This window comes from Mustela putorius, unplaced genomic scaffold (genome assembly GCF_011764305.1).
Source record: "Mustela putorius furo isolate JIRA1106 unplaced genomic scaffold, ASM1176430v1.1 tig00000145_pilon_pilon_pilon, whole genome shotgun sequence".
NCBI lineage: Eukaryota > Metazoa > Chordata > Mammalia > Carnivora > Mustelidae > Mustela > Mustela putorius.
Window position 1 is genome coordinate 46,595,916 of NW_025421294.1, and position 244,213 is coordinate 46,840,128.

Genomic DNA, 244,213 nt, shown 5'->3' on the forward strand with positions numbered 1-244,213 from the left:
TCCTGGAGTTTGTTAAAGCAATTAGTTTTTCAGAGAGTTAGTTATTGTCTGTGCTTTTAGTACTAAAGGAGAGAAACTACAGATCAGTCTGGGCAAAAGCTTCATGAGACTACAGAAATGTGACTCTTTCTGGTTTGCAGATGTGGGAGCTACAACTAAGTTTGCTGAATAAGAAGAAATAGAATTCTCTTAGTTAATGATCAGCCCTATGTTCCATGCCACCCTGGACACAACTGCCTTACTCAGTGACATGGACACAGACGAGGAACCTGCAAAGACAAATCAGGACTTATTAGAATGAGTTTTCACATATATATGAAACAGTGGCCTGCCTAGGATGTGTTTTCATTCTGTGATAAGTACCCATGGAAACTTGTAAGAGAAGATAGAACCTCCCTTAGAACCACTATAGCTTCAGCCTGGACTAAAAATAGAGACCATGAACCTCTAGATAATGAGATAGTCACCTAATAGATTATATTATCCCTCAATTTCAAGTCATGAGAAGGACACACAACTTGAAGATCTGGGAAGTAGCAAAAGAAAATCCGAGCTAGCTTTGCCATTTCCTGTGGGCAAACAGGAGGTGAGCCAGGAAGATCTTGAACCCCTTTGACTGAGATACGTGCTATTCAGACCAGCATTGACCTGTTGTTTTTGATGTCACCTCTCTACCCTCTACCTAGATTTTACCCTTTTTAAAAGCAAACAGGACTGGGATAGAGACTAAGGTTACCAAAAGAGGACTAGAGGCCTTATTCACTGGTGAAGATGTGTTGGGGATTTTATGGCAACAAAGGTTGCCAAACCTTTTTATTTAGTCCTGCGATGCTGGGAAGCACCTATGATTTGATTAAAAATAATAATAATACTTAATTTGAGAAAACTATGATTGGACAGTAAGTTCATTAACTTTGTGGGTGGATCCCTTTGTGGCAGTACACAATTAGTGACTGATAATATTGAATATATCGTGGCATTTAGACATGTTAAGGGTGTGCAGTCTGTTCTTGATTATAAGAAGTGTTCTTAATGGGGAAATAACAAAATGAGAGCAGGGGTAGTAGAAGATTTCATAACTGGGGGCCCATAAGTCTTCCCCTGTCTAGTCATCTGGTCGCTGTGAAACAGTATAGGATAACCAGAGGGGCATGAGTGGGAGGAAATCATGGTGTTGATCAAGGTGCTAGTTGAGGAAGAGCTGCTTAAAGAAACATTGTCAACTTACAATAACCTTGCGTGACCAGCGAAGACTAGTACTTGCTTCTCTTTGGGTTACTGTAGTAAACTCAATGTGGCCGTAATCCCTCTTGCTGTTGAAGTTCCAGATAGAACAATCTGAGTCCTTTGTACAGACTGAAGCTATCGGTACACAGTTGTGGGCATTCCTAATGCCTTCTCAAGCACCCAGTGCATCCAGATGATCAAAATCAATTTGCCTTTTCATGGCTTCTGTTACGACATAATTTTACTGGGCTCCCTCACAGCCATCTACTCCCCCATGACTTGTCTCCAAAAGGCACAAGTGTAGAAAAGATTAAGATCCTACCAGAAGTGTCTAGGTACCATCATACTGACGACATTGTTGGAAGGGTTAAAGACAGAGTCTAGGCTGCCTTAGTTAAAATGTTTCAAATTGGAGTAACTAGGTCTGGAAGATTAATACTGACAAGTTAGAGGAACCAGTCACTTAAGTGGAGTTCTTGGAACCATACAGGCTAGTGCTCAGAGGAAAATTCCCAAACCAGTTAAAGTTTGAGATTAAGCTTAAATATTGCAACAAACTGAAATAAGCATCCGTACATTTAATAGGCCTATTTGGTATTGGAATTAGTTGGTACTTCCTATGGGGATATTAGTCAGTTGCATAAGAACATTGAATAGAAAGTCACTTTTGAGAGAAGGTATGGGCCACCACAGGACTTAGGATCTATCTACCAAACTGTACACACTCTAAGGAGCCTTTGAGATAAAAGCATCAGTGACTAACAATTATGTCGATTGGAACCTATGGTGAAAGTTGTTGCCGCTAAGGCCACGGTGCTCTCAGTTTTTAGACATGCCATTTACCCAACTCTCTTGACTGGTGTACCTCATTTGAGTTGCAATCACTGGTTCATTAACTGGGTGTTGGCAGCACTGAGTTAGTAAGCAGCAGAAATTTATGCCCTGACATCCCTGTCCTGAGATAACTCACAATGAAAGTAGTAATAAAAAGGGTACTGCCCAATACGTGTCTATTTTTAAATGAATACAGTATGTCTAGGAAAGAAGTAAAGCAAAAATTAAATAGTTTGTTATTTATAGTAAATAATTTATATTTATATATATACATATACATATATATATAAAATAGTAAAACAAAAATTAAATAGCTTCACAGCTACACAAAAATGTGGTCAGTTACTCTTAAATGTGACGATCTCAACTTTGGGGTCTGTACCAATACCTTTATTTTCTGTGCCTTTCTCCTCCATTTGTATGACTCTCCTCTGCCCTATCCCTCCAGATGAGAAATTTGCAGGTATACTGCTTGACCCCATCTGCCTTTCCTGATGGCCAGGGCCTGTCTCTGATACTCCTACCACCTGCACTGAGGTGACTCTCTCCTCTGTCCTATTATCTCAGGGTACTATTCTTTGCTCGCTGCTGAGTTGACATAATTCATGGCAATTTTCTTGGTAATGAATGTTAACAGTTCCAATGTGTCACCCCATCTGTCAAATTTGTGCCTCATTAGGGCCCTTAGGACTAAACTAAAGTACGAATGTGGTACATTTTAGGTCTAGTTACAAAGCTGTAAGAAATTTTTTTTTCTCCCATCTATAGAGGGAGACAAGAGTACCTTCCTCTATTCCATGCCTGTTTTCTATTATACATATAGCTATATGTATAGTAAGAAAGAGGAAAAATTAAGAACTTTATAGAGAAAAGCCCTGGATAGAATTATATTCAGAGGGAAGGGGAGGAATATAGTTTTCATAGGCAGAGTCAATACTATGATTGCTTTGACTTCTTTTTAGAAATAGTATTAGCACGTATTCAGTAACAATAAAGGAAAGCATGGCATTTTAATGATTCTAAAGAAGCCAGGGCATATGTTTAAAAAAATTCTAAAAATGAAATAAAACAAACTGAGAAAGGCTCACTCTGAAATGGCTAAAGAAAGAATTGATGAAGGAAGGATTAATATGTCTGTGGACAGAACAATTTAGAACAATGTATGGACATTAAACAGATGGAGAGTGAAGTGTCTGGCTAAATATTGGGTCTTCGGATATTGGTTACAACACTGCTATTGTAGGGAGTCCTTCTTTGATTCTAACTCTAGGACAGACCCCCATCTCCTCCCCTCTCATGGAAGCCTTCATTTTCTTACCTAAATTTCCCCCTAGTTTGTAATTATATCTTGATTTGTCTGATTATAACATCAGTGTCCATCCTTCCCATTTGACTGGATGCTCCTTGAAGTTAGGAACCATGTTTTGCAGACATAGCGTAGTGACAGGAAATACCCTGGGCATTAATTTGATACATAGTTGTTAATGATTGAATGGGGGCTAGATAACCAGATTTCTGGCCTTACTCTACTGCTTGGGATAGAAAGAAATTATTTGGATTATTGGTGGTGTGTTTGCATCATTGGAAATGCTCATTTTTCCCTTTACCGTCTCAATCAATGATTCCTGATTTGGAGCAAATTTACCCCTACTTCCATGGAACATTTTGGAATATCTGGAGACATTTTTGCTTTTATAACTGGAGGTGCTGAAAGTTGTTCAACATATGACATAGTGTTTATATGTGTGTGCACACATACACAAACCTGCACACATACATACACTGTATTCCACGCTGAATATATATGTCATTCTAAAAGCAGAATGTGGAAACTAGTAGTAGTCACTTCCAGGAGTAACAGTGAGTATCAATTAAATACAGGTTAAAGAACTGCCCAACTGTTAACCACTGTATCAGTCTTATAGTGTCACTGTGTGGGCACAGCCTCCTAGTGAGGGCATGCTCTAATTATACTTTAATATGAAACATTTATCACTACCTATAAAGTGTAAGGTTAGTATATAAACACTACGAATAATGGCTTTTTAGCTATAGAATTTAGAGTAGTAATTTTGGTAGTTGTTGTAGATGGAATGGTAGTATAATATCTAATAATCTAATAATAATTAGGATAATATCTAATTAATTAACTGCATGGACAGTTAATGGGGAAAGTAGTAGTTGTGGTTGTTGTAACACTACTAGTAGTAATACTAATAACTCCTACTTACTGAATGCTTACTATGTATGCTACAGTTTGAGTTCTAGAAAGCAACTCTGAAATGGAGTTTAGGAGGCCAAACATTAATTTGAATTAGTACTTATGCAAAGGAAAAAGGCAAATTGAGGTGGAGAAAAAATTTGAGATATGATGCAGTTTCAGCATATGCCTCCACCAAAATAGGAGGCCTGTTTAGCCCTGAGATGGCCTTTAGGAGTTGCCCTTAAACTGGGAAAAAGGATTGGGCCTATATACCCATGTTGATCCATCACTGATGCAGACTACCCTAGGGAGGCATGACCGTGGATGAGCAGCCTGCTTCAACTGAGGTATTCTCCTAAGGCCTGGAAGCTTTGCCAGCTGTCTTCAGCCAGCAGCTCAAATCCATTCTTTCATCCAGTCTTTCATCTTGAAATCCATTAAATCCATTCTTTCATCTTGAAAAGCTCAGAGAAACTACCAGAATGTACAAGAAACTAGTGTGCATTTTCTTAAGTTTTCACAACATACCAAGAGGTTGGTGTTATTATCCCAACCATACATATGGAAGATAGGGTCTAAAGAGATTTCATAACTTTCTCAGAAAACACAGCATGATTCATTTTTATAAATAAATTTTAGGGTGTGGATAAGTGTTCCTATTTACCCAGATAATATCAACATATTTATTACTTGTGTCTCCTTCCCTCTCAAGAGTGTCCAGTTGAGATGATAAAAAATAAAGGTCACTCTAAGTAGGGCTGGCACTGAAGATACCAGAGGACAATTCACCGAAGCTCAATGGCAGGGTAGGCCAGAAGAGGACTCAAGGAGGGTGATAGTAGAAATTAATAGAACAGACTGGGGGGGGGGCACCTGGGTGGCTCAGTGGGTTAAGCCGCTGCCTTCGGCTCAGGTCATGATCTCAGGGTCCTGGGATCAAGTCCCGCGTCGGGCTCTCTGCTCAGCAGGGAGCCTGCTTCCTCCTCTCTCTCTGCCTGCCTCTCTGCCTACTTGTGATCTCTGTCTGTCAAATAAATAAATAAATAATCTTTAAAAAAAAAAAAAAGAACAGACTGGGGATTCTTAAAGTCAAATCCCTTCAGTCAGAAACATCAGCATATCCTGGGAACTTGTTAGAAATGCAAATTATTGGTCTTCACCCCATAGCTATTCAGTCTAACAAGCTGGTACAGGGTACCCCTCTACCACATATAGTTTCAGGGAACCCTTCATGTAATTCTGATGCTTTTAAGCATTTAAGAATCACTGGGATAAATTCATAGACTTTTTTATTTATTCTTTTTTATTTTACAATGCTTTTGGCTGTAGTCAAGTAGGATTAGTTTCCCAGCAAATAGAGGAGAAATTACAGGAAGAAATGCTGGTTTTAAAGCTAAGAACTTTCCACACTGATGTGACTTCAAGCCTAATATTCTTCACAGGGTTTTCCTCTTTCCTCTTATTTCACAGAGGAGCTTTGTATTAACTTTGAGACTCAGCTGTGTAGCCTCCAAAGCCTGGTTTCTGGTGTAGTCTGTCTGTCTGTCTCTCATTATGTAATGGATATGTATACTAGAAGGATTAATATATACATAAATACATATGTATATTATATATATATAGAGAGAGAGAGAAAAGATTAATACCTATTTTATCTCCCATAGATCTTTCATGAAGCTGAAATAAAATCATACATGCAAAGGTATCTACAAACTATGAAGTGCTATGCCATCATAAAATGGGAATATTAATAGTACGATACTTAGCTAGACTTTTATCTCCCAGAAAGCACAGTATTTACCTGATCAATCCATGTGCAATTTTTTTTTTAAAGATTTTATTTGTTTATTTGACAGAGAGAGACAGAGAGGTCACAAGTAGGCAGAGAGGCAGGCAGAGAGAGAGGGAGAAGTAGGCTCCCCGCCAAGGAGAGAGCCCGACGTAGGGCTCGATCCCAGGACCCTGGGATCATGACCTGGGCCGAAGGCAGAGGCTTACCCCACTGAGCCACCGAGGTGCCCCTCCATGTGCAATTTTTGTAAGATCTCATTAAAGCAGGAGTTTTTACTATGAATGTTTTCACATACTGATATAGAGAGAAATATGTATATTTAAAAAAGGCATTCTTATGTAATAAGTCTAGTTTTCCTTCTGCCTTTGAGACCAGGAGCTACAGTGTTATCTCTGGTTTCTGTTTCTTCCTGAGCACCTCGGTTTCCTCTGGGAGAATCAAAAAACGCCACTTGGGAAAGGCAAGGATGAACAAATAAAGGACTGAAAAACAATCTCATCATATTTTTGGATTGCATGAGTGCTAGTGAAACCATCTAAGAAAATGAAAACTGGTCTCTTTGGACTCTTGAATCCATGTCAGTACTCACCAGGCCCTTCCAAAAGGCAGACTTATCTGTTGGGTACTGGGACATATATTTCAGCAACATTAATTGAGTTAGAATATAACTGATCCTGGCCCTGGCAAGAGAATGGGTAAGTTAGTTACTTCCAAAACCAAACTTAGGATCCTGACTCCTCCCCCAGGATTAAGTCCATCTGTAATGGTTTTAAAAAAATATGTCCATTAATTGTTTGATACTTGTCCTTGAATTGATCTTGACTCAGTATTTTGCTTCTCATGAATATAATAGTTACTGGTGTGTGACTCTGAGGTTATCCACAAAGGCTTTCGAACTTCTTTCTTGGGTCACTTTCTCTGGGGAAGCAAACTGTCATGTTGTAACCAACCTTGTAGAAGAGCCCACATGACATGGAACCAAAGTCTCCGGCAAACAGCCAATGAGGAACTGAGGCCTGCCAACAGCCTGTTGAGCTGTGAGATTTTAAAAGTGTGTTGTTTTAAGCTACTAAGGTCTGGGGAAATTTGTTACACAGCCACAGATAGCTAATATAAATTATCTGTCACAACCAAAAGATTGTCTTTTGCTTTCAGTGGATCCAGATGACTGGAGAGATATTTCATAAAGAAAATAGAGATGGAGGGACGCCTGGGTGGCTCAGTTGGTTGAGCAACTGCCTTCAGCTCAGGTCATGATCCCAGCATCATGGGATCGAGTCCCACATCGGGCTCCTTGTCCCGCAGGGAGCCTGCTTCTCCCTCTGACTCTGCCTGCCACTCTGTCTGCCTGTGCTCGCTCTCACTTGCTCTCTCTCTGACAAATAAATAAATAAAATATTTAAAAAAATAATAATAAATAAAAATAAAAATAGGATTTAAAAAAAAAAACAAGAAAATAGAGATGGAAACCTATTCTTATCCAGTTCAGGGGCTTTTTTAATAAAGTGTTTGTATTGATTTTGATTGTAAAGTTTTGAACCTTCAAAACTAGCTTAGGACTATTTTTAGATCAATTTTAGGTTCATAGCAAAACTGAGAGATCTCACATATACCCTCTACCTTCAAACATGCATAGTTGCCTGCATTATCAACACCCCCGACCAGAGAACTGAATTTATCACAGTTTGTGAACCTGCTTTGATGTGGCATAATTGCACAAAGTCCATACTTTCTATTGGAGTTCACTGTTGTACATTCTTTGAATTTATACAAATACATAATGACATGTATCTGTCTTTATATAATCATACCACGTAGTTTTACTGCTCTAAAAGGCCTTTATGATCTTCTTTTTCATCCCTCCCTTCTTACCCCCTCAACCCTTGTAACTACTGATCTTTTTACGGTCTTTTCCAGAATGTCATATAATTGGAATCATTCAATGTGTAGTCTTTTCAGATTGGCCTCTTTCACTTGATAATATGCATTTAAATCCCTTCAATGTCTTTTTGTGACTTGAAGCTCATTTTTTTTTTTTAGCATTGAATAGTATTCCATTGTATGGGTGTACTAGGGTTTATTTACCCATTCATCTACTGAAGAAAATCTTAGTTACTTCCAAGTTTTGGCAATTATAGATAAAGCTGCTATAAACATCTAGGTGCAGGTTTTGTGTGGACATAAGCTTTCATCTGCTTGGTGTAAATCCCAAGGAGTATGATCACTAAATTGTATGATAAGAATACATTTAGTTCTTTAAGAAACCACTGTACTGTCTTCCAAAGTAACTATACTATTTTGCATTCCTATCAATGATGAATGAAAGTTCCCATTGCTCCACTTCTTGCTCAGAATTTGGTGTTGTCAGTGTTTTGGATTTTGGACATTCTAATAGGTATCTCATTGTTAATTCACATTTCCATGATGACCTACGATGTGAAGCATTTTTCATATGCTTGTCATCTGTAAATCTTTGGTGAGGTATCTGTTAAAGCCTTTGGCCAATTTTTAAATTGGGTTTTAAATTGGGTTGTTTCTTGTTGATGAAAGTTAAGCATTATTTGTGTAATTTGGATACAGTCCTTTCAGATTTATCTTTTGCAACTATTTTCTCCCAGTCTGTGGTTTCCTATTATTTTGATAACTAAGACTTCAAAAAACATTCTGCTGACCAGTCAAAGCCAAAATGTGGGTCTGGGAGTTCATAGTTACATTGCTGCTGCAACAAAGATTTTTCTGAGCACATATTATGTGGTGGGCATGCGTGTAGACTTAAGGATCTTCGGAATGAATAAGACAGCGTCTACCATTCATTCACATCAGCCATCTGGTCTGAATTTACCTTACCTGCTCACTGAATTCCTAGAAATTCCAAAACAATTTTGAAATAAAATCTCTGCCACATCCTTCCTCCATTTTTTTTACCCTTGCTTTGTAGGAAAATAGTCTTAAGAGAGGAAAGGGGTAATATTTCTATTAACTAGGGAATATGAGCATCAGATAATAAGAGAAATTGTAAAAGAATGACTTTTTTCTGAATGCAAATGAAATAATGATTACATGCTTATTTTATTACAAAAGCAATGTATGTTGCTCCTGAAAAACATGATAAGTACAAAATCAATTTTCATATATAATCATACCAAAAATGAGAATAATTATAAGGTGATTTATAACCAGTATCTCTGTGTCTTCTCATTCTTAATGTGTGTGTCTGTGTTACATATATGTATGTATATATGCAGGTAAAATATTCCAGTGAATCCTTATATTGACATAATCCTTGACATTTAAAATTTTTGCTTAAATAGTCTCCAGTTGCTCAGTAAATAATGGACTGTGATGTTGTTAGGGACAGAGAGGGTATCTTGAATATTTTCCATGTCTATCATGGTGCCTAAAATGGAGCATGGATCTAATAATTATTGACATTATTCTATTTTGTATGGTGTAAAATGCCTCAAAGAGACAGCAAAAGGCTTACTCAAGTTACATGGTTGGTTCTCAATAGATTTGGGATAAAGAGCCACTATAATGGCAGCGCAACTTTCTCTTCTGTAAGAAGATACATGGCCATCTTGGGAAGGCAAAGCTGCCCTCTTGGGAAATGGATGGGTGGAGAGAATGACCAGATACTGAAGACCAGAGTACAGTTTTCCTTCAAGCCTGGCCTTCCCTTGTAGTTGTGAAAACCACAGTTTCATTTTATCTAGAGCTGATGAAGAACCAGGTCCGCTGGAAATGAAAGAAAATGACAAGTGGACCACACCATTGGAGTTTGCAAAAAAGTGTGGCTTTCTGGAAAAGTATGCTTTTCATTTCCAAATTGTTGTCTTCAGACAGTATAGAGAAACTTTGACTTTTTAATATTTTCCTGATGAAAAGACTATTTCAGAAACCAACTCAATGCTACTTGCTCAGTCACTCATCCACACTAGGCAGAAATTCTGTCAGAACGTGTCACATTTATTTAAGCAAGGCCCTGACATAGAGCAACTTTATTCTAATCATACTTACATTCAATTTGACAGTTTCAGATATCTTGTGTATCCATTGTACATGCTCAGATAGATGATTTATCACCAAACATTTCTCTTTTGGCAACTCTGATAGATTCTCACCTTCTTTTAGCCCAATTTCTGGGGAGCAAAAAAGCCTATATTAAAAACATAACAGTTTTCCAGTTCTCTATAGACAGTGTGAGAAGTCATATTATAGAAACAAACACAATTTATTTGTTAGGAGAACAACACAAAGCCAAAGGAAAGTAGTATTAAAATCGCATATTCACAGGGAATTGAATCCTGAACTTTTTATGTTTCCCTTTTTTAATTTTTTTCCTTCTCTCAAAGGAAAAGACCATCATGCAGTTAGTTTTATTGGATTGCAAAACACCTTAAAATGAATTTTTAATTTTAATTATTAATATTAATAATGACACGAAAACTGAACCTTCTAACCACATCTAACATGCTAACCTTAAAAAGATTAAAGGTCAAAAAAAAAAGATTAAAGGTCAGAGAAGGACATTACTGAATAATCTGCTTAATTGGTACTGCATGAAAAACTGTCACAGTAATACTATTAGAATTTCTCATTTCTTGAATGTGTATGAAGTTATGCCCAAGCATTCTTTTTGCTGTGTATACACTATTTCATACAACCCTATATCAGCCCTCTAAGGCATTATATCTTTTTGCAGAAGAGAAGAGGAGTCTCGTGGCAGGCAAGCATCTCATTCAAAGTCATCGTAAAGAGATCAGTTCAGGGAAAAGGCCATCTATGAATTTTTGGTAAGACAATTAGGTAACTCCATATTATTTTTAGGATATGTGAGAGCACAAACTTGTGCCCCAGAGTGAGCTAGAGAACTGATGAGGGGGGAAATGATACAAATGGACTTTGACTATAAGCCTTTTCAAAAAGTCACATCTGTTGAGACTCTCAGTAGATAAGGAGAGTGAAAATAAGTGGTTTCGCAGGTGTGGCAACACCCAGTTTGCACAGGTTGTTAGGATCAGAGTCCTCTGGCTAAAGGCATGCCTGGAATCTTTGGAGAGGTGAATTTTATTTGGGCACATCATTGTCTAAAGAAAATGATAAGCAGAAGTTATTTGTTCTCACAAAATATTCATGTCCTCTCCTCATGACCTAGTCCTCCTTGCATTTGGTTAGAATTGTATAATGAGTTCTGGGTCTGAGAAGTGACCTGTGTCAGTTCCAGACCAAAGCAGTTTCCGAAAAGGACATTATGGAACACATTGATGGGATTCTGGTAAGACCTGTAGTTTAGTTAGTAATATTGTACCAAAGTAATTTTTATTTTAAGTTTAAAGCAAGGTATGCCTAATAATGTTAGAGTTAGTAATGGTAGTTATTAGTATTGGGAGTATTGGCAGCAGCAAAAGAGTAACTCCTAAGTTCCAGACACTGCAAAGTACAACATGGAAATTATATTTTTAAATTCTAACGTCCATCAACCCTATGAGGTAAGAGAACTTTTAATATATGAGAAATTAATAATTAACTCTTCAGGTTACTGAAATACTCTCAGTGGATTTAACCTTTCCTTCTAGGAAAAAAAAATCATTATATTTGGCTAATACTGACATTCTCCAAGTTTATATAAACAGTGGACTTGCAATATTTCTCCTGCTTTTCTGCTTTCTGTAATTTGCTGGCTAGAATGAGATTCTATCCCATTTTTCCATTTTTTCAAATGAGGGAGTTAGACGAGATAAATATGTGAATTTCTCTTCACAACTGAGTTCTCTAAGATTATTGTTAAAATGATCCATAAATGATATTTTTTTCCTCTTTGCGTGCCTGAGTGTGTTTGAGAGTTGAGCTGATGGCCACAATCCCTTCTGTGTAAGAAAAGTGTGACTGTAAATGAAGACATGGACAGTAGTCAGGGTTCTATATGAGGGCTGGGAACAATAATGATAATAACATAACACATATTCTGCCATATAAAAATGTGCCCATGGAAGCTGAAGTTCCATTAAGACCTTGCCAGTTGTCTGCATCATGGCAAAGTGAAAACAAAAAGCTATTAAAAAATTAGCTTCTTGACTTAGAATTATGTCCTACTACATAGGATTCACATTCATTTGGAATCTGGGTGTTCTGGAAATAAGGTCTCAGGAAGAGATGGGAAGGGGATCGGGAATATCCAATATCCATAGCCTGCGATAGCATATGTTCAAATTCTATTTTTCTCTGGCATTTTAAATTATTACTTTTAGACTTTTCAACCTGAGAATTAGTGCCCACTCGTCCATTCAGTGTAATATCACGGCACTCCTTATGTACATTGTGTTCTGCCAAACACAGGGAATATTTTGTTTAAGAAAGAGTCTAACTCCATTTTTGATGCATGACTGCTGAGGGCTTTTTTTTTTTTTAAAGATTTTATTTATTTGACAGAGATCACAAGTAGTCAGAGAGGCAGGCAAAGAGAGAGGAGGAAGCAGGCTCCCCGCTGAGCAGAGAGCCTGATGTGGGGGCTCCATTCCAAGTCCCTGGTGGCATCATGACCTGAGCCAAAGGCAGAGGCTTTAATCCACTGAGCCACTCAGGCGCCCCTGCTGAGGGCTTTTAAGCCAGTTCTCTTTCTGCACCACATCTGGGAAATGTGGGGATAAAGCTTGGGTACTCCCTCCTTTGGGGCCAGAGAGTTAGAATCATACAATACTTGGCCTCTGCCTCTTAACCCACATCCCCCAGCCTCACTCACTAGCCAGCATTAAGCCAGTCTCTCCTTACTCCATTTTTGGACCAGTTGGAAATCTACTCTTGTTCTCCTAAGAAAGACCCATTATGTGTAGTAAAGCTTTTCACACCGCATGTGTAACACTATCAGTCTCAAGATCCAAAACAAAGTCTGGGGTGGAGGTGGGGAGTCCATCCTATCTCTGTGAGATAATCAGGACATCTTGTAGGTTTTATTTCTAAAATGGGACAATAATATTTTTTATAGTTATTAAGAAGGGGAATAGAAATTCAGAAGAGATTAACACATTGTATAAAAAGTCCCATTTCTTACTGCAAAGTGGCATGGACACATGCAAGATCTTTGGGCTTTCAGATAATAGTCTCCTAAAAGTAAATTACAAAGAAATAATAAAGGAAATCAAAAATTTATAAAAACATTAACTGAAAAGATTAACAGTAGAACAGTCGTTGACTATTGCTAGTTCTACTTTAATGCCACAGAATAGAAGCAAAGTAAAAATAATGAACAAATTTCCAAATTATGTCTCCATATCCATCATTTGTGAAGCCTGAAACTCTAGTGGTTGATTTTGGCCTTTCATTAAATAGAAATTATGTGTGTATTTTCCACTGATTTAATTAAGAGTCTTCACGAAAAACTCTCTTGTTAAGAAAAGCACTAGAATGGTATGAAGGAAACATAACAACCAGATTTTACATAGTTAAAAAATTAAATCCTCATACCTCCTTTTTATTGCATTGTTTTGCTTATTTTATTTTATATTTTATTTTTGTTTTCAGTATAGTTAACCTACAGTGTTATATTACTTGCAGGTGTATGATACAGTCATTCAGCACTGCCATACAAGAATTGGTGCTCATCACAAGTGCTTTCCCTTTATCCCTATCACTGTTTCACCCACCCTCCCATCTGCCTCCCTTCTGGTACCATCAGTTTGTTCTCACTGAAGAGTTTGTTTCTTGGCCTTTCTCTCTCTCTTCCTCTTTTTTTCCTTTGCACGATTGTTTTATTTCTTAAATTCCACATATGAATGAAATCATATCGTATCTGCCTTTTTCTGACTGACTTATTTCTCTTAGCACAATACTCTCTAGCTCCATCCATGTTGTTGCAAATGGCAAGATACCATTCTTTTTTATGGCTGAATAATATTCCATTGCATATATAAATATACCACATCTTCTTTATCTATTCATCAATTGAGGGACCCTTGGGGCTGCTTCCATCCCTTAAATATTATAAAGAATATTGTTGTAAGCATAGGAGTGTGTGTATCCCTTCAAATTAGTGTTTTTGTATTTTTTTGGTAAATACATAGTAGTGCAAATACTGGATCCTACAGTAGTTCTACTTTTAACTTTTTGAGGAACCTCCATATTGTTTTCACAGTGGTTGCATCAGTTTGTACTCCCATGAACAGTGTAAGAGGATTGCTTTTTCTCCACATCCTCATCAACACTTGTTTCCGGGGGCTGCCTTGGTGGCTCAGTCATTAAGCATCTGCCTTTGGCTCAAGTTGTGGATGCCAGGGTCCTAGGATCGAGCTTTACATCTGGTTTACTGATTGGTGAGAAGCCTGTTTCTCCTTCTCCCACACCCTCTGCTTGTGTTCCTTCTCTTTCTGTCTCTCGCTCTGTCAAATAAATAAAATACTAAAAAAAACAAAAAACAAAACTCACTTGTTTCCTATGTTTTTGATTTTAGCCATTTTGACAGATGTGAAGTGATATCTCATTGCAGTTTTGATTTGCATTTTCCTGATGATGAGTGATGTTGAACATCTTTTCATGTGTTTGTTGGCCATCTAAATGTCTTCTTTGGAGAAATGCTGTTCATGTCTTCTGTCCATTTTTTAACTGGATTATTTGGGTTTTGGGTGTTGATTTATATAAGTTCTTTATATACTTTGGATGATAGTCCTTTACTGGATTAGAAATATCTTCTTCCATTCAAGAGGTTGTCTTTTAGTTTTGTTGATTTTTCCTTTGCTTGTATAGATTTTAGTTTGTTGTAATCTTGGTAGTTTATTTTTCTTTTATTTCCCTTGCCCCAGGAGACATATGTAGAAAAATGTTGCTATGGCTGATGACAGAGATGATTGCCTGTGTTCTCTTCCAGGATTTTGATGGTGTTCTGTCTCACATTTAGGCCTTTGATCCATTTTGAATTTATTTTTATGTATGGTGTAAGAAAGTGCCAAGTTTCATTCTTTTGCATTAGATGACTAGTTTTCCCAATACCATTTGTTGAAGAGACTGTTTTTTTCCTATTGGACATTTTTTCCTGCTTTGGAAATTAATTGATCCATATATTTGTGGGCTCTTTCTGGGTTTTCTATTCTATTCCATTGATCTGTGTGTCTATTTTTATGTCACTACCACACTGTTCTAATTACTACAACTTTGTAATAGAACTTGAAGTCTAGAATTGTGATACCTCCAGCTTTGTTTTCTCTTTCAAAACTGCTTTGGCAATTCGGGATCTTTAGTGGTTCTGTATTAATTTTAGGATTTTTTGTTCTAATTCTGTGAAAAATACTGCTAGTGTTTCAATAGGGATTTCATTAAATGTATAGAGGCTTTGGGTAGTATAGGCATTTTAACAATATTTGTTCTACAATCCATGAGCATGGAATGTCTTTCCATTTCTTCACACCATTTTCAATTTCTTTCACCAGTGTTGTATAGTTTTCAGGGTACAGGTATTTTCCACTTTGGTTAAGTTTATTCCTAGTTTTCCACTTTGGTTAAGTTTATTCCTAAGTTTATTAGTTTTGGTACACTTATAAATGGGATTATTGTCTTCATTACTCTTTCTGATGCTTTATTAGTAGTGTAAGGAAATGCGACAGATTTCTACACATTGATTTTGTATTGTGATTTTACTGAATTCATTTATCAGTTCTCGTGGTTCTTTGATGGAGTATTTAGGGTTTTCTGTATAGAGTGTCATGTCATCTGCAACTGCTGAAAGTTTTACTTCTTCACTATCAATTTGGTTAACTTTTATTTATTTTTGTTGTCTAATTGTTTTGGCTAGGATTTCTGGTCCTATGTTGAACAAAAGTGGTGAGAGTGGACATCTTTGTCTTATTCCAGACCTTAGGGGAAAGCTATTCTTCACCAGTTCTTCACCATTGAGAATGATGTTCACTGAGTTTTTCACAGACAGCCATTATTGTTGAGGTATGTTCCCTCTAAGCCTACTTTGTTGAGGGTTTTTTCATAAATGGATTTTGAACTTTGTCAAGTGCTTTTCTTATCTACTGAAATGATCATATGGTTTTTATCTTTTCTTGTATTGATATGATGTACCACATTGATTGGTAAATATTGAACAGTGTTTACATCCCAGGAATAAATCCCACTTGATTGTGGTAAATGATGTTTTTTTAATGTATTGCTGGATTATGTTTGCTAGAATTTTGCTGAGTATTCCCACATCTGTGTTCATCAAAGATAATGACCTGTAGTTCTCTCCCTCTTTTTTTTCTTTTTTTCTTTTTTGTGGTGTCTTTATCTGGTTTTGTTATCAGGGTAATGCATACCACCTTCCTAACACCCTTGGGAAAAGTATCATAAACTGCTAAATTATACAATCTCTTTTAACAGTTATCTCTATAGAATTTATGTACTAATAGTGTAAGACATGTACTAGTGAGACAACATAGTTGAAGTAAGTGAAGTAACTTAACAATTTTAAAAAGTGGGCTTGTGATTTTACAAGAAGCTATTTGGTAATCCTTACAAATTTTACCCAGTGGCTCACCTGTTACTATAAGTTCATAATGCCAGGCAATATAGTTCACCCTGAACAACACAGAGTTTAGGGACACGGACTCAACTGCCCCCCTCAACATACCATGCAATGAAAAATCCATGTATGAGGGATCCTGGGTGGCTCAGTCTGTTGACTTTCTGACTCTGGATTTCACCTCGGGTCTTGATCTCAGATTTGTGGGATCAAGTCACATGTCGGGCTCCACACTGAGCGTGGAACATGTTTGGGATTTTCTCTCTTCCTCTGCCTCTACCCCCACAACTCCAGTTGTGCTTTCTCTCTCAAAAAAGAAAAAAAATCCATATATAACTTTTTAATAACCCAAAACCTAACTACTAATAGCCTGCTATTGCTCAAAAATCTTACCAATAACATAAAGAGTTAACACATATTTTATATATTATATAATTATATATTATATTCTTACAGTAAAGTAAGCTAGAGAAAGAAAATATTGTTAAGAAAATTATAAGAAAATTACATTTACTGTACTCTATTTATAAAAATAAATCCACATACAGTGGACATACACAGTTCAAACCCTTATTTAAGGGTCAACTGTTTATTTCATGCTTTATAGTTTTAAAAGGCCAGGAAAACAATCAGATAAGCAGGAAAAATATTATAAAAGTAGCAGTCTTTTTATATTTATTTATCCAATTTAGTTAATATACTTTGTTTTAATTGTAACATAGATATACAAAATTATTGGATATATGGTTAAATTAAAAACCAAGAACATTGCAATCTGGCAAATGAAAATATGCCTTGCTTTCTTGAACTCTTCATCTTTGAAATTGCTTTTCTCAATGAAATTACATCTAATCCATCAATTTGATTAAGCCATCTGGTGTCACATTACTTGGACTGAAATGAAAACCGTTTTCTTCAAGGAAGTTAACTCTCAGTGCTCTACTTCTAAACTGGTGTAGTCTTTTGAAGTAGGTGGTTTCTTGCAGGTTGTATGCAAAAATCCCAAAGTAATCTTGCCATATATTCCTGGAAGTTCCAATTCCATTCAGTTTTGGAAAAATAAACAAAAGAACCACAAGGAGATGCATTCACTAGAATGGCTAATATTAAATAACAACAAATGTTTTATGGATACAGAACAACTGGAATCCTCATACATTTTTTTATGGGACTGTTTAGTCTTATAACATACTAGGAAAATTTCTGATTTTTTAAATAAAATTAAACATATATCTACCCTACAACCTAGCAATTCCACTACTAGAAATATACCCAAGATGCATGAAAGCATATGCCCACAAGTGATTTGAAAGACAGTGTTCACATATACTTTATTTGTAGAAGACTTAAACTAGAAAAAAAGTTAACTTTTCATCAAAAAGTAGATTAACAAACTTAGGTATATTTTTATAAGAAGGTACTATTCAGAAATATAAAGGAATAACTAATATACACAATAACATGGATGAATCTTAGAAACATTATCCAAGTGACAGAAGCCTTACACAAAATAATATACATTGTATATTTCCTTTTATATAACATTCTAGTAGTGGTGGAACTCAACTATGGTGACAAAAGTCACCAAAGTGATTATCTCTGGGGAGATGATGGATAGAATTCCCTGGGCAGGGACACGAGGGAACTCTCTAGGGGTGATAATGTTGTATCTCTTGAAATTGGTTTGCATTACACAAGTGTATGCATTTGTGACATAATGGCACACTCATGATTTGTGCATTTCCCTGTTTAGAAATTTTACCTCTGAAAATGAGTATGGATTAAGATAGTGATGAATAAATGAATTATAGGTTGAAAAGTAAATACAAAAATATATGTCATATTAATGTCCATCAATTGAAGGGGAAAGGGAAAGAAGGGGTATGACTTTAAAATAGTTTTCAACATGAAATTACATAGAAACATTACTAAAGGTTCTGTCTCTTGTGATCTTAATGTCAAATTAAAATTAAAGTACAATAACTTAAAATTGTGTTTTCAACCAGAAACATGGGCCAAGAGTTTGATACAAAAAACTGGGGACTATTAGTTTAAAGACAGCAAAAAATAAATAGATAATATGCTAGGAGGAAATTCAGATATTCTCAATAATTTTGGTGAGATTCTCTATTATAAAGATAAATTAAGAAGAAAGGATATCATAACAGTGTCACACTAACAATAAAATAACTGGTCTTTGTAGCACTAGTTTAAAACAAAAACAAACAAAAAGCCTGTGTTGTCCTTGTATGATTACTTATAATTTGATTTTAACATTGTAACATTACAAATGAACCTAGATTTTTATGTCCCATGTATATGAGAACATACTATTTTTCAATTATACAAACCCACTGACTTCTAATTCTGACCTGATCATAGCTACAAACATCTTGAAATTCTGAATAACATAAATTATTTTGGAGGCAAAGTCAGAATTAAAAGAAATAAAAAATCTATAGGTGACATAAATAAAGAGTAAACAATAGCTACACAGCAAGAGAGGAGTGGGGACCAGAGTTATCTATCATTTTAATCTAGGACTTTAGAATTAACAAATGACCCAGGAATAAGAGAGAAGTCACTGGTCTAAATAGGAACTAAGACCCCTGCTTCAAGTTCTGTCACAGGATGGACTATTTTTCCTAGCTGCTTGGGATACTCTGTGGAAAATGTATACATCCCTGAATGATCTTAGACATACTAATTTTCCCCTTCTGAGTCTCCCAATTTCCTTATTCACAAAATGGATGTTGTAGTTACCAATGGTTGGGCAGTTTTTATCAACAGTGGAATCTCTTTTGTTGGAGGATAGAAAAATACTAGATTTAGTAGGTAGTCCTAGAATAATCAGCAGGAAACTCAAGAAAGCTTAGGGAGAGAAAAGAAGGCTGGACAGAATATTGAAATCCTTATAACCACAGGAGTGAGGTAAATGAGAGTATAAACAAACAGCTGGTTCTTTTGAGTGGCTGGTCTTTTATAGGCTACCAGTCAAAGTTGGTGGCTCCATATCACCTGCCTCTATGAGTTACTTGTTCTCATATTTTAGTCTCCCATTTTATGCCTGTTGAATTTCCTACCAGTGTCTTAAATATTTTTATCATCTTTTTTTCCTATCCCATCATACTTGTCCAAATGTGTCAACAAAAGATTAAGGTCCAAAATCCTAATGGGCTCAAGTCCTTTCCTCATATAACTAATGGTTCCCTCCCTGTTTTGCCTACTGTCCTCAGCCATACTGCATCTGGAGTAGCCAAAGTCATAGACCTTGCTCTTTCTGCTCCCTCTGCCCTTAATACTCTCCCCATGGATTTACTGCAAGACCCTCACTCCCACTCAGTAAAGGTTTTTACTCAGATGTCACTTCATCAAAGAGGACATTCTGATCACACCAGCTTAAATAACATCTCCATTGCCTTTCAGTTTAGTTATCCAAAATTAACGCAATCAATGCATCAGCATGTATTCTATTAGCATGAGAGGAGAACTTATCTTTCTTGGTTTTTACTTGATAATAGTTACGGCCATGTGTGTGATTATGAAAATTGAGATATACCCATCTGACTATGTAGAGGGTTCCTGTCTTCCTTATGGTACAAATAAGTCATGCTTGTTGTATACTACTAAAGGCACATGTACTAGTAGAAAGAACAAAGTGAGCATTCCTCTTCTGACTGAATCTCCTCCCTCACACCCATCTATCCGCCCTCCCGTCCTTCCTCCCTCTTTCCTTTTTTCCTCTCCCATTTGCCCTTCCTCTCTTTCTTTCCCATACTTCAAAGATGACATGTAGTGCTGAGATCAGCATTCTCAAGAATTTGTGTAAACACTTCCATGTTTTAAAATTTAAATGTATTATGTATCCGTATATATATGGCTCTTATATGTATGCTTTTTTTACATAAGGAATGTAAACACCAAATGCAACTTGGTGAATAAATCTGCATGTCTATATAATTTTGCAATGTGCTTTTCTCACTTAGCAATATTTTATGGATTTTTAAAAATTTTTTTATATATCAATGAGCTTAGATCTGTTTCATTATTTCAGCTGCTCCATGGTAAACTATTACATGGATATACCAGGCTTATAATAATCAGTTTATTTAAGGTTGCTTTCACTTAGGTTATCATATATATATATCTGTTACATATACATATATATATATCTGTTAAAATTAGGTTATCATATATATATATGAGATATCTCATATATATATATCCAATCTTATATATATATATCATATAAATATTATATATATATATAGATAGATAAATAGATATCCAATCTTAAAAAATGCAGCAGTACATACATTATATATTATATAAAATTTTACAGGTCCTTTACAAAATTATACTATGTTGCAGTACTACAATAAATGGATCAGAATAGAGATTTCTGGAAAGATCAGATAGGTAGATAGATGGGTAGATGATAGATCACTTTATGGAAGAAGTAGCAGGCACTTTAATGTGACAAATAACTGATTAGGGAATCATTTTTGTTGGGTTAATTTTAAGCATATGAAATAACTTGCATCCTACTTTAAATCACAGGAAGTTAAATTCCAACCAGAATAATCACTTTAAAGTAAAAAGAAAAGTATAAAAGTATTATAGTAAGATATACAAATGTGGTTTTTAACTACTGTTTAGGAAAACTTTTTGAAGGAAAAGTACGTAAACAACAATTATGAATTAAAAACTTCTGTATGCTTTCATAATCATGAAGTTTAAAAAACAGTGGGCAAACTGAAAGAAGGTAAATACAACATCTGTGCATCGACAACAGAGGCTACATATGACCACCGCAAAATAAACACTTACAAATGAGTAAGACTGAAAAAGAAAACGGAAAGAATGAAAGAGGTAAAGGGTGAAAAATATACAGAGGATATGAACAGTCAGTTTACAAAAGAAATGTGAATGATCACATAGGTAAGGAGAAATACTGAACCTCATGAACATAAAGAAAAATGCAGTTTAAAGCATAGCAGCACAATTTCACACCTAGAAGATTAGAAAAAGTATTAAAAGGCTTCAAGAAATATGTATCATCAGGAATAAGAAAACCATTTTTCTCTCATATTTTTCTGGTGGGAGCCTCAACTGATGTAGCCACTTTGGAGACAAATGTTAGTAGATAGGAAAACGAAGAGTAGGAATAGGATGAACACAACCACCCAGCACTTCTTTCTGATTATATACACTGCAAGCAGATTCTTCTTTGATTTGTCTGAGTTGGAAAAAAAAATACACATCAGTTCAGAGGATTTATAGAATCCCTGAAATCTCTTCATTAATATTCTAGGCTGTCCATTAACGTCTGCACCAATGACCTCTGGTGTAGAACTTTCCTGTTTGCAAACTGACATCATGTAATTACTATCCAGTGACAAACAGAGCCCTCATAAGAGACTGAGAACAACTTAGACATCTCAGAGCTACTTGTAGAGCAAGAAATGGGGCTTTCTCTGTTAAAATTTCACCCTTGGTGGAGTTCTAGCTGAGAGGTCGATGACTGACTGCTATCCCTGGTGTTCGTGCCCCTCCAAAGTTCGTATGTTGAAACCTAATCCCAAATGTGATGGTAATTATAAGTGGGACATTTGGCTAGATCATGAGGATGGAGTCATTATGAATGGGATTAATGCCTTTATAAAGGCATTAGGTTTGTGCATGTGCATGTATGTGTGTGTTAATACCTATTCTTTAATGCCAACTAGGTCATTGTTTCTCAAATGCTTCATAAATTGGATCTTCTTCTTTTTCATACTAATTACTTAGAAGATTATAATCTTGGGCCCGATATTCAAAGATTCTGATTCTACAGATCTGGACTGGTATGTGGTAATCTGTATAATTTCGATGTATTCTGTGACCTTTTGCTATAACCATCTCCATCAGGATTTACCCTTTTGGTCTATCAGGAACATTTGGTCTATAGACCTTTTGGTCTATCAGGAACATTACAGTCTTCAGGATGGACCACCTTCACATCTCACCACATCTGCACCAATCTTTTGCTCCTTTCGTCATAATATTAAAGATGTTTTTCCTTCACCTATGGATCCCATTGCAGTTAGTCTCATTAAGAATCTGGATCATGGGGCGCCTGGGTGGCTCAGTGGGTTAAGCCTCTGCCTTCAGCTCGGGTCATGATCTCAGGGTCCTGGGATCAAGGCCTGCATCAGGCTCTCTGCTCGGCAGGGAGCCTGCTTCCCCCTCTCTCTCTCCACCTGCCTCTCTGCCTACTTAGATCTCTCTCTCTGTCAAACAAACAAACAAACAAAAAAGTCTGGATCATTAGTGATACAGTTTGTTTTCCTTGTCTTTGACTTGTTTTTTATGACTCCTTTCCAACAGTATTTAAACATGTAATATTCTCTCCCATCTTTAAAAGATAAAAACTTCTCTTCGCCTCTTTAGACCCCCTGGAGCTTTTTCTTATCTCTCTCCCTCCATTCAGAACCAAGTGTCTTAACGGAGTTGTCTGCAGTTGCTGTCTCCATTCTTTACCTTCTATTTGTGCTTTAGACAACTACAATCTGACTTCTGCCACCTCTACTCAGCTGAGACTGTTGGAGATAAAATCACCATTGACTTCTTTGCTACTAAATTCAATGGAAACTTCCCAGTCCCAGGTTTAGGTAAACTTTGTGTGGAACTTGATCTGTTCATTACCCTCTCCTTGCACTGCACTTTATTTCAGAGGAGGTGGGTGCTGTGACACCGCACACTTCTTGCTGAGTCCTTCTGAGCCTTTTTTATTGGATTTTCCTTTTGTTTTCCTCATATTTATATCCACTTTTTTTTTTTAAGATTTTATTTATTTATTTGACATACAGACCACAAGTGGGCAGAGAGGCAGGCAGAGACAGAGAGAGGGGGAAGCAGGCTCCCCGCTGAGCAGAGAGCCTGATGCGGGGCTCGATTCCAGGTCTCTGGGATTATGACCTGAGCCGAAGGCAGAGGCTTTAACCTACTGAGCCACCCGGGCGCCCTTATATCCACTTTTTTTTTTTTCTTTTTTTATTCTGAATGTCATCCCTCAGTAATCCTGTCCAGTCCCTGATCTTCATGTACAGTTTTCTAATAATGCAGACAATATTTCCAGTCTGAATCTCACTCTTTGACTCCAGTCTAAATATCTGAGTATCTATTGCAAATCACAACCTGGATGGCAATACTGCCACTAAATATAGTAATCATAATAATTGAGAAATAACCGCAAATCAGGGTCTCCATTAAACCTATCTCATGAATTATCACAGCCTTATAAAGTAGGTTTAAAATAATGTCCCTATTTAAAGATGAGCAAACTGAGGCTTAGAGTTATTTAGTAAATTATTCAACATATACAACTAGAATCCTAGAATCCAGGTGTGTTTAATTCCGAATCCCACACTGCTAATCATTTTTTTATACCATAAGGTTAAATATGCAAGAGATTCTCCACAAAATCTCAAATCCGGAAGGTCCTAACCTGAAATCTTCCATTTGGCTTACTATCACAATGATTTTCCACTTCTCCATCAATTCATACAAGCAAGAAACTGGACTTTTTGGCTTATAGAGCATCTCTAATAAGTAACAAATTTTATAACTTCTGTTTTCTTAATATCTTAAAAATGTAGGAATTTCTATCTACCTCTCCTCACTGTTTACAACACAATTACCGCTCTCCTGAATCAGGCAAGTAGCTTCCTAAAGGTGTCCCTGCTTCAGGTCATGACCCCTCCAATCTATTTTTCACAAGCCAGTCTGAATGATTTTCTGAAGTCAAATCCGATCATGTCACTTCCTTGCCTACTTGAAGCCTGTCACTGCCATTCCACTGCCCTCAGGATAAACTCCTTACCAAGGCAATGCAAGGTCATTAGAGAACTAACATCTCCTTACATCTATGGCTCCTTCCAAGCAAACTACTCACTTTATTCTCAACGCCAACCCATGTAGGCTGTGCTTCATTTCAATTCTAAAGTTTTAGCAGATTTTTTTCTCCCACCTAAAAAGTATATCCTTCTTCCCCCATTCAGTGGACCCTTCACAATTCAACTTTGATGGAGCTTCCTCTTGAAAGCCTTCTCTCTCCTACCAAGATCCTACTACATTCTCCCAGAGTGCATGGTTGTTTCCTTATAGAATTCATCACACTACCTTATCATTAGTCATTTTCTTACCTGACTCTGTCACTGAACTGTACATCCCTTCAATGGTGGCATCAGGACAGTAGTTTAGTTTAGTTTTCCCCAGAAGCAGAGTCTGAGGGAAGGAATCAAGTACAAATTTTGGAGGTGATCTCTGGACACACTGGAGGCCAAGTGAAGAAGTGAGAGAGGGAAGGGAAGGTAGCCAATGAAAAGCTCAAATGCATTACCATTGTAGGTTAGTGGAGCTTAATATGCTGAGGTCCTCTGGGAGCCATTGTAAAATCTGTATCTCAGAGTTATCCCAACCTAGGAGAGAGTTTGTGTATTTACATACTTTCATAGTTGCCCTGAACGTGAAGTGGTAACACTGACTACCCCTCAATCCTAGACAACCCAGAGTGGTTAATCACCCTGACCACCAGCTCCTACCAGATACTTGTTGAAGGCATCTAAGGGAATGGCAGGTGAGTAGAGGAGAGAATATTAACTCCCTGACACTTCTAGCTTGCTGTGTAGACAACAAAATTAATTCCACTGATCCAAGAGCCCTCAATCAAAGAAGTTTAGGAGCTGGCAATTGAAAGTAGAATGATTATACACTGGATATGGGTGATGAATATGAGTCTCCATAGCAATTGCTTCAGCCTTGTTCACTGTTCTAGACTTAATGCCTCCCAGTGTCTGGCACATAGTAGGTACTCAAAAATATTTATTAAATAGGTTTATATATAAATAAGTTACATGTGTGTGTGTATGTATTTATATATATAAATTTAACAAGGAAGCAAATTTCTGTGATTTGTTTATTGTTCTGTCCTCAGTATAGAGCATTAATTCTAGCTCTTAGCAAATGATTAATGTTTTGAATGAATGAGTAATTAAGTGAGTGAAGCAGATGATCCTTAAGGTCCTCGTAAGCTGTGAGATTCTAGAATATTTAAAAAATCAATATGTACCTTCCACAGTATCTTCTTCAAACACATCACGTTATCTGTGTGAGTACTGTGGAGAGCAAAGCACACTATTTAATCATCCTTAACCAGTTCACATTAGGGAAGTGGAATGTTGGCAATGTTCTTTCATCAGCCTCATAGCGGACTGACTGTGACTAACTGAACAAGGGCCACCATGACCCAATTTTGGGGCCCTGCCACTTCAGAAATATTTAAAACACACTGTGGGATGTTGGAACATAGATTGACTGTTGCCACCTGAGCTCCAATAATGACAGAAGTATAAAGAGAATGCCAGTACCCAGAGCTATTATTCTGGTGCTTCCTGTGAGCATTTTCTGTATTAAAAAAAAAAATGGAATTGAAAGGGAGGGGTGGGTGTGGAAGAAGCTGAGTCTTCAAATAGCTTTCTGAAATGCCATCTGAAAAGGAAAGGCTTTGAGGAAAGGACTGTGGGAATGTGTTTAAACAACAGTGGAAAGTGGGTGCACTCTATTTCTGTTCTTTAGAACATTTAGCGTTTTAAAAATATTTTTTGTTTATTTGTTTTTTGTTCTGGTTTATTGTCTATGTACCACTGTCCTGTGCATTACTGGTAGGGATTTTTTAGGTAGAATTTCTTGTTCTCTAAGAAAGCTCTTTCTTACCCTGACCACATATAATGCAATCTAAAAATTCTTATTTTTATGATAGAATTTTCTAGTTTAATAACATATCCCTTTCCTGATTATTAACTCATGTGCACAGCTAAGGATTTTAGAAAACTCAGAAGGTGATTTTATTGGCATTTTTTAAATCTATCATCTACCTATCCATCCATCATTTCATAATTATATATTCTATCTACCAAATTTGGAAGTTATCTTGAGGATTTTCTGACTTAAAATACATTACAGTACACACTAAAAATTTATTTTGGAGGCCAAGAGTTAGGATCCCAGAGAAATTGCTGGTTGTGATTTCCTTTAAATGTAGTGACTTTGTAACTTCTTCTTAAATGGGTGGCAAAGCACTTGATTCTTACTGGATAACACTTTGGGAGCTGGCTTTCAAAGCATCTGAGATCTAGGCACAGCTAGAGGGTCGAGTGACTCTGGCCAGAGGACATGGACCCATAGCTATTAGAACAGTGAATAGAGAAAACAATTTCAGGTCACATATCACAAAGGCAGTTAATTATTGTGTACCTAGTTCTCTGTCAGCAAATGTATATAGCATGCATGAGGGAAAGTAGCATTTAGAATTTCCTCATTTGGTGGTGCTTGGCTGGATCAGTCAGGATGACTCCTGTTCTCAGGGTCATGAGTTCAAATCCCACATTTGGGGTAAAGATTACTTAAAGTAATAAAGTAAAGTGGCAAAGGTTATGTATACTTACCCCAATTTTTAAAAAATTAAAACAAAAAGAATTTCATTTGGTAAGGGTTCATGATTCTCTCCCTTTTTTTTTTTTTTGTTAAGATAGAATGCACATGCCTCATGCATATACACATGAGCTAGGGGGGAGTGACAAAGGGAGAAGGAAGCAGACTCCATGCCCAGTGTGAAGCCCAATGGAGCGTTGAGGCAAGACAATCTCAGGACCCTGAGATCATGCCCAGAGCCAAAATCATGAGTCAAGCACTTAACCAAGCCACACAGACATACCCGATTCTCCTAAATTAAGAAATGAAGGCTACTGTATGACTACAGATATACATATAGGTATATTTTCCACAACAATTGGATTATTCTGTTCATACATCTTATAGAATATTTTCCAACTATTAACATGTAAGTTTTTCTACTTGCAATTACATAGTTAGAACTTCTCATCACTTAAAAAATGCATTTAGTAAAGTAACGAATATAAACTTAAATAAACATAACAATTGGTCTACTGATACTCCAGAAAGTTTATCCATTCCCTTCATTTTTTTTTTAAAGGCAGTGTTTATACTTGGGATGTTATGTGAAATTCTACTCACATCTTATATAAGTTATAGAAAGTAAACCTGGAATTAATGTGGTCCAAATTTCTCCTGAGAATATTTTGAGTCTTTTCCTCTTTTCCTTGAGGTCACAATGCTGGTTAGCTGCAAATAAAACTGATTTGATTTTCTTTGAAGAGTCTTAATATTGTGCCTCTGGTTTAAAATCCAACAGTTACATTTTATTTTGATGGTATATTAATATCTATAGATATAAATGAATATAGAAAATGTATATATGTAATTATATCCCTTTAAGTAATTTTGAGTCTTTTCTAAAATAACTACATAACTGAAAAGGACATTGATCAAGTAATTTTCACAAAATGACCTATCCATGTACCCAGAATACAGAGCAGAAAATGGTATTATCTGTTCCCAGAAGAATCGTCTCCTTTCCCATCCCCATAAGAATTTTCCTTCATTACCATAGATTAGTTTGAATTCTTTTTGAATTTTATATAAGTGAAACTCAAAATATTCTCTTTTGAGTTTAGCATTTTGCTCTATATTATACATGATTATACATGTGGATTAATTCATGTTGTTATTTGTAATTGATCTGGTTGTCATAAATTATGTAGTGTAAAATATGCTGTTGTGTATATTCTACAGCTTTTTTTTACTCATTCTGTAGTTGATAGGCATTTGAGTGGTTTCAAGACATAAGCTATTAAAAAACAGTGCTCTGAGGGGTGCTTGAGTGGCTCAGTCAGTTAAGCGTCTGCTTTTGGCTTGGGTCATGAACTCAGGGTCCTGGGTTTGAGCCCCATGCAGGGCTTCTGCTCAGCAGGAAGTCTGCTTCTCCCTCTCCCACTTCCCATGCTTCTGTGTGTGCATGCTCTAATTAATAAACAAATCTTAAAAAAAAAAATAGTGCTCTGAACTAATCTCTTTAAAAAATAGAAATATACACATATATACACATATGGGTATTTTAAATAAAAATTTCACAAATCATAGTGAGTGGCATTCATTTTACAGGTTTTATTTAGAAAATTCTTCTTTGTCTCTCAACTACCTATTATGGGTGAGGACTTTTTTACACTTTAATAAAAATTGGGAGGTAAAAACTGTAGCCCCCACTTTTAAGATGTTTATAGCTTTACAAGGAAGGTCATATCATGTATACATTTTGTAAATTTGGGAAGGGTAAGGATTTTGCTACCAGATCTTTATTTCTGAATTAATGATTTTCACTTGCATAGTAAATTTCCAATTTAATACCTTTTTGGCATTATTTTATATGTGGACCATGTGCATTGGTTTGTAATGTAAAATAATTTTTTTAGCATAACTCATTGCAAGCCTGAAAGCCATAACTTTCATGGCAGTAGAAGCAATTTTTTTTTTTTTTTGCTTTAATAAATAGTGCTAATTCCCTGCTGCCAAACTAGGGAGGTGAATAATATATTTTTGTGTTTATTCATTTTTTTTCTAGTTTTCATTTAAATTCTAGTTAGCTCACATACAGTGTAATATTAGTTTCAGGTGTACAATTTAATGAGTCAACACTTACATACAATACCTGGTGTTCATCACAACAAATTCTCTACCCATCATCCAATTAATCCATGCCATGCTCACTTCCTCTCCAGTAACCATTGTAAGAGCCTATTTAGCCAGGGTGGCTCCATCTCGGTTGGACAGCCATTTTGTTGTTTATGCAGTAAAACTTAAACTGACCCTGTACACCCCTCCCCCCTCCCCCAGGGGACTTACTTAAAGGCAAGTCCAGGAAACCAGTAAAATATGGTGGACCAGTCCCTGATAACAGAGCCCAAATACAAGGGTGGGTCAGGTCAGGTGGAGATAATAGAGCCTGAATGCAGGGATGAGTAGGCCAGGTGGAAACATCCAATCTGTGGAGCGTGCATACTGTCTCCCTAGCTTGCAAGGAGTGTGGGCCCCACCTTTTGGGTGCCTTTTGGGCACCAATTCTGACCAAGGTGATAGGCTAGGTCAAATATCTACTATAGGGTAAATTGTAATTCAATTGGCCACCCGTGTGTGACCTAGCATGACTATGCAACTTTCTCTGTGTGTTACATTCTCAGTGGCCACCTGTGTGTGGCCAGCCTCAACCACATGGCCTTTGCCCTATAAAAGTTAGTCTGTAAGGCTGGGAGAGGTGCTTTCTCTGTAACAGGCGGCCCTGACCAGTCGGTTTGATTCTCGATGCTTGGCACTGAATAAAGCTTTGCTTGACCTTCGCTTTGTATCTGTCTCGCTCCTTTGATCATGGACCCTAACAACCATCAATTTGTTCGCTGTAGTTAACATTCTGCTTCTTGGTTTGCCTCTCCCTTTCTTCCTCCAATGATTATCTATTTGGTTTCTTAAATCCCACCTACGAGAGAAATCATAAAAATATGGAACGTTTAACAAATTTGCGTGTAATTCTTGCATAGGGACCATGCTAATCTGCTAATCTTCTCTGTATCACTCCAGTTTTAATATATGTGCTGCCAAAGTGAGCACCAGAAGTCAATAATTTAATATAAAACATCTTTCAGAGCACTTTAAGATTCTCTACTGTTTAGTTGCTAGGTAATGTCACTGTGCTTAAAAACCAACACATGTTCAAAAGAAATGCATGTTGGCTAGGTAACTTCATATAAATGACAGAAATGACAATTTTGAAAGAAAAACTGATTTACTACTCTACTAGGTACTAATAAAGATTCTCTCCTTAACCAAACTTTAGTCCAGCTTCTCTGAGACCTTTATCTCAAATAGGCTGAAGTTTTGGACTTGTGTATTCATCTTTGCAGTGCCCAGTTTCAAAAGAATCCTGTTGAGTCAGTCTAGCAAAAAATTTCTCTAAGCCTTGATGTGTTCTTTTTGTAATTTTCCATCCACTGTGCCTCCTGTACTCCATGGCCATAAATTCCCACTTGTCCTTGTATTTATGGTTGAACCCAATCTTTTCCCCCACTGCACAGCCCCCACTGCAATAGTCTCTCTTGAGTAGATTTTCACAATGTTGTTAACAAGTGTCCTGAATAATTATATTCTAGTGGGGATTTTTAAATGAAAAATGTATTATTCTGGGGAAACCCAATGATCTACCACTTTCTAGTCTTACTTCCCGTCTATATGTTATAAATACAAATAGATATAGACAGAAAGGATACAAATACAGTTGAAATGTTTTTAACACAAGTTGGTCCTGTTCACATCCACTTATACACAGATTTTTTTGATACAGTTCTGTAAATATTGTCTTATGATTTTTAAAATAACATTTTTCTAGCTTTACAGTAAAAATACAATATAAAATATGTATGCAAAATGTATTAATGCTTACATTATCTGTAAGACTTATTCAACGTTAGTAGGTTGTTGGTAGTTAAATTCTGAGGGGGTCCAAAGTTATATGTTTATTTTTATCTGCACAGAGAGTCAGTACCTAAACCCCTGAATTTTCAGTAGTCAACTATATATTAAAATTAATGAAAGAAACTAGCTTAAGTCCTCCTCCCCATATATATATATATATGGGGATTTTTTTATTAGCTCTTTCCTTTTACATTAATAATTCTCAACACTTACTGAATTTCAAATATAAAGCGGTTTTGTTTGTTTGTTTGGCAATGCAGTATAAACTCTGTAAAGACAAAGCCTTAACAATAGTTTTCACCATGGTATCTCCAAAGCACAGTGCAGTGCTTGGCGGATGGCAAGTACTCAACATATGTATTGAGTAGAAGCATGTCTGCATTACTTTACAAAGGCATCAAGTGTTTGGGGGGATAAAAGTAAAAGATTGAAAGAGTAGAGACAGAGTCAATAGAGGCTTAAAAGAGGAAAAGAACTAAATTTAAGTACGAAATTTAATGGCACTGCTATACAGCAAGGTTCAAATCTAGCCTTCACAAGGGCTCAGTTCCTTCTCATTTTCAAGAGAGTCAGAGCACTGTTCACTAAGGAAGTCATATCGTAGTCTTGTACCCTGTGGACACTGGGTTCAGAGAGTCTATAAATTGATCCATTTTCCATGTGGTTTGATTTGTAGTCACTTGAAGTTAAATTTTACCCAATAAAGTCTCACTTGTCCCTATAGTCATTTTATTTACAGAAATAGGACTCTGGGTTTGCTAATTTTAGCTTCAATCCAATATAGAATTGTACCCTTGGGGTACCCCTAACTCAGAAGCCATGTCTCTTTTTAAAGTGAGCAATAGCAGTTGAGAAATATTGCCTCAAAAGGTCCACATTTTGTTAAAATAGCTTTAGGCTGCTTTCCCTATAAATCACTTACTGACTTGGACATTTGCCATCGGGCTCACCAGAGGGCCATGGCTATTAGCCAACATTAACTCCCCAAAAGTAGTTTCCTGAAGGACACTTCCTTAACTGTTATAAAGTCAACTGGAAAGTTGTTCATGGTGAACAGAATACACAATGTAAAACACATCAGTTTTTAGTACTCCAATGTGATTCCCTTTAGAGTCAACTTCTCTTTCATGGATTAGGTATCAATTGAAAAGACCTAAATTTAACCTTTATAATCAGAGTTTTGATGACTGTGATGCAAACAAAGAGGCTTTGTCATGCACTACATGCATTAATTTTTGGAGATTTGCTGGATAACTTCTTTTTCTCTAGACCTGTTCTCTACCCTTCCTTATCGTGAGGTATATCCCAATATATATTAGCCAGAGAGAGGCTAATCTCTCTAAGCCACACTGTCTGGGTTTCCTGCCTTTTTGTTTCCATTTAGCTTGACCAGTGGGATGCTTTAGGTAGGAGAGGAGAGAATTCTGGATGTTTGTTCCCACCCTCCCTCCCTGCCTGGTCACTGTTCGGCAGTGGCTGTATCATCTATCTAAAATCACATCTCCTGTTGGGCGCTTCTATTCTATGGCATTTTCTATGTTCCAATACTCCTTCCTCTTGCACTTTCAAGACTAAAGTGGCAGAATAATGACACCCCAAAGATGTTTATGTTCTAATCCCTGGAACTTGTGAATATGATGCCTTACTTCAAAGGACTTTGAAGTACATCAAAGAACTTTGACGATGTGATTAGGTTTAGAGTCTGGAGACGAGAAGATATCCTGGATTATATAGGTGGGCCCGGTGTAGTCACAATATCCTCATAAGTGGGAGGGCAGGAGGTCAGAACTAGAGGAATGATGCAGGAAGCAGAGGTTGGAGTGATTTAATCGCTGACTTTGAAGGTGGGAAGGGGCCACTGGCCAAGGAATGAAGGAAGCTTTTAGAACCTGGAAAAAGCAGAGAACAGATTCTCCCTTAAAGTCTCCAAAAGAAACTTAGCCCAGAGAAAATCTTTAGTTTAGCCAGTGAGACTACTGACTTTGAGGTATGGTCATGAATTTGTGTTGTTCTAAATAACTGAATTTGTGGTTATTTGGTACAGTGGCAATAGGAAACTAAAGCAGATAAAAATAGTTTTTCCATGGTACTACACACTCCTTTCATTGATGAACCTTAATATTGCCTGCATCTTTGTGAATAACCCCTTCATTAATTTTTCTTCATTTATTCCCTTTGAGTGTACCATCTATTTGTGCCAAGACTCTATTAAATGCATTTATTTTATGTAGTAAACCACTTCTAGAGAGTTATTCTATTTAAATAGTAGGAGATATACATGGTGCCTGAGGTAAATAGAGATATTAATTGTATCATTATTTGTAACAATAAAAATAAGAGATAATGTAAATTTTTAAAATAGGAACTGGCTAAATAAATTATGGTACAGCTGTATGATATAACAGAATGCCAGAAAATGTTTGTTACATATGTACATACATAAATGTATGACTGTGTGAAAATACCAGGCTATATATGAAACAGATCTGTATCTATTACCTATATCCGTATCATGTTTATACCTCTATTATCTATCTATCTCACTATATAAAGAAAAAGATAAAGATGCTTTTAATGGTTAACTCTTGCTAGTAAAAAAAGGGTATTTTTTTTGCAGTTTTTCATATTTTCAGAATTTCTAAAAAATTTTCATTAGTGTTCAGAAAGTTTTAAAGCAGTAATGGGTCCTCCTCACATATGGTGGAATGCTTTGTATTACGAGAAAATCTTTTTAGTTTTCACCCAATTCGAATAACAATTTCTTCTGCCTGTAACTATGTAGTACAGTTCCATTATAGTTACTTTTATTCTTATCTGATTCCCCTATCATACTATGGGCATTTTGAAGCAGAGAATGCCTTAAAATTTATTTCTTCCTATACTCACAATCCCTTTGGCGAGGCTCTTGATATGTGTTTACTGAAAACTTTATATCAAATTGATTTTATAGATGCTTAATCAAAACTTTTTTGATGAGGACCCATAAAAAAAATAAAAGTAACAGAAAAAACTAAAAGGCAAATTTATATGGCAGGGAGATATAAGATAAACAGCCTGAGTTGAGATGCAAATGGTGCTGAATTATTTGTATTAGATTCTTGTCACAGAATTTTTCATATAAAATTTGTTTACTAAGAGGATTGAATAAACGTAAGTAGTTAGCTGAGCTGAACATTACGATTAGGCTACTCAACAATCCCATTAAGTACTACAAGAAATAAAATAGCCTATCACACTTTAGTAGGATTGGAAAGGCTTCATGGACTAGGTAGAATTTTTAATTAGCAACTGTTCATTGTATGAACAGAGAAAGGCATTCTAGTATTATGGCACTATTTTGGAAAAGACTCAAGGAGGAAATAGCCAAATGAATCAAGACAACTGTGTGGAGAAATGACACAGTTTAAGAGAGTCTGAATGTTAGATAGTATCAATAACATTAGCAGAGTAATAGAATTAAGATGAGTTGGGAGGGAACAAAATTGGAATAGTCAGGGAAACCCTGAGATGTGAGAGACCTGGGTGGCACAGTCAGTTAACCATTAGACTCTTGGTTTTGGCTTAGGTAGTGATTCCAGGCTTATGAGATTGAGTCCTGCTTAGGGCTCTGCTCTCAGTACAGAGTCTACTTAAGATTCCTTCTCCCTCTCCCACTGCCCCTCCCTATCAAGTCATCTCTCTCTCTAAAATAAATAAATAAATCTTTAAAAAGAAAGAAAGAAAGAAAGAAAAGAATCCCCAGATGTGACTTGAATTTTCTATCCCTGGCCCAATGACATTTTTTTTTCTTTTTTATGGCAAGGGCCCTCAATTATGAATGGAAGTCCTCCTGTTCATTTCATTAAGGATCTTATAAATTTAGCTACAAAATAACTTATTACCTTAATTATGTTGCAAATACATACTATATTAAAATGTAACTATATAGCTATTGATAATGTCACTTAGTTTATTTAGCAGCCCAATTAAGCATTTCCATATTTTTCTTGCATTTCCATATTTTTCAACAAAAATTATTTTTTAGTTTTTAAAAGATATCTACATGCATATCTTTATATGTATCATCTATGGCAATTTAAATGATACTGTTCCAATTGGAAATAGTTACTCACCAATACTTGCCTCTGTAATTTTCTTTATGTACATGAAACAAGCATGGTATATCAGTAAAGATATCAGTATATCTGTATATCTTTACTGATACTATAAAGATAAAGTGACGCCTGGGTGACAGTCACTTAAACATCTGCCTTAGGCTCAAGTCATGATCCCAGGGTTCTGGGTTCAAGCCCCATGTTGGGCTCTGCTCAGCAGAAAGTCTGCTTCTCTCTCCCCCTCTGCCTGCCCCCCCGCCCCGTTTGTGCTCTCCCTCCCTCTCTGTCAAATAAATAAATAGATGAGATCTTTAAAAATATATTTATTGTTTATTATTTATTCCCAGGAAGTGGGAATATACAGTAATTCACTTCATAAATGATATTATTATTCTTTTTAAAAAATATTATTTATTTATTTGTCAGACAGAGAGAACACAAGTGGGGATAGCACTGGGCAGAGGAAGAAGGCGGCTCCCCTGCTGAGCAGGGAGCCCGATGCAGGACTCAATGCCAGGACCCTGGGGTTATGACCTGAGCCAAAGGCAGATGCTTAACTGACTGAGCACCCAGGTGTCCTGATAATCGTTATTCTTAAACAAGGTAAATTATGACCCTGTGACTTTTCTTTTCTGACCTTTCATATATGTGCTAAGGAAAATTATTAATACCCACTCCTTCTTTGGTATTAACACAGTTACTCCTTATAATAAAACTGTGAGTTATAAACCATTATTATTCCCATTCTCAGGTATAATACGTCTTGACAGGGCCTGGATTTGAACCTAGGTAAACCGGAACAAGAACCTCTTCTTTGACATTTTGTTATACAAATGAGGGAAAACCTTTATTTATATCCCAAATATGGCATTAGAAAATTACAAGTGAATTTATAATTGGTCTATGATTTGGTCAGAACAAGTAATAATAAATCCTACCACTTTCTTGGTATAGTAGAAATAATGAGCGTGTAGAGACTAGTCATGGGAAACCCTTTTGTTGTCTATTATCTCAAACCCCAAGGGGCAAAGGCCAACTCTGGGTCTGGAATTTTTCAACTGGAGATCTCTTTTTTCAAACAGAATTCTAAAAGCAGTAGGTAACACTGACTATGGATTGATCATTACTTTAGGTAGAGAATAAAAGAAATGCAAAATTTATAATCTCTTTTGCTGGGTATCCAAATTTCTGTCTCCTTGCGATAAAAGAAAGTGAGGACAAGATCAAAGAAAGAAAGCATCTTCAAGTTTGGCAGATCCTAAAACATTAACAGAAAAAGTATTCCAGAATTTTACTTCCAAACCCTGGAACACTGTAAGACCCAACAGAAAAAGCAACGGTCCGATGCCTCTCCCAGGTGTGCCATCAACTTGCTTTGTGACCTTTGGGCAATTTAACCAGCACTAAAAAATACAGCAGAGCTTTTGGTCTAGGTCATTCTCCCTTTCTCCTACACATTTGACAAAAATTCATAGTGACAAGGCATAGAGATAGCAATTTTTGACATAATCCCCAGAGACCGCATCATTTGGTTAATTTAATTTGACCTTCATCACAGACAAAAATTGTTGCTACTAGTCAGAATAATATTGAGACTTAAAAAGGGGGACCAAGGCCATACAATGAATATGCACTCAGCTAAAAAGATAAGGGCAATGGGTTAGACAGAAGTCAAAACCTAAGTGAAAGCTATTTTTTTTTTAACATGTCTAGAAGGTGAGAAAGAGATGTTTAAATTGGATGCAGGCAGCCATGAAGAGCCAAGAGAATGACAGGCAGAGGAAGGTTAGGGCAGCTGTGCTTGTAAAGGATTACAGTACTTTCTTTTGAGAATTTCAAAGGACTTCAATAAAATAGGATACCGTCTCTGGAGCATGTCTCCCTATGTTTTTAAGTTTAGGTGGTACAGAGAAAGGTTCTTTTTGGCTCCCAACTAGGGCCTTAAAAGTAACTAATATGTAAGATTTCCTCACAAGAGGGTCTCAGATCTTCAACCTATAGTTTAATGGAATATTTGCAATACAAATACTCCTTAAAATGAAACCTCATGCTGTGGAATCACATTAAGACATATATGAGTATTGCTGGATTTTTTTGAAGGAAAGCTGATCTGTTGGAGGTGGGAGGATCATGGCAGCAGAATATCACTAGAAGTGAAGGAAGACATTTCTGACCACTTGCTGAGTGCCACTACATGGGGTGGCATAATTATACCTTTTAGCTGGTAAAATGGAGGCTTATAAAGGATGAATTGACAATAGTCAAACAACAGGTAAATGGTAGAGTTGGAGTCCCCATTATTTCTGACACTAGTGTCCATGTTCTTAACCACACCACAAATTTTGGGGTTTGAGCTTTACTTACTTGGTGACATTTCTTCCTTCTATTTCCATTCCATACCCCAAATATATTTCTTAATTTCTTCGAAGTGAGGACTGCATAATACAATCATACTGCTTACAAATAAAGCTCACATAAAGGGAGGGCAGCACTGAGGAATGCTACAAGAAAGAGTCGTCACAATCTTTACAACAAACAAGTCCAGCCAGACCACTGACATGCCACCATCAAATAGAATGCAGCATTTTTATTGTAAAAGTCCACATATTAGGTAATTCCCTTTGTGAAAAGGTTTTTCAAATACATAGATGGGGAGCAGCTAATAATCAAGAATTAGATTACATATAATATATATTCATATTGCCAGTACTATGCACACATTGGAAAGCTAGCTTTTTTTGAGTGTCCCCATTACAGAATACATTTCAAGTTGACAGTAATGTGTTTCTTACCATTGAAAATTTGCCAACAACTCTCCCAGAGTCAACATTAAATGTTAACAATTCAAAACATGAAAAAATTAATCCTATTTACATGTGTTTGAGGTTATATACTAGAGCACTGATATATCAAAGGTTTGTAAAATTGGCAGCTAAATGTGTTTCAAGATTCATCCAGATGACTCAATGAGGACCTTACATAGTTTTATAACAAAGCCACTCTTTCTTTTCTACTCTTTTTAGATTACCTATCTAGTTAATACTGGCTGTGATTGAGTTCTAACTTAGGGAAATGATTGCCATAAGAAAGAACCGATGAAGGGTGCTGTTTTAGAAAAAATCAAGATTCAGGATGAGTACATGGAGGTGGAGCTCAACTCATCGTGTTGGAAGTCTGGGACAACCACTTCATGTGATTATCACATAGTTGAATGAGGCCACAGTCATAGGATCAACCTCCATGTAAGTCGCTTATTCTTTCAATTTTTAAAAATTAATCTTCAGTACTCTTTTAACAGAGCATAGAATACAAACATTCTGAACACCAGTCAGGTAGGAATCCTGCTCTTGCCTATCATGTCTCCAAGTGGAATTGTGGATGGATCAGTCTCCAAACCTGGAAAAATATGTATAAACCCTAAATAATGCCTTAGTAGGCCCATTTCTGTGCATAAACATAGAACTTCAGTGTTGTTTTAAAAGAAGTATGGACTTTGGTTATTTTTGTTAATTATCATAAATTTATTTTAGGCCGAGATCTTTGGATCCTTCTGTTAATTTTCACAAGACCAGATAACATTTGACAATGCTTATGTGAAAAGATGAATCACTGGTTCTCGCTGGCTCAAAGAGATTCACAGGAGCATATGAAGCCAGTTCGCTTCAAACCATATCTGTTGAGCACCAACTACGTGCCAGGCACTATATAAGGTGCTGAGGATCCAAAGAGGAAATGACAAGGATTCTGCCCACAAGGCACTCACAATCACTAGAAGCAGATCTTGAGATGGAGAATAAATTCCGTTATAATCTATCAGTCATCCTAAAAGGAAGAAAAAATAGCTGCAAGCACATACAATTACTTTATACTCTATGAAATTGGGCATAGTTAGAGGTGGCAAATGTCAATTATTCAGTCTATATTTTACTTAAAGTGTTTTAATATGTCCTACATGGAAAAAAACAAGCTCTTCGCATCTTCATGCATGAGGGAGAAGATAGAGAAAATTCCTCCCTCCAATTCCAAACCCGAACCCTTGTAATTACATTCATGATTCTTTTATAGCCCAAAGACACAGAATAAAAGACAATGCTTTATGATGTTAACTTCATTCCATTTGTTTTGGCTCTAAAGAGATGCATGCATTAAACTTGAAGCAGTCTACGTTACTGAAATATTTACATCATTGTACATGTGAGGTGGAGGAAATTTTCTTCCTATCTTGAGATAGAGGTGTAATAGATTTCTAGTCTAGACTCATATTTAAAGTGACTTGTGGTTTTTCTCCAATGAGGGAGATATCCTACTGGGACCAAATTTACTACAACCTGCCCCCAAATGAACATAGGGTACAGTTTTGGACCTTTTGCGTTTAATTGTATCTTGAATTGATTAAGGACACCACCACTGCAAGTAGTCATGGCTTCCACGATTTCAATCATTGTAGCTGAAAAATATCTTGTTGGGTTTCAGTGTTCTTGCTCTAATTTCACTTTGCCTTGCAGGTTTGAAACACAGCAAACATTAAAGTTCAAATTACACTTACCACAGGAGAGTTGGGCGCAAACAATATGACATCAACACAGTTTAGCAGGTTAGAACAAAGAAACAAATTCAAATTATCATAAACCACACAGGGGATTCTTTAAGTGGACTTAGAAAGGACATCTTCTCTCCATGAGATTTAGTGAATAAGACCCACATCAATAAAACCCATACCTCTTTCACAGGTAAAGGTAGGAAACCCAATAAACCAGATTGAATAAGCAGAAGGCAGTGGGGAAGAAGATCCGTGCATATGAGTCCATTTTGGCGATACGAATGTGTATCCTCCCGTGTCTCCAAGCTCCTGTTCGGCAATCTTCAAAACAGCAGAAGAAACTGGCACAGTCCTTGCCATCCAGACACTCATACCCATATTCTTCATCTCTCTCTTGAAGGTGAGTGGCATTGTTCATTTGAATGGTTGCTGATCTTGGACGGATATCAATGGTAGGTGCCTGAGACAAGGGTCAGGAATAAGAGTTAGTTATACTTGATAAATCCTAGATTAGGTCTCCATAATGTCACCAAGGTGAATGATGAATCTGAAAATGAGTACTCAGGAATTGCTATGAAATCGTGATCTACAATGGTAAAATTGAACTTAGAAGGATAGCACATTTGCAGATTTCAAATTTTGAGCTTAAGCGGTGCAGCTGAAAATAATACCATAAGCTAATAGCTATAGCAAGAAGATTGAACACCAAAAGAACTCAAAGTTTAAAGATTTAAATCAAACAACTACATGGGATCTTAGTCTAGTAAATATTAGATGTGAGGTTGGTTACATGAAGGCATTTAATGGTGTTGCATGTGAGTAGAACAGAGAAATAAAATGCATCAATTTTGAACTCAAATTTTGTGTCATGCTTACCTATAGGCAAATAGTAAACCCCATTACACTGAGCAAATGCACTAAATGCTATTAAAATAAAATGTTAAAATATATATAAATATAGGAGTTTTCTGAGTTTATACCACGAATAGTATGGCTTATGTTTTGTCTATCATTCAGCAGCTAGAAGCTTCAGAATGTCAGCAATGTTTATTTAGAAAAAAATGCTACCACCTTTTTACTATGTGAGAAGAAACAAATACCAATTAATTGAATGATAATTTAATTTTTGTTGCCACATTAATTATTAAAGTACTATAAATATCAGTGATTAATTTAATTTGGAAGAGTTAATTTTAGGATATTATAAATATGAACCCTAGTGTCTCTGAGTAAGTTATCCCAATTCAACTGGAAAAAGAAATATCAATGCATTATTGCGTGATAGAGCCAAAAGGCCCCTGGATTACCCTAGGAGGGAGGGATGGGTATTTTAACTTAAAGCATTTCAAAGAGAATATTACTTTTATAGAATTGATAGGTTCAGAATTCAGAACAATGGAGATTATTAAAGCTACTTATCAAAAAACAATCCCGTTTTGCATTAGAATTTACCAAATTACATTTTAAGAGCATTTATGGTATATATGATAGGTGCAGTCAGTGAATTTTATCTGAGAAGGGAGGATAAGTTTTGACTTTGATGTTTAAAGAAGACTTTTATTCCTAACGACGTGTCCTAGAGCTTATAGCTTTATAAGATCGAACCTCTGAGAATTAGTGTAGGGTTGATGACTCAACTCTAGAAATCTATAGAATTTTCTTCATCTTACCTCTCATAGAATGCTTAAATATCTACTCACTAAAAAATAACAACAAAAAAAATCGAAACACCATGTAAGCGTTAATAATTAAATTCAGCAGTTGCATGCAGTGAATTTTCATTCCAAAAACATTATACCTTGAAGGAAAACATCCGAAGAAGCTTTGGGTTTGTAGACAGAAAAGAGAATTGCATTTTTTTTTAATTAAAAGAAGAAAAAAAGAAAAGAAAAAGACAAAATAAGATAAATTAAAAACACAGTTTAAAAACATAGTAAAATGAACTGAAATTATAAACACATAAGGACAATTCTGGGCTTGGAACAAAGTACGTGCCTAAAATTGGAAAATGGAATTTGGAGATTTCAATAAATTAACCCACAATTCTCTAAATGCAAAAGCCAGTGTTGTCCATTTGTGAGGAAGCTTCTTTCCATCGCCTGACTTCCCTGTATGAAAGTACTTTGATTTTATTTTCTAATTAACATCAAGGAAGCTTTACTAGGTAAGTGTTAACACAATGAACCAATGGGTATATTTAATGGAAAAATGAAATGTAAGCTTTTCATTTATAGCTTAGGCTCTTTCTAGTTGTGGTAAATCATCTAATTGGCTTACAAGAGGAAAATGCAAAAAATTTTCAGGTAATTTGATTTTTTTCAGTTTCTTTAATCCCCTCTGCAATGATATAGCTATTAGGGCATAAGGGCTTTTTTCAAAGGACTTTTGTTTATGAGCTCACCCTCACATTCTTGTTAATACTGGCATGTAATAATGCTGAGTGTCACAGAACCCTCTTTTTGGGGAAAAATGTGATGGAAAGTGAAGGATGGGGAGAAATAATAATTTTTTAAAAACACAATAAGGAAAATAAAATAAGGATAGAAAAAAATGCAAAGATAGAGAGGCAAACAAGACAGGGAAGGAAAGGACTGCATAAAGCATAATGAATATTTGGGAAATTAAGGATAAGTATTTCTTTTTGTATTAATCATCAAAATTAATGCTTTTTTTCTTTACCTGTTACAGATTCTTACATTCAGATAAATGTATGCCATTTGTAGAATTTCACCAGGGTTCTTGGAGATCCATCAGGATACAACCTAGAATCATCTGTATTTCCTCATTAAAATATAGTCCTTGCCAAAATTGGTGGGTCAGAGAGCTAGCCACTATCAAGGACCTCATGGCCTTTATGACAGACCGGGAAGGTCTATAAATTCAGGAAGCTAGGGTGACTTCCTTTGCCCCTCAGTTAGAAAGGAATGGATATTAACTTCTATGGAGCTTCCTAGAAGCCAGAGAGCCACTACACTCATGTGTGTAAGTGGGTAGCTACTTGTTCTCTTCAACATCCATTTTAAAGGATAATTGCATGAGGCCTGTATATTTGTGTCTTAGCATCTCTACTTGAAGTTTGGTGGCAAGATGAAGTCATCTTACCTTTTCCCAAATCACGGAAATCAATCCAAGTTGGTAACTGTATAAATTATGAACATCAACCATCATCATCACTATTAATGGTAAGGACTTTCATTTGTAAGGTACCAGGTAATGCTTTTTACCTTCATTACCACAGCAGTCCTTTAAGGTATGTATTTTTTATAATACTAGTCTTATATAGGAGAACATAAAGACATAAAGAAGCTAAGTAACTTGCCCAAACAATAGATGATCCATTTCATTTAAAAACAAAATAATACATTTTGAGTATGAAACCAGTCTTAGTCCTCTGGTGGTAAAACACACACACACACACACACACACACACACACACAATTACTTGCAAAAGTGTGGTGATCTTTTGAAACTTCAAGAACATTGTGGCTTCCTAATAGAAAGCCTTGAGTGAAAATGTTAATTTAAAACATCAATGATTTAAGAATGTTACAGTAAGGAGCAGAAAGAGGACAATCAATGAAACCTAAAATAACAGCAACTAGAAAATAAATGCATGTCTCGACAGTGTTTGTAACCCCTATGAAATAAAGAGAGTAAGAGTCTGCCTTAGTGAATCAGGCCTCTTACAAGTAAAAAATGACCAAAATTAATTCTTATGGCCTGGCCAAACTCATACATTGTTTTCATTTGGGAGCCCAAAGTGCTGAGCTTTAGCCTGCAGACAGGCTAAGACCAAACAAAACAAAACCAGGAGCCCTTTTACATAAAAATTTCAGTGATCCCAATGAGAAATGATACATACAGGGTTTTTCTTCTTTTTGTCTTTATCCTTGCTTGGTTTCCGGTTGCTGACAAAATAATGCAGGGTGCCGTATTCCACCAAAGCAGAGAAGACGAAGATGAAGCAAACAGACACAAAGAGATCCATTGCTGTAACATAGGAGACCTTGGGGAGTGACTTTCGGGCAATAGTGCTGAGGGTGGTCATTGTCAGGACAGTGGTGATACCTGAAAAAAGGTACAGTAAAACAGATCGTGTGACCTCATCAAGTTGGGTAACTGAATCACTACTGAGACCAACTTTATTTTGTGACTTCTGATAAGCAACCTCTGTAATGAAGAAGGAGACATAACTGTAATCCATTCACTCTGTCCACAAATATTTATTGCCTGCTTACCAACTATCAGTTACTATCAACTATCTCTGACCTTACGTACCTTATATTTTAGTGATAGAGAACACTATAAATCAAGTGAGCAAAGAAAAGTATAATCACAAATTATGGTTTATGTGATGGAGAACAGCAGGGACAGTGAAACCTAACTAGAATACTGAGGGAAGACATCTTTGAGGAGGTGATATTTAAGAAGTTTAAAAGTTAGAAGACACCAACTTCTAATTCCAGAGTATATAACAGAAGACACTGAGGAAGGGACACATTATCTTCTTTAAAAAAATTGGAATACCTAGCATCTGGGGATAGACCAGGGTATCAAGGTGATGCTGAGATAACAGAAGTTATATCATGCAGAGCATGCAAAGGAGTTTACACTTTAAAGTAAAAGAGGAGATGAGCTAAGTGATATGTTCTGATTAATGAACTTTTTGAAGATTATTATAGAAAGAGAGAAGATGGTGTTGTGGAAGGATCCTGAGCTCACCACTCCCACAGCTATACTGAGGTGTAACAACTACATATATTGCAACTCACTCTGAAAATGACCTGAAGATTGGCAGAACATATCTTCTGTAACAAGTAACATCATAAAAAGAAAGCCACATCAAGAAGGGTAGGAGGGAAGAGGCACGGTTAGGAACCAAAGTACTGCTGTGACTACCCAGAAGTGGGAGGGATAGGACAAGCATGGAGGCACAACGGGCTGGGCACCCCCATCCCTGGTTGCCTGCACTGAGATGAGCTCCCATAATGTCTGGCTTTAAAAATTAGCAGGACCTAACTCCAGGAGAGCCAGAAGGTCATAGGAAACCAAGTCTCCACTTTTAATTGAAGAGCCAGCATGCTATATTACTCACTGTGTATGTCTGCACAGAAGAACCAGTTTGGTAAGTGCCTGGGTTATACAAGGAGATTTGTTGACTGATTTTTGAACATGAGGGGCAAGAATCTGCAAAAGCTTTCTCAAGGAACAGAAGTGCTGAAGGGCACCCTTTTTCTTACCCTATTTCAGCCTAGATGGCTATATGCTTGCAAAAGCCAGTTCTGAAACTCTCCACTTGCTAGCAGTACTTGCCTCACCTATCACTCTTCAACAAATCCATCTTACATACTCTGGCCTACCCAGCCCCCTCCGAAGGACTCCTGTCTTGCCATAACTGGCCTGGTTACCTCTGTTGGGAACAGCAACCGCTCAAAGAGACTACTGCTCCCACAATACCTGGCAGGTGGCCTTTGCTGGAATCAGTGTCTCCAAAGCAAACCCTGCCACAAGGACTGGGGAGCTAACCCCACACACATCAGCATACCCAGAGGTGCTATAATCAAGCCTCTCAGCTAACTGCACTAGGGGCGGACCCCACCCACCACTGTGCCCACAGCAGTCACAGCCACAATAGGAGGGTGTACACAGCCTACACGGGGGACATTCCTAGAGCACCTGGTTCTGGTGACCAGGAGTGGATTGTGCTATAGGGCACCACAGGAAGCCTTCAACTTAAGCCCACTACTTTCAAGATCAGGAGATGTAGTTGATCCACTTGATAAATAAAAACACAGAGACAAAATAAGGAGACATAAGAGTAGGTTCCCACAAACAAACAAGACAAAACCACAGAAAAAGAACTAACAAAATGGAGATAAGCAAACTGACGAAGAGTTGAAAGTGCTGGTCAGAAAGATACTCACAGAACTTGAGAGGTAAGTGAATGAACTCAGAACAAAGAAACAGAAAATATAATAAAGAACTAGTCAGAACCAAAATACAAAAACTGAAATTAAAACTACACTAGAGGAAATCAACAGAAGATTAGAGGATGCAGAATGGATAACTGAACTGGAAGATAGGGTAATGGAGAACACGTATGCTGAACAGCAAAAAGAAAAAGAAATTTAAAAAATGAGAATAAGTTAAGGGATCTCTGAGACCACATCAAGCATACTTACATTCATATTTTCTTCTCCAGAAGGAGAAGAGAGAAAGAAGAGGGCAGAAACTTACCTGAAGAAATGACAGTTAAAAATGTCCCGAATCTGAGAAAGGAAACAGACTTCCAGGTCAGGAAGCCCCTAACAAGTTAAACCCAAGGAGGGCTACACTAAGACACATAATTAAAATGGAAATATTTAAAAATAAATAAATAATCTTAAAATATGACATCATATACATAAACATGGAAAGGAGAGTAAAAATGTAGTGCTTTTAGACTGTGTTTGAACTTAAGCAACCATCAACTTAATCTAGACTGCTACATACTTAGAATGTTCTATATGAACAACATGGTAACCGCAAACCAAAAACTTCCATTACATTACCTCCCCCAAAATAAAGTGAGAGTAATTGAAGCATGACACTAAAGAGAGTCCTCAAACTATAAGCAAAGAGAGCAAAAGAATGTAGGAAGAAGAACTATAAAACAACCAAAGAACAATTTTTAAAAATGGCAATAAGTACGTATCTACTGATAATTACTTTATAAATGGAATAAATGCTTCAATTAAAAGACAAAGTGAATAGAATAAAAAAATAAGACACATCTATATGCTATCCTACAAGAGAATACTTGAGATCTAAAGACACATACAGACTGAAAGTAAAGGGATGGAAAAAATATATTCCATGCAAATGAAAGTAAGAAAAAAAGCTGTGGTAGCAATATCTTTATCAGACAAAATAGACTTTAAAACAAAAACTGTAACAAGAGACAAAGAAGGGCATTATATAATGATAAAAAGACCACTGCAACAAGAAGACATAACATTTGTGAATATCTCTACACCCAACACAGGAGCACCTAAACAAATAAAGCAAATATTAACAAACAAAAAGGGAGAAATTGTCAGTAATACAATAATAGTAGGGGATTTTATCAGCCCATTTACATCAATGAATAAAATATCCAGACAGAAAATCAGTAGAGAAACAGTGGCTTTAAATGACGTATTAGACCAGATGGAGTTAAAACATATATACAGAAAATTCCATTTAAAACTAGAAGAATACACATCCTTTTTCAAGTGCATATGGAACATTCTCTAGGATAGAGCACATGTTAGGCCACAAAAGAAGTCTCAATAAATTTAACAATACAGAAATCATCATTTCCAGCCACAACAGTATGAAACTAGGAATCAATTACAAGGAAAAAAAAAAAACTAGAAGAAACAGATATGAAGTCTAAAAGGCATACTACTAAGAACAAATGGGTCAAGGAAAAAATCAAGGAGCAAATAAAAAATACCTGGTGGGGTGCCTGGATGGCTATGTCATTTAAGTGTCTGTCTTCAGCTTACATCATGATCTCAGGGTCCTGGGACTGAGTAATTTATTGGGCTTCCGCTCAGTGGGGAGTCTGCTTCTCCCTCCTCCCACCTCATTCTCTCTCTCTTTCTAATAAATAAAATCTTTTTTAATAAAAAATGTGGAGACAAAAGAAACTAGAAATACTATGGTTCGGAATCTTTGGGATACAGGAAGTTTATAACAATATAGGTCCACCTTAAGAAACAAACAAACAAAAATCTCAAACCTAATAATCTTAAATCTAACCTTACACCTCAAGGAACTAAAAAAGAACAAAGCCTAAGGTTAGTAGAAGGAAGGAATAATAAAGATCAGATTGGAAATCAATGATATAGACTAAAAAAGAAAAGATTAAACTAAAAGCTTATTCTTTTAAAATAAAATTAATAAATCTTTGGTAAGACTAATCAGGAAAAAAATAAAGTGTGTGTGTGGGGGGGTGCCTGAGTGGCTCAGTTGGTTAAGAGGCTGCCTTTGGCTCAGGTCATGATCCCAGGGACCTGCTTTGGGATCCCTGCCCAGCAAAGAGAGAGCCTGCTTCTCCCTCTCCCTCTGCCTTCTGCTCTGCCTACTTGTGGTCTCTCACTCTCTCTCTCAAATAAATAAATAAAATCTGGAAAAATAGAAAAAAGGATTCAAAATCAGAAATGAAAAAAGTTGTAAGTGACAAGACAAATATAAAAAATAACAATATAAAAAATATGTAACAATATAAAAAATTATATGCCAACAAATTGGACAGCCTAGAAGAAATGGATAAATTCCTAGAAATATACATGATCAAAGACTGAATCAAGAAGAAATTAAAAACTGAGCAGACCAATTACTAGTAATAAAATTGAAGTGGTATTCAAAAATCTAACAACAAACAAAAGTCCAAGACCAGATGAATTCTACCAAACACTGAAAGAAGAGTTAATACCTATCTTTCTCAAACTATTCAGAAAATGGAAGAGAAAGAAATACTTCCAAATTCATTTTATGAGGTCAGCATTACCCTCATACCAAAGCCAGAAAAAGATACTACAAAGAGAGGGACACAGTATTGTAGACCAATATCTCTGATGAATATAGATGTAAAAATTCTCAACAAAATATTAGCAAACTGAGTTCAACAATTAAAAGGATCATTCAACACTATTAAGTGAGCTTTATTCCAGGAATGCAAGGATGGTTCAATATGTGTAAATCAATCAGTGTGATACATTAACAAAATGAAAGATAAAATTCATATGAACATCTCTATAGATGTCGAAAGGCATTAGACAGAATTCAAAATCCGTTCATGATATAAGCTCTCGACAAAGTAGGTTTGGAAGGAACATACCTTAACAAAATAAAGGCCATTTTTGAAAAACCCACAGCCAACATCATACTCAGTGGTGAAAAGCTAAAAGCTTTTCCTCTCAGATCAAGAACAAGACAAGGATGTCCATTCTTACCATCTTTGTTCAACATAGTATCAAAGGTCCTAGCTGCAGCAATTACACAAGAAATAAATGACATCCAAACTGGTAAGCAATAGGTAAAAATGCTATTTGCAGATGATTTGATATTAATATATAAAAAGCCTAAGATTCCACCAAAAAACTATTGGAATGAAAAAATGAATTCAGTGAAATTGTAGGGTGCAAAATTAATATACAGAAATTTGTTGTGTTTCTATGCATTAACAATGAAATAGGAGAAAAAGAGATTAAGAAAACAATCCTATCTCCAATTTCATCAAAAAGAATAAAATACTTAGCACAAAATTTATCCAAGGAAGTAAAAGACCTATACTCTGAAAACAACAAGAAATGGAAGACAACACAAATAAATTGAAATATATTCCATGAACATGATTTGGAAGAATATTGTTAAAATATCCATATTATCCAAAACAATCTATAAATTCGGTACAGTCTCTATAAAAATACCAATAGCATTTATTGCAATCCTAAAATTTGTATGGATCCATAAAAGACCCTTAATTGCCAAAGAAATCTTAGGACAAAGCTGGAGGTATCACAGTCCCAGATTTGAATCTTTACCAGAAAGCTATAGTAACCAAAACGGTATGGTACTGGCATTAAAATAGATACATAAATCAATGGATCAGAATTTTAAAAACCCAAAATAAATCCATGCTTTTATGGTAAATTAATCTATAAGAAAAGAGGCAAGAATATGCAATGGGAAAAAGACAGTCTCTTCAATAAATGGATGTTGGAAAAACTAGACAACTACATGTGGAAGAATGCAACCGGATCGCTTTCTTACATCATATACAAAAATAAAGTCAAAATGTATTAGAGACCTAAATTTAAGACCTGAAACTATAAAACTCCTAAAAGTAAATACAGCTAGTAAACTCATGGACCTTGGCCTTTGCAATATTTTTTCTGAATATGTCTTTCCAGACAAGGAAAACATAAGCAAAAATAAGTAATTGGTACTATATCAAACTAAAGAGCTTTGTATAGCAAAGAAGATCACTACCAACAACAAAAAAGACAACCTACTGAATGGGATATTTGCAAATGACTTATCTGATAGGGGTTACTATCCAAAATAGATAAAGAACTTGTACAACTCAACACCAAAATAAATAACTCAACTAAAAATAGGCAGAACACCTGAATAGACATTTTTCCAAAGAAGACTCACAAAAATAGCCAAGAGACTCATGGAAAGATGCTCAGCATCACTCATAATTAGGGAAATGCAAGTCAAAACAATAGTAAGATATTACCTCACACCTATCAGAATGGCTAGTATCAAAAAGATGAGAAATTACAGTTGTGGCAAGGATGTGGAGATAAGGGAGCTCTGGTACACTGTTTTTAAAAATGTAAATGGATGTAGGCACTCTGGAAAACAGTATGGAGGTTCTTCAAAAAACAAAAAATACAGGGGAGCCTGGGTGGCTCAGTTTGTTAAGCCTCTGCCTTTGGCTCAGATCATGATCTCGGGGTCCTGGGATTGAGCCCTACATTGAGCACTGCTCTGCTGAGCAGAGAGCCTGTTTCCCCCTCTCTCTTTCTGCCTGCCTCTCTGCCTACTTGTGATCTCTGTCTGTCAAATAAATCAATAAAAAAATCTTTAAAAAAATACAAATACTGGTGGCGCCTGGGTGGCTCAGTAGGTTAAGCCTCTGCCTTCAGCTCAGGTCACAATCTCAGGGTCCTGGGATGGAGCCCCACATTGGGCTCTCTGCTCAGCAGGGAACCTGTTTCCCCTCTCTCTCTGCCGGCTTCTCTGCCTGATTGTGATCTCTCTCTCTCTCTGTCAAATAAATAAATAAAATATTTAAAAAAAATACAAATACTATATGATCATTTCACTTCTGAGTATTTACCTGAAGAAAATGAGAACACTAATTCAAAAGTGATATGCACCCCTATGGTTAAACATTCAGAATAGCCAAGTTATGGAAGGAACCCATAAGTCCACTGATAGATGAATGGATAAATATGGTGTACAAACACACACACACACATACACACAATGGACTATTTCTTAACCATAAGAAAAAAAATAAAAATCTTGCCTTTTGTGACAACATAGATGGCCCTAGAGGGCATTCTGCTAAGTAAAACAGATCAAAGACAAATGCATCTAAAAAATAAAATGTGCAAATGAGCAACCAATAAAAATAGAAATAGACTCATGAGAACTAACTAGTGTTTGCCTGAGGGGAGACAGTTAAGGGTAGAGGCAAAATAGGTGAAGGGTACAAACTTCCAGTTACAGAATAAGCTCCAAGAACCATCTGGCTTTTTGGGTCGTTGTATCTTAGTTTATTATCAAGTTTCCTCAGTGTTTTTTCTGTTATGAAACTCCCAAGAGAGGAAAGATTGGTGTTGGTTGAAATGACTTCACAGAAAAAAGTAGCCTTTCATTGAGGAGAGGGAGGATCAAGGAAATTGCAGCTGTAAATTATAATCATAGCCTTCTTCCTATATTATTATTAGGGAAGAGCTCATCTCTCTAATCTGTAAACTGTGACAACAGGAAAGACCTCTATCTTAGTATCCTTTGTGACTTCATAGATAAGTATAGTGCTGGGACTCCACAAATAACCTTTCGAATGCAGAAATGAAGCAATCAATGAATAGTGTATATATGATAGGTCAAAGAGACTCCTCCTGCATCTGAAAATAGGAATCCATATTGGTGACTTGTGGGAGAGAGTTTTAACTGTATGTAACAATAGCTAACATTTATGTATCTCTTTTTTTGACCAGGCACTGCCTCAAGTACTTTATATGTTATCCCACAAAGTCCTCACAATGAGGGTAATCACTGTTATCCTTTTTTTGCAGGTGAAAAAAACTTGAACACAGAAAGAATAAGGAATCTGTCCAAGATAGAAAGTGAAAAAGATGAGATACAAGCCTACAAAGTCTGACTTAAACACTACATTCTGACCCACACTGTTATATTCCCTCTCTATGAATATGTACTTAATATGCTGCATGAAGCACCCACCAGCCACTTGGAAGCTAGTGTATTTTCCTGATTCAGGATAATAACGGAGTGTGGGTCTTCCATATTGTCATTGTAGAATCTTAGCAATGGTCAAGTTTCTCATCTACAAACTGGGAGTGGCAAGGGGAGGGGCATACCTCAGCATGTTCTTATGAAGATTAAATTATGTAATTTTCATTAAGTGTCATTTCCTAGTAAAATATCAACAAATGTAAGATATTTAGAGAAGAGTCTGTTTCTCGAACTAAAAAAACTTCACTCAAGTTGTCCAATGCAAGAATTTCTGGAGAAGTTATTAACTATTTGTAATTATACTTGATAATATTTTGGGGGGAGAATTTAACAACTAAACTGGCCCCTTGGCCTTCACTCCACATTCAGGCCTCAAGCCACCCTTGACCTATGGAGGAGTGAAAATGTCATCATTTACAGTAGATACCATAGACAAGTTTACTTAAGAAAATCTAACATGTAACTTAAACATTTATCTAGCAAGTTGGGATGATGGAAGTTCATCACAGTCGTGTAAAAGAAGACTCATGAAAAACCGCTTCATGGTATTTTCAGGTTTCTGGTTGGAGCCACAGGGAGTGAAAAGTGGGTGGCAGACGAGTGATAGTTGTAACTGATCCACCCACCAACAACATGATAGCTGGGGGTGGTTTTTAAGTCCAGTTTTGCTAAGGAAAGAATTAGACTTACCTGGGTAAATGAAAAATATGCATAGCTTTTATCAATTCCTCCAGTCTTAGCATCAAGTAAGCTTGCAGGCATGCTAGCTTTTACTCTGATTACTCAGGTGAAAAATACCGACTGGTGTTTTTATTGTTTCATACATCAACACTGAACCATGATTAAGGCTGACCAGCTACCACCTGTGTACCAAACTACATTCAAGAGTTAGAAGCCCCACGATGACTTCTTCCCATGCTCTTGTGGTCTGAGCTCAGAAAGCAGAGTCTGAGCCATATAGGTATATTTATCTCACTCATCCAAAACTTGGCTTTATTCTGTGACAAGAAACTTTAGGTCCACAGGTGTGTAGGGTCATCTGGATTAACTCTAGATTGTAAACACTGGAAAAGGTAATGTGATCACACATTAGAATCATCTGGGGATTTCTTTTTTTTCTTTTTTAAACCTGATATGCAAGCCAAGCTCTCAAAATTTAAATAAACATCTTCTGGGATTGGACTGAGGCAGCCATATAAATGTGCAGTTGAATTTAAGACACACTGATCTAGAGAAGGGAGACAGCATAGTTAACACAGAGAAGCAATCTCAGCTGCCTACCTTTCCCCACAACTGGCCTTCAACAAGGGCTCACACACACAGCAAATCTAGGCCTCATTAACCAAGGTGTAGATGGACTACCCGTTGGGAGTGTGACCTTGAGAATGTCATTTAACCTTGTACCACCTCTGCTTCCTTAGCCCTACAAAAAGAATGTGGTAATATTTTTTATTATCACTACGACTTCTATATGTAGTTGTGAAGAATAGATATATTAAACATGTGTGACGTATAGTAAAAGATCAACAAACAGGAGCACCTACCTGTTACTTGTTCAGGGGCCTCTCCCTCATTCCTCATTCGCTAGCTCACTCACCTTGATCCTCTCTCCTACAGAGGTCTCTTGCAGTGCCCTCGCTTAATGACTGGTTGAAATGAATTACCAAAGTAGCCTTAAGAGGGGTTTTGACCAGCAGAATTCTGGACTTCAAGAGAAAAGACTGATTTGAAAATCTTTTCCTTAAAATATTTTTGGTATGGGTAGATTGGAATGTATTAATGCATTTGTTGCACCCATTCATAAGAGCATACATTACTTGAATAATCAATGAGGTACCAGCTATGTGCCAGGCACTATACTGGGAATGAAAAAAAAATCTACATTATGATGTGAGAGACAGACATATAAGCTTATAATGCAATACATTCTACTCACAGTGACAATTGTCCTAAAGTAATAGGCTCGACATACTTTGGGTTTGTTTCAGCTGGTAGCATTAAACTAGATATTCTAATTGTTGAATAGGACTTATAACAATGTACCGCAAATAACAGAAAAATCCAAACAAAATTATTTTGAAACAGATGGGAGACTAAATTAGGTTTGGAAGAGGACAAACATGCAAATGATGCCTTATTCCCAGCAATCTCTTTTGCCCTCAGTTTTAATAATCTGGTTCAAAGCATTTTATCAGAAAATGATATATAGTTGACCCTTGAACTACATGGGTTTGAATTACATGGGTCCACTTATATGCAAATTTTGTCAATAAATAAAGCACAGTACAATAAATGTATTTTCTCTTCCTTATGAGTTTTTTAATAACATTTGCTTTTCTCTACCTTACTTTATTGTAAGAATACAGTATATAATACATGTGACATACAATATATATGTTACTAGTAAGGTTTCTGGTCAACAGTAGCTATTAGTTTGGGGGAGTTCAAAGTTATATGTGGATTTTTGACTGCTCAGGTGGAGTTAGAGCCCCTAAGCCACATATTTCAAGGGTCAACTGCAGTTGCTAACATTTCTAATGCTTTACTATGTTTTGTGCATGTTGCATGGAATATCTTTTTTCTTAAGTATTTTCTATACTTAACTCATAAAGCATTTTACAGAAAATGATATGTTTCACATTTGAGGAAAATATCATTTACATACATTAAAGAGCATTTCCCCCAAGGCCATACTATACATGGAGGATGAAATCCAGATTTATTGGTTTTCAAAACCTGAGCTCTTCACTACTGCAATTATATTTACTCACTAGCCAAAGAGTGAGCAAGAGATGTGGTTCTAGTTTTCACATAGCTGATAAAAGAGGACTGTGATTATATAATTCATCTTTCAACAGCTTTGTTTTTAAGTATTTAACATTATTGGACCTAGACTCCCGTGTCCCTCTGAGTCTATAAATTTTTAATACTTTCTGGGGATCTTCTTCCTCACATGAGGAAAAAGTTGTGAAAATCTAAGCTGCGTCTCTATATACATCAAGAAAGATGCAAATAATCTTAAAAGTATGTATGTTTGTGATGGAGAGGGCTGGTGTTTCCAGAGCATCACGGGTATTTTTCCAAAAATATTTTCAATGGTTAGAGCCAATTGCTATGTATGTATGTCTTCAAATGTCATGAATAATTACAGATGTTGGAATTAATCAACAGCTAATCATGTGCTGGTAAATGTGTAACAGTTGACTCTAGGGAAAGAAAAGGCAGTGTTGGTTTCTAGTGTTTGCCTATTTCCATGATGTTAATACTTTCACCTTGGCAGACTCCAATCTATGCATGTGACCTATCCATGTGACATCTCTCAATACATTTGGAAATTATAAACAACAATAGCTCTCACGAGCTTGTGTGAGTTGCTCTGCATATAATAACTACCCAAAGACCAAAACACAAAATCTACTGAAATTAGAAGTTGTTTTTTTTTTCCTCCTTAGTCAAACTTAAATTTATTGAGAGAATTTACTAAAGAAAGCAAATTGAGGTAATTAAGGAAAACTAGTACTGGAAAACTTTTAAACACTTTTTTTTCGTAATATGCTAGTTTTCTTTAAAATGAAATAATGACATGTCTACATAATTGCTGACTGAATTAAAAACATATCAACTTAGGGGAAGGAAGATTCCTGATACCGGATACTTATCTTGAAATACTTAAACAAAAAGAAATGTGTCTTACCTAAAGAAGTTCTGGCTGGAACAGCATCCTTATTGATCCAGAAAGATACCCAGGATAGGACAACAATGAGTGTGCAGGGGATGTAGGTCTGGATCGTGAAGTATCCCATCCTTCTGCTCAGGTCAAAGTAGACAGACATGACCACATAATCTCCTGGAACAGAACAAAGATAACACCATACGTACCCTTATCAAACCTGGAAAGCATTTAGAATAGGGAGCCCAGATATAAACGCATGCTTATATGGTCAATGACAAAGGAGGCAAGAATATACAATGAGGAAGAGACAGTCTCCAATAAATGGTGTTGGAAAAGTTTGAAAGGCATATGCAAAAGAATGAAACTGGATGACTAAACTATATACAAAAATAAATTCAAAATCTATGAAAGACTTGAACGAAAGACCTGAAACCAGGAAACTCCTAGAAGAAAATATAGGCAGGAAGCTCTTCAACATCAGTCTTAGTAATATATTTTTGGACCTGTGTCAGGCAAGGGGAACAAAAGCTAAAATAAACAAATGGCATTTATATCAAACTGAAAAGCTTTTGCATAGTGATGGAAACCATTAACAAAATGAAAAGGCAACCTACTGAAATAGGAGAAGATATTTGCAAATGATGTATTTGATAAAGGGTTAATATCCAAAATATATATAAAGAACTTGTGTAACTTAATATTTAAAAATCCATTAAAAATGAACAGAGTTGGGCCACCAGGGTGGCTCTGTAGGTTAAGCATCTGTGTTCAGCTCAAGTCACAATCCCAGGGTCCTGGGATCTAGACCTCCGTTGGGCTCACTTCTCAGTGGGCAGTCTGGTTCTCTCTCTGCCTGCCTCTCCCCCTGCTTGTGCTGTCTCACTCTCTCTCTCTGAATAAATAAATAAAACCTTAAAAAAAAAAAAAAAAGAACAGAGGAACTGAAAAGACATTTTCCAAAGAAGACATGCATATGGCCAACAGGCATAAGAAAAGATGGTCAACATCATTAATCATCAGGGAAATGCAAATTAAAACCACAGTAATATATCACCTTATACCTGTCACATTTTCTCTTATCAAAAACACAAAAAATAACAAGTGTTGACAAGAATATGGAAAAAAGATAATCACCCACATGCTCTGTTGCTGAGAAAGTAAATTGGCATAACCACTATGGGAAACACTATAGAGATTCCTCAAAAAAATTATTAGTAGAAATACCATACAATCCAGCAATTCTACTTGTAGATGTTTACCTGAAGAAAACAAAAAGATCAGTTTGAAGAGATATACGCATCCCTGTGTTCATTACAGGATTATTTACAATAGCTAAGATATGGAAGCAACCTAGGTGTCCACTCATAGATAAAGATGTAATATACATACAATGAAATATTACTCTGGGGCATCTGGGTGGTTCAGTGGGGTAAAGCCTCTGCCTTCAGCTCAGGTCATGATCCTGGGGTCCTGGGATCAAGCCCCGCAACAGGCTCTCTGCTCATCGGGGAGCCTGCTTCCCACTCTCTCTCTCTCTGCCTGCCTCTCCGTCTACTTGTGATCTCTGTCTGTCAAGTAAATAAACAAAATCTTAAAAAAAATAAATATTACTCTGCTATAAAACAAAGAATGAAATCCTTCCACTTGTGACAGCATGGATGAACACAGAGGGTATAATGCTAAGTAAAACAGAGAAAGACAAATACTGTCTTCAGTTACATGTGCAAACTAAAAAACAAAATGGAAACAGACTCATAGATACAGGAAACAAACTACTGACTACCAGAGGGGGAAAGGGCTGCGGGTAGGTGAAATAGGTAAAGGTGATTAAGAGGTACAAGCTTGTATTTATAAATAAGCCATAGGGATGTAGTCAATAATAATCATAATAATTTTGTATGGTAACAGATGGTAACTAGATATTGTGGGGATCATTTTATAATGTATAAAAATATCAAATTACCTGACATATACCTAAAACCAATAGGTTTATGCTTCAATATGTCAATTATACTTCAATAAAAAACTGCAAAACATTTGAAAATAAGCATATATTCAGTTCTTGTGTTCACACATTTAAATTCAGAGTTCACGCAAGGGATATGTTGAAAGCTATCTTCTATCCCTTTGGGTTAAAAAAAAAAACAAAACCCAAACTAAACTGAATTCTGATCCTTTTATAAGTAATGTGACTCTCAGACAGGAGGAAACATTTGGAGTATATTGATAATATCTTCTTCTTTCAAATGTTTCTGGAGGGTGCGGACAGTGTTTCTACACTGTGCCTCTCTTACCTGCAATGACCCTTAAGTTCGTAACAATTTCCTCCTGTTCTCAGGACCTTTCTCCATACAAGCCATAGAGGAATATACTGGCACCTAAATAAATGCCTTTTTTACTCCATTTATAACTAAATTCCTATGCTGAGACATTTTTCTAATGTTTTCATTGAATCATACGGTTTTCCTTCATGGCACTTAACTACGATTCTTAATTTCTCATTTGTGTAGTTATTTTCATAAACTCTCTCCCATTAGGATTTATGAGTTCACAAACAGTGCCTATTTCAGCATTCCATTCCACAACCAGTACTTAACATCCCTTTGACTCCCAATAGGTATTCAGTAACATTTGTTAAATAAATGATCAGAAGAAAGAATGTATTTATAAATTTAAACATGGGGGAAAAACACACAAAATCAAGAAGATGTGTTCTAGAACACTGGGTTAAAAAAAGAGTTTATGTAAATAATCCCTGATAGGAGAGTGATAAAGGAATCAAAGAATAACCATATGGCTATGCATGAGAACAATTTAATGTGACAGTAAGTACCCATTATTAAGCAACAACCTCTGAAAATTTAAAGGTGGGAATTGCTTGCTGGGATTAAGTAGATTTTGATTGGTTCTCTGATATTATGATTCTCTGTGTTGATTTAGTTAGACTTAAGCTACTTAAAAGCATGGCAGTTCATAAATTAGTTTGGTCTCTGCTTTTCTTGTTTAGAATAGGCACAGGCTATAATTATAGGATAAAGACATTTAATTTGAGATGATCCCTATTAATGTCTGTCTGTTTCTTTCCTGTTTCTTTGATCAGAATACTACAGACAAATTCAAGGTCTCAAATTCTAGATAGGGAAAAATGAGAGGTTTATTTTTAAATAATAATATTCAGTGCGCTTTTTCTCCCGATTTTCAGAGTCCTTGAGAGTTTTCTGCATATTTTTAACATGTGTGTGAGACTTTACAAATTATAATATTTTCTATCCAAATAACTTTCGTAACTTCATTTTACTTCTTATTGCATAAGTGAACGAGAATCTACACTTTGGCATTAATGATCTGACTCTTTTAAAGGTGGACTTGAATTTTCTCTCAAGTTAACAAGATAATTATCTCAATTCAATACTCAACTTCCCTTCAGGTCAGATTCTAAACTTCCAAAGCCCATTTACCCATCAATTTCTATTTTAAGGCAATAGCTTCCAAGCATCTTTCATCTTTGCCAGCAAATCCAAAGCTTTTCTACCACTAGATTATGAATTCAAACTTGGGAAGGCCATTTAAAAGCAAAGCAGCTTCACTGTGACAGCCTGATGCCTGTCTTATCTCTAAGGCCACATCCCTTTTTGTATTTTTAAAAAACTCTGGGCCAATGAACCTATAAAATCAAATCCCCTGAAAGTACCACATCAGTGATTCCTAAGCCCAAAAGGTTTAAATGCCAACCAAGTCAAAAGTAGTTATTCCAGCCACTTCAAATATATTCCTTCTATAGATTTAGTCTAACATGTGATATTTAAAGTCATAGCACTTAATAAATTAGTTGGGTCCTTTTCTGTGTTTAATTTAGAATGTCATAGTCACAGGCTATGATTGAAAAGAGAAGACATATAATTTGAATAACACCCACTAATGTCCATTTTTCTTTATCTTTTTTAAGCTTCTCATGTATGGTTTTAAGAAGAAACAAACTGCCAATATTAATGACCAATGAATTCCAACTTTTTTTTAACTGTGGTGTGAAACTATTTCCTAAAAATTTCCAATGGTAGAAAAGTCTTCTACCCTGTGAACACTTCACATAATGACAAGAAGAATTTTCTGGTTACCTAGAATGAGAACTATTATATACAGAGACTAGGGCTGAATGGATGTATGCTTATATTATCCCTTATCATCAATACCTGTCAGGTTGGTGGGGGAAAAAAAGAAAAAAAAACATTTCACTTTGTTCCTCACTCATGATTCTCATTATACTTAACTATAAACTAGAGTACATATTATTCTACTAGGTTGACTTGAAGTCAAAATATTGTTTATGCTCTCCCATGCTCATATAGTGTTAGTGTTGTGCCCTTCTTTCCATTTGTCTAGTCTCTTTGTTTAAGTCAACAAATATTCTGAATCACTGCTCTGCATATAGCCCTCTAGTTTAGGGAGTATGGGGATTAAGACCTATGGAATCTCACAACTGATTCTAGATTAAATAGATTAAGAGGGAAGAAGATAATTTTCTGACTACAATTCAGACAGAGACATGTGTTGAGACAATTCATTAGATCTAACTCTGTCAACACATTCTAGAAATACTTGAATCTGTGGTATACTTCTATGAGGTTGCTTTGCACCACAGGAAAGTAGAAGAGTTGATTGGCTACATCTTCATTTGGGGAAACATAAAAAGCATAAAGGAAAATTATTTACACATTTAGCATGTAAAACTTAGAACTCCTTGGTATAGCATGCAACTCTTGATCTTGGGGTTATGAATTCAAGCCCCATATTGGGAAGAGTTTACTAAATAAATAAATAAATAAACATACAGCTTTTTAAAATGTTAAAAGAAAGAGACTGCTTTAGATAATTTTAAAAGGAAAATACAAATATCTCAAAATATATAAAAAACACTATAAATAATAAGTACAGACAAGATGTGAACGAAGAGCTCTTGGTAGGGACATACACTGACTTTTTGAAAGATAATCTGGAAATCTCTCCTTTTTTTTAAAGATTTTATTCATTTGAGGGCAAGGACGTGCACAGGGGGAGCAGGAGAAGGAGAGTGGGGAGCAGGCTCACCACTGAGTAGGGAGCCCAACACGGGACTTGATCCCAGGGTCCTGGGATCATGACCTGAGCTGAAGGCAGACACTTAACCAATGGAGCCCCCCAGCTGCCCTTGGAAATATCTTTTTAAAGATATATTTAACTTCAAGATATTGGAATAAACACTGCCCCCAAAATGCTTTGTAAATACTACCTTTTAATTGGCACCACACTTTTCTCCAAATTTGCTGTGTTCCCAAAAGAATGATCTAGTCCTTGGGCAGAATCACAGCTCCTGAGTTTATGGAGTCTAGAGAATTATGGGTAAGTAATGACTTTCAAGTCTAATCAGTTGCTAACTTCTATACATGCCACTCCCAGGTGTTTCTGCACCCGTCGCCTGCCCCCATTCCCAACAGTGTCTGAGGCTCCTATTAACTTTTCTAGAATTACATTCAACATTGTTCCAGCAACTAGGTCCTGGGACGGCAGAAGGGAAAACAGCCAAACTCTAATTCTTGCCATCAAGGTGTCCTCAGACTAAGAAAAACACAAGGCTATTGAATCACTACTCAATGGCACAAGGGCTCTAACAAAAAATATAGATGCTAATTTATCTTATATACCATAATTAAATGAAGTTTCTGACAAGCACGTTTCTGAAAATTCTGCTTAAATAATTCCAATCTTTGCAAATCTAAAAGAGATCGATGTTCCTCTTCACAGAAAGTCCAAGCCCCTTAGTCTGGCATGGGAGGTGGTCTATAATCTGAATTTAACCTAGACCTTTCTCATTATTCCCTTCATTTAGACAAAGTAAAGTAAATATTTTCACCTCACACTTGTATGGTTTTTCTGTCTTTATTCTTCCTGACCCCCTCTCTCTCCCAGATTCCTAGCTCATCTCCTTTTCCTCATTCCAACTTCCAGATGTCCCCAGCATCACCACACTATCACACATACATACTCTGTACTATTACTAGATTTGCGCTAAGATGGTAGTTACCTTAAGTAAAATACAAAATTAAATAAAATTTAAAATTCTATCCCTCCAGTTCATCAAGGGCACTTCAAGTGCTCAGTATCTACATATGGCTAGTGAGTACTATATCAGAAAAGTTACTTCACCATAGAAAGCTCAGTTGGACAGTGTTAGTTTAGACCAATCTTCCTGAAATGCACTTTTGCTCGTGCCATTCCCTTCAAATTTCTCAGTATAAAATCCATACTGCTTACCATGTTTTTTCTGATCCATTTTACCTTGCTCCATCCCCGCTCTATCTCACACTGTTTACGATCTCCCCGCCTTTAATGCCCTTCCAACCTGATTTACTCTCTATTCTCCTAAGGGGTACTGCTCATTCTTTTGTCTTCATTTGCCATGTTATCTCTAATTTCAGGAATATCCTCTGTTCCTATGTTCGTGTCACACACTTATACACTCCTCCAAACCCTTCAATAAGTGTCCATTATATAGGGATACACTAAAACCCTTTAACTTTTCCTTTAAGACTTTGTATAGTCTCCTAATTACATCTCTAGCCTCATCTTAAATAGTATTTCCTCACATTCCAACTGGTATTCTTCTGGTTCTTTAAAAGTCTCTGCTGCTTCTTGCATTAGGATCGTTTCACATGCTGATTCCCTTGGCTGAAAATCTAATACCCCCATCTTTACTTTTAACTCCATTCTTTTTTCAGATGTCAATTTATTCCATCATCAAAGAAGTCCTTGAGTAGATCTAATTTCTTCAGTAAAACCTCATAGTATGGTATGACAATTAGAGAGCCGATCACAGTTTAAAAGAATAAGACTGGTGGGAATATGAGATTACAATCTACAATTAGTTCATGAGTTCCATGAGAGAAGTAGCTATACTTGGTTAGCTAATTTACCTCAGCATCTAGGACAGTGCCTGGTATGCAGGAGGAGTCCAGCAATTATTTGTTAAATGAATAAATTTTTTAGCTTAGAAAGCAATGAAGAAAACCCTGGGAGAACCCTATACTAAAAACATTTAAGACCAAGGCAGAGACGAACATGAGCTTATGAAATATTAAAACTTTGCTTTAGAAATTATTGCTTCTGGAAATATTTTTATTGGATACCTTGCTGAACTTAATCCCCAGAGATGTGAATATAAGGTCACAGTGAGCTGTTAGCAATCTTAACTGCTTGCCAAGAAAAAAAAGGGGGAGGGGAGGGAAATCAGCTGTATCAGAGTGATCACATTATGCTTATTAAAGAATCGATTGGTAATTTGAGTTTCTCAGCCAGATCCAATTAATGAGAGGATAGAACAACAGGGCTTGGCTGCTGAAAGAGATCAATCAGTCTTTCATCTTATGTCTAATGGGTAGGTGTGATTTTGTTTCAAAACCACCATTTTTATTTCATCTGTTATTTCTTTAAGCTCATAGGCTGAAAAAAATAGCAACTGGAAAAATTACAATGGAAAGTTAAAAGTATAATTTATAATTTTTTCTAGGCCAAATCTATCTTTTAAAGATTTCCTCTGACTTCTCCACTGAGCAAAGAGAGCACAGAATTGAGGTGAAGACCAGGAGCTGCAGTTAGTTAGGTTTCCTAGAAGTAAAGGTGGAGTTAAGAATTCCTGCAAGGGTGAGTGAGTTATTAGGGTTTAACTGTTAGAAGAAAGGAAGCAAGAACCAGCAGTGGAAAAAAAAGCTAAGCAAAAGTAGGGGAACTTCTAGGAGGTTCTGGAACAAATCGTACCACAGAGTAAGTGCCACCTTGAGGCAAGAGCAGCAGTCAGTTGCACTCTGTAGGCTGTGGTGGAGTGATCTTAATCTCTTAGTTGAGATGGTTCTATTTTGGTCAAAGGCAATTCTGTAGAGAAGGGGACAGTGGTGGGCTATCAGCAGCCACTTCTTATAGCACCTGGAGGATGGGTACTCCAGCTCAGAGAAGATGGGAAGGTGGGGTCATCAAAAATGTCCACTACAGGAATGCCTGGGTAGTTAAGCATCTGCCTTCTGTTCTGGTCATGATCCAGGGTCTTGGGATGGGGTCCCCCAGGCTCCTTAATTTACAGGGAGCCTACTTCCCTCTCTGACTGCTCTGCCAGTCACTCCCCTTGCTTGTGTGTGCTCGCTCTGACAAATAAATAAATAAAATCTTAAAAGAAAAATGTCCACTATAAGGACTGTGATGTCAGACTGGCTAGGTTCAAAAGTCTTATTTCTATCACTAATTGGTTATGTGATTTGGGGAAAGTGTTTAATTCTCTGAGTCTCAACTTCCTTATCTGTAAATAGGAATAATAAAAAACCCCACCTCACAGGGTTATTGTGAAACTAAACTAACAAGAATTAATATATGTGAAGTGTGTAGTATAATTCCTGGCCCATAATAAAAGGCCCATTAATGTCATATATTATTAAAAAGTAGCATAATCTTTGTAATATTATTAACACCATTCTGGCATATATAAACATGGAAGAAATAGTACTCCACATCCAAAGGAGAATCCATTAGAAGGGTCCTAAAATTTATCCATACCAACCAATTTTATCCTCTTAAAGACCATCAAAGATGATTGGTATTTTATCGAAGGACACAGAGCTATCTAGTGGCAGACCCATGACTCTTGCCTCCCAAAGCAGTACTCCTTTTGTAGTAAATAGCCTGTTCATTTTAAGCCAGTGGTTAGGATCATGGAAATAAAGGTGGGCGCGAAGTGGGCGTAAGGAAAGCAGAAAGATGAGCAATTACTGAATATAGTTAGCATAGAAAGCTGGTTTGGATAACTGGGGGCCCCAACCATAAAGAGAAAAATTCTTTTCATTTGCTCTTGAACCTTATGTGATAAGCATATTACTTTTAGGAAGATGGAAACTCAACTCTACTAAAGTTGTCCTCCTGGAGAATAGCTTTAGATAGAAGGAAGCTTAGTATTTGTAAAGCTTCCAGAGATTAGTGGTTTTCTCTAGGTTTACACAGTGAACCTAAATGTTTGCTAATATTTTGATTTTCTGCATTTCTATACTAGAAAATTCTCTTTACTAGATTTACTAGTGTAAATCACTTCTCTTTTTCCCTTGCTTTAGAAACAAGTTTCATAGATTATTGTGACCTTTTGTAATACAATTCATTATTTTGGGTCCATTACCAAATTCCAACAGTGTCCAAATAAATTCACCTTGAGATTTATATAAGCAAAACAACTCTGTCTCAGAAATCTAAAGCTGAAGATACGAATGAATGCATTTGCCACTTTGATCCATCTAAAAGAAATGCAATTTCTCAGCATAATTAAATCTAACTCCTAACAAACATCTGACTCGATACCAAACATGTTTTCTATCAGTGCAGAATAGGTTGTAGTAGCAGAAAGTACACAGATTGCAGTTCCAGAATTCAAGTACTAGTAATGACACAAACAAGGTCCAGCAAGTAGGGTAAGTTGTTTAAGTTCTTCCAGGGAAATAGGGATAAACACACCTATTACTAAGGTTGCTGTGAAAACCACATTTGCTATTGGTAGAAAAAGTGTTTTTAATTTTTTAGAGAGAATGTATACATGTAATATATTATTACAAAATAGCAGGGTTCTTTGTAATTTTATTAACCCTATTCTGGCCCATATAAGCATAGAAGAAATAGTGCTCCATATCCAAAAGAGAATTGGATAGAAAGGTCCTAGAATTTATCCCTATCAACCAATTTTATCCTCTTAAAGACCCATCAAAGAAGATTGGTATTGGTATTCTACAGTGTTGGTAAGTAAGCTTCCTCTCCAGTGAAATGTTTTTATCCTTTGTTAAAAGGCTACCTGCAACTATCAGGAACAATAGTCAAACATTCATGAACATCATAAACTTACATGAACATCAGTATATCCATGAACATCATTAATACCATCATTTTAGCATAGTTCACAGATGTGGGTCACAAAAATCATCTCTTCTGTTCAACATGACCCTGAAGCATGGGCTGTTACATATTAACATGGCTTGGTAGTCAAGGTGACAAAATATCCTTTTATGTATGGTTACTCCTCGTGTAGAGTATTACTACAACACCACCAGATCTTCCAATTTATCTCTTTCAGAAGTCCCATTTCAGGGTAAATTTTAAAATGTGAATTCATATTCCACTCTTTGCTCTCTTGGCTCTAAGTTGCTGAAGTATTTTCAACAGCTCAGGAGAGGGAGACCAATAAGAAGCACATACCATAGTATAGTTAAATCTGTCACCTTTGATAAGAAAACTAAACTGGCTTAATAGAGGTATGGCTGTGTATTTGAGAAATCCCAAGAAAAATAGTAGTTTTTTACTTCCAATCAACCATAGGTAAGTGCTAGATAAGGGAGTATTTATTTATTTACTTATTTTTGCTCTTTGTAATTACAGATTATAACTGATTTGTCACAGTTATAATCTGTGACATACTGACATACACATGATGAGATTGCCCTTCCCAGAGGAAAAGAATAGAAATCCTATTTGAGACTTGTAGAAAGAAACAAGACTTCCCAGCATGAAAAGGCATGTCCATAGTTGTGTCCACGAAAAATGGAGTCTTTGGCCATGGGCAGCCATGGTTCCCTCTATTTTTCCTCACCTATTATACAGGAATTTCCACCCTTTTATAAAGTACCTGAAAAAAGAGATTGCACTCTGACTTTCTCCCACTTCATTCTGTTATCTGATAGGCAAAATTGAGATGCTTGCCCACTTATGTGTTTACTTACTGGATAGATCTAATAATTTCTTACATCTGTTCTCCACTTGGTAACATCTCCCACATCAAGCCATGGGCTGATTTTTAGAGGTCAATCTAGAAGTTTGTCTCATCCAGTCCCTACTTTAGGTACTTGATTGTTGCCAGCCTGCTATTTCAAGCAACTAGATGGTCTTGTACACCAACTTCTCCTCTGAGTTGGGTAATAGCAAAAATTAAATTTTGATGAGAAATAGTACCAATCTTCCAAATCACTGCTACCAGCAATAAAGATGGTATTATTTGAATTCTAGCTGTTAGATTTATGAAATGTATCTTACAGAGGGTTTCAAAATCAGGATGCAAAGAGAAAAATGTTATTAGTGATTTTAATTCAAACCCAGTAAACTTTCCTAGAGAAATAACCATGTCAGTAGAAACACTGTAATTTCTTATTTTATTCATTTGACAGGCCAGGCATAATTTTGTGTTTGAAGCCAGACCTGATTAATCTAACCCAGGCACTGACATTTTCTTAAAGAAAAGACTCTACAGAAGTTGAGAAACTCATGTTATCAGAATACCAAGGTTTCTAAAACAGCTTTGAAAGCAGCTGGAAAAAGAACATCCAAATTCAGGCAACTGCAGGCAATGGTTGGAAAAGGTCAAATCACAAAATGTTCTCCACGATGTCAAATCACTCCTGGGGATACTCTGCAAAATTATAAACTTAAAATCTTGACCTCACTTGCTCTTTGCTCCATGCCCAACTACTCCATTTTAAAGCTTTCTTCCCCTGCTGGAATTCTCTCACCCAGGAAGTTTTGCACTTTGTGATATTCAAGATAATTTTTAATGTGTCTGTTAAAAATTGTTACTAATATTTTTTTAAGATTTTTTATTTATTTGAGAGAGAGACAGTGAGAGAGAGCATGAGCAAGGAGAAGGTCAGAGAGAGAAGCAGACTCCCCATGGAGCTGGGAGCCCGATGCGGGACTCGATCCCAGTCCCGGGATCATGACCTGACCTGAAGGCAGTCGTCCAACCAACAGAGCCACCCAGGCATCCCTGTTATTAATATATTTTTTTAAACTCTGAAAATTATATCAAACTACATAGAGTTGGTTCTAAAAAGCTCAACTTCTCTGAAAAAGGAAGCTATATCTTTTGGTAGGGAAAGCACTGGACTCAAAGTCAGCAGACCTGTGCTCTAATTCCTGCCTGTTTAGATCTTGTGTAATCTTGGGTAAATCCTACTTCTTTTCTGGTTCTTTTTGTCTTTTTTATAAAATAAAACTACTTCACTTAGATAGTGGATTTTGTGGGAACCCTACATAAAATGTTAAATATGACTTTAATATTAAATTTATTATTAGTGATATTATTTAAATCTGCATATTTTAAACATATCCAAATTTTGCCAACAGCTCTAAAATTTATGAAAAATGAAGAAAGGAGATATATGACAAAAAAGGGGGATTTCTTAGTTTGATATTAATTTGCTCTATGATCTTAAGCAGCTTGCTTAACTTGTCTAATCTCAGTTTTAGCACATAGAAAAATAGGGTTAATAGTCATCCCTCCTTACTAGAATTCTGGCGAAGTGGAAGGATTCCTGTTGAGTGTTTAGAACAGGGACTGAAACATAGTAGATGCTTAATAAATGTCACTAAAAATTATTACCATTGTTTTTTTCCTTTTCCTAATGTTTCCACATAACTCAGAGGCTCTTGTGACCTTGAGAATCTACTTTATATCACAGCTTGTTCATTTTGATTTGTATCTACAATAAACATCCATTTTTCTCCACCTGTCAGGAAGTCAGAGCTTAGTACCATTCTTTTCTCCTTTGGTTTTAAGACTAAGAATTCTACAGCTGTACACCTGACAGAACCTCTTTTATTATACTGGAATGGCCTTGCAGTCAGACAAGAAAGCACAACAATCTATCCTTTGCCTTCCCCTGACAAGACTCCATTACAGACATAAAAACATGAGAAGACCACAGCATCAGGGGGATGTAAGAATGCCCCCTCCCAGGTGACTGGGTGGTTCAGTTGGTTGGGCGACTGCCTTCGGTTCAGGTCATGATCCTAGAGTCCTGGGATCGAGTCCCCCATTGGGCTCCCTGCTTCCTTCTCTCTCTGACCTTCTCCCTTCTCATGTTCTCTCTCACTGTCTCTCTCAAATAAATAAATAAAATCTTAAAAAACAAACAAACAACAAAACATGTTAAGAATGCCCCCTCCTGGGGGTCAGCAGGCCTTATACTCAATATGTGATACTGCCCACTCAAGAATACCTCAGGACTTGTGAGGTGACATGTGTCCTGCCTCTACTCAACTATTAGACACAAGCACCACTTTTTACCCATCAAAAAGCCCTTGCTGTGACTTGAGTAGTAAAGAAAAATAATATAAAGATTTGAGAAAAGCATGCAACCACATCCATTTGCTCATTATGTTCAGGATTCACACCTCAAGGCTTTTCGATTTCTGTATCAGAGAATGAGTTCTAGCATCAATCTGTCTGCCACATGGAGTCTTGTGTCTCTTTCATGTTATAAAGGACAGTCTAGATCGGAGGCTGACGCTCAGCATTCTCTGCCCACAGGGAAGATAAGGACTTGTGCTTTTGAGCTAAACAGACTTCTTGGAATAAGTTTTCTGGGAGAAGAATCATATGAACCAAGGTATGTAGTTATTGGCCTCATATCTGGCTCTGCTATTGCATGATTGATATAGGAGATTATTAAAGGCCGCCCAAATCCTTTTCTTTCTTTCTTTCTTTCTTTTTTTTTTTTTTTTTTTGAATTGGCACTTGCTTTATTTTCACAGATGGTATTCCATGTCTAATCAGCATCAAGAACAATGGCTTAATGCTCTGCTCACCAAAACTGAAAGTGTCTTTGGCCTCATTATATAGGGAATTTTCAGTACTTTCACTGCTGAATTTGGATTTGATCCTAGGGTGTCATAGCTGAAAGAGAATTCAGAGATCAGGCCAGTTTCTTCATTTTCCTGATGAGAGAGTAAAGCTCTGAGGAATACTGGAGCTTGCCAAAGGTCACACCACAGAACCTTCACCAGAAGCTAGGTCTCTCAATTTACCCCTGAGAGCTTTTTTGTTTTCATTAATACTGTCATTTGAATAACTAAACTGTGAGTTATAAAATTGAAGTATGATTTTATGCATTAAAGATTTAATTAGATGTTCTGTCTCCTTTCCCCTGCTTGAGTTCCTAAATAAACTTGAGTTAACCAATTCTTTCTGCAGAATAACTGCGTTTAGATTAGCAAATAAGAAGGGAAAAATTACACTAACTGTAGAGAGCTGTTATTTGCTAAGCATTATTGTTCTCTCAGCATTGAGGCAACAGCCTCTTCGCAGCTGATCACAAGAGATCTCTCAAGGAGAATTTGATGTTAACATCATTAAAATTAAAGCCACTTGGAATCTGGTATTTAAATAATGGCAAGTTGAAGTGCCTTGCTTCCCCTCTCCAGCCTTCTTGGCCGGGAAGAAAAAAAAAAAAAAATCCTCACTTTTTTTTTCCCCAAGCCATTTCTTTTATTTCTTTTCTTTCTTTTTTTTTTTTTTAAATTTTTTATTTTTTATAAACATTTATTTTTATCCCCAGGGGTACAGGTCTGTGAATTACCAGGTTTACACACTTCACAGCACTCACCAAAGCACATACCCTCCCCAATGTCCAGAATCCCACTCCCTTCTCCCAAACCCCCTCCCCCCAGCAACTCTCAGTTTGTTTTGTGAGATTAAGAGTCACTTATGGTTTGTCTCCCTCCCAATCCCATCTTGTTTCATTGATTCTTCTCCTACCCACTTAAGCCCCCATGTTGAATCACCACTTCTAAAAGACATGCACTTTGCAGAAGTTGTTAACATGAATCTATAGCCCCTGTGGCCCAATCAGTTCTTTGATAACATATTGGATTTGGTGGCATGAAAGAGTAGTTGGAAAAATGTATATATAAAAACCAGGAAAAACCTGGTTTTCAAGGTTATAAATTTTCAATGATATTAAAGAACTGAAAATAGCTGCTTTAAGCTAAATATTTAGTATATCTATTCTTCACAATGCTAGGGAAGAAACTCCATCATGTTTTAAAACTTGTGTCTTTGGTGAACCATGTGCAATCTACCCCGATGTCAAATTCACCAACCCTACACATAGCTCATCTTTTTTTTTTTTTTTTTAAGTTAAAGGATTTTACTTTTATTGATAATTAAGGGTATACTAATATGTATATCTCAAATAAACTTAATTATTTAAGATACACTCCTATTGTAGTCATACAGTTAATAGGGAACAGGAACTAGCCTGCTGGACTAACACATCTGTATTATACATCAACATCAATGGCAATTATTTCCCCAATTCTTCTTAAGAGAAAAATGCCAGACAAGTTAGAAGCAAAAAAATAAAAAATTTTAAAAAATTAAAAAATAAAATTTTAAATGCCACACAAGTTAGACGTATTTTGATTTTTCGTTTGTTTGTTTGTTTGTTTGTTTTTTGTTTTTTTAAAACCCTGTATGTATAAGATAAGTTTAGGCCCTCAAAAACCAGATAAAAATTGGCAAAATAATACAAATGAGAAAAACTGGTTAAACTTCTCAAACATACTAAATTATATCAAATACATCATACCAAGGCATTTTAACAAAATAAAGCATTAAACTGTACTTGGTAGACATATACATTTATTTCTATAGCTACTTCATTACAGATTGATCGACTTTAATCTACTTGAATAAAGAATGATCTGAAAGCTATCCTGACTGAATGTAAGGTGAGGAAAGCAAATATCCGCAGCCATTTCTTTTTTCATGAACATGGATTCTACCACTTAATGAAGCCAAAAAGTTTTAGTGGGTATGTTTTACTTCTAGTATAGATTCTCCTCATGTAAGATCATAAAAATGCAATACAATGCAATGAGCCCATTTAGGAATTATGTGAGGCAGCCCCTGTTAACACAGATAGCTCCAATGAGGGGACGAGAAAAGCTAAATTTGGTGTCACTTGGGCTCATTATGGGAGTAGAATAATCAAGCACAAGGAAGTAGAGCAGACTGAAAATAGGAAGCATCATGCCCTAGCAGTCACTCAATCAAGGTTGATTTGATTGTTTTGAAGATCAAAATAACCTATGTGAGAAATCCACAATGGGTGTGAAGAGTTCAGTGCCCCATAAGCACACACAGTGCTCAAAGATTAGCCATATGACCCATCTCTGCAAAAGCTGAAGAAAACATTGCTTGAAATGAACGATAGGGGAAGATCTGTTTTCAAAGAACATGGATACCTGTAAAGGAAATGTTGACATTTAACTTTCAAAACTGAAAGTTCATTAAAAATGAAGTAGAGCCTGGTATGGGATATGTCTGAAGAGCCTAAGAGCCTTGATTTCCCAGGAGCATATATGAGCCAGTCCTTGAACTTAAAAGCTGTTCAAGATTTTATGAGCACCCTAAAAATTCTGGTACAGAATAGCAATCCTAAAATGACTTTGGCCAAAATGAGCTACCAAAGACCTACACTGAAAGAGACCCCAGTTGGCTGGACCTGGATATGTGGATGAGAGGATCTCAATGACTGCCTGAAAATCCTAATTGCATATTGACTTCACTATCCAATGAGCCTAGAACATTTCTAGTAGGAAAGACATACCAAAGGATTTTAATTATTGGGCAATAGAGACAAAGTGAAAATATGTCTATGACTACACTTTAAAGGTCTTTTAGGCATTTAGGGCTATTCCTTTACTTATTTTTACCTGTTAACACAAAATTACCAAATTAATATTTCTGAAAGAAAATAACAGATTACTACAGTTCTAAAAGTGTCTTCTATAGCTCATCTTTTGTAGAAGGACCTTAACTGTGGTGACATAAACCTTCCCACATTCCCTCATCACTCCTCTATGTAGTTTGACCAATATTCTTATTGAGAAAAGATAGTGATAAAGAATAGACTATAAACAGATTCCCTTTGCTCCTTCTTCTAAACTAATTCCTTTAAACAACTATCATGTTAAAGTAAGTGAAAGGTGTATTAATAGAAAAAGAGAATGCATATAGTTTAGACTTTAGATTTAGAAGAAATCTCAAGGGTCATCTATCTAATCCAGCTCTACCTGAAGCTCAGAGTTAAAATGATACATCCAGGGTCACACAATTAGTTAGCATGGATCTAAAATAGAGAATTCCAGTAGTTTGATTCTCAATTTGAAATTCTCTCATGGTAAATCTTCACTAAAAGTTTTATACCTCTTTGTTGCTACATGCACTGACATAATAACTCAATAACCAAAACCACAGAAATTTTCAATTCCAAATATCAGCTTGTCCAATACCTGCATCTTAGAAATGAAGAAAATGAAGCCCTTACTCTTCAGTCTTCCTCACAGAGAACTGGAAGCTATCAGCACACTTTACCATGTGTAACATGGTCTAAGAGGGAGAGGGGAGGAGAGAAAGTCACTGTGCATTGGAGAAAATTGATTATCTGCCAGCTGGGAGCTAAGCTTGGAGCAACAGCATTTTGCAAGTACTGATGTTTCCTCCCTACATGTCACAAGAAGGGAAACCTGGGCAGTGTCTAGCATTGTTCCTTGAAGAGTTGTGGCATGCTGTTATGTAAAACAAACGCAGACAAGGAAAGGGATGACAGCAAACAGTCTCTCTGCACTGTCCCCCGGGGAGAGACTGACAGTGTCTCTCTGCCTCCAGCAGTAAAATAATGCCACTTCTTGAACATAGGTTGAATGACCGAGATGAAAATCTGAGGTGAAATCAATACACTGTCTCACTGTATCTCTGCCAGGGAAGAAAACTTGGGATAACTAAGCAGGAGAGATCGTTGGCTTGGCATGTAGCCATGTTCTCTAATCCCCAGGAAAGGAAGAGCTTTCAGAAGCAGGACCAGCAGTACTAGGAAAACACAGTTCCCTCCCCCTTTTTCTCGTTAATTATGAGGATCTAAGCAAAAGCATGGTAAAGGCTGAAGCTACACCTCATGTTTTCCATTTCTCTGTTTTTTTTCCTCCTGATGCTCTCTGTCCTATGTGACCAAAGATCTCCTTCCTGCCCCCTGCCCAACTTCACATAGAGGCCCTGCCTTACCTGCTTGCCCTGAGCAACAACACTCTTTGCTCTAAACAAGTTTATGCAATGAACATGGTGTGAGCTTGAGATTCAATCTGGACCTACACCTTAACTTTAGTTCTTACTAGGTAGTCAATTTAAGGCAAGCTACTTAACTCCTTGGAACATATTTCTACATCTACCCTCAACTGTCTTCTGTGTCACATTTCCTCCCTTCTGACTGATCTGGTGGAAAGGAAGACAACATGATAGACCAGGTATCTAATGATTATCTTTCCTAACAGCATTGCATTATATAGGGAAATCCTGTAGTTACTGCTTTAATTCAGTGGACAAGATTCTCAATATTTTGATTTCTGAGTTGTGGCATTTATGAGTCTAGCCTCATATACTACAACTACACTGAGAAGATGGGTGGTCTAATCCACCATTAAGGCCAAACTTCAGTATTGCTCATTCCAATGGATTGGAATTGGAGTACATGATGAATAAGGGTACTTATTCATCAATCCTATACTCTTACAAAAATTTTAGATTAAGTCGTAAACCCTACAGCAGATCATACAGATGGTAATATAGAGAAGATAGACTAAAATACCCTAATACCAACCTAGAATAATCTTAATTTCTTTGAGCATAGTTTTAATTTTGGAGGAAAATCCATTTATCTCCAAATATCTAAAGTGCAGGCAATAGTGAAGATTTTCATCCCCCCCAAAAATGATTTCTAGTTAAAATACACACTTTGGGGGCACCTGGGTGGCTCAGCGGGTTAAAGCCTCTGCCTTCAGCTCAGGTCATGATCCCAGGGTCCTGGGATCGAGCCCCGCATAGGGATCTCTGATCAGCGGGGAGCCTGCTTCCTCCTCTCTCTCTCTCTGCCTGCCTCTCTGATTACTTGTGATTTCTGTCTGCCGAATGAATAAATAAAATCTTTAAAAAAAATACACACTTTGTCACTGTTGGAGATTTGATAACTGTTAAAAATAATCCTTAATACCAATTAAGGAGCTTCAGCCAATCATGATCTCTTAATCTCTATTATTTATGTGTCTGTACTTAATTTTTTTTTCTCTCTTATCATCCATTAGTAGTGCAACTGCTGAATTCTAATGACAGCAGGTTTGCAGAGGTAATGATATCTGGGAATTTCCTCTGAAATTTTAGAATTGTAAGTTTTAAAAAAGGAAGATTGATTACTATAAAAAACTAAATAGATTTATAGTAACCAATGTTTATTGATCATCTGCTATAAGCCACTCCCAGTGGAACTGAAGATAGAAGGGTAAATGAGAAATTCTCAGCTCACGAAGTGCCACCCATGTACAAAGAGAGGTAAATAGGCAATTCATAGCACTCTTACAAGTGCCATGAAAGAGAATAAAAGAAGAGAGATGCAAACATTCTCAGAGGTTGCTTCATCTCAACTGAACCATGAAGGACAGAAAGAGTTATCAGGTGAAGAATGAAAGTAAATGGTATGTAGAAGAAACAGCAGGTATAAATTCCCTGAGGCGTGTAAGAGCCTGAAATATTTGGGAAATTACAAACAGTTCTGTGGGTATACCATAGAGTGTCAGGACTAAGTGAAGGAAAAGATAGAGAAGGAACATTTGGAGAAGTAGACATTGAGGTTCATGCATATAATGCTAAGGAATTTGGGATGCAACCTGGGAGCAATGCAAAGCATTCCCTAGGCATTCTACCATGATTATCAGAGTGAATAAGGAAACCTCATGATAACATTTGTCTTCCTCAAAAGTTTCCACTCTAAAGGTGTCAGGTAAAGTTTCACACTTGGTATAATCTCATCTACCCATAACAGAGGTCAACAGTGAATCCACATACTAGTCTAAGACAATAATTTCCCTAGGCTTTTCCAGTCATCAGGGAGCAACTGAGAAGGGGCCTGGATCACAGACTGTGTAAACATCTGATCTGCAGAATGGTTTTTCTCATCTATGAGGGTAAAGATGGAGCCACAGATACCCTCAACATACCCTCCTCCCCAGGCATACTCTCAACAACCCCAGCAGTAGCTGCCTAGAATGTTGCATGTTGAATCCATGTGGTCAGATCATTTTCCGCTAATTAAAAATGTTAACTCTTGGTTCACTCTCATACTCTCTGACATCCCTTATATAATAAATTCTCAGAATTTTCAAGAACCATTGCATGATCTTCACAAAACTTGGTTCTGTGGGTTCCTTGAATTCCTTAGTCTGCTGACATTGCTGACATTGACTTCATCATTACTTTATTCACCCACTTGTGTGGTATATGCAACCTTACTTCTTTAAAATTAACTTCCACCCTTTCATAATTTCTATTTTACGAATCTTACTATGTGACTAACATCTGTTGTTTCTAAGCTAACTTCCTCTGGTACTCTGGTCTCCAAAATCTTTTGACTCGACAAGGACCTTCAATCCATTATTCCTACAAGCAATTTTATTTTCCCCTGCCTCCTCATATCCTCTCTCTCCCTTCCTCTCTATAAATTCTTTAGCCACTCATACTCTCTCAGCTTTGTTGCCATTCATCATATTCAGTTGTCAAAACCACCCCCTTGGTGAAACTCAAATTCCTGTTCTTTATGCCTATTTCCAGTTTAACTGATCTTGATGTGTGAGACAGTCCAAGCATTTTCTTGCCTTAGTAAGTCTGTAGTTATTAGGTAGTAGTATCTAGAAACCTGAGACTCCTAACTCCAGAATGGTGTATAGGACCCCAATAAACCTTATATATCAGATTTTAAAGTGTAGTTGCTATGTACTTTTGCACTTCAATGCCTATATCACCCACAATTTTGGTGTGAAATGGTGATTACTAGAACCCAGATGCCTATTATTTTACCTAAATAATAAAATTTACATTTGTTCATAAAATCATAAATTAATGATAGAAAGGATACATGAGAAGACAAAGAGATAATACTGGATATCCAGATTATTAAAAAGCATTCTAGCACCAGAGTTGGGCAAAGATTCAAATGGAAACAAAAAATATATAAATTCTAGGAATTAAAAAAAAATACATAAAATCAATAGATCCCTCTAGTTGTTTCTTTACGAGAAAGTAAAAGTCTTAGGATATAGCATATTTATACCAAGGTCTTATTTTTTTCAGATTTAATTATTTCAACTATTGAACACATATGAGGTACAGTTAAAAAGATACCATGATCCAATCTGAGAAACCCTGTCTTCCATTCAGTTTGTAATATGCTTAGGAGAAAACATGTCCCTCCATTCCAAAAAGAATGTGACCCTCCATTCCAAAAGGAACTGAGAACAGTGTACCTTATTTAGTCCAAGATAGTTCTTACATTTTAAACATGCCTTTTCTGCATGACTTATGATATCTCCCTTGAGCTACTTTGTACAGGAGTATTTCAGTTCAATTTCATTGCTATTTGAAATATTTATAGGAAACTAGGAATGAAGGCCTGGAATTCTAGCATTGTGTGCCAGGTAGAAAATTTTAAAAAGGGAGTCAATTCTTATGATTTTTAGATATAGATTTTCAAGTTTGGCCAAGTTGGTGGTATGCTGCATCTCCACTCCCAGTGTTTCCTGACCTGTGAAGGAACTTAATTAGAATAACTCTATTGGCCACTCTACTTCCTTTCAGTCCACCCTAGAGAAGATGAACTTGCTTAGATGAGTGATGAGACTGCCTAGTTCCTTTCTGTTCTTCTTAGGAGCAAGTGCTTAAAGGAAGTACATGTTTCACGCTATTATTCCACACATGGTAAGCTTAATTCTTCTTAATGGGTAATTCTAGTTCTGGGATTTAGTACTGTAAAGCTCACTCTCACACAGGTAAGTCCGAGATTTTGAAGAACAGCTTTGCCAGTAATGAAGAGGATTCTTTGGTCAGTTTTAATTTACTCTTTTAATTTTTTAATTATTTTAGAACAGGTGAGACAAAAATGTGATGTTACTAATTGGGATCCTTAAATACTCAACATTCACAATCATTTGAATAAGTTTGGTGCTTCCTACATCTGAGCCTTTATTTATGCTATCAGCCTTGCTTAAATGCCTCTCCTCTCTCTTCAGCCTATCAAAATTTCACATCAAGACCCAGCTCAATCGCTGTATCTTCCAGAGATCCTACTCTGATTGATCATGCATCTCTCTCTGCCTATACCAGACCTGCTTTAACTCTAGTTAACCATCCTAATTTTAACTTGTTGCTTACTGCCATGTTTTGCTCATGTGAACAGAAGAGATTGACTTTTCTCCCAGGTTTTGTGATGACTTCTAGTTTAAAGATGTTACCCCTATAGTGGGAATTATTTTAAATGTCTCATACACAAATGGAAGTATTAACACAATAATTAGGAGTATATTCTTTGGAGCCTGACACATCTGTTTTCGAGTCTTGGCTTTGCCACATACTAAGTGACCCAGGCAAGTTTTTTAACTTCTCCAAGTCGCAGTTATTTATTATTAATAATAATAAATTATTTAATTATTGTAAATTAGTTAATTTATAATTAACATAAATATTTATATATATAATTCATGACTTAATATTATAAATTAGTTAATTACTATTTCTCAGATGGCAATCTGCAGAGTAATAAAAACTCAGTTACCCTTAGCTGCCGTAATGATCAAATGAGTAATGCCATAACAATGATTTCTCAGTCCTTGCAGAATATCCAAATATGAAATCTGTCATCTTTGGACTAAAAGGACTAAGCACTTTGTTTTAAAATATGTAATGATTATCAAGTTTAATATGTTCTAAAGTGCTTTAATATTAATACTTTCTCGATTATACCAAAATCGACTTGTCTTGCAGGTATTTAAAAATAACATTGATTTTAGAAGAGGTCTTGGTTTTAGAGAAATTAAGATATAAAATGAATCAATCAATTAGTTCACTTTTTCAGAAAGACTTACTGAAAACATATTCAGATTCTATGTGAGGGTATAAAACACATACCAAGAAAGACAATGTTCCTACCTTAATGCAACAAAAATTATAAAAGAAATGTATGAAAAATACTAACATAGGGCTTAAAAGCACTAAAGATTGAGGACAAATTATTATTCAAAGCTGATTTTTCCTTGACTTAACTGCAATTGAATAAAAAACTCAAAAATAAACATTTAAGGTATGTTAGTAATGAGACAAAATATATAAAACTATTTTTATAAATATATAAAAATATAAAATATACATATAAATATAAAAATATAATATATAATTAATATATATTAATTAATATATATGATTATATATATAATTTTATATATAAATATAAAATATAAAATACAAAAATATAAAACTATTTTTTAAAAAGGAAATGGATAAACTTTTTTGAGAGGAAATGAAAGCACATTGTTTGAAAACATTAGGTAACAAAGGAGGCATCCAGGACCCCTCTCAAAATTCAAGAGAAAAGAAAACTGCAGTCATTTGCATTTGTTGCAATTCAGCACTTTTATATTGGTAGGACAGTAAAATATGGACTCTGGACAGACAAGAAAGAAGGGATCTGGAAAACAACCTCAGCTTGCATTTAAGCTTGTAATTATTATTTCTAACATCGAGAGCTAAAAATGATTCTCTATTGGCATTTGAATTAGTGATTTTACTAAGTTTTGATTCCAGTGGGGAGTCTTTCACTATTTGACCACTACATGTTTGTTGTAGGTTTTTTAATTTCAATTACTCTTTATTGTATAGGGGAAATTCCTTTTTATTCTTAGTTTACTAATAGTTTTTATTATTAATGTTAAGTCTTCCAAATGAATGTTTTGCATCCACAGAGATATGATCATGTCTTTCCCTTTTTATTTTAGGACCGTGATAAGTTTAGCATATATTGATTGATTTTGTACTTTTTTTTTTTTAGTTTATAATTTTATATTTTTTTTTCTTTTTTTTTAATTTTGTAATTTTTTTATAAACATATAATGTATTGCCCCAGGGGTATGAGAAGAATAAATGAAAGAAAATGGGATTGGGAGGGAGACAAACCATAAATGATTTTGTACTTTTAAGCCAACCTCGCATTCTTAGAACAAAACGTGACTTGGTCATGAACTAACATTCTTAAGTAACACTGAAGTAGATGTGTCAATACCTCCAAGATTGAAACTGGACTACTTTTTTATACCTTACACAAAAATAAACTCAAAATGGATTAGAAAACTTAAATATAAGACCTAACACCATAAAACTCCTAAGAGAAAAAATAGACAATAATCTCTTGGATATTTACCTTAACAATATTTTTCTGGATCTATCTCCCTAAACAAGGGAAATAAAAGCTAAACTAAACTATTGGAAATAAATCAAACTAAAGAGCCTTTACACAGCAAAGGAAGCCAACAACAAAACAAAAAGGCAACCTACTGAATGGGAGAAGCTATTTCCAGATGATATATCCCATTAGGAGTTAATATCCAATATATATATATCTTTAAAAATCATATATTTTTAAAAATCAACACACAAAAAAACCCTACAAATAATCCTATTAAAAATGGGCAGGCAGCATAGGCATTTTTCCACAGAAGATATACAGATAGACAAGAGAACATGAACAGATATTCAACATTACTTACATATGCAATCTAAAAAACAAAACAAATGAACAACAACAATAACAACAAAAACAGAAATAGACTCATAAATACCGAGAATAAACTGATAGTTGTAGGAGGATGGGTAAAATAGGTGAAGGGAATTCAGAAGTACAAACTTCTTGTTATACAATAAATAAGCCAAGGGGATGAAAAGTACAGCATAGGGTATATAGTAAAATTATAATAATTTTGCATGGTGACATATGGTAACTACATTTCTCTTGGTGAGCACTTTGTAATGTATATAATTGTCAAATCACTGTTGGACACCTAAAACTAATATTTTATGTCAACTATATCTCAATAAAAAATGTTCATAAAAAAGCAAAATACTGTTGCCCTTGAAAAAGCCACAGTAAGCGAAGTTTTAGCCTGTAGATATTGTTTAGGAAGATCTTTCTGTTATTTGGCTTATCTAATTTATATCCTAAGAGATCATAAAATGGCATGTCATTTCATGGAATTTCACAAAACCCAAAATGAACTTTCAGTATTTTTCTCAGCTTCATTTGTGGGGCCTTTAACACCACTAATGGAAATGAAGCTTAAAATATATGATCATGAGTTGCAGATGGGGAAGCAAAGACTAAGCTCATAAAATATTTTAGAAGTCTTTACATTTGCGATGTAAGTTCCATCAAGTGATAGGGTCCCTGTAGTGAGTAGAACACCACATACAACAATAAAGTCATGTTGTTTTAATTCTACCTCTGCCACTATTCATTAGGCCTCAACTTCCCCATGGCTACTGAACAGACTGGGCTTCAAATCGAAGAATTCAAAATATGTATGTAAGACAGTTAGGAAAAAATGTTACAACAAATGAGCAACTTTTGAAATTGGACTCTTCAGAATTTCTTTTTAAGGAATTCTGTCTTACACTTCTTAGCTTAGACATTTGTATTTTATCATTCATGTTGCTGATTTCAACAGTTTACAAGTAACCAATTGGATAAACAGTTTCCTTCTTCTTTGACCCACAGTCATCTCCACTCCACATTTCGCGCTGTCACTGACACCCACAGAGGTTACTCATAAATTGCTCAAGAATTTCACTCTTGGGGTAGAAATTTCCCCTTGAGCTGTGTATGACAATGCTTACGAGTGTATCCTTGTTTCCTATCTACAGCTATTTTCCCAAGAAAATAATCCAATCCTAGAATGGGTTGAAGAGAGTTTTCTATTAAATGAAATACAAAATGCCAAACACTACAGTTTGCCCTATTACTCATTTTGCCCAAATAAACTTTAAGGTAAATTATTTTTTTCCATTTTATAGATGAATAGGCCATTTAAAATAGCCAACATGAGTGATTCACTATATCACCAACTGTAAGTTTTAGACTTAAACCTCCATTTATCCAACTATTGAGCCCATATTTTCCCCATGCTTGTCTGAAGAAGCAAGGCCAGTTCTAAGTTAAATTAATGTCTCCTTAGATATTGGTCTTTAAAATACTTGAAGCTTTATAGTATTATTTGACCATTGGGATTCCCACATCATCACACAGCTCTTAATAACTTTGGTCAGATGTTGTAGTGAGAAAGAAGCCGTACCTTTTGTTACATTCCTGCCATTTCTAAAAAAGGAACAAGAGTTTCCCCAGCATCCTTTCTCTCTTTGGCTTAATTTTCTGAAGAAGGTCAATGTACTCTCCTTTTCTAGGAGCTGTTCCAAAAAGTCTACTTAGAAAGCCCTGGTGGCAACCATAGGCAATAATAAAGGTACGGCTAAGTATGCCAGGGGACTAAAGGGCCCATCAAATATAATAGAACGGACTTCAAATGATAGCAAATGGGAGGTAGAAATACAGAATGCATTAAACAATCAATGTAATATGGGAAGAAATGTGTTAGGGTTGGACTGAATCATTTGTGCAATAGGAAAGAAAAAGGGCAACTCATCCTTCACATCTGAGGCAGCACTTCTCAAACTTTACTATGCCCAAGAATCACCTTGGGATTCTGTTTACAATGCTGATTCTAGGTCCACACCTCTGGAGATTCTAGTTCCACAAATGTGGGGAGGGAATCTGGATGTTTGTATTTTGAGTGAGTATTTTTATTTGTATTTCTATTTCTTTTTGAGTGAGGAGCAATGCTGGGATACCAATCATGTAGTGTGAGAAATCATGCTCTAACAAGATCCAAGGGGTGAAGGACAAGTTAACAAGACAATTCTACTTTGTTTTATTTCAGAGCCCTTTCTTTGCTGTAAAAGGGGAAAGAGCCAGTTGTCTTTGTAAGTCATTTTAATGACTGACATTTGAGAAACACAATCATCTGGATCAACTGGAGAGATTTAAAGTAAAGACATAAAATCCTCCATACCTCTTGGGGAGAAATGTATTTCTGAAGCCATTTTCTGAAAAGATTGTACAAAACCAACACTATGCAGATGACGTGGGTTGTGCAACAATTCAGAAGGGACTGGGGCAGCAGCCAGGATCAAACATGTTTATGTTTCTGCAGGAAAATGTACAAATATTGATGCTAAATGGGACTTGGTCTATATCAAGCTCCATGTCTTTTCTCGTCAATTCTTTCAAGCCAAATGAGTTGAGATCAAGTTGTATTACTTTCACGATAATGAAATGAAAACTTCAACTATCAAATTAATACAGGAACTTGAGATCAAATACTGTGAATAAGACCCTTTAAAAGCTAGACTTCATTGAATACTTAATATTTGCCTGCCATTATATCTAGTGTATTACATATGATTTTGTTGTTGTTTTCACTATTTTCCTATGAAAAACATCTTAGTGGTCTTATTGTAATGGTGAGGAAACTGAGGCCCAGAGGGTTAATATGATCAGCTCAAAGACAGGCTAGTGAGCAGCAGAGCTAGGAGAAGAACACGGCTGACACTCTAATGATAGTATTCTTCATGACAGCCTATATCGCTTTTCTCAAAAATTCTCTCATTCACAACTAAATTAAAAAAGATAGATGTGCTTCAGTGGCTATATAAATACAACTTTGAAATCCTTTTTCATTAATTCCTAAAATGATTTACTCAGTGTCTGTTATGTGTGTGCGTAGTTTTTATGTAGTTTACAAATATTCCCATTTTCCTTTCCTTCTGAACCAGGGTAGAAAACCACCCATTCACCACCTGCTTTGAAGCTAGACATGGTCATGTGATTTTTACTGTAGTATAATCTAACCTCTCTGGATTGATATAGCACTCATAACCTGCTCTTATTCAGCTTTATTGCTTTGTATCTGTATTATTGGCTTCAGTTGTCATTCCTTCTTTAGACAAGGACCAAAGAAAACACTGATGATGCTATGTAATAATTTTGCTACTGACAATACCACTCTTTCCCACCTTGGACCATTTCACCAACAAGGCATTTTTGAAGCAATACAAGCAAATACATTCTGCTTAAGATCTGATACCAAAGATTGTTCTTAACCTCTAGGTTTAACATTAAATGAGAATTAATAAATTTGATGTTAACACATTTTTAAACTGATTTTTCTTTTCACTCATTTTTCTTATGACTGGGATTTTATTTTAATATTCTCTAGGTTTAAGAAAAAGAACATCATTGTAATGGATGTTTACTAATCTTTTACTAACTATCTCCTCCCTCCTTTCTTCTTTGACCAAAGTACCTTACTTTCCCTTTGGGAATTTGCTCTTCTTTTTCAGCCTCTGAATTTGGGTGGTACTCATCCCATTCTGGATCCTTAGGTGGGGACTAGTATGATGATCCTATCCTCATGGCTAGAGCAATTGGTTCAGGGATGTTAGTCTGACTAAATTTGAAGTCAGTAGAAGAAAAATATCAGGAATTCCAAGGAGAGATTCTGTCTTTGACATGGTGGAAAGATAGGAAGTCTGGTCTCAATGCAGCCATTTACTACTACAAAGTGAAGAGTCAGATCTCCATCGTGGCACTAGTTAAGTCAGAGGATAAAGCCAATGCCATGGAAGGAAGATAGAAGACATGAAAATAACCCAGATCTTTGGCAAACATTTTTTTTTTTAGTAACTGTATTTGATACTCATGACTTAAATAATCCTGCATGACATGTATTTTGACTATAAAAGTAAATTTTACTTAGTCTATGTTGAGACAAAGGAAACAGGGGTGTCATTACATAACTTGGAAATATGGATTGCTCTTTCTTGAATACAACCAGTATCCAACCAGCCTTTAGATATTCCCCAAATATCTCCTGAAAATTGTGCCACAAGGAGAGGTCATTTAATATATCTGTGTTTTCCATGGATTTACAATCCTTTTGGAGAGCCAGGAAATGTGTGTAATAATTAAACACAAAGTGCTTGGTTGCATGGTGGTAAGTATGATAAAATTATTGACTATAGCAGTATGTGTAGCAATAATCAGGGAAAACATCATGCACAAACTATCACTAGATGTTGGGTTCGAAGATTGTAGTGGTTTGGCCATAGAGAAAGGGGCTCAGTATTTCAAGAAAGGACTAGGATTGCTGTGGAAGGAGAGTGGAAAAAAACGGATACTCCTCATCATTTTCTTGGTCAGTTACGGGGCAAGGTCCATTTCCTGTAGTATAGCCCTTTGCATCTTATGATAATCATGCGATGTAGACAATATTAGCTCCATTTTATAGACGAGTTGCCCAGTTAGTTTAGTTTGGGTTTGGTTTGTCTTGATTCTTAGAGGCACACTGTAGCAGAGATCTAACTTGTAGGTATTAGGATATAGGGTCTGTGAATTACACTTAAATATTCAACTTCCCCCTTAATTTTAACCAGTTCAACTTTCTCTTAACTCTGAATAATTCAAAATTACTTCAAAATATGTAAGTACATACTTTGAAGACTTTAAAATAAGCATACACATCAGCGTGATTGTGTCTTTATGTTCCTTATAAAGTCAGAATACTTCAACATCTAATCTAGTGGAATAAGGAAAGATGCATATTAAACTCAACCCATTCAACTCCACAAATTCTATTATGCTTCTTTACATAATTTTAAAACTTTTAAAAATCTGACTTTTGCCTTTGGTAACACTAAGATACTGTAAAGTTAGCGAGAACATTAATTTATCCATGCAAGCATGCATATTTCTACATGCCCCTTTGATTTCTAGCTCTTCCACATTTTCAAACACAGACATTCAAATGCCAAACCAAGATCTTTCAGCAAAAATAAGAATTAATTTTCCTGATGTCATACTCTCAGTCTCTGTTGAAGACCAATAATTCTGAGTACAAACCCAGAATTCTGAATCATTTTCTAAAATGTGCCTATAAATCTTAAATTACATTAAACCACAATCCTTTACTCTCAAGAAGATACATTTTTAGTTTTTCTGTTCTGTCCACATCTTTGTCAAACCTAATTTCTTCCTGTTTTCAAGATTCAGTTCAAATGCTCTGTCTCCATGATTCATTCTTCTAGCTGTCTTCCTTCAATTGTACAACATTTATGAAGAATCTAGTCTATGACAGTCCCAGGGCTAGTTGTTAAGAAGATGACCATGAAGTCGGACTTTCATGACATTTTATCTGTATTCACTCTTTTTTTTTTTTTTTTTTAAGATTTATTTGAGAGACAGAGTGCAGAGTGAAAGGAAGACAGAGAGCAGGGGGAGGGGCAGATCCCTGGACATCAGGATCATGACCTAAGATGAAGGCAGATGCTTAACCAGCTGAGCCATCCAGGCACCCCTGTATTCACGCTTATAAAGAAGAAGCCCTCTCATCAAATATAAAAAGCTTATGGTAGGCTGTCTTCAAATGCATTTTAACCTAAAAATCTCCAAAAAGTACACTTTACCCACCATTTAAAAAAATTAGACCCAACCCTCTTTTTTCTTTCAACAAGATTCTGCCAATTGTTTATCAATGTGTCACTTTTCACATATAAATCAACTCTAAATGTATAGGTCATAAATTTAAATTCCTCTACTTTAAAAATTTGAAGTGTAAAATTTGTTTTAGTATCTCTTATTTTTATAATCTTTCACAATTAGCCCATCCCTAACTATATGACTTCATATAATGTCTAATATATCATGAAAATAGTAGTTTGACTTTCATAAACATATTGAGGCAGAACAAAAACTCTGGGTAAATATTAAATTTAGAAGAATTACAGGGACATGTCATAGAGCAATCCGTGAGCTTCAAGCATTCAAGTTGCCAAGGACAAGAGGGAATAGAAAAAGTCGCTCTGACTGGATGTGGTGCATAAACAATGAATTTTGGAACACTGAAAAATAAATTAAATTTAATTTAATTTAAAAAAGAAAAAGTAGCTCTGAAGACTAGTTTGAAGTGACTTCAATGAGAGTAAAAAGTTCCTCTATAGTTTTAGAATTATTACAATAACTAAAATAACTAGATTTTAAGCTTCTTGACAATGAGATCAATGACTCATGTAATTTTGAACCTAGTATCCCTCAGTAAAATGTTCTGTTTACATATGTGCTCAGGAAATACCAAATGAATAACCAACAAAGTAACTAAGTGAATTTGTAACACACTGTACACATGACCCTATACAAGTACACAGCGCTTTGAATTAGTCATTTTTATATACTTTAATCTCATTTAATTATTCGAGAGATTCTGCATGGTTGACTAAAGAGCATATCTTAATCCTTCTTTACAGGAATGGAAGCTGTGGCTCAGATAGGCTAGAAACTTGCCCAAGTCCATGCAGCCTGCAGAGACAGTGCCAGAGCGCAGGTTATCTGACTTCTCGTCCAGAATTCACCCAACTGAATGCACTAGTAATGCACCAGAAAGATGCATTATTCACATGAAAGCTAAAATCTGAAGTGCTAACTGCAACTTCCTAATATATATCACGACCGTACAGAGAATTCTAGTAGAGATGGTATCATGTTTAGACATGAAATTGCAATGTTAGGGCTATGGGTCTTAAAGAGAGCCTGATCTAGTCTTGCTAAGATCTAAACAAAAAGGAATCCTGAGGGACTGAATGTGGATTGAAAGGTTAGATACAACATTAAATGACTATTATATCTGGAGCTGCAGACAGATCAGATTTTTCTGGTTGCAAAGTTCATGACTGGTACTCATGTGGGTCAAAAACTGAACATAAAAGACAAGGAAAAGCAAATAAAACCAAATGGCATTTCACTCAGCCTTAAACCAGCATAACTATGGAAATACCAGACTGGCTGATGTGTTAGCAATGGCTCCCCAAGAAAATTCCAGTTCTCAATAGCGCAAGGCTGACAGCTAGCTTCTGCAGACACCTCTCCCACCAGCCTCTGTTTGGGAGGCACTGAGCATCCTAGGCATGGGGGCAAGCATCCCTACCGCCAGAAAGAGTGGTGGGTGGAGATAAGTAACTCGCTAAATTAAACCCCCAGAGCAGTCACAATTAAGAACTACAATAGCTCTTAAACGAGATAATGACTACTGGTACTTTCAAATTATATTCCAAACATATACTAAGGTATTTTAAGAATTTGAGATATTTTTAGGGTAATGGTTTCTTTATTCAGGAATAAAAAAAAATCTAAGTATGATATGCTATTGAAGCATGTATGCATTAATGTGTTCTGATGTATTAAAAAGTATGGATTATTGTGTGAGATATTTCATTAGTCTTGTCACATAGAATTTCACGTAAAAATACTTAAAATCCAGTTAGATCCAGCTCATTGTCAGTCCGTTGGACTATGGGCTCCCCAAGGGCAAGGACCATGCCTAATTTATCATCTTGAACCCTATTAATGGTGCTGGGAACATAGGAGGTCCTGATTAAATAACCAATACACGGAACTTAGCTGACCTCAAAGAGAGGCACTAACCAGACAGAGCTAACAAGAAGCGACCCCTTGGTAGAGGTTAGCAGCATCACACAGATGTACATGGCCAGAATGTACGGTCTCAACTGAGTCTGAATGCCAGCTCTTCCACTTACTACCTGGGTGACTTCTTTAAGTTACTTATCCTTTCTGAGCCTCAATTTTTCCATTCATAAAATGGCTTTATTAATGTATCCACTGCATTTGGTAATTGACAGTTAAATACAACTGGTATTAGAAATCAATTATTTCAATAGCCCCCCCCCCAAAAAAATGTCTTTTTAGATTTTAAAAAATTTTTCCCAAAAAATTGAGGTACAGTTTCTATACAGGTTTGAACATTCTGGGCCAATTCAAAACAAAACAAAACAGTAAAGAAACCACCTTTCTAGGCAATATGTCTTGAGTGGGTTTCCCCACTAATTTCCATGAATCCCTCATCTACATTGAGTTTCTGACTGTTCCTAGTGTTGGTGAAACCCACTAGTAAAGAGCATGTAAGAAAAAAGGAAGCTAACATATGGGGGGGGGGCTGTCTGGTGACCTTTAACCTTTTTCTTTTCATCCATTATGACAGGATGAGCTATGCTACTGAGAAACTAAAGCAGCACTGTTGAAGTTGCCTTTGGCAAATTCTACTAGCATTTTTTTGGCAAGTGCCCCAGAGGCATGCTGGTCTCAATTTACACTGATTTCTAAAGTAAATTTTAACTACGAAATTAGTTTTCCCTACCATTCTCAAAAAGTAACCTTCAAAGGAATTCTACAGAGCAGAATGTTTAAGAACCTGGGATATGTGGCCTTTTCAATCTGATTTCAAATCCCCTATTTTTCTTACTGGCTGAGGGCTTGGACTAGTCACTTAACTTCCTTGAGTTACAGGTTTCCTCTCTCTGAAAGCATGGTAGTAATCACAGCTACTTGGAGGTTTTTATGGAGATTAAAAGAGAAATCTCACAAAAATTGCCATGGGCAATTTGTTGTACATAGTATGTTTTCAATAAATAAATCATGTTATTAATTATCACACTGGATAGCTGTGATGTCTTAAAATAAACAGCAATTATCCCAAGAGAAATGTTCAGTGAGGATACTAGCTGTTAAGAAGAAATAAGTTTCTGTTTTTCTGAGTCCCACACAGAATGGAGACGAGCACTACCTCTGACTTCACCATTTTTCTTGCATCCGCACTTGCGAGTTAAGAGACTGCATGGAACGTTTTGAAATGAAAAGGTAATTCTTTTGAAATATGTTTCTAAATTTCTACATGCATTTTAACTTCTAAATGTTTCCGGTCCTACATTCCCTATCTAGAAGTTTAACTTTGAATCCCCAGCAAAGTGAAAACACTGAACTTAATCCTCTCAGCCCTCTTGCAAACTCCCAGCAACTCCAAGATAGTCAAACGCGGCAGGTCTCTTACTGACTTCAGGTGAAAATACATTAATCCTAGGCAACAGCCAAATTCCATTTTCCTGCGTCTTTCAGTGAGTATAACTTTCATTATCCTTTCATTTCTACATTTAGCCTTGATTTTTTAATAGCAGGTCCCCCCAAGAGTAGCCAAAAAAAAAAAAAAAAATTCAGAATTTTGCCTTTTGAGTTGCTTCAACAATACCCTTATTTTTTGATCAGCTTATCATCCTCATTAAGTCCTGATGACAAAATCTGATCACAGGGACCCAGGCAGGAGTGAGGGAGAACTTGAGTCTTGAGTCACACTCCCAGCCTTGCTCCATGTGGAGCTGAGATCAATGATTCTTTTTTTTTTTTTTTTTTAAATGTTTCAGTTTCTTTACTGGCGCTGAGATTTTATATACCTTTAAGCCTTGCCTTCAAGCCATGACTTTGGAACTTCAGATCTAAAGGGAGCCTTAGGGGTAATTGTTAAAATAATGACAATGATGCTTTGGATCTGTGCTGCACTCCCACAAGTTACAAAGCATTTCCACATCCATTATCTCATTTGATTCTCCCCACACCTCTCTGAGGAAGGACTCCTGATAAAGCCATGCACTCCTTCCTGACAGCAACTGGAGCACAAAGGGATAAAAGGATTTGATCACAGGCATGAAGCAAGTAAGAGGCAAGCCTGCAAATGGAACCTGGGTTTTAAGGTTCTTATTCTCATTTTTTCTGTCCCCACTTCATGATATTCCAACTAATAAGGTACAGGTATAACCACTCTCAGCAATGCTAAGCCACATGTGACTTGCTCCTCAGCACTGACTGCAACATCTTCTAGCCAACATAGAAGTAGAAATCGCTCATCTGGTCAACTCAGTATTCTCTCCCTCTTCATTTTTATTTTTTTTTTTTTCATTTTATTTTACTTCAGGATCTGAGAAAAAGGAAAGGACCTGTCTAAATTTTGAGTTAAAGAACTTTACAGAGAGGCTTGAGAGAGGGCTGTTGCAATGCAATCTGGAAACTCATTATTAGATGCTTCATTTCCTGCAAAACTAGTTAGGAGAGCTTACACTAGTCATTTCACTTCCTTGGGCTTTATTATCATTTTTTAATCTGGGAAATAAAGGCCCTCAACTAGGCAAGTCTGAAGTCTCTTTGACTTGCAAGTGTTTGTCTTTATTACATAACTGCTGCATTGAGTATTGTTAGTAGTATAGAATAGAAAAGTAATTAATTGCTCTGACACATCTAGCAATTGTGTGTGTGTGTGTGTGTGTGTGTGTGTGTTAGAGACCCTGAGCTGGTCATGGTCAATCAACAAGTCAACTTAATACCCTTTCCTCAAATTCTTCCAAAGTCACTTTATGGGACAGCTATTAAAAAAGTGTTCCCACTCACACATCTGCCCTTTTTGAACAAATTTCAGGTTTCTTCTCCCTTTTTCGTCTAAATGTAAGGTTACAAAGCAAGCAGAATCAGTTACTATCTTCTATGAACTTTCAATCAATTATAAAACTTTTCTTTTCTCAGAGTCATTAAATATGCCTGAAATCTACTGTGTCTGTGTGTGTGCATGTGTGTGTGTGTGTTTTAATTTCAAGGGTTAGGGAAAGGAATGAGAAAGAAAGGAAAATACAATTACTTATGATCATACTGCTATCTATTTCCATATTTATTCACAATTTCCTAAGCATTTTCAGATATTCATAGTAACTCCGGTAGGGTAATTATAAAATTCTTCCATTTTATGGGTAGAATGAGGTCTGAGAGGTTAAATGATTTGCCCAGATGTATACACCTTTTTATAAGATCTGCTAAGACTTAAGGCCAGCTTGTCTCACCCCTAGCCAAGTATTCTTTCTTTCAGATTTTACCAGAAGTCATGTCTTACTAATATACCTCACATGTAATTTTATCCAAAATTTTGAGTCATACATAGATAATTCTTCTAGTAATAGAAAATATTTTAGTTAGCCTTGTTCAAGATGCTTCTGTTATTTACTCATTCTTATCTTTTAAAAGAAAACTGACTATACTTGATATATTCCATTACCAACACTCTAAATTGTGCCATTGACTTGAACGACACAATGTATTAGATTGTTATGGTCTTCTAGTGGCATGAAGTCTCTTGAAAACATCTGCGCTTTATTGTATACTACACACACACACACACATATCTGTTCATGTGAATAGCCTTTTACCTTGATGAAAAGAAAATCACCATTGCCTACAAATAAGACCCAACAAAAATGCTATGGCTTAGTCTCGGAGCACACGTTCAACTCCTGGCTCTGCTCCTTACCAGCTACATGATCATGGAAATAAAAATACTATCTACCTTTTAAAGTTGTTGCAGGTTTATAGAAATAATCTTGTAAAATAATTAACATTGTGGCTGGTATACATAAAATGTCCAAGAAAACCTGACTTCAGCATCTCGTCATCATCCTCATCCTCACCACCACCACCGTCACCAACAGCTCATCGTTATCAACACCACTTACCTGTGTACAGATTAAAAGGGGCAGATTTTTAGGACCAAAGTATCTCCTACTCCTAACTTACTCAGCTTCAGCCAATAGAATGAAAATTCCTTTTTATATTAGCTTAGTCTTATATAGGCAAGTGGCCAGGAGGGAACAGTAGATTGGGGACACAGATGTCTGTTGATTAGTTCTAATTCTACTAATAACTAGCCATGCAAAAATATTTGAAATTATTGGTCACCATATACTTTATGTACTTCACTTATAAAACAGAGAGATGGAATTAATTTTAAGAATGTTTCATTGAGGAAAGGGTTAAAATTATAGCTTATTTGTTAAGATTAAAAGAAAGGGTTTAAACTTTACTGGAAACTATACTCTTTTCTTACACAAGACTATTAGAGACATTTTTTTTTCTCATGAATAAGTAACAGCAATCAAGATAGCCTGACCTTTTCATTATTTTGTGGCTTGCTTTATTAAATCATGTTCAATTACTTCCTCCTAGTGACAAGAGGATGATGTTGGTTTATTGTTTCTTATAAGTTACACTGCCTAATATCTGTAAAATTCAATTTAGTATGGGACCAATATTTACAAATTGTTTTTCAGTGTAATTAATAAAGCTGTCCCAGAAGTATATCAGGGAAAATCTTGCCCATCTTTATAAAATGTGACAGTTGCTATCACCCTACAATCATTTTCATGTTAATATTGTGTCTTTTCATCTGCTCCTTCTGAAGCCACTTTCACATAAATAGGAAATCATGGCTATAGGTCATTGACAAAGCAAGCAAGCTTGACCCGAAACAGTTGCTTTTAAAGAGAATAATTCTCAGAGTCAGAGACATTTTAATGACTGGTTTCTGTTTTCTTTGAGAGTAAGTCGTTCCTTTCTCTTACTAGTGGTGGTTTTTCCTGACCTGTTATCTCAAGCTATACTTACTTATTTGGCCAAGTAGATGGGCCATGTACACCATAAAGGATTATATTAATGGTAAGCTTTGATTATGATTTTGAAGTTCCAAATACTTGTATCTCTTCCTACCAAGTCCATCCCTACAAAGGCCTTTCCCAGTGGCCCTTCGTGTAAGAGAAGCATGCATCCCACCCCATGGGCAACAGGCTTCTCTATGTGGTTTGCTTTGGCAAATGGAATTTGAGCCAAATAAGTTATGCCTCTTTCAGCCATGAGAATACCATGCTATGGAATGCAATACAAATTTTATTGAGTTTTAAGCCACTGATATTTAAGAGCTCTTTACCACCATAGCACAGCCCAGCTTAAACTGACCAATATAGCCTGATTCTGCCATAGTTGTATGCAACTATCTTTAGGCAGACAGAGGATAGCTGGATAGATAGCTAGACGGCAAGGTAGACAGAGGCCACTACCCTAAAGAGAAAACAAATTACATACGAGATAAAGAAATATGGCCAGGAGCAAGTCTTTCTGCAAACACAAATTCAAAAACAGCCCTGGCATTTGCGTCACCGCTACACTAGAAAATGAGTGTGTCCGGACACATGAGTGTCTGTTAAGTGACTTACTCCATGATCTTGGACAAGACCTTTACCCTCTCTAGATACTTTTCTACAAGACTGGTTGTACATGATCATCTTACCTGGAAAATGAGTATCCCATTATAGAAATATTGTGAAAAGTCAACGAGACGATTCATATATAAGGAGTTTTCAAATGCTAGTATGTCATATTATTGTTGTAGAGGTGTTAGATCAGTACTATTTTAATGGACTGCCAATTCTCAGCACTATCCATCAGCTAAATTTATATAATTAATCTATTAAAAATAAAATAATAAACTGAGGTCATACTAGGCACTCTTGATTACAAATATTCTTTCTATTTGAGGATATAGAGTGTGTGTCCTTTCTCCTCTCTGAAAGCCATGTCAAAGCCACTGTCCTATCTTTGCCCTCTCCTAATTTCTCATTTAGTATAAACGGGGTTAGCATCCACCCTCGTTCCTCACACCCACCATGGGCCTATTTTTCCCATGCCAGATTCATTTTCTCAGACCTTAATTAACTAACCAACCATCTCTATGGCAACACTCTGGGCCTCTTGCCCCCACAGTTGCCACCGAAGTTCTCTATACATGACAGATAAAATAGATCTGTTAATTTCTAAATTTTATAGGATAAGGTAACGTGAGGAAGTTTCTGTTGGGAACTTGTGGGGACATAGGAAACCTAAATGCCCACCAGAAGTTTCCTTTATAACCAATTTGCCAGGTATCAGGAAACATAGCACAGCATTTTAGAGGTTGAAAGGAGCTTCAAATTCAATCTAGTCTTTTTTTTTTTTTTTCTTTTTTGAGACAAAGCAATCAAGTGCCAAGTCCAAATATGACTTGTCCAAGGTCATTCAATGATATGGTAGCATAACCACAAAGGGAACTCTTACATAGGAATCGGTTTTTGCTCTATCACCAGCTGTATCACCTCATCAAAGAAAAAGAGCGGAGCTTTATTGCAGAGCAAGAATTGTATCAATCTTCAGAGAAGTACACCAGGGAAAGTGTCAACTGACTACACCAGGGAAAGTGTCGACTGGCTACGTAAGACTAATAAGTAAAGTACAAGAAAATTGCAACCAAGCTTTCGCATGCTTAGATGTGAGCAGGAAAAGACAAATACCAACAAGGCTAGCTGCACAGATGTCTGCAGATATAACTTCACAATTTTAAGTTTTTTGAAAATCCATCTCCCATGAAAGTGGATCATAGAGATAAACTGAATAAACTTAAAATCAATTGGCCTTGCATATGCTAGATATTTATGGCAAATAAACCCAGTCGTAGAACATAAAAATGCAAGTGAAGCATAGGTTGGCCTCGTTCTGGCACTTCCCTGCAACTCATTATCTGTTTTCAAACAAAACCTCAATTGTTTGTTTTTCAAACAAACCTTGTCAAGTAATATTCACATTCATTGCTTTTTGCTTATAAAAAAGTAAAAAAATAAATACATTCATTTCCACACATACATATGTGCTCTCATTCAGGGATTATCTTTTATTTTCCCCAATTTTCTGCAAAGATATAGGTGTACTTGGTTTTTCAAAATAAGGAAACAGTAATTCACAAAGAAAGACATAGAGTGCCCCCCCCAAAAAAAAAAAACAGGAAGTGGTAGCGACTTCGGTAAACTGGAGATTATGTGCCTCACCTATTCAGAAATATCGTAATTCAGATTTTTTTTTTATTATTAAGATTTTATTTATTTATTTGGCAGAGAAAGATCACAGAGAGGCAGACAGAGACCCTGATTTGGGGCTCAATCTCAGGACCCTGAGATCATGACCTGAGCCAAAGGCAGAGGCTTAACTCACTGAGCCACCCAGGCACCCCCCCGTAATTCAGATTTACCCAATCATTTTCCAATACGAATGAAGACCCAGAAGTTCAAGATGTAAAGATATTTAAGATTTGCATATGGAAATTTTCAATTGTTCAGTAATGACTAAAATAAATAGAATTAAACTCATCCATGTCTAATGACCCATGCTCTACTGGCTACCAAGTTACAACACTGACTTCACCTCTTCAGAGTAATTTCCCTATAAGTAAAATTACAATTGAGCTTGATCTTCAAGATTTAGCCCTGAAATTTTATTTTTCTCTCCATCTATTTTCACTCTCAGGCACTGATACTGGTAATAAGAAATTACCAGCTGAGAAAATGTAAATGTAATCCTTAGGTGGTTTTAATTCATATCCTTGATTGCATTGTCTCTTTAACAAGGAGCTATTACACAGCTCATGAATTACACACTGGCTCTTACATTACATAGCTTTTCACCACTTAGTGCTCAAAAGCGAGGTGCATGGTGCTGTAAGTCATGTGAGTATAAGCATACGAGAAGTCATGTTTGGGAACTATTCCAATAAACTCAGTTGTCTCAGCTAAAGCAATGTCACTTACTGTACTTCAGTGTTCTTACAGAGCTGAGAGAGAAGCATTTACGGGCAATACAATTAGGTTTGTGATGGGGATGGGAGAACAACTGTAATTTAATTTTAAGAAATACTATTTTTTTTAGTATTTCTTTTTGTCATTCTGAGAGATAACACATAACAAGGAGAAGTTAATTTAGGGGTAGACAAATTGGAAGACAAATATGAAAAATTAAACATTTATGATGTGACTCATATGCTAATGAGGAGCACTGTCAATTTCTTAAACAGCAAAGATATCCATATATAAAAGTAAACAAAAACTAATGAAGTCATATTTAACCTATTTGTCAATTCTCTTTTCCTTGGGCTTTTCTGCCCTTTTGGAATGGACTAGTAACACTAGCTGTTCTTGATTTTTTTCTAAAATGAGTTAGATTATATGAGATACAGGTAAGAATGGTAAACAAATTCTGGTCAGCTCCAGCTCATATACCCAGCAAATTCTTTTCTGGGCTGTAATGCACAGCAATGTGCTGTGACCTTCATAATAACTTCATTTGGTGGTGGGGGGGGGAAGTTAAATAATTAAAAGAAATCACTTTCCTCATTGATGTTTGTTTCCCTTTTCAGTCTCTGACAAGCTTAAATTTGCATATCTGCCACACTGAATAGCATTATTTTCTGAAAATGCAAAAACAAGGTGAAGAAATTATTCAATTGCATCAAAGTGAAAGGAACTGCCAATGAGTTTGTGTTTAGAGCATGATGTCTGTTGACTCAGTCTCTATTATCTCACATTTTTTTATTTTTTAAAAATTATTTATGTTTTACATTTATTTGGGGCAGCAGCTCTACAGGAAGACTCCATTAGTCATATCAGTCACACGGATGAACGTGTCTTTTAAATACAGCAAAATAGGATTTTCAATTGAATTAGGAAATACCAAAGACTTGGATAAAAATTAACATCTTGACCTGGTTAGTTTTGATAGACTGTCAAAATAAGGTATTAATCTCCAAAATTACTGTAAATAGTAGTCACGCTAACCTTTTATTTGGTTTTCTTTCTGATGAGAGTTTTCTGTGAGGAACTAATTTATGCAAATGCACTGGATCTGACAGTTTCTTAATTAAGGCCATATTTGGAGGGTGACCGATAGGTCCACTTAGCAAGTGAATAGTATTATCTCATAGGCAGTAAGTATGTTTTTGAAAAAGGAAAGGGATATCATTGTTAAATTGTTTTTCACTTGTTATTACTACATATAATTGCTATTCCTACATGTTAACATTTTGTTGATGCATGTATAGGGTTATATTAAGTGATATTACTTCATTGCATTGTGTAATATTATTTATTATGAAGCTTAAGAATGAACTTTTACTTTTAATTAATTCATTTCTTTACCTAATATGTTTATGAGAAGCAATAGGGTATAAATTTGGTATTTGGATAAACAACTCTACTTTATTGACTATCCTTGAATAAATTACTTAGTCCCTCTAAACTTAAGTTGCTTCATCTGTCAAATAGCAAAAGAATGTATTTCTCATAGACTTGTTGTGAGAAATAAAATGAGATCATGCATGTTGCACAGACCCTAGAAAGTCATAAAACCCAGTGTCCCTTCCTAGCACACAATTGAGCTACATTTCCCAGTCTCATTTTATCTCCATGGGAGCATAGAACATTTTTGCCAATGGAATATAAGCAGAAACAAAGCATGTCACCTTAAAGCCAAACAATTTTCCTTACATTTCATATGACTTCTCTATGCAATCACTCTGTGTCTCTAGCCCTATCTCCCCACTAAGTAATGTCAGAGCAACTTTGGAATTTAAAATTCTGATGTGGGATTTTTATTTTATTTTATTTTTAAAGATTTTATTTATTTATTTGACAGACAGAGATCACAAGTAGGCAGAGAGGCAGGCAGAGAGAGAGAGGGAGGGGGAAGCAGGCTCCCTGCTGAGCAGAGAGCCTAATGCGGGGCTCCACCCCAGGACCCTGGGATCATGACCTGAGCAAGGCTTTAACCCACTGAGCCACCCAGGCACTCCTGATGTGGAATTTTTAAATGTAATATATAAATATTCTAGTACCACAACTGAAAGAAAAACACATAAAATCTTGGGTTAACATTACATATAACATCATGTATCACTAAAAACAAATATATGGGTGGGACTATCATTCCCCTTAAAATTAAAAATCTAAAGGAGTTCGTTTTTGCATTTGACTTGCTTTGGAAACATACTGAAAACCTGATGAAGGAAAACATTACCAAGAATGCCACTCCTACATTAGGGCATCCGTAGTGTAACTGTGGTTACATCAGAGGTTCTGGACAGGTCTAAGAACAAGGACTTCAAAGAAGCATCTACTCAAATGCATTCATTTTATAAACAAGGAACTTTCATTCCAGAGAAGGCAAATGACTTCCCCATGACTACTCCTGGCCAAGCACTCTTATGTTGTTCCTACATTTTCTTCTCTTGAAACCAAACTTAATTTTTTTTCTGAATTGAATTTTAAAAATAAAATAAAAATCAATTACTGTAAAGTCATCCACTGATTTATTTAAAGACACTGCATTGCTTTAAGTAGTTTGGAAATTTATTGATGAAAATGAGCTCACAACTTACTTACTTACTGGGACTCCAAAGTCACAGGAGACTGTGGGATGAGTGCCCAGTTGCTTATTTCTCTCCTCACACCTAGTTTCCTTAGTATTTTTTGTTTCACCCTCTTCGTGAAAAAAAAAAAAAAAAATTACTGTTAGCTTGTATCTTTTTAAAAAATTATTATTTTCTTTTTTCTTGCCCTTAAAAGAGTTCACCTCCATGATGAGGAAGGTTTTAAAGTGTCTCCCTGGTTTCCCAAAGACATCTAAATTAAAACACAGCCTAGAAGGTAGGAGCTATTTCTTTTTTCTATTTGGAGAGTTATTTGACCAGTACCTATACACAGATATACATAGAGAAAGTTGGAGTTGAGCTTGGTATCAAATAAGGAATATAGGATACAAAACCATGAATTGGTACAATGTACCCAGAAAACCTCAAGGAGGTAAGGAGTACAGTGAGAGAACCATGGACAAGGTTTAAAGATACAAGGTAGATTACAAATACTTTAGAAATGAAGCAATGAGCATGGACTTGATCCCACAGACCTAGTATTTCTAAAACAGCAGTCTGCCCAGTACTATTGGAAATTAAGGCAAATTCAGTGGCATGTGGACTTTTTATTTTAATATTTGTGTATTTCTTATAATAAAAATCAGAAAAATATAACTAGCATATGGAATCCTAGCCTAAAAGATAAGTTAAAAACAAAAAAAGTAAATAATTTTTAATGTTCACGGGTTTTCCAAAAACTTATGGGGATATTTAATTAAACACTGATATTTATACTCCAAAAGAAAATATGGAAGCTTTACAAATATTCTGACAGAAGAAGAATGTGATCTATTCTTTTCGATGCAGGATGATGGCATTGGATCATAGGCCCCCCCTACAAAATTTACTTGCCACTTTTCTAGCCCATATTTCAGGATGAGAACAGGAAGCAACAAAGTTCCTGTACTAAAAATCATGTAGATAATTTGGTGAACTGGCAATGGCAACATGATCAGAAAGAACAATCTTCTACTTGAGGGTAAACTATGAGTAATGGGAATATATGTAATAGAATTCTGCATTGCTTATTAAATTGAGAGAAATTTTACAGTTCTAGCAATATAATTATCACAAGCAATCAATTCTATAATTGCTACTAATCAACAACTTCAAGCAAGCCACCATTCTAATGTCATGGATACAAATATGATTAAAACAAGGCTTCTGTTATGAAATTTGTGATTTATTGTAATGAGGGGGCAGAAATAAAAAAAAAAAATGCCTAAGCAACACAAGGCAGAAATTACGTTTTTATAAGGTGGGTGAAAATGCTCTGAGGGAGAATTAATAAAATGGTGATAATGATAATTATTATTATTAATAATAATGCTTTCCAATTACAGAGTCCTTTCTATGTGACAGGTAAAATCTTAAGTATTTTTAATGGAGTATTTTACTTAGTCCTCAGAGCAACCCTGCAATACTGGTGACATTGAACTTAGATATATCAAATAAATACAAGCCAAAATTCAAACTCGAGCAGCCTGACTCCAAGAGTACACATAATTGAAAAATTGCTCCAAATTATTTCAGTGGTAAGGTAAGTAATGACCTTTTACTTTTTAAGGCTTTTAAGCCTTAAAATCATAAAGAAGGTAGGGATGAGTTGAGAAGCCATTCAAAAGAGAAAGACTAGGATTGGCTTGTTACATTCAGGAAAACAGGTGGAGTAGTTCTGTCACCAGGTGGGAAATTATGCAAAACAAAGCTGGAAAGTTCCTGAGGTCAGGTGTTGCATTTTAGGAACAATGTAGTAACTGACCTAATAAATTCTTGAAACATGGTGAAACCTGTGTGCTCAGAAGACCCACGGGGCCACAGTGGGAACAAAATAGTGTAATAATTAAGAGCACAAGCCTAGGAACAAGGCATGTGAACCTACAGCCCAGCTTTGGTAACTGATCCCTGCAGTAAATGAGCCTCCAGAAGTCTGTTTCCTCATCCACAATGACACATTGGGTATTGACGTGTAGTAAACAGGACCAGGGCTACAAGAATTCAAGTCGGTTGTTTAGATAAAAGGTTTGTTACAGTGTGTGTAGTTAGTGATCAGTAAGCACTAGCCTTTATGATTAATGTGTAAAATCAGACTGTGGAAGAGAGAGACTGACAGCAGGCATATAACCTTAATAGGCTACCAGCACAGTCCAGATGAGAACAGACAAAATCCTCAACTAGGACAGAGGCGACGGCAAGTGAAAAGAGGACAGTTACGCAAGATGCTTCAGAGGCATGAGCGCCTTTGTGATTCATTAGAGGTGGGAGGTAGAGACATGACTCTGAGTGTTCGTGCCTGGCTCACCGGGACAATGATGGTGCTATTCCCAGATACTGACCAATTATAAAGACACGATGGTTTGGAAGAAAAATCATGGATCCAGAATTTGTTTGGATATTGACTATGACCTAAAGGTATTCTTCAAGTCTTATCAATGTACCCTCAAGGCAATATTTTTCTCAAATATGATACAGATATGACTAGTGGTAAACAAGGTGGTTCAGGGGTTGGATGCAAAGCTTGTCAAACAGCACTGATTTACATGGTGAGAAGATTCTTCCCTGTGAAATTATCATTCTACTCTTCTGTTTACATTAGTGAGCTGTTTTGCTTTGGTGGCAGCTGCCTTTCCCATTTCTCTTAATACCTTTCACTCTTTTTCAATATATTCCATCTGCAGAGCACAAATATATGCATTTAAAATTTAAGAACATTTGTTTACTTTTCATTATATTTTTATATCAACTTCTATTGTGTCAGATGCTTCTGCTTTTCTAATTATGGTCCTAAGATAAGGAAGTAGCAGTAGAGTCACCGCTTGGATATTACAAAAGTCCTAAGAGGTAGGCTTAAATGAATGAAAGTTAGAAATCCCTGCAGTGAGAAAGACAACTATCATATGATCTCCCTGATATGAGGAAGTGGTGATGCAACATGGGGGCTTAAGTGGGTAGGAGAAGAATCAATGAAACAAGATGGGATTGGGAGGGAGACAAACCATAAGTGACTCTTAATCTCACAAAACAAACTGAGGGTTGCTGGGGGGAGGGGTTTTAGGAGAAGGGGGTGGGATTCTGGACATTGGGGAGGGTATGTGCTTTGGTGAGTGCTGTGAAGTGTGTAAACCTGGTGATTCACAGACCTGTACCCCTGGGGATAAAAATATATGTTTATAAAAAATAAAAAATTATAAAAAAAAAAAAAAAGAAATCCCTGCAGTAATCCAGGTCAGATTTTAGGCAATAGTCTCACTCAGTTTTGACCAAGGCTTTTTAAAAGGTTACACATTTACTGTAAGTCTAGGAGAAAAATCCCATTGTAATAAGACTAAGATTTAAAAGGAGTATAAATTTGATCTTCTGATAATTTCCCAAGAAAGCTGTTTTAGTTTCTTCCTAGTAGATAATAACTAGTTATGGAGCTCTGCTTTGAAGGTAAGAATGCCATCAGAAATTAAACAAAAGGTCATGGAGAAACTCCTCCCAGTTATTACAAAACCAACTATCCCAAGAATCAGACTGCCTCTTACTTAGCATTGGTGTTAAGTTTCCATTCAGTTCTTTCTTTTCACAGATACAATTAAAATGGTACTGTACACACACAAAAATTTAAAAACAAAAACAAAACAAAACAACAAAAAAAAAAAAACCAGCAAGAGCAGGGAGTGCCAAGAAGATGAACAGAGAGGCTAACCACCATATTAAAATTCACAAAGAATTGATGCAATCAATTAAAAGATGCTACTCAATATCAAATCTGTTATCAGTGAAGTTTTGCTTTGATTTCCTCGGAAGATTAATAGCTTCACGACACCTTGGCAATTTTTCTTGCCATGCTTTAAGTAAGTAAATCATTTTCTTCTGGAAATACTGCTTAATAGACAGTAAATATTCTAGATCATTCTCAGTATGAGTTATTGGGGAGGGAATGACTTTAAGATCTGTAATATAAAGCCAACCCATCCCTCACTGCCATTTGATTTTATTGCCCCTCAGGGCTCAAATGACTAAAAATACCAGCTAGTCATCAATTTTGGGGTTCTGTTTTAGGGTGCTGGAATAATTACAAAAATATGAATATACCACACAATTTAATGCCCAATTTCTCTTTCTGGAAGCATACAGACTTAGAGATTATTTTTACACATGTTCTTCCTTTCACAGATGGAAAACCAGTTCTAAGGCAATCCTGCATCTTTTTTGGGGACCAAATAAAAGACTGTTCTAGTACTTGATGTTCAGGATTTGCAGTGAATAAGGGAACAGAAGGCCACTTTTCAAAAATATACTCAAGCATTTCTTTGACCTTCTTTTACATTCATTTTGCAAATTAAGATAGCTGAGAAACCCTCAGTGTTAGGATCAGATAGGTCTGATTTGAAGGATGATGGTTATGAAAAGATAATCTTAAATTTCTATTTTTGTGTGGATCCTTAATTTGCTTCTCTATGTACAGTAGACCAAGGCCTTATTCTAAATTGGTCAATATAAAAATACGTCCTATGAATTTCAGGGGAAAAAATCAGGTATGTGCAAATAAGTCAACAGAAAACAGCTCAACTCACAGAAATACATCATCAAAATACATGTCTTGATAGTAATGTTTATGTTTGAAACAGGGACATAATTAGATTCACGTAATTTTAAAAGCGGTAGCTGAAATAATCTGTATGGAGGGTTTTGCAGAGGGTTTATACTGGCCACCCATGAGACAGATCAGGTTTGGAAATATGTTTAAATTACACCACATGGGGTTGTTGTTGTTTTTTTAATCAATTCAATTAATACTATTAAAAATCATGATATTTGATATAAAAATAAAGATTTTTAGCTTCTTGGGTGCCTGGGTGGCTCAGTTGGTTAGGCCACTGCCTTCAGCTTAGGTCATCATCCTGGAGTCCTAGGATGGAGTACCACATCAGGCTCCCTGCTCAGCAGGAGGTCTGCTTCTCTCTCTGACTTTACCCCCCCCCCAATAAATAAAAACTAAAAAAAAAAAATTTTTTTTAGCTTCTTTTAAGAAATCTGAAGTCCTTACCACATTAGGTCCCATGCATCTAAGAATTATAATTAATACTAATAAAAGCTACTATTTATTGAATGCTCACGAAGTGCCAGGTATCATTCTAAGCATTTTCTTTTTTTTTTTTTTCACCTTCATACACATAGTATGCCTGAGATACAGGTCTTTTTGTCCACATTAGTTATCTGGGAGTGTTGATCCCTGAGAAATACAGTAATTTTCTCAATATGTATAGGTGGTAACTGATAGAATTGGTATTTGAAACAAGGCCTGTACCATATCCATGAGGTAGGCAATTCAAAATATTAAATTACTGAATGGTGAATCAGTCCATATCCATTATGATCACATTTCTGTATTTGTAGAAAGCTCATTTTCCCTGTGTGATTACTTTAAATGCTATTTCAATATACCATGAAACCTATTTCCTAAAAGAAACATTACACCTACATCTCATAAATATTTTCTGTTTTTAAAATAATTGCCACTCATTTTTGCTTAAGGAAATTACACAAATAATGTCCTAATCCAATTTTAATCCATTTTGCTTCAAATTGGTAGAATCCATTTATATTTATCTATTATGCTAAAATACCAATTATAATTTTCTCTGGTAAATTAAAACACTTCACTTAATTTTATGCATATCATTTGTAGACAGGTATTCAAAAGCCTTCTGAATTATATATATCCCAGAATTTTTAACTCTGGAAGGGGTCACTTAAAATTCAAGCGCATCTTACCAGAAGTTGTCTTCACTACTTCAGTGGTATTTCTCAGTCCAACAAATGAAAATTGATAAAGCCTCCAAGATCTTGTGTCACCCACTTCAACAGAACTACGCTTCCATTGGTAGACAATTTCTTCACGTGGATAGCCATCTGCCATGAGATGGGAAAGCACACATTTAAAATTATTTATAAATGAACATATGTAGCAACCACCTTCCATGAACAAGAGACTGAAGTAGGTATGAGAGAGACTGAGTTATTAGAAGATCTTGAACTGAAGAGCGTCACAACAGAAGAAATAAATACAATGACATCTTCTCCCAACAGAAGTTTAAAAACAATGAGGTCAAAATTATCCTTGAAAGTCACTTAATTTGCATAGAAGTTATACTAGACATGGTTTTATGTATGCTAAATGCATACTCTACATTATCTAGGGCAAGACATAAAAAGTAGCCAGTCTAAAAGCAACAGTACATATGCAAGATATTATTTCATGATGAAGAGGAGTTAACAGGGCAAGGTATTGAGAGTCATGCAGAAATAGAAAATAATTAGAGAGAAGCAGACTCAAATGCCTCTCCAAGGCATGCACTTGGAGTGGAAGGTGCCTGGGAAAAATCACGTCAACTACTTATGTTATTCTCCCTTTCTCAGTTTGTTAGGACTTCATTTTAATATATGCAGAAATTTTACTTACTACAATTAAGACTAGTATAGTAAGTAGAAATGCCCAGAGGAAGATACCCATGAGCACTATGTAGAGTCTAAAGAAGTCAGTCATGTTCAGCCAAGAGAACAGAAAGCCTTCATGAAAGAGGTATTATACTGACAATGTAGTGATTATCAGTACCATTTGCTGGCCATAATACTCTAAAAAAGTCTTCATTTTTCCCCCTAAATTATTTGTTTCCTTATGAGGATCATGGTAGTCCTTATTTCATGAACTGATGGTCAATGTATATTTGTGAATAAATATTATTAATTGTAGAATAAACTCAAATATGGGTACAAAGCTGGCTCAGTCAGTAGAGCATGTGACTCTTGATCTTGAGATTGTAAATTCAAGCCCCACATTTTGGGTAGAGATTGTTTAAAAATAAAATCTTTAAAAAAAATAAGCTCAAGTAAAAATAGTTCAATGATAGATAGATAGACAGACAAAACTAAACACCATCTCAACTATGTATCTACTAATAATGCTATATAAACCTAAGTCTTAATCATGGAGGCTGATTGACTACTTGGAATAAAATCCCTATGTGTCTTCCTTTTCTTTTCTTTTGGTCCAAGTAGTTGTGTTACATGTTTATTAACAAAGGTGAAAGAAAAAAAGAAATCATAATCTCCAGATTGGCATAGAGCAGGAGTAGGGGGGCAGAATGTGCTGAAAACTAAGAAAAAGAATGATGATGCTAGGGAACTTCCTATGGAGAACATGTTTGGTGATTTAACTTTTTTGAGAGCAATAAGTAAACTAAGTTGTGTTTGGTTTTAGAAGGCGTTTGTCCATCAGTGACCTAACAACACAGAAATCACCAGCTCTTAAATTTTAGCAGACTCAGAAATGGAGTAGTCCCAGCTGGAAATTAAAAGAAAGCTTAGGAAAGATTTTACTTAAAAATATTCTATTCTTGGATAAAGTAAAACATATGAAATAAGATTTATAATGGGAACTTTTGTAAACAGAAATGATATACATTGATATTTTTCCTCTAGTTCATTCTGGAATTGATGTAATGATGAACAGATGATTGTTTCTCTCATCATTGTTTTTTTAAGTATAGTTATTATGACTTACTTGGCTCTTAAGAGTCTCCGTTATGCCTTGCTTGAGAAATTCTATTTATAGAAATATAAACTTAAAACTCATAATCAGTTTTTCATTCTGCCTAGTATGCAGGGTTGGCCGATCAAAAATAAGGAAGAGGTGAGCAACCTAACATGAGTGCTGAACAAACAGTGAGGCACACACCTGGGGGAAACTAAAGCTTGGCTTTGGTTCAGGAAGGAAATATCTACAAAAGTTACTAAAGCTTAATTTGCTTCAAAATCATCATGGATCATCGTGGTATATAGTCTATTATCTGGTAATAACAATAATTAATAAAAATAATAGAGCTTTTTACTAAATCTTATTGTGTGTAAGGTAGCACACCAAGCATTTTACATATATTACATCAACAAAGCAATATTGTGGTGAGGCAGGTCTTGTCATCTCTATCTGAGAATGTGGACTCACTGCAAGATTTAGTAATTTGTTCAAGTCCACAGCAATTGAGTGGGGATTTGAACTAGACAAATAAGACACCAAAAATTGGTCTTTTACTCACTGGTAAATAATTTGTTCTAGATATTGCTTGAACTCCAGATGGGGAAGGTAAGTTTCAATTTTGCTATCTTTAACAGGTATACCGAAATTGAAATAAGCAAATGACACTGGTGATTCTATGTACCTCCTGATGTGTAAAGGAGAAAATAAGTAGCAAACATTTTGCTACTCTCTTTTCCTACATCCATGGGGGTACTGTGCGGTGGGGGGAGGTGAATAGGGGCAGGGCATAAGGATGTAAAATCCACTTTACACCTTTCCATTGTGGCCAGGCCTGGTTTTACAACCCTTCTTGAAAAATGTCTTCAGGCAGCCACTGTGAATTTTTAAACATTTATGCACTAGAGAAACCTACTTGTAATTTCTGATAAAATAGATCCTTTTTGCAGGAATCACTCTAATATAGATAAACTGGTATTATGATGAAAGTAACTGTCAAAATCTTCAAAGTCAACAAAGTTGCTTGATTCTGCATTCTCTGAGTCTCCCAATTAGTTGGCACTGCAATTAGAAAACTGTTGGTGAGAGAGGATACAGAATACAGAATGAGATTACTTACAGCTGGAGAACTCCAAGGGGCAGGAATGTTCATCCATCGGAAAATTGTGTAACTGCAGTTGGCATTCTGCATCAATTGTCAACCTAAATAGAAAGATACGAAACCAAAATAGAAATCCTTTAGACATAGTTTTAAGAATATACATTAGTAAAATTTTAATGACTATTCATTTTTGTTCCTGGAGAAAACATCTCATATTCTTACTGATAACACAAGATGATTCTCCCTGAAGAAACCCACAAAGTCCAGAAGGAAATTACTTAAGGCTTAATGTAGACCATTTTCACAGACCAAGCAATACGATCTCATGGATGGCAATTGCATTTTTTTCAAAATTTATGATCATGTAATTTTTTTGGCAAATTAATTGCACACATGAGATCATTTGGTGAGTATATTTAACTTAATAGAACAGTTTTAAAAACTTGAGTTCATCTACTGTTTGCATGTAAATGAATGCTGATAAATTCTCAGACCTTATCTGCTAATTAAAGCAGAACCTTCTGTTTGTAAGTATTTGTTAGCTGTTAGATTTAAATTACTATATGTGACTTAAAATACTTCTATTTCCACAATAGAGTATTATGCATTCTTATATTGGAACACTATGAAGCCATAAATAGGATGTTATGGAGTAAAAGAATATTTAATGGCAAAGAAGAAATGTTAAATACACATACACAGGCATATTAGAAAAATGTTTGCCAGTGAATCTCAATTAGTTTGCATCTGGGTGCTTATTAAAGATACAGATTTTCTAGATCTCAGTATTGGCTGGGACTCTAGGAGGGAGAAATTTAATGGAGTTCCAGATGTTTTGACCATCTTTGGAGAAGTATAAATATATTCTAAAATTATAATGGTGATGGGCCAATGATTTTTTAAGATTTCTTATTTGTTAGCTATATACCTTATAGGTATTAATCTTGAGATAAAAAACTATCTTATAAACATTTATTTTAGAAGATTTTGCAATTCAGCATAATTTTTAATGGGAGAGATGTCATTTTCCTATAGTATAATAAGACAATCACTGATCTTAAATATAAGTGATAATATTGAGTCTTTAATCATCTATGTGGTACGGTATGGTAAATTGTTATCTAATTTAATCAAGTGTTATTATGACTTTATTGTACTTGAACTTACCCAAAGTCACAAAGGTAACAGTACAATTGAGTTTGAACTCAAGATTATTTGTCTCCAAAGCCAAAGGTTTTAATCAGTGTCACTCAATAATTACACGCTCTTCCAAAGAAAAGGTTAGTTCTATTCATAAGTGAAATTATAATTAAATATTTTATTTTTTCAAATTAAACTGGAACTATTAAATTGAAAATAATTTAAAGAGATTGCAGATACAAAGACAGATACACAAAATTATCTCTGTACACACAACTATTCATAACTTATTATAGATTAGCAAGAAGAATAAAATCTTCACTCTGTATAGGTTTGCAACTCATTTAAACTTTAAGTCTCATGAGTGGCATTTTTGAGGTGGTTTCTCTAATTAAATATTATGTAGAGATTCTACAAATTAATAGAAATGAAAACATGAGTGTAGTTATGAGAACAATCAAGGAACTTGGGATAGTGTGAGTGACTTAATATTTCAAAAGCAAGACTGGCTCTGATTTATCAAACTTTGATTTCCACTAGCTTCTAATTTCAGTCATTACCTTATCTCTCACAGTTAATGAAACCCATGATGAATACAAACTATAGGCCATGAATTTTTTTTGTAATTATGGCCATTTTTCCTAGTTACTGGCATAACTCTGATAAAGGTTTTGGAGCCATTTGAAAGTATTTTATCTTGCATGCCAAATGTTATATAAGGAATAAAGTATATACCACAAGAGTTTTTAAAAGAAATCATTTTGAAGCTAGAAGTTCCAGGATACTAAGATCTAGAAGAATCATATTATGCATAATTTTTACTGAAAATATATATAAATAATTTCAATATCTGTTGCGTGTACTATATATCAGGCTGCATGTAAAGTAGTTTATATACCGGCCCATTTGGTCCTTATAATAATACTGTAAGAATCACTATCTCTATTTGATTTTATTTTTTATAGATATTAAATGAAAAGAGTTTGCTCAGACTCTCTTGGGTGGGGGCATGAACCATGGGGTTGGTGGGTGCCTCCTTTCCAATAATCTCCATCGATGCCTACCTAATTTCTTTAAATAAAGATGTAACCGAGTAAAAACATCAAACTTACTAATAAAACTCTGAGATACATCTAGCACCAAGATCCCTGCAACCAGATAGCTGCCCCTAAGTCCTCTACATACAAATTCTTGAAAATTGCCCTAATTCATGTAGATAGTAAGATACAGGTCTAAGAACCAAAGCCAGATTTGTCTGGTTCTTAAGACTTTGTACTTATCTACTATGTTGTTTAATAATATACTCTCACCCATGAGAATCCTCAACATCAAAATATTTTAAATGCATGTAAGTATTATTAAGTGCTAAGATAATGGCATACAGTAAGTAGAAAATCTCCCAACTGTTACCAATCATTTAAGCCCATAAAATAAAAGATAACTTCCTTCAAATTATCCCTAAAATGTCTATTCCCAAAATAGCCAGTAAATTAAGTCAAATGGCCTATCAATGTAGTGCAGAATGGGTGCTGGGAAATAGAAATCATTGTACTTGCTATTGTGCAGCTAAAAGAAAAGGAGGTACAGGAGACCTCCACACTGAAATTTCTCCTTTAGCAATGGTTTCCTTGGAAACAGAGACATTTCCAAGCTTAACAACCAGTGGTCCCAAGGATAACTGACTGTGTTTTCATTTCCTTATTTTAAAGTAGCAGGAGACACATGCAAAAACCAAGGCTGGTGCAAAAATCAGGTAACCTTATAAAGGCAAGTGAAATTTCATGTCCCTGTGAGAAAGGAGAGTTCTCACATCAGTCACAGAAAATAAAGTTCTACCTATGGCTTTGAAAAAGCTCATTGTTAAGAGAAAGAAAAACTAATTTTGTACGATCACATACTATTTTGATCACACATGCCCACCCTGATGTAGGTTTGAAATTGCTTTCATTACTCTTGTTTTAAGGGCATGTAGTTGATCTTTGGTTTATTCCCAGAGAACAAAACTTGCCTTTATCAAAAGCATACCTTAAGGTGTAGAGCACTCGACCATCGTTCCAAATTCTCAGCATCCTATTAGGGGTGGTTATCCAGTGTGCATCAGCCTTTTTGGAGTTTCTGAAGAAAGTGTCTGGAATCCAGATTTTCCCTACCATGTTGCTATTCAATCTGAGGACTTTAATGGTGCTGTTAAATTTCAGACGTCTGTCATACCATGTTTGAGCAAAAAATATGTCAATTGTGTATTCCTGTTTTTATTTTAAAAAGGGGGGGAAATAGAACATTTTTAACACAATTGTATTATTGTATTACAGAGCATTTGTTTCTATTTATCATTTGTATTCTCACTGCCAACACAAAGCAAATTTTGAACAATCCAAAAGAAAGCGAAAACTTTGCTAAGGAGACACACCCAAACTTTTCTACACAAATTGATATTTTTATGAAAAAATAGACCCGTTTAGATGATTCTAGCAAAAGGCCATAGTTGTGATAGCACCATTTGCATTCAGTGTCTCTAGAGCAGTTTCTCCTGTTACTTTGGGCCAGCTCATTCTCTGTTATGGGGGCTGTGTTGTGTACTTTAGAATGCTTAGTAGCATTCTTAGCTTCTACCCACTAGATGCCAGTAGCACCAACACCACCACCACCAAGCCCTGGCACATTGTGACAGCTAAATATGTCTCCAGACATTGCCACACATATCTCTAGGGAAACAATCACCCAGGTTCAGAATTCCCTGCTAAAATGTGAACAAAGTCCTGAACTGGAGCTCTGGAGGCTCAGTTGTGTCATAATAAAATTGGGATCTTGAAGAACCTGTCTTGTTGGGATGCCTGCATGGATCAGTAAGTTAAGGGTCTGTCTTTGGCTCAGGTCATGATCCCAGGGTCCTGCGATCAAGCCCCTCATCGGACTCCTTGCTCAGCAGGAAGCCTGCTTCTCCCTCTGCCTGCTGTTCCCCCTGCTTGAGTTCTCTCTCTCTCTAACAATAGAATTTTTTAAAAATGGACCTGTCTTGTTAGGTAGTATGAAGATGGATAAGAAGGAGAATGCACATCAAATAGTGTGTGCTGTGTCTGGCAGATAGCAAACACCAACTGTAAGGTAAGTTTTCAAAATTTGTTACTATTATAGTTTTTCTTTTCTCCAAATAAGAGGAAATGAACCCATTAAAAAATAATCTTTAATACTGTACTAACTGCATCACAAAGCACATTCACAAAGTGCTGTGATGAGAAATGACTTTGTAATGATAACCCTCAAATATATATCACTACAATGGCGAGTGACTGACTTTAATTAAAGAGAAGTAAGGGTGATGTGATTCAGACCATTAGATATGTTGTCAGAACAAATCAAGTTCTGATTTGTTATATTTAGGTATTATTTAACATTGTTTTGTAACTTGATTTTAATGATGTCTATAAATGAGAAAATGGAAGAATAAACTCCATGTACTTAGAATATGAGATCTGGGCAATGGGAATTCATCCACATTACACATATTACACATCCAGAATACACAACCTTTCACAGGATCAGACCTGAATCTTCTTCCTCTTCCTCATATACATTGTTTTGTGTTATTTCTTGATATCTCCTGCTGTGTTATCTTATTATAACTAACTACATTTTCACTAGGGCAAGACTTATCACTTTATTCACCACTTAGTTCCGTGTTTATAGTCTACAAACAGTAAGAAGGGAAGCTATTTTATGAAATTCTTTGTCAGTCAGTTAGTGATGTGCCAGTTGATAAAGTTACTAAGTAACTTCTGATTCTGATCTACATTGCGCAAGAAGAAAAAGTTTCTCATCTCCCAGACTCAACAGAGCGTCTTACTGCTAGCTTCACAAACCCTATTTCAAAATTATACTATGACTATGTTATGTTTGTTAATGTGGTTATGTTATAGTATGTTCTACTCTATTCTAGACTCCAATCTAGTTTCTTATTTCAGATTTAGATAGAAAGAGCCATACAAGAACAAAGCTACATTTGTTATGTCTAATCCACTATTCCCCTGTTAAATAATTCCAGTTTGAAGAAAACTATGCCCTCATCACACCATCAAATCTAAAAATTAGTGGAGTATTGTATTTTATTTTCTAATAAGCTATACTGACCAAGTAAGCAATGATTGTTGAATTTTAAAAGTATAGCATTTTTCAAAAAGTAGTATACATATGATCACATTTAATTCTCATAACAAATTATAAAAAATAATTATCTTCATATTACAATAGAGAAAAAAGAAACTGAAAGATTATTTCTCCCTTATGAATTTTCTTATTGACATATTCTTTGCTATTTTTATGATGCCACATCTTCTAATATGTTAATAAAATAGACTATTAGAAACTTACCATATTGATAGCATTCACTGGACCGATGCTATTCACGTACATGTCTGTATGAATTAATGTTGGTTTCACTGAAAGAGAATGACAGATATGTGCATATGGAGAAGCACAACATCTTAATGTTTTAGTCTGTGTTACTCAAGAAGTAAATTTATTTTGCTATATTAGAAGTGATTTACTCACAACTAACTTGGTGTCAGTAACTAATTCACTACCTATAAATAACGATTTGTTTTTCCCCAAAAAATCTCCTTTTAAGCACATAAATGCAGTAACTAATCATATTAGGGTTTGAAACTGATTATTCTTTACAATTGCATTAAAATGAACAAATAAGAAAACACTGCTCAGATTTTCTTCCACCTTCTCTCAGATATTTCAGATAGATCTTTAAGCCCTAAAATCTATTTGGGCATGGTAACCTGAATTGACCCATGTAGAAAAAAAAACAAAACTACTTAGTGATCCAGAAAAAATATTCATTACAAACATGAAGAGCAACAAATATTATGAATTGTTTTTGAAACATTCCCCTCTGTTGATTCTTGGCATGACCACTTTATCTGCATACACCTCAGCCCACACAAAATCAATCTTCTTCAATGACTTATTCAATTGTGTGACCCATCAAATAACATGAGGAAACCATATGGAAACCCAATACACACTTATTTGTCAAAGAGGACTGATATTAAAAATCATGTAGTATGCCATCCATGACCAAATGGACGTTCTCCATTTTCATTTAAGATTTAATGAACAAGAATTCCTATCACCATTCTGTGCTTCAATTCAACAAGGATGTTTTTCTCATCTTTATTCACTCTCCCTTAAAGTGCCATGCCGTAATTTTCTGTGTTGGATTGAATTCTTCACTAGTCCGGGCATCGATACCTCTGCCTTCACCCAAGTGAGGCTGCTTCACTGCCTCTGAACTTCAGGCTGGACCATCTAACTTGTGTTGGCTAACATGCACAAGTGAGTATGGTAGTTCTAATCCTAAGCATTAACTCTTATGTACGAGCCTCCACTTTCTTTCTTGCTCTTTGTTATTTTCATGAGAAGGATACTCCTAGCTAGTCTCCTGGTCCCAGGAATAGAATGAAGATACAGGTTTCTTAAATGAGCAGCCCAAACCTGGCTTAATTTAGATGAACTGCTCCTGGCAAAGTGTTAAATAAATGCATATTATTATATGCCACTGCGATTTGTGATGTTTTGTGACACCAAGTAGGTAACTAATATATCCTTTCTTTACCATTATTTACATGTTTGTTTTTGATGTTACTTCATAAAGAAGTTGTCACATTCCTTCCACAGCCTTTGTCTCAGATATCTAGGAGAATTTGAATTTCCAGCTCTCACACCTCACTTGAAGATTATGGATCCTCTTTCCTCATTTTGCCTTTATCAATGTTTGTTTATCAATGTTATCAATGTTTGTTTCTATCTCTACCATATCACAAATTACTTGAACATACCTCCTATATCAGGCCGAAGTTTATTGTCATATCCTTCCAGGAGATTATTTAAAATGACAGTGACATCACCTTCAGGAACTTTTGGAGTCAAGACCCATGTTTTGTTAGAAGCATAATCTTCATAGTCGTCATCAGATTTTTGGCTAGTGAGGCTAAGAAAACAAAAATGTTGGTCAGGAAGCAAAGAGACAACATCCAAAAGGATTTTTTACTCACAGACCACCGGGGAGAAAGGAGAAATGAAATAGGATTACAGGAATGTATTACAATGGATGATAGTGAAATTTTTCACTGAGGCTCCATCTAGCTAATTACACTGCACAGATATAGATTTAAATTTATTAAAGTGTACTCTACAGTTTTCCAGAATGCTCTGTCTTCCCATCTGTCAGTATACTATGTTTTACAAGTGATTTTTGCCTTCTCCATTGTTGATGTTCTTCCTGTCCACCTAGCCAATCTCATGAAGGACTTACTAAGAAAAAAACATTTTTGTGAAAGTGATGGGTAAATGATCATAATGTAGTCTCAGAATTCAGACATAATGTCTACTTCTTCCTCCCTTAAGAACTTAACTTGCTTCAACCTATTAATGAAAGCAAGAGACTGATAATTAGATTCACTCCCACAAACCGCCAGGCAAGCCTCTCCCCTCTCAATTGAACTACTAAGGAGAACTTAGTCTTGCTGCTTTTTCTTCCCCCAGGGTGTGTGTATGTGTATTTTTTTCCCCTCACTTGCACTGAAAGCAAGGGCGGTTCATTTATCTTTGATTGTTAAGAACCTGGTACTATGAAGAAAAATGTAGCTGGAGATTCTAAACCACTCTTTGTTATAGCAAAAGTTCCTAACCCAGAAACTCATGCTAATATTTAATATACTATCATTGTGCAATTGAAATTGCCTACTTTGAATGATTGAAAAACTGCATAATATCCTGTGACTCAGTTTTCCATGCCCAAACCTGTCTGAAAACTCCCACAATTACGGCCAAAAGTTAAGGCTGACTTTGGAAAGATACTGAAATTCCTGTATCTTGCCTCTCCCCCTTGCTCCAAATTCCAACTCCGCTCTTCCCACCCCACCCCCACTCAAGAGAATTATAGGATTATATTTTCCAGATCTAGGGGCAATACAAACCTTACAACAGCTGCCATTTTTATCAGCATTCAGTGAATATTGGTTACTTCTGTGGCTTATGGTAAAATTTAAAAAAAAAACAACCTTAAAATATGAAGTTTCCCATCCCCATTTCAGTTTATTTACATAAATACATGCTACAGAATGGATCTTATCAGAAATCAAACCACTGCCATATTACCCTAAATACACACACACACACAAACCATATTTATCTTTCTTCAATCACACTCATTCAGTTTATATATATAAAGTATATGTGCGTATATGTGTGCATATATAGATAAGTAGATGACTCCATATGGTAGAAGAAAGCCGATTGCGCGGTTAATCTGGCTTGAGAATGAGCACAGGAGCTGAAGTTTTAAGAGTAATCACTGGCATGGATCAATTTAGTAAGCAAGTAATCTCCTCTTTTATTCCTTTAAAGCTTTATACAGAAGAACCATTATCAAAACTGAGCCACACATCTGCATCAAACCTCACAGAGCCAGTCTAACGTCTGGCACTTCAATTAGCAGAATGACTTTAAACAGCATTTAAATTTCATAAACCACCCATACAGGGTATGATGGGCCGGACAAAACTTCAAGAAGCTCTCCAAGAAAAAGGCGCTGGTATTGGCAGAGGCCAGTTCTAGGAAAATCCTTCTTGGGCCTCAATTCATCGTTTCTCTAGAGTGTTGCTGAACACTGCCTAATAGAATTTTCATTCTACGACCTAAATCTCACTAGTTTAAGAAGGGGGGGGGAAGCTCTCTGACCAAGAGATTTTCAAACCCTCCAATAACTGAGAAAAGAATGTGGTTGGCCCACTGGATACCATCATTACAGAATTTTACCACCATTTAATTTGTTCATGCAAAAGTGTCTTAAAAAAAATCTTTTCCTCTTCCTTTCCCTCCCCTCCTCTGTGTCCCTTTCTGTATCTGTCTTTCTCTCTCTCCCTCAGACAAATGCACCCTATTAAGTTTCTTCAAGGGAAGGGAATAGATATTAAATCATTTGGTTCACACTTATAGCAACTCCTCATACTACCAAGTAAATCATCCCAGCATGATGGTTCCATTTTACTGTTGTTACCATCATCTGGCAGAGTAAAAGGAAAAATACATTAAGTGAAAATAGAAGAGATACTTGCATAGAAGTAATACTACTTTCCAGAACCGCATCAATAAATCTTTAAGAATCAGCATCTATTAGAGGCCAAAACAATAAACAAATAGATTATTTCATATAAAAGTATCCATGGTAGATTTTGTCGTAATTGGGGTTGCCTACTTAGCCTGAGAGAGGTTAAAAAAAAAAAAAAAAAGTTGAGAAATTAAGAGTATATACTTTGGAGTTAAAAAATACTAGGTTTGCTTTCTAAATGGTTTCTATCATTTACTATTTTATGACCTGGGGCAAGTTATTTAGCCTTGCCAAACTTCACAAAGTTTTCATTTTTAAAATAGAGTTAATAGAGTTTTCATTTTAAAATAGAGTTTTTTTATTATTATTTTTGTGTGTGTGTGTGTGTGTGTGTGTATGGTTACTTTTTTTAATCTTACTTTTGTGTATGGTTAAGATAATGGTTACTAAGTGCTTCACACAATGCCTGACACATCTCCCTGAAAATAGGTCCTTTATAATTATTGTTATAAAGTGACCACTGCTAGATTTATAACAGCTCCAACCATGCAACCAAAACCTGAATCTCCAGATTCTGCTTTCAGGCTTTTATCTAATACGTGCTGAGAAAAACTAAAAACAGATGTTTTCCAGAAAGAAAAATAATGAACCCCTACATTATAAATAAATGAAGTTTTTATTCTCCGGAGTTTTCCCAGCTGAGTTCTAAATTAATGGGGCTGATGCATAATCTGGGATTGTTTCCAAATTTGCCTTAAAAAGAAAAAAAAAAAAGCCTCTCTCATTTAACGTTGGCTGTTTTCTCTAGAATTCCTTAGAGTCAAGACCTCCTCATATGTAGGTAAACTGTTTAGGAATAATGAAGTCTGATCATTAGACAAAGCATTCTGTGGCATTGTCAACCCCACAAGAAGGCCTGGGCAGAAACAGATTGATAATGATGCAAGAAAACGGACAGTTGAGTGCACCAAGTGCAAACATAAAGTTGAATTTCTAGCTATAGCCACCTATCTGAATTTAATAGTCTTTACAAGAAGTTATTTCTTGTGCCCTTTCGTTTAACAAAGTAATCTTATAAAAAGAGAACTAAAACTGAAATTGGTCTTAAAATACCTTACCATAATGAAAAACATGTTTTCATAGTCTGAGTGAAAATTTGTCAAAGACAGTACCAGAAAAGGTTGTAAAGTTTTCATCTTTGAAAGCTTTTTTAGAAATGCTAGAAAGATATCTGCCTGGGATCCTTGGACCTGCAGCATGAGCAATGCTAGGATTTTGCTAGAAATGCAGAACTTTGGGCCCCCTGAAACATCTGAATCAAAATCTTTAACAAATCTTCAAGTGATTCATATGCATATTAACTTTTGAGAATCTCAGTCACAAAGTGTTTAAACCAGTGTTGTCTGTGTGTATGTGGCAGAGAAGGTGGAGGTGAGTGGGGGTGGGGGGGGTGGGGGGGGTAGGTTTTTCAAAATACATATCCCCAGGTTCCTGCTTTAAATCCTGTGTCTCCATGCTGTAAATTAGATTTTTCCATGTTGTAAATTAGATTTTTATTTTCATATTTCCACTTTCAAGCATGATTTGAATTTATGCATGATTACAACATGTAATAAGCTCATGTTCAAAATCAGAAACAAAAGCTGATTTTATTTAGAAAAAAATGGCTCAGAAAAACAAAAAAAATATTTGATAGTTGCTTAGGGAGATGTTGTTCTCAATTATATAAGAGTCTAAATATTTGAATTTTGGCACATATTTTGTATGTTTGACACTAAAGACTAATCATGCAGTTTATAGAATTTTAAGTTTTATTCCATGTACCTCAGATTTCCACAAATTTGATAAAGATTAAAGTTTTGTTGGGGGGGGAAAGCTAGCCACCTTACCATCTCAGAATAGTATAACAGCAAACATTTGGGTGAGATATAAAAACATTTGTCTTTTCATTCAGGTATTTTAAAAATCCATTAGTACTTGGCATCATAAAGACAGAATATATATTTATATATATATATATATATTTTCTTTCTCTGACATAGGTAAGAAGAAAAAATTATTCATCTTTAAACTGTTTTAATTAATGTTTCATTCTTTCATAGTTTTAGTAATATTTTGTTGGTACAAGTTTTATTTTTATTTTATAGGAGCAATGAGTTAAATGCAGGGCATTGTATATGTCAAAATACATCAAGATATATAGGTCAGTAAAATGAAACCTTGTGGATCTTTTCTATCAAAAATTCCTATGCATTAGATTTTCTGCTGTGTTAGTATTACCTCTACTTTGAATCTCCACTGCTTATATGACCTAAATCTCTATTCCTTCCTTTTACTACTTTCACAGAGCTACCCTTCTACCCCACATTTTCATCAGACCATAGATTCCAGTGAGGATCCTCACACTTCAAAAGCATCAGTAAGAGAAGAATGTGTTGTCCCTTATGTGCTCATGTTAGCTAAGTTTGCTAAGTTCCAGAAACTTGGCCAAACTCCAGTCTAATTGCATGGCTTGTCCTTACTGACTAATCTTTTCTTCTCTTCATCTTCCACACCAATATTTGGCATGTCTTATTCCTTCTTACGTTTGAACACAAATATCACCTTCACATAGAGGTCACCCCTTACTGTTTTATCTAACTTTGTCACTCACCCCACCTTTCATAATGGCTCTAGCCAGTCCCTTGATTGCTTCATAGCATTTGTTACCATGTCCATGTATTGATTTGTTTATCATATGTCTCCATTCCTAGACTATAAATTCCACCAGTGCATGCTTAATTAAGATGTGGAAAGAATAAGTGTTCTTGCTAACCAGTTTTCCTAAGGTAAATAATAATACCAATGATAGCTACTTTTCAATATTCACTATGTCCTAGGAATAGCTTTAAGGACTTCACATACATTCTCCCAATCCTTAAAACACTGATATTCCTATAATTATCTGCATTTTGCCAGTGGAGAAAAACAATGATACTAACCAACAGTCACTTCAGTTGGCTACAACCAAAATGTTTAACCATCATGCTGCAAGGTTTTGAAAAAGAAATTGGGTCCAAAGAATCTGCTACTGTACATTCATCAAAAAATAATATCATCCAAAATAAATATTGCTCAAGCTAATTTTCCTTTAGGGCAATAAATTAGTTTATGTCCGAGCTCAATAAAAGTATGGCACCTTCAGCACAAAGTTAGTAACATTCAAATATCGTAAGCTTTCTGTTACAGATACCAATAATTTGATCTCCCCATACTGAGGAATAAAAGCAGAGCTCATAGTTTAACTTCACGCATGTGATAAACTGTCTCATAGTCTTTCTCACCTTGGAGAGCAATGTACACTGCAGGGGCAAGGCATACATATCAACCAGTTCATTTTAAAGGATGTCCTCTAGCCACTGCAAAAAGCAGATTTGGTAGAAAGTGTCAAAACAGGTTTGAAAAGTGAGTATATGTCTCCAAAGACACAGGGAACACATAATCCCACCATGGGAGGAGGGGACGCCACTCTGTATCACCCAGGACTGGGAGCTCTTGAAGGATACTGTGGTATTCTGTGAACAAAAACACTGGAGCACCAATTACTCTTTCACACTGGGTCTTTAGTGGCCTCTGGGATTCTCTACCTCCCAGTAAGGACATGTAAGTAACCAATGCAGAACCTGTTGGGAAAGGTGCTCTCTGCTTGTGTATGTACACATGAGTATGAATATTCAAAAAGAGGAGAGATACAGCAAGGAAATAAATCCCCAAGCATCAATTCTGATTATGAATTGTCCTACTTATGATGACTTCCTGAGCTCTTACCAGGTCAATTTTTTAATATTAGGTTCATGGTTATTGGTGAATATGTTTATTTGACCAAGTCAGTTATGAGACACATATATCCAATATGTAAATGCAAACTGTTTCTTTTATCAGCAATCACCAATGACCCATATCAAATAACTGTCTGTGTGGTTTTATTACCTAAGTTTCATTGCAAGTATCAGGGCATTCAAACCAAATTGGGAAGCACTGACATATATAATCACAAAGCTTAATGTAGGATCAGCTGCACAGTGCTCTAGATGGCTTCACAACTATGTATGTGAAAACTCAGATTCTTTGCAGCTTACCCTTCTATTCTTCACAGTGTCAACTTCCACCCAAACATGGCTTGACTATGCAGTCAAGAGATGCTAACAACTCCTTACACCTCTATGCCTCCTTATTTACATCTATGAACAGAAATACTCTTCCAGAAGTTTCCTCATAAAGAAAAGTCCTCAGAGAGTCTAATTTTGTTCATCACTAGCCAATACATACAAATTCATACAAATGAAACTGAAATCTATGGTTAGAGGATGAGATTATGTTAACTATTTTCATCTGATTATCTATCCTACCATCAGTATCCAAGATGGAACAGCTCCACCAAAAGCATCTGGACTTCACAGATACCCAGTGAAAACTGGGATAATTAATAAAGCAAGGAGGGGAGATGTGGAAAAGGCAACCACAATATTCACTGGGGTCAAACGGTTTACACAGGAAAAAATCCAGCAGTGTGAGGTCTAGGATTATCCCTGAAGTCCATTTTCCTTGGATTATCCACCCGTTTTAATCTTTCTTAAACAAAAGTGGGAGAATGAGGAGCATCTAGGACTCATTCACTGCTGGAAGGAAAACATTTTGGTATTATCTGGTAATGATCATCACCCAAAAAGTCCATCTTTAGATTTCAAAAAGAAACACATGTTCATTTCTACTCTAACACATGTATAAGAATGTTTAGTTGCTTTATTAGTATTATTAGTAATAGATGTGAACATAAAACAAAACATAACCCAAACAGATGTGAACATAACCCAGGACAATAGATTAATAAAAGATGGCATATTCACAAATTTAAATATCACAGAATACAAACTGGTGAGCTACTGCTAAATTCAGCAACATGAATCTGAAAAAAAAAATTGAGCAAAAGATGTTACACATACACTCACCCACACACATACATGCTATGTTTCTGCTTATATAAAATTTAATAAAAGGCAAAATTAAACTATAGAGCTGAAAGTCAGGACAATGGTTTCTTTGGGGGAAGAGAAAAAGGAAAATGAGGAAGGAAGGAAGGAAGTTTACTAGTGTGCCGGCCATGTTTTATTTGCAGTGGTGGTTTGAGGTTATATGGATTTTGTGATGAATCATTGAGCCATATTTAGGTCTTTTGTACTTTTCTATGTTTTACTTCACAACAACAGCAACAACACAACACTATAAAAAATTAGGTTTAGGTGTGAGTGTTACCAGTAGAACATTAGGTTCCTAAGAACAAGAAATATTTCTGTCTCCAACAGTATCATTTTCTGAAAATTTGCCAAGTGTCTGGCACTTACCAAGACACACAGTGAATACTTTCCAAAATACTGGGTGAATCAATGAGAGTATGGGTTATTTTTTAAAATGTAGTGTTTGTGGAAATTTACATGGAAAAATTCACTCTTTAAAGGTGCACATGTGTAAAAATTGTAGCTAATATTAAAATGAACTGCCTATATAACACGCCATCACATGACTGCCATCACTTATGCTATAATTCCTTGTGTGTAAAAACTCAGGTTACATACATTGAAGATATTTTTGAGAGTTAAAAATAAATCAAGGCCAAGGTTAGCCCCAGAAAGCAACTGTCTGTAACTGTTGGATAGAATAGAAATAAAAGTGTTCACGCTAAATTGTTCTAAGAATGTCAATAGGTACAAGAATTCTTATGGTATAAATAATGATATTTATAATGATAACTATGATCATTAAGCTGACAAATTCTTAATGTGTTGCTTTATATATAAAGTTCTTTTATGTGATTTTTTTACTAAGTGATAAAAGTAACATTTGGTTTCTTGTTTGTATACACTTTGGCACAGGGTAGAAGCTATGGCTTCAAAACCTCAGTGATCCTGGGAAACTGAGACAACTTATCTTACACACTATATATTGAGGTGGGATTTTTAAAAGGAAGTGGAGCCATAACTATGTTGGTCCCATGCAACATTTTTTTTTTTCTATGAGGTAGCAGAACTTAGCCACTGCACTTGTGTTATTATTGGACCGTGACAACACTGTGATGATATACTAGACATACAATTTGGAGGGTTGCTCTTCCCCATTCTAGAAACATACATGGAATGCACACAGAGTTGCTAAATTCTGACTATGGGAATCCAAGACCAACTTTAACCACAGAAATATGTAAACTGTAAGCTAATGTCAGAGAAGTTTGTAATTTTATACCGTCAAAAAATACCCTAAGAAGGAAATATTTTGTATTTCTTCCTCTGTCTAATAACTAATCATTTACTAGGAATGCACAATGTCGAGCATATACTGAATGCTCAATGCATTGTATAGACCAGTCATCCTTACCGGGACTGCATGTTGTAATTACCTAGAGAGCTTTAAAAAAAAAAAAAAAATACCAGTGCTGAAGGCCTGCCTCTTAAGATACTGAAGTAATTGATCTAGGATGGGACCAAGACATTGGTGTTCAAGAAATTCTAAGATGCAGCGAGAATTAAGAGCTAGTGCAAGAGAGTGTAATAGAGCTCTCAGACTTTTTGCTAAAATAAGTATCACTTTGGTGATTACTCTCAAGAAAGTCAAATGTCACTTAGTAGTGTTTCGTTGTGCACTGGACGTTCAAAATAGCATCACCCTCAAAATTTATGTCCTATTAAAATTATCCCATAGGGCACCTGGGTGGCTCAGTGGGTTAAAGCCTCTGCCTTAGGCTCAGGTCATGATCCCAGGATCCTGGGATGGAGCCCAGCTTTGGGCTCTCTGCTCAGCAGGGAGCCTGCTTCCCTTCCTCTTTCTCTGCCTGCCTCTCTGCCTACTTGTGATATCTGTCTGACAAATAAATAAATAAAATTAAAAAAAAAATAAAATTATCCCATATCAGTGGTTCCTGGAACTTAGGACACCTGTCCCTGGTAACCAAGACAAATTTAAGTGTTACGTAAGAAGAGCAGTAAGACATTGAAGCACATAATTTGAAAATGTTTCCCTTTTTAATTTTAACACATTCAGTTATATTAAGGACAACATCTCGGTTTATTTATAATTTGTTTTTAATCACATTCTCCAGCTTACTAATCTACTTTCTAAGGAGACCATCAAGCTCAGTACTTACAGCAGAAAATTTGGTATTAAGATATGATAACATTGTACTGGTTTCATTGTATTTATTTTGCAGTTGTCTTGTATTATGAAAAGTAAACCTGATTTTCCAGATTTTATTACTGTAATTATTAAAGGTAGTAAATTAAATAATTACTTTAAAAAGATATTGGTTTTATGAAAAATTTAAGTAAAATAAATGACAGGTGTCACTTTGATGTGGCAAAAACCATGAAGGTGGCCAGATTTGGGAGATAATGCCTTATAGGTTTATATTTCTTGGTCCTTCAATTAATTACTTGAGATTCTTTTGTGCAAAGCACAGTTGCAGTTGGAAGTAGGAAGTTCAATGCTGATATCAAAACACCTTTCATCTACTTGAGGAAACAAACACCTGAGCAGCTAGAAGCAAGAAAACTAAACTAACAAATGTAAGACAATAATAAGAACATTGCCACATGGTAGACCATGACTAATCTCTGTCTGCAGTAACTCCACCTTGATGTTAAGTTTATTTCCATCGACGTCGTGCCTCTACATTTACTATGAAATCTCAATTTCCATAGTGAGAAGGACAGTTTTCTCTAGAACATAAACCATTTTGAAGAACTGACACAACTTTTCATCCCTCTTCTAGCAAAATAAAAGGTCACACATATAAACATGCAAAATTGTTCTCATATTTGCAAGGAGGCCACACATGTGAATAAGAAAAACACATACATACACAATGGAATACTATGCAGCCATCAAAAGAAATGAAAGCTTGCCATTTGTGATGATGTGGATGGAACTAGAGGGTACTATGCTAATGAAGTAAGTCAATCAGAGAAAGACAACTATCATATGATCTCCCTGATATGAGGAAGTTGAGATACAATGTGGGGAATCTGGGGGGTAGAAGAATAAATGAAACAAGATGGGATTGGGAGGGAGACAAACCATAAGTGACTCTTAATCTCACAAAACGAACTGAGGGTTGCTGGGGGAGAGGGTAGGGAGAAGGTGGTGGGGTTATGGACATTGGGGAAGGTATGTACTATGGTGAGTGCTGTGAAGTGTGTAAATCTGGTGATTCACAGACCTGTACCCCTGGGGCTAATAATACATTATATGTTAATTTAAAAATTTAAAAAATTTTTAAAAAGTTAATCAAGTCCTATCTCATCTTTCAGATTTCTTCCTCCTCAGTTTCCTTACTACTGGTTTATGAATAGGCCACTTTCATTCCAATATAATGTAAATGTATATAACTAAGAATTTTAAATACTTGACAGAAATCGTGTTTATTCATTTCTATTCACAGGCATCTTTATGAATTAAACACTATCCTCAGTACATTTTGCTTGTGAAAATATGGTAGATGTTAACAAAAAAAAAATTCTGTATTGAAAATGAGCATAAATAAGTGCTCTATGGATATGTTTTAGTGAGTCCAAAATTAGTTTTGTACTTAGAATCCTAGAACAATGTTAAAAAGGTGGAGGGCACCTGCGTTAAGATCTGCCTTCAGCTCAGGTCATGATTCCAGGGTCCTGGGATGGAGTCCTGCATCTGTCTCCTTGCTCAGCAGGGAGCCTGCTTCTCCCTCTCCCTGCCACCCCCCTGCTTATTAAACTCATGCTGTCAGATTAATAAATAAAATTGTAAAAAAAAAAAAAAAAAGACCCAGCGGACTTTGAAGTCATCCTAACGTCACCCCAGATTAAGTGCATTTTAAATCATGTTGATTTTGAGGCAAATCAAAATTTTTAATAGAAAAAGGCCACTTTGTATCATTTATATATTTATAACTGTAGATCCTGTACAATGCAGTTAAGTTTAAAAGCTTTAAAGGACAAAGAATTCATACCATGCAGAGAATGCTTTAATGGAATAACAAGGTCCCTTACTGCCTTTTCTAGGTAATATATCATTACTTTTTCCAAGAGACTGCAAATCTAATGCACAGATTGCAAGAAGAGGCTCCCACAGAATCCATGGTTCTTCCTACAAGTTCCCTATCAGTATTCTTTCCACCCTTTCCAGTATCCTCAGGTACCTAATTACCACTAGTGTTAAATCACATTACTGATTACCATTTCAATTGTATCACTAATAATGAAATGGTCCTAATTCAACCAAGAGTACAACCTCAAGTCAAAATAGAAGAAACTTCCATTTGTCTGGAAAAACTTTATATGATCATTTTGTGTAAGCATTCCAGAAAAAAAAAAAAAAACTAGATAATGAGTTTTTAAAAGATATTTCTCCAGAAAAGTAACTCTTCGATGCAAACACAAGTGAGATTGCCAAGTAGTATGTATGCAGGAGAGTATGTTTAACTTTATACAAAATTGCCAAGTTTCCTCCCCGTTTTTATTCCTGTTAGCAATGGAGAAGTCTAGTTGCTCCACATCCTTACTAACACTTAATCTTGTCACTATTTTTTATTTTACCCATTCTGATAATTGTTTACCGGTATCATAATGCACATTTACATTTAGGGTTAATAATTTTGAATGTTGTTTTGTGTGCTTACTAACACCTCAATAACTTGGATGAACCTCAAAGGCACTATACTGAGTAAACCAGATGAGTAAACTAGATGAGTAAACTAGATGATTCTACTTAAATATTCTTGAAAAGAAAAATAGCTATACTGATGACAGAGCAGTTATTCATCAGTGTTCCCCCAGCAGGCAATAACTGTCTGCTGGGGGAAAGGTATGACTACAGAGGGCAGTAGGAGGAAGGATTTTTGGGGGACAGGGGAAAGGGTGGCACGAGGTATGATAGAATAATTCAGTATCCTGCTTAGGAATACTGAATAACAAGAATTTATGTGTGTGTTAAAATTCATACAACTGCCTACTAATAAATGTCAATTTTGTTCTACCGAGAGAATAAAAAGTTAATATGCTATAACTTAAACCACTGAACTTTTGGAAACATTCTTTGATAGAAGATTTTTGTAAAATTTCCTGACATTAAAGTATGAGGTAATTGAGCCTAAACATTTAAAAATCTCCTGAGGGGTACACCTGGGGGCTAGCATCTGCCTTCGGCTCAGGTCATGATCTCCAGGTCCTGGGACCAGGCACTGTGTCTGACTCTCTGCTGGACAGATCACCCTCTCCCTCTGGCCCTCCCTCCTGCTTGTGCACTTGTGCTGTATCAGATGAATGAAATCTTTAAAAATCAATCAATCAATTAATTAATTAATTCCTTTCTCCCCAGGAGATATTTATCACTGAAATGGTACTGTGGTTTCCTTTTAAACTGCAACAGAGATGCTTGGATCTCTTTCAGCCTTTTAGATGGAATGTTACCTTTCATGGCTTTGTTGTTCAGAGATTAAGTTCAACAACATATTTTATGGATAGGAAATAAGTACACTTTTGTTAATGCTCTCTGAGAATCCCTTAAAATCTAAAACTCAGTCATCCAAGTAACTGCTCCTAAATCACATTAATCTGTAAGTAAGAGACTATCTTTGCCAGTTCTTAGATATAAAGTACTCATCCCTGTAAAAACATATCTGTTTAAACATATTAGTTAAATGTAGTGCAATAATTTCATAACAATGCCATAAAATAATTACTACGCTTCAAATAATTGACATAATAGCAGACTGATTCTTGATCCCACTAAGATTTTATAGCAAAATCTAGAACAATACTATATATAACTCTAAGGAAGCTTAAAGGCAAAAATTTAGTTAATCGTGAGCAATTGAGAGTTAGTTGGTAAATTGCAACCCTCTTCATTCCCCAAATCATAGAGGCACATGTCTTCCTTAAGAAAAAAATTGATGGTATTACTAAATGAGCATTTCTCCTGACACAAAGCCCTTATCTGGAATAATATTCAAATTCTTCACTAAGGCTACAAGGTGATGTAACAGAAAGCAGCTTTCTGCCTCCCAAATCCTAGAACCTAATTTTTTTTTTAATTTTATTTATTCAGGGGTACCTGCGTGGCTCACTTGTTAAGTGTCTGCCTTTGGCTCCGTAGTGATCTTGGGGTCCTGGGATTGAGTCCCGCATCAGGCTCCTTGCTCAGCAGAAGGCCTGCTTCTCCCTCGCCCACTCCCCATGCTTGTGTTCCCTCTCTCTCTCTGTCTCTCTCTGTCAAATACATAAATAAAATAAAAGTTTAAAAAAGATTTTATTTATTTGACAGAGAGCCAGAAAGCACAAGTGGAGGGAATAGCAAAGGAAGAAGAAGAAGCAGGCCCCCCACCTAGCAGGGAACCTGATCATGGGATTATGACCCCTGGGATCATGATCTGAGCTGAAGGCAGAGGCTTAGCCATTGGAGCCGCCCAAGCACCCTGCTATGCTCTGACTTTTGATCCTTGTCCACTCTCCTGCCTTCTGGGCCTTTTTTTAGTTCCTAAATCACACCCAGTTCCTACTCTATTCAGGGCCCTTGCACCTGCTGCTACCTATGATGAGAATGGTCTTCTCTTGAATCTTTTCATGGCTGATTTTTTTTAAAATATTCATATAACCTCAACCTTTTATCCATTAGTCAGAATGGCCTTTCCTGACCATTCTATCTCAAATAATTCTTTTCTTCTCTCCATCACATCACACTTTCAATTTTTTCTTCAACTTTTACCTTTATTTAAAGTCTGTTTACTGTATGTCCCTAGACTGCAAGGTGTAAGAGGATTAAAAAGATGTAAATTTCTCTCACTGTTTTATCGCCAACCCCCACGGTGCTAAACAAGTATCAGGAGTGCAACAAATATTTAATTATGGCAGGAAGGCAGGAGACAAGGAGTCAGAAAGTTGTCCACTGTGCATTTATTTTCATTCCGCACTCAACATAGCACTTTAAAGCTCAACAAGAGTCGAATGACATCCCACGTTAGCCTATTTCAAGGAGAAAACAAAGAATCACATGGGTCCATGAGTTTAAAAAATGATTGAGTGTGAAATGTACATCTGGTTACACAATTTCTTTAAATCAGAGGCAATAAGTAAAACAAATCAATATAAAGTAGAACACTGTCTATAAATAAATTTATAAAAGAATGATTATATGTAGTGTAGTGTTTTGCTTTTCAAAGCACATCTTTATTCTAGAAAGTAAATTCTATAAGAGCAATGACTAGGTTTGCCTCATTCATTCCTTTTCAGCATCCAGGATAGTGCCAGGAAAAGAGTGGCTAGAAACTAAACAGGATTCCCAAAAGAAATAGGAATTAAGAAGGGCACTATTCAGATCACCTAAATCAGAGTATATAACCACTATGTCCAAACTCGTGCTTTATGTGCATTTTTCTGATAAACTTCACTGATACTTGAGCATCTACTAAGTATCTGTTTATGAGATTACTTGGGGTCTGAAGTCCAACAGAATAAAATTACTGAGAAATTCTCTCCCTCCTTACGTGATTCTCTAAAAAGTTCACTCTGATACTCATTCATCAGAGAAATTGACCTGCACATGGAAATGATAGCAGATCTACAAAAAGGAGCCCCCATCATGGACCTTGGAAATTGCAAATGGCCTGCTGACCACAAGGGTACTTGAAAAAAAATCACATGTTTCAAGGAGTATCTGATGGCTAACATAGCCCTGGTTTTATGGCACCAAGTTCATTTTATTTGCTCCTTATTTTATTATATAAAAGATTTTGGTGATGTGACATGGCTTTGACTGGGAAGTTTTGATTTGCTTTTCCCTGTCAGTAGGATTTTATTACTGAAAATTTTTTCATTCTTTCACATATAATGATTAGCCTAGCTAAATATTATCCATATACTCCTTTTTAGTCATGGAATAGAATAGGTTTATAGGAACACCTGGGTGGCTCAGTGGGTTAAGGCCTCTGCCTAGGGCTCAAGTCATGATCCCAGGGTCTTGGGATCGAGCCCAGGCAGGGAGCGTGCTTCCTCCTCTCTCTCTGCCTGCCTCTCTGCCTACTTGTGATCTCTGTCTATCAAATAAGTAAATAAAATCTTTTTTAAAAAAAGAAAAAATAGAATATATTTATAATAAAATTATCTCTCAATCCTAAAACAACTCTCTGAAAATTCTGTATTAAAGGATTTCAAAAGAATTTGAAAATTTTCAAAAGAAAATGGAAGAGAGGTAAGAACTCTGAAAGTAGTACCTCTAAAGGAGGTAGGACAAGGAAGCCACCATAAGGAATCTAATAAAATACAGCGTGACAGTTGAGTTAGGTCCAATGAAGAATCAGGAGCTAACATTGGAGAGGTTGTCAGGGATCAATCAGATCATGAAGGACCATAATGGGTAATCACATGCCCAGTTTGCCTGGGAAGTTTCAACTGGCACCTGTGATACTGACACAATTATCAATAATTATACCCTCTTTCACTCTAAAAATGTCTCCATTTTACATAACAAATATATGGCATATTATCTACAACCTAGCTCAAACAATTGGATCTTATGGCAGAAGGGGAATTATTGCAAATTTTAATATGGCAAAGAACAAACATATCCGTATTGCAAGAAGTCATTCTGAAGTAAAACTACTTTTATTTGCAGATAACAAGATTGTATATGAAAAATCATAAGGGATCTACCAGAATAAGTTCTAGAACAAATACCACAGGATATAAAATTAATATACAAAATAAATTGCTTTTCTATATAAGAGTAATAAACATTTGGAAAATAATTTAAAAGTATATAATTTGAAATAGGACACAAAATATTTAATAACTTAAGAAAAATGTACAAAATGCTTACACTGAAATATACAATAAATTAGTAAGAAAAAGTTAAGAAAACCTAAACATTGGGAAGATAAGCCATGTCCATGGATCAGAAGACTAAACATTGTCAGAATGTCAATAATTTCCAATTTGATCTATACTCAATACTATTTCAATAGAGACACAGCAGGACATTTTTGTTTTGTTTGTGTTTGTGGAAGTTGACAAATTTACTAAAAATATGTAAAGATATAAAAGATGTAAAATAGACAAATCGGGTCTTGCAAAAAGAAGAACACCTACGGTTTGTGTTTCATACTTGTTGCCTTGTTTCAGGATTTACTGTAAGGCTACAATGATTAAATTCACATAGTCCTGACAAATAAACAATCCAGTAGATCAATGGAATGGAATACAGATTTCCGAAATAGACCTAGACATATATGTTAATATTCTGACAAAATTCAAAGGAATATCAATAGGAAAAAGAAAATCTCCTCAAAAGATGGAAATGAAGCAACTGGATAAATGGAGGGGGGAATAAATCTCATTCTCTAACATATTAAATGAGACAGATATTAGAGCTAAAAAAGAAAGCTGTAAATATAAAGCCTCTAGAAAAAATAATGAAAATGTTTTTGCAAATTTGGAGGAGGCAAATCTCCCAGGATAGAAAAAACACTAACCATAGAAACAATGACAAATTGTACTTTAAAATTAAACATCTTGCTCACCTAAATAAATTAGTAAATAATAGGGGCACCTAAGTGGTTCAGTCTGTTGAGTGTCTGACTCTTGATTTCAGCCTGGTCATGATGTCAAGCCCAACATCAGGCTCTGTGCTTGCTGGGGAGTCTGCTTGAGACTCTCTCCCACTCCACTCAAGTAAATAAATAATTTTTTTTAAATAGTAAATAATAAATCCAAAAACTGAAAAAAATATTTTTATTACATCTGATGAAGGGGTTTTTTGTTGTTGTTTTTGGTTTGTTTGGTTTTTTGTCAGAAAAAAATTTTTTAAAGATTTTATTTATCTATTTGACACTCAGAGATCACAAGTAGGCATAAAGGCAGGCAGAGAGAGAGGAGGAAGCAGGCTCCCCAATGAGCAGAGCGCGCGATGCAGGGCTCGATCCCAGGACCCTGGGACCATGACCTGAGCCGAAGGCAGAGGCTTTAACCCACCGAGCCACTCAGGCACCCCAGGTGAAGGGTTTTTATATGATATTCATAAAGTACTCCTAAAAATCTAATAATAAAATCGATCAGAACAAAAAAACCTGAGAGGGACCTGGATGGTTCAGTTGTTAAGCATCCTATTCCTGATTACGGCTCAGGTCATGATCTCAGGGTTGTGAAATTGAGCCCCATGTCAGCACTAGGCATGGAGGCTGCTTAAGATTCTCTCCCTCTCAGGGCGCCTGGGTGGCTCAGTGGGTTAAAGCCTCAGTCTTCCGCTCAGGTCATGGTCCCAGGGTCCTGGGATCAAGCCCTGCATCGAGCTCTCTGCTCAGCATGGAGCCTGCTTCCCTTCCTCTCTCTCTGTCTGCCTCTCTGCCTACTTGTGATCTCTGTCAAATAAATAAATAAAATATTAAAAAAAAAAAAGATTATCTCCCTCTCACTCTGCCCCTCCCCCGCACCTGTTCACAGGCAAGAGTTCTCTCTCTTTCAGAAAAAACCACAACCAAACAAAAAACCAAAGAGGCACAATTTTTCTTCCACTGTAATGATTTAAATCCAAAAGACCTAAGTTACCAGTCTCTGCAGTGTCCCCAGTGATGTTTATCTTTCTGGTATTCATCTAAGCTTTTCCCACTATGTATCAGGATTGTTCTGTGTTACTAATACCACATGGCAGTAGTGATGGTACATAATTATAAGATTTTATTACAGAAGCCTACAGCTTCTATATTGAGTCTTCTCTCTCTCCCCCTCACTTTAAATCTTTCTTTTTACTCCACCTCTCCATCACCATGGAGAGATCACCAGTGAAGAAAATGGAGATTCCTGCCAATATAGATTGAGCTTGAGAATGGCTAGTCCAGCACCTTCAAAGAACTGGAACCCTGTTCAACAACTTGACTACAACCTCATGAGAGGTCCTGAACCAGAATCATCCAGCGAAGTCACTCGTGGATTCTTGATTCTCAAGAGCTTTGTGAGGTAAGACATAGCTTGCTTTGGGGGGAGGTTTTTCTGTTAGTTGGTTTTGGGTTTTGTGGTTTTTTTTTTTTTTTAATGTTTTGGTTAACTGCTTATATAGAAATAGATGACTAATGCTAAGGCAGATAATACCTAAAGGTGTAAGGATTTGCAGCAACTTGAACTGTCACACATTAGAAAATTGTTCTGATAATTTATCATAATATAAACAATAATTCTACATTCTAGCAATTTCACCAAGAAAAATAAGAAAAGTGCCCAAAGAAACACTTGTACAGTAATGTTCATACTAGCTTTATCCAAACCATCTCAAATTGTATACATCAAGAGGAGAAGGGGTATACATGTTATAATTCATACTATGGGATTCCTAAAAATAAAAAGGAATTCATGATATGTGCAGCATCATTGTGTGTCAAAAACATGTTTGGCGAAAAAAGCTGGACATGAAGTGTTAATTTCATCAATATAAGTTCTAGAACAGAAAAAAAAAAATGGTCTGTTCTGAGAAAAATCACAAGCAAGACCAGCAGGAGAAGGGAGGAAAGGGAGAATAGAGAGGTAGTTAACTGGAAAAGAATATTAGAAAACCTGCAGGTATAATGGAAACTAATATATATTGAAAACTGTATGTGTGTGTTTGTATGTATATAGGAGTGGTGGTTATACTAGGGCATACATTTGAAAAAATTTCTTCTAACTGTACATCTAAATTTACAAATGTAAAAATACATTTGAAAAAATTTCTTTTAACTGTACATCTAAATTTACAGTTTATTGCATCTCAATTATGTCTTCATTTAAGAAAATATTTGAGGAATGTCTGGGTGGCTCAGTTGGTTAAGCGTCTGCCTTCAGCTCAGGTCATGACCCACTCCTGCACTAGGTTTCCTGCTCAGCAAGGAGCCTGCTTCTCCCTCTGCCTGCCCCCCCACTCTCTCCCTCTCTCTGACAAATAAATAAAATCTTTAAAAATAAAAAAGCAAATATGTGATAGGAGAAATGTCTCTGCTGTGTGGTAAATTAATAAGACAGCAAAACTGACATCAGAAAGGTACTTAAGGTGACTGATTTAGTAACCTAGGTCACAGATTATATTCAGTTTAATTCTATGATCAGACCTATTAGGCACAAAGAAAAGATAGTCATGACCTTGAATAGTAAAATATCAGCTTGGGTTATCTCCTTATTATTCTCCAGGTTCAACCCATTGCTTCCATTTCAAATCTAATATAGATGTTGCAACCAAGAGTAACAACATGGATTTGCTCTGAATAATTGGTTGAGTAATTTTGCTAAGAAACTCAAAGACAGTGGTTTCACACTCCCTCTGAAAAAAGATCCTTATTTGCATATCATTAAGGAATCTGTCTTCAAGGAGTTTCATGTGTCAGCATTTATTTTTTTATTATACCAGAATCTAATCTACATCTGTTAGAAATACTAAGTTTACAATAATGATCTAAAATTAATGACTGGTGTAGGCATTCTACAAGCTTAGGGACCTCTTCCCTATTTTCTTATCTTACACAACTTAAGGTAGAACTGAAGACAAGGTAGGGAACTGAAGACTTAAAGAATTTTTATTAAGAAACCCTCTCATGGGGGCGCCTGGGTGGCTCAGTGGTTTGGGCCTCTGCCTTCGGCTCAGGTCATAATCTCAGGGTCCTGGGATCAAGCCCCACATAGGGCTCTCTGATCAGTGGGGAGCCTGCTTTCCCCTCTCTCTGCCTGCTTCTCTGCCTACTTGTGATCTGTCAAATAAATAAATAAAATCTTTAAAAAAAAAGAAAGAAAGAAACCCTCTCCTGCACTCTCCTAAAATTTGGATTTTAACAGATGTGGAGAAGATGCCTTTGCTTCTAGGAAAACCCCAGGAAATAATGACCCTGTACTAATACCAAAAACAATGACAACATATAAGAGATGTTTACCATGTGTCAAGCCCTTACCACGTATCATAGCAATTACTATTCAAACTTATGAATAAAAATTATTATCTTCCTTTTTTATGTATGAAGAGATTAAGGCTAAATGAAGATAACTGAGGGCCAGCAAGTAATGATAAGGATAGGAATTTAAATCCTTGTCAAGTGTGGCTCCATAGCTTATACTCTTTAAGGGCCACACTGTACTGTAAGACCTGCTTGCTTTTTCATTTTTGTTGGCAGCTATACATGCTGAACTTAGAGCGAGATACTGTCAGGAAGACAAAAAGGTTTTTCTTTCTTCCTTTTTAAAAAGAAGACAAATTTCAGGGAAAACAAAATGCAATTTCCATTAATTAAAAAATAATTAAGCATTTTTAGAGGCAAAGCACTTCTCTAAAAGCCTGGGTTATATAAGTAGACAAAACAGTGTCTGCTTTCACAAATCCTGGCTTCTACTGAGGGAAACAGAAAATAAAAAATAATAAACCAGTAAGCAACATAGTATAAAATTATCTACCTGATTACTGAAGGCTCCAACTATAAGGAAGGATAAAAACATAGATGAGAATAAGAGGAATTGTGGGTACAAGGTTGAGTGTCGTTTGCAATATTACACTGAATGATCAATTTAGGCCTCACTGGAAAGGTAATATTTGAGCAAATCCTAGAAGTTAAGTGAATTAGCCAGTGGATATCTGGGAGAAATACTTTGCATAGGAAACAGTATATTAAGTATATTAAATATACTTTCCCTACTGTTATCATAACCAATGTCTCAGAACAGGGAAAAAATTGGTGAAGAGTGTCATACTTTCATTTACTACAAATGTGAAAGGCTGCCAAAAGAAGGCAGAACTTTCTAGAGAAGGCTAAAAACCAGTCTGGGTTCATTTTCCTTCACCTACCTTGTAGCCACATAATAGAAGTTTAAGGATTCAACGAGAAAGGCATTCTTGTATAAGAAGTTAATTGGCCTATGAGTAGAAAGAGCTGTGCAATTTCTTATCCCCTCCTCCCACAGAGATACTTGCACCACCTCTAGCTCAAGGCAATTAAAAAAGGAAGTCAAGAACACACTCATAGATGTCTACCATGATGGAAAACTAACAAGGGCAAAGGCTATATCTACCACAAATAGAAAACTTGAGTACCAGCTTCTTACTGCTCTAGGAACACCAAGTGGATAGAGAACTCTTAGGTAAATATGCCCTGAATTCTCTGTAATCTGAGTGGTCCAAATGACGACACAAGCCTGATTATTTCCTGAAAAAGTCTAAAGGTAACAGGCAGGTTTGAATAACCCGAATAGGGAATCAGAGTGAGAAAGACCTTCACTTCCAGAATCTGACAGGCAGTTTTGCTGAGTCCATCCCTTAGTCCATTCATTCTTCCTTCCTTCCCTCCCTCTCTCCTAAGCTAAATGGAGGTAAAACAAGCAGTCGTGTTGGAATCATCTTTAAAAACTGTCTATTTCTAGAAAGAGATAATGCTGGCAGAGAAGCGGGGTGGATGTATTTTGGAGTAGAGCTGAAGGGGTCTCATCTGACATCAGCCATCATATAGCATAACTCATGTCACGGAATAGTGCGATGCTTGAGGCCCCCAAAAGTGGAAAGGAGAAAGACGGTTACCTTCAGGGAACCCATCCAACACCCCCATGAAAGAACAACTCAGCATTTAGGTATCTGTCACCCAGAGAACACAATTTGAGATGTTTCTGCTCCTTTAATTATCTTCTCTCCCTCCACTCCAATCTCACAAAAAAGTCAAGAATTTAAGAGAGAAGGAAAGGCCTCACAAAAAAAGTGAAGAAATCATATCAGACTAAAGAAATCTTAAGTTAAGTTTGATCAGAGAATAGAAGAAAAAGCAAAACAAAACTCAATGGGAGACTGAAAAATGAATTTAGAGGAGAATTTAATGCTTCAAAATGAGATTATCCTAAACTTTAAAATGAATAGAAAATTTATAGGATTTACCTTAGATATTGTCCAGGTATGGGGAAAAGAGATTCAACAGCAGATGAGCTTTGAAGAGAAATATAACTTCTAGACAATACCTACCTATGTATGCTCAGTACTTAGTGTGTTCAATATATTTGTTATTGGGAAATTCGAGCAGATATTAAGTATCATCTAATAAAAGATATGAAATCTACAAAGATCTACAAAAATCCTTAGAAAAAATTAAAGATGCAATTGAAGGAGCTATACTAAATATTAAAGTAGAAATAATACTACTACTTCAATATTTGGATAGCTCTGTCTTCAATATGTATTTTTTTAAAGATTTAATTTATTTATTTTAGAGAAAGACTCAGAAGAGGCGCACACATGTGCGTGCATACACACACACACACACACACACACACACACACGGGAGCAGGGACAGCTCAGAGTTGGAAGAGAGGAACAGGAACAGGCAGACTCTGCACTGAGTGTGGAGCCCGACGTGGGGCTTAATCTCCTGATCCTGAAATAATGACTTGAGCCAAAATCGAGAGTCTGAGGCTTACCTGACTGAGTCACCCAGGCACTGCTATCTGCAATATATAAATATTTACACTTGATATTTTTAATCACCTCAATCATATAAGCAACCGCTTGATTAACTTTGGCATTCAGTAACAACCAAAGTGCATATGCTTTAATATTAAAGGAATGTGAAGTTACAACTAGAAATCGGGGCTTCATTTTCTTCTGAGAATATTTGTATGCACATTCTTATCTCTCTAGTCTCATGAGTCTGATAAGGAAGATAGTACAATAGCCATAGGAAATGAGATATGGAGAAAATAAGGCACTAGTTGTAGAACAGGATTAAGACTCCCCTAATCAAATCCTTAGGGCAATAATCCAAATTACACAAGTATAACCAGCCCTCTTCTTTCCAAAGGTAAGAAAATACTTGGATTGTTTTGAGATATAAAAGGACTCTCCAGTTGACTTTACTGGGAGGGTTATTTGCTATTCATTTCTCCCATTTTCTAGAGAATAAATAACCTTTAAAAGAAAATAAAAAGCCTTATTTAAGTTACACATTAATGGCTTAGAGTAAAAATAAAATTTAACTCCCAATCATATTAATCCCTATAATATTATGATAACAGTGCAAAAATATGGTAATAATTCTATATCATTATAAAAATCATTGTATAACTCTATAAAGTGCAATGTAAACACTAAATTTATATTACACACTCCACCCATTAATAAGGAAAACCATATGAATACCAAATAACTTAATAATGGGGAAAACAAGAATGTTTTTTAAAGCAAAGATCCTTTATAATAATTGAAACCCTGCCATGAACTCAAGTTTGGTTGTAGAACCAAAGTCTATGTAGTGAGACAAAAATATATACCTGTTCCCCTTCAACCACAAGTATGTGTCATTCCAGCAAAGCCTATTTAAACTGTGAAAATCCTGTCTTGGAATGACTAGGAATTGTGACAGCGACAAGAAGCCATAGCCCTACTATCATATTTAAACAAAGGTAAAGTCAGTCTTAATTTCTACTTGAAAAATTCTTGATATGGAAGCAGATTTTCAAGTATGTAGAACAAAGACCTCAATCATTAAATATTCCATAATTCAATTATTATGAGAAGATTATTCTAAATGAAGCCTATGATATCAGAGAGACATTTATGTAACTATTTAAATTAAAAGCCAATTCTTAAATTCCTGCCTACAATCTAAATGTTTTGTCTGGAGGGTGATGGGCAGCTGGACTCTGAGAAATACTGGGTGATAATATTTCTTTTTTCTCCCCTCCCCAGGTAGATGTTTGCCTCAGGGTAGATCATTAGAAATGGTGTATTTACAACCAAGGAATTAAGTATGCTGAGGAAATTATTTTTTTCTAGATAAAGCCAAGTGGTGCATTTGGAAAGATAGGACAAAGTAAGGTTGTATGTAGAGACTAATTCTGTTAACTAATTCTGTTAAAGTGAAGAATCACAATGTCCCCTCTACATGAAGGATCATAGCCTGTTTAAAGTTAAAAATGATGAGAAAAGTGGTTATGGGATAAAAAAAACTTCAACAACTCACAAAAAAGTCTCCTAAAGCATTTTAGGAGTTCAGGCAACAGCAAGAACAGAAAATATTTATGAATCTTTAACTTAATTTTTTTTTTTAATTCAATTGTTAGTACTTCAAAGTTAGGGTTACATTAAGGATCAAAAAGTCCATCAAATTCATCTCCACTCAACCTATCCTTGAAAATAAATTCATTGTTATAAAAATCTTATTTTATTCCAATAGAAATAACAATGTATTCTACCACTTAGTTCCAATTTATTCTAAAAATCTTTCTGTTGTATTTCCATTTCTTCTTGTTAGTGTATTTTTACTATAAGACAGAATGTAGTTGCATTGAAAGAGTTTATAAGATTGTGAAATTTGTTTTAAAACCTACATGTTTGAGTAGTTGTACATAGACTGTATGTAGTTTGTGAATATAATTACACACTTTCATACGCATATTTTATTTTTTCAGCCAATAGTTACCTCACACACGAGTTGCATTTATTAAAATTCTTTATAGGTATTCCCTATGCTTTGTGGTTTATATAATATGCCCAATGAGTTTCAAATAAAACATTCTATATGTGAAATTGACTCATTATGCTCAGTTGAATAATAAAGTAGCAATAATCAAAGCACTTGTAAATATTAAATATGGTGGCAAATAAACTTTTGAAATCAGCAAAGTAAATACCACTTTTCTTCAATATGTGGCCTAAGGTACTTGTTGAAAATGAATATTCCTGAGTTCCATCCCAGACATAATGATTTAGAATTTTTCAATGTATGGTTCAGGAATCTCCATTTTAGCAAGTTTTCTAGGTAATTCTTTTGATAGCACTATATACAAAATTCAGGACAGTTTATATAACCTTGAGGTTCAGAAATTAATATTCTACACATAAGAAGAGATACTAGCTATTATCATCCTCACCTCAAGGCTTTATATCCTTCCTTTACTTTTGTATAAGCACAATATAATAAATTTAATCAATTTAATAAAGAAAAAAACTTATTCTTTGCAATTATGGAAATAAATAAGTCAGTAAAATGTTTAGGTTTTTTTAATTCCTCTTCAACTTTCTAGGTGCTTCTACTTCCACTATTTACCCAAAAAGTCTCTTTTAATTTGGCTCCCAGTATCCCACATTTTCGCAGATGATTTTTGTCCTTCTTTAGAATCAGCTTTAGACATCAAAGCTTCTATTTCCATCCAGCCCTATTCAGCCACTCAAATGGCTTTTTTTTTTTTTAATGGGGTTGCAGCAAACTGAAACTCTGATCACATTCTCTGCACTAAACTGCAATGACTCCATTCCCTCTCATTACTGACAAAATGTGAAAATCCTATTGGAGAGTTTACATGACACATAGTTCCCATTCTTCAGAGCTATTTATAAAATCATCTAAGCTAGTATGCAAAGAATTAAACATTAAAATGTACCACTAAGTTTTACTTTTTATATAATAATTGGAAAAGAAAAGTCAGAGCTGTAGCAATGAAAAGACATCTTAAACATGATACCATCATGAATAATAATAAAATTACATATTTTTCATTAAAACAAGGCCATCAGAGATAAATAATAATGTATTCATCTAGTTAGTTAAAAACTGTTTACTAAGATAGACATGAATAGGAGGAAAGACCTATTTCCCTGTCTTGTCTAATTTCAATCCACAGGTTTCATAAATGCTAGGAATGTAAGAATGATGTTCTATCCATAAACAACTACCAACTCTGTAACTTCTGAAACAAATTAAGAGCTATACCTAACATTAGACAGAAAAACATATGTGCAAATTTTAAATAGAAAAAAAATGTTTTTTCAGGATTCCACTCAAATGTATTGCACATGAAACATTTCCAGTAAAAGGCTGTCTCCACTTTTGAGAAAGCCACCTCATCTCATACTCTTAATGAAAACACATTCTATTTTAAAGTAAAGGGAAAAGGTATGAAAAGTGCTGAAAGAATTAAGCAGACCCTGTCTCTGTTTAAAAACTCAAAAAAAAAAGCTTTCACACCTTATTTTCTCTGAGTCTCTTCTTAATCAGAAATCTGCATCTCCCATTACCTACCCTAGAGAATGGAGGACCAAAGAAGTTAGCTCAAAATATTTTGATAAAATAATAGCTTAACTCCTCTCCCTTTTATCTCCTTTTGTTACAACTACTACATAAGAGTGTCAACTCCCATGAACACCTTAGGGCAAGGGCTTGATTTCTTCTATAGCTATTCTTTTCTCTTATTTGGGGGGAGGGCAGTATGAGAGTAATTCTTATAGGGTTTACTTCAAAATGACAGTATGGAAAAAAGCAAGAAATGTAAATAATCAACCTCTAACTTGCCTTTGGTCCTGGCTGGACATCCGGAGAGAATGTATATGTGTAGCGTCAGGGGCTGTTAGGTGTGTAGATAAATAATGCTTTTAGGTGGAGGAATATTCCCTGATACTTTTGGTGCAATAAAGTTCAAGAAAATTAAGATGCAAAACACTTCACAGCACACACTGGCTCAGGGTTTGGGGGAATTCATCTCTCCTCTTCCCACCTTTTCCATTTAGTGCAGCAAGGCTTTAAGGCATCAGTGCCTAACTTGACAATTTTGGCTTAACATTCACCTGGTTCAGCTTATTTTTTTCAACACTGCAGCAAGACCAAGTGCTTTCTAATCATATATCCTCCCTATGCATTCATCAACTAAATTCTCCACCCCGTGCCCCCTCCCATCTTCAAGGAGGCAGTAGGGAAATCAGAACAGGGCTCCCAGAGGTCATTAGTACTCCTTGGCTCCTTTGGCCTTCCATCTGTACTATAGGGATGTCCTATATAGAATTAGATATCCTATGGGGCTAGATAAGCCTCTTTCCTTTTGGCCCTAACTGGGACTGCTGTCCCTGGTGCTGAACCATGTTTGCCCATCAGGGAATCTGCTGCCAGGTCAATGGGGCTGAATAGAAAATCTGGCTGACTGGTCTTAAAGAATGCTCAGGTACAGGAACAAGCAATACTTTGGTGAACAGGAACAGAACCCCTCCCCCCCATACACACACACACACACACACACACACACACATATCTCCCGGGTATTCTCCAGGATCCCGTTTGCAGTGTTCTCCTCCAGACCCCCACCCAAAACGCCTCCAACATGGCCTCAAATGCCGGCTTGTATCAGCACAGCCCACCTCAATATCAGATTGCAGTATTATGAAAATGCTACCCCCCAAACACAAAGTCTTTATGACGTTAGCTTTTCTACTCTAAAACAAAACAAAATCTAATTAATTAATAAATAAACCAAAGTGACCTTCTTCTTTCCTCTCTCTATCTTCTACCCTGTATTTTCACATTCCCCCAAATAATAACCCCATATCCTAGAACAGGGTTTAAAATCGGGGTGGTCTTCCTAGTTCCACATCCCCAGCCCCTCCCCCACCCCTCCGGAACAAAACAACGCTGAAAACAGCACATCTTACCCAGGGTAGAGCGATAGCAGGAGCAGGATCCACACCGTCATTTTCTGTGAAAATACAGGAGTCGAGTAGTCTGAGCTTCCTGTGCTCCATATATTTGTCGAACTCATCGGGTTTTTTTTTTTTTTTTTTTCCTCTTCTGCCTCTAGTCTCTTGGTTGCAGAAGAATCCCTCCCCTTTGTATTATTATTATGCTTATAATCTGATGGTGGCTCCCCCCACCTGCCTCTAGTAGGTCCCGACAGTGGGGAGCTGTATTGCCATCAGCTTTGGGAATTAATATTCAGGGGGCAGAAATAAGATCGGCACAAACGCTTGCAGATACCATCAAAGCGTCAGCTCTGGGAGCGGCTTCCAAGTCTGGGGGAATAATGTATTTGAGGCAGGGGGAGGGTAAGGGAGAGACGCACACCGAGACAAATAAGGGAGAGAGATGCGCGCACACTCTACACATACACATGCCCCTCACACTCTCACATACTTCCCCAGGTCCATCATTTTAGGTCTGTTTATTTGTTTGCTCTGTTTTGATTTCTTTTCTTTTTTTCTTTCTTTCCTTTTTTTTTTTTTTTTTTTCCTTTTTCTTTTAGAGTGGGAAGGCAGGGTTACGGCTGTGTGTGTGTGTTTAAAAGAATTTTTTAAAAAGATCAGAGTCTCTGCGCGGTTAACTATCACGCAGATTAACTCTGAGGTCAAAGTGGAAGAGATGCTCGCTGCTGCAGCACGAATTAACACATGCGTGGTGTCTTCCAACGCTTTTAAACTCCTTACCGCACACACAAGCATGGAAGGACTGACTTACATGGGGACAAGAGATGCCTTAACAACCCAGTAAATTGTATCACCAATGACAGAAGGTTTTGTCTCATCAGATCTGCCAAGAATCCTTATTAAAATCATGCAGTCTTAGAAATCATGGTTACACTGTAGGGGGAGGAGGGGCAGATGGTGGGGGAGGAATGGCTCTTTGTAACATCTTGTAGGGAACCAGTTTTGGTGAATTTTCCATTTGAATGAAGGGAGAAAACATTAATAGAATTAAAAGACAGTTGAAAAATTCCATGCTCCCCAGGATTCACTCCTCCATTTTCTGTTCCCCATCTCTAGTGAAAATATAAAGACAAAAACTACTTGAAGGTTGAAGAATATAATAGCATTGACATAGCTGCTTGAGTAAAGAATACAGAGCACAAAATAGGGGCTGCTTTGGGAAGAGAGTTGGATAGAGGGGGAAGGTCAAGAGGACGCCGAACAATATAAGGAGATTCCTATTTGCTGTGTGGAGATTGACTTTTTTTTTCATTCTGCTTGGTGACAATCCTTAAAATTTGTGGTGTAGATGAGTCGTGTTAGCATGCTTCCCTCTTGCCTACAATGTTACCATGGATACTGATACATGGGAGATATCCCTCTGTGCCATCCTAGTTCGTCTGCCACAGAGGAAACCCCATTACTCATCATCATAAAGAAGAAAGTGAAAGAGTGTTTCAAGTTTTCTGTAGAGTCCAGGCCACCGCAAAGATGTACATGGAGAAATACAGGTGAAGAGGACAAATCAGACCCTTGCTGGTATATAGCAGGGCGACACTTCAAAAGCTGTATCTTTTCTACAGGAAGAAAGTCTTCCAGTTGGGGAACTTTAGTATGGAGTCCAGGAGGCATACGAATCTAACAGGAAACCAATAAGTCCACATTCCACCCACAATCCTAAGGACTGCTCAAGGAGAGCAGAATTACTGGTAGCTCCTGCCAATGACAGAAGCTGAGGAGATTCATTCTGAAAATGAAACAAAAAATGCCTAAAAGACATACTTGGAATGCTGCACACCTTCAGAAAACTGCCCTACTTTATGGCATTTGAACAAAATCTAATCAAAACACTATTCACAGGCAGCAATTGACTTCTTTCTATTGTGATTAAAACAGAGGAAGAACTAATGCAAATCCCTATCTTTGTAATTCTCTTGTTCCTTGCTGCGCAGTGAGGAACTTTGGCCCTCCTTATATTTACATTTATTTACGAAAAGATGCTGGGTTGTTAATAGCTATATCTTTGTTTTTAGTGAAGATACTCTATTGTGTTTTTGTAAACTAGGGCCTAATGCCTACCAAAACCAAGCCAGGGAGAGAAATGAAAGGAAAGGGCTGGTTCTGAATAAATCAAGTGGTGGAAACATACACACTTGAAGAGTTACTATACCCCATTGGGATGGGTTTCCACGGCTCCTTCCACTTAGAGATGCCAGAGGAACTGGGAATAAAAGTATAAGTATCCTAATTTTTAAAACACAAAGGAGGGCATACCAAACACAGGCAGGCCAATAGTTTCAAATACTGTTTCATACCACCTAAAAAATTGATGTGAAAATTCGGTCTTCTTGCAGTTTTGCAACATTAAGTTTTTTTCCCCAAGTTTAGTGACAAGCATATTAACCTGGAAGAATGAATGCTTTCACGTTGACAAAGTAGTAATTCATATACCAATCCCTTATCAGTATCACAATAATCTCCATAAATTCTAATCTATTTTAATAATGGAATACCTCTCACTATATTAAGAGAATCCGTGGAGGAAAATTTACTTTGTATAGTATTTGGGTACAATTTTACTGGCACTATTCCCGGTTAGACTTCGTTTTGCCTCTGTGGGCCTGTGGGTGCTCTGAAGAAAATCATTTTAATGTATTTTTTAAGATTTTGCAATACATATTAAATTACATATTAAATTGTAAGTTACCTTATCCACTAATTTTTTTTCTAATTTTTTAAATTTTTAATTACCTTTTAGTTACATACTTAAGAAAGTATGTTTATAATGCATATTTAAATAACTATTATGTATTAAGTATGATGGCTATACTTCCATTGTAAATAATATATGTATTTATGTGTATATATTTATATTAAAATTTAAAAATTATTGTAATATAGAAAGGAAAAAACTACCACCTACATTCTGTCATCCAAGCAAGCTGTTCTCAATATCCTAGAAATTCATTTCGCAGTTTTTTTCTAAATAAAGTTTTATTTTTACTTTTAATTTGACATTTTATTATTGTTACTATTATTATAGTATTACTATGCTCAAAAGTGAATTATGAGGTCAAATGTTGGACCAGTTTGGCTGTTGATACTGTAAGGGCCTATTTAGCCAGAGCAGCCCACCTCAGTTGAACAGCCATTCTGTTGTTTATGCAGTAAAACTTAAATTGACCCTGCCCGCCCCCAGAGGAAGTTATTTAAAAGCAAGTCCTGGAAACCAGTCCCAGGTAACTAAGCCCAACTACAAGGGTGTGTCAGGTCAGGTAGAGATAACAGCCCTAATGCAGGGATGAGTCGGGTCAGGTGGAGACATACAATAGGTAAAGCTCACATACTGTCTCCCTAGCTACCAAGGAGTGTGGGCCCCGCCTTTTGGGCGCCAATTCTCACCAAGGTGATAGGCTAGTTCAGATGTCTACTATGGAATGAATTGTAGTTCAATTGGGCACCTGTGTGTGACCTAGCATGACTGTGCAGCTTTCTCTGTGTGTTGCAATCTCATTGGCCACCCGTGGGTGGCCAGGCTCAACCACATGGCCTTTGCTCTATAAACATTAGTCTGCGAGGCAGAGAGGGGCAGCACTCTCTGTAAGAGGCATGGCCCCAGTCGGTTGGTTTGATTCTCCATGCTTGGCGCGAAATAAAGCTTTGCTTGACCTTGGCTTTGTATCATCTCGCTCCTTTAATCACGGACCCATTTTTGGGGGATCCAACAATACCAAATGTCTCATCACTTGAGGAATTAAAACATTTTACTTAGGTTCTAGTTCTGATAATGATGAAATTGACTAGCCAGTCTGAATATAATAATTTTAAGTGGTAGACAAAATATAAAATAAACAACTGTGTAAAATACTAGAATGTTGAACACTTGATCACAGAAAGACAAAACTGAATTGGAGGAGATCTAAGATTATGTGGCTTTTCCACTGAGGGTGGTTAACAGATGACCAGTTTTTCCCTATTTGCCATGAACTTGCCTGGTATTAGCATGGGAAGTCCCACATCCCAGGAAAACCCTCAATCCTACAGGGACAAGATAGCTAGAATCCAAAGGCAGCTATTTTATGGTTGGAGATTGTGTGTGTGTGTGTGTGTGTGTGTGTGTGTGTGTAAAGATTTTATTTATTTGACAGAGAGAGGGAACAAGCAGGGGAAGCAGCAGAGGGAGAAGTAGGCTCCCCACTGAGCATGAAGCCCAATGTGGGCCTTGATCCCAAGACCCTGGGATCATGACCTGAGTGGAAGGAAGATACTTAACCAACTGAGCCACCCAGGCACCCCCTGGTCTGAGATTTAAAAAGAGGGTGTGGGCCTGCCAGAGCCTCTCAAACTGACAGCGGAAATCACACAAAAGAGTAACAACAAAGGGAGGTAAGACTCCAAATCTGTATGCAAACTTCCCTTAGATGTTTGTTTTTGGGTAAAAGGGGGAAAAGACACAAAGAAGCCTGGAGAAAAGCAAAAACTGAAAGGCTGAAAAAGCTGAACCATAGTTCAGTGGCCACTCACTGCAGGAGATTCCCACTTTGGAGTCTGAATCCACCAAGTTAGAGGATCATAATAAATATCTACACTTTCCTTAGAAACCCTAGGATGATCAAAACCCTTCTCTATTCTAGGACTAAGGATTTGCTCTAAACCTAAGGACAAAACTGAAGCTAACCGGAAAACAGGATAAACTAATCCTGCACCCCATGAAAGTCCATTTGCTAATAACTCCTAATAAAACAAAAATCAACATTCTTTAGAGGATTCTTAAAAATCAGAATGTCAATAATATATAAATTGTATTGATACATGGTACAATTCTTTGATGCATGGTTAAAAAAAAAAGATACATGAAGCACAGGATAATAGGACACTTTTTCTAAAAAAGTAGCATTCGATATAAACCAACAAAACCTGAGATCCGGGGCGCCTGGGTGGCTCAGTGGTTTAAGCCGCTGCCTTCAGCTCGGGTCGTGATCTCAGGGTCCTGGGATCGGGTCCCACTTCGGGCTCTCTGCTGGGCAGGGAGCCTGCTTCCTCCTCTCTCTCTGCCTGTCTCTCCATCTACTTGTGATTTCTCTCTGTCAAATAAATAAATAAAGTCTTTAAAAAAAAAAAAAAAAAAACCTGAGATCCAATTAGCAAATAAGGGATATTCAGTCAACTGTATTAAATAGATCAGTGACTTAAAGGAACATATGGTTATGATTTTTATGTGGTCAATGAGTGTAGACTAGGGACTCTCAGCAAAGAAATGCAAACTTTTAAAAAAAGGCAAATTCTAGAACTGAAATTTATAATGACTGCAAGGAAAAGTTTATGCATGAGTTTTAATAGCAGATTGGCAATTGCAGAATAGTAGAAGAAATAACCAGTAGACTTGAAGATAAATCGGTAAAAATTATCTAACATAAAAAACACAGAAAAATGTTGAAAAAAACTTAAAAGAGCTACTAAAAACCTGTGTGACAATATCAAGCCTCCTAAAAAAGTAGTGTAGGAGGAGAAGAAAGAGAGAATAAACCAGAAACATATTTAAAGTAATAATGGCCAAAAAACTCCCCCAAATTGATGAAAAATATTACATTAGATCCAGGAAGCTCAGAGGACTCCAAGCACGGTTAACATAATGAAAACTACTCCTGGAAACTTTACAGTCACACATCTAAAAACTGAAGATTAAATGAAAGCTTTACAAATATTCAGAGAATAATGAAACACATTAATTGCTAGAGGCTAATAATGCAATGATGGTTGACTGATGAAAACAATTAGGGTCAGAAAACAGTGGGTGACGTCTTTAAAGTGCTGAAAGAAAATGTATACATCAAATTCTAAATCTAATAAATGGATCTTTCAAAACTGAAGAAAAAAGAGACATTTTCAAATAAAGGCTGAGAGAATTTGTCACCAGCAGAAATGAGATAGAAATAAATTGTTCAGACTGAGGGCAAGTGATACTGTATGGAAACCCAGATCTATACAAATGGAGAGCATCAAGCATGGTTAATATTTGAGGAAAATAAACCACATATTTTATTGTGTTCCCTTTAAAAGAGATCTGACTTTTAAATGCAAATATTGTAACAGCTCATTTTGGAGTTATAACACATATATGTATAAAAGCACAAAGTATCCCAGAGCTGGAGTTAAGTTATATTCTTCCAAATTTCTTCTATTTCATAAAGTGACATAATAGTAAGTATAAATAGACTTTGATGATTAAAAAATGAAAATGGCAATCCTTAAAGCACCACTGCAAATAATATAGAAAGGTATAGCTAAAAATCATTAGAAAAATTAAAACCAAATACTAAAAATAATTCATATATGAAAAAGAAGGCAGAAAATTACAGATGGGGAGAAAACAATGAGACAAGGAGAATACAAATAGCAAAATGCTGGCTGCAAATAGATATAAATTTTTAAAAAGTATTAGAAGAGATAAAGTACTATTTCTTACAAAGACAAAAGGACTGATTCATCAAGAGGACATAAATATTATAAATATTATAAAATTTTACACACCTGATAATAGAACTTAAAATGAAATGAAGCTACTGTGAGTTTTCACAGTGGAAACAGATATATCCCACACAGTTGGCAATATTAAAAGTCTTCTGACTTCTCATTTACAGAACACTATAGTCAGTAATTGCAGAGTAAATTAACAGATGTACATACTTTTCAACTCTTCATAAAATAACCCTCAATACATTTCAAATTTTGAGAGCTTACAGTGAATATTCTTTTAAAACAGAATTCAGTTCTAAATCAATGATGGTTAGAGAAATTCCAAAAATTTTGAAAATTGAACAGTATAGGTCTAAATAATTCATAGATCAAAGAGAAAACATTTTTTTTTGCCTCAAAACAAAAGAAAATACAATATTTCAAAATTTGTTTTGTGGAGCTAAAGCAGAACTTGGAGGAAACCTTTTTAACCATCAGTATATAGAAAAGAAGAAAAATTAAAATAAAATTTCTATGCTTTTCTGGCTTTAGAAGCTAGAAAAAAAATAGAGTTCTACATATATGTAGTCATTTAATTTTCAATAAAAGGGAGGCATTTCAAAGTGGACAGTTTAATATTTTAAAACTGATGTTGGAATAGATGGGTAATTTTTATTTTATTATTATTATTTTCTAGGTAGGCTCCATACCCAATGTGGGGCTTGAACTCAGACCCTAAAATTAAGAGTCACATTCTCTACTGACTCAGCCAGCCAGACACCTCTAAATAGGCAATTTTGAAAAAATAATAATAATAACCTTTGTCTTTTACTCCATCATACATGCAAAGGCTAAAAATTACAGTTTTTAGAAAGAAGCACTACCTTCATGAATTTAGGGTAAGCAAAAATTTCTTAGAGAAGTTATAAAAACTAAGCATAAAATATGACATTGATAATTTGGGACTTCAGAAAAATAAAAATTTTTGTTTATCTTAAGAGTCTACTAAAAAATAATGAAAAGGCAAGTCACAAACAGGGAGAAAATATTAATAATGAAAATATCTAGCAAAGAACCTATATCCAGAATACATAAAGAAATCCTTTATCTAATTAGCAAAAATGCCGACAACTTAATAAAAATGGTCAAAATACGTGAATAGACATTTAAGGAAAAAAATGTATATCTAATAAGTACATGAAAAGTTTCTCATTGTCAGCATTCACTAAGACGATATGAACTGAAACCACAATGCTACCTCTTCATATTAACAAAACTGGCAATACCAAATGTTTTGAGTGTAGAGAGAAACTATAATTCGTACATTTTCTGATAAGAATGTAAAATGGTACAACCATTTGCAAAAGATTTGGGCAGTTTCTTACAATGTTAAACATTCACTTGTCATATGACAAAGTGATTCCACATCAAGGTATCTATCAAAGAAAAATAAAAATAGGTGTCCTGCCCCAAAAAAGGCCCTGTACAAGAAGTTTGTAGAAGATTTATCAGATTTGGAACAATCCAAATATCATTCATAGGAGAATAGATAATCAGATTCCATGCCATACTTATAAAATGGAAAAATGCATTAGTTAGTGTTCCTAAGAGTAGCTTACTCACATGCAGCATACATACACACATATAAATATATACACACATACACATACATACATGCATTTAAGAACATAGTTGAATTTCAAAAAATATCAAGTAAGAGAAGCCAGGCCAAAAATAAATAAATAAATCCAGTTATATGATCTTCAGGGGCAGCAAAAGAAATCCATGTGACTAAAATCAGAATGGATCTTCCCTAGAATAGATGTGAATTAACTAGTTGCAGTACAGGAGAAATCTCTGGGATGAAGGAAATATTTTCTATCTTGATTAGGAAGGTTGTTAAGGCTTATCCCCTGATAAAACTTTCCAATTTTACACTAAGATCTAACCATTCCACTGTATGTTAATTTCACTTTAATATTAAACTTTATTGATAAATAACATCCTTATCTATAAGCATAATTTGCCTCAGGCACAGTGCTGTGTGACAGGCATTATTTTATCCTCCTTGAAAAACTATAAGGCAGGAACAATTCCCTGGCAATTTTCCACATGGGAAGATTAAAGTTTAGGGAGGTTAAATTATTTGCCCAAGGTAACCTGTAGAGTTGTTATATAGTTTGTGGCAAAGCAGATTTTAAAGATAAGCAATATGTCTTAAGAAAACTGAACTCTTAAGCATGAATATGCAGTTTCTGAGTAACATGATGATGGTTAAGAAAAGTTATCGTCTTCTCTAATTATGAGCTATAATAAAACTTTAGGGGCAACATGATAGAATACAAAGAACAGAGTCCAGAGTCAGGTTCTGTCATGAACTCTGACTTTAGGAAAACTACTTCATGTCCTTAGGATTTACTTTCTCATCAATAAAATGAGGTATGATACAGGTGATATAGACGGATCCTTTCCATGCTAACATTCAGTAACCTAAGATTCCAACAGGATTTTAGAAGTAATGGAGTAGATGGAGTGTCCATATTTCCTCCAAATAGGTTAGCTCCTTTCATTACAGCATGACGTCTTTGCTATTGCACCGTTGGCTTGGTTATCTCAGTCTTGGTCTCTTTCTGTCTCATGGGAAACTCAAAGTATTTCATTGCTCAGGGTACTGGATGAGCCGGATTTACAGCTGGAGTCTATTTTCCCATAATTGAATCTGTACTGACCTTGAATTTTCTTTGTCCAATAGAATGTACAGATGTGTGAGTTTTTAAATATGGGCCTCAAAAGTCATCTCCACCTGGGTGGCTCAGTGGGTTAAGCCACTGCCTTCGGCTCAGGTCATGATCTCGGGGTCCCAGGATCGAGTCCCGCATCGGGCTCTCTGCTCAGCAGGGAGCCTGCTTCCTCCAATCTCTCTCTCTCTCTGCCTGCCTCTCTGCCTACTTGTGCTCTCTCTCTGTCAAATAAATAAATAAAATCTTTAAAAAAAGTCATCTCCACTTCTATCTTCCTCTCTTTGGAATGCTCTTGCCATCATATAAAAACATCATTTTTCCCTAACCACAGGGAATTTAATTTTCAGTGTACTTTTCTAAGCACTTAAGAAGAGGGCTTGGCGTATAGTATGTACTCACTGAGAATTTACTAAAATCTAAAAGTTGAATCTTACCAAGTATTGTCCAGAACTTTACAGTTTACATTTGCCATAACAGTGGATGAAGGCCATGTTGGCCATTCTTTCAAAAAAATTTTTTTTAAATTATCAAAACTGTGGTCTGAAAATTGCAGGCATTCTCAACATTGACTTAGCATGGCACGCGACGTAAAAATTTGATCAATGCTGTCAATTACCTTGTAATGATTCTCAGATGTTCCAGGCAATCATGACACAGTAAAGCAGATTTCTTCCAGGCTAATGTTTCTAACCATTAATGATGTGCCTCCCAGGGATTTTCTCTTAGCCTTTGGAGTCACAAGAGTGTCATTTAGTGTGACAATGTTAGTGGATAGGACTGGTGGGACAGAGGCCAGGAGCTGTGGTATGAACTCACCTCCTACTAGCTCCAGAATCAAGTACCCCAGATAAGAGGATTATAAGCCACAGGGAAAATAAGGACAAATGAAAAGGACAGCAAATGATTACAGTGATCATTTATGGCATTCTTCAGATGCATTTGATTTCCCTTTGTTTTTCTTTGTGTTCAGTTGAAAGGTCAATCAGCTTTTAGATGGTTGATTTCATTTTAAAAAAAATTTTATTTGTGGTAGAAGACACAAATACAAGTACGATAATTACTGAAACATCTCAGTATATTTGACACAGTTTGCATCAGCAGAAAACAAATGTGAAAACTTTGAAAAAACTCAATATGGATCAGTTTGGTAAACTGTAAGAATGTTCAGCTTAAAATGATCAGACTCTTTTATTGAGGAAAGTAATTTCAGCACCTCAAAAGTAATTCTTAAAAGAAAACACGGCTTCAAGCTACAGAAAAATATGTGAAAATTTCTACTGCCCTTGTCAAAACGTGAGAGGTTTCAGCAAGAAAAATTAATCCATGTTTTAAGTCTTATTAGAAATTTTACCAACATGTCTGGGGCACAACTGATAAGGATTTTTTTTTTTTACTTTTGTCTAAATCCAATGTATGGGATGATAATAATAATGCTGTATGGGTTACATAAATTAATATATATAATTAATTTACACAATCTATAGCTTATATTGTAAGTTCAATAATTATCTCTTATGATCATTATGTATTTTCCTAGTATTTAACAACATTCATCAAAATTTATTAGTACCTAAGAGTTACCAGGCCTCAGTCTAGGCATCATTTAAACAGTTACTTTAAACCCATTTTGTGCCCTTGTGGAAATTACACTTCAGCCACTTAACTCTCTGCCATGCTCACTGTTAGCACACAAAGCAAGCCCTTTTCCTCTCCTCCTGTTTCATAGTGTCCAACTGCCTTGGAACAAGCTCAGTCTATCTAGTACATAGGTTCTTCTAAGATCTTTCTCACAAAAGTTCATTTCAAGTCTCTATATGCACTCATTCTTTTATCTTCCACATGAAATTCCAGGCACCTCTCACAGCTTTTCCTGATGCTGTCAGCTAATAAATGAATAGGTGTTTGCCAGGTATCAACATGTACAATTCAACTTAACATAAAACTCCAAACACTTTCCAATGTAGAACATTGCTGCTGCAGTGAAAAGACTTACTTCAGGATGAGAAATCTGAAAATGACAGGGGGAGACTAATGTACTCACTGTACATACATTTCTGCTTTTTCTTGGTATACCTTCCCTCGCTCTGTCCTTTTGTGGGAAACCCCCACAAAAACACAGCAAACAAACGAAAACATGCACATACGTTATGGCTGTTTCTTTTGTTTGTTTGTTTGTTTTTTAATGGATTTTTTTTAAAGATTTTATTTATTTGACAGACTGAGATCACAAGTATGCAGAAAGGCAGGCAGAGAGAAAGTGGGAAGCAGGATCCTCAACGAGCAGAGAGCCGGATGCAGGATCTTGTGCCATAAGATCCAGGACCCTGAGATCTTGACCCAAGCCGAAGGCAGAGGCTTAACCCACTGAGCCACCCAGGTAGGTGCCCCTGGTTTTTGTTTTTGTTTTTGTTTTTAACAAGGGCCTTAGATACACAGTTACTGTCTCTCTCTCTTATGAGGCACTTTTGAGGGTTTCTAAGAGATACCCCACAATGAGCTGCCAAAAGTTTTCCGGGACACACAACTCATCTGAGCGATAGTGATGATTCCGTCAGTTTGTACATCGCCGGGTAGAGCTCAGCCTCTGGACCGATCAGAAACGCTTTATGTGGAATCTTTCAAGACAGCCCACAGCCAACCCTCTTTCCTGGGAGCCATATCTGACTCACAGAAAACACAATTTTGTTGCCAAGCTCTGGAAGTACAGAATGTTTCCAATGCACGCAGTCTCTTCTCCTGCTACCAGAACGCTCTAGTCATAGCCTCTTGTCTCTAGACTGATACAATTCTGAGTCATATGCAGATCCCTCTGTCCCCCTAATTTACCAGGGAACTTCTATCATTCTCTTTGACTGGTTCCCTTGAGCTCCAGCCCTATGGCCTAAAATGAAGAGAAGAATTCATAATAGCTAAAAAATGGAGGCATCCCAGTGTACATCAATAGATAAATAGATAAGCAAAATGTGGTGCCTATATATATATTGGAATATTTTTCAACCTTAAAAAGGAAGGAAATTCTGACATATGTGATAACATGGATGAACCGTAAGGACATAGTGCTAAGCGAAATAAGCCAGTCACAAAAAGACCAAAAAAAAAAAAAAAGTGCATGATTCCACTTACATGAGATACTTATGGCATCAAAATCATATAGGCAGGAAGTGGGATGGCTGCTAGGGGAAGCAGTGAGGAGGAAATGGGGAGTTATTGTTTAATGGGTATAGCGTCAGTTTTATAAGAAGAAATGCATTTGGAGATGGATGGTGGTGATGGTTTTACAGCATTACGACAATAATTAGAAGAGAGAATTCCTTTGACATTAACTCTTCAATTCATATTAGTGAAGCAGTTACTTACTTCGCTTATTTATAAAGTTTATTCCAACTCGCTTGAATCCTTTTTCTAATAGAAAATACTTTCGAACTTAATTCTCTAGACACCCAAGCAAACCAGTATGTTTTCAAGTTCGTTTATCAGTTCATGCATTCATTCCTTTAACAAGAACTTTTAATTGTCACCTAAGTTGTCAGACACTGGGGTGTCTAGATGGCTCAGTTGGTTAAGCATTTGACTCTTAATTTCAGCTCAGGTCATGATTCTCTTTCCTCCTCTCCTCCTGCCCCTCTTGTCCTCTCTCTCTCCCTCTCAAAATAAATAAACAAATAGATAGATAGATACATAGATAGATAGATAAATAAAATAAAGTAAGGTGTCAGACACTGCACAAGGTACTGGCAATATAAAGGTGACTAAGCCATGATTTTTTTTTTCCTTAATCCCTATACAGATTCTTTAGGAGGGCAGCTTGGTGTTCACTTTCAGTCAGGTACATTTTGGAAAAATGCTTTAAGAGGATGAGTATTTATTGACATTCTAAGATTACACAAGGCTGGTTGTGGGAATTTGATACTGAATAGAACACCAGCTACAACTTGCTGAAATTGCTGTAGTTCATTAACCTTCTATTTATAAAATTAGATAGTTTAATACTTTTATTACCTTCCCATATTTGCATTAATTGTTATCAAATTACTCAGCAAAAAGTCATGAAATATAATGTGGGGCCTGAAATTGATTTTAGATAATACCAACCAATGCTTCTCCTGTACAAAAAAAAAAAAAAAAGAAAAGAAATTAAGCCCAGAGAGGTTTAATCACTGATCCAAAGTTACCTAGTTATTAACAGTCAGCATAGGGCATTCCAAACTGCAAAACCTCAAAATTCCTCTCCCAACCCACAAGAAAACAATTTTATAGTTTAAGACAGAGGTGGAGATTGTCACCATAAAATATTTGTGTTTCAGTATTTCTTGAATATGCTGCAATATGTAAAATTCTTTCCTGTTTATTTTATCCAATCTTCAAAGGATAATTTACTTTTCACTGAGTCTTGCCATTTAATTCTTCAATATAGTAGGCCAGTTTTCATCTATGACACTGGGGTGGCAGATGGAAGGAGCGCTTACTGCTGAAAGGCAGGTTGTGGGGGTGTTCAGTTAGGTTGTTTTGTAAGTTGTTTATAAATATAATTTAATGATACAACTTGGTCTGAACCACGTGTTGGTAACATTCTTAACCTCCTACTCTTCCATTCAGATAGTCTTATTTCTTTCTTGGAATCTTGATTCTACCCAGGTAATTACCCAACTGACAATCAACTATTTTATTTTTATTATTTTTTAAAAGTACTTTGTATACCTTAAGTCTACAGCAATGTAAACAATGATTGTAAGTTTTATTTCTATTTGAGACAAATTTGTTCATTTCAAACTAGGCTAGCATTAAGTTCTTAGTATGAGCAAAGAAATATGAAAAGCAAAATGTTCTTTCTGAACATAAAAATCTATGCTTTCAAACATTTTCCATTTTCCTTTAGACCATATTAACCTTGTCATCTCCAGATGCGATGGGAGGAAGCACTTGATCACTTACCATTTTATTTCAGACTTTGCATGTCAGTCTTTAAATGAATAAAAAAATTCCTGGAAAATTCAAACTCCAGTGTATATGTACCTACATAAAGGGGCTGTTTTTATTTTTGCTTTGTTTTCTCTTAAGCATATTTAATGAATGAATACGTAATTATATTGAGAGCCACATTTTAGTTATTTTATGAATAATTGAGTAAAATGCCATGCCCCTTGAATTTTTAAAAAAGCTTAATTTGTGTTGAAGCACAGGTTAAGTAACAAGAAAATAAAAGCAGCACAATTTATATTTGGCAAAATATAAGTCAATGTTAAAAACAAAGAAATATTTATGTTTCATAAAGACTATATTAAACTATTTAGTGACATGGAAAATACTGGGGACATTTTACTGAATAAGCAGGATTAAAAAGTATGTAATTATATGATTTTGACAAAGTTAAAAAATAATTCATAGTTGAGGAAAAAGAAATGAGTGAATGGTAGACAGATAGCTACTTTCAAGAAATATATTTTGGCTGCCAGAATTAACTGATTGGATATAGGCTAAAAATTCATAGCTCTGTACTAATTATATTTTAATATCTATTATTTAACCTTTCTGGGCCTTAGTTTTCTCATTATAAAAGGTAGCTAACACTGCTAACTACTTCACAGATCATTAAGAGTAAAATAAGGTAATCCCAATCAAGTACTTAGCATAACACTAAGTATATAATGAGTAATACCATAATAGTGAGCCTTTACTGCTAATATTACAATATAACTATGTATTTTCATACATGATTTGCTGTGTGCAAAATTTTATATTACACATTAGAGTCTCACTGTAAACATAAAACATTAAAATTCTTAAATTTTATTTTTTTTAATAAACATTTATCAATCACCTATTATTATGTGTAGGTTTGTGAGAGAAATATAAACATATACCTGACCTATGAAGTCATGGGAAATGGTAATCACAGTGGGTAGAAAATGCAAGTAAGATAGAGTGAGTACAAATCTGAGAGCCAGAAAAGGAAAGATAAAAAATGAGAAAGTAAGGACCAGGTGATTTCTTTCTCCATGACTTCTATTGTTAAACATACTATACACCCAAAAGGAAGCAGACAATGAAGTAAATGAATTCTTTATGGCCTTCTTTATTTTCATTTCCTACATGCCACTAAGCATGTGAACATTCTACTAAGTCTGATGTGACGTTGTTGAGTAAAATGAATTTCATAGACTATTTTGCTATTTTCAAGGTTATTTTAATTATTCTCACTTTTACCTTATATGCAGAACTGAGACCCTCATATCCCCACAATTAAGGAGAATGAAGTATAAAGCATATAGTACTGTTTTCAAATACAACCACATAGTTTACTTGTTGAATGAAGCTTAGTGACAGATAATTCAATCAACTTCTTCATTTCACTAAAAATAATTTGAAGTCTGGAAATACTAAGTGACTACTTAATACAATATAATGAAAGGGCAATAGAAGAAGGCCAACAGGCTTCTAATATTTCTGTGTTTTTCTCTATTAGAAAAGACAAATTTCTCAGAGGGAGAAAAACTGGTCTGGCATGTGTAAGATATATGCCCTTGTTAAATCAACTATGACCAGAGGACAGGGTCACAAGGTACCACCATGGACATGGACCTTCTCTATTTCGCTGCCTCAGAAGAAGAATTAATGAGTGCTTTGTGCCAAGCACCAACTCAGCTGGTTCATATGTGTGATCTCCTTCCGTCTTCACAAGTCCTTGAAATAGGGAGTACTGTTTTGTCACTTTCACTAATAAGTAGAAAACTAAAATTTAAAAAGATTAAATTATATTTACAAAGTAACAGAAGTGCTAAGTGTCAGAAACTGGCTTGGGAACTAGATCTTCTTGATACCAGAGACTGTGTCCCCATACACTATTCCATGCTATTACAAGAAATTCTTTCAGATCCTCTGCCACCCATGCATGTCTCCCTTCTTCCTTCTCTCCTCCACCCTTCCAATTATGGCCCAAGTTGTCCCTTTAAGAAAAACTTGAAGTCAAAAGAAATCCTTGTATTTCTCATGTAATTCATCTATTATGCGTTATATGAACGGCCATTGTAAAGTTAAACTGAATCATCAAGGTGTATTTTATGCTCCGTATACTTTAGTACTTTATAGATGTCATCAGAAATTCTATAAATACACTTTAGAGGGGTGCCTGGGTGGCTCAGTCAGTTAAGCATCAGACTTGGATTTCGGCTCAGGTTATGATCTCAGAGTCCTGAGATGGAGCCTCATATGAGCTTCCATGCTAAGTGGGGAGTCTGCTTGAGATTCTCTCCCTTTCCCTCTGTTGTGTGTAAACCTCCCAACTCACTCACGCACACTCTTCTCTAAGAAATAAGTAAAAAATTTTAAAATAAATAAATATAGTTTAAAAAGATTCTTATTTTCAGAAGCTTTCAGTCAACTTTTTGGGTACTTATCAGATACTACACAGTTTAATAGGGTATTCAATTCTCAATCTCCAGTCCAGATAACTGAAAGGTTAGTGCACTTATAATCCTTGAAGTTTTGAATTCTATTTTGTTTTTGAAAATTATATGTTTCAGTACATATGGACTGTGCCCCCTTCAAAACTAAACTCCATTTATGTAAGTACCTCCATTCTGCCTTGGGTTATTTATTGCCCCCTGCCCAAAGACATTAACAAGTGGCAAAGGTTATTGCTGAGTTAAATTCCTACATAGAAGTAAATAGGACAAGATGAGTAGGAAAAGAGAACATTTGTGAAGTGTAATAAATGAAGTTAGATCCAGTTCTGATGAGAAGTTTATAATCTGAAGCCCTTCCTCTATTGTTTGGATTGATACATTAGAATCTTTTCAAGTCTACCTAGTATCTCTCTCCCCCTCTCTCTTGCTTTCTTGTAATCTCTATACTGAATGTGGTACTTGAACTCATAATCCCAAAATCAAAAGTTGCATGCTCTACCAACTGAAACAGCCAGGTTTCCTGGCTGTTTAAAGTGAAAGAAGCAGGGACAAATTTATAATAAATGTTTTCAGGGTCCTAAAACTATCGGGAATATCTTAGAGAAAATAATATACGTGAGTGAAGTGTTATACTTGGTGTTCTTGTCTTCAGAGGTTGTCATCTCTTTCTCATTCATCAAATACAGCTATTAGAAACAGAATGAAAAAGGAACTATATTAAATCCCAGTCACAATGTGAGAAATGGTATCACTCATTGGTAGGAGATTGAGGAGATACTAGTAAATTGAATTTCTGATTGTAGGGGAGGGAAAAAAAAATGCTTGTTGAACAATTAAGAATAATTTACTATCTTAGAAATTAACTGACTATGCCAGCATTACTTCTGAGAAATCTTAATCTTCAATTTTTTAAAAATAATATCTAATTTTTTTAAATAATATTCAATTTTTTATAATATTCAATTTTTGCTGATTATAAAAGGAATTGTGTTATAGGTATGATATTTGGAAACAATAAAATTATAAAGAAGAAAGTAAAAATTCCTAAAATTCCCCTTTAATGATGGCTGTTTGCTTTGGTTGTCACATACTTTAAGATTGCAATTGTATGATAAGAAAATATCTCATGAGGTTTTAACTTCTATTTTTTTAATGAGTCTTCTTTTGGGGGGCATCAACATTATTTCCTAATATCTGCCATTACAAACAATACCTATAAAAAAATTTTTGTGTGTAAACCTATTATTAAATCTCTGCTTAATTCTCTGGAATCACTTCTTGGCATTGAATTATCAAATCAAAGGGCTCAAGTGTTTTTATAATCCTTATTTCTTCATCAATATTGTCAAACTTCTGAAATTTGGTAGCAACCAGAATTTAAACATTGAGTCTCCACAGAACTAGCTCCTTTCTTCTGCTTATATGACAACTCAAAGCTAAATGTTCTCTTATTCTCTTTCTTCCTGAGACACCTCCCTACTTCACTTTGTGTTAACTAATTTATTTAATACAACACTGTGTACTTCAGCGTTACATGCTGAGCAACGTGTTCTATGTGTCCTGAAGATGTAGCAGTGAATGAAACAGGGGTGGTCTTTTCCTTCTTTGAGCTTATTTTATATGAGAAAATACATGTTAAACAGAAAACCACAGACTAATAAATATGAACTAACCAGTTGTGGGAAGTGCTATTCAGGAATTTAAAAAGTTGCAGTGAGAAGTAGTAGCAGAGAGAACATGTTTGTATTGAGATGGGGCTCAAGGAAGGGCTCACTGAGTCCTCAACAAGTTTTGCCTTATAATGTTTCATTTATTCTAATAAATAAGTGCTTTATATCAACATTCCCTTCTTTTTATCATAACACATTTATACCCAAATCAATAAACAAACAGGTTAGATTTTACTTGAAAAGTCACAAGAAAATATTTTTACAGACTATAGTCTCTTAAGACAAAAATCCAAAAAGGTGGGAGTCAGGAGAATGGAAACCTTCATAATAAAAGTGATCTATAAAAGAAATCAAAGTCCAATTATAGACTAAGAATTTTTAAAAAAATTATTTTATTCAAAAGGTATTAATACATTCTTCTGCCACAAGCTTATATAGCTGACAAGTATTTCATTGCAACAGTATGCAAACATGATATAATAGTCAGTGAACAGAAGGTAAATTACAAAAAGCCAATAAATACACTGGGCGGGGGGGAGACAATCATATCAGTAGCCAAGAGAATTCATATTAAAACAACTATGTGAAATCCTTACGGCTGTCAGATGAGAGCAAACTCTGCCCTTCTAAGACCGAAAATAACAGACTTGCTGGTTGCTTAACCAGCAATTACTTCTTTATTTCTAAAAACAAATTTATTTAAATTTTATTTAAATAAATTTATTTAGCTTTTCATTATTTTCAGTATACTCAGACACTACAGAATATACAGGCCACACTTGCAATTCTAGGATTGAATCTTATTGAGCCAGTCCATTTCTGGTGATTGGTTTAAGCACGGATTTCTCACATAATTCAGGCCAATGAGACAGGAGGAAAAATCTAGTAAAATTCAGCAGATTTGTACACTCTTTAAAATACAGACCAAGAAGTCCATTTCTAAGCTTTTGCATAGTTCAGGAACTAACAACAAAACAAAATATTTTGCAATTGATTTGCAAATGATATATTTGCAAATGATATATCCAATAAGAGGGTTCATACCAAAATACATAAAGAACTTCCAAAACTCAATACCAACTTATCATGGAAATGCAAATCATAACCACGATGAGCTATCATGTTACACCTATCAAAATGGCTAAAATAAAAAAGACAGGAAATAACAACTAATGAGGTGATGTGGAGAAAAAGGAATCCTTGTACGCTGCTGGTAGGAATGTAAACTAGTATCAGCCACTGTGAAACACAATATGAAGTTGCCTCAAAAAATGAAAAATAGGGGCGCCTGGGTGGCTCAGTGGGTTAAAGCCTCTGCCTTTGGCTCAGGTCATGATTCCAGGGTCCTGGAATAGAGCTCCGCATTGGGCTCTCTGCTCAGCGGGGAGCCTGCTTCCCCCCCCCCCTCTCTCTGCCTGCCTCTCTGCCTACTTGTGATCTCTGTCTGTCAAATAAATAAAAATCTTAAAAAAAAATTAAAAATAAAAATACCATATGGCCCAATTATTCCACTACTGGATATTTGCTCAAAGATAATTAAAACATTAATTTGGTTTTTTAAAAGATTTTATTTATTTATTTGACAGAGAGAGATCACAAGTAGGCAGAGAGGCAGGTAGAGAGAGAGGGGGAAGTAGGCTCCCTGCTGAGTAGAGAGCCTGATGTGGGGCTTGATCCCAAAACCCTGAGATCATGACCTGAGCTGAAGGCAGAGGCTTAACCCAATGAGCCACCCAGGTGCCCCGAAAACATTAATTTGAATAGATATGTGCACCCCTATGTTTACTGCAGCATTATTTGCAATAGCCAAGATATGGAAACAGCATAAGTGTCTATTAATATATGAATGTATAATGATGTGGTGTGCACACACACACACATACACACACATAGGAATATTATACAGTCATAACAAAGGACAGATCTTGCCATTTGCAACAACATGGATAGATTTAGAGAATATTTAAGCTAAATGAGTCAGAGAAAGACAAACACCATGTGATTTCCCTCATGTGTAATCTAAAAGACTAATGAATAAACAAACAAAAAGCAGAATCAAACCTATAAATACAGAGAATAAACAAATGGTCGCGAGAAGGAAACAGGATAGGGGCATGGGCAAACTGGTTTTCTAGTTTTCTAGTTATGGAATGGATGAATCATGGAAATAAAAAGCACAGCATAGGTAGTATAATCAGGGACACTCTAACAGTATTGTACAGTGACAGATGGTAGCTACACTTGTGGGGGCATAGTATACCTTAGAGAGATTTTGAATCACTATGTTGTATGCCTTAAATTACTTTAACATTATGTGTCAAATATATTAAAAAAAAATAAAGATGTCTATTTCTACATCTGGATAGTATAAGATCTAGAACAGACACCTGGAAGAGCTGCAGCCTCTTACAATAACTTGGGGAGTTATATAAGGATAGGGGAGAAGGAGAAGAAAGAGGCATGAAGACTACCCTTTCATCCTCTGAACTTAGAGTTTGGCAAGATAGTGGATCTTCTTATCAAATAAACTAAATTGACCCTTTCTGTTCATTGCAGCCTAAAGTAGCCTGATAAGATCTCAAACACTACCAGTGATAACATAAAGCATTGCAACATGTTGGATAATGTAAATAACTGTAAAGAAACCAAAATGTTTACTTCATTTTGTCCCAGTTAGCAATACTAGAAAGCTTAGGAATATGTCCCATTTAAATAAAGTATATGTATTGCAACCTTACTTGTAAAAGCAAAAACAAACAAATAAACAAACAAAACCCTGAATAGAAAGGTCCTTATACAGGTATATGACTAAATAAATTTAGCACATTATAGAATAGCATGGAGTTCTATGGAGTACTATACAACATTTAAAATGGGTAAAGCAGATCTATAATATTTAGTTGGAAAATGTGTTAATGTTACAGCAATTTTGTTTTTTATCTATATAATCTCTATACCCAACATGGGGCTCAAACTCATGGCCCCAAGATCAAGAGCTGCATGGTCTTCTGACTGACATATCCAGGTGCCCCATCACAGTATGTATGTATGTATATAGGTATGTATGTGTGTGTGTGTGTATATAAAAATAATAAATAAATATATATTTATTTATTAATTATTCTATGATCCTGTTTTATGAAAGAGTTATATGTTGACAAAGTTTTAAAATCATATTCTCAGACATAAAGAGAAAATTGTGATCGAATTTTGAACAGTGTTCAACCTGAAGGGGATCTTTAAGATGATTTGTTGTAATCTCCCAATTATTTGAAAGGGGAAACTGAGTTCTTAAAGGGTTTGTGATTTGCCTTGATTCTTCCAGGTAGAAAAGAGTACCCAAATCCTGAATTTCACATCTCAGTATGGATAAATTTGTGCCTGCTGGTAAGATAAATAAGTGGGGGAATGGCACCAAACTGACTTTCCACAGAGGGTAAATAATAGTAATATCTCAGGGCTTCAGAAGAGCCCTCTACCTTAAGAGATGCTCCTGATTTATTTAGGGACAACATGCCTTAATGTTTAAGATATCAGGTGCTGGAATCAGAAACATTTTAATTAGAATTCTGAGTTTGTCATTTCAGGTGTTTAATCTTGGTTACTTTACTTAACCTGTCTGAGATACAGCTTCCTCTTCTACATAATGGGAATAATTATCCGAGTAGTCTCTAAGAGCTGTTTCCAAGGCTTAGGAAACATAAACATGAAAATAATGGATTTACCATTCTATAGTGCCCAAGTTTACCTATAGTGTCTATAGTTTACCACTTTGTAGTACCCAAGGTCACCTAATCTTTTTCAGAAATATACTTTACCACCAAAAATTAGCTTCTGGTTCTCAGTTTACAGAGCAGTTTCAGCCCAAGATAAGGAACAAAGATAAATCATTTCTCTATATATTTTCCATACTTCTGCTTATACTTTCATCTCAACATCTGATTACCCCATGCTCCTGTATACAAATAATCCATGTGGAATTTCCAAGACTCTTTACCAAATATAATTGCTATTGAAGTTCACTCATTAGCAGACATTACCACCAAACTTCATTTTCTGGGGACATCAAAGCACAAGCTTGAATGAATAATTAATAAAATATGGAAGGATATTTTTGAATGATAGTTTTCCAGTTCTACAAAACTACAAATCTCATTCGATCCATGGAACAGAAATTATGGAACAAGGAATTCTATTATTTACTTCATGTGGTGTATTTGTTTCATTTCTTTAATCTACCCAGCCTCTGAATTCCCTTTTGTCTTATGTACTAGCAACAGGCAGGATTCCACATTCCTCTGTTGCAGACCGGAGGCCTAGAACATCCCTCTTCCCATGCCTGGGGAAGTGCACAAGCAATGGACTGCAGCTCAATCAGCATATGGTACCACATTTGACCCCAAATGAATGGCTGATTTAGAAATTAATCAAGGTGATACATGTGGCTAGTATCAAGTATCAAGACTCTTCCAGAGATATGACCTTTGTTGTGTTACCTGTTGCCCTATCTCCTTGATGTTCTGGTAGAAAATTATGACTAGAAAGAATATTGTCACAGTATAGAATTCAGCAATGTTAAATCTAGAACGAGCTCTAAAGGTTCATTGAATCCAACCTTCTCACCCTCTTTATCCAGGTTATCTATATTTGCTATGTCTTTCAGATTTCTAATTATTATATAGAAACATAAAAAACCAAAAATAATAATTCTACATATGCACAACCTTGGTAAAGCTGTGGAATAAATTGGTATGTGTGAAACAACTTTTCAAATTCTGAAACCCCAAAAGGCACTAACAACAGCATGACAGGTTATTTTTCTCCCAATTTCACACTTAAATAAAACATAGTTCCATATGGAGTGTTAACTTTTTATTCCATTCCATTCAGAACATTCACCTGACTTCTCTCACCTCTTGGTCTTATCCTCTTATGAGGACTAAGAATCTAAAAACAGCCAAGTAGGATGTGGGCTGTAGGATATTTGCAGAGAAACTTGAGTGAGATACACTTCTATATTTAAAGTGAAAATTCTTTGGCCTGATTAAAAAGAAGGTGAATATAGCCAGAGACCTCTGCTCTCATTTATTATATTTTTAACCCTAGAGTCCAGATTACTATTTTAGGGTTTAGATCACTGTGGGAGGTGGGTAGGTAGAATAGGACGATGAGGAAATATTAAAGGCAAAGGAAATCTTCAGTAGCACCTTAAGAGATCAATAGATAAAATCTAAGCTTTTATAAAATATTTTTCTAATACTTTTATGGAGTATAACTTCACTTCAGTTTGCTTTTCTGCCCATTCTGCTAGCCCATAATAGAAACTCATGTCCTACTGAGAGATCCTCAATTTTCTAATTACTATACCTTTTTAATAAAAGGTAGAGAATAGAACCATCTTTGGCAGCATTTCTCAAAGTCTATTACACAAGTCAATAATCCCACGGAATGATCTTCCAAAGGGGAAAAGACATCAGAATCAAATTTGAGGAAAAATGTGTAAGAGGTCTCCCACTTAGGAGAATCAAACAGCTTAGTGTTTTACATCCTCTAAAATACTTGCAGAAAAGAAACCTATGGCCTTTGTTTGACAATGCATTTCCCAAACCTATTTGCCCATGAAACCCTATTATGCAGAACTCGTGTTCGGTGGAATCAGCTTTATGGTAGTTAGAGAACTGAACATTGCTTCAATCTCCAGCCTCAGGCTAGATGGGGGTGTTGAATTCGAACTGTAATACAGGAAGGACAAATCCGTGTTAGCTGATTGTACTACTCTACTTTCCATACCTCTCCTTTGGAGCCCAACAGCTTTGACTTCCATTGTGATGGACAAGCCACCATGCGGTAATAGTGATACATCAGTTTCCATTCAATTCATCAAAAATAATTTGCAGCTCTTGAATAGAAAAATGGTGTCTCGAATGGATGAAAGCTTTGTGCTGGGTTTAAGCGCTTTGCATGTGTGTAGAGTGTGTGCATACACGCAAACACAAGCACACACATATGCACATTTATTCCAAAAGATATACAAACTTAGATTTGGCTAAGAGTCTGGCTTCTGTGAGAGCCAAAATGATTTGTCATTTTTTTGTTTTTGTTTTTTAATGTTCTCTATGCCAGAAGTAAGATCTAGGGATAGGCAAAGTTTGATTCCACAGCTCAACCACACCAGGAGAAACAAACAGGTAATGAGAGTGAGTAATGCCAGGGATCCCAAGTAACATTGTCGGCTTTGGTCTCTTTAAATTTTGTTCTGAGTCTTAATTTTTACTCAAAGGAAAAAAAATACCTATTTGAAACAGAAATATTACACAGTTTTCTGTCATTCTTCATTTAATAATTTTTTAATTGAATAATCAGTAAATAACAAAAGAACATGTATGCAATACAAAGATACGGCAATCTCCTATGGGCACAACACTCATTTTATTTTATTTTATTTATTTTAAAGATTTTTTTTATTCATTTGACAGATAGAGAGCACAAGTAAGCAGAGAGGCAGGCAGAGGGTGGAGGGGGGGAAGCAGGCTCCCTGCCAAAGCAGAGAGCTCAATGTGGGAATACTGGGATCCCAGAATCCTGGGATCACGACCTGAGCGAAGGCAGTGGCTTAACCACTGAGCCACCCAGGTGCCCCACAACACTCATTTTAAATAAAACCTTAGCATCAACCTGAAGTTCACTATACACCCACTTTACCATCTCTACATCCTCAGAATAGATACTGTATTGAATTTCTTTATTGTTTCTTTGTTTTCCTTTAGCTGTTCATGTTTATATACCTAAAATTTTCTGTTTCTTTTGAAATATATCTTAATGGAATTACAAAACCATCCTTCACTTTTTTCCCCCTCAATTTACATCTTATGATTTACCCATGTTGTTTTATCTAGCTAAATTTATGTATATATGTATATATATATATATATACATATATATTTACTGTAAAATAGTCTATTGAATTACTATATCACAAATTAATACAAATTAGTTACCTCTTCTAATGCTGGTAGTTATTGGATTATTTGCTTTTTTTCTCAATTACAAACTCATTCTTTTATAAGCATTCTTGAATATTTCTTCTGGTGCACATAATTAAGGACTGATTGAATATATAGTGCAGGTACTTAGGAATGAAAATATTGAGCACTTGGTATGAGTAAAGTTAGTTTTATCATCAGGTAATACTAAATTATTTTTCAAAGTCATTATATAAACTGATGCTCCCACCAGCAATCTATCCAGTAGCTCAGCAATGTCAAGGACATTTGATATTATCTATTTATGATTTTTTAAAGCATTAAGATTACAGTTTCTAATCAGTGATTAAATACATCGTATTTACCCTCTCACTTAGAAAACATTTAGATTCATCAGCACATACTCCTCACAAAAGATTCATACATAAATGAGAATGCAAGGGAGCTAACTTCCTAGGAGATGAGTATAACCTTTGTTAAAGTAATTAATGAGTATATCATACATAATGAGAGAGGGGTTCAACTATTTATCACTAAATAAAATTAAAAGACAAAATGGGAAATGTGTATGTAGTGATTCGGGGCACCTGGGTGGCTCAGTGGCTTAAGTATCTGCCTTTGGCTCAGGTCATGATCCCAGGGTCCTGGAACTGAGCTCTGCATCAGGCTCCTTGCTCAGCAGGAAGCCTGCTCCTCTTTCTGCCCTTCCCTCTGCTTGTGGTCCCTTTCTCATGGTCTCTCACTCTCTCCTTTAAATATATAAATAAAAAATATTTAAGAAAGAAAGAAAGAAAGAAAGAAAGAAAGAAAGAAAGAAAGAAAGAAAGAAAGAAAATGTAGTGTTTTAGCCAGCAGATATCCTTAAGGTGTGAGAAAAATCATAATTTTTCTTCATATTTGTTTTAAAAACCTCTAACAAGTATATTTGAAACGATCCTTAAAATGAGGATACTTGTGGGGTGCCTGAGTGGCTCAGGGTTAAGCCTCTGCCTTCGGCTCAGGTCATGATCTCAGGTCATGATCTCAGGGTCCTGGGATTGAGCCCCACATCAGGGGCTCACATCAGGAGCCTGCTTCCTCCTCTCTCTCTGCCTGCCTCTCTGCATACTTATGATCTCTGTCTGTCAAATAAATAAATAAAATCTTTAAAAAAAATGAGGATACTTATAAAGTTTACTGAAGTCTTTTCAGCCATAGATATGTTTTTAACTGAATGATAATTTAAGTATGGCTGATACACCTCATAATTCATGTATGTCAAGAGTATGTCCTCTTTCCCTTCCTTCCAGTAAAAATATCGAGGGATTTAGGAAGTGACAAACATTTTGTTAGGTCCTAATCTAAACATATGCTTATTTAAAAAGTTATTTATTCTATAACTATTTTTAAGCAATGTTTTAAAATATCCATATTTATTTGATATCTGTTGTTTTTAAATCTTCTGTATAGACAGGCAGTGGTGAAGGGAAGTCATGTACTATATTTGAAAATATGCTGACCCTCAAGTCATAATTTCTCAGTTGTGTAACAAAAGACCTGTAGGTCTTATGTAAATCATTTTCCTTCTTAGCAACTATATTTCCTTCATGTACAGAAATAGAAGATTGACTTGCTGAAATCCATAAAATGTAGTACAAGAAGATAATCTTTCCCTGTTGAAGGAATTAAAGTATCATCTAGTTATAATAAAACAGAAAATGTACATTATGAGTGGGTATTAATTTCAAGTGTAAACCTTTTGGGTCATATATGTAGAATTAAGATATAAAAAATATAATGCCTTCCCCCCAGTAGTAGTTCATACAGTTAGAAAGTCTCAGTTGATGGGAGTAGCAATGAGGCATTTAAAAAATTGCCCTCATGATCTATTTACTTAAAAGCAGCAAAAAAACTGGGCAACTTACAATGAATGTACTTATGTATCTATGAATGAATTATTACATATATATATAATTAATATATATATATTATCCTTATGTATATCCCCAAATCTATATCTATATATAGATATATCAGTGATATACTTTATTTATTTATTTATACAAATTATTTTCATAGGTTAAATTCCTGGTATTGGTAGTTAGGTCAAAGGAGGTGTACTTTTGGGGTGCCTGGGTGGCTCAGTGGGTTAAAGCCGCTGCCTTTGGCTCAGGTTGTCATCCCAGGCCTAGGATTAAGCCCTGCATCAAGCTCCCTGCTGAGCAGAGAGACTGCTTCCCCCTCTCTGTCTCTGCCTGCCTCTCTGCCTACTTGTGATCTCTGTCTGTCAAATAAATAAATAAAAATCTTTTTTTAAAAAAGTGTACTTTTTAAAAAGTATTTTATAGTTACTTGCTGAAAATTATCCCAAAAATGTGCAATGATTTACATTATTACATTACCACTGATAATGTTTGAGCTATAATATCGGGATATTTTGAGCTACAAATTAATAAAAAGTATCAATTTCAGTTCATTTAATAAGAAAATTCATAATTTCCCATAACGAAGTACAGAAAAATAAAGAGGTGTTTTCCACAATGAAAAAATTATTTAACTTCAACTCTTACTATATTTACAGGGTTAGATTCATGTATTTTTATTTCATACCATTTGTGAATTCATGCATAATTTTTTTTACTTTTAATATACAAAGTGGTTAAAAGGTCAGAGAGGTGGACAGACAACCCTGAGTAAATCATTAGATAACAGTAACTCAAGCTATCTGGTTTGTCCATGCCCCTCTAGAAACACTCTCTTCTTCATGTACGTTTGTGGGAAGGGAAGAATAGGAAACGGACTGCTAAGTTTTCATATTAATGCCGAGATGTTGAATAATTCTGGGGATTTTGGCTAACTGAATAAATTAGCTGAAGTTAATTGGTAGGCAAATGAAGTCACTCGTGATTCTTAGAAGATTCTTAGAGAAGAAAGAATCACTACTTAACATCATTACAAAAAGATAGCAAGTGGAGAAAAACAGGAAACTTTTTTTTTTCCCCCAAAACCACCCCTAATGTATCTTACAAAGAATATGCTTGAGAAACAAGATTGAACATCTGTGGAACAAAAATTCAGAAAGACATAATGATTGTTCAGAGAAGATATAAAGGAGTTAACATAAAAGAAATGTCGCTACCAAATCTTGCCTTTAGCAATTATTCATTGTATATGGCACCTGTCATATCTTGTCTCTTTTACAGATTTTTGAGCTTTGTTTTGGAAATACAGCTATTTCAAAGCCATGTACATAAGCCACAGAGAATCCAGGTTTGGCCATGCATGCACAATAAGGCCTAGGCACTAGTGAAGTGAAATTCTTTGCAATAAATCTGCAGTTACACCTTGTCATAGCTAACACAAAATAATTAAAGGAAGCAAAGAGAGCTGGTGGTGCTATTGTCACCTTTAGAGATTATATCACTTCAATTAATAGGAAACAAAAATGTGCTTTACCATTTTGGCAGTAAGAATATAAATATTATTTTAATCAAAGTTTGACCATAGTAAAATTATACATAATTATAAGTTATAATGCTATTTTAGAGTTTTAATAGGCCTTGGATATCTTGTCCTCCAAACTAAGAATATCCCTAAAGCCTTTCTCATCAGTGACACATTTTTCCTCATGCAAGGCAAGTTTCTAACTGCCTCTACATGCAAAAATTTATTTGATGCTATCAGGGAACATTACAAATAAAAATTTAGCTCCAAGTTTACCGTAGTCAAGTGAGCAGGCAATAAATAGAACAATGTATTACCATTGCAAGAGCAATTCTGTTGTTTATGTGTTTAATTTGTATTTAATTTTAGTCTGAACTCTTTTTTGTTATATTGTAAGGTAAATGTTAGGGAAGTGTTTGGTTCATACAAACTGTGAACAGTTATTTAGTTCAATAAAACCAACTAAACCGTAGTGCCCAGATGACTATTGGGTATTCTGAAGACATTTCTCCCATCTATTTGCCTGGTTGATTAATGCTTTTCCTAACATAAGAGGGGAAAAATGAAACTCACCATCAGTTCAGGAGTTAGCACACCTCTTCCACTAGGCAGATCACTTTCCTCAATTGGAATCATGTTCAACAGGACTAACAATGGCAACAAAGGCTCTTTGAAATGGTAAGGAACATCAGTGGAAAAAATAATCACTTTTTCTTTGAAGTTATACTATCACAGGAGCCAATTATCCCTTTCAAGAAAATATTCTTACTATAAAGCAGTATCTGTGATTAAGGAAAGGCTATTAGCAATAGAAGGATGTATCTCTATTTGAGGAGCTCAGTGATTCTTCCTCTGAAGCAGTATTGCAGAAATGGAGAGCAAATCTGAATTCGAATTAACCAAACTTAACACTTGACAACTATGAAATTCAGGCTTGAAAATGTTGCACGTGAGTTATGTACTTTATCAACTACAATGTTACTTCAACTACAAAGGTCTGTCTGACCAGGCTAGCTAAATTTCATTCCATTTCTATCATATTACATGATTGTCAAAGAACTTACCACTATGATAAATTATTTGATTATTATTTTTTTTCTTATGCTAATTGTCAGTCTTCCTTACTAGAAGGTGATTTCCATAAGCTAAGGAATTTCTGTCTTGTAAATTTCTAATGCCCAGGAAATACGCATTCAATAAACATTTGCTAAATGAGTTAACAAATGAGTAAACAAAATAATGAAAATAAACACTCCATCCAGTTAGATGTAGATGAAGTGGTCTTGCTCTCTCTGAACTTAAAATTGTCCAACCACAAACCTATTGAACGCATTTTGCATAACAGTCATATTAGTTCAGAGGCAAAATGGCAAGGCACTGAAATCCCGAGCCTTGAATCTAGATAGACACGGGGTAAACAGTGCTTGACACTAGCTCATTGCTTTGGACTAGCTCTTAGAATTGTGACAAATCCCCTAGCCCCCTTGGGTCACAGTTTCTCTTGCTACACAATGGAGATAAAACTTCATAACATATTGTAAGATTTAAAACAGATAACCTATGCAAAGTGTTTGACATTGTATTAAGTACTCAGTAAGTGGTAGCTCTTGGAATTTTTATTAGGAATCTGTAGAGTTCCTCCTGTACAAAGTGAGTTCATATGTCCACAGGTCATCAATTACGACATATGTCAAAGAGAATTTTCCTCAGTGTCCTTTAATCTTTAATTCTACGTGTCAGAGTTTATATCTAGAATGGGAACATCAGTTATATGACATGTAAGGAGATGACACTAAGGGACACTAAATACTTTCTTTTTAGAGGCAATTTAACCACCTATATTTTGGAAATATTTCAAAGCTTTCTTCTGCATGAATGTACCTCAGGCAGTTTCAGCAAGGAATGTCTCTTTGTGCCAGTTTGATATTCTTTCTTTCATACTGGATTGAGCTCACTGGAGGTAAATGATAAATCAAGGACATTTACTTGCAATAGGTTTGTGGTTTTACAAATGCAATGCTGGTAAAAGTAAAACAAGTCATTTGTATTTAACATCCACAAACATCACTTCAGAGTGAAGAAAAGGTTGTGAACTGAGTTAAGTCAGAATTTCAATGCCTACATGACCTTGACATGTAAGTACTGCATCTGATTCACTTTTGTGGGGTTTTTCTCCCAAATCTTTCTAACTACTTAGGAAAAAAAAAATATTACTTATTTTGTTTGAGCTTGAAAAACACTTTCCTGAAAGAAAATAACTTTTATCCTAAGATATTGAGCTTTAAATTTAAAATGCTCTTCAGTAACTTGCTTCTCAAGTAACATTATTACTTAAGCCCCACAACACAATCAGAAAAGCCTTTTTTTTTTTTAATGTATTCTTAAATATACTGTCTTACAAAAAGGATCAGGAGAATGGAATAGCCTCTATCAATAGAATACCTCTTAATTATACATGCTAATGGACATGGGAAATGGTTCAGAGAATTTCAAACTTCAAGCAAGCATCAGATTATTTATATATTGCTCTGGTATAATTATATATTTCTCTGATCGAAAATATCTAAGATTTCTGTTAATCAAATGAGAAATGACTCAAAGCAAACTTAAAAGTTCTAAGCAAAAAGACTTGCTATTCACTTAAACCTTTACTTTTTGAGGCAGAAAGATAATATAACTTCTTTGGTTGAAGGAAAACAATATATAAAGATTCCCCTACCATTTCTTCTTTTTGTTTTCACTGCCACCCCCTATCCTCTCTCAAATTTATGCCTCATATCTTTCTTTGAGGTCAACCAGGGAAATTTAGCACTGCAGCATAAGTGATATTTATTTTTCTTATAACTGAACTATGAACTTCATATGAAAATAAGAATAAGAGGAGACTACTGGCTCTGACAAAGATAGAGTACCTGTCAGCAGGCTGTTCCACTATTTTAAAAAAAGAAACTGTAAAAGTTGGTTAGAATATTTTTTTAAAAATCAGCTATCTGCTGTTTGGTATATTCTGGATAGCAGATGCCATTATCGAGAAAAGGGATACATGGTTGTTGAATTTCACCTTTACCATGACTTTTGTCCTAAGAGAATGTTGCAACAATAGGGGTCAGCAAACTACACCTCCCCTTTCTTCCATTAAAATATTGTCAATCCTTGATCTAGAGCTTCAGAATCCTATATAAACCCCACTTCTTGGTTTCCTTACCAACCCCTAAGCTATACATACATGAAGATTTGAGAAGGCCTAAAAGTTAGAACCCCTCAGAGGCTGGAGAGCTGGACAAGTCTATCAGAGCTTGTGTGATACTGCAAGATAGAACTTGAAGTCTGAGCCCAGCTACTGAGAACCCTTCAACAGCATAGTGTAGGAATGAGGATTGTGCCCTAATTATAAGGGAAAAAATGAAAAAGTCATTACCCCAAAGCCTCAAAGTTTAATACTATCAAGTTGATCTACCTGTAATCTAATTGCCTGACAGATTTTAATTAGATGCTCTTTAGAACTAATATTTTTCAACTACCTACTTTCCATGGTGCCCAATCGAAGAAACTGACAATCAGGAAGAAAAAAGATTCAGTCATAGCAAAATCAGAGATAATTGAGATAGAGACTGTAGACAAATCATCAGGATAACTATAATCATATGATAAAGACAAATGAGAAAAGGATGGAAGATGGAGAAAAAAATACAGAATTTCAACAGATACAGAATCCGTTTAAAAACATTAAATGGATATTCTAGGACTGCAAGACGTAATATTTGACATTAAGAATTCTTCAGGTGATTTTTAAAGAGCAAACTGGAGATGATAAAATTGGATTTGTGAATTAAAAGACAAATTTATAGAAAAGATACAAACTGGAGTATAAAGAGAAAAAGATTTTTAAAGACGGTATCTAAGAAACATGTAAGGCACAAATTGCATACCATCTTTCAGTTAAGAGTACTACTTGACTACAGGCAAGAGTACTACTTGAGCGTAAATAATATTTGTTGAAATACTGTTCAATAATTTTCCTAATAAGGAATATGTTTCAAGGGCATCTGGGTGGCTCAGTGGGTTAAGCCTCTGCCTTTGGCTCAGGTCATGATCTCAGGGTCCTGGGATCAAGCCCAGCATTGGGCTCTGTGCTCAGCAGGGGGTCTGCTTCCTACTCTCTCTGCTGGCCTCTCTGCCTACTTGTGATCTCTCTCTCTGTGTCAAATAAATAAACAAAATCTTTAAAAAAAAGTTTCCGTAATTTTTCTAATTGTTCAATAATTTTCCAAACCCACAGATTCAGGAAATTCAGCAAATCCCATTCAGAATAAATACAAAGAAACGACACCTAATTACATGATAGTTAGAAAGTAGGTATCTTAAATATAACCATATGAAAAATACATAAACAAAAGGAAGCAGTAAAATTGAAGGCAAACTTTTGAACAAAATTTATGAAAGTACAAAGAGAATCTTTAAAGGATTAAAATAAAAACACTGCCAACCTAGAATTCGGTGCAGATAAAATATTCTTTGGTAATTAAAATGAGAGAAAGGAGGGTTTTAAGGAAAAAAAAAACCCTGATATTTGAGTAATTTATTGCCAGCAGGGCTAGTTACAAAAATTAGCAAAGGGACTTCTTCAGGTTAAAGAAAAATGATTCCTTGGGGCGCCTGGGTGGCTCAGTGGGTTAAAGTCTCTGTCTTCGGCTTGGGTCATCGTCCCGGGGTCCTGGGATTGAGCCCCATGTCATGCTCTCTGCTCAGCAGGGAGCCTGCTTTTTCCCCTCTCTCTCTGCCTGCCTCTCTGCCTACTTGTGATCTCTGTCTGTCAAATAAATAAATAAATAAGAAAAAAAAATGATTCCAAATGAAAGCATAGAATTTTAGGGGAAAAAAACACTAGAAAGGTAAACATGACAATAAATACAAATGAATATGAATAGCAACTACTTAATAAAAGAAAAATAATAATGCTTTTGAAAGGTATACTGAAAAATCATATTTCACACAAAGGATAGGAGGTATTAAACGAAGATTAACTGTCTCAAGTATCTTTTATTCTTTAAGAAGTGGTCATGAATGAACTCAGTCAATAGTAATAAATCTAGGATACACATTTTAACCTATAGTGTAAACACTAGAAGAATAAAATGAATAACAAGAGACAGTGAAGAGCTAATAAAGGAATGGCATGAACACTGATTTTTTTCTCTTGGCTATGTTGAATACCAGTGGGCCCATCAAAGACATTGTTCATTGCTCTTACGCATTTTTTTATTTATAGCATTTCCTTTTGATTCCTTTTAGAGTTTCCATCTCTCTTTTTCTATCACCCATCTGTTATTGCATGTTGTCTCCTTTTTCTATTATATAAGAAGATACATGTAGGAAAGGAAGAAATAAAACTCCATTTCATAAAAGACATGAAAGTTTCAAATAATCTTCAAAAACCAAATGTAACAAAAACAAACAAACAAAAACCTCCTGGAAATTAAGAGCATGTGTAAGGCTGCAGGATGTATGGTTAATCTACAAAAATCAATTGCCTTCTGTATGCCAGCAATGCATAGTGGAATTCTCAAATTACAAAGTCAATACCATTTGCAACCAGAAAAACAAAAAATGCAATGTTGAGTAATAAATCAAATGGTAAATGTGGTCTATATGTGGAAGACCACAAGACACATAAAAGAAATTAAAGGTCTAAATACATGGTAAATTATTCCATTTATGGACTGGAATTGGTATTATTAAAATGCCAATTCATCCCAACTTTGTAGGTAAAACACAATTCCAATAAAAATCCCAGCAATTAGAAATTCTACATTTTACATGTAAAAGCAAACAAAGTGGAATAATCCACATGATATTAGGAAAAAAAAGAACACGGAGGGACTCATACTATCTTAAGACTTATTAAAAAGGTACTATAATCGACACATTGTGGTATTAGCAAAACATTGGCTACTTAGATCAGTGGAATTGAATATAGAACCTATGATACAAGAGATCTAAGCAAGTAATAGTCAATCTTTGACGAAGGCACAAAGGCATTTCAATGGAGAAAGGACAGTCTTTTCAATAAATGATACCAGAACGATTGTATATTCACATGTAAAAATTGGAACCCACACATAGACCTTACCACTGGCATAATATTTAACTCAAAATGATCATTTAACTAAATGTAAAAATACAAAATTATAAAACTTCTGATAGAAAGCAAAGGAGAAAATCTATATGAACTCGGTGAATTGGTAAAGCTTTAGATGTAAAACTGGGAGCAAAATTCCTTAAAAAAAAATTTGGACCTTACTATAGTTAAATCTCTGTGTTCTATTAAAGAAATTATTAATAAAATTAAAAGAGGAGTCACACACTGTGACAAAATATTTGCAAAATTTATCTTTTAAAGAACAAGTACATAAAATATACTAAGATGTCTTGCAACTCAAAAATAAGAAAACAACCAGATTTTTGAATGGGAAGAAATAAGGGCTCCTGGATGACTCAGTCAGTTAACTGTATGCCTTTAGCTCAGGTCATGATCCTAGAGTCCTGGGATGGAGCCCCGCATCAAGCCCCACATCTGGCTCCCTGCTCAGTGGGGAGTCTGCTTCTTCATCTCTTACTCTCCCTGCTTGTGCTCATACTCTGTCAAATAAATTAAATTTTAAAACAAAATGCAAGAAACATCTGGACAGTTCATCAAAGAGGATATAAAGATAGCAAACTAATATATGAAAAGATGTTCAACATTATCTGTCATTGGGTAAATGCAAATTCAAATGAAGAGTCACCACAATGTACATTACAATAGCTAAAATTAAAAAAAAAAACTGGCAATAACCAATTGTTGGTGAAGATTCAGAATTCTAGGATCTCATTCATCACTGATAGGGGAGCAAAATGGTACAGCAACTTTGGATGATGGTTTGCTTGTTTTGCAGTCTCACCATAGTTTTACCACATGCTTCAAATCACACTCATCATACCCCACTGATTTGAAAACTTCCATCTACACAAAAGCTGTTTGTGCATGTTACATATTACCTTCACAGCTTTCAAAAATTTGAAGCTAAAAAATTGCTTTGCAATAGGTGAATGGATAGATATCTGGTACCTTCATATAATGAAATACTACTTTTTAGTAAAAAGTAACAGAACATTAAAAAAATAGAAAAAAAGAGATCAAAATAACAAGCAACTTGTAGCCAGGAGAGATAGAGACAAAAACAGAATTTACTAATTAAAAACAAAAAAACCTGTTTAAAAAATTGGTCAAAGCCCTGAATGGAATTCTCGAGATTATTGACTGATCATCAAATGAAAAGTGAGCCATATAATTTATCAAAGAAATACAAGTTTACATGGGTACCTAACAAACATGACTAACATTAGAAAGAATGACAATATCCAGTGTTACCAATGTGCTGCCTGTTACCACACTAGTAAATTGGAATTGCTAGTTGGAAAACATTTGTCAATTTCTAAGAAAGATAAATATACATATGCTCTATGACCAGCAGTAGCACTACTGAGTATAAATTCAAAATTATTTCTTAGATGCACGAAAAGACATATACAACATGTTCTAGTAGGCTCTTTTATACAACAGTTTAAATTTTAAAAAGATTAACCTTGGGTGGAGCACCTGGTGGCTCAGTGGGCTAAAGCCTCTGCCTTTGGCTCAGGTCATGATCCCAGGGTCCTGAGATTGAGTCCTGCATCTGGCTCTCTGCTCAGCAAGCAGGCTGCTTCCCTCTCTCTCTCTGTCTGCCTCTCTGCCTACTTGTCATCTGTCTCTGTCAAATAAATAAATACAATTAAAAAAAAATATCCTTTTATGGCTACATAATATTCCAGAGAAAGAGAGAGAGAGTGTGTGTGTGTGTGTGTGTGTGTGTGTGTGTGTATTTTATAACTATCTCACATTCTCCTTACCCATTTATCTACCAAATGAACATTTAGTTTGTTTCTATGCCTTGGCTATTGCAAATAATGCTGCAATAAACATAAGGGTGCACATCTTTTATAAATTAGAATTAGTGTGTTTGTTTTCTTTGGATAAATACCCAGTGGTGGAATTATTGGATTATATAGTATTTCTAGTTTTAATTTTTTGATGAGTCTCCATACTGTTTTCACAGTGACTATGAAATTTACATTCCCACCAATAGTACATAAGCATTCCTTCCTTTCCACATCCTTGCCAACACTAGCTATTTCTTATCTTTTTTATTTTAGTCATTCTAACAGGTGTAAGATGATCTCATTGTGGCTTTGATTTCTTTGATGATTAAACAAATGGATAAGGAAGATGCCATATATATAACGCAGTGGAATTTAATAGAGCCATAAAAAAGAATGAGATCATACCACTTGTGACAACATGGATGGACCTAGAGTGGAAGTGAAATAAGTCAGACTAAGATAAATGCCATATGATTTCACTTACATGTGGTATCAAATGAAACAAGTGAATCAACAACAAAAAAGTAGAATCAGACTTATAAATTCAGAGAAGTTATGATCCAGTGGAGAGGAAGATGAGGAGATGGGCAAAATGGGTGAAAGGAAACAGGAGGTCCAGCCTTTTTGTTATGGAATGAATAGGAGAATAAAAGGTACAACATAAAGAATACAGTCAGTAATATTGTAATATTGTTATATAGTAACAGATGGTACTATGCTTGTGGTGAGCAGAGCATAAAGTAGGGAGAAGATGAATCACTATGTTGTATACCTGAAACTAATGTAGCCTTGTGCGTTAACTGTATTTTTAACAATAGCTCAATGTCTATCAACAGTATAATGGATACACACACTGTATATATAATTCTTATACTCTTACATCAGAAAGTGAAAACATCAAGATGCTAAAAATCATCCTCTGCGAATGGTGAATTAGCAGTGATTTCTGAAAAATAAAATTTGTGGGTTTTTTTCTGGTTCTTGAGATTTTTGCAATGAGCATGTATTATTCTTTTAAAACTTGGAACATATATAGAAACCAAAAGATGCTATGAAGAGCAAACAAACACCATTGGTGAAGTGATGTTTCTTAAGAAAACTTTTTTTATAGTTACTTTCTTTTACTCCATTAGAATTTTTTTTAAAAGATTTTATTTATTGGACAGAGAGAGACACAGCAAGAGAGGGAACATAAGCAGGGGGAGTGGGAAAGGGAGAAGCAGGCTTACCACCCCGCAGGGATCCTGATGTGGGACTCCATCCCAGGACCACGTGATCATGACCTGAGTGGAAAGCAGATGTTTAACCAATTGTCTGAGCCTCCCATGTACCCTATTTAGAAAACTCTTGACCTGATCTGTTTCAGATCAGTTTCTTATTCTGAAATAAGAAAGGACACCTAGAAATGGAGACAATTACCCTTAGAAATTAGCATAGACAATTCTGTTTAGTTTCAGGAAACATTAAAAACCTGAAATAATGTTACATAAATTCTTCAAGCTCTTAAGGACATCCTCCAGCCCATTGAACTTGAGGTACCAATGTCAGAGTGTAATCACCTTACCTTAACTTAGACCATACTGATAGAGGACTACTAATATTAGAATCTCTCCTTTGGAGATAACATAATGACAGCCTAAGTAAATTTTGCTGCCTCTTGAGAAAATGCTAGGAGCAAGGTACCATCTGGTAGGTGTGTGTATGCATGTCAGCACATAACAATCCATTATGTCCTTTCGAGAATAAAATGGCTGCAAAAATCAAAGTTCAAATTTTGAACAGTGTATTTCACACATCTGTTAACTTTACACCAAATGATACTCTTAATATTTTCTGGAATAAAGGATGATAGACTGCAGAATATATTTTACAGTTTACTTAATCATGATGGTAAATTTGTGTAAAAATTACACATCTTGAAGTATTAAATGGAGTATCAATATGGGTGGGTCATGCTTATTCCCAAATATATTTAATAAACATTTTTTAGAGTAAGGTGATGAAGGGTGGTATAGGACTTTTAAAATTATTTTCTATAGGAAAATAATTTTAAAATGATTTTTACATAGATTTCTCTGTGTTTATGTATGTATATGTGACTATATGTGTGCATACACATACATATATACACATCCCGAGTTCTTCATTAATGTAGCAATATCTGATGTGGGAAACAAAAGCAAAAAAAAGAACAACTAAATTTCCTTACTGCCTACAGCCTATTGACAAGTCCTTGAAACAGGCAGAGTGACATTCCTCTAGGTACTCAGCTGCCTAGATGTTAATACTATGCTAAGAGCAAAAGGCAAACTTAGCTTAACATTATCCTGATCCCTCTAGGATCCTCTAAGTCTACTTTAACATATAAAAATCCCTTTGGAAATTTCTTTTATGTCTACCTTCCAAGATGTATGTTGACAATCATCACCCAAGCATATGACCCACCTATGTACCTCTGAATAGTTTTAGGACTGAGTTTTTAGTGAACAGTAATAAATGACCTTTTCTAACAATAGCTGGCCCCCTCAAGGTCCTGGAAACTTGGTTTCCAAAATGCCTTGGAGGTTTGTGCTTGCTCTCCCTAAGCCCCTCCCAACTTGAAAGTATGTAATCTGCCTTTCCTCTTAACCCCAGTGCAGCTCCTTCTGCCCACAGAGCCTATCCTTTGCTTTAATAAAACCACCTTTTTGCACTAAAGATATCTTAAGAACTCTTTCTTGGCCATCTGCTCTAGACCCCAACACTTTAAACCACATCAATATCCTAACAAAATAATAGCAAACAAAACCAACAAATGAAAATGAGTACTAAGGAAATTATGGACATCACCAAAAGTGAAACAGGTCATTTAACTTTAGGAAATTAATGTAATCCACCAAATTAAGAGATTAAAGTAGGAAATATCCTGGTGTTAATAGAGTCAGAAAAACAATTTGAAAAAAAACATAAAATACACTGCATTTTAAGTAGCAAACCAGGAAAGTTCTGATAAAATTCATTTATGGATTTCAGGATAATGATTACTGCTAGGGACAGAAGGATGACTTGACTAAGGGAGGGCACTGGGGAACTTCTAAGAAATATTATATTTTCAATATTATATTTCTTGATAGTGGTTTGGTACATGTTAACTTTTTAATTAAGCATGAATTATCTAATTACATATTCATTTTGATGCATTTTTATGTGGTTAAAATGTATCACAATAAAAAGTAAAAATAAAACAAGTAACAGGTTATATTTAAAATCAGAAATATTATCAATCTCTAGTCACTTAAACAACTTTAGAAAACATATATAATCTAAAATGATATTAGAAATTCATGAGAATTCTTTTAATTTTACCAATAAAAATTCAAACTTTCCACTTGGTTTGTGGTTTTGCAATATTTGTTTGTATCTTTCTCCCCAAAATGATTTTTAATTTTTTAAGTCCTATTTACTTATTTTTAAAGATTTTATTTATTTATTTAACAGAGAGATATGCAGCAAGAGAAGGAACACTATCAGGAGGAGTGGGGGAAGGAGAAGCAGACTTCCCCCAAAGCAGGGAGCCCAATGCAGGGCTCCACCCCAGGACCCTGGGATCATGATCTGAGCCAAACAAAGGAAGGCCCTTAATGAATGAGCCACCCAGGTGCCCCAAGTTTTATTTATTTGAGAGAGAAAGAGAAAAACTCCATGTGCAGGGAGGGACAGAAGGAGAGGGAGAGAGATTCTGCTTTGAGCAGACTCCCAGTTGAATGTGGAGCCCTAACTCTGTCTTAAACTCTGGGCTTGATCTCAGGACCTTGAGATTGTAACCTGAGCTGAAATCAAGAGTAGGTTAATTAACCAACTAAACCACCCAGACACCAAACCAAGTTGATTTTTGAAGAAAAAGATAAACTAAGAACAATACTATAATATCAGTTCATCATAAACAAATTAAATACCAAATAGTCATTCAGAAGAATAGTTTCTTATCATTAATCTGACTGTAGCTTTTATGCTTTTTATTATTCAAGATAAATGGAAAAGAAAAATTTAATTATTATGTCTTAAGAATGTGCTTTTATTTCAAATCTTACTCTTTTGCTCAAAGTGAAGGAAGAAAAAAAAATTGGATTTTAACATATGAATGAAAAGTCAACCTGTTTTTAAAATCTTTTTTTCCCCTTAAATTTTCAGTCATTTTGGAATTTCCAATTCAATCTTTTAAACTATGAAAAATGCCTTAGGTAATTTGGTTAAAAAACTGACATTTGAAGATGATGTTTAAAAGGCTCTATAACTTGAAACTTTAAAAATGAACCATCAATTTTAGTCTTGCTGTTGTTTTAGAACTGCAATTAAACAGGCCATATGTTAGCTAACCTGCAAATAATACATCTGTGTTCATTTGTGGAATTTCCCTCCTCCAGACTTCTATTCCAAGCTCCGCCTAAATAAAGAAGCCTCCTGTGAGTTAGTTACCATACTTTCCTTCTGTGGGCTGAAGATTTTGAAGTTCTCCATGTAGCCATGTGTAATCTGTGTCGAGCATAGAAGGTTTGGGTTTGTGGAGGGGAAGGGAGACAGAGGGATGATACAACCTGCATCACCTTATCATCAATAATCGAAACAACAGCTTTTACTAAATATCTGTAATTCACTAAATAGTGGTTAAGAATAATAAGTTTAATACACAGTTTTACCTTCAAGAACTATATCCTGTGATTGAAGAGATGATGTACAGATACCACGCACAACCATATATTATATGAAGCAACAGATGCATGGGAGAAAAGTAGGTATTAGAAGAGAGAAAGGGAGGTGTGTCTGGGTGGCTCAGTTAGTTAAGTGTCTGCCTTCAGCTCAGGTTCTTGATCCCCATGTTGTGGGATGGTAGTCTGACTCAGAGGAGCCCGCTTCTCTCTCTCCCTCTGCCCCTCCCACTGCGTGTACTCTCTCATGTGCTCTCTCTCTCAAATAAATAAAATCTTAAAAAAAAAAAATACAAGAGATAAGGAGGAAAAAATTGAACCTTTGGGGTGCATCTTCACCCTTTTGGCAAACTATTAATGTTTCAAGACCCCATTTAATGTCACTTCCTCCATAAATGCTTTCCTGCCCTTCCCCTGCTCCCCAGCCAGCCCCTACCCCTATCCTCTTAGGCATAGACAGATGTAAATCTTCTATTCTCTGTGCTCTCACAGCATTTAGCACTGATTGTAAGGACTTACGTGTTCTGAGCCTTTCCCTTTGGCCTGTACCTCAGAGCGACTACAACTTCAGCAAAACTGCTGCTTTTTTTCTTCCCCAAAGTATAGGAAAACACTGTCCCTTTTTAGGTTTAAGTGGAAAACACTGTCCCTTTTTAGGTTTAAGTGGTTTTTGTCTTGAAGAATCTAGACGAGAGGATAGAAACACTAGGGATCCCCTCAGAAGGGAGTGTGTATCTATGCTCTGCTTGGAGGTGAAAAGGATGTATTAGAAAACTTGCTCTAGGCATTTTAATGAAGCCATCTCCTTCAGAACATGTGAAGAAAGAAGAGACTCCACCTTTAATATTTGTTTGTAAATCATGCTGCAAAATAGCAAAAAATTCTTAGAGACTAAATCACAGGGGTCATGGCTTCATAACCACATAGCCATGGCTTCACCAACCTGTAACACTTGAATATTACATGTTTCATAGTACATTGAAATAATCCATTTAATTTGTAGTGGGATAATATTTTGGTATAATAACTGTTGGAGACATGTTTTCCTTTTTATCCCCCTACCCAGCACACCCCCACCCACACCCTGCTTTTTAGGTAGCTATTCACATTAAAAATAGATCAGAGTGATGAATCAAGTGCATAGGAAAAAGTTTAAAAAAAAAGTACTCACAAAAGTTTGGAGAGGATTTAACCTTGAAAGCAAAAGGTTTTAGTTTTATAAGAGCTTGCTAATTCAGAATTCAAAAGCTTAAACCCTAAAAAAAAAAAAAAAAAGTAAACTCAAATCGTAAAACATTTATTTGCAAAATGATAAAGACAGAGAAATCTGTCTTCACTCAAGTCTAAGAATGATACTCAGTAAAATTAAGAGTTTTTTGTGGGGTCCTGGACAAAAACAATAGACTTTCCAGGAGCACACAGTCAATGACATATTGCCCAGGATTGCCCAGGAGCCAGTGGGGGGCTGTGCCATGTCAAGAGATGTAAGTGAGTGCCATCCAACACCCATACAGAAGGTAAAGTCCATCTAAGACCCGTTAACCAACATCAACAGGTTTAGCAGAAAGGATGGGCAGTCTGCCAAGCCCTGTCCAAATTACTCCTTGCCAACAACGTCTTTCCTTTTGCCAATAGTGCAAAACGTTAGAAACGATGCACACAAAGAATCAACCTCATCCCTTTGCCCCCACTTAAAAAAAAATGTACAAAAAACAAGGTGTAGAACTCTAGATATCTAGAGATAGCTAGATATCTATCAGATGGTAGTTCAATAGTAGAAACCTTCAGCTTGTACACATATGTGTGACTGTAAGGAATTACCTAAAATTGTTTCACATATTACTGGCTCTCAACCAAGGAAAACTTGGTCCCTTCCTGCTGGAGAAATATGACCATTCTGGAGACATTTCGGTTGTCACACATTGGCAGGGAGGAAAAAGTGGGGGTGAGGAGGATGTGCCATTAGCGTCTAGTGAGTAAACTGCAGCAATGCTGATAACTACCTTAGAATACACACAACAGCCTTTTTATAACAAATAATTATTTATGGCCTCAAATGCTAATAGTGTGGAGGTTTGTGGAAACCAAGCCCTAGAGCATGGCTTGTAGTCAAAAAACTTTTGCTTTGCTTAACTGTTTTAGAATGTGATCTATTAGCGATGCATAAATTTTATTTTTATCTAAAAAGTAAGGCTAATTGGAAGAGAAGAATATTCTCTACAAATAGAAGAGAAAACCCTCAAGGTGATCTTTAAATAATTTTTTTTCCTTCTGACTCTGTGTTCAGTGATACCATATTGGTAACCTGAAATTTGTTATAGTGAAGTATTTACATCAAACAATTTGGCAAACATAACAAATTGGAGTTTTTTTTCTTTTCTTTTTCTTAAGATTAAAAATAAAATTTTTTTTTATTCATTTGACCCAGAAAGAGACAGAAAGAACATGCACAAGCAGGCAGAGGGAGAGGGAAAAGCAGGCTCCTCGCTGAGTGGAAAGACTGACATTGGGATTGATTCAAGGACCCTGGGATCATGATCTGAGCTGAAGGCCAGATGCTTAACCGACTGAGCCACCCAGGCACCCCTGGAGCTTTTTATTTTCCTCAGAGAGCTAGTTGTTAAATATTTACCAGCATAACACTGTTCACCAGCATAACACTGGAACAGTGAGATTAGTGTTTTTCGAAGATTAGTAGATGGTTTGGATAATAAGAGTAGAAGGAGGAAGTCCAGTTGGAATCTATTTAGAGTCCATAGGAGAAATCATTAGGACTTATTGGCCAGATAAAGTGGGGTTGTAAAGAAAGGGACATATTTAGGAGAATTAAAGAGATTTAGTGATTAATTGCATGTGGGGCATCAGTTTCTTTGAGCCATTGGGTGGATGATGCCACCATTTACTGAAATGGAAAGCCATGGGGGGAACAGGTTTGAAGTGAATGGTGGCAAGCTGTATTTTGGACATGTAAAGTTTGACCTGCTTCCGATATTAATAAATCAAGCAGATGGACATGACCATATGCTCATTAGTGTTAACACATAAAGGACTAAGATTTACTAATGTTACTGAATTCCAGTATTCAAATGGAACTGGAATCAACTTCATTTAATGGGATGGGATTTTAGAATGCTATTCCATCTTATTTCTTCTCTTCTCCATCACGCCTATTCCTTCTTCCTCCGATGTCAGACACCAGTCTGGAAATCCCTATTCTAACCCTAAGGACTTCAGTTGCCTCTTAGTAATCAGTTTTTATTTACACCTAGACATATGGGTGAAGAGCTCTGTCCCTTCACGAAATTTATTTCTCAGAGGTATTTATACCTTCTGTCTTCTCCGTGAATGTACTGGCAGTTTCTACAAAGTCACAGTGAGGGGTAGGCGGTGGCCATGATCATGGACATGCTACATGTCCAGAGAAAAGTTGATCAAGGCTTGCAGCCTCTGCCGGTGAATAGGATTTAGAAAACATGAAGAATCCTGGAGGTCAAGAGGTATCAGTCATGGCACTAGAATCATGTTTGGCTGCCTTGCAAAATTTGTTTTTGTCTTGTTTCACTTTAAAACTTTGTGAAAGACAAAGACAGAAATAAAACAAAACAAAACTCTTTGGGGGGTAAAAACAAAACCAAACCAAACAAAACTAGTATCCTGAGGAAGAGTATTTAGAAACTGACTGCAACATTTTGGGTAGTGAGTTACATGGTGTGTGATGCTGGTAGGAGCAAGGGGGAGCAAACTGAGTTAGCAAGTATTTTTTATGCCTAAATTGCCTTCATCTTTTGACATATTCTTTTAAGCCCCTAGCATTTCCCAAGAATCAAGTGAATGAGTTTTGTCCCTTGCTAAATGCCAGATGGCTGACATCTTATCTGTAAAATTAAAAATAATTAAACATATCATTCTCTAATTATTTTGCCCTCTCCTCGAGCCCACAAGTCTTTCTAGGTCTTTCTTCCAGATGATGGATAAGCAAATGCTGAAGTTTTATATGTCCTTGTTTAGCTCCAGACTTCAGTTCATCCTGCAATCAGACATAGCCTGAGTTTCCCATGAAAGTTATTAAGCAACTGTCATAGATCTGGCCTTCTTTACTTCTGTGGGACAAGTGGCAGACTGAAGAGGATAATTTCTCTTAGGTGTGTATCTGCTGTAATTTGTATATTCTAGAAGTTAAAAAAAATAACTGAGTTTGAGTCCCATTTCCGCCAAATAAGAAATTATATTAGTATCTATCTTGTAGAGTTTTGGAAAACATATATAAAGCTTGTGCTGTAGATCGCCCCACTGGCATTCTGTACACACCTGACCGAAAATGTCTGACAGCTACTATGGACTAAACTGGCCATCTTATATGTGAATCCTATTGTTCATAGTCTTGAAAAATTGCCTATGCATTGTCTACTCTACAAATTACAAACTGATTTTACATAAAGTAAAATAGTACAAAAAGTAAAGTAATTTTACATAAAGTAAAATTTCCATGGTAATATAAGTAATAGGGAGGGGAGAAGGGAAATTCATACTCGAACATTCCAACTTCAAAGTAATCACTCTTTTCAGGATAAAATTATATCTCATATTAGACCTGGCTTACAAACTTCACTCTTACTAGCATTAACACCTAATTTACCTATAATAACTAGTTCTTTACTTTTATTGCTTAACATGCCAAGGGAAAATACTGATTACATAATACTTCATTATTTTTCATGTCTATTAGCAAGATAACATCTGTCCGGGATAATAAACAGGTGTTAAGTACCTAATATGTTTTAGCTCAGAAATAATGAGCTATTCTATATCAGCTCCAAAATAGTAAAAATATAAAATTCCTAAATTTTCCAAATTTAAGAGTATGATGAATTCAAATATTGACAGAGTTATGGCAAAAAGGGTAATCAAGTTCAAGATTACTGGGATTATAAATTGGCAAAATAACTTTGGACAATACTTAGATATTACCTACTATAATGGAAAATATTGAATATCTGATTCCACTTTAGGTTCATAACCTAGATATTCTTTTACAAGTATGGAAGGAGACATATATGTAAGGGTGCTCACGGCAATATTTGCAGCAGGAAAAAAACCCAGTAACACTCTGAAGTTCAACGACAAGGTGAATGGTGAGTTGGCGAGATGAGAGATTTCTATCTACTTTTTCAGAAAGAATGCTAAGACTTTGTAGTGATAAGAATGTTCCAGAAAAAGTATGCCAACATTTCTTCAAAAAACATTTTTCCCCTATTTTGCAAAAGAGGAAAAGATCTTCATAGATTCAATAAATTTCCAAGGGTCAACAAGATCTTGTATGCAAATTGAGGTCTATCTCGAACCAACAAACCATGCTCATGGACTAGGAGAAATCAGAATTATTAAAGACAGAACGTCAGAGATCTAGTTTAGTTCAAAGGCTCCTTCCACATATTCTGAAGGGCCTACGAGGGATTGTGAGTTTGCTAAGAGGGAACGTCCTTCGCTTTGACTCTTCCTACACCACTGCACCCCTTTGGACTTCAACTACAATAGCTACACATTTTATTGATTTTAAAAGATTGCCAGAAAAGAATTTTAAAAAGTGTTCTATGCTAATACCCATGTGAATAATCCAAATACCTCAAATTAAAAATAAGGGAACTAAAGCCCAGAGAAGGAAATGAAGTCACCCACTGTCACACAGCAGAGAACAAGAATTCCAAGCCTACATGGCCTTCCGGTGTACCACGCTGCTTCTACACATTCTCAGACCCTAACCCCGGTGCCTCTTTGAACTAGGAGACAAAGTCATTCACTGGAAGAGGGGGTCATGCAGAAAAGCATGTTTGGGAGGCACCAAAGACCAAACAAGTAGAGATTAAGCCCAAAGAGGGGAAACAGAAGATACAGACAGATAAGAAGGGTGAGGAGACTTTCTTCATATTTTTGCATTCGACATACATTTTCAGAGGTTCTGTTTTTCTCCTGGAGCTGGAATAAATTTTCAAAGGGGACTAATTACACTCTCTTAGGGGAAAAAAAGTAATTGCTTCGCAGTTTAATTGAATGAGGATAAATTAGTTTCCGCCGATGGTCTGTCTTCTTTTAGTAATGGAGACTCACTGAAAATGAGCAGCCCAGAAGCAGAGGAAATGGGTTCTTAGGGCCCAAGCTGACGGGTGACCAGAATGTTAACACTGGTCTCATTTCCTCTGCTGAAATTTCAGGGCATTATTTGTCTTTTGTTTACCCTTCATCATTAGTTCCTGTGGCCTTCGTATGTCACCAAGAAGCTCCAAGGTTGGAAATACCATTGTACAATATTGTAGCAGAATACTAGGCTAAAAATAAGACACCTGCTTTACATAAACTTTACATAAATATAAAAAATCTTTTAACCCACACCATCTATTTTTGCCACCATAATTAGAGCTAAAGAACATAAATCCATTTCAAGAATATTTATTGATTAGTATTTAGACGTCATGCTTTCCTCTCACTGTAGGTCTTTCTTTCCGTGTGAAAGGAGATCTGTTAATGTACCTATTGGCTTCTCCCGGCGTCTTCACATACTGATTCTCTGGGAGGGAAAGGTGACCCCGTAGGATTAGATTGATTAAGAAACATAAACTGGCCAGGTTCAGTCTAGCTCCTTTTTTCACTGTAAACCAGGAATCTCATTTGATGTTCTAGGGGTGTATTCTTTTGCATCCGACTGTCCCAGATAGGAATTGCCTAAGATAGCAAGGACTGTCTGCTAATTCTTGAGTAATGTAGAAAATCCTTTGACCTTCCCTTGCCATTCTTGTTCATTCTCTGTCTGTCTCATTCTTATGCTCTGGAACCCATGTGGAAGAGATGTGGCCTCTCAAAGACTCTGACACCTCCAATGTGTCAGTTACTCTTCTACATCTAAGGATGTGATGGTGACATTGACAGATAAGGACCATTCAAATGGAGCTCACACTCTAACGGAAGAAATAATAAAAAGCACTAAACAAATATGTAATTGTTTTAGGATAATGGTATGAGACAGTAATTAACTGAGGGAAGTAACTTGAGTGGTAAACGGACATTTGAAAAGGGTCTAAAAAGAGAAAAACAGGCAGGCAAGGGAGAATCTGGGGCAAAACATTCCAGGAAGAAGGAAGAACAAATGAAAAAGACCTTGGAATGTTCAAGGAACAGGGGGAATAAAAGGCTAGTATGGCTGGAGAAACCGGTAAATGGGAGCAAATGTAGGGAAATTAGAACAAAGTAAAACGCAGAAACTTTTTTGTTCAAATTAAAGAAATGATACATTATTTGATACAATATCACAGGCATGCCTTTTTTTTTTTTTTTAAAGGTGGTCACAGGCAGAGAGAGAAAAATAAGATCTTTCCTTAAAGGCAATATTTTAAAGTTCAGAAGTACAAGGAATTTGATTACTGAGATGTAAATGAGAATTTTGTTTTTGTTGTTTTACTTATTATGACTAACATCCTGTTTTCTTTTTCCATTTTTAAATTTTCATATGGTCATTCATATACAAGAACAAGGAGCCTGTGACCTGCTGTCACCTGTGTCTCACACATGCAGAGCCTGAGCAAGACTCAGAGGGTGGTGGGGGAACCTACTGGAACCTAGGAAGAGAGAAGCAACTGACAGCTGGAAGTCACATCTGGGTTGCTTTAGGTCTATCTCTGCCATCAGTTGTGGGTCTGAACAAGCCCTCTTGATCTCAATTTCTTCTTTAATAAAGATCAGCAGAATCTTAACTCTTCCCTTCTCTCTGCTGCCCAAAGGAAGAAAACCCTTTCAATTCTATCTCTGAAGTATTTCTTAAATTATCTCTCCTTTCATCCCCAAGTTAGCTAGACAGATGCTATCTTACCTACCTCCAGCTTTTTTTCTGTATGGTTTGCCTCCACCCCCACCTTCTTTCACAATTTATGGAGGTTTAATAATAATGCAACAAAAGAGGAAGAGTGCACTAGGAAATGATGTAGAGTGAGATTACAGTATGCAGCTCATTTATCTGAGGAATAGCACAATGTTCCCATGCATTTATTCATTCTAGGAATAGCAGGTTGAGAAAGGAAGGTGGAATAAACACTTAATTCTGCAGTAGTGACATTGAATGAGGCTCAGGACATTGCACTATTTAAAATAGCAGACCATCCATTGATAACATGAGAAATATACTGTGTAGCCTACACAATGCTAAGATTTAAAGTAAAGGAAACTGCACACAGCATTCAAATATTTAGCCTCTCTTTAAACTTTGGAAGAGCCAACATAGTCGGTCTAAAGGTTTGCATGGTAGCTATTATCGATCTCAATATAGAAGCTGCCCCTTGTGCAGAAGGTATGCATCCTTGTGACATCACTCATTTCTACCCTGCTTGCTCTAGGAATTTATACTATCTCCCTTTCTCCTACAGGCAATGAAGATTAGGACTCTTGACTTAAGAGAATGCAGGCCAATACTCCTAAACTAATAAGATAATTCCATTAGGCAGAGATATAGTTTCATAAACTTGTTCATTACCTATCTCACCCTGTGGGTTTGCACAAATCCCAGATACGCTTCAATTTCCTCATCTGCAATAGGAAGATATTTACCTCACAATACGGATGTGTAAATGAAGTGGTTTGAAGTATTTGAAAACACAGCAAAAAGCAACTTAGAGCTTACTAAGTAGTTGTTGCTGAAGATTTTACAGGAATTTCAGAAGTGGTGCTGGGGTTTTCTAGAGTAAGAACTGGTGATTTGGTATCAAACGTGCCTTAAGCAATATAACAGGCATCTATTTTGGAGTGTTCCAGGCATCCATAAAATCTTCTTTGATAACATCTTATCCATTGGAGATGGATAAGATCCATCTTATCTTATCTCATTGGAGAACAAACCCTTCCATAAGAAAATCCATTTGATTTGGTTCCGGTGGTATTGAATTCACTTCTGACTTTAGGAAGGATTTTACCTCCCAGACTTTACCCATTTGAAGTTCTGCAACTCTCTCCTCTACCCTCCCTTACACACAGAGAGTGATTAGTTTAGAAATGGCTAAGTCGCTAAACCAGAGCTAGTGATGTAGATGACGCAGTCATGGGATTTTGTGGAGATGATTGAAATAACCTCTTTCACTCCTTCTTGGCCTTGAGACAGTGAGGATGTAATTTTGGACTGTCAGAGGCCACCTAGTGGAGAGAGCTTGAAAGTACCTAACACAAGTCAAGCAAAGCTGGCTGAAAAATGGAAAGGCGGGAAAAGACTGCATGATAGATTCTTGGACTTTGGCTTTTAACATTTTGATTCTGTGAGTCATGAGATGCCGGCGCCAACTTCACTAGTTTACGGTGAGGGCCACTATGAAAATGAAGTCAACAAAGAAGAAAATATAACAGAGAAAGAGAGAGAAACTGAGGACTGATGAAATTATTTGATGTCCTGTGTCAAGCCAATGCCCAGTATCTACCCTGAAGCTTTCATTTATGCAAGGTAGTAAGTTCATGTTTTTATTTCACCTAATTTGAGTTATATTTTATTACCTGCACCTGGAAGACTTTTTAAAATGCACTACAATGTCAACACTTTATGTCTTGATACTTAGAATGGACTATAAAATTAAAGGCTATTATTTATAAATGACTCCAATAAATTTGTCTTTTCTAATCAGCCAAAAATGCAAGACAAGACCATAGACCATCCATGGCATCCATGACATACCCGTAAAATATCTCCCAGTGGACCTTTATATAATAATATATGACACTGAATAGGTAATTGTTGTATTTTTATTTGTTGATTGATGGGGAACAGTGGATGGTTGATATTTGTTAGAATATATTTACAGATGAACTAGAACAAGGAGAAGGCTGTCCCTGGATTGGGGGGGATTTAAATACACTTTATCTACACAAGTATTCAAAAGTCTAATTTTATATTTTTTTCTTATAGTCAAGAAGCACTAACATGCATAATAACTAAATAATAATAATAATAATAATAATATTGAAAATAGCTGCCTAATGTTAACTGAACACTTGCTATATGCAAAATATTCCGCTGGCTACTGCAAGTGCATGATCTCATTTAAACATGTAGCAACCCTAAGAAGTATAGAATTTATTGTCCTCATTTTACAAATGAGGAACTTAGGGCTGATCATACTTAAAAGCTTTTCCTAGTGCCTTATAGTGGTGATACTGAGACTCAAATCCAGGTAAATTCTAAGCACTGTGCTCTGCATAAAGTCCATGAATATTTTATAAGAGAACAGGAATTCAACCACCAAAGACTTATTTTATCGGGTAAGGAACATGGGCATTCAAGTCAAATTATTTCAAATATTCTCCACTTTTGGTAAAAATCTATCCAGCACTGTTTGCATAGTCTAGTGATAGAGATACACTAAAACCCAATTTTTATTTCTATAGATTTGCTAGGAAAAAAAACCTAAGTAAAACTAGATCTTTCTGGCTCTGTATTCTGTTTTGGCAAAAATGGAAAAGATACAGTTTTTCACAAAATAATGTCTTGTTTAAGTTATTCCAAGTGTAACTTCTCTTCATTTCTCTAGAACATCACATTGTCCTTATGTCCTTTACAGGGCAAGGACTTACACTGAGTGAGAGTTCATTACTTTCCTGATGAATTAGAAACATCTGTGAGGCCGATAGATTGCTCATCTAGAAAGGAGGAAGTGACATTCTATTAGTTCTTTATTAAGGTAAAAGCAGCATCAACATTACCAGAAAAATTGATATACCTAGCCAGCTAACTGAAGGTTTATGTTCACTTGATGTATTAAACGTCATTTCTTATAGGAGATCTAATTTATGCCTCTGATTAGCTTTATAGAAATATATAAACATTTTGTTTCATTATTAAACATATATTCTTTTTTTAGGGGAATTTTCATTTATTTATCTACTATACTGTATAGAAGTTACATGACCTTGAAGAGTGAATATATATTATACAGAAATAAAAAAAATGGACTCAACTGGAAAAAGACAAAAAGTGAAATATACATTGAAACATAGGGAAGTTTATTCTGAGATAGAAGAATTAAATCTTATTTTCTTTAAATAACAGTAACTTCTTAAAACAGAAAGTTAAGTATGGCCCAAAACCTTTTGAATCTTAAAAGGTCAAACCTGACTGTATGGAGTTATTTTTAGTCATGCTCTGTAATATCTTTAGCAATCAAAAAGATAGGAGATTTATGCTTCTATTTTTATCTCACACAATACAAAGACCAAAGTTGGTATTAAATTCTTATTACAATGTAATATGTATTAATAAAGTTACTTTTCTAACAAGTATTTCATAATGAAAATTATTTCCAGAGCCCAAATCAAAGAGTCAAAAGTGAAAAATATTAGAGGGATCTATAATCTGTTTAGCTTAGTCTCATAAATCGACTTTCCTGTTGTAATACCAGAGCAAAGAATTTCTTAACAAAGCTTAGACAGATTATGGATTCTTTAACTATAATTAAACCTATTTTATAGCCTAAGGTCTGAGTGACAAAGCTAGGCTCTGGTACAATTTAAGATAGTCAACATTTTAGTAAGGATAAAGGCCATAGAAAATCTGATTAAAGGAGGCTTTTGAAACATCGATTTTAAAATGTTATAGGACCTAAAGCAATGCCAAAAGAAAAGGAGCCCTGTAAGTGTAAGCTTTGGATAAAAGGATTAGGACTATGTGCCATCTACATTTCCGATTTGGGTACATATTTATGAATATGAAGAAAAACATTACTTCTCTACAAGGGATGTGCAGTACAAAGAGTTCTGTGTGCTTTCAAAAATGTCTCTCGATGGGATGACTAGGCTGAAGATTCTGTACCTCCATTGTGAATTTAAGAAAACCTAGTTGATCAAAGGACTAATGGGGTGGGGTGTGGGTCAGATATCCAGGCTAAGATGTCTGAGAGCAGGCCTAGGAATTGTCCAGAAGCAAGCCAGAAAAATCAGAGTTCAACCAGTAGAAAGTGATTCCATCTGAATCCTGCAGGGTAAAATTCTTTAATTCCTCCTGGTATACATTTTTAGTTAAAATATAACCTAATAGAATTAAAAGCAATTTAAATAAGTAGATCAAAATATTTGTCTTATGGATTTTTATTTTAATATCTAAATTCTCTAATATTAGACACTTAAACTCAATTTACACAAAGTATACACATTTTTAGAACGAAGTCAATTATCTAACCACTGCTAGTAGTGAACAGTGCATATAAAAATGGTTGTGTTAAGTACAGAACACGCATTGAGTTATATAGTCATCACTCTGTGAAGTGGACACTATTATTTGTCTAGTTGACCCACGTAGGCACAGTGAAATTGAATTAACTGACCAAATATTCAGCTCTGAGGTGGCAAGACTGAGCCTTGAATCCAGATAAGTTCCAGAACCTGCGCTCTTAACTGTGACAGTGCACGGTCTCTTTCCTAAACCGAGACACTCTTATTTTTAACATTTAAGAGAGTTGAATACATAGAAATTTAGCATCTTTTCAAGATGATTGCGGAAGTGTCTGTCATTAAATGCTTCGTTACAAAAACCAAAACTGGGGTAAGAAATTCCAGGCAGAATGCAGGAATATACCAACACTTTTCTGAGAATCTGATAGGCTTCTTTTTGTGGGGATGGGGTGGTGGTGCGGGTGCAGGGAAGGGAGACAGCAGTAAAATCTTCATTTAGAAAAAAAAATGTGAATTACCTATGAAAGTGGCTGACAATGGGCCCTTAGTGACTTTGTGTATTTGACTACAAGTAACATAGATTTTGGAATATGGGGATTTTAGAAGGTTTTGAGTACATTTTTTAAAAAATGTAACTTACTTTTGACATTTAGAAAGAAAAGATCTTTTGAGAATTTCATTTGAGCAAATTTTTCCATTGGTGGATAACAGAAATTCTGATAGAACCAAACAATGAAATGCTACTCACAAATAAAAAGCAATGAATTTCATGAACATCATACTAAGTGAAGGAAAGCAGATAGACTGCATATCACAGGACTCTATTTATATGAAAGTACAGAAAAATTGAGGCCTCAGTAACAAATGCAGATCAGATCAGCATTTTCCAGGGGGGTCAGGTGGGGAAAGAGAATGCACTAAAGGGGGACAAGCAGACAACTGTTGGGGTTCTTCGTATTATGATAATTATATCATAGGCTCTCTCTTACACACACACACACACACACACACAGAAATATTCACTTACACTGGTAAATTTTACTATGTTTAATTTCTACCACAATAAATCTGGTTTATTTTTAATTTTTAATTTTAATTTTTTCAGTGATCCTTGTTTATGTATCACACCCATAAAGCTTGTTTTTAAAATATTCAAACTTCAACTCAAGTAGTATCTTATTCAGGGAATTAACTGGATTTTGGAGACAAAAATTTGGGTTGATATCTCAGTATTTCATATACTTATTTATTTAAAGATTTTATCTATTTATTTGACCGAGAGCAAGAGAGTGTACGAGAGTAGAAGCAGGGAAAGTGGGAGAGGGAGAGGCAGGCAAGGAGCCCGATGCAGGACTCCATCCCAGGACCCTGGGATCATGACCTGAGACAAAATCAGATACTTAATGACTGAGCCACTCAGGTGCCTGGATACCTCAATATTTTAATGTGATATTATTACTTTTCTATTTTGATAGGTGCTGAAGGAGGTACAAAGACTTGATTTTTGTCTGGCAAGTACTAAAATTTTAGACTGTATTATACACAGAAGAAATACTTCTCCCTCAAAACTATGTTAATAGTCATTACAGCTATTTTTATTTGGATGCCAGCTATAGATTATATAGGATAATGAGTATTTATAGAAAGTGCTAGAATACAATTTATCTTTCTCCTTATCAGTATTTTCCACACAACAAAATCAGATTTTCAGAAATTACATTCCCCTTATGGATGACTCTAAGTGTTAGTTTTGGAAGTCAACTTGGATTCCAAAACCTAACGTCTGTTCTGAAGTAAGGCGTTCACTAAAGACAGTCGCTTTTGCCATTTGACTACATCCATGGTGATGCAGCATTTGACTAAATATTTCAGTTAAAATCATTTGTTTTCCAACTTATTGTCTGGTAATTAGTAAGTACATAAAATGCAAGTTCTCTCACCATTTTTATTTGCATTAGTTAATCTTGCTGCCATTTTTCTCCAGCAATGATTAAAGGAAGTGTTCTGATTTTGATGAGGAGGGTGGCAAGATGAAGTTTTCATCTCCACTTTTGAAATAATGCATTTTTTATTGGCCTATCTCTAAAGTCAAATGAATTACAGTTCATTTAGTTCAGCACTCCAGAGAGAGATAACTTTTTATTTTTACATTTATCTTCATGGATAAACTTTGTTTTTTTATCGAACCAAAGCTTTTCCTGAACATGGAAGAGTGATGTTATAACACATAGTTATTTTCTACCACTTTTATATTCTGGATCTTTTTCATAAATGTCAAAAATTAAAGGACATTTGGCTCGATAGCCTGTCTTAGGTGATGAAGTTGCTTATCAAATATTTCTTCATAAATTAACAAATTTAAGATGTGTGTGTGTGTGTGTGTGTGTGTGTGTGTGTGTTGAAAAAGTAGGTTGTTCATGAATGCTTTTCTTTACTTAGGAAATTTTGGGTAGTACTAAAAGCTTTGGGGCAATTTTACAACCCTAATATAATGCCACTGGGTGAGTCAAGGTGAACTCCCTCACTTTACATCAGTTGACCATGACACCACTGTGTCATAATCAAGGCTCATGAAATCTTAATTTATGTAAAGCAGGATTCTAAACAGCAAATTTAAGAGATTCTGAACAAGGCTTTAATGTTAGTTAATAGCAGTACATATGTAGGATACAGATCTCCTAATTCTTATTTCAGGGAAGCCTTTTTTTATTTCCTAAGAACTTCTGACTTTATTGAAGCAAAGGTTTAAAAAAATATTAAAATTTTGTGAAGATTTCTTATGTTAAGAGAACAGAACATAAATAACATGCTCAGTAAAAAAAAAGAAAGGAAAAAAAAGAGGTCTTTATCTTGCCAACCAAAAGGTTATACTCACTAAATGCACTGAATGTTTTGAATGTTTTTTTTCTGATGTGCAATTTCTGCATTTCAGTGTTTTTATTAATAAAATGAGCATTTCACTTGTTAACATCTTAGTGTACTTTTTTTTTTAATCTTACATGGGTTGTCTTTTCTACTGACATATATACTTGCTTGGTAGCCTTGAAGAATGAAAGGGGCCCTAAATCTTATAAAGTCAAACTTGATAGTAAAGTTATTTTTAACAAACAAAAGCAAAAATAAGATCTCAATTATATATCTTAAAATGAGACATTTTTAAGGAAATAATTTAAAATACAATGAACTTAACAAGAAAATTGTGGATAGCTGTGACAAGTGAAACTATAATTCCTGATTACCAAATGTCCCAACAGTTTGATTAAAGTAACGTATTAGAGCAGAATTAGAAAGAGGAGCTACATGTGTATGCTTATATACCCTACAGAGATAAAGCAATAAATTTCCATTAAACATGAAATTTTATTCCTTGGATTTTACTATGTTGCATTTATATTTTTATTTAGTTTGGGATATTTTCTAAGTTCCTGTGTGACATTTTTAATACTTGGATTATATAGAATGCTATTTCTTATTTCCCCCAAGCATGGAGGTGGGTGGTAGTTGTTAATTTCCTAGGAAAATTTTCCCTATGGTAGAGAATATATTCCTTATTGCCCAGTATTGGTATATTTTGGTAAATGTTCCACATACACTAATACACAGTATTCAGCATTGGGTTAGTATAAATCAGCTTTCTTCATTATTTTTACTGATTTATTTGCTTTATATATGGAGAGAAAGGAGTTATTTTTGATTATGATTGTATTGCTCTATTTACTATTTTAGTTAAAATGACCCTATTGTGCTAATAACACTTAACATGAAATGTACCTTCTTACCTTTTTAAGTGTACGACAGAGTATTAACAATAGACAAAATGGACAGATCTCTAACTTTTCATCTTGCATAATTGAAAGTTTCAATTGATAACCTATTTTCTACTTCCCATTTCCCCTAGTCCCTGCTAACCACCATTCTACTCTGCTTTTAACTATTTGACATCTGGAGTGTAAGTGAGATCATATAGTATTTGTCCTTCTGTGACTGGATTATTTCAGTTAGCTTAAGGTCTTTCAAGTTTACTCATGTTTATACTTTGTCAGGGATTTCATCTTTATTTTTATTTATTTTTTTCTTTTTTTAGGGATTTCTTTTTAAAGGTTGAGTACTATCCAACTGCATTTATATACTACACTTTATTCACCTGTTGGACATTTAGGCTGTTTTCACATTTTAGCTATTGGGAACTGTGCTGCCGTGAACATTACAGTGCTGATATCAATGCGATCCTGGTTAATACCTCAATGCAGCTGTTTACAGAAATTGAAAACCCAATTCTAATTTTCATATGGAACCACAAAAGATGCTAAAAAACCAAAACTATTTTAAAAAAGAACAAATCTTGAAGCATCACATTCCCTCATTTTTTTTTTTAAGATTTTGTTTATTTATTTGACAGAGAGAGAGAGATCACAAGTAGGCAGAGAGGCAGGCAGAGAGAGAGAGAGAGGGAAGCAGTCTTGCCGCTGAGCAGAGAGCCTGATGCGGGGCTCAATCCCAAGACTCTGGGATCATGACTGGAGCTGAAGGCAGAGGCTTAACCCACTGAGCCACCCAGGCGCCCCCCTCATTCTTAAAATATATTACAAAGCAGTAATAATTACTACAGTATGGTACTGGCATAAAAAGCAACGCAAGGGGCCAATGGAACAGAATAGAGAGGCCAGAAATAAACCAACACCTAAGGTCAACTGATCCTAAATAAGGGTGCCAGAACTCCACCATGATGAAAGGAGGGGGTCTTTAATAAACGGCATTGACGCAACTGCAAAGCTGCATATTCACACGCAGAAGAATGAAGTCAGAACCCAATCTTACACCACGCACTGAAGTCAACTCAAAATGGATGAAAGACAGTTTAAGACCTGAAACTGTAGAACTCCTAAAAGACAAGAGGGGAAAGTTCCATGACATTGGAACTTTTCACAAGGATTTCATGGAAATGACAACAAACAAAACAAAAACAGACACATGGAACTACATCCACCTAAAAAGTTTCTACACTGTAAAGATGACAACATCAGTGTGAAAATACACGCTATGGAATGGGAGAAAACACATGTAAACTACAGGTTGGATAAGGGATTAATCTCTAAAATACAACAGAAACCCTTACAGTAACAAAAACAGACAAGAAAAAACCTCAATAATTCAAATTTTAAAAAATGGACTGAAGACTAGAATAGACATTTCTTCAAAGAAGACTGACAAATGAACAAAAGTGTCAGAAATGACACTCGATGCCACTAATCAGGGAAATGGAACTCAAACCCATAATGAATTATCACTTCACACCTATTGAGATGGCTATTTTCACAAAGCAAAAGACAAACTAGTGGCTAGGTTGTGGATAAATTGGAACTTTTGTACACTATTGGTGCAGATTTAAAATGGTGTGGAAAACAGCATGGAATTATGGCATTTCCTCAACAAAAAATAGAACCAAGATATGATCCAGCAATCCCACTTGTGGGAATTCATCTAAAACAAAACTGCAGTGAGGATCTCCAGGGGATTTAGCACTTCAATGTTCACTGCAGCATTCATGAAGTTTACTGTATGTGTCTTAAGACGACAGGATTACGTGCATACAAATCTAGCATGGGTGTATTTGCCTGTGGAATTCACATGCCCCCCTGCTCCCAGTATGGTAAGTACTTCATACTTGCAAAATTTCTTAATTTCTATTTCACATGATTTAATAATTAAGCAACTCTCCAGCGTTCAGTGCTTTAAAGAGGACCTTTGATTTTCTTCTGCCTTCTACCCTTCCAAAAGGCTGCTGTGAGCTGCTCCTAATAATTTATGCCCCTTTCCCCCCTCCTCTACTTCTTTAAGATGGTCTCTGTCTTCAGACTGCAAGAAGTTTAACGTAAATACGCTCAAGTGTTGTTTTCTTTGGGCTTATTTTACTTGGAGTATCTAGAAATTCTGAACTATGCGAGTTTTACCAGACTTACCAGAATGTGGTAAGTCTTCAAATATTATCTAGTGCCATCCATTTTCCTTTCACTTCCTGGACTTCCAGTTTGAAAGTTTGCAGAACCTAGGTTTATTTCAACATTAAAAAAGCACATGAGACATTTTCTCTATGTCCCAAAACAGATGTACTTTCTTGTAGTTTCCATTCTTTTATTTCTTCCTGGACTTCAACTTTGACATTTTCTATAAGCCTATCTTCCAGACAATTTATTCTTTCTCAAGCATGTGTAAATAACTACTAAAGTCATTCATTATATTTTAAGTTCATTATAATTATTCTTTTCTTCTAGTATTTCCTTCTGACTCTTGTAGAAAGGTACACTTAGATATTTAGCAGCATGGGCTTCAAAAGCCACTCATTTTCATAAAATGGAAAGTAAAAATGTTTAATTTTATGCTGTCAGTTCTCAAGATCTAGTCGCTTAAACTCTGAATATAAATAGGTTTGCAATGACTTTATTATTAACACAATATATTTTCCTTAAATTCTAGGGATGAATGATATGCTAAGAATGCAGCATAATTCTAATGGATAAAGGTGAGCTTCTCTGATTAATATTCACTGGGGGGTGGGGAGGACAGGCAGGGATAGTGGTTTTTCTTTTCACTGCTGTGTTCCCAGCACCCAGGAGAGTGCCTGGCCCAGAGTATGTGCTCTTTATTGTCGGAGTTGAACAAATGAATTCATGAATTGAAGTGGAGGTAAATGAGCCCCACGGTTTTATCATTTCTTTCACCCACTCATAGAACAAGATCTCAAATTAATCTCTGAGCCGCTAATCTAATTAATACAAATAGCAACATTAAAAAGAAATATTGGAAGGCATGAGTGACCTTGATTATGTAGTTTTAATGAAATAAAGTAGATTTTGTGATAAAGAATATTACCAGAGATAAAAATGGCATTTCAGAGTGATAAACAGGATCCATTCATGCGAAAGACAATGTTGAATATGCATGCGCTTAATGGGATATTAAGCAATTATAAAAGGATAAAAAATTGATAAAACTAAAGGAGAAAACAGAGAAATAGAGAATCATGGAGATTTTAATAGCATTTCTCAGTTTCTGGTAAAATATATACCCATCAAATATCCACAAGAAACACTGAAGGTTTGAAAAACAGCATCGACCAACTTCTAATTGACATTTAAGACACACCGAACAACTGTAGGTTACACATGCCTTTCAAATACATAGACCGTATTCACCAGTATAGACCCTACGGGGCGGTGGGGGGGGGGCAGTGAAACAAGTCTCAATGAATTTCAAGGGTAAAAATAAAGCAGACCATATTTTCTTGCCAAAATGGTATTGTCAGAAATCATTAATAACTAATTATCTCTCAAGGTCTCCATATACAGGGAAATCAAACAACACACTTGTAAGTAATCTATGGTCATGTGAAGGTATCACGAAGGGCATTGGCAGTTGTTTATTTTGCCCCAGATAGTACTAAGATCCCAGTATTGAACCGCGGTCAGTGAGGAACTATAGATTTTCCTTCCAGGTCTTCCATTATTAAGTGAACTCCGGCCACCTCAGGTCCTCATTTAGAGAAAGAATTTAAAAAATTTAAAAGGACTGGCATTAACATGAGCATTTCAAAGATCCAGGAGATACTAGAAATTCCAAGAGCCTGAATCAAACAAGTGGCCGCCTGACTCACAAATGTCCTGGCAGAAAGGGGTCACACTCCTCAGTTCCAGCCAAAAAGGTGCGCCTTGCAGAGATCTTTGACAGACACTTTCCAGCTTCATGGTTTGGACCCACAACAATGCAGGATAAGCATTACATATCAGTGGCCTCGTAGACTGATTTATGACAAGAGCACAGCATCACTATCAACCTAAAATCGTCACAAAAGGCATCAACACTAAATCTAGTAAGTGGATTCAAAATGTTTTTGGAGAAGAAACTTCACCTTCGGTTTGATTTGTATCCCTGGAAAAGAACAAGAGTGTCCTATATGCTCAAGACATTTCTCACGGAGATGAATGTTTATTTGCAGGATTAGTTTCTTTCCCCCCTCCAATTAAATCAAGAGATTGCACTTCTCGCTTATCTGCTTTGTTCACCTGGCCCAGGTTTTTTGATATTCCAAGCCTCAAAGTATCACTTTTCTTTTTTTTTTAATAAACCCATTCCTGACTTTGCGCAGGTACAATTGATGGTTATTTCTCGTATGTTCAGAAAACATTTTCGCTCTGTTATATCACAGTTCCCTGGATACAAAATCCCAGACTCTGTTACAGATGCTTTGGTTGTATTCGCATTTAAACCTCCCTACAACCCACACGGTAGTATTGTGGTTTTAGCACTCTCATTTCCCCAAGCAGGAAATGAAGCATATCTCATTTCCAATGAGCAATAAGTACTATAGATAGGATTTTAGACCAGATGGACTGAGTCCGGAACTGACGCTCCTGTCCACATCGTATGTGCTATCTACTCGACTGTATGTTATAAAAATATATATGTATAGATATTCTAACATAGAAGATAAATCAAAACATGAAAAAGTATATATTGTAATACTGATTCTTCCTTCTACCGCATCCATCCACCCAGTGCATCTCCAGGACCTCCAGATGGTTACCATTTAAATCTGTAATCCTTTGTGACCAGAACATCCTTTCTCACCTTGACCATCTCTTGCAATATCTCTCTGATATTCAGTCTTTGTCTCAGGTGGTCTATTATCTCTGCACAGCAGCAAGAAGGGATCTTTTAAAATGTAAACTATTTTATCACCCTCACTTCAACATGGTCCAGGACTTTCCACTGCTCCTTGTGGAAAGTCTGACTTTGTTTCCTTTTCCAGCACCATCCTATGCCACAAAACACTCACACAATATTGTAGGCCTCCTCTTTGCCTCAAAAATTGCAAGATTCCTGCCTTGACCCCATCCTCTAATTTACTGCTGTTCTCTCAGCCTAAAATAAGATCACGTTCAAGTTGACCTACTCCTCCAACTCACAGTCATATTCAAGTCCACAAGTGACTCTCTCTTTCTCATCTTTCAGATCTAAACTTAGATACTAGCTCTTCAAAGATGCTTTTATGGTTTTCCTGTATCAAACTCTGTGCACAGTTCCTCAAAAGAAACACATTAAACCAGACGGCATTTGGGAGGCATACCTGTCCTTACCAGTCGGCAGGTATGCATGCAACTAACATAGATGTCACCCCTCACTCCCACCTCTCCTATCCATAGCCCCGCCTCCCCCACCACCTAGAGCTCAGCAGCCAACTTGAGCTTTCTCTCTCAGATAGCTTTTTCCCAAGCCCCATTTCTATGGTTTCCTAGCTGACTCTACAGTGGTTGGTCAGCACCCTCGGCAATTTCCTAGTTGAAATTTAAAATTACTGCACAGAGGATAGAGAGAGACCAGAGAAAGTGGGAGGCCACTCTGAATTGGTAGATAGTAGTTTTAATAAGCAAGGAAACTTACATATGAGGTTTTTCTTGGGCAACCACAATGCATAAAAACCTCCACACTTGCCTGCCAGGGTCTTAACATTTATATAGAGGTCTTAGATGGCTTCAGGTGTGGGGATGGTGTGTGGAAGTACCCTCCCAGGACAGAGCGGGAGGAGGAGCCTCGAATTGCCTGGGTCCAGCGCTGAGGTCAAAAGAAAGTCACATTCTCTGGATCACCCCTCCAACACAATAGCATTCCTGGGCATTTATCCCAGAAAAATGAAAACTGATGTCTACTCAAAAACTTGTGCAAGATTGTCTTAGCAGTTTCATATAATAGTAAAAACCTGGAAATAACACAAATGCCTTCAATAGGTGAATATTTAAACAACCTGTGGTACATCCATTACTCGGAATACAACTCAGCAAGAAAAAAATAACAAATTATTTCACTTGTGCTGAGTGGGAAAAAAAGACAATCTCAACAGGTCAAATACTCTATGATCTCATTTATATAATATTCTTGAAATTTCCAAAATTATATAGAAGAAAACAGAGTCATGACCATAGTTTGAGAATAGTGGAGTGGAAGGGTTGGTGTAACTGGGAAAGGTTAATAATAGGGAGATCTTTGTGGCACTGAAATACTTCTGTGTCTTGACTGTGTGTGGTGGTGGTTACATAAATTATGTGATAATATGACAAAGAACTATATACACACATTGTAGTTATGTCACATTCTTAGTTTTAATATTGTAGTATTAGGGATAATGGGTAATAGGCACATAGGACCTCCCTATGCTGTTTCTCAATTTTCCATGAATCTGTACTTACTTCAAAATAAAAAGTTAAATAAAGAATTAAAGGGAGCATCTGGGTGGCTCAGTCGGTTGAGTGTCTGACTCTTGATTTCGGCTCAGGTCATGATCTCAAGGTCATGAGATGGAGACCTATTGGGCTCCATGATCAGCAGGGAGTCTGCTTGAGATTCTCTCTCTCCCTTTCTCTCTTCCCCTCCCCCCTATTTATGCAGGCACGCTCTAACTCCAAAATAAATAAATAAATCTTTAAAAAAAAAAAGAATCAAGGTATAGATATTAGATAAAAAATGCTGAAATATTTACAATGTAAATTGACAACAGTTAGGGGTATAGGGCATGCTACTGTGACTTACGTAATCCTTACAACTGAGATATCCTTTGAGGGTTTTCAGCAAAAACTTTCTAGCAAAACCAACAAAGGATTGCTTTTTCCAAAACTGTGGGTTGTGGTGGTATATATGCATGTAGGGTTGGAGGTTTTGGGATTTGAGTAAAGTTATCTCTTCATGTGCACTTCATTTTAATAAATTTAAAAGGCCCATATTTTTCTCCCAGATGTTTGATTTTCTATATATGTCCAACCATTAAAGGGATTAATATTTAATTACAGATGTTCAGTAACACAGCCTTGTTAAATTCAAAGTTAGTATCACAAGACACATTGTAAGTTATTGAGGACTGTAATGGTTACTGGGTAGCAAAAAAATTGGGGTGAGCAAAAGATGATAGACGAGGACAAATTAACAGACAAGAAAAAAATGTAATTAAAATCTAGTGTACCAGAAAGTAGTTTAATTAATATTAACTTATCTACTGTGTTTTTTAGCTTCAAGTAAATTTCTAGTGATATGGAGCAAATCTTTTAATACACCATTTTTCCAGTTCAGTAACTCTTTCATCTGCCCTTACATTTATTATACACTTCTAACCAAATATCCACTGGACATTTGAGACTTGGGTTTCCCAGTACCTGATATTCAATAAGCACTCAATCTTTAAATGTATAGTCATTTACTCATTTAGGACACCATTACACACTGGTGGCCTCGTAGACTCCAAACAAAATTTAAAGTTCCTACAAAGCATAGGGAATAAAACTGTAAATAAGAAAGACTAGTCTCTCCCATCAAGGGGCTCATGGTCTAGTGGGGGAAGAGAGATAAAAGGGCTATGACAGTGATGGGGAAATACAGGCACCACAGAAGCACATAGATGGTCATTAGACAGAGGTTGGCAGTAGGACAGGAAAGGAAGAGACAAATGGGCTGATGTCGAAAGATAAAGTTTTTTTTTTTAAGACTTTATTTATTTGCCAGAGAGAGAGAGAGAGAGAGAGAGAAAACAAGGGAGTACACACAAGTAGGCAAAGAGGCAGGCAGAGGCAGCAAGAGAAGCTGGTTCCCTGCCAAGCAAGGATCCCGATGTGGGACTCGATCCCAGGAGCCTGGGATCATGACCTGAGCCGAAGGCAGTGGCTTAATCAACTGAGCCACCCAGGCGCCCCAGAAAGATAGTTTTCCACATGGAGAAACTGGAGAAAATGTTTCAGGCTAAGAGAAGAACATGCATAATGGCCCAGAGAGGGGGATAAAACCCCGTCCGTGGGAATTGGAGTGTTATAGAAAGAGGAAAGATATCTGGTTGGTTTGGAGTTTTACAATTTAATTTAATTTAATTTAAAAAAGATTTTATTTATTCTTTTGACACACACAGAGAGATAGAGAGAGAGAGAGAGAGCATGAGCACACGAACAGGGGGAACAGCAGGTAGAGGGAGAAGGAAAGGGAGAAGCAGGATCTCCACTGAACAAGGAGCCTGATGTGGGGCTTGATCCCAGAATGCTGGGATCATGACCTGAGCCGAAGGTAGACTCTTAAGGGACTGAGCCACCCAGGCGTCTCTGGTTTGGAGTTTAGAACAAATAATAACTATGGAGCTTCACCTGGAGAAGATAAAGTCAGCATTATGGAGTAGAGTCAAAAGGCTGTTTAGTAATCCATCCTATAGAACTATAGTAGTGAGGATGGAAAGAATTACTTGATTTTGTGAAAAGTTAGACAAGAATCAAAGACATTCTCAATGTTTATATATGATTGAAGAGGCTTACAAGGTTTCAAAGATGTCCAGGATCTTCAAAGATGATGTGTCATGGCATCTCTTATGCCTACTGGTTCTCTCTGCCTGTTTCTCTGCCTACTTGTGATCTCTGTCTGTCAAATAAATAATATCTTTAACAAATAAATAAAGAAATAAAATTTAAAAAATCATATTTGGAAACAAGTTAATAATTGTGTGTATGAGAGTACACACTCTTACACACGGAGAAAGAGAATTTTGTTGTTGACTTGATAGCATATAGTTGTAAAACGTGAAGCTCATATGTAAGGGCTGTGGGAAGGTCTACAGAACAGCTTTGTTCTAATTTCCATATTCTTTCTAAATGCACTCATCTCCTCAATCAAAACTGGCAATAAGTCTGAATTTTCCATTTGAGAATGTTCACTGTCTATAGGCATATGCATTCTGGACACAGAACAGGCTGGAATTGTTACTGCCCCAGGAGTTACCCTAAACCAGTGAAGGACAGAGGTGGTGGATCAATCAATCTGCTCCTACATTCTTCAGTGGGATAGTTCTAATGTATGCTCTGCACCGGCTTTCAGAGCCTCATTTTTCCCTGTTTTTGTCATCTGTCTTTGGATCAAATCTCAAGTAAATTGCTTGCAACTAAATCCTTCCATTAGGTTGTTTCCCTCTTACTGTAACTTTGTGTAAATGTTGCCTGATATTTCCTGTCAATTTTAAAACAACAGATTTTCTTGGATGAGAAAAACAAACAAACACATGCAGATAGGAAGCCAAAGTTAGGGTAATTTACTGGATTTCTTATTTTAGAAGTGCCCTGATCTGCTGTGTAGCAGAAGTACAGTATCTTTAATAGGTGATGTTTCTTTCAGAAGAGAATATTTGGTAGGCTGTTTGATTTTGTGATTCAATTTTGTTCTATAGGAGCTTTTTTTAACTCTCAATTTTTAACACAACATATATTTTTTGAGAGCCTCCATGTGTTTGTTCATAAACTGATGGATCACTGATGAAATAAAGGGCAGAGTTGTGGGACTCACGGTAAAGAGCAGAAGGTAAAAAGCCCGGTAGACTTAAGACTCCCCCATAAGTTAATTAAAACACTTACACTTACCAATGTATAATTTAATTAGAGCAAATGTCTAATAAAAAAAGTATTTCTATCCCCTAAGAGGAGATGAGGCATTTGCTTCTTAGTTTTTCTTTCCATTTTAAAGATTGTAACAGCAGGTATGCCCATTATGGGATTAGCAGAACTGTGTGAGTTCTATGTTCTAGGGGCCTAAAAGGAACTTCATACTCACAACAGCTGAACTCCTTGCTGAGGCTTGTAATTCACCTTGTTCTGCAGGAACGTTAATTTCTGCCACCTGTTTTGTTCTATTCATTCCCTTTACCTGAAGTTTCTAAGATATATCAGAAGCAGTACTCTTTTAAAATGGTCATTTATTGTTCTGGCCAATTTTGAGGCCCCTTCTGTTGATTTCCCTGGAGACCATGTTCTGATCTCATGCTTTCTTGGTGTGTTATAACTTCCTCACTCAGGTGTGTCTTTCTCTTGTAGGGAGTACCTTTGCCGGGAATGACCAGCGATCCCTGTACCAACGGATGAAAGATTACTCCAAACTCTGCTGTAAGAAAGAGGGGAAGGCAAGAGGGTCAATGCTCAGAGTCGAAGACCCTTGCTCTTCCTTGCTGCTGCTTTTACTGGTCCTTCCGGATAATCACAAATCCTTATCACTGTTTCTCAAGCACGTGATGTGTGACAAGGGGTCTTACTGAAGCTAGTAGGAAAGATACAATATGCTAATCTGCGTGTTCTACAAGTTCTGCTAAACACAACCTAAGGGACAATGCCTACACTGCTTAGATCCCAGGGCTGCCATTCTGGCTAAGAAAGCTCTGGGGAAGGCAACTCCCCTAGACATTCCTATGGCCGAGTGGTCACGCAGGCCTCAGCATTCCAAAGGCCTATGCCTTTCTCCAAAACCTTCCTTGCCCTAAGTGGCCTCTGGTATTCTGGATGATTCCATGCTCTACAAGAACCCCACCATGCCTTCACCTGTCTTCCATCATCACTGGGCCCCACTCAGCACCAGCTCCCCAGCAGGCTGTGCCAAGCTTAGGAATTCGTCTTCCCACTTACGTGGAAATTGAGAGCAGTGCTACCCTATATGCTGTGATTATACAGTATGAATGGGTTTCTGTTTTCTGTTTTTGGTTAGAATCTCTTCTTATGGATCTGTCTGTACCTGAAAAACAGATTTTAATTAGCTGCCATTATCCTATGAACTGGAAAACCCACTCTTAGGAGTTTTGAAACTTAATGAACCTAAAGATTTGCTCATAATCAACCTTGGATATTAAAGAATGAAACATTTTATTGGAAAAAAGGATGACAAATCAGATACCTCTTAGCATCAAAAATGAAAACAATAGCAACAAGCTAACTTTTCCAATTTCTTTTTATGTTTCCTCATTTGATTATTAGAGTGGGAAAAAAATGACACGATAGGAAAGGTGTGGGCAAAAAAAAAAAAAAAACCTTTGTGAACATTTTTGAATAATAAATAATGCCACTTGATGAAAGCCAAATTTCTCCTGTTTTTAGCTGTGTCATCTGTGCAAGTTACTAAACTTTCTATTTTAGTTACACCACAATTTATTTAAAAATAAATTAGGTAAGGGGCACCTGGGTGACTCAGTTGGTTATTGTCTGCCTTTGGCTCAGGTCATGATCCCAGAGTTCTGGGATCTAGTCCCGCATCGGGCTCCCTGCTGATCAGGATGTCTGCTTCTCCCTCTCCCTCTGTCTGCTGTTCTGCCTACTTGTGCTATCTTTCTGTCAAATAGATACATAAAATGTTAAAAAAAAAATTGGATAAGCTATAGCAAATTCTTAGAACAGTCCCAGTACATGGTAAGGATTCCAAATACTGTAGTTATTATTGTATAATATGTACATCAGAAATTAATTATGGGAAGCCTGGGTGGCTCAGTGGGTTAGAGCCTCTGCCTTTGGCTCAGGTCATTATCTCAGGGTCCTGGGATCAAGCCCTGCTTTGGGCTCTCTGCTCAGCAGGGAGCCTGCTTCCACACACATCCCCGCCCTCTGCCTGCCTCTCTGCCTACTTGTGATCTCTGTCTGTCATATAAATAAATAAAATCTTAGGGAAAAAAAAGAAATTAATTATTAAATTACACTTGGTTAAGAATTTGAGTAAGTTCTTCCCTGCTTACTTAATGGCTTCTAAGGTCCCTAATATTTCTTCTGATTCTTCCAGCACCATCTCTAAGTGCTTAAAAAAAATAGACTCGGTTATTGAGCCAATATTCTTGAAGAGGCTTTTTGCATGTATCAACAGAACAAAAGTAGCATGTGGACCCTAGATGTATATATTAAAAAACAAACAAACAAACAAAAACAAAAACAAAAAACCCACAAAGCACTTTGCTGTTACATGGAGAAGGAAAGCACAGAAAATGCATGTGTTCTGATTTTTGAAGTTCACTGTGTTTTGTAGCACTAGAAAATGACTATCTCTGGGCTTGTCAAGTTAAACCCAGCTGGGCCGAATATTGCTAGAGCTCCTCCTAATGGAGGTGACTGATTGAAGGTCAAAGTGAGTAACTAGTAAAAACTCATGACTCTTTCTATTTGTAGTTAGTGGAATGGTTCAGAGCAATACCAACATTTCTTTTGTAATATTAGAGAAAAAACTTCCAGCTCTAATCGTGAAGAAAACTGTCCAGTTATTTCTCTGGATATAGAAACACAATTGCTTTTAATAGAAAGGGAGTTGATTAAATGTTATCTTAAGATGATCACAGTAAAAAAAAAAAAATAAAGGATAATCATGGTATTTTCTCAACTAAGTCATACCATAGCAATTCATGCATAAAATATTCCTTTTCCAAGTTAAAAAAAAATCAGTATTCAGAGAGCACATACTTTTGATTGAAACCTAAATGACTGTCCTGTTAAATTTGATGTGGAGCTCATAATAAAATTTCAGGATCTCCTGACTAACTATAGGTCAAATGCATTGTGCCTGTTTCCACTCACTAACTCTGTAGAGGGACAAGCACAGTCTTAATTTAAGCTGATGAACTATTTCTCTTCTAGACTAGCATCAGGGATGTTATGTACAATTAGTAAAATGGCATATCTTGACTTCCATCTTTATGGATAATGATTATTTATCTTCCTAATTCATTGAGATGTTTTTGTGTTTCTCCTTTTAAAAAAGAAATTCCTCTTGATACACTTTCTAAACAAATTGCTTTGGGGAAATAAAAAGAAGGGTTAGTTTCAATAACTATGAAATATTCTTTAATGGCAGTTCCTGTCAATGAGAGCAAAAAGACATAAAAAAATGAGGACATTTACTTTATACTGGATGGACAAATAAGCATTTTATTCAGAATATGCTAATGACTATTTTCTTTTTTATGTACAGGAAAAAAATGTTAGTGCAGAAATCAATAGCACCACTATTGTTTAAGAACAAGGACTTTATCTGGGATATTCTATTGAACATTGTACAATGCTAATTCTTACATTTAGCTATACTTCACCTTGGAAAGGACTTACCTGATTGTTCTAATTGAGAATAAGTTTTGTTTTGTAAATACAAAACATTTACTCATACAAAAGTGGAGGTAATCAATTTTCTCTTCCACTAAGAATTGTATCAATTATGAGTAATAATTCTTGATTCTGGATCAAGAAAGGCCAAATGCCTGCTACCAAGTTTTAAAATATCTACTTGTTAATTTGAAAGAGAGATCTCCATAAACAAAATGTCAATGGACGTATCTTACTATGCTCCCTTTTCCTTTTAGGGGAAGATAAATAAATATTCATTAGGTACTAATAGGAAAGCAACCAGTAAATATTCTGACTGTTGTTGATAGAATAAATATCAATGGTAAATATCAGGTTTAGTGGTCATTTAAATTTTGGAATTATTAGATAACCAAAACATAACTATTCCTTCAGGGCAGGAACCATTTCTTATTGTTCTGTGTATGATTGGTGCCTGATACACGATTGTACCAGAAGCACAGTGTGATACATGGTGTGACACAATATGGTAGTCTTAATTCAGCAGATTTTTGAAAAGGCCTCACATACAGTAGACACTCATGAATTTTCTTTTACTGAACTGCAAAATGTGCAAAAGACAACTTTATGAGGTTATAGGTTGGGTTAGAGAATTAATTATACCTGAAAATTTCATTTTCATTGTAAGGAATTCATCTTATTTTTCCCCACTAAATTTCAGCCAAAATTCTGTTGTACTTATCTTCTTTAAGGAGCCTTAAAATAAAGAAAAAAAAGCCAATGGTAGATACCATTGTTGAAGTCAACAAATGGTACATTCAGCTGACAGGTCATACCATTCTAAATGGGCTTACTGGCTTCTATTTCAACAGAAAGCCAGTTCTCAAAAAGGCTCACTCAGCAACAAAGCCAATGAATCCCTTTAATTTTCCCATTAGCTAAAACCAGTGCCTGTACGTCCTAAATCTAAACTTTCCATAACAAGGAAAACAAAACATTTAAAACGAATGATTAACTTAATATTAAAACTATCAGTGGTCTAATTGTGCCCTAGAAAGTTACAGGATTAGTTCGCTCATTTGATCTGGTTAGGTGGGGTTTTGTAAAACAAACAGAAAGTATTTTCTTTGAACACGTATCTGTGAAATCCTGTTTGATCATGACAAATGCTTTCCGAGCCCGCTGTTGCCAGGAAGCCATGTAAAACAATATAGTAACAGATGATTCCTATTGGGCGTTATCAATTATGCTCTCTTCTGAAGTATTTTAGAAGTAAGTAGTCGTCCTTTAATTCTTATCTGTGACCTTATATGGCATATATTTTACAATTGCATACCTTATAGATGGAGAAACTGATGCATAAGAAAGCAAGAGAAGTTTTCCAGAGTAATGCAGTTAATAAGCAGTAGTTAATAAGTAGTAGAGTTGAGATAGGAACACTGGCAGTCTGGCTTCAGAATGTTCACAGTCACGCTCTTTCAGCTGTAGAACAGGATGTAGGGTAGACATGAATTCTTGTCCTTGTAATCTTGGTCCAGTGATTTTTTTTTTTATTTTTTAGATTTTATTTATTTATTTGACAGAGAGACACAGTGTAATCTTGGGCCAGTGTTGCATGGAGCACTGGGTGTGGCGCATAAACAATGAATCTCGGAACACTGAAAATAAAATAAAATAACATGAAATAAAAATTAAACAACGACAACAACAAAAAAGAGCTCCTGGTTGGGGCGCCTGGGTGGCTCAGGTCACGATCCCAGGTTACTGGGATGCAGCCCCCAATTGAGCCCCGCATGGGGCTCCCTGCTCAGTGGGAAGTCGACTTCTCCCTCTCCCACTCCCCCCATTGTGTTTCTTCTCTTGTTGTCTCTCTCTGTCAAATAAATAAATAAAATCTTAAAAAAAATAAAATGGAGATACTATATATTTCATATGCATAATGTCGTATTTGAGAGCATAGATTCGGGAGCTAGATTGGGGTTGACGCCAAATTCTGCTACTTACCAGTTCTATCACTTGAGCAAGTTATGTAGTGTCTATATGGATTGGTTTTCCCATAAATATTATGGGGAAAATAATATACATAGATATTGTGAGGATTAAATTAGTCTCTCCTTTCTCTTACTGAGAAGAAAGTCTGGTAAATGTAAGTGCTTTAAAAGTGCTTGTTAAATATAAGAAAAAGGAAGAATGATATTAATTTAAATAAATGGCTATAAAGCATCATGTAGAAACTAATTAGAAAGTAAGCACTGTTATCGTTAATAATCTAATAATATCTCTCATGTTGGGTCAGTTACTTGGATTTTGCGCTTTATGCTAAACTACTTTTAGTGACTGTAGAATTTCAATTTTGTTCTCAATGCCTGGCCTCATTACTTGCTTCTATTATCTGAACAGCATGCCTCTCCCTCTTACCCTCTTTCCTTACTGCTCTTAATATCATGCTAATTGTAGTCATTATCATTGTCAATTGCCTAGCCTTTAACTTAACCCTCACTTTCTCTGGGAAGACTTTTAGCTCATTCTAGATCAACATGGTAGCCCTCACTCCATGTTTTCTCAGCACCCTATCCTGATCCTGTTTAGAACACTTACCAACAGTCTGTACCAGAATTGATTATCCTTCTGTTGGCCTGTCATTTCTCCTCAGTTAAGCATATCTTAAAGAAATGTTCCACCCCTGGCACACCTATCACAATTTCTGACACATAGCACTTTTTTCTGTATGTATATTGAGTAAATGGAGAATTTCCTTTTTTAGTCTACTGAGAACAGTACATCAGTACATCAGTACATCAGTGGCCTTTAGAAGATAGCCTGTGGAAATATTTTCTCGGCCAGTGAAAAAAGTAAATAAGAAAATGTGGTCAGTTTTCATAAAGGTAAATGTAATTAAATTGTTTTTTAAATTTCTGAGTTATGTCCTTCTTATTCTAATGATAAAAATTATTTCTTTTGGGCACGTTGGTGGTGCCATCAGTTAAGCAACTGACTCTTGGTTTTGGGTCAGGTCATCATCTCAGGGTCATGACATCGAGCCCTGCATAAGGCTCTGCACTCAGCATGGAGTCTTCCTGAGACTTTCTCCCTCTCCCTCTGCCCCTCTTACTCATGTACTCTCTCTAAAAAATAAACTCATATTTTAAAAAATTGATTTCTTTGAGAACAATAATAAATGAGTTATTTTATTTATATTCTCTTTACTTAGAAAACTAAAAAGCTGGCAACTTCTATTACTGTGATATCTATTTTTTTTTTTTTTTTTTTTTTAGTTTAACTAATGTGTGAGATCCAGAATTCTGGTGGAAAGGAAATGAGGCGTAGAAATAAGGACATAAGTAGATGATGCAGAAAAGTAAGAGTGAGGAGTCTCTTAAAAAGGATTATTATATGTGGTATCATTTTTTAATAATATTGCTTAGAATAAGTAAGAGTGTGTGTGTGTGTGTGTGTGTGTGTGTGTGTGTGTGACAGTCATGCATGTTAAGGTATTTATTGTGACCTAAGTGAATATTCTATTTGTTGTACCTGTCCCTGAACCGAGTGTTCATAGACTGGAAGTCATAGTGCTTCAGCATTTCAGTGAGGCGTTTGATAGGGTTCTAAGAGATGTTACTGGACCAGGTATAGAAATATATCACGGCTAATAATGGAGAGGGGTGGAATCACAGTCTAAAAATGATGATATATGTCAATGTCAAGTTGGAATGTTATGGCATTTTCTTTTGCTCTTGCACATTCAAAATTTTATTAATGACTTGGATGAGGACACTGATAGCTTGCCTATCTAATTCCGAGGTGACATATTGTAAAGAAACAAAAATGATCAATTATAGTATCAAATACAAAGAAGTCCTTGAGAGGTTGAAATAATTTTGAGAAGAAAAATATTAAGTGACAATACAAATGTATGCTTGCTTGCCAAAAGGAAATTCACAAGAACAAGTTAGTTGCTCATTGAAATAAGGGTACAAAAAATGTAGGAATTTTAATTCAATACTAGCTAATAGTAGAAAGTACCTAAAAAAGAGAGTTGTGACCTCCTTTGCAATAATAAATGTAAATAATAAATAAATAGGGCAGCACTATGGAGAAGACAATTCTTTGCTCTGGGTACTGGATATTATATTCCAAGATGGTTTGGTAAAGCCAGTGTATCTATAGATGAGCTACCAAATGTTGAAGAGAATTAACCTGAAAAAAGAGACAATTCAGAGGAATTTTGTCTACATCTTTAAATACTTACTTGATATAATTTTTTTAAATACTTACTTGATATAATTTTTTCATTTTGGGGTGTGCGTGTGTGTGTGTGTATATAGAAAGTTATCTTTGAAAAAAAGTTTTTCATTTATTTGTAAAAATATTTCAGATTATGTAACATCAAAGTAAATTATTATAGAGACAGTCTATTATAGAGTAAAGTAATAATGAAGTAATTTTCCTGCAGTTGGAGGTCAGGGAAAAAAATCATATTTTATTTCTTCCCAGGAGACTGTTGGGAAATGCAATTACTGTTCAAACTTACTTAAAATTGTGAGCTGCAAAATATACATCCATTTAATAAAATTGCATTTGATTTTTGCAGATAAATAATGTTGTAAGGGAAGGTTTGAGCCATATTTAGAGGACCATAAGTCAGGTTTGAATACCTTTTATACATTTCTGTTTCTGAAAATGCATTTTAATCATAATAACTAAGGAGAACAAACAATAGAGAGCTGAGAAAGTGACTTTATAAAGTATGTTTGCATTTGGTTAGTGTTGACCACAAATTCTGTCAGAGGACTAAAGGGAAAGGGATGGAGTCTGAAACTCATATGTCACTCCAGATGCTTTTTTTTTTTTTTTTTTAATCCCAAATACGCTTTTCTATCTTGTTCCTACTTATTATAATAGGTCCATGGGACAGAATGAGTATACTGGTTAATCTGGAACTACTGCAGAAGGGGAATACTCTTTAACTTGAATAAATGGACTTTCTGTCTCTATTTTTTTTAACTACTTTTCTTTTATTATGGATGTCTCACTTCATTGGTGCAGCCTACAGGTAATGTGTCACCATGATGAATGCCACCCGCTTCTATCAGACAGTGCTGTCTAGTGAAATGAGGGCTCCATTATGAGCTGTATTTCACTTCTGATTTTAACACAGATTGGTTGAGTGACCTTGAATAAATTGGGTCATGTCAGCATATTAGAGCTTTTTGGCTGCATCCTTGTCCGCCTCATATATAATGAATCTATTGCATATGGTAGCCTTTCAATATGAATAATCGATTATCACTAACATAGTAATAATATCTTACAATTTTATAACTAGCATTGCTAGTTTCCTAACTTCATCATAATAGCTAGCTTCTTTATCAAGATTATAGGAATACTTCTATCTGTAATGTTATATACCTTCATTTAAATATTTTTAAAATGTAAAAAAAAATTTTTAATGTAGTTTTTCTGTATTTGGGTATAAATGATAAATAATATTGTAGGATTGTAGAATACAGTGTGATGATCTGATATATATATATGTGTATACACACACACACACACACACACTCTTTGGGAGGGGTTCCCCTACTGAGTTATAATTAATACATCCATCATTTCACATATTTACACTTTTCATTTTTTTTAGTGAAAACATTTAGTTCTACTCTCTTAGTAAATTCCAATTACACAATATATGTTATGTAAGCTATATATCTTTTATTGTCTTTGGTAGAAGTTATTTGGGATGATCAGTTTGGAATTTAGTTCTGAACATGATTGCACCAGTAACTTGTTTTTCAGATATTATAGTTGCTCAAAATACTTAAGCACCAATATTTTAGCTAGATCTTTTCTTAAAAAGAAGAGGCTATTTATTTTTTGTGTAGATAAAAAATTTTAAATGTATAAAAGTGTATAGAGTAAACTGTTTCCCACCCCACTGCCATTAATTCTTCTAGAGAAATTTTTGCCATCAATTAATGTACAGTATCTCTATAAGTGTGTGTGTGTACATTTCTTTATTAATCACATTGGTATTCAACTCCACCTGTTTTTACACAACTTACTATCATTTAAAAATATATCTGAGGGCTCCTGAGTGGCTCCGTTGGTTGAGTGACTGCCTTTGGCTCGAGTCATGATCCTGGAGTCCTGGGATCAAGTCCCACATCAGGCTCCCAGCTCCATGGGGAGTCTGCTTCTCCCTCTGGCCTCCCCTCTCATGCTTTCTCACTCTCTCTCTCTTTCAAATAAATAAATAAAATCTTTAAAATATATATATATATATATATATATATATATCTGAGATTGTCTCACATTTAGATCATGTAGATATACTTTATTTTCTTAATGATGATATATTCTTCACTTGTAATAATATATCATAATTTATTTCCTCAAGTCCATAGTGGTGGACTTTCAGAGTTTTAAAATATTTTGTGATTAGAAACTATGCTGCTTGGTGAGTGCTGTGAAGTGTGTAAACCGGACAATGTACAGACCTGTACCTCTGGGGCTAATAATACATTATATGTTAATAAAAAAAATTTTCAAAAAAGGAAACTATGCTGCAAAGATATATTATATATATAAATAACATTTTAAAACATTGAATGATTTTTAAACTGAAACTCTTAGAATCAATACACCTGCAAAATGAAGAGGTTGAGGATGTTATACTGTAAACATTTATTTTGGCTAATATATGTGTTGTTATTCCATGAAATTCAAGTTAAGAATAAAAAAATAAAAATATTGCAAAATTACATATATTTGGGCCTAAGTGTACTATGTCCATTAGCTATTTGTAAGACAGCTGGGAAAAAGAAAAAGTATTCTACTTCTGGTTTATTTTTCCATGTCTTTGATCTTTCACCAAGTAAGAGATAAGCATTGAATAATAGCATTGATTACATTTATACCTTAAAGGATATATTTGATAAGATATATACATATCATTGATATCTTTTACAGGTACCCAATTTTAGTGGTTGAATGGAAGATAACCCTGAACACTGATGATACTTAAATTATTCTCTGCTATTTTTTCCTTTGAACAATTCAAAAGACAAGCCAATTGGAAGTTAAACAGCAATTTCTACTTCATTAAATTTTTATAAAAAATACATGTGGCTTAACATAATTTGTTGATAGAATATGTTTTAATATTATGTCTTTGCATGGGAAGTGCAATTACTGCAGAAAATAATATGTTTCCTGCCATATTGATTAAACACAGTATTCTCCCATGTGCCTTTTTTTTTCACTTGACACTGAGCATAGTTTATTTTAGATTATGTGATAACAATTACTGAATGGTTTACATATTCTGCATTTGGGAATCTTTAAAATGTTATTTTTCAATGTTCCTAATCAAGGCTCAAAAGTGTGAATGATCCTTTTTTGATTAAGGTTATTCTTTAGTGTGAATCTGAGTAAACACAGGCATGGTTAAGTGTAATTAGATTTAGCTACCAAGGAGAATGTGTAAAAACAAACAAATAAATGAACAGAAATATACCTAACACTTCAAATATGAAATGGATATCCTGCAAATGCTGGCAGTATGTCACCTCTTCTTCATGCACACAGGTTATAGTAACATGCATAAAGAATCTCCCTCAGCTGTCTTAAAGTGATATAGAGACCATGTCGATATTGAAGGTTGTATTTTATTTTCGCCATTGTCTTTTGGAAGACACTTTTCTGTACTGCCTTAAATGCAGTTAATTATTTACCTACACATTTTGAAAAAAATATGAAATACACTACAAATATTATTATACTATTACACAAATAATTTGATATTTGCATGGCAATGTTATGTGTCTTTTGTGATGCTTGACTTTTACTTTAAGTTTTGTATTTATTCCTAACCTTTCAACCACTTTGTTCTTAAGCTTCTAGTTGAAAGCCACCGCAAAAAGAGCACATCATGTGGCTTTAGGAATTAATCTTAATTTTATTAAAGACAATGGCCATAATAATAACTCGATATTTATTACATATGCACCATGCACCAAGAACAATGCTAAGTGGTTTTATGAATGACCATTGGTCCAACACAACAACACAAAAGATATGGTAAGATTATTTCCCCAATTTTGCACTGAGGGACTTTGAACTATCAGGACTAAGTAACTTAAAAAAGATCCTGCCATTAATAATTGGCAGAGCTAGGCTTAAGCTCAGGTCTGTCTAGAGACTTGAATGGTTATAAATAGAAGAAATGTATCAGGAGTATGATAGAGCTTTTGTTTATAACAAATTATGAGAATGTGAGCCCACAAGGACACAGAGCGTTTCACCAGCATTAGTCATTGTTTCATTCTCAAGCTGCAAGGGGTTCTTGTTTTTTAAGATGAAAAATATGACAGTATTTTGAATAAAAATTCCTCAGTTGAGAATAAGTAAGTTTGGACACAAAATAAATTAGATTTTTAATTATATTTAATGATTTTTAACTATTTCAAATTCTTCGTTATAGAAAATTAGAGATCAGTAAAATGCATCGCGTGATGCTTTCCATCTAGCATGTGTGGGGGATAAGAGGTGTATGAAATGTGATCCCACCATTTTGTTTCCATTCTGTTGACCCAGAAACCTTTTTATTTTTTTTTTTAAGATTTTATTCATTTCTTTGAGAAAGAGAGAGTGAGTGAGAGAGCACAAGTAGGGGGAGCAGCAGAGGGAGAGGGAGAAGCAGACGCCCTGCTGAGCAGGTAGCCTGAAATAGGGCTCAATCCCAGGACCCTGAGATGAACCTGAGTTGAAGGCGGCCATTTAACTGACTGAGCCACTCAGGTACCCAACCCAGAACCTTATTAATTCTCAGTTCGTTAGGGAATATTTTAACCAAATTATACCAACACTCGTGGATTTTTACCAAAAGATGTTTTCTGATATTCTTGCAATTAAACAAATGTACTTCTATGATCAATATTATGAATAGGGCCATTTAAGCATAATTGTCAAAGGAACAGTTTTTTTCTGATACATTTTACAATGAAGATTTACTTAAGTTAATGAATTTTTATTTATTTTGAATCTTGCTAACTGTAGTTCTTGTGGTTTTGTTTCTTTTAAGTTCTTTGTAACCCATATTCCAAAAATGAAACTGATAGGACAATAGTCTGATAAGAAAACAAACCACAGAGAAGTCAAGTTGAAGTCATGCTTTGTCAGTAAGAATGGACTCTTACACCAAATTTAAGCAATAAAATTTTTACCAAATAATTTTAGAAACTGTAAGTTTTAGTGCCTGTTGATTTTTTCTACAAAGTTTTTACTGTCAGTTAGTATAACTTCTAAGTGGTATTGAAATTTTCTCATCTATGTAAAATTTTAACTGCCTGCAGGGCACCTATTCTTTATTTTATTGTAGATTGATGTTCTTATGTAGTTATATGGCTTATGAACTGAATAAAAGATTTATGATTTGTATTTTATTTCTTAGCTAATTTACAAAATTATGAGCAAATTATCTATTTCAGTGCTGAACTGTGATTCAAGATGGATAGATATTATCACAGTAATAGTTTTTTGATGTTGCTGACCACGTTGAATTCTGTACTTGACATGTCCATACTGTTTTCTTTTCTTTTCTTTTTTTAAGATTTATTTATTTATTTATTTATTTATTTGACAAAGAGAGAGAGAGAGATTGAGCGCACAAGTAGGCACGGTAGAAGACAGAGGAAGAGGGAGAAGAAAGCTCCCTGCTGAGCAGAGAGCCTGATGCAAGGCTCCATCCCAGGACACTGGGATACTGGGATCATGACCTAAGCAGAAGGCAGACTCTTAGCCCACTGAACCACCCAGGTGCCCCATCATTGCTATTTTCAAAATGAAAAACTAATGGACAATGAGATCAAAACGACTTCATACTAAACAATGTTCTTGTGACCCAATTAGTGTAGGTAGAAAGGCAAAGTCAAAAACCTGGCTTTACTGGAAAAATGCATGCCAAAGTGTTCAAAGTGACTCACCTTGATCTGAATGGTGCAGGTATATGTAATCTTTCTTTTCTTTTCATAATCTGCTGTCTGTATTTCTGTAATAGACATGTTTTACTTTTTCAAATGAGGAAAAGAAAGAAAGCAAAAAGCAAACAATCAAGCAGAGACAAATGATACATGGGCTTAGAAAAGCTTTCTGGCTGTTGTAGAAATGGTAGTCAATATATCACAATTGCAGAGGCAGACTCATATTTTGAAGGAGTCAGTAGCTACAGCACACAAAGTCCCCAAACGTAGACCATTCTGGGGGCTGCAAGCCCAGTTAAGGAGGCTATCAGGATACTGCAGGTGAGGAATGATGCCTTCTTGAACTGAACAGGCATGGGGATGATGAAAAGTTAGCAGACTAATGGACAGCTAGAGCAGTCGAAAGACTTACCCCAGCAGAAATAAGAAACAGGAAATGTCCAAATGGCCTGTGCTTCCGCCTGAAGCTACAGCTGTCTCTCAAATGTCAAAAATAAACAAATAAAAACAAACAAACAAACAAAATAAATAAATGGTCATGTGTCAGAAATTCCGTAAGAAAAAATTCTTAGGGTCTCTAGATACTTGACTTTATTGGAACAATCAAATTTCTCTGGAGAAAAGGTTTCCAATATGCTACCAGAGGTGAACGGGAGGTGGGAATTGAATTGTAATTTCATATTTATCACTCTAAAGTACACCCTTAGAAGGGTGTTCTGATCTATGATTCATTTTAAAAGGTACCTCAGGATTGGTAAGAGAAGTATTGTGGAAAAGGTGCTGACTCTGGGGCAAGTAACCGTGAGTTCCATCCTGGTCGTATTCACTGACGACTTGTGTGGCTGTGAAATGTTGGACCAGGGTTGTGTTGTAAATCCTGAAAATGGAGGAGGGTAAGAGGTTCCAGATTGACTTTCAGTTTTGAATTTCCTATGTCTCCTTCCTTCTTCACATTTAAGTATATGTGCGGAAATAAAAAAACTGGAATGCAAATTACATACTCAGCAATAAACGAAAGATGAAATAATATAAACTAACATTTATGTATTAACTACTTGTTATGTACTTGTATGTCTCAGTCTGTGTGGGGAAGTGTAGCAAAGTGACATAGATAGGATGGTTTAACCCACAGGTATTTATTTCTCACAGTTCTGGAGGCTGGGAAGTCTAGGGTCAGGGTATCAACATGGTGTGGGAGGGGTCCTGGATGAACACCCTATTCTTGGCTTGTAGATGGTAGCCTTTTCCCTGTGTCCTCATGTGGTGGAGAAAGAGAGAGAGCAAGCGAGTGAAACAATGGCCCTGCTTTCATGATGTCATCTAAAGCTAATTATCTCTGAAAGGCCTTACCTAAAATACCGTCATATTGGGGGTTAGGGCTTTGACATATAAATTTTGGGAAGATGCAAACATTTGGTCCATTACACTCCACGTTGTAGATTTGTTGATTTATTAATTCTCATACCAAACCAATGAGACTAAAAACTTTTAATAACTTCCTTTTAGAAGATGAGGAAATCGAGATACAGAAACATGTAGTAATTCACCTTAGGTCACCCAGCCATGAAAATGTCTACTCAGAAATGCAAATTACAAAACTCACATTCTTAACCACACTGTGCTGTATGGTGTGATTGATTACATGTTGTAGCTACTCAGAAAAATAAGCTAAATTTGTATCTTTCACATTAGGGTTGCTATAATATACTGTTTTATTCTCTTTAACAACTGGCTAATTTCAGGGACTGGAGTTTTCCTAGATGTTGAGCATGCATGACAATCAAATTTAATTCTTACCCCAAGCTTTCTGCTTTTTTGAGATTCCCAGGTAAATTTTTCAAAAGTAAAATATGTTATATTAGAACATAAATCTCAAAAATGATAAATATCACCTCTAATGCTACCACTTAGGGGGATAAAAAACCCCATTGTAATTAATTGTGTGTTAAAAAAATAAAGAAAGTGAAATCCTAGTAGCTAAAAAGCATTTAATCTCTTTATATTTAAGGAAATATCAATAAACTTAAAATTTTATATCTATTTAGCAAAAAAAATCTATTTATCAAATACTTGTTCTTGTTTCTCGCTGCATCCATTGCTTATTTTCGTGATGGAACTAAATGTTCTAATCTCAGCTTCTTGAGAGTCTCTATGAGGAAAACCTTTAGTTACAAACTAATATTTTATTAGTTTCATTGCATTCTTTCTCTTTCCCTCCTTCTCTCTCCCTCTGTCTCTCTCTGTCTCTCACTTTTTCTCTCTCTTTTGCAAAGAACAATTTTTAATTTAATTTTATTAATTCCCAGATCATTCAGTTTGATAACTCAATTTTCCTCTAAAGAAAATGTTGAAATCACATACTTTTATCCACTGATTTCTGGAAAATGTTCAGAAATAATTTATGATATAATTATAAAATGCTCTTTCAAAAAAGCATTGTAACCAATAATGGACTCTGGAGCACTAGGATAAGAACTTAATGGTTCTCTGAGCAATGCATTAAATCAACAGTTAAAGTCATAAAAAAAGGAACTTACTTCTGGCTGCTTGAATCCAGGCTCTCTACATTTAAACCTGACTAGAGTGTAGAGGAATTAAGCATAATAAGAAAATTTTCAAAAAATAATGAAGGCAAAATCTTAGTAAAATAAATTATATTAAATACAATGAAAGAACTAAACATTTTATATTAGTATTTAGTAATGTAAATTCAGTTTTAGTATCCATATCTGGTAAAACTACAAGTGTATGTATACATGAATGAAAAGTAAGTCTGTAAATGTGAAATATACTCGAAACCTATGCTGATAATAAGTCTTGTTAGCTTAGAGGTGGGACTATAAACATAATTGCTGCTGGGACTTACAGATATGATGAGTAAATGAATTGGAAGAAAAATTGTAACATTTATATGCCTATCCTTTGTTTTCTTACTTTTTATAAGGACATGAAGAATTATGATTTTAACATAAACCTCCAGTAGCTTGAACCATTCACATAGAGCAACATAAACATCTGTGACTCAACACATGGTTTACAAAATGTGACATTACCCAATTTGCTTCAAATGTTTTTCAAAGTAAAAAGCAAATATAAATGTTGAAAGAATTAAAATTCCCTGTGTAACCTTCCTAGATCAAACCAGGCATTGTTCTAAGACTTTACATATATTACATATATTAATTGATCTGATGCTAGCATTTTTTTATGAAGTAGTTTTACCCATTATCCTCACTTTACAAATAAGGAATCAAAAGTTTATGATAATTAGATGAGAAGGATTTGAACCCAGGCAATCTGACTACAGGTTTCTGTGTCATTGTGCATGATGGGGTCAGCATACCCCAAATCTATCAGACATTGTATCAGTTGACACTCCCATATCTCCAGGGTGAGATTTCATGACTCCCCACATCCTTGTCCACAGCTGGTATTTTCAGACATTTTAATTTTCGCAAATTTGATTATAGTGTATTATTGCATTTCCTTAAATCCTAGTAAAGTTGAACATCTTTTCATATATGTATCAGCTGTATAATGTTTCCCTAAATTTTTCATTATCACATTTTAGTGAACTATATTAAGATAGGAGCTTAAAAATAATGGAAGTGTGTGGTTTCAACAAATTATGAAATAATTTGCCTGTTTAATTTCAATGAAGCTCACTTTCTACCAATCTCTCAGTTTCCTGGACCCAGGCAAATACTAACCAGTTTTCTGTCTCTCTCAATTAGATTTTTCTTTCTGGAATTTCACATAAATGAAATCACGCAGGGCCCAGTCTCTTCTGTCTGTCTTCCTTCACTCAGTATATTTTTGACTTTTATTCATGATGTTATGTATGTTAGTTCTTGGTTCCACTTATTTGTAAATAATGTTCTATTGAATGAATATATTACAAACTATCCACTCCCTTGTTGGTGGGCATTTGGGTTGTTTCTCTCTTTTGATTATTACAAATAAGTTTCTATAAATATCATGTACAGATCTGCACATGGACATGTTTTCCTTTCTCTTGGGCAAATACCTGGGAGAGCAATTGCTAGATCACATGGCGAGTTCACAATCTTCAATATTTTATTTTAGCTGCCTTGGTGGGTGCATAGGGGTTGGTATTTGTTGTGGTTTGATTTTTTTTTTTAAAGATTTTGTTTGTTTACTTGTTTGTCTATAGCACACACTAGTAGGGGGAGTGGCAGGGGGAGAGATACTTAAGTAGACTCTCTGCTGAGTGTGTAAGCTGACACGTCGGGCTGGATTTCTCAACCCTGAGATCATGACCTGTGTGGAAATCAAGAGTGGCACATTTAACTGACTGAGCCACACAGCTGCCCCTGTTGTGGTTTTAATATGCATTTCCCTGGTGAGTAATGATGTTGAGCATCATTTTGAGTCCATGAAACATTAGAATATTGAAACATTAGAATATTTGAGTCTGCTGAAACATTAGAGTATTTGTACCAAGACTGAAAGCTGGGATGATCACCGGGCTCAGCTCAGTTGTTTCCCTTTTCTCTGTGATCACAGTCTTTCTTGTCTGTCTGTATGTCTGAATACTGTGGATGTTTGTGTTATTCCAGTTTTCTTTTTTTCCCCTTTCTTTCTTTTTTTAATTAACATATAATGTATTATTTGCCCCAGGGGTACAGGTCTGTCAATCATCAGGCTTATACAGTTCACAGCCCTTACCATAGCACATACCCTGCCTCCCCAATGTCTATAACCCAGCCACCCTATCCCTACCCCCCCACCCCCCAGCAATCCTCAGTTTGTTTCATGAGATTAAGAGTTTCTTTTGGTTTGTCTCCCTCCTGATCTCATCTCGTTTCATTTTTTCCCTCCTTAATCCCCATGACCCCCCACTGCCATGCCTCTCAAATTCCTCCTATCAGAGAGATCATATGATAATTGTCTTATTTCGCTTAGCTTGATACCCTCTAGTTCCATCCACATTGTTGCAAATGGTAAGATTTCATTTCTTTTGATGGCTGCATAGTATTCCATTGTGTATATATACTACCTCTTCTTTATCCATTCATCTGTTGATGGACATCTAGGTTCTTTCCATAGTTTGGCTATTGTGGACATTGCTGCTATAAACATTTGGGTGCATGTGTTCCTTTGGATAACTACCCAAAGGGTATTATTATTTACCCAAAAGGTAAATACCCAGTAGTGTGATTGCTGGGTCATAGGGTAGCTCTATTTTTAACTCTTTGAGGAAACTCCATACTGTTTTTCCAGAATGGCTGCACCAGCTTGCATTCCCACCAACAGTGTAGGAGGGTTCCCTTTCTCCGCATCCTTGCCAACATTTGTCATTTCCTGACTTGTTAATTTTAGCCATTCTGACTGGTGTGAGGTGGTAATTCACTGTGGTTTTAATTTGTATTTCCCTGATGCCAGTGATGTGGAGCACTTTTTCATGTGTCTGTTGACCATTTGGATGTCTTCTTTGCAGAATTGTCTGTTCATGTCTTCTGCCCATTTCTTGATTGGATTCTTTGTTCTTTGGGTGATGAGTTTGATTAGTTATTTATAGATTATGGATACTTTTATATGATCTGTCATTTGCAAATATCTTCTCCCATTCTGTTAGTTGTCTTTTGGGTTTGTTGACTGTTTCTTTTGCTGTGCAAATACTTTTGATCTTGATGAAGACTCAACAGTTCATTTTTGTCCTTGCTTCCCTCGTCTTTGGCAATGTTTCTTGGAAGAAGTTGCTGCATCTGAGGTTGAAGAGGTTGCTGCTGTGTTCTTCTCAAGGATTTTGATCTTCAACAAAGCAGGAAAGAATGTCCAATGGAAAAAAGACAGTCTCTTCAACAAATGGTGTTGGGAAAATTGGACAGTCAACTGCAGAAGAATGAAACTAAACCATTTCCTTACACCACACACAAAGATAGACTAAAAATGGATGGAAGACCTCAATGTGAGACAGGAATCCAGTTTTCTAATTGTTTGCCATGAGAAGGTACATTTGATCTTAGTTACTCCATTATACCCAGAAGCTATTGTTCTTCTACAAAATAAATTTTAAAAAATATTATTTTTAAACAATTAGGAGTTAATTGAACTTAGTTTTGCTAATGAATGTAAATTTAATTAAACTATATAGAGTTAGGAGCTTCTTTTTTTCATTATTTAAATTGCTTACTTTCCTTCTGGATTCTGGATTACACTGATTAATAACTACTTTAGTAAAGTTGATTTGGTGCTAAACTCCCACATTCTCTATAATTCTAAATATGTCTTTATTTTTTTCTCTCACTTTAAAATGATAATTTGGATGCACACTAAATTCTAGTTTGTTGGTGTTTTTTCTCTAGCATTTTGAAGGTGATAGTGGTACTCTGTCTTCTTGTATTTATTTCTTCTGGTACCTTATCTGTCTTATCTTTTTCTTGGGTTTTAATCATTTTGTTAGCCTCAATAATCAGTAGACTGAAAGCAGAGAGTGGCATGGTAGCTTTTCATTATATATATGATAACATATAGCTCAATAATAAAAAAAAAAATAGAGGAAAGACTAAGAAGGAAAGAAAAGGAGAGGTTTAGTGCCAGGTTGATCAATGAGATTCTTTTAAATTTGCAGAGTTCATTTGAATTGCAAGGGTTTGCGGAAACTGCCCTTGCAATCACATTCCCTTAATCAAGAGTAAGCTTTGGTTGTGAGAATAAATTATTTTTTCCCCTTTGAGGTCAACCTCTTACAGATGGAACAGCATGGCACTGTGTTTATACTGAAATGGGTTTCTGAGTTGCACGGGAGCAGAGGTGGTAATACATGGCACGATTACATTTAATTTATATTTCAATTCTGACTCTCTTGAGCCCTGGCTCTGCTTTCTCATTTTCCTCTTTTCGTGACAGTGGTGCATAGGGCGATGACTATAGATTTTCATCAGTAACTCCTAAATCCCTACTGGAGTCAGTATGCTACAGCAACTTTCTTTCTAGAATGTTTTCCTTTTCTTTTGTTTTGGGACTTTGGTGATTTTCTTTCTTCTTCTTTTTTTTTTTTTTTTAAAGATTATTTATTTATTTGACAGACAGAGATCACATGTAGACAGAGAAGCAGGCAGGGTTGGGGGGCAGTGGGGAGCAGATTTTCTGCTGAGCAGAGAGCTCGATTCCAGGACCCAGGGATCATGACCCAAGCCAAAGGCAGACACTTAACGACTGAGCCACCCCGGCGCCCCTTTGGTGATTTTCTTTTCATCTTGTTCATCTCTCTGTGCTCCAGAAACATAAAATTTTCTGCAATTTGGGCTGCCATTCTACTAACCTGACAAGTAAAATTATTTAATTAATTAATATCAGATTATAACAAAACATTAACATCTGTATCTTCCAATTAATTGCTGTTAAATTCCATGTGCAGAGTCAATAATTTCTGTTCTCTCAGAAATGGGTAGAGGTGCCTGGGTGGCTCAGACAGTTAAGCATCGAACTCTTGATTTCTATTCAGGCCATGATCTCAGGGTTGTGAGATCTAGCCATGTGTTAGGCTCTTTGCTGGGCAACCCTCTCCCTCTACCCCCTCCCCAAGCCTCCCTATCCAATGTGTGTGCCCATTCTCTCTTAAAAAAAAAAAAAGTCATAAAGAACATTGCTGTGTTTGTTATAGTTATGGAGCCCCATCTGTCCTGGATGGGTGGCCTCCCAGTGAACTGTTTGGCGGGGCTCACTCTGAACTCTGTGAGGCCTCTGCACCTGCTACCATTGCCTCAGCTTGGAAGACCTTCCTGGATCTTGTTAGCTCATCACCTCTAAATCTTGGAAACCTTACCAGACCTCTCAAGCATGAATCTAGTAAGCTCCTCAACCCCTCAGCCCCAGTGGCTCCTCACTCTATAGCAGCAGACTCAAGGCTTCTGTACTTACCGTAATCACGTTGTGCATGATATGGTATTGAAGCTTTTGGTTAAATTTCCACTTTTCTTCAAACAGATAATGAGATGAGAACAGGAAATCAGTTTCACTCATCATTCCATGCTTAGCGTCCAACGCAGCAAATGGAATCGAATAGATGCTCCAAAAAGAGTCTTGGATTATTGAATAAATAATATAATTATTAATATAATACATAAAAATATATTATAATTCCTGAAAAATTCTATGTCCTAGGCATTGTACTTAGTTTTGCCTTGCATTATTTCACTTGATTTTTCTAGTCAATTTGGCAGCTAAATCATATTATTCTCACTCTAAATCAGGAAAACAAGACCTAGAGAGGATATGGAATTTATCCTTGTTCACACAGACAGCACCAGAGGAAATCTGAATTTGATCTTTGTAAAACAGAATCTCTACTCATAAGCACTGCACTTTACTAGACCCCTTCTAGTAAGGGAATGGAAATAAATCCAACATCAAGACACGTGATTTTAGAACATGGTCTTACAATGCAAGCTTCCATCATTGCTCCCCTATTTAAAAATAAAATATCTCTTGGGGCGCCTGGGTGGCTCAGTGGGTTAAGCCGCTGCCTTCGGCTCAGGTCATGATCTCAGAGTCCTGGGATCGGGCCCCGCATCGGGCTTTCTGCTCAGCAGGGAGCCTGCTTCCTCCTCTCTCTCTGCCTGCCTCTGCCTGCTTGTGATCTCCGTCTGTCAAATAAATAAATAAAATCTTAAAAAAAAAAAAAATAAAATAAATAAAAATAAAATATCTCAAACAGCCTGTTTTCTCATCATTCTCACAAACACAACTCAGATGTTCTTGAATTGGCACCTCTGTCTTGCGTTCTAGCTCTTGTGATGCGGCCTACTTTTGGTCTGTTTATGCAGACACTATCCATTTGGAGTGGGTGAAGTCACATGCTTCCTTAATTTTCTGAACCTCAGCTGATACACTTGCCTCTGAACTCACAGTGCATTTTGTCCCTTCATTGTTTTTCTTGTGGTTTTAGTGAAATTCTGCTGAGGTTGGGAGCACAGTGTTTGGAGTCCATCAGAGCCTAGTTTGCAGGTAGTTCAATAGTATGTAGCTTTGCCTTAGGCATAATGCTGACCCTCCACTGGGGCTCGCTTGGCCTGAGGACCCAGGCACAGACAGAGCCTGAGGCTGTGAACACTGGGCAAGTCCCATGGAGTGTGGGCTGCAAGAGAAGAGGATAAGGAGAATAAGGAAGGGAAAACCTGCCATTCAATGGGAGGAAATAAAACTTAGAAATCTATCCAAACCACAGAGGTTGCAGAGGACTTTGGAGTGGTCAAGATACCCCCTGTAAGACAAATATTCCCAGGGAGGTTACGTTTTGGTCCAGGGAATTGACGAAACACGTGCAGGGAAAGGTTAAAATCATCCATGCTATCTGTCATAGCTATAGAAATCTTTGACCTTGTGGTTATCTCTGCCCTTTCCTGCTTCTGATAAACAGCTTTATTTGCTGTTATAGTTTTATTTTGCTTTTTTCCCCTTTAGGTTTGCATTTATTTTTATTCTTGGGAATTAAAAAAGAGGATATTTGACCTCTCCTTAAAAGCAGGCCCTCTTTGCTCCTGAGGATATTTGTATCAAATGAAGAAGAGCCAAACGAAACAGGTGGGGAGGAAATAGTCAGTATTTCTCCTGTGTTCTACGAGGGTGTCCTGATCTCCAGGCCACCTGCACCCTTTAGCAGTCCCGATGAAAGAGCACAGGGCCTGGCAGTCTGTGTAAGTTTTGCTCCCTGGTGCTGTCTGGACTGCTGTGGGCTGCTACCAGCTTACAGTCTCCAGACAATCTGTCATTTCTGTTTTGTCCCAATAACCTTTGGCAACAACAAAAGGAAACAGGTACCTGAAAGCCAGGGATGCCGAAAGAGTGAATTTGCCCTTTCTTTACTTTAAAAAATGCAGGTGTCACTGGCACTGCGAGAAGCCATTAGCTGTTGAGAAGGTTCATTTAGAATCAAGATCACCTATGGGCTTGTTATAATTCTAGACCAAAAAACCATGTGGCCACCATCTTTGTTATGCTGTTTACCCTCTCTTTATTAGGTTCTGCAAATAGGAGGAAATATGGGAGGAGATAATAACTATGCATATATATTTGGGTATGTGTGTATCTGTTTCTATCTTTTTCTTTTTCTCTTTATATATGTATGAGAGAGAGAGATGCAAAGAGATACACACATTACATAACATTCACATACATACATAGTTATTATTTTCCCAAATATAGGAAAGAAAGAAAGAGTTAAAACCTAGATTTATGAAGAAGTTACTGCATCAGAGAGTCTGACGGCTCAGTTTCCATTGAGATGTGCACAGTGTTATGGACTAAGGGCCTCCAAATGCCAGCAAAGTTGAGAATGATAATATCAGTGAATGAAGCCAGGCAGGTGTGCTGGGTGGTGGTGAGGGCACAGGAGGGTGGTGGGATTATGAAGAACCGGAAGTTCCATGCCTGGTCTGGAAGGGGCAGCAGACCAGTTTACTTTAGTTTACTGTGGCCTTGGAGGATACGGCTTTATTGTTGGCAGGTTTTCATAACTCAATAAAACTGGAAAAAATGTATATGTAAAATTTTTTAAATTCTTAAAAATAATTTGATGTCTAATTCTCCCATCTCAAGCTCATCCTCATCTGCTGCTCATCTACTACTACTCATTATTCAGTTGGTCCTTTCTCATTTACTCCTGGCGGTCTTTCTTTATATGTCCAAGTTTACAACACATTCCAATCCACACCTACTATTCTTCTTATTTCCATCTATTACCTGGTCAATAAAAGTTGAATAAAACTCAAATATCAGTAGATACCCAAGCAGAAGGCATACTGTTTAAATCTGTAACTAATGTATAAACCGAATAATCTCTCGGCTGGGTTTTTCCAACTGTTCTTCCCTCTGGAAGCAATATGCTTTCTTTTCTTTCTTTCTTTCTTTCTTTCTTTCTTTCCTTTTTGTCTTTCTTTCTTTCTTTCTTTCTTTCTTTCTTTCTTTCTTTCTTTCCTTTTTGTCTTTTTTTTCTTTCCCTAAAATCTATGTGGTATGTGATCATGATTTTTTTTTTCCTGAAGCAATTCTTACCTATTTTCAAATTAACTCTACATGTTCCCCCGACACTCCCCGGCTCTCTTATGAAAACAAGTATGAGCTATGATACTGGGTAGCATTGAAATCTAACCAAGTTGAAATCAAAAAAGCTATTAATGAGGTGCAATCAAAAATGGAGGCTCTAACTGCTAGGATAAATGAGGCAGAAGAAAGAATTAGTGATATAGAAGACCAAATGACAGAGAATAAAGAAGCTGAGCAAAAGAGGGACAAACAGCTACTGGACCACGAGGGGAGAATTCGAGAGATAAGTGACACCATAAGACGAAACAACATTAGAATAATTGGGATTCCAGAAGAAGAAGAAAGTGAGAGGGGAGCAGAAGGTATACTGGAGAGAATTATTGGGGAGAATTTCCCCAATATGGCAAAGGGAACGAGCATCAAAATTCAGGAGGTTCAGAGAATGCCCCTCAAAATCAATAAGAATAGGCCCACACCCCGTCACCTAATAGTAAAATTTACAAGTCTCAATGACAAAGAGAAAATCCTGAAAGCAGCCCGGGAAAAGAAGTCTGTAACATACAATGGTAAAAATATTAGATTGGCAGCTGACTTATCCACAGAGACCTGGCAGGCCAGAAAGAGCTGGCATGATATTTTCAGAGCACTAAACGAGAAAAACATGCAGCCAAGAATACTATATCCAGCTAGGCTATCATTGAAAATAGAAGGAGAGATTAAAAGCTTCCAGGACAAACAACAACTGAAAGAATTTGCAAATACCAAACCAGCTCTACAGGAAATATTGAAAGGGGTCCTCTAAGCAAAGAGAGAGCCTACAAGTGGTAGATCAGAAAGGAACAGAGACCATATACAGTAACAGTCACCTTACAGGCAATACAATGGCACTAAATTCATATCTCTCAATAGTTACCCTGAATGTGAATGGGCTAAATGCCCCTGTCAAAAGACACAGGGTATCAGAATGGATAAAAAAACAAAAACCCATCTATATGTTGCCTCCAAGAAACACATTTTAAGCCCGAAGACACCTCCAGATTTAAAGTGAGGGGGTGGAAAAGAATTTACCATGCTAATGGACATCAGAAGAAAGCAGGAGTGGCAATCCTTATATCAGATCAACTAGATTTTAAGCCTAAGACTATAATAAGAGATGAGGAAGGACACTATATCATACTCAAAGGGTCTGTCCAACAAGAAGATTTAACAATTTTAAATATCTATGCCCCCAATGTGGGAGCAGCCAACTATATAAACCAATTAATAATAAAATCAAAGAAAACACATCAACCATAATACAATAATAGTAGGGGACTTTAACACTCCCCTCACTGAAATGGACAGGTCATCCAAGCAAAAGATCAGCAAGGAAATAAAGACCTTAAACGACACACTGGACCAGATGGACATCACAGATATATTCAGAATATTTCATCCCAAAGCAACAGAATACACATTCTTCTCTAGTGCACATGGAACATTCTCAAGAATAGATCACATCCTCGGTCCTAAATCAGGACTCAACCGGTATCAAAAGATTGGGATCATTCCCTGCATATTTTCAGACCACAATGCTCTAAAGCTAGAACTCAACCACAAAAGGAAGTTTGGAAAGAACCCAAATACATGGAGACTAAACAGTATCCTTCTAAAGAATGAATGGGTCAACCGGGAAATTAAAGAAGAATTGAAAAAAATCATGGAAACAAATGATAATGAAAATACAACGGTTCAAAAATCTGTGGGACACAACAAAGGCAGTCTTGAGAGGAAAATATATAGCGGTACAAGCCTTTCTCAAGAAACAAGAAAGGTCTCAGGTACACAACCTAACCCTACACCTAAAGGAGCTGGAGAAAGAACAAGAAAGAAACCCTAAGCCCAGCAGAGAGAAGAGAAATCATAAAGATCAGAGCAGAAATCAATGAAATAGAAACCAAAAAAACAATAGAACAAATCAACGAAAGTAGGAGCTGGTTCTTTGAAAGAATTAATAAAATTGATAAACCCCTGGCCCGACTTATCAAAAAGAAAAGAGAAAGGACCCAAATAAATAAAATCATGAATGAAAGAGGAGAGATCACAACTAACACCAAAGAAATACAAACTATTATAAGAACATACTATGAGCAACTCTACGGCAATAAATTCGACAATCTGGAAGAAATGGATGCATTCCTAGAAACATATAAACTACCACAACTGAACCATGAAGAAATAGAAAGCCTGAACAGACCCATAACCAGTAAGGAGATTGAAACAGTCATTAAAAATCTCCAAACAAACAAAAGCCCAGGGCCAGACGGCTTCCCGGGGGAATTCTACCAAACATTTAAAGAAGAACTAATTCCTATTCTCCTGAAACTGTTCCAAAAAATAGAAATGGAAGGAAAACTTCCAAACTCATTTTATGAGGCCAGCATCACCTTGATCCCAAAACCAGACAAGGATCCCACCAAAAAAGAGAGCTATAGACCGATATCCTTGATGAACACAGATGCGAAAATATTCAACAAAATACTAGCCAATAGGATTCAACAGTACATTAAAAAGATTATTCACCACGACCAAGTGGGATTTATTCCAGGGCTGCAAGGTTGGTTCAACATCCGCAAATCAGTCAATGTGATACAACACATCAATAAAAGAAAGAACAAGAACCATATGATACTCTCAATAGATGCTGAAAAAGCATTTGACAAAGTACAACATCCCTTCCTGATCAAAACTCTTCAAAGTGTAGGGATAGAGGGCACATACCTCAATATCATCAAAGCCATCTATGAAAAACCCACCGCAAATATCATTCTCAATGGAGAAAAACTGAAAGCTTTTCCGCTAAGGTCAGGAACACGGCAGGGATGTCCATTATCACCACTGCTATTCAACATCGTACTAGAGGTCCTAGCCTCAGCAATCAGACAACAAAAGGAAATTAAAGGCATCCAAATCGGCAAAGAAGAAGTCAAATTATCACTCTTCGCAGATGATATGATACTATATGTGGAAAAACCCAAAAGACTCCACTCCAAAACTGCTAGAACTTATACAGGAATTCAGTAAAGTGTCAGGATATAAAATCAATGCACAGAAATCAGTTGCATTTCTCTACACCAACAGCAAGACAGAAGAAAGAGATATTAAGGAGTCAATCCCATTTACAATTGCATCCAAAACCATAAGATACCTAGGAATAAACCTAACCAAAGAGACACAGAATCTATACTCAGAAAACTATAAAGTACTCATGAAAGAAATTGAGGAAGACACAAAGAAATGGAAAAATGTTCCATGCTCCTGGATTGGAAGAATAAATATTGTGAAAATGTCTATGCTACCTAAAGCAATCTACACATTTAATGCAATTCCTATCAAAGTACCATCCATCTTTTTCAAAGAAATGGAACAAATAATTCTAAAATTTATATGGAACCAGAAAAGACCTCGAATAGCCAAAGGGATATTGAAAAAGAAAGCCAACGTTGGTGGCATCACAATTCCGGACTTCAAGCTCTATTACAAAGCTGTCATCATCAAGACAGCATGGTACTGGCACAAAAACAGACACATAGATCAATGGAACAGAATAGAGAGCCCAGAAATAGACCCTCAACTCTATGGTCAACTAATCTTCGACAAAGCAGGAAAGAATGTCCAATGAAAAAAAGACAGCCTTTTCAATAAATGGTGCTGGGAAAATTGGACAGCCACATGCAGAAAAATGAAATTGGACCATTTCCTTACACCACACACACAAAAATAGACTCAAAAATGGATGAAGGACCTCAATGTACGAAAGGAATCCATCAAAATCCTTGAGGAGAACACGGGCAGCAACCTCTTCGACCTCTGCCGCAGCAACATCTTCCTAGGAACAACGCAAAAGGCAAGGGAAGCAAGGGAAAAAATGAACTACTGGGATTTCATCAAGATCAAAAGCTTTTGCACAGCAAAGGAAACAGTTAACAAAATCAAAAGACAACTGACAGAATGGGAGAAGATATTTGCAAACGACATATCAGATAAAGGACTAGTGTCCAGAATCTATAAAGAACTTAGCAAACTCAACACCCAAAGAACAAATAATCCAATCAAGAAATGGGCAGAAGACATGAACAGACATTTCTGCAAAGAAGACATCCAGATGGCGAACAGACACATGAAAAAGTGCTCCATATCACTCGGCATCAGGGAAATACAAATCAAAAACCACAATGAGATATCACCTCACACCAGTCAGAATGGCTAAAATCAACAAGTCAGGAAATGACAGATGCTGGCGAGGATGCGGAGAAAGGGGAACCCTCCTACACTGTTGGTGGGAATGCAAGCTGGTGCAGCCACTCTGGAAAACAGCATGGAGGTTCCTCAAAATGTTGAAAATAGAACTGCCCTATGACCCAGCAATTGCACTATTGGGTATTTACCCTAAAGATATAAATGTAGTGATCCAAAGGGACACATGCACCCGAATGTTTATAGCAGCAATGTCCACAATAGCCAAACTATGGAAAGAACCTAGATGTCCATCAACAGATGAATGGATCAAGAAGATGTGGTATATATACACAATGGAATACTATGCAGCCATCAAAAGAAATGAAATCTTGCCATTTGCAACGACGTGGATGGAACTAGAGCGTATCATGCTTAGCGAAATAAGTCAAGCAGAGAAAGACAACTATCATATGATCTCCCTGATATGAGGAAGTGGTGATGCAACATGGAGGCTTAAGTGGGTAGAAGAAGAATAAATGAAACAAGATGGGATTGGGAGGGAGACAAACCATAAGTGACTCTTAATCTCACAAAACAAACTGAGGGTTGCCGGGGGGAGGGGGTTTGGGAGAAGGGGGTGGGATTATGGACATTGGGGAGGGTATGTGATCTGGTGAGTGCTGTGAAGTGTGTAAACCTGGTGATTCACAGACCTGTACCCCTGGGGATAAAAATATATGTTTATAAAAAATAAAAAAAATAAAAAAAAAAAAAAAAAAAAAAAAAAAAAAGAAAGGACCTGAATTTTTAATTCAGACAAAGAAGCCTGACCCTTAGCATTTGATTAGCTGCAACAGCTCCTCAAAAACTTAAAATTAATTCCAGCCTCTTATTTATAGTCTACAACAGCTGCTAAGATCTAAGATCCCTGCTACCTGGCCACCATCTCCTCCAACTCCTACCCACAATACTTCAGTATGTGTATTTGATTTATTTGCTAGAGTTTTTACCAGCTTATCCCAGCCATACAGCCTTCTGTCTGGTTGGGGTATATTATCAATTTCTGGCTTTTCCTTGACATTTATGTCCCAGAATGTGTTGATTTCCCACAAAGATCAACCATAGGTGTTATCTATACTGGTTTATGTTCTTCATTGTACTTATTATCTTAATGATTTCATGTAAAATTTTTTTTAATGTTATTTATTTGAGAAAGAGAGAGAGGAAAGACAGCAAGAGAGAGCATGAGTGCAGGGGAAGGAACAGAGGGAGAGGGAGATGGAGAAGAAGACTCTGCTGAGTAAGAAGCCTGATGTGGGGTTCCATCCCAGGACGCTGGTATCATAACCTGAGCCAAAGGCAGACACAACCAGTGCCAGCCAGTTGCCTCAAAGATTGTTTTTTTTTTTTTTTTAAAGATTTTATTTATTTATTTGATAGAGATCACAAGTAAGCAGAGAGGCAGGCAGAGAGAAAGAGGGGGAAGCAGGCTCCCCACTGAGCAGAGAGCCGGATGCGAGGCCCGATCCCTGGACCCTGGGATCATGACCCGAGCTGAAGGCAGAGGCTTTAACCCACTGAGCCACCCAGGTGCCCCAGATTTAGCTTTTAAAAGCTACTTTATTGAGGTTTGATTGATATACAAAAAGCTGTACATATTTAATATATTCAACTTGGTGAGTTTGGGGGTAAGTATATAAATCATCATCACACTCAGCATCATAAGCAATTTCACTATTCTGTGTGTAAATATCCAGTTAGGGTTTTTATTGTAAGGGAGAGGAAGGTTGGTGTTAGTTACGTAAAACTTAACTATTTGCAAGGTTGTTTCAAATGCTTACCCAAATCATTCCCTTTTCTAAAAGAAAAAAAAAATTCATCATTTTTTTCTTGGCTATCCTGCCCTCTGCTCTGGAAAACTGACTTTTCAATAGGAAAATTGCATAGTGGTTTGTACTGATGATGTATAAATATAGTATTTATATCCTTACAAGTACAGTTTGAGTAATTATTTTCTTGCTAAGGGTATTGCTATCATTGTAACCCTCACTTTTGACAGAATGTATAAAAGAATCATAAACCTCTATATGACTTGATAAGGAAGTGTAGTTCAAATAAATAATCCCGTAATAGCCTGGCAGGCTTTGGGAAGTAAGATCTTTTAACTAGTAGCCCTCTACCTGCTTTCAATGGGTCAATAAGAGAATTTAGTCATATCCTAACGCCATCCATTAGCAAATACTGCTTATTGAGACATCATATTGTTTTTAAACCATCAAAATAATTTCCAGATATCAGTGATTGCTAAATATAATTTGGACCACTATTTGCATATGATCCTGTTCCTAATCCTGGTTTGGCATTTTATAGCTACAAAACAGTTGGTGGGTTCTGTAATCTTTCTAAGCCTTTGTTTTCTCATCTGTAAAATGAGAATTGTCACCAGTGCATCACAGTGATATAAGAATTAAATGAAAGAGCATATGAAATAATACAGTGTAATCCCTGACACTAAGAAAGCAATACGTCATTGAGAACAATTAATCAGTGATTATCATTCTTGTTACATCATACAATGGCTTGTTTTCCTATGGGAGTTTTGTTTAGGATCCACAGAATACACAAATATGATGGAACATCAAGATTTAACTTTATCCTGGAGCACTGGCCAAAACTGGTTGAAGAGAAAAAATCCCTTTTCTTTGGGCCACATAGCACTTTACTCTTACCTTTGAATAATTCCTTACTCAAGAAAACTTCTTTTGAATGAAAAATGTTCCTGAGAGTACTTCTCTACTGGGTACTACCTAAGGCTTGAATTTAAAAAGCAGTTTTATTATATTCTTCCTATGTCTTCTATTTTTATAGTGGCCATGAGGGAAGAAGCAGAACTTACTGTGGACAGCTGACCTCCAAATATGTGGATTCAGTTTCCACATGTCAACTCATCAGTTCCCAATGGTAATCAGTGCAGAAGAACAGAGAATCACCAATATTATTGTAAAACTAAATTTAAACGTTTAACCTTTTAGTACCTGAATAACCTTGTTAAAGAGAAATGCTCAACAATATTTTGAAGAGACTCTATTGAACCCCTCACCCTGAGCTAATTGTTATGCCGGAAATTCTAATTCTATTCAACAATCTTTTGTATAACCTTCAATGTGGGGAAGATCTAGGCAGTGTTTCATTATTGAGTGTCCATTTGGCACCCTCTAAAACTAGAGAATTTTTTTAAAAAGATTATATTTATTTATTTGACAGAGACGGAGATCACAAGTAGGCAGAGAGGCAGAGAGAGAGAGGGGGAAAGCAGGCTCCCCACTGGGCAGAGAGCCCGATGTGGGGCTTAATCCCAGGACCCTGGTATCATGATCATGATCTGAGCCGAAAGCAGAGGCTTAACCCACTGAACCACCCAAGCGCCCCTAAAACTAGAGGATTCTAAGCATAGGTTGCATTTCCTCTTAGAAGATCATATGCATTTATAATAATTATAATATCCACAGACATTTTCCTGCTCTTACATCAGTTGAAAACTGTAGCTCATGAGCAAATGGACTGCAAACAGCAGGAGCAAATGTTACTGAGTGTCCTACAAACCGCTGTACTAGAATGTAGAGAGCAGAATAGAGTCTCATTTGTAATGTCTGAAATTGAATTTTCTCTAAAAGGGACAAAGCAATTTAATTTTCAAAAATATTCGAATTTTATTATGTCAGGAAAAAAATTCTCAGTTTTAACAGGTTCATTGAATTTTATTTCTCCACTTTATTTGTACTCACTTTTTCATTTGTGGGTACAATTTATTACAGTTACCAGTTTTATACTGAATGAGATGAAATCTCTAAGATTTCTTTCAATAAAATTTTGAATTCCTTGTCATTTATAGTAAAATGTACATACCTTCCCTATTAAAGTTATGCTTTGTTGTTTAAATCTTCAGTCTTCCCTCCTTGCTCACCCCAGGGTATTGTTACTTTAGCTTCCGAAATAAAACTAATGAACCCATAAACATAGGCTGTGGGTAATGTGGATATATGCAAATAATAAAATAAGAGTCCACATTTACTTTTGAGCTCCTCTAGTGACTATATTGTCTCTGCTACTTTTTTTTTTTTAAAGGTTTTATTCATTTGGGAGAGAGAGACAAAAGGGAGTACATGAGCAGGGAGCAGGGTCAGAGGGAGAAGGAGAAGCAGATGCCCCACCAAGCATGGGGAGCACGGAAAGCCCAACATGGGGCTTGACACCAGGACCCCAGGATCATGACCTGAGTTGAAAGTAGGGGTTTAACTGAGTGAGCCAACTAGGCACTCCTTTCTTCAGCTATTCTAAGTCTAGATTTTTTTCCCTTTAGATTTACTTTTTTAATGATTTCTACCTCTTTATTGGTATTCTCTATTTAATGTATCATTGTCCTAATACTTCTATTACTTGAACATAGCTTTTTGATTCTTCAGACACACTGATTATACTGCTTTGAAGTCAGCCCACTCTGGATGCCTTCTTTTCCTCATCTTCCTGTTAAATTTCTACTTTTGGTTCTTTGGGTCTTCTGATTGCTTTACCTGGGATTGTTACTTCTAGTTACCTTCAATATTAGTCTTCTTATTCATTTGCTTGTAAGATTGCTACTGTTTTTAACAGTATCCATGGGTATGGAACTTCTGCCTGCTTTGCCCTAAATTAAGGACCTCTTCAGGTGGGAAGGTGTTTGTTAACACAGCCTGTCCTCCACTGGTAGCATTATTGCAAAAATGTAAATAAAGAGATCATGAGTGTAATTCCAGATTCAAACATGGCATATAAATATTCTTCCAAAAGTTTCAGCCCTATTTTGTTTTTGTGTTGAATAAATATTCCTTTATTGTGTGGCTTTGGTTGATTTCTAGAGTTCTGAATTATTGTTTTAGAAAACCTATCAAGCTTCATTTTGTCTTAGGAAAGTAGATTTGTTCAGGTCTTTATTTGCCATTCTAGCAATGTTCACATTAGTTATTATTACTATTCCTGTTTCCTGTATAAATAAGGCTCAGCAGGAACTGATCAGCGGGCCATGTCAATATTTAAAGTGAGATCTCTGATTTCAGTGCCTGTTTTATGCTATGATGGGGATGAATACGAAAGTGTCCATTATGAGCCACCCTATTCATCTCTAGCTTGTTTCAGATGACCTTTCTTTTTGATTTGAAATGACTTGTGTTTGTGTTGTTTGTAATATTTTATAAGATTATTAATTTTTCAAACAAACATAAACCATCAGTCAAGGAAATTCAGTGTAATTTTTTTTAAAAAAAGATGAATTCTGAAAGTATCTGCTTTATTGTGAAGGCAATATTACTTACACAGTGTTTTAGGCAAATCAACAGACCTACATAAATTTCTTCTTTTATAACTACACTGCTTGTGGGAAGAATCAAAGAAAATAATATCTGTAATTATACCTTGATGGACTATTAATGAAGAAATCATACTTTCCATAATAAAACGTGTTCCATGTTTCAGTTAGAGAAATACAGGTACATTACCAAAGGAAACAAACAAAAAAATAATCCCTTAGTATTTCACAGCCCCATGCAGAAAACGACTTCTTTTTAGGCCACATATGTTTTATTGAAAAATAATGTGACTTTAGAAAATGTAGGTAATCAACATTGTTTCAAATACAGTTTTCAAGTTTGCTATTAATAAGGAGGAACACCTTTCCTTTCTCTGTGAAGTAATTCTTGCACCAAACATAGTATATCTGCTCAATTAATGATTTTCAAATTAATGTATGAATCTGTCTTGATTTTCTGAAAAACAGAGATCATTATTCAGCTGAATTAGTCCGATTCAACTGGATCATATATTTGGCAAATACAATAAGCTTCAAAATTGGAGTTAAAAAGACATTTTTTTTTGTTTTTTTGTTTTGTTTTGTTTTGTTTTGTATCATTGGGATATCTGTAGGAATATACAGCCCCCTTCTCCACATGGTACAACATAGCTGGGCTGAAGCTAACTAAGGAGACTGGGCATGTGGCCTGTTTCTCACAGACCTGAGTGCTTGCTCTAGTGTAGTATATGGTCTACTTCACACCCATGCATTAGTTTCCTGGCAATAGCCTTTGTGACTCACTGAGTGAAGTGTTACCATGTTATTCTCATCATTCAATGAAAGCCCTGTCCCTCCTCATCATCAACCATCCCCAACAACAAACCGCCTGATAAATATTGAGTCAGCTTTTAAAAACTCACAAAACTGCCCAAGTAATAAATACCCTATACCGTGTACATTTATTAGTAGTTGTACATTTTCTTTAAAGTGTTCTAACATTAGCTTCACTTGGATTCTCTATGAATTACGAACTTTCCAAGATCATCCCATCATCTTCACTTCTGTCCTCTCAGGACCTACCACAGTAGCTGGAGGATTCAAAGAGGTCTCCTGTGTTAGATGGTGGTTAAATGGCTCACAAAGCATAGGACCTCATAACCCCAGGCCATTGACAAATGTTCTGGGACAACTTTGATTCTTCTTACAGTTTAAATTTTAGCTTGGGCATGATTAGTTCCTACAGTTACAACTATGTAACTTATGAAGAGTGCTGTTATCCCTGCTATTTGTCTCTTAGCATCCTCTACTCTTCTCATAGTATTTATATTATCTTTCCTTGATACTCTTTCTTCCTTTTCTATCATAACAGCAATTTCCTTAAGGAAAAAAAAAAGTCATGAGTTATTTATGGCTTCCTGCCTATCATAGAGCACAATACTTAATACAGGATAGAGACTCAGCAAATTTTAGCAGAATTTAACTTAATTAAATTAACATTTGGAGTTTATTTGGCCCAAATGTGGCTATAACATAACCAAGTCAGATGCTTGTTCTTGTTGGGTTACCAGAGTTGGAGAGATTTTAGAAAACTCCAACAGAAGGTCTTAACAAACAGGTATAATGAAATTCAAACAGATGGTCAGCAATTATGCCAAGTCCATTCTGGTTTTGATTCCTTGGCTAATTATCACGGTGAGTCCCGACATGGATCTATTTTGATAGCCAAAATTACCATAGTTCACTACATTCATTTTTGTAAGAGCCAAGAAATCAGCGTATACGGATTCAGTTGGTTTACATGAGCAGTTTTATTTGGATTGAATAAACAATTTGGTTGGAGGATTTAAAAATTATTAATTTTGCTAA

At 35.9% G+C, this 244,213-nt stretch overlaps 1 protein-coding gene, 3 long non-coding RNA genes and 1 pseudogene across 5 annotated transcripts; 3 read left to right on the forward strand and 2 right to left on the reverse strand.

Annotated features, from left to right (window-relative positions):
• The first annotated feature begins 11,208 nt into the window (after positions 1 to 11,208).
• Positions 11,209 to 39,880, forward strand: LOC106007404. Its single transcript, XR_001182127.2, has 4 exons — positions 11,209 to 11,545; positions 15,835 to 15,980; positions 38,087 to 38,305; positions 39,794 to 39,880. It is a non-coding gene; the product is annotated as an uncharacterized LOC106007404 (long non-coding RNA).
• On the reverse strand, positions 29,994 to 30,108 carry LOC123390873 (annotated as a pseudogene).
• On the reverse strand, positions 38,997 to 141,890 carry GABRG2 (gamma-aminobutyric acid type A receptor subunit gamma2). 2 transcript variants are annotated; one of them, XM_004737670.3, is made up of 10 exons: positions 141,404 to 141,890; positions 113,682 to 113,833; positions 112,204 to 112,271; positions 109,861 to 110,081; positions 106,714 to 106,796; positions 103,835 to 103,972; positions 55,322 to 55,474; positions 43,466 to 43,671; positions 41,402 to 41,425; positions 38,997 to 40,063 (listed from the first exon to the last, which is right to left on the reverse strand). In XM_004737670.3, the coding sequence occupies exons 1-10, from the start codon at positions 141,508 to 141,510 to the stop codon at positions 39,788 to 39,790; spliced, it is 1,428 nt and encodes a 475-aa protein (XP_004737727.1). In that variant the 5' UTR covers positions 141,511 to 141,890; the 3' UTR covers positions 38,997 to 39,787. The 2 variants fall into 2 exon arrangements, with proteins under 2 accessions (XP_004737727.1, XP_004737728.1); XM_004737671.3 differs by lacking the exon at positions 41,402 to 41,425 and having other exon boundaries at positions 141,404 to 141,885.
• On the forward strand, positions 39,914 to 55,325 carry LOC106007428. The gene is made up of 3 exons (XR_006605420.1): positions 39,914 to 40,003; positions 42,664 to 42,785; positions 51,450 to 55,325. It is a non-coding gene; the product is annotated as an uncharacterized LOC106007428 (long non-coding RNA).
• Positions 110,788 to 131,955, forward strand: LOC106007435. The gene is made up of 4 exons (XR_001182192.2): positions 110,788 to 110,940; positions 113,037 to 113,178; positions 118,302 to 118,373; positions 131,778 to 131,955. It is a non-coding gene; the product is annotated as an uncharacterized LOC106007435 (long non-coding RNA).
• Positions 141,891 to 244,213: the final 102,323 nt, after the last annotated feature.

Excerpts from the sequence above, each read along its gene's own strand:
- GABRG2 (XM_004737670.3), bottom strand. The coding sequence starts at position 141,510 with ATGAGTTCGACAAATATATGGAGCACAGGAAGCTCAGACTACTCGACT. Across the intron at positions 113,834-141,403 it reads CTGCTATCGCTCTACCCTGG|CCTCACTAGCCAAAAATCTG; the intron begins GTAAGATGTGCT and ends TTGTTTTCTTAG. Across the intron at positions 110,082-112,203 it reads CAGTGAATGCTATCAATATG|GAATACACAATTGACATATT; the intron begins GTAAGTTTCTAA and ends AAATAAAAACAG.